This window comes from Dicentrarchus labrax, unplaced genomic scaffold (assembly GCF_905237075.1).
Source record: "Dicentrarchus labrax unplaced genomic scaffold, dlabrax2021, whole genome shotgun sequence".
Classification (NCBI taxonomy): domain Eukaryota; kingdom Metazoa; phylum Chordata; class Actinopteri; family Moronidae; genus Dicentrarchus; species Dicentrarchus labrax.
This window is the reverse complement of record NW_026136709.1, coordinates 21,038,884-21,327,241: the sequence shown is the minus strand read 5'-3', so window position 1 is coordinate 21,327,241 and position 288,358 is coordinate 21,038,884. Positions and strand designations below refer to the sequence as shown.

The 288,358-nt window shown below is 40.6% G+C and overlaps 3 protein-coding genes across 4 annotated transcripts; 2 read left to right on the top strand and 1 right to left on the bottom strand.

Annotated features, from left to right (window-relative positions):
- The first annotated feature begins 107,363 nt into the window (after positions 1-107,363).
- On the top strand, positions 107,364-110,887 carry mc4r (melanocortin 4 receptor). The gene has a single exon (XM_051411238.1). It carries the CDS (start codon positions 107,861-107,863, stop codon positions 108,842-108,844), a length of 984 nt encoding a protein of 327 aa, XP_051267198.1. The 5' UTR covers positions 107,364-107,860; the 3' UTR covers positions 108,845-110,887.
- Positions 110,888-146,954: 36,067 nt separating this feature from the next.
- drosha (drosha ribonuclease III) lies at positions 146,955-227,883 on the top strand. Of its 2 annotated transcripts, XM_051410513.1 has the most exons (32): positions 146,955-147,124; positions 147,797-148,652; positions 148,737-148,805; positions 149,368-149,662; positions 150,925-151,066; positions 151,958-152,118; positions 153,706-153,786; positions 154,879-154,965; positions 155,210-155,296; positions 157,656-157,727; positions 158,109-158,190; positions 159,050-159,124; positions 160,340-160,509; positions 162,034-162,158; positions 165,435-165,534; positions 169,745-169,852; positions 173,748-173,855; positions 180,873-181,011; positions 181,116-181,176; positions 181,542-181,601; positions 183,826-183,925; positions 186,189-186,291; positions 192,882-192,952; positions 200,912-200,956; positions 204,804-204,961; positions 210,834-210,939; positions 212,169-212,310; positions 214,601-214,683; positions 216,172-216,275; positions 218,875-218,967; positions 219,961-220,007; positions 227,201-227,883. In XM_051410513.1, the coding sequence occupies exons 2-32, from the start codon at positions 147,799-147,801 to the stop codon at positions 227,329-227,331; spliced, it is 4,059 nt and encodes a 1,352-aa protein (XP_051266473.1). In that variant the 5' UTR covers positions 146,955-147,124; positions 147,797-147,798; the 3' UTR covers positions 227,332-227,883. The 2 variants fall into 2 exon arrangements, with proteins under 2 accessions (XP_051266473.1, XP_051266474.1); XM_051410514.1 differs by lacking the exons at positions 212,169-212,310; positions 214,601-214,683; positions 216,172-216,275; ... (1 more) ...; positions 219,961-220,007; positions 227,201-227,883 and having other exon boundaries at positions 204,804-204,970.
- A 569-nt stretch (positions 227,884-228,452) lies between these two features.
- On the bottom strand, positions 228,453-287,400 carry LOC127369291 (cadherin-6). Its single transcript, XM_051410515.1, has 12 exons — positions 287,044-287,400; positions 266,787-267,167; positions 256,866-257,160; positions 253,263-253,382; positions 248,587-248,754; positions 246,123-246,310; positions 242,047-242,300; positions 236,986-237,122; positions 235,519-235,640; positions 233,484-233,601; positions 233,000-233,251; positions 228,453-231,967 (listed from the first exon to the last, which is right to left on the bottom strand). Exons 2-12 carry the CDS (start codon positions 267,021-267,023, stop codon positions 231,465-231,467), a joined length of 2,394 nt encoding a protein of 797 aa, XP_051266475.1. The 5' UTR covers positions 267,024-267,167; positions 287,044-287,400; the 3' UTR covers positions 228,453-231,464.
- Positions 287,401-288,358: the final 958 nt, after the last annotated feature.

Here is a 288,358-nt window from a genome sequence, read left to right as displayed (position 1 = left end):
TGTAGTTTTTGTTACTTTATTAGCTTTATTTGCCAGCCACAGAGGTTGCTGCTTGGTCATTACTAGGGATGGGAATTGAGATGGTATGCCTCCAAGCTCATAAATAAACAAAACAAATAAAGATGTTGTAATGTCTGTAAAATAAAATGGTGAGGATGGAAACATCAGCAATATGTTGAAACATCTCTCTACACAACATGGGCTTAAATTCTCGAGGGTAAATATCCTCTGTTATAAAAACATTAGCCCCACACAGGCAGGCAGATTACACCTTTAACTAAGATAACCTAAATGAAAACGAATCTTGTACAGATATTGTTTCATATTCTCATAAGCCTTTCTAGGCCTACAGTTTTTTCCACAAAGAAAATCGTTTAGGAATCAATAAGGGATGATAAGCAGAATCCATAATGGCACTGGTATCGACAAAATCTTATCAATTCCCATCCCTAGTCAGGACCACTTAACATGCTAGCTGATTACCATGCTGGCGATAGTGCCAGCTTATTTACCCCCGTCGGTGACGTGACCCTTGCCGTGCAGGCTATAGTGGCCCCTCGAGAGTCCTGTTTCTGAGAAGTGGTCCCATTTAAATGATTGATCGGGCTGCTTTTTTTCACGCAGCGCTAACGTCAGTGTGAACACAGCATTACATTGGCATTGAGATGCTTCTGTGTTCCCTGCAGAGGGAAGCCCTGTACTCGTGCTGTTACAACAACCTAATGTGCCCATGAAGATCAATAAACATTCACTGTATTTCTAAAGCTGCTTTTCTACTCCCTTCATAAAAGAAAAGAAAAAGTTGCAGTACGGTTGAAGGCACAATAAATCCAAATGTAAACAAAAAATGTTCATTTTAAAGCTACTAAACTGTAAAACACATCTGTGGATGAATAATCCTCAAATATATGGACCAAAATGTTATGGCCAATAAATTCTGTTTATTTTCAGATAGCAACTAAAGTGATAAGATGAAAGACTTATTAGCTGATCCCAGGAGTGACATTACCTGTTTCGAAGCAGTTTGAGTGTCTAACAAAGTAATTCAGAGGAGATACAGTGTTTGCCTCGGGGCTGAAGAGCTGCAACGTGATGACCCTGTCGATGAAGGCTCCCCTCAGATGAAGCTAGATTCCAGAAGACTCCAGGTTGGTGGGATGCACGCATGTCTTTCGCAGTGCTAGGGGAGGTTAATGTGACATGACGAGGTGCCCGGATGGGAGGGGGGAGGTTCTGAGGGTATGTATGGCCTTTTAGTGATGATTGGCTCTGTCAGTTTTCCAGGGCTACCTTGTACTGAGCATCCAGGAAGGAGCTGAGTAACGCTGATTGGCTTAGACTTTTCAGCCTGTTATGTTTCTCCCTCTCCTAGCATCACAGGAAGATACACTGTGAGGAGGCAAGATGAGAAATTGGAGAGGATGATGTTTATCGTACAATAAGTGGAAGAAAGTGCTGTAAAATGCTGTGGTAAGTGGAAAAGAATAAGGTGCTTTACCTCCATGAGGACATGAAAATGCACGTTGAGTGCAATCTGTAATGTGTAAGCTGGGGGTCGTTGTGTGTATGAATGCTGTTGGTCTTAATGAGCAATTAAAAAGTAGAATAAAAATTACACAAGTATTTTAATTTTCTATCTTAATGCCCTCGAATGCAGTTCCTCTATTGGCCACCAGATGCTCACTAATATTCCAGGAAAACTCCAGGGGTATTCTATAGATTTGTGTAGGAAGGATGTCAATAGCTGCATCCACTTCCTCCATTGTGTGTCTTGATGCCAGTTCCCAAAGTTCATATACACGTAAGTTAATATTGTATACATTTGTTATCGAGAGGGTGTTAGCAAACAGTTGCCTATTTACACATCCAGCAGACACAGAGCAACATTAGCATTCAAGTCTAAAATGCACTTACATTGTAGATCTGGGCTGGTAGCGTAAAAAGGGTTTATCAGAGCAACACCTTTTACGTTTGTTATTAACATATTGTTAACATTTAAATATTGACTAGAGCAGCTTTAAGGCTAAAAAAAAGTCTCCAGTTCATCAGGTACACCCAGCTAAAGCTAAAACTAACGCAGTCTACGACGGCCACTGCTATAATTCCTACTGTAATGAAGGTTGTGAGGTTCATCTTTTGGCAAATGAAGAACACAACTGTAACACTGGCAACCAGCGTTAAGGTGCATTACCGGCACTTATTATGTTGTAGTGTGAGCAACAAAACAGGAACGAAGTGATTTAAGAGGCGCTTGATTATTTACATGAACATATTATATTATGTGTATTATTAACGTGATATCAGTATTTCATTCTTAAATATCACGATTATCGTCAATATTTGTTTATTGTGACACCCCTAGTCCAGTGTGTTAGGAAGATGTACTAGCAGATATGTTTTTATTAACGTATAATTAAATGAAAATAAGGATTGTTGCATTTTCGTTACCTTAGAATGAGTTGTTTTTATCTACAGAGGGAGTGGGTTGGCGATGTTGAAACGCCATGTTTCCACAGTAGCCCAGAACAAACTTACTAAAACAACTGGCATAAAACTCTTTTTTTCACAGCCACCATAGCTTCTCTTATATATTATAAAGGGGGGTGGTATTCAGTTGGTTGCTATCTAAAACTTCACTGCTAGATGCCACTAAATTCATACTCGTTTATGTTATATGGAAGTTACTGTAATTGCCAGTTTCCACCTTGTAAATAAGATTCACATTTTCAGAAGTTTATCCAAGCTGGGGCTTAATGATATGAAGTTACTGAAAAAACAAACAAATAATGGTTGTCTCGCATCCGTCAAAATCAAGGTTCTTTCAGGTTATTGAATTAAAGTTTTATCTCTCTCTCTCTCTCTCTCTCTCTCTCTATATATATATATATATAGCCATGTTGCCAATGCACAGTATGTTTAATCCTCACACAAACAGCTATACAACTGTCTCGAGTTGTAAACATAGAAAATCTGTACCATTGCAAATCATAAGAGTATAGCAGCAGACTGGGAGTGTGTATTTTGATGTTAAAATTGTGTGTTTTCAGTTCCCTGCAGAACTCTACAGGCCGATATCTTTTCTGCCATCTATATTTAAAAGTATTCGGCAAAATAAACAGGGCTTTACTGTTATTTGGTTCAGTTTGGGAATCCATGGGGTCCCTGTGGAAAGAGCCCCCTGGTAAACTGTAAGCTGGTAAATCACAAATCAGAATTAATAGAAAGGGGGAAAATGAATGCCAACAGAGCACAACTCACAGGGTCTGTACAACACTTTGTCAATCAGTGTGTTATAATTCCTACAGACTGGGAAGAAATTATCAAACTATGTCAAATTACTTACAGTACCTCCAGAAGCTCACACACCAGCACAGATGCTGTACTTTCTTTTTTTTTTTTTTTAAAAGATTGAAAATAAATTATGAGAGGAGGCAAAACCTAATTGGGGCTTCTTTCTCTTTCTGCTTTTGACTTAAACTCAGGCGCCGGGGACCTTGAAGCTGTGATCACAATGCCAGAGGCGGCATTGCTGGGAAGACAAAAGGAATCGGGGAGGAAAGAGGAGCGTGGCAGCAGCGGTGGTGGCGTGGGGGATCTGTCAGACCTGTGTGTTCATTTTAAAAAATTAAGCATTGAAGAAAAAAACACCTCTGCAAGCCTTCTGGAACATGGAATTAAGTGTGACACAACAATGGTAATTTTTCTGGGTTTCAGGTTGATTTCCAGTGAGAGCACATGAAGTGTGAAAAGGTTCTTTAGATAGTTTCGGCTATTATTTAGCGTACAGGCTAATAATGAAAACAGCTAAATTTCCTCCACTTTGGGAAGATGGTGTTGATGTGGATCTTCACAGTCCAATGTGAAGGAATTGGCTTATCACACTGCCTACATACAAAGAGCAATTTGTGTAGTTCATTCAAAATCAGGAACATTTTACTTCTTTTGTTGTGTTCAGGTGAGGATGATGCCTTTCTAACTATGGTTCCTTGACAGAACTAGAGGACTCACATGTCTCAAAAGAGTAGTGAAGGCTGTCCTAATTCAGTATTTTTTTCCCCTAAGAAATCTCATGAAAAGGCCAAAACCAACTATGTGTTTCCTACCTTGACTGCTGCAGCCCCAACCCCATTGGTTACTACGGAAGGTGAAAATCTTTGAAAAACTGTCTCAAAAACGTATAGTCAAGAAATAGCTATAGCCGAAATTACCCCCAAAACACATACATTTTAAGAGATATAGAGAGTACAGCAAAGGGGCTTGGCCTAAATTATTATATAATCCTTTACAACAGGCCACTACATGCTATACCACTAGACATTCTCCACATTTATTATGAATGGACATGAGATTGATACTACTCATTCAATAAGAAACTGACTGAGCACATTTTCCAAAATGTTGAAGTCTTCCTTTAAGAAAGCACTTTTTATCAGGCTTAATGCGAGAGCTACTTTAAGAACCAAGATACTACGTCCCATAAGGAGTCATGGAACCTGTGTGCAGGAAACACCACCAAATACACTAAAGATATTTTCAGGTTTTTAAAGTATTTCGCCACCATTAGAGATTTGACAGCCGAGAGATGAAAGGAGATCAGAAAAGAGAGATAGGGTATGACATGCAACAAAGCTGTCCGGCCGGAGATGAAACGGGAACATTGCAGTTGATGGTCAGTGCCTTAAACCTGCAGGCTACCAGAATCACAACACTTAAAGAGAACCTTTTTCGATTCGATTTTCAACCAGCAATGTTTACCTTCCCTCAGTGTTGCCTGCACCCCAAGCTCGCTGTCCATTTGCCAGAAAAAGTCCACCAAACAACACGTTTTCCTCTCTCGATTCGACTGTCTGTGGCTTTAGGACTATTGCTCAAACTACAAGATTGTACTCCTGCATTTTGTAAAAGTTTTGGAGTAAATGTTGCATAAAGATATGAGTCCATTGGTGCAACATGATTCAAAGTCACTTTAATGTCACCTTAACTGAAAGGAAGGTGGTCTGAGAAGTCATTCTGACACATCTTTCAGTGGCAGAGCTATTTACTATCCTCTTTGCAGTCAGTCTGACCGCAGCCGAGGCAAATTTTCATCAGCCCGTTGCCCTGCCAAAACTGTGAAGGATAATTTCCCTTAATTACACACAAAGGAAGCTTTGAATCTGACCGTTCATTTCTCTCGTCAGTCTAATGACACCCTTTGGTACGACTCCTCCATCCCCACTGGGGTGTTCAGAGGACTGTCATAGGTTCATAAGAGCTGCCCGATAAAACATCGATTTGACAAATGTACATCTTACTCCTTCTGTTTTGGATAGTGGAGTCCAAAACTTGACATGACTTGATTTATTCTGTCTCGATTCCGTCATGCTGTCAGTATCCAGGGCCTGCAACTCCTCAAATGACAGCAAACACAAGGCTGGAAGGAAGGAAAACTGGATTACAGAGAAATTTAACTGAGACATAATCAGTTTATGATGTGACAACTTTTATTTTCTTAAAACCCTATTAGTGTTTGTCTATGCCATGAAAAACGCATCCATTTCCTCCGCCTGGATACTGTAAACTGCGAGCAGAAAAAATATCAGGAAAAAAAAACATTATTCCATTCAATACAAAAATAAACCATGTCCAGCAAAGAGCAAAAGCTGAGTATACCTGTGATTGCCTTGAAATCATAGAGGAAATTTGCATATTGAGTGGAATTCTATTATAACATAGAGTATTTGAGGACCTGTTTCTAATGCTTTGTACTCACAGCACTTCTCTTGCATAATTCAAACATACATTTTAGTTGTATTGCCTTGTTTGTGGCACTTCCTTACAAAAAAGGCCATATGGATTAATTTGATAAGAAATTTGACAAAAAAGTGTAAAAAGGTATACATACAACAAACCTGGACCCAAAACATACAAACAGTCTGAGCATTGCTCCGCTGCTGGCACTCAGAACAATGAGGTCAGGTCATCTGTATTAGGGGGATGTGAGAATGTGAAACTTTTGAGGGAGAGTGTTTTGTGAGGATACACAAACTTACACTTTGAAATTTAGGCCTTGGACTCCAGATTGCAGAAAAAACTACAGTGGCCGGAAAACACGCAAAAAACATAAGTGGCCTCCATGGAAGGCCATCCACGATGTCTGTGGATATAAACAACTTATTCAAAGGTAACAAAAACATAGCAATTCTTATATTCAGGTGACTATACACTAATGAAAACATACCTATTAATATTATATTCCATTTCTGCCAATAGAGCTTCCAAAACGTTACCTACTGGACCTTTAAGCCATTGTTTGACATGCGTCTTAAAAGTAGGGTGTGTATGGCACTCCCTTATTACACATGGTAAGCCATTCCAATAGTTTCACAACATCACCATCACCTTTGTTTAAAAGGTGTCTGATTTTTCCCATGTTTCCATTGTTTTTAATATTTACATGAAAAATAATACATTTAATTATACTGAAAGCAATAGAAATGGTATAACTAGAAGGCTATTTGTCAGTCTGGCCAAACAATGTAAAAGTGCATACAATACTGCTAACATGCTCAAAATGAAAATGCTGACTTGCTGATATTTATCAAGTATATTTTATATCATCTTAGTTTAGTGTGCTAAACACAACTAAGGCTGATAGGAATGCCATTTGTTTTGCAGGTATTTGGTCAAAGTATTGGATGAATTAAAATTCTGACCTGATGATGGCGCTAGATAAATGTGATTACAAGTCATTGGGGAACATGAATGTCTATAAAATGTGATGGGGATGGTGCTAAAGGAAATTGTATGGCCAAAGTCAGTAGAATTCCTCTAGAAACCATGAATTTCTGAACTAGATTTTGTATTTTGAATGAGGAAAAACTTTGATCTGCTGGTGGTGCTAGAGGAAAGCCAGAAGATCATTACAATTAATTTAAAATCTGTAGCAGATATCATATGAATTTGTGCATTGGTTGTCAAGATATTTAACTCTTAATGAGAACTGAGAGGAAAAGTCAAGAAAATCACCAAAGTCAGTCGGCTTCCCAAATTCTTTGGCAATTCATCCAATAGTTGTGGAGGTAGGAGCCATGTCAGAAGCATGGCTAAAAAAAACAAACATGCATGATTTAGTATTTCTAAAATCTTGGCTATGGCCCCTGCCAAGAGGCTGTTGACCAGTGAGATGAATCTTTATAACCGATTATGGTAATTTGATCATTAATTAAGGCAATTAATTCCTTAATTATCCCATATTTGTAGGTCAGCGCCCCTCTCCTTGCTCACGATTGGCATAAGATCAATGTACTGTCATGACTAAGGAGTCATAGACATTTTGGGTTATATCAAGGTGTTCCAGAATCAGATTTTTTGAGCCTGTGCGAGTACGAGTGTGATGTTTCTCTCATGTATCGTTACTAAGTTATAGTGGTTACAAAAATGTGTGTGTGCGCGGGCAGATGCCACCATTACTGCATACCATGTGTCCTGATGACGGGATGTGAAAAACACCAGCCTCTCTTCATGATTCTCTTCAGGAATAAATGAACCTGAGGACAGTAATTAGGTTCAGGCTGCCTTTATCAAGTCATGAAGCAGAAGAAGAGATACCTTAGTTGAAGTAATAATCCACATTATGATCTACATAAATCTACATTTTGCCATTCCATAATGCTACAGGCATTGAATTAACATCTACATTTGCACTTCTAAAAGTGTGGTTCACCCAAACGAATAGAAAGTAGTTTAATTTTATATGATCTGATACATATGTCTTATACATAATGTATTGGATTTCTGCCTCCACCAAGATTCAGTGGAGGTGAATGGAATTTCATTCATTGCGTTTTAGGAAACGACATAAACCCAACAACAGAAACATGAACATAGGGACTTATTTTCTGCTGAAGAAAATTAAAAATTCTGCTTTATACGTCTCAGTTGCTGAAAGACACTTCAGATATCTCTAAACCTTGGTACCTAAAATGAAAAGTATCTGTATGACTAAATATCATAATGGATCAGGATGACCCTTTAAATATGGGTGATTTTTCTTTGAAAAAAAAAAAAAATATATATCCTGCATTTAAGAAGTGTTTTTATCTTCATTTATTTTTGCAGTAACAAAAAGAAAATGTATTACTATGGGTCAAACAACAAAGAGAGCTTTAGTTTCTGGAAAAAGTATGAGCTTCCAATAAAAAAACATACTGAACCCCCACCCTAAAACCTCTAATACTACTAACGTTTTTTTTTAAAAGCTGTAATAATCCATGTTTGTATGAAAACAATCATCAGCGGACTCTGTAGAGTGTTTTAGCATCTTACAGCTCATTGTTTTGGTTTAAAGTGACACACTGGTGAACATAATTTAGCATTTAGCAACCAAAGAGCCAAATATTTCCCTCAAGTTGGTTGAGACCAGAAGCAGAGCTGAAACAGAGTAAATATTGGACTTACTTTTCTCGCATTAAACTTAACTTCAAATAAATGTTAACGTTGCTCCGTATCTGCTGGATGTGTAAATAATTTTAACATATCAACTTAAAATGTCATAATATGTCACTGTTGTGTTTACCACTTGCTTCTGCTGCAACCTAGTGGCCAAAAAGGCAGATTTTTAAAAAAAAATGTTATCGATTCTTTTTGTTTTGTTTTGTTTTTTGGTATTTTGAATATGCATTTGTATGTTGTAGGTGTTCTTTGCTGCTGTAACATTGGAATTTCCCCATTGTGGGACAAATAAAGGAATATCTTATCTTATCTTCATTGTTTATTTAAGCTTTAATTGGGACTGTTCTGCAAGTATAACCTCTTGTTGAACAGTTATCTTTGATGCCAGACAGTTAAATATTTGATAAGTAAGAAAGATGAACAGTAACAACAGTTCAAATATAAGATTCAAAAAAACAAAACATGTTTGATTAACTGTATTTCTTTAATGGTAATTCAGTACTGATGGAAAGGAAGTCCTCTCTCTGTTTATCTTTGTGATGATAAATGCATTTAGAGTCACTATGGAATAACACTAAATAACTTTTCGACTCCAGAACAATCTGAATTTTAAATAGTAGTTCAGGGAGTAAACTTTTAATGAAAATATTTTTGGTGTGTCTGTCTTGCTAGAACAACGGACTACTCCTTATGTAGATGAACATGCATATGCAGTGATATCAAGGGACTCAAACTATTTCTCATATCTCTTTTCAGCCCCTTTGAGTTGTTGAAACTTACATGTAATTCAGTGAAAAGCCTTTGATTAATTAACTGATTAATTCACCTTTTAGCTGCTGCATTCAGGGCGTTCTGCTTCATATTGCACATGACACAATGCGGAAAACATGCGCCCTAATTGTCTCTAGAGACTAATGGGTTTCACAGCAATGAACTACTTTGGTACTGATTCTTTTTTCCCCCCTCAGCTTGTTTTATCCTGATGGCTGGTTGTATTTAGTGAGCACGGACTGAACATTTTTAAATAATGAAGTGCAAATCTGCATGTATCCCGCTCATTTGAATATGTGAAGGGCTGCGGGGCGTCTTATTATTCCTATTGTCTGTTTGTTTGCACTCACCTCACTGAGAGTGTCGTTTTTAATGAGGCAAACATGATATTCTCCAGGTCTTTGCTCCATGGTAGCTGCATCTCCTCTCGTACATCTGTGGGGCATACAGCAAAGAAGCTTAACAAAAATACACTCAATGCCACCGACGCCTCTGGAGCTTCTGTCTCTTTCTCCACTCTCCCTCTCATGTGTTTTAAATCTCTGTTTTTGTGCATCTGAGGCCATTACGCTCACAATAGCGGTGCTCAGAACTGGAACAGCAAGAAGAGGGTGATGAAGATGAAGAGGAACTGATGTAAAGAAGATGAGGGAGAGGTAGAAGCTGCATCTGCATGGTAAAGGGCAATGAAAAGACTTCAGGGTTCAAGCTCTGCCGATGAGATGCAGCTGTGCCTCAAAACCAGCTGTAATGTTCATTTTTTTTCCTCACTTTGCAAATCCTCCGTGACTCACTTTTGTCTCCCTCTTCCCATGAGCATCCCAGCGTTTTATCTTTTTATTTGTTGTTGTGGCTCTTCGTCTAAGAGATCGTTACCCTGACAAACCCTGGTGCTACTGTGTGTTCGGCCCAGAATACACACCAGCAGAGAGGGAATCAACATTTGCATGCCTCTCTAAGCGATATGATGCAATGCCATTTTATCTTTTTGAAGGGAAATCTGATTGAAATGATCTCACAAGACTAATCTTTGTTTTTTTTTTATGTTTTCGGAGCTGGATAAGCAGCTGCAACGTTTTCATGTTCAATGGAGCAACAGTTCTGTGCTACTGCTTCAAATTAATGAGAACCTCTCTTTACCAAATTCCCTTTAATCAGTGCTTTTACTTCCTTGTTTTCTTGTACGCAGTGTACTTCATGATACACAGCAGATGGTTGAGACAACTGCAAAAGAAGATGTTGACACTGTAATCTTGCGATTAATGGCACCAGTTATCTAATTAAAACACTGATGTTTTTAACTTCCTTTTGCAAATATCTATTCTTTTCTCCAGTTAGCAATAAAAAAAATGGTGTAACACTGAGACTTAATTGAAAGGTGGAAAAGGCCAGAGGAAAGGATGGTAATGAAATGTGTGGAACTGGGCATTCAGTGGGGCTCCTGGGCACATCCCTTACTATAGTATTATTCTCTCAGCAGGTACAGAGAACAATAAATGATCTGCAATATAATGCAAATTTCCATCTACAGTTCCTAAGGTAGATTTCAGCATGAGAAATATGTATAAAAACAATCACAACAGCGTTGTTGCTGACTTCAGACTATTTTAATTACTTAAATCCACAAGGAGCTGGAACACACCTACACTTTGAACATGAGCCCTGCCCAGTTGCTTCTGTTGCTATAAGCCTGTCAAACCTTCCGCTCTTGTATGGCACGCTAGTTCCAACAGTGGTGGCAGATTTAGCGCTATAATTTCTCAATGGGTCTCCTATGTCGACACCAAAAAACCCCCCACAAAAAACAAAAGTAGGCTTCTCATTTCAAAATGGCAGACTTTATCAGCCGTAGCTTTGTTGAAAACGGTCTCTGGCTGTCTGACACATTTTAAAACGAGAATCTTGAAAAGGGGATCTCAAATATGCACTTGACGGCTGGGGATAAAATGAACAGGTCCCAGGCAAAGAGTTAGCATCATTGGTTTCACTTTTCACATTAGAAGCGAAAAGAGTTTGAGGATAAGGACTAACCGATGTGCTTGGCAAATGTAAAACTGTCTTGGGTGACATATTTGTTAAGTTAAAGAGCAGAGCAGAGCCGCTAACGTTAGATGCTTTAGTCGTGAATTAGACTTTCTTTAACGTAGACTAACCTGTGAACCCACAAACTAATATAGTGTGCTCTTTTGAGTAATGCTATGTTACTACTGCAGGTTATAAGTAGCTTATGTTATAGCAGATAAACACACTGTTTAATCCAGTCTTTGCGCTATTGCTCTTGTGTTTTGGAAAGCCTATAAAAAAGGCACCACCCATCAAACTCTTTAAGCATTGCTCTTACTGCCGCCCCATCCACACCGATTCGGTTCAGAGTTGCAAGAGTTTGGCAAGAAGAAGCATCTCTGGCAGGCTGTTAAACTGAGCTGAGACATGGAGGTCTGGGCCTGTGATAATCCCAGTCCAAATGTCTCCCTTTTGTGCAAACAAATCCCACCGATAGGGCCAATTCAGAACTCTATGAAGAACCACAGGCGGCAGATTTCTCTGAGTAAACCCTTATGTGAGAGGGAGGACTGGAAGGACATGAAAGCACTGGCTTGCATCCTCACTCGCCTCTCTCCCTCCTTCTCGATTTTTCTGCCCCCTCCTCCCCTCTCTCTATTCCCACTCAAATGTTTGCCCAACATCCTTTAATTTGAAGTATTTTGCGACTGTCTCCGCCGTGGTGAAAGACAGCTCTGCACCGTTCAGAAAGCTCTCCAGAATCCTATGAATACCCATGTTTATGCTCTTTAAAAAGATCCACGAGCACCTTCAGCGTATCGTCTGAAGAGAAAGCAGTTCCCTCTGCGGTGGCCAAAGTGTCTCGGAGAGCAAACTGTACCACAGCAAAACAAAAATCACAGCATGCTGACTAACAGGCCTGGTTTTTGGCGTTTTTCTGTTGAGATATTTTCAGAATTCATCAGTCATGATTGGTAATTGGATTTAAAATTATTTTTATTGTTAGAACTGGAAACAAATCAGTGTTTGATTTTACAACCATCCATTTAAATCTAATTTGCATTCACCAATTGATGACACTCAGTGATAATAAAATACAAAAGAATAGATGTTGATTAAAAACAAACACAGAAACAAAATAATTCAGTATGTCCTTGTTGACCTTTATTTATCTGAAAAATAAATAAAAAGGCTGCTGATTCCCAAAGTATTTCCCCCCACTGTAAATCAGTGTGATTGTTTTATTGTAATGATCAGTGTTCCTCCTACAGACCTCAAAGGTTTCCTGGATAATTTAACATCAATGCAAGTCTATGTTATGGATGGTGGTTTCAATTATTTCATCTTCTTTTGTTTTATCAGATTTCTGGATGTCGTCCTGCAAGTTAATTGAGTATTTTTTAACATTCTCCTTCTGTTTTCATGTACACACCAGGCACAAGAACCAGACACTTTCTAATGCAAATAGCTCATTTTTTTGTACTGATGATTCATTCGGGAGTTTTATCCATCGTTCATACAAGCCTCATTGTGCTCCAACTGTCAGTCACTTAACATTGTCTATACCCAATATGAACATGGCTTTTACTTTAACAACCCTCAACACCAAAAATAGACTCCTTTTTCCTTGCAGCTCTTTCAAAGTGGGAACAACTCTTCAAAGCTGTATTCAAATTCCATATTGCATACTAATTCCAAGCAGATTTCAAGTATGTAGTGCATTTCAGACAGTATGCAAACTAAAGACATCAGTGCATACCTTGATTTATGCCAATAAGTATACTGTACAGCTATGTGCTGTGGACTGTTGCTTTATCCCGCTCCGGCAAACATTCTGATTTTGTGTCCGCAGGTGAGAAGACGTTTTTTTTAACTGAGAAATTTCTCCAAATGCAAGACTTTACTTGTCTTTTGTAAATACCGTAAATTTTTTTACTCTCATGCCAGCTCCTGCTCTCTGTTAAATCAAAACCAAGCATTCCCATGAGATTTGTGTTGGGTCCTGTGGGATCCCAATGCTGTCCTCCAGTATGCAGTACAAAATACAGTATACTAGTGGTTCCCAACCTTATTTAACCCCTTTCGACCCCTTACTACAAAGCAGTGTAGCCGTAGCATGTGTGTGTTGCGGAACGTCTTTGTGGACAGAATCCTTTCATTTGTTAACATGGATTTTTTTGTATTATTGTATTTATCGAAGGCAGACTCAATGTAGGCAGCCGTCACGCACTGCTCACGCACACTGTGTGTCCATGTTTGAGGGGTTTATTTGAAGAGTGATGTTTCCTTCTCAGACATGTCATATCATACAGTATTTTGCAAGAAAAAGGCCACTGTCTTTCGTGCTTTGCTCAAGAGTCTCAGGTCTCAAGGGAAGGGGAGAGCATTTCATATTAACTTTTATTGCCCGTATTTTCCCAGATGGTTTAGCATTTGAACCGGCAACCTTTTGTTCACACCTCTCAGCAGATATTAGTCATCTGCAGCCTCCCCTGGCCGGGCATCAGTCTGCACAATAGCTCGGCACTCTGCTGAGACTGCGTCCTCAGTCTCACAGAGGTTTATTGCCTTTCTCTCAGTACACTGAGTTCTTAGGTGAAGCTGCAAAACAAAGTCCTCTTGATAATTACAGTCACTGTCATTTGTTTGTTGGGCCTCTTGTGATTTATCTCCTCTGAATGCTTTTGATTCATCATTGCTTCAAAACATTAGATTAATTCCCTGCTTTGGCAAGCAGCCTGCCAATTACTTTTAGGGTCAACCGTAATCAGCACAACACTCTTGTGCTATTGTGTAGATTAGATGAGCAGCGTATCATTAAACAGGACAATAGAGGGCTGGCCGAATGACCAAATCAGGATGACACTCTTGGAGGATTGGTTTTAATAAATTAAAGTTTGAGGTCATGTAGAAAGTTTTTGTAAGCCCACCCTAAACATCCAGTCTAGTCTGGAGGTTTTCCTGTGGCACTTACTGCTTCATAACTGGAAATTGGGTGATTATAATTCCAGAGCAGCTGAATTCCGACAATAATCTTGTTTGATTTTGACAAACCCAGTCTGTCCGGGATCATGCAGTGTGAAGCGGTCCAAGGCTCACCAAGTTCTGAGAGTGATGCTGGCAAATTGTAATGGGAGATTTGCAGAAAAACTGAGAATATGAACTGGAAGAGAAGTCACTTTTATCATATCATAAACTTTCATTCACAGAGGCAATTTAAGACATAGAAATAAAGACGTTTTTGAGTTCTCAAGTTCTCAAAAGTGAAGTTTTACTGCTTTTCTCTGTTTTTAATTATTGTTAATTAAATATCTTTGAGTTTTGGACTGTTGGTCAAACAAAACAAGCAATTTGAATGACATTCCTATCCATTTTCTGACATTTGATAGGCTAAACAATTAACGTGTAATTAAAAAAAGCCTCAATCTAAAAATACCTCAATACGTATACATACCTTCAGATCAGCATTTTATAACTTTATTCACAAATAAAGTTGCTGCACAAACTGTATTTTTGAATGAATGAGATCAGGTAGTGTGTGATCCTTTGTCTTCATGTGTGCAACAGCCATCATTGCCCTATCACGTACTGTGAACAGCTTAGTTCCCAGTCTGTACTGCCCTTTACAGGCAAGATTTGAGAACTCCTGTTGTTTGATCCCAGATTTAGTCTGCAGCTCAGAGTTTTTCCTGCTGCTGAAGAGCAGGCAGAGGCACACTGCTCATAAACCTAAGTCTTAAAGATTTTATTTTTTATTCGCTGTCAATAGAACGTTTTACTGTCACATGATCCAGAGGCTCTTGTTATAACTGGATATTTTGACCGATCAAACCAAGCTGGCCTGAGTCCAGTTTGTTGTTGACAGTCAGGAGATATAATCAAAAATCACAGTGTGTTTAAAGATTCTGATCATCTGCCTCCATCTTTTCACTGCAGTCTGAAAGCAAACAGAAAAATATTGCACTGTGCCATGAGTAAGAGTATTATTTCATAATCCAGTTCATCCAGGTTTCAGTGCAGAGCTGAAGTTCATCTCAGGTTTACAAAGTTTGCTCACCTCCAACTCTGTCTGCAGAGTTTATCCTTCTTGTTGCCCGAGCCACGATTTCATCCATTTCTTTGCTTTTACTGTAATCATGTAAATAGCAACATGGAAGAACATCATAGATAACGTGTTTACTCTACCACCAGAAAGAACATTGATGTTTGTTGATGCTGCAAAACCCAGTAAGTAAAGTAAGTTGTCTAGGTAAAGCCATTAACGTTTCATTAGATTGTTCAACAATATCTCTGAATGGAAGGTACATTACAGGTAAGGTTAGGGAAAGTTTATAGATACAGTAAAAAAGGACTCTTCACTATATCCTGACATCAGTACATGAGACGGATAATCTGTGAAAAATCCGGTTCCCCTGGCTCCTCGTATAGTGCGTATAGAATCCACCGTGCCTTTCTGTGAAAAACAACCAATCAGAGCTGAGAAAGATAGCTGATTGTTGAGTCTCATTCATTCATTCATGTTTTTTTTTTGACAAACTAGGACATTGAGTATTGGCCGTATCCAATATGAAGATAAATTGTAGGATACTGGGCTGACGAGTTTATGTTCTTGCAAGATTTGGAGGGTATGAAGTGTTAAAGTTCTTGTCTTTGCTTGCTTTCTTGAGTACTTAGTCAAAAATAACCGCCAACTGATCCAGTTAGTAAAATTAGACACTCATGGTACATAGTTTAGTTCTTTGAATGCCAGTGCTTTGGGCTTTAGTTCCTAAGTATAGGTTATTAGGCTTCTATTCTTAAAGGTCCACTGTGTAACATTAACAAGGTTTTATTGGCAGAAATTAAATATAATATTCAAAGGCATGTTTTCATTAGTGCATAAAATAATGAATATATTAATTGTTACCTTCTACCTAATGAGCTGTTTTCATCTACTGACGCCGCAGGTTGGCTTCCGTGGAGGCCGATGTTGAGCTGCCATGTTTCTAAGGTAGCCTAGAAGGAACAAATCAAACATTGGCTGTAGATAAGGCCTTTCAAGTTTTTTGTGAGTTTTGCAGCCACCTTGGTTTCTACTACATACTTCTCAGCCCATGCTCATTTCCATGTCGTTTGTGAGCGGTGTTCAGTTAGTTGCAATCTACAACTTCACAACAAGATTCCTCTAAATCCTACACACTGGTCCTTTAAGCAAACAAGAAATAGATTCTGATTTAAGAAGGGTTGTGGTGCCAGCAGACAAAGTATGGTAGCCCAGACATCGCAATCCCAAGGCAACCTTAAAGCTCTACATAAAGAGCACTATCAGGGCAGAACTGAATGTGAAATGTAAATTAAATGCCTTAATGTCTCAATATTCTGTTTCCTGGGCAAAAACTTCCTCAGCCCAGCACTTTATCTGTGTATATTTCTAACCGTGCCAGCTCATCAGACTCAAACAAATGTATTATTTCTTCTATCAGTCTTGTCAGCTGGTGGAGCCTTTTTTCATCCAGTCGGCAAAAAAAAGTAGAACAGAAACAAATCAATGCAGGACTCAGCAGTGAAACCCTGTTAGAATTGGCTGGGCATCACCTCTCATCAGTATTCCATAATCATTCACAGAGTCTAGAACCGAGCATGGGCTTCTTTAATTGTCCCTCTGCAGGCAAGAGAGTTTAAAAAGAAGAAGAAAAACACCACATTCACAGAGCTGTCAAGACGAGCAGAGAGTAAATACAGCTAGCCATCACTTCAGCTCCTTATACACCCCATTATTTATTGGCCTTGCAGATGCCCTTGCCTGGGATTGCTTCTTTTGCAGCCCTCTCTCGCCTACTCTCCATCACACATTGAGTAAAGTCATGATCCAGCTGGGGTTTTTACTGGAGCTGTTGGCCTCAAAACATGCTAACCCAGGGCATAGTATTTCAAGCTGACATGTCGCCCCCGGTGCTGTAATCAGGGCCTCCGTAGTGCCAGGCAGCTGGTGCCAAAGCTGGTCCTTCATCTTGACACACTCAACATTTGAATATGTGCTTTAAGCAAACATCTATCCAGCCCGATTTTGAAATTCAAATGCATGAAAACACCTGGTCTTTGGCAGTTGTCAATTATAATTCAGCCAGAGGCTCATTAGTAAAATGACTCGTCTTAAAAGAGATGAAAGAACATTTTCATAATAAAACCATCATGTTTCAAACACAGGAGCTCATTGAGCACGGTGAGCAGAGCACATCCAACCTATGATGAGCTCAGATGGGGTGAAATGTTTGTGTGCAAAAAAAACTAATTTGCAAGAACACAGAATCAGATTCAGTTCAAAGGGATACTTTGAAAGCTTTTTGGTAAATGCAAAAAAATAAAAAATAAAATAAAAAATCCCCATAAAATCAAAATTTCTTTATTCAACAAAATGGAAAGAGAGATGTTTACAATAATTTTACATGTCACATGTTCTCTGCCTGTTAAAGATTTTTTATAACCTTCCTTTTGTTAAGTGGGTAACTTTTTAATACCCAAAAATCTATGGTACATGTGGCAGTTAATGCTCACAAACCTGCCTTAAAGATTGCTGATGATTGCAATGATGCATGTTTTTAAAGGTCTGCTGGACCATTTCTTCATCTTCATACTTTTTTTGGTAATTCAAAAAGAGAGAAAGAAAGACTTTTATTCCACAGATTATTGTGTTTTTTGTGTTTGTTGTTCTCACTTAACGTTTAGGCAATAATTGGTTCTAACATTTATGCCATTAAAAGCATATTAAATAGAAACTGAAATTGAAAAATGAATAACATCCTTTCCTGTGTTTTCAGCCTCATTCATTGCCTCATTCAATGACTGCAAAGCTCTGAGGTGTTGGGTCATTTTTGAAGACTTAATTTGTGGTTTAAAAAAAGGCAACTGCACTTGAAAGGTCAACCAGTTCTACAAATTATGGGACGTAGATAGTGCTAGAATCAGTAGTAGACAATAATAAGTCGGAGGTGAAAAAGTAGAGAACAGCTTTCCACAACTCTCTGCAATACTCTACGTTAAATTTTCAATCTGCACTTATTTTTCTATGCAACTCAAGGTTCGTTCCAGTATTCAATGAAATGATAAAATATGAAGCATTTCAAAATCTAATTATTAACCTATAATTAGGTTTAAACAAATGTAAGTGTCAAAAGCTATAAATAAGACACTATTTTTTTTGGCAAATAAAAGTAACATAGTCTAATGAGTCTCTTATCAATTCTCTTCTAAGTCTGTGTTTAACTAATCAGTATTGATTTAGTTTGGTGAAGTTGTGCCACAGCCCTTTACTTATGCAACAAGACCATTTCCAATAAAAGGGAATCTATTCAAAGCAGAGGTCAAAATGGTGACAAATTTGGAATGAATGAATGAATGAATGAATGTGTGAAGTTGCTGCAGAAAATGCACACAACCTTCAGCCATAAGAACTGATGCCGGCAAAGCATACTGTAATTATGGTTGACTGTTGTGGGTCACGACTTGTATGAAGTGTGGTTATGCTTGAGTGGTTTACATGTAGAATTACTATAAAATACCTTTTCATGTCACAACTGTGGTTTGTCACAATGTGCAGTCAAATGGAAACTTTAATAAATTACTATCTTCCTGTTGTTTGCTCACCTCTGCTACTGTATTGCCTATGAGAGTCACACTTTGTTTGTTTGTTGGTGGAAATATGACAAATTGTTTCACATTTGGTCTTTCACAGTTTTCAGTTTAACACTGGAGTAAGGTTAGGAAATTTAACAAAACTTATAATAGAAAAAGGAGGCCTGGGGCAGTTCTAAGTGACATTTCCTACATGTGTTAATGAAAAATCTTGTTACTTTATTAATTAATTATCCACAATATTGTCCTTCCCTGTCCAATAGGCAATTATTGGCATTAGGTGGACATATGGAGATGAGGCCAAGGAGAAAAACACCTGCTTGATATTTTGTATTGGACTAATGTTAATTTCTATATCTGTAAAAACAATGAAAATGCAATCAGACTGTGCTCAATGCAATCGAACACTGCATTATAAACTGATACCAATAGTTGATTGTTGGATAGCATGGTTTTTATTAATCCCTTACATCTTTTCTGCAACATGCTTTCAATAGTCTGAAATCAGTACAACTGATTTAATGCCAGATGTTCTTCTTGTTACTTTGGTTTAGGCCCAAATAACTTCAAAACTAATGACATTTCCATCAGCCTCAGCAGCAGTTTTTTTCCACTACTAATTGGCAAATGTTAGTATGCTGACATGCTAAACTAAGATGACAAACGCGGTAAACATACACTGGTACACCTCATTATCAGCATTAGCACTGTAGGCTAGGTGTTGTTTTAGCCCTCTGCTACATTGAATGGGGATAAAAGCAATTCTATACTTTCCAAATGTTATTGGACCGAATGGCTCAGATTCTGGTGGTGAAATGAGTCATTTCATGGGGGTTGTGATGCAAAAAAGAAAGAAAGATCAACCGCTTCTTTCTCAATGTAAGTCTATTGGGGCAAATATTATTGGGCCAGTGTGCATCATGTGACAGACCTAGAAAGTTGTAATTAAATGGTTCTGGCCACTGTATCATGTTAACTTCAAAGCCAATAGAATTAGCATGTGGATGTTAGCATTTAAGCACTGATGTGCCTAATTACAGGGCTGCTAGCCCGGCTGTAGGCTCATAGTCTTGTTTAATGTGTAGTTAAAACCTGTCTCACAGTGAAATATTTAAATGCTTAACCACATTTATTCCAGTTTTTAACACAGACATCAAGTAGTCTTTTGACCTGCAAATCATTAAATCAATGCTGACTGATGGTGGATACTGACTTAATGCCTGTTTTTAATCTGTTGCCACGAAATAAACAGTGGAAGAGGAATTTTGCTCCTGAGTGTAAAACCAATACAGTTAAAATAAACAACTATACTGTTGTCAGTTTAAGCTCTTTCTTTTCTCCTCCTGAGTTGACTGCAGTTGAAACTTGTACAATGTGAGGAATAATTGCCCACTTCAAGGTGCACACTTTTCCCTCCTCATCTTGACTTGAGGGTGGAAGCCGTCTCGAATGTAAAAGGAAGACAAGGGGTAATTAACAAAGATGGTGGAGGCTCTCTGGGGACAAACACCTCTTGCATAACCAATGAACATCAAGCCTAACATCTTAGGTGAGCTGGGTGTGATTCTCAGAAGGGGCTCTGCATGTAATTGGAGTTGAAAGGGTCACACAGTGCCACTGCAGTGTTGAAAAGTACTTATGAACGCTGAGGAATCTTTGAGAGCTCTAACGTCTTCTCAGAGGAGAAAGTAAATTGTCCAGATCTTCATATTTGTTCCAACGCTAATCAATCCTTAAAATCCAATATATGATTTTTCCAGTAAGGTAGTTTCCTAATCCAAAGTGTTGCTTCAAAGGACTTCAGCTCCGAAACATGCATGTCTTTGAGTCTCCCCGTTTTATTGACTATGTATGGAATAGAGGCCACAGAAGTCTTGAAAGGTGCAGGCTTTTTGGCATGCTGTGGCTGGTGTGTTCAAGGTACTCAAGTTCGTCAGTTGCGTTGCGATGATCATGAACGGTGAATACATCAGCTACACCCACCTGGGAAATCTCATATAGGAAATGGAAGTGCCCCAGGCTACACTGCGGATGCTGCAAGTGCAGTCTGAGCTTCTATCCGAAGTGTATGCAGAGTGTGGGATGTTGGCAAGAGACGGTCAATGGGACGGTAAGAAGTGTAATGTTATGGTTTTCACAGATTTGACTTGACCCTTTGACCCATGTCAGGATTCCAGAGGGGTTCTCCATTTCTCCATTCACCGTCAGGACTGGAAAAAGAATAGAACAAGGGGGAAGGTGTTTGCTTCATGATCAACAACTAGTGGTGCTCAGGTGTGAAGATAATTTCTACCGGCTGTTCTCCTTACCTATAGTACCTCATCATAACTTAGTTAGCATGCTAACATTTGCAAATTAACACTAAACACAATGTACACATGAATTAATGGTTGTACCAAATTTCTTGTCAATCCATTCAATATTTGTAGAGATATTTAAGTCTTTAACAAATTGTTTGACTGATTACCGACATTGCAATCCACAGAGCAGCTAGCGTGGCTAAGAATGTGTCATACTTTACATGCTATGTGTCTTGCATGTAAAATCTTACTCAAGCACTGCACTTAATTAAATTTGATTAAGTTTTACGACCTGGAAATTTAAGTGAGCTGTACTGTAAGATACAAATAAGATCCCCAGAGTAAAAAAACAGCCTGAAGCTACTGCAGGCTCTCTCTGAACATCTCAATAGACCTCAATGAGGGTGGCTCTACCATTACCCTCAGTTAAGAACTCATGTTATTGTATGTTGTCAATCTAAAAGCATATTTACGGTCGTGTGATGTAAAGATGAAATCAATAGCAAACTGGTTACTATGAGCATCTGAAAAAGAATGCTGCATAATGCTGTCATCCCCCCCAAGCTCTGACAGTAAGAGTACATTTTTTGATGCAAAGATTGAGTCTTATTTTCCTGTAAGATGAACTGCACTTGATGTCAGACAGACTGTGATTTTGGGACAATTCGATGCAATTTCATACAAAGTAGAGTAACCTGGCTTTTGACATGACAGTTTGAATCAGCTTGAAGGCTGCAGGATTTACTCTGAAGAGAAAAGGCTGTATTAGTTTCTATACATTTTTGACTTCCTAGACATAATGTCTTTTGATACATCTGGTCTTTTTGTCACCTTCCTGAAAATGTGCTGTCTCCCGACAAATTTATTCATTGTGACATTTGTCAGAAAATGACAACTGTCTTTCATTAATGCTCTTTCATCTACTAATTCCCCAGTGTTCCCTGGCGGTTTTCCAACAGGGTGAAATTGGGTGACAAAGTCATTTCGCTAAGTGAAAGTAATTTCAGCTGACTTAAAAAATTATGTATGGTCTTCATTTTGTCTCGCATCCATCTTGTTCTTGTGTTACTGAAGGGCTGAATGGCTGGAGATTTTAACAGCTTAAATGAATATCTTAAGTGCTTGGTGATCACTGCAAAAATAAATGTTTCACATTCTATTTTTGTCTTCAGGACTTTATGTTATTTAATGCACAGGTGGTAGAGACACTTGGACCTATCTCATGAGAATATTTATAGCTTTTGCAGACTTGTAGGATTATAAAAATAACTTAATGTCCTTCAAGCAGTCTGGAGTCTTCCAAAACAAGTATTTGAACTCATGTGAGACTTGGTATTATTTTGCTATTGTTAGAAAGGTCTCTTAGAAAGGAATTTCTAAATGATCAGAAATATCTACCACTTTGGTAACTGATTCTTTGTGATGCAAATGTCACAGATTTTCTTTTCATTCAGTATTCAAAGCTACAGGGAAACTATTTCTTTAAAGGTTATATATACAAAATCCACTTGGCACTCGATATCATACTGGAACACCAGCATCTCAGACCAAAACAATAGGACAGAAATAAAACAAAACTCTCTTTAAAACTGTCTTTGTTAGTCTTTCCAGCAATCACCAACACTGATTTGGTTAAAATAAACCCTTGATTTGTAGAGTTAGACACAACAAATTAGTGAAACATAACGCAAGCTAATGTTAATCCTTGAGGACAAATGTATCTGTCAAAGTATGTCCACTAAAAGCTTGTTTGCCTCTCAGATCTGCTAAGACTGTTATTCTAAGGCAGAAAACAGGATCCAAAGATCTTTTGTTAAATCAGAAATAGCCAAAACAGTCTTTGTTAGTCTTTCCCGTGTTCCAACAATCAGCAGCTCTGCTTTGGTCAAAATAAATCCTTAATTCACCGATATAGAGGAGAAAAGCAGCAGTTTCAGTCGCTCAGCTCCACTGCACATCGAGCAAACTGGCTTTGTAAACAAACCACAGAGAGGTTGCAATAGCAACACAGGCAAAGGGATGTGTGACTTCATTCTCCGTTTAAGACACAATTACACCTCTATATGTTTACAGCAGTTGTTTGCTGCTGTATCAATGTTCTAAAGCTCATATATATATATACATATAACCTTTAAATTGTTGATTTAAATTTAGATTATGCCCTCTAGAGAATATATTTGCCTTTACAGTCTGTACACAAAAATCACATTCAAAACAAGGCATAAACAAGAACATGACAACAGCACAGGTCTATTACAGTGTGCCCAGGCTATTTAAAGCAGTTGAGGGCACGAAACGCTTCCCAAAGCGTATTTTGTACAGATTGGTTGTGCGTATCTGCAGCCAAAGGGGAGGAGGGTGGGTTGGCGGGTGGCGGGGATTGTGTGCTATGGTCCATGCTTTTTCGAGTGGTGGTGGTCTCACTGAGGGCTGGCAGGTTGGGAGAGGGGATACCAATTATTTTGGAAGATATGTTAGTGATTTTCCAGAGCTTGTTGCTCTTGGTGAGGCTGAGCATGGTGAAATAGTAAAAATGACTTTATTATCACAAAGGGGAAACTGGTTCACAATGTGGGCACAAAGGAAACACACACAACCAACAACTTAAAAATCCACACTCACAGGCACATCAAAGATGTAGTTTACTGATAATAAATACCAATACTGGTGACATGTCACATAAAGGCAAAGGCCCTAATTTAAAAGAGGAAAAACCAATACAGCGCTAAAACTTGCAGTGTTATACCAGTACTGCCAGTTTGATAGGCAAAAAACGTATCTCTCAGTGTATCTGAGCTTCTGTGTACTAAAGTCTCTTGATTTAACCTATTAAAGGTAAACAGTGAACAGTGAATCAGTAAATGTCATTATTTTGTCATATCTGCACTTTTTTATGGACTTCAAAGGGCTATATTTCACTTTATGAAAACAGTGAAACATTGCCAGGCAGATTTTCATACCTGCCTTTATAGTTAACTTTTTAGAGCATGTTATTGGATGTGGATCTGGGGTCAGGGTGCAGTGTGATCTGAGGGAAGGGCCCACATTTTGTGCAACATATGTCTTGCAAAGAACTGGGTGACCAGAGCAGAAGGAACGAGGCACAGACGCAAACGTGTTGATAATGCCAGTTTCATACTGACTGCTGCTCTAAAAGCCTTTGTAGATGGCAGCTAAGACCACCAACTAAGAGCTAAAAGTAATTGGTGTTTTTTTTAACGTGGTCATTATCTAAGTACGGCGGATCACCAAGGTAGAGGGAAATAAACAGTCACAGAGGTAATAATGTTACGGCAAAACTACCAGCTCATAGCAACACTGAGATAAAGCTCCCACCGTAACCCTACAACCCGAGAGCTTTCCCCTGCTTTATGCATTTAGCCTCAAGGTGCACCTTGCCTTTTCTTGTGAGTATCCCAAAGCTCTGTTGGGAGGCTAGATTGACTCACTGACAGGCCTGAGGGCTCTGTACCTGTGCACTGCTCAATTGTCTATATCTTATTTTGTACCAACTGCACAAACATTAACCTAGTTGACAACATGCTGTTTAATAACTTTATTTATTTTATTATTTTACTAGCACTGGCACAAAAGAAGGTTGCAGCCAGGTTAAAAAATCTGGTGGATCAGTGTTGAGTGTCCTACCAACCAATTGAGCTGAAATACAGCCCTGACATCCAGATACAAGCTAACATAAGTGGAGCAGAACTGAATTTTCACTGATGCAATCTTTTGCCAGTGTTAACTTTTCCTTCCAGACGTAAGTTGAGGGAAACTGGACTTTGTTTTCTGTCTTGCTGTTCATCACACCACTGTTCTTTTGAAGAAACAAAAGGGAATAATGCAGCTCACCAGTACATTATACCATTTTTTTAAAATTACACCGATTAGCCTGCAGGGAGCCGCTACAGTTAAAATAAACACTAAAACAAAGTTTGTGATTCATTTCATTTCTCGGAACTCATATGAGAACTGGCTGATAAAATATTTACTACTACTTTGTAATCATCTACAGTAACACACAGTATTAAATAATTAACTTACAGTATGTTTATGTAACAGCCATATTTCTGTGATTTTTTTGGTCTCATAAAGGAAAAAAACTAAAGTGATAAACAAGGCTCTCAAGTCATCATGGGAAAATGAACCCCAACAATTAAATTTCATATCAACCCCACTCAGATGACGTCATTAAGTATGTTTTACATTCATATTTTTATATTTCCCAGCAGCTCTCATTATAAGCATTGTTACATTTAATCATGTTTGTAATCAATACACTAATCCTCTCATCTGGCCACAGATAAATTCATGTGACTCTATGCTGGAGGGCTGCTATAAAGGAATTAAAATAATGAAACTTCTATCCTGCTTGGCCCATATTCTTATTATCAATTGATCACACTGTCTGAGCAACCTCTGTGCACACGTGGGGTGAAATTGAATTGGGCTTCTCCCTGGAAGAAGACAAGAAAAAAAAAAAAAAAACCCAACAAAAAAACAACTGAAACTGGCTGGCTAATTTTGTAGTTGGCTTGAATCAAGATTGCCCATTTGATCCATGGCAAGGTTTCAAAACAGTTTATCTCCTGAGCCATTGTAATTTACAGAGCTTTGATTACTGGAATTGGGAGGACACAGGCTGCCACTAAAGCCTGATTTCTGCCTCAAACTCACTTGAGACCGAGTTAGACTTTCACCTGCACTGAATGCTCATTTGATTCTTGTTTCTTCACAGTGCAGCCTGATCTGAAGATGACTGGCTCATCAGAGACTCTGCAGGGTTTGTGGAGGAACTTCATTAGCATTAATCTACCCTTTTTATTCAGTCATGCTTCTTGTTACAGTGTACTTTGAATGCATTTTCCGAGATTGTTTGTATATCAGAAGTTAGCATAAATACTCAAATAGTGCTGAAGGCCTTTACTTACTTCAGCTGCAGGGGCCTTTATTTAGACACAGGCTTTTATTTTTAAATGTACCATTTTATAAATATGATATAGACATACATTACAGATAATTCACCTTCCGCCCCATCCTTTTTTACCCAGCCTTAAGTTGTTAATGTCAGCCACACCCGCCACCATCACTTGAGACGTGGACATTATACTTAAATATCGGCTTTTATTTGACAATTCAATGTATTAAAGTTAATATGTTTTTCTGCTGTGAGCTATGGCTTCTCACCCTCCCGCCCTCTCTCTTACGAAACCATACATCTTGTAAGAGTGTCTTGATTCTCAGCAGGCCACAAGAGTAATCTGTTTTTAACTCACCGGTCCTTATCGTCACTTTGCTGTAGCCGCCTGCCTGCTGTTCACCGGTTACCTGGTTGCTTGTCATGTCCACGCTCCACTGGTCCTTCTGTTTCATTACATCCCACAGCCTCAGTGAGAACACACGCCCAAACACCCATTTTGGTATCTGCCAACCAAATATAATCATTTTTCTGTTTTTGCATCTTCTGTTGCATTTGTGTACCTGTACTGACACTTCTTATGCTCTGAAAAGGTGTTTTGTGTGATCTCTAACGCTTTGAGGCAGGGAAATATCGCACTGTCCAAACTAACATTCTCCCTGCTAACTGAATTGAACGCTCCTAATTGCACTTGCACACATAGAATGATGTAGCTTAATGGACACTGGCATAGATGCTAACAAGGCTTCAGTGTTAGCACGGCCAGCTTGTGACAGTAAGTTGAGATGATTTATGCTCTCAGTGCTGTTAGTGAGCAGGATTCTTTCAATTTATTTATTTATTTTTTCATTCAGTGTATCTTGATTTTGTTATATCGTGCACATGAAAAGGGAAAATGACAAGCGAACCATGTGTCTTATAATAGCAGCCTCCTGTATGCTTGGTTAATGGACATCTCATCTCAGTCGCAAATGATTGATGAGCTTTTAAGGAGATGGTAATAGGTTTGGTTGTGGTTGCTCTTGGAGACTCAGACACATAAAATATTCTTAGAAATAATTCAGCTGCATGCAGAATTGTATTGTTTAAGGGGAAAAAGTTTCTGAAGCAGCCATTAAATCACATCCAGCCTTAAACTAGCCCCAGTTTGTGTTTTTGTCTGTATAACAATCTACTCCTAAGGTATTTCCAGAGCTTTTTTAAATACTAACCATCCAGATGAAAAAAAATATTTCGTTCAATGCATAATATAAAATGTTTTTAACAGACTTCCTAAATTGTGTCTTCTTTTCCTACTCTTAACAAAGATGTTAGCTGGAGATATCATATCTACCTGTTCATTTTGAAGAATGTAGACAGACATTTTTAATCAATTTCTCAAGTTGCAATCATATTTCCTAGTACAGGCTGCCAGAAATGACAAATCCTTACATATTTTTTTGTAAAAAAACAAGCAAAATGTTATTATATTTTATGTTATATATATTTTGTATGAGATTATGATATATTGGGGAAAAAAAACCTAAAAAAACCCCCCCAATATATTACATTTTAAATTTCAGGTTTACATTATATAAATGGAACAGTCATTTCCAGCTAATATCTTTGTTTGAATTTGGAAAAAAAAGGCACAACATAAGAAATGGGTTCAATAGTTTTTCTTCCACATGGTTGATGACAAGTGTTTGAGGATTGTGCAAATGGATTCAGGAAGCAAGTGTTTTTAAAATACTCTCTGGATTTCTAAAGCTCACTGGGTATTCAGTTACTTAGCTTTGTGACTCAAATTGTAATTGCAATACATGAGAGGCAAAAACTTGAAACTAAAGCTTTAAAAATAACTACTAAGTGCTATGTAGAAAAGGGTAAAATGAAGTGCATATTTTTCGGTTCTTTCAAATGTCCTTCATAAAGATAGTGGCTGTCATATGTAAAATCAGCAGTGTTCTCTGAGATTTGTCACCATTACAAGTCCCTGCTGAAGCAGTGTACTTGCAGCAGCGTGATTTGTCTACAGGTGCCTGTTGAAGCTCAAGCCATGTAATGATTGGTTACACAACACAGTGGGAGCAGAGCAGCATGAAAGCTTGAGATGCAGGCTTTATTTCCAACAGCAACACGCAGCATTATAGAATATGCAGAAGCATACTATAGAATTTTGGTGGAAGGTTGACTCTTTTGTTCTTTGTCTAATTTGGAGAACATGGCAAGCTTTTATTCATTCCTGCAGCATGTGAAGGAAATTATTTTAAGTAGAAATGTAGTTATTACCTACAGTATTTTTAGATCTTTTCCATTATTGAAATCCTGAATTAAGGAATGATGTGTTTATTTCATTTTTTAGATCATTTTGGGATGAAAGCTTTCATATTCTTTTGGAAGACAAACTTTATGCAACACTGCAAAACCAATTTAACTAAAAGTCATAAGCAGGAGGAAGCAAATAGTAGCAATCATAAACTCTTATGAACGAGAGATGAAGTCAGAATGCATAAATATGATGTGCAACTACTGGAAATTGCCCCTCAGCAGTGCAACAAGGGAAATTTCTTTGTTGCGTTGCTAAAAGGTAATTTAGGCAAAATAAACTGGGAACTGTTATTGTTGAAAGAGGCACCATTACCTCCTTTCAATCATATCATCTTGCAATTCTGTCAACTATGTAGAGAATAATGTTTTTTATAGACTACATAAAATTGCTCCCTCTCCAGCAAGCTTTGAAATCTCGTCTCTTCTCTCACACGTAGGTTGAAAGAGGGTGAATTTTTAAAAAGTGCCATGCCAGCTGCCTTTATTCAGGTAATTAATGCTTTCACTTTTTGCTGATGAGCTCCCTCGGTCACATGCAGGAGGCCATTGTGAGGGAAAGCTCTATGTGCACAAAAACAAAACACGCTGCCAGTTACATTAGTTTCTCTCTCATTTCAGGTCAGTGCCTTTATTTTTCTCTTCCTGCTGTTTGAATGTGCAGCGCTCAAATGTGTTTTTAAAGCTTTTTCCCTTCAGAGAACAAATAAATAAATATATGAATAATGTTTCAATCAAATGAGCACCAGCTGAGCTCTACAAAACCAACACAACACTGGAAAACACTGTCGTTAGTTCAGTTACAACAACAAATCAGATGGTGCATCTGAGAATCTGACCTGATCCTGAAAGAAGACAGCAGGAAAGCCTAAGATAGACATTGTCCCTACTGCAAGACTGCAAAGGTTTGGGTAAATAGTGAGAAAAATGCTTCAGCTTTTGTCTGATGTCTCTGTAAGGTGCATTGCTCCAATGGTCCATTATTCCAAAACTAGAAATGTCCCAAAAGAAATGTCCCATTGGACCGAAAGACTGTTTGTCCACCAGTATGATGTCCCCCCAAAAAAACGCTTTTCAAAAATACCTGCCTGGTATTACATACATAACATCATTTACTTATATTCCTTACGTATGTAACTCAACTGATATAACTATCGTACTTATTTGAACCCAAACCATTATCTTTATCTAAACCTAACCAAGTATTTTGGTGCCTAAACCTAAACAAATTGCGTCCGTTTTACACCGTTTACCATTTGTCCAAGGAAAAATAACCTACAAGGAAAGTGTGTATTAATAGAACAACAGGCCTTTGGATCAGTTGGCTTTTTGTTGGGCACAGGGTTTCCAAATGATGTGGGGTCAGAACAATGGGCAGTCCCGTCTGTATTGGTGACACATATTACACACAATAATATCCTTTAAAACACTGTGAAACAGATGAACAGTGGACCTCAGACCAGAGTTTGACACATACAAGTTGTTACAGTTCCTATGAGAGTTTACGGGGAGCTAGAAATAGACATTCAGACACCAATGTTATGTCTGAAAACGTTCAGTATTGTGGCCTGTTGGACTCTGTTATGCACCGCGAGTGACAGGTTACTGTGCCTTTAAGGCTTACAGCGGTGATGTACGGCAGGCTCGTGAAATGTAAGGTGTGTGGCAGTTGAGTAAACGTAACACGAACGGAGCTACGCGGTGTGGTTATTGAGTCATACACAAACATAATAACCAAAGCTGAACAAAGATGGGTGAAAATAAACATAGAACTATTATACATCATTTCAGTTGCCCCTTCATGCTTCATGCTTTTATTTGGTCCTTGTTAATGTCACAATTTCAATCTGTATCATCATAAATTATAGTGTTAATTCAGTTTTTCAGCATGTAAAAAAAACCCCAAAACATTATTTGTTACCATTATTGTCACATATTAAGTATTCTAACACTACTGCTTATATTGTTTTCTGAGTAAAGCTATTATTAAAGAAGGCTTAATATTTCTTACCCAATTTAATATATGTCCAACTTAACCCAGTATCACATTTTACTATCTATTAGTTTTATTGAAGGCACTGCGGGAGTGCGGCCAAAGAAAAACCACCTTCTCTGCCCAAAGACTTGTGTTAATGTTAGTAGTAAATCAGCTTGGACAGACAAAAGCAAGAGGAGTTGCAGAGAATCCGACAGATTAAATGCGCATTTAAGAATAGACGGAAGATACTTCTCGGGACTTGTAACATTTTCCCCTTGGGTTAAAATTTGTCCTGTTTGAGATGATAAAGGGATAACAAGTTATGTCTGACCAAGCATGGTGCTTGGTAAAAAAAAAAAACTGGATCTGATCATACAAGCAGAACAATGTGCCCTGCCTCAGCCGTGGCGTGATAAACTCTGAATCGATTGTGACACGATTATGCTGTTTATTTGCATTTAGATAGTTTTATCTGCTCTGCAAAGTTGATTCCGACACGTATGGGTTGTCTTCTCAATAAGAACATTAAAGGACATTTCTACATCTCGGGAAAGAGTAAGATATGAATTTTATGCAGAATTATGCAAAGATATAGCAGGTGCTGTAGGATTACCATATGGGTGTGTGGTGCTCGATGCAAATTAAAATCCAACTCTGAGGCATCAGCATCCATTAGAGGTGAGCTTTTAACAAGATAACACACTCTCTCAGATCAATGCTGCAAAGAGACGAAAGGTGTCATTGCTTGGTGCTAACAACTAGCTTGGTCGCTTCAAAAACAGCTAAACAACAGCTCCTGCTGAGGCAGCCGCAGAGGGCTAAGTGATATGATCACGCAAAAACATCAGCTATATGATCTCCCTGAAAAACAAGCCCATTTATCTGCCTCTTTCTACTCCTCCTCACCTCGGGGTTTGTCCCTCTCTTCCGCCTCATTAATGATGTCAAAGTATGGATAACAATGTGATTATTCCTGCCTGGCCAGACTGCTCTTTAGCGCCTGGATGTGTCATATCTTAAATGACTCTTGATTGCAGGGATTTAGCCTGAAGGGGACTAAAAGCACATCGCCTGTGTGGTTTTTTATTATCATGTCAGGGAAGAGGGAGGAAGAAAGGCCCCGCACTATTCATCAGGGGCATTCAGACAAAGCGTATTTAAGTACAAAAGAGGGGAGAGAGAAGCCAGGCAAATAAGGCTGGGTAAAAATTTCCCCCGCCTTGACAGACTTAAGTAGCCTATTACATGATGGCGAGGCTTTCATCTATTACTTCAAGGAGGTAGAGAAGATAATCACCACTGTTATTCCCCATCTGATGTGCCCCAAGCCACCTATTACCCCGTGGCCTGCAGCACTCTCTGCTGAATACAGAGCGAGAGGGGGGCTCTGTGTTTGTGGCGGCGCAAAAAATCTTCGCTCGACAAGGAGGGAGTGCAGAGGGTTTTAATACCAAAAAAAGAAAGAGAGATGTTTTTGTTGCCTGTGACGATCTTTGTCACAAGAGCTTCCGCTTGTGCTAAATATAATAATAAAAATGACAACAGGAGCTATGCAGATGTCACCTGAAATCTTGCAAACACCTCCGGACTGTCTCATCATCTTCCATCATCACTTACTCACCTGTATAGATGATAATTAGGTTAACGAGAGCGGGGCTGTCCTCCTCCTCGTCCAGCTACGCTGTTTGTCCCCTATCTCCCGCTCCAGCCTCGTTCCAAAGACATTGAGATATGAGAGAAGGATCATTTATTGGGTCATTAGTTCTACTAATCAGCTCTCTAATTACAGGCCATTACAGTTGGGTGTCTGATGTATCTACTCTCCCCAGGACCTTGGACATGATGCACTCTGACACTTTGTCTCCCACAAACAAGCAGCTGCCCTGTGGCTGAACACTGGAGGCGTTAACCTCTGGATGAGGTCTGTTTTTAGACAAATGAATGTCAGCGTGCATTCATACCAAATGTGTTCAGAGCAGGTTTTGTTTCTGTTGTTTCATGGAAACAGTCCATTGGAGTTTAACTGAAATAACAACACTGGACATCTGAAAATGTGAGTCTCAGTCTTCTTTCAGGTGAACTGTAGGAATGTTTATTGGAAATGAGAACACAGTGGCGGACGGGTGAAGTGTTAGATTAGGAAACCGTTTTTTTTTTTAATTGGACATTTACTATACACAAAGCATTTGAGCTTCATTCTTGGCCATGGGATCAAACTCTAATAAATCAGACAAAAATCTAAAGCTTGCGTGATAGCTCTGAATAAGATTATTTTGTCACAATATGCTACATCACAGCCTAACTCCTACATTTTTCTCCATTTCAGCCACTGGTTTCCATTCATTTCTGAACAGTGTGAAAATTGTTTGGCAGACTCTTGACCATAGAGCTTGCATTATTTTTTTGTTTGTGTTACAATATTTTCATTGTGCACTTTAAGTGAGTATTGATTCGCACTGCATTGCCACAGAAAGGCACTTTGATGAAAAAGAATGAATGAAGACCTTTTGTTTACCTCAGTGGATTAAGGCTAAAATGTTTGTTCTTTTCCATTTCAAACCTGAAAGCTGAAAGGACTTTAATCAACCAATCAGCTTGCTTGACACTTAGGTCCGTTGATGTGTTGAGATTTGGTTCAGCGGGTTTAACGCAGTTCTTTGCACAGACCCACGGAGACGTAAGCATGTTTCTACGGAGAATCATATTTCCAGAATAAATGGAAAGTAAAGTACAAATTTGAGGTATGTACGTGTTCCATTTAATGCTATACTTTTACTGCATTACAATTCAAAAGTAAATATTGTACTTTTTACTCCTCTGTATTCATTAGTCACTAGTTAAGATTGATGAAGGTTGATGGGGTTTATAGAATATGGTGTACTGTAATAGATTCAAAACAGTTGGTGGTTCTCTGTGCCCCTGTGGCCTCATCGGACAAAATTAAACCCCTTCATTTTCATCCCAACACCTTAGAAAGTCTACATTCGCTCTGTGAGAACATAATATAAGACAATCCAAAATGGAAGGTTGACTTGGCATCTAAAGGTGAGAGAGCTTTCCCTGTCAGGGTTCCGAGGGCGCTTAACTACTCGTCTGACAATCATCTTTTAAATCTCCTCTTAAAGGTGACTTTTATCCCAAGAATTGAATTTGTACCTTTCACTATGTGATTTGGATCCAGTGTCCACAAATTACAACTAAACCCGTGTGTTGGAATTGCAGCCTGCTTTGATTAATGAGGTCTTCCTCGAGGCAGCAGATTTGTAGATGCTGAGATGCAAAAGAGGAAAATCAACACACTTACTAACTGGTATGAATATCAAAGTTTGGAAGCTATTGCGTAGAGTGCTGATAAGTCCATCATACTTAACAAAGTTACAAGGAGTGGGATTAATCGGATTTCTTCCTTTGGCTACCCCCTGCTGACAAAATCTCTAACCTGGTGAGATGACAGGTGATCAAAACTCTGTCCAATAAAAGAGTTTCTCAGGAGTGTTGTTTGGAAGTTGGGACTTACCTGTATTGGTAGTGTGTTAAATGTAGATTATGACAAAAGGAAACAAACTATGGGTGCAGTGACATAAGAATTCAGTCTCTCCTGTTCCAAAGTTTGTAAAAATAAGAAATTCTAAAATGTACTTTACTCTATCTAGAATTTACATTTATATATTACTGAATTGTTTTCCTAATTTCATTGTGTTGGGAAATGTAAGCCCCGCCTGGACTATGTTCAGAGAAGTCACTTAACCAAGTTCTGGCAGTGCCTAAAAATCTGATATTTGGTTGGAAAACAAATTAAATACTTATGTCGGTGAGCAATTCACTGATCCGTTACATTATTACCACTTGCCAGACACATTAATCAACAACATTTCCTCATTATGTTAATTTAAAAACATCATCATCCAGGTGGCATTATGTTTCCTTCAAAATATATTTGCTTTTGCAAATTTGTTGCATAAAAAGGTAATTTCTTCAAATCTGGGAAAATGGTTAAGTTTAATATTTTTTATTGGACAAATAGACTGCAGGAAAGTGGTTTGAGGACCTTGATAATTTAATGGATGCCTGAGTGCACATTGAGATGTCAGTACTAACTCATTCGTGTTGCATTTTGCATTGTGGATGAAACGTTTCTCAATTTCTCTGATAAGGACAGCCTGGATTATTCAGTTCTTGTTGCAAAGTTTAAAAAATTTCATAAAATTGGATATGAGAAGGAAAACTAGACCTAGGGTTCATGATCTTCAGCAAGTTTTAATGGATGTAAAGTGTTTTAAACAGTTACAGCTACATCAAAATGCATTCACAAATGTATTATTTGTTCCTGTTATTTGACATAGCTCATACAATATCTCATGAAACTGGGAAGCAGTTGGAAGGTAATTTGCAGAGACAGATTTTCTGTCCGTTCATTGTTTTTTTTCCCCTAGTGTGGGGTTACACAGCAGATGGTGGAGCTTTTCTATAAGTACAGAAAATAGAAAAAATTAAAAGGGTATTGTTGTTTGTATACAGAGTGTATACAAATATAGGTACAAGTGGGCACATACTGTACACCCACATACACAGTAGGAGCCTCTGCTGCACTGGTCTGCAGCCTCATACATGTCCAGATGGGTTCTAGGTGAGCAGCTCTGACTCAGAGGCTGACAGACACTCTTATCGTCCCAGTGATCCTATTACAATTAGAGGAGGATACTCAACAATGTCAATATAATTAATTCAATTATTAAAAAGCCTGAGGCGCAGTCGGGAGGATATGAAAATGACAAAGACACGCAGAATGAGGGGTGTGCTGCACACGGCGCTGCAAGAGCTCGGGGGTGTTTTCTTTTTAAATCCAGTGATATTTTGAAAGTTTCCCACAGGTTGATTGTTTTTTAAATGCCAAGAGAGAAGTCGTCTCAGGGGAGCAGACAGCCAAGGAAGAGTTTTCCCTTTGAATTCATAATTAAAAAGGGTGTGCATCAAAATGGATTTCTTAAAGTTTTTCAAACTAAAGATAATGGTTTCCGCTGAATTTGACCATTTTTATACCAAAAGCTATATGTATTTGGTGTCAGATACACCTATGAGCAGGGCCGTGTCCAGCGGGACACCTGTTTGGCCACCCCAAGTGGTTCAGAGACTGTAGCAGGCTCCATTATAAAGCTAGTGAAAGAGACAAAGATACTGGCATCATATGAAACTAGTTAACCTGAATGTATCTATTGTTACTAAACATGTCATAATGCTCCAAAGCAAAATTCTGATGATGGAAAAACTGACATGGCCAGGGGTTCCTTGACCTCTGACATCTGATATCTGTACAGAGGAGACTCATAGATACCTATAGGACTTATTTTCATTCAGACATGCCCACTTTGTGCAAACCCCATGCAGTTTTGGGAAAAGAAACATGCAGTTTTTTGTACAAATGTGTTATTTTTACCTTTCATATTTGAATATTTCTGCATACTGGGATCCCTAAACAATATTAACTGCATAAATTGGGAATTACTGGAAAGCTGAGACACATATTTCATGCCACGCCTGCATAAGTCAGTGCCCCTCTTGTGCCGCCTGAGTCAAAAAAAGTCTAGACACTGTCTATGAGGATTACATTCATCAATTTCAGCTGTATTAATTAGTTGAATTAAGTGATGCAACAACATATATCTTGGCACAAGTAAGATTTGTCCACTCCCAGAACTTTAGCTGTGCAGTTTACATTGAGCAATACTTTTATTATCTCTGCTTGTGCAAATCTGAGCAGGACTCCTTTATGGCAATATATTGGTTTTATACACTTTTTGCATTAATGTAATGTACTCATACTACATCAGGTTTTTATTGTATTTTTGCAATGGATTGTGGCAAAAACTGATATAGACTTGTGGTTATTTTATCAATAAATTGTTTCTTAAAAGGTTCATTCAACTTTGATGACAATAACACAGTTTCTAACTTACTGACTGTTAACTCCTCTCTACCAAGGCAATACAGTAGTCAAAACAGTGTTCACAGCGAGGGCTACAAATTGTCCTGAGTAACCTGTTTCTGGAAAGTCTTAAATTTTTTTTAAATTGTATTTTCACCACAATTGGAAATCTATTTGCCTCCAGTGTACTGGGTTGAAGTCAGAAAAAAGACAAATAAAACCACATGTCTTCATGGATAGATACCACAAGAGGTGAATGAGGACTTTTGTAATCTGGGTAAACTGACCCTGGAATGGAGTTTCCAGAAAGTTAACCACTGTATTATTTCACATTTGCCATAGAAAACCACTGTATCACCCAAACCTCATATACAGTCAAGGCTGAAATTATTCATACCCCTGGCAAATTTTGACTTTTTTTGGACACAGGCTTCTCCCAGAAGATAAGATGATGTACAAGAGGCATCATTGTGGAAAAAATTATTTCTCAGCTTTTATTTGCATTTGAACAAAAAGTGGCATGTCCAAAATTATTCCTACCCTTTGCAAACTTTCACAGTTGGAAAATCCAAAGTTCTATACCATTCCAAATAGTCCAAGCTGTTCTAAAGCATCCTAATTACTCTGATTCATTGGGAACAGCTGTTTTAATCCACTCAACAGGTGAAAAACAGCAGCTCTCTGCAGTTGGTTTATGGACAGTCATGGCTAAGACAAAGGTGTTCACTGAGGACTTGCGGCTGTGCATTGTGGCTGCTCACTAGTCAGGAAAGGGCTATAAGGCCATATCTAAATGTTTTCAAGTTCCAGTGGCTACAGTGCAAAGTATTATTAAAAAATACAAGACGTTCCGCGCTGTGGGAAATCTCAGAGGACGTGTTCGGAAGCCAAAAGTGACACCTGTGCTGGCCAGGAGGATAGTGAGAGTGGTGGAAAAGAATCCAAGGATCACCACCAAGGCCATCCTGGTGAATCTGGGCTCTGCTGGTGGCAGTCCAACGGATACTGCACACTGCTGGGTTCCACGGACGCAGACCAAGGAGGACGCCACTTCTCCAGATAAGGCAAATGTTCATCTGGACAAAGAAGAAGACTTCTGATCTTCTGTTTTAGGGTCAGATGAAACAAAAATGTAATTGTTTGGCCACAATGATGTATCCTTCATTTGGCGTAAGACAGCCGAAGAACACCATCCCCACTGTCAAACATGGTGGTGGGAACCTAATGCTTTGGGGGTGTTTTTCAGCCAATGGACCAGGGAACCTAATCACAGTAAACGGCACCATGAAAAAAGAGCAATACATCAAGATTGTCAACAACAACATCAGGCAGTCTGCAGAGAAACTTGGCCTTGGGCACCAATGGACATTTCAGCACGACAACGACCCAAAACACAGAGCAAAAGTGGTGAAGAAATGGTTAGTGGACAAAAACATTAACGTTTTGCAGTGGCCCAGCCAGAGTCCTGACTTGAATCCAATTGAGAATCTGTTGAGGGAGCTAAAGATCAGGACGATGGCAAGGAGACCCTCCAACCTGAAAGAGTTGGAGCTCATCACTAAAGATGAATGGGCAAAAATACCAGTGGAGACATGCAAAAAGCTGGTCAGCAATTATAGGAAGCGTTTGATTGCTGTAATAGCCAATAAAGGCTTTTCTATTGATGATTGAGAAGGGTGTGAATAATTTTGGACATGCCACTTTTTGTTCAAATGTAAATAAAAGCTGAGAAATATATATTTTTTTTTCACAATGATGCCTCTTGTACATCGTCTTATCTTCTGGGAAACGCCTGTGTCATTTACAGCGTCATTTCCAATCAAGAAAAAACTTGCTGGTTGAATAACAGTAACTTTAAGTCAAAATTATTATTATTTTCTATTATTGAGAGCACTTTTTATCCCCTGCATGCTCCAGCTGTAGTGGCTCACTACTATAGCCCCTGAGGCTCAGAGCCCCAGGGTCCCCAGGTTGTCTGTGTAGCTAATTTGTGCTAATTGGACCATTTAAAGATTTGTTCGGTAATATGCACCATTAAAGCACAATTTAAAACATGAAGGGCCTTTTTAGATTTAACCTGATCTGGAAACTCCATCTCTTAAAGGGGCCCAAAATCTACTGCAGTACTTACAAAATAAAGCTTTAATGGTTTAGTCAATATCATGTTGCATAGTTTTCAACAATTGTTTGATAATATACCAAAAAACCTGGGGCAAGGGGGTATTCAAGCATAGAAATACTGGTGTGACTCATGGCAAAAATGGGTAGGATGTGTGTTTGAGGGGGCTCAGTAGGGGCCCACATCTTATTTTTGCCCCAGGGCCCCCCTGGTGGGTTAATCTGGCCTCTGACTGCAGGCTTAAAACTAAAATAGACTGCGATTTTGAGGTTGTGACTTCTGAACTTTAGAGCACTCTCCCTTTATACGTCCATGGAAACCTTTTAAAATAGTTCATCCACATCTTTTATTGTGTGTGTTTGTATTTCGTTTGTCACTGTCGTCTTTGTGACATCTCCTCTAGAAAACGCGCTTTATAAATAAACGTTGCTTATAATTAGCAACGGAAAGTGTTGATTAGCTTGGAAGGTGGTGAGAATGGACTCAATTTTAGATCTCGTTTAATCACTGCTTCCAAAGTTTGGGCTTTATTATGCTCACTTTTCAAGTCATGCTTGTTCAGACAAATGGCACTCAGACAGACCTTGATGGGAAAGTGAGTGGCTCACGAACACACGGCATTAATGAGAAGAAAAATGCCCCACTTGACTTAATCTGTGATGTCATTTTTTTTTTTTTTTTTTTACAAGAATCTCAATCAATATGAGATGCTGTAAAGGACGTGGCAGTGATGTGGGTGTTCAGATTTCAGCTTCTCTGACTGTAGCGCACATATCTCACTTCCAAATCGAGTCATTTACGAAGGATATGGGACTAGTGCCAGGGCACGGCATCAAACGTGTCATTCAACAAGGAAATAAAGAGGGAAATAGAGGCTGCATGGAAGAACGCTCTCATACATATTCAACATGTTTATTGTGAAAATGTGTGTATTGATCAGGCTGCCTGACCTCCTCAATTCCCCCAGGCTCTGTTTGCAGATTATGCTTTGCAATAAGGGCAATCAAAACAGGGCCTCGTTCTCTGTGCAGTGCTTCCTTTTTCTTCCCCACGGCAAATCAAACTCCCACCGGCTGAACAAAGAAACCCTCCAAAGCAGCAGCATCACCCCCTTTGTGTTCAGGGCCGTAATCGACAGGGGTGGTGCCAAATCAGGTCATAGAGGAGAGACGGTGCATTCACTGGGAATACTGGAAATCACTGCACTTTTTACACACACAGCAAGTGCAGAAAAAATATTCCACCCCCTCTGTGTTCAGATAAAAAAGGATAAAATGCTCCAGAAATCACTGTAAACCAAGATGTTTACCCGTGAATTATTGTTTGCATTATCTGACGATAAATATATGCTTCAGCTGAGGAAAGCTGACAAAGGTGGCAATCTCTGATTCATGCATAATCTGTGCCTGTGCATCGCTTGCACCCTCATCTAAAGGAGGGCATGGAGAATCTAATATTTCAGGGTATTAACACAAATGCATTCATGCCGCTGAAATCCTTTCTCAAAAACTGCGTATTATAAACAACGGTTGCCAGTTGGAAGGTAAACAGTCATGTTGGTGTCTGGTAATTTCAACATTTGCAACAGTTCTGGGATGTTTGCGGAGCTGTGAGTTTGGGGAAGAAGTAGAAGACAGGCGCTCAAACTCGTTTTCACCAGTGAACTCTAGTAACCTGTAACAGGCCTGCGGTATTGATCAGTTAGCAGGAAGCATTTGTGTTTTTCTTCTGGTGATGAGTGATTTACTTACCGTAGATAAGTTAATGGATACTTTGGTTTAAAGGACAAGTCTAGTGATTTTATGTTTTTCATTTTTAAGAAAGCCCATGAAAAGACCAAAACCAACCGTAAATGTATTTACTAACAAGTATTGTGTGTATCAAAGCCTGATATATTTTTCCTCTGTGCCATAGAGCTCCACACTGTAGTTTAGTTTAAATCAATCCCTGATACACCTGTCTTGCTGCCCCAAATACTCACTAGCGCACCAAATCTGGATCAGTCCGCTGCTGAAAGTAGACCCCAACAAATGTGCTTTTTCCTCCTGTTTGAGCAAAGACTTACAGTGGCCAGCATGGAATTATGAGTCCTTTTTGAAAAGAGAAACTTTTTATTTTCCTTCATTTCCACTGAAGGGTACGGCTCAACTCTACTTGCTTTTGGTCCCTTTACTTAATTTTCCACTGCAGATAGTAATCCCTTACTATAAGTAGAGCAGATCCTTATATAGTCCAGCAGTTGGGAAACAGGAGCTTTACTTTGGTCTTGAGAAGCAGCAGCCTTTATTACACTGACTGGCAGTGAATGTACAGTGTAAGTTACTGTCTGATTGATAACTTCACTGCCCACGTTCTCCTCTTCTCCGCTCACATTCACCATCACTCTCTGCCGATTGCTCTTTCGCTCGACCACATCTCTATGCTAATCTTATAGAAGAGGATATGAAGCCACGGTGTTGTTGATACGTCTGAACTTCATCAAATCACCATGGCTTGGTTTTGCAGGCTTCCATTTTTTAGGTGAATAAAAAACCTGCAGTTGCTATTGATGGTGGCTTGGCTATTTAAATATCAAGGTTTGTGCAGTGACCTCTACCTTTACCAAAAAAAGACCAGTTACCAGGTAATATCTATAATAGAAAACCAGATAAGAGTGAGTAGAGTCAATACAAGCCATTCCACGAGATGGCAAAGCCTGTTTAGTGATCCGTTTTTAAATGTTTGTTGGGAAAGAATGTGCTTGGGAGCACAGACAGGTTAGAGAAGTCGAGAAGTATATACAGACACACATGTTGCTGGTTTTGGGCAGTTCATGGGATTTTGTGATAGCAAGACCAAACCAATTTGCAGCAGTAAACACGTTTACTGGTTTCCATAAATGTTTCAGTCTCCTCCTGGGACAATTAGTAACAAATGTATCACCTCGTTGTGACATATAATGCCAAATGTATTGCCATGCTCATGCCAGTATGGGTGTAAATTTTTGAAAAACGCTGGCAGGCACCACTGAGATCACAGTTTTCAGTCCAGGAACAGAGAGTGCTAATAGCCAATGAAATTCATCCATTTAACTTGCATAATATCTTTTCTACAAAAGCATCCTCAGCCACCCTGCCACAGATTTATTGAAAGTATCTTTGGAGAAAGACACATACATATCAAAACATAAAACACCAGGGTTACTGAGGTTAGTTCATTCTCCATGCAAGTGGTTCACCAGTCCTCACTGAAAACGAAAAGAGAAAATGAATTGCTCCCCAGCAAATTGCTGTCCAGCTCCAGTCTGAGAGTCTACACTTGATTGAAAATTACAAAGAAGACACAACTCTGTAAAAGTTAACCTCAGTCTTTATATCTGACCTGCACTGACTGTCAGCGAGGGTCTTTTTGAAATATTTGCCAGAAATTGATCAAGAATACATGATGATGCGTCTGTGTTGACTATGAGTATTTTATGTGCACAGACTGAAAAAGCAATTCAAAAGTTAAACATAACTGCGCCAAATCAATGACATCAATACCAGACAAGACTTAATGCTTTAGTTGGAAATGGATAATGGACTGCAGGAGATTATGTCAGTGGTGTTTCTAGTGGTCCTGGCATTCTTTCTCCAGAAGAGCTGCAAGATCAAACGTCCAGTCTGTAGAGAAACAGAGCTGTCCATGCAAATGTGGTCTGCTGATTTAGTTGAATATGGGAGTCAGGGGGAAGAGGATGAATAACTGAAAAAATTATCCTTCCATGCAATGTACTATAAGTAAACCCACGAATGCTCTGTATTATCCTTGATTGATTATTCTTAATTTCTAGACCTTATAGCCAAGTACCGAATGCAATGGTCCGATCAGGATTATATGAATTTGGAAGCGTACTCCATTAAAGGGGTGCTGAAGTGATTTAATAACACGCTTTCATAAAGTTGGAGGATTTGTGAGAGTTTAAAAAAAGAGGCAGAAATAAACTGAAATTTAGTTCCTAGTATGAGTCAATCTTTAAAAACGCTGGCTCCTGCAATTCTGTGGCATCTTTTATTAGACATTCTTGCCTGTTAAATGCCCTCATCTACAAAACTCCATGTACCCAGTTCACACATTTGACATCATCAGGGTTATTTTCTCATAGTTTTGAAACTCCTCCAGAGCTAGAAAAAAAAAAACAAAAAAAAAAAAACCATTATGAGCTTGTTTCATAAGCTGTGCAATACTGTCCTCCCCAGCCTGTGCTTTATGTGTAAAATCAGTGGAATGTCCGTTTAAAAAAAGAGGCTCCTCAGCACCAAAAAGCCACAGTGGTGGAAAAAGTACTCATGTAAAAGTACTAATACCGCAATGTAAAAGTAAAATATTACAAGTCCTACATTTTAAATCCCACTAAAATCACAGAAATATAATCCACAAGATATACCTCAATGCATCAAAAGTTGAAGTACTGACTGATTAATGATTATATCTGACTTTATTAGATTTTAAAATACTGATGCATTATTGTGTATTGTTGTAGCTGCTCAGGGTGACGCAGTTTGAACTACTTTACAGTTAAGTTACAGCGAGTCACAAGAGAAATCTGAGGGCTCGTGAGATGATGATAATGGGAAAGTAGTAGTAATGATGGTTCAAGGGGAAATCATGTGACAAGGGGCCCCACCCTGGAACTGTTTTTTGGGGGCCACAGGGGCAACAAGCCAAAAATGCTAGAATTTCTTTTTTATAAGCTCATGTGTTTTCTTTAGTGTAAAGTGTACTAGTAAAGTAACTATAGCTGTCAGATATTGTGTTGGAAATTGAAAATGGTAGTATAGTTTGCTCAAGTAAAGTAAAAGTACCTCAAATGTGTATTTAAGTACACTGTTGTACTTGAGTAAATTTACCTTCCACAACTTCTTGTTATACCAAATGTAATGAAGAGAAAATACAAAAAAAAAATATTTGTGGGTTTGGGGAACAGTAAAGCAATTTATTTTGCACTGTTTGAATAATTTAACTAACTGTATTATTTATTTATGTGTTCAGTTATACTTTTGACTTGTTGGATATCTTATTACTGCTTTTTGTCCTTCTTGTGTCTCCACAGGGAAGCTTTATACTTTTACATCTATGAAAAAAAAATGTTTAAAAATTCAGTGCAGCCAAGGGCTTTGGAGAACTTTGGTGATTGTTAGATATTGTTAGAGACAATGTACTGTATTATTAACTATATTTGTTTAAACAGGCTGTTGAATGCCTCAACTAATTAATCAAATTTGACTGCAACATCATGAATCTTTCATAAATTTGCTGACACCAGCCATTTCTAATACAAAAATCAATACCTGTGGAAAGATCATTAAACTAAACAGACTTAAATTGTGATGTAATGCATATCAGAAAAGAATGATTTATAATTTTTACATAAGAATGAACAATGGGTTATTAATTTGCCCCAAACTACCATTAAATGCATGTACAATTCCACAAAATCAAAGTTTAAAGTGTAGATACTTTTGTAGATAAATTTCAAGCAGTGACCATTTAAGCATTAGAGTCTTTTTATATAATGTAGCTCAGACGAGAGTCAGCTCTAAAAATAGTAACAGCCCGAGACTTTTCTAAATCAGGCGGGTGAAACCAAGCGTTCCACGTGTCAGAGTTCACATGGTCTTATTCACGAATGAATTATGAGATTAATCACCGGTCTCTTGTAGCTGTAGTCTCCGTACTAAAGAGTGAGCTGAGCTGAAATATAACGCTGCTCTCGAGTCACTTTTTAGAATGCAGTCTTCATCCTGACCCTCACTGATGGTCACCAGCTCTGAGTGCTGAATGATAGAATGGGATAGCAGAGAAAATCGAGTGAAGTGAGGTTTTACTGCAGGGAGGCTGGCCTCTCTCTCCATGACTCCTGCAGGAACTCAGTGATCTGGAAGGACCTCAGACTGAAGCTGTGGCACGTCGAGAGGAGCACGATGAGGCGGATCAGACTCCTGGTGAGGATTGCGTTTTGGGTGTCTGCCATCTGAGCGTGTCTGACTTAGTGGATATCTGAAGGCAAAGTGCAGGGCGAAGGGATGATATATCCCAGCCAGCGGGAGAGTAGACAGTGATCTCCAGGAGGATAAACGTATTTATTTAACAAACACTTTTAAATGTGACAGAGTTATTCAAGAAGTTATTCATATACAGACGAGACCACCAGGTGGCCAGCAGGATATGACTGATTTTTTGGTTTTTGTGGAGTTGTTTTCTTTCTTGACAGGCTATGTGATCAGCCGACCTTCTTTTAAACACCCTTTGACATATTTTTCTGCATCCCACTGGTTCCAAGGAGGCCCGACGAAAGAAATGATAGTCAATAGTTCCAGTTTTTACATTAATGCATGAGTCATAATAATCTAATGATATCATTTATAATAGTTTACCAGTCATAGACGACATTTTATTTCAATGCAAGACTTTACCTGTAATAATATTTTTGATGATATTAGAACATTTACTTAAAGCATCTGAATACTTCCTCCACCACTATTCAAGTCTACTTTATTTTGTCAACACCTTATTCCCCAAGTCAAGATCCTCAGAATGAAACCCAATACAATCCACAGAGAATTGTATCTGACACAACAAGGTTATATGAGCTTAGCAATTCTCTGTGCAGCCCCTTCATTTGTTATTCTAAACAGGCTGTCATTTAGCTATTTAGCACTTATGATGATGAATAATGGGTTTTTGGTTACTAATGTTTCTGTTAGTCACAGCTGGAAGGGAAAGAATAAAATACAATAAAAGAGGGCATTAATATTGTTTTAAGTTTTCATTTCATTCGTTAGTTTAGTAAAGAGTTTCCTCTCAGCTGTAAAAGCTTCACAAGTGCTTCCCAGATCGCTGCCACAGATCAAAAAGTGCACTTTATGTCCCCGTAGGCTGTGGTGGATTTGTTTCCTCTCCATGTTTTCTCATAAATCCCAGTTAAGACATCTTCTTTTTTGGCAAATGCTGGAAAACCTATTGTTCTTTGAGCTTGAAGTGAAACAAGCAGAGATGCTTCCCCTCCAGGGTTCAGCCATCAACCTGTATATAGCCGTGTAAAACCTCTTCTGGTTTTAGCTTGACTTGGGGCTTTGCATGAGGCGTTCGGTCTAACATCCGTCTCCTGTCTCTCCTCGATAGGGCCGGTCAGGGCGATGGAGCCGTGGCTTACCTGGGTGGATTGCCTTGGATGGCGGCCTAATCATCTGGCCCCCAGTCAGACGCCGGCTGGGCCAAAGCTACGACAGCACAACAGATGGGCCCTCAAAGGACCCACCACATCTGCACTCCTACAGGAAGACTAAGAGGAGGATGAAGGAGGGGGGGTAAAAGAGACAGGAACTAATTCCTCTCATCTTCTGATTTCACGCAAATGAGTGCAAGGGATGTGCATAACGAGCTGGCATCCAGCTTTGGCGAGGTAAGCGGAGATCTGAGTCATGAGCACGTTCACCGAGGACTGAAACAAACATCGCTCCCTCTCATGCGGAAGCTCTCAATTAACAACAAGGAACTTTAAATGATTTAAGGGAATAGGCTGGACTTCAGCGTATTATAAACAGCCTTGATGTTGTTTGCTCAGTGTGCCTGGACTGTGTTCATGCAGTGAAGTTACTCTTCCGTCAACAAAGTGGAGCGGTGGCTCATAAGAAAAGTTCCATTCACACTCTGGATAGTGAGAGGTTCCCACAAATTAAAAGGAAATAAGTGGAAACTATGAGCGCTGCTGCTTTGTATTCCTGAAAGCTGCCGCTTGTCTTGTGGATCAGAAGTTTTCCGACTGTTTTTGCCACAAAGGCTTCTCTTTCATAGAATCGACTCAGTGGATATTTTTAGCAGCATCACTGGCTTTTTGAAATACTTTGAAAATACTTTCTCTTCTACAGTACAGAAATAACAATTGTTATCATAATCATTAAAGACTAATTAACTGTTAAAAACAGATAAACTTCAGTCATTTAAATTAGACCTTCAGGATAATAATACAGTGACCTTCAGGTGCTTTTAGACTGTGAGACAACAATGTTAATTAAATTCATTGCATGTTACACGGTGCAAAAAGGTCTTATGAAACCATGGTTGCAATCTGCATCCGACTGTATGATTTGAATCTGATGCACGTCAGGTTGTGGGATGAATGCGTGATAAATTGTAGCGCCATGATGTAAGGCAGTGGTTGTGAGGTTACCAAAATTATTATTTACAAAAATTAAATTGATAAAATCCCAATAACACACCCAATTGGATAATCAAAACTCTGTATAATCCAAACTGAAACATATCTTTGTTCCACATATAAATTCATTAAGCTATTTATTACCTATTTAGTGCGTGTATGCGGGTAGGGGTTGGGGTTGGGGGGGCCTGACTTGTCTTGGACACAGGCAAGGGGGGCTTCATGGAAAAAGGTTGGGAACCACTGATATAAGGGATGCACGCAAAGCTTTGTTAAAAAACATTTCATGTTGTTTTCTAATTGTGTGTAGGATTTAGTGGCATCTAGCCTTACCTTCCACTTCCAAGCGTGTAGGAGAAACTACGGTGGCCACAAAACGAAAACGATCTACAGCACAGTGTTTGGTTTGTCCGTTCTGGGCTACTGTAGAAACATGGCGGCTCAACATGGCAAGACCCACTTCCTCTGTGGATAAAAACAGCTCATTCCAAGGTAACAAAAACACAACAACTCTTATTTTCAGGTGATTATACACTAATGAAAGCATACCTAGGAATATTATTTTCCATTTCTGCCAATAGATCCTTTACATAGGACCTTTTAAATGTTGTATAAACATTTAAATACATTTTCTAATTAGTGTTTCCATTTGTCACAAGGTACATACTATTATTCTGTATGTGTATGTGTACTGTGGTTTATTTGTATAGATCTATCAATAAATAATATAAGACAATAGGTAAATTCTAAATATGAAATTGATTCAAACTATCTATGTCTCTCTATGTGAACATTCAAATAATGTTTTAAGCCAATATAGACATGGTTTGAACATCTACAACTTCATATGCTAATGCAATAGTAATGTGCTCAAAAGCTCCAGTAGCGCTATTAACATATCCATATGCTATAACATATATAAAACCAATTAATTATAACAAAATTATCATCAATATCACTACTATTACTATCACTGATAATAAAAAATACATTGTAAACAACAATAATAAGCACTTTTTACACAGTAGTTTGTTTTTCAAAAAACAAATATAGCACTGAGTCTGTAACAACACACACCTACACAGACACACACACACATACACACCGCTCAAACATAATTGAATACACACAGACTGTGTGCACTGTGTGTGTATGCGCAATACTGATTGTATGTATTCATAACAAAGAAGTACACACACACTCAGACACTGAGACATGCACAAGCAGCTATCATAATGACTCCCTGTGTGTGTGTGTGTGTGTGTGTGTGTGTTGTCTGTATTTATCAGCCTGCTGCCTGCTGACTGAGCCCAGCTCTGGACGGTCAACCTCTGTCTCTCCCGGTAGATGGATGCAGCTGCCGGCTGTTCAGCGCCACAGTGGGAGTTTCCCCAGGAAGCAGCGCGACGGGTGTCGAACCGGGCTGAGCGATTAGCGTGGCAGATACGCCGAGTCTCTGTGGCGTGCTGACCATCATTTGTCTCTCCTGGTTGTTGATGCTGATGTGGGCCTAGTAAAAGGAAGCCTTCCCTGAATGCTCGGCCCCGCTGCTAAAAGACATCATTCTGCTGCTAAATTACAGGCTTGTTGTGCTCGTGGGCTGTGGATTTTTATCACAAGGGCCCAGAGGGGACGATCTTACTCCGATCACACACCAGAAATCACACATTTATGCGGAGAGAGCTCTTGCCTATTTTTCTTCTCACATTCAAATAATGAAGCCTAGCAGTGATTTGCATATATTAACTTATTTTGCTAACTACGCTTGTACATCTGCTCAGAATTAGACATTATTTATTTCCCATAATTTGGCAGAGGTTGCCCTGCTGCAAAACAGACTGTTAACTCCACAAGGCTAATATCTACACAAACAGGTCGATAAAAATCAAGCCTCCAAATACTTTCATCAAGAATTGAACATGCACAAAAGCTCAGCTCTGGGACACTCTGGGCTCTCTGTTGTCTACAAGCGTCCATGTTTATTTTCATAGCATGCTATTTCTATGCAGCGGTGACAGTGATGTTCTGAAGATAAAAATCAGAAGTGGAGTCAGCCCAAAGGGGAACATCCAGCAGTGTAGATGGTAACGATGATGGTTATAAGAACCTGGTATACAGTGATGGGAGAGAGCAGATGACTCACCCAGATGGTAGAGAAACTATAATCGCTCTGTCTGCAAGTCAAAGCTGCCATGCTGGTTTGCTCATGGCTTCCATTTCCTCTGCAACGGCTTCCTCGTGGACCAATAGTGCCATATCGCTTAGTGCAGGACCCCCTCTGAGTTGTCCATGATTAGGCATGTTAGCCTGGCAACAACGCGCTTGATTGCGATTACCTTCTGTGTTTTCTAATTTAAACTCAGCTTGTGGTGTTGCTAAGTTTGAGTGCCAAAAAAAAAGACAAGAAAAACACACTTTGAGAGGTTAGTACTAAAAACCAGATGAACTGCTGGAGTGCTGAGTTTAATTCCTCTTTGATAACGGGCCACAAAATCAGTCATTAGCCGCCACGTGTGCATAGCTCCAACTCCTATTGTCTTTGTCTCATTTAATGCTTGTCACGTGTGAAATGAACTATCAGGCCACCAAGAGCACTTATGATAAAAAATGACGGGCAAAATCCTGAAATATGGCGCTTTATGGGAGCCAGAGCCTACTTTTACAAGGTTAATGAACTCTCACTAACTTTAATAGTCTGTTTTCCGACTCATGCATCTTCATAAAGCGCCCTTCCCCAAAGTCTGCAGGCGAGGGGTGCCATTTCAAACAGCTGTGCCAGGCGTACTCCTGCAAAATGAGAGGATCCTCATGATGAATCACATACATCTTCCACTTCTTTCCATTTTGCCATTGTTCACCTCACCTGGCAAACCGTCAGTGGATTACCTTCATTTCCCTTGATGCCTAGAGGTAAGGGAATGAAGAGAAAGTGCAAAGAGAACAAGGAACTTCTGTAAGTTCCTAATCACCTGGTCCAAAGGAGAGGAGGTGAGAGGGGGGAGGCGGGGGAGGTGGCATCCCAAGAGTGGTATTAACAAGCAAGCAGAGCGAGCAACCAAGGTGAGAGCTCGAGGCCTGCTCGCAGCTCGGCAGACTCAGAAAGACTTTCTTTATTCATGTGCATGCATGTGAGTGTGTTGTCTATGTGGGATTAATGAAAGAGATTAATGAGACACAAAATGACTACAAATGATGTAGTCTCTTTGTGGTCATTGTCTGTCACTTTGTAGTTGCTGGTCTGTTTATGCTTGTTTTGCGTCTCTTTACAGTAATTTTGCATCTCTTTGTGGTCATCTTGCATCTTTGTGTGTAGTTTGCACTCATTTTGCATCCCCATTTGAAGTTGTTCTGTGTCTGTTTCTTTTCGTTTCATATCCCTGTGGCTGTTTTGTGTCTTTGTAGTCATTTTACATCTCTTTGTAGTTGTTTTGCATGTTTTTGAAGTCATTTAGTGTATCTTTGTAGAATCTTGGCTTTTCTTTGTAGTTGTTTTATGTCACTTGTTTCACTGTTGTGTATTTTTTTTCATTTTACAACTCTTCTCTTTGTAGTTCTTTTGCATCTTTGAGGTTGTTTGCGTCTCACTGTAGTCATTTTTCGTCGTTGTTTTGGGTCTCAATGTGGTCTGCTAGTTGACTTTACAACAAGAAATGTTAACAGTCACTTCAATCAAAGGCTTGTAGGCCAATTTAGTATTTGTTCTATGTGTTAAACCCATGCCACAGTCTGCTTCTCAACCTCTATGAGAAGCAGCGTTTACTCATAAACAAACACACAGCTGAACAAAAGCGCTTTACTCACATACAAGCACTAAAATAACAGGTATATCAAAACAATATTTCCCCGGAGAGGTGAAGCAAAGATTAATCAGTTTATTTTTGGCTCCACCATAGGGCGATGTATATGGAAAAGGACTTGAGAGCTGGCAGGTAGCTCTGCTCTTATTGCTAGTACCCTTTCTCGCTTGACACCCAACTAAGCAGTGACACCGGGTGACATTTAAAACACTTGTGACAGGGACAACATTTCAAATGTTGCGACTCTGAAAGGAAAGACAGGATCTCGGTTAGGGGAGATGCAGGCGAGGGTGAAAACTCGTGGCTATGCAGTTGATCCATATTTTTGGAAGGCCTTATAAACAATATCTCAGGGGCTTCATGCATAAATGGAGCTGAAAGGAAATGAGACTATTTAAGGTGTCACTTCGTATTAGGGGTGTTTTCCTGTAGTGTGCAGAATTCGCTGTAAGCCCAGCGGACCTTTTCCTGACACACACCTACACACAGGTAGGCCACCAACCGCAGCAACAATTAGCGGTGTCAAAAATGACAAATTTAATTGTAGCTTTTTATTTACATGTGCTGCCATGGTGAAGGAGAGGGGGTGAAATGTATTTGGCATTTTTAAAGTTGGTGAATATGAGCTGAATAGAATTACTTTAAAAATGCAGAGTTTTGGACAAAATTCAGTCCCTTTTTAACAAATATTTCTACAGGACTCTTTATATATAACATGCTTTTCAATTCTTGAATCATATTTGAAATAACTGAAAAGATCCTGGGATGTGAAATGTGACTACATACATTAAAATAGGTGACAGAGAAACTGAACAGTATAAAATAGAAGAAGATTTTCAAGGATTTCACATTCAAAACATGGAGACTGAACTATGTCACATTAATACGGATATTTATTTATTTCTTCCCTAAAAATACCCTCCACCCCTCAGTGTCAACATGTCTCTCTCCTGTATGTTTATAGAAGATATGCTACATGGAATCTGGATATATTTTCATAGCTTTTTTTAGCATACACTTATGTCAAATTGCACCAATTTAATAGAAGGGATGAAGTGGCAGAATAAGTGATAGACAGCTCCAGGAGTGTGAATTCCAGACAATCTGGTATATACTTTAGTGTGACTTGTGTCTGTGAATTGATGGAATTGTCAGTTTAGGTCCGCTGACCCTATATTGGTAATTATGTTTTAAAAAAAATAGATTTTCCCCGTTTTCAATGTTAACCTGAAACCATCAAAGGACATGTAACATCTGCTGAAAGCAAAACTAAATTTACTTTAAATAGGTCAGCAGTTTTTAGAGCAAGATAAAGCCAGGGGTCAAATAAATATTGAGATCATTCACTTTCACAGCTGAGACATTTCACCCAAAAAACCACAAATGCCAACATGGTTGGAAAAAACAGTCAGGACATTACCAATGTCAGTGAAATTTGTCCTGTGGGGACCATGAATGTCAAAATGTAATGGCCATCAATCCAGTAGTTGCTGACATGTTCTTGACATATTTCAATCTGCACCAAAGTGGTGGGCCAACATTACCCTCCAGAGAGCAAAATCATTAAATACTGTACAAGGTAAAAGACCAATATTTCCCTATGAAATTTAATGGATTAGTAGAACACAGTTGCACAAAATGGAAATGATGAAGTAAAGGTAAAAATACCTCAAACATTTACTTAAGAACAGTACTTCAGAACATGTATTACGAACATCCTATCCCCACTTCCATTATCCTCCTTTTCACGAAGGCCAATACATGTCCATGTGTTAGTATATGTTAGTTATTCAGTACACATTTTTACCACTGCATTACACATCAGAAGTGCACTCAACACACTAGACAACCCTGGTAAAAACAAACCAAAAAAAACCCCTACTTGTATAACCCAGTGCAGGCTGCTTTACATCAAAGAAGCCAGATGTTTAGGTTAGGCTGGCCTGGTTCCTTCTGGGGAGTCAGCAAAATGTGTGGGGTGTGCTGGTGTTAGAGGTGGAGGGTCTGGGCTGTGATAACATTGGCAGGGTGGTCTTGAGGTTTAAGCAGAGCTACAATTTGTGTATTTAAAAGCTGTGTATGAGACAAGACAGTGAATCATTTTACTGTTCAGTATACACACTGTCAAACGAATCATAACTAAAGTTATCTCAGGACACTAGACCAAGTCTAGACCATCCTCCCAACAATTTCCACAGCCAGTTGAAGCATGTTAATCCTTTTTCTGTACATCTTGACATTAAAGACAAAGGGTACACAAAATTAAACCTCACCAAAAAGGAAACGCAGTTAAACATCCCATACAAATCCATAAGTACTCACTGAAGCTTTGTTTGTTTATTTATTCACTTTCCATGTCAGTTGGGGGTGTGGGAAGATTAGAGCTCTAACCGTAACATGGGGAAATCACAAGCAGCGGTGACAAAAACTTTGAAAAACAACAACAGAACAAAAGAGTCAGAGAGGCGGCTGAGGGAATATGAGGATTTAGTAAATGCATCACAGGAGTAAACAAAGGCAATGAACTGGAAAAGGAGAATGACACAATTTTAAATACACCAATATGTCCAGTTCAGAAACATTTCGGAACATTTGCCTGGAGGGTCTAAAGCGTAAAAGATAAACATTTGAGTCCAAACAAGTCACAACTGGATCTTAAGTCTTATCATAAATCATCAACTCTAGTTTCAAGTCCCTGTGTCTTGACCAGAAATTAAATCAAAATTTGATTTGTCGAGGCTTGAGACCTGACTTGGAGGGTGGCCTTAAAGACAAGATCGGAGACTTGAGACTTGACAGGACTTGTCTTAGTTGAATAAAGACTTGACTTGGAATTGCCATAAAGGATTTGAGACCTACTCTGATAAGACTTGAGACTTGCTTTATTTCTATAGACCTGAGCCTTTACGAGGATTTCAAGTTTCTAGTCTTGTCACATCTTGTCAAAGCAAGTCTCCAGTCCTTGAGGACAAGCCCTCAAGTCAGTTTAAGTAAAGTCTTATGTCAGGTCACCAATCAATAAGGACAAGTCCTTTTTAGGCTTCTCAAAGCAAGTCTCAAGTCAGTCAAGACATGCTCGTAAATCTCAAATCTTGTCAAAGCAAGGTATTTGTATTTGTAGTCATTTCAAAAGCAGAGGCTTAACACTAACTGATATGTTTGCATCCCAATCTTGAGTCAAGTCAAATCTCACAGCAGTCATGTCCAAGTCAGGTCTCAAGTCTTCATTTTTGTGAGTCTGTCTGGTGTTCAAAATTCCTGTGTACAGTTATTTTCTCTGTGACTGTGTCAACCTACATGTTCAAACCTGCCAAAATGTCTTCGTCATGCACAGGCTGCAGCCTCAATGAAGGGGATTTTTTTTTTCCATATACAAGCGTGGCATGGAGGTGTCTTGGGTTAACTAAGCTGATCTGATCAACCATTGTGAAAGTTGAGGCCGGCCTCATTGATCACGAATCTGACATTATGTGGGAGTGGGATCATTCCTCCAGAACACCTACACTCCTTTAAACCTTTCTCCCTCCTTGTTGCCCGGTGCAAGAATAACAATTGTAAGCGTACAAATGTGTGTAGGAACCTGAAGGTCACTCACACACTGAACATGATGAAGTGAGTCTCGCCGAGTCTCTCCATCTCCTACTTCTCAATTCCATCCCTCTCCCTGTCAGCCTCTCTCTAGTTACCTCTCTTAACTTCTATTTTGCACTTTGTCTCTCCGCTTCAATGTTCTTTATTCCCACTCACCATCTCTCAGTCTCTGTCTCTCTTTTATTCCACTTCTGTCCAGGGTTTAAGATGTCATTGAGAAACCTTGAGATAGATGAGGTCTTGAATGAGAGGCAACCATCAGCTCAGCACTACAATAGAGTTAGAAATGGTATAAATCAGAGAATATGATCAGGAATGACAGCGCCGTTTGCCTTGGAAAAGCCCATAAACCCTGATGCAATAATGTTTGCTTGGAGAATGGCAGAAGTTGTCATAAAATCAAACATATGCTCAATATGGGCAACGCGTGTGTGTGAAATTGAATAACCTGCATCATGTGACAAGGCAGTCTTAAAAACAAATTTGAATCTTTTTTCTCTCGCTTCATAGGATCCATTTAAATGCAATCAGTGGAAAGTAAAAAAAGGCATTTCTGTTCGGTTGAAATATGTTTCTCATTAAAGATGTCAGTGGGAAAAGCAGGGATGTTGACGCTTTAATCGCCTCCCTTTCAAATGCACTGTAATGGGACTTGAAACAGCTGTGTCTCAGAGGGGAAAAAAAAATCTGTTAGTGCGTCATGTGGTCAAGTATCATTGAGACCCTCTGGAAATGTTCAAGTTGTGGTGAAGGAAAAAGTGGATTATTTTAATTCAAGTGGGTGTAGGGGGGTGGTGGGGAGGAGAAATTTCCCCTCTACAGATTTAAAAATAAATGCCAGCCCTCCTCGCCCCCTGCCTTTTATCTTGTGAGACCACATGCAAGCCTGCAGTCCTTCCCTTTTTAAATTACAGCTGTAGGTTTGTGGCAGGTTACTTAATTCAGAGTAGCAATTGAGGTAGCAGCAGAATAAGAAAGGCCAAAAACTACCAAGAATGCCTCCTCTACACTTTAGCTTCAGTGATCCTCCTGAAGGTGGAAAAAAAATGGACAAATCAAATTCAACTCCCCACTCAGCATTTTGTTTGCATTTTCAGATTATTAAATTGATTTACTTATTACAAATTGGTGAATCTAGGTGAAAACTCAGTTTAATACAATCAATATGCACTGTAAATTTGGATTAAAGTGGCACATTTGGAAACGCATTAATCACCTATAAAACCTGTTTCTGCCCCCTAGTGGCCAGAAATGGACTAAATCAGCTTTAAGGTTAATTTGCAGTAGCTGTCAAAAGTTATAGTTTGACTAAGATCTTGTATCATTTTTTATTAGAATAATATTGTAAAACACATTATTCTTGTTAATACTGACAGCCAACACAGTATAAAATACAATTTATTAATTTGTTTTATTTATTAAATACGATTTGGTATATAGCGTGGTTTTCCCTATACTCTGGCTTCCACGTGGCCTCTTGGACAGAAATTCACCTATCAGAATACAGAGGTAAGCCATCTGATCATGCTGTAACCTTTGTCGGACAGGAGAAAGGTGAGGCAGTGAGGGAGAACGCTGAAGATGTCTTCCCATAATGCACTTCCTGGGAAACTGCCAGAACTGTTAATTCGATACATACTCACTCAACGCTGCTTTGCTGTCTGTCTCTGATTAAAATAAAGGCACTGAGCAGGGGACAGTGATGGAAGCACTTTGTGCTGCAGGTTGGGTGAAAAGATTAACACTTTTCCTATTATTACCTGCATAAATATGAGCATGCATCAATAATTCATCCTAATGGCTCAATGTGTGCGATTAGACGTCAGCTTCCCATCCTTTCAAGGATTTGCATTTACTGCTTTTTCTGCTGCTTCACGTGAATTTGATTTGTACTGCAGCAGGTAAAAAGGCATATGTCTTTTGTGTGTGTGTTGCTGTTGCCAGTTCGCGCACACACACACACACGCAAACACATGCACACACACTCCCTTGACCAGATCCCATTAGCCTGCAGCTATTTATTTACAGCAATAGAAATATTCGGATACCAGGAGAGAACATCAAAACAGGGCAGAGAAGTCATGTGTTTATCTGTGCATGTTGCATCTTCTTTTGGCAATTTCAGACCTCAGTATTGATCTCAACACCAATAACCAACTTCTAGAACTCTTTTACACATTTGAAAAATCCTCACTTGTCTTTCCAAGTTTGCCTTTTCTTTGTATATTTATCTCATGAGTGCCGCAGTCATGTTGCTTCTTTGGAAGTCATGGGATTTCTCTGGAAAAAATAAATAATGCTGGCGGGGAGAAGAGTACGATGAAAGAGAAGCCTACTTTGTTAGAGTAGAACAGCATAGGCACTGTCTCAAATACTTCCTTTTGATACCAGAATGGAGACCTCGTTACATGTTGAGTGAATGCTATTTGAACTTGACATCGCCATTGATTGATTGCAACAAATAAAGGAGACAGGTTCCACTGTAAATGTGAAGCCCATGTCTCATTGCTGGTCTGTGACCAGTCATCATAAAGTGAGCAATGAAGTCAATAAACCAAATGTTTAACCAAGGAGAAGTTCATATTATAAAGCCCCATTGATTCATATTTCTTTATCTAGACGGCAGAGGAGCCCTTCAACTACCTGACACAGAACTATGATATAGTATCACTTGTTGTTACGCTAACATCTTCAAACTGTTGTCTGTTTACACTGGCAGACATGCAGCAACATTAACATTTAGAGTACTGTGTCCAGCTGATGAATTTAAGGCAATCCTATTAGCTCTAGTTTGCTGATCACCAACTCCTGAAGAGAAAATATCTGGCTCCTTAGCTAAATGTTCTGCATTCATCATCAGCTAATTGCTGACTTTGTCTGCCTTCTGTTTTGTGCTGCTCAGGTAGCAGAAATCAGGGGCTCTTCTCATTTCTCTATTTTGTGCCACCTCATTTCTTCTCCCCTCCGTTCTTCTGCCTGTGACCCAGAAATCATTCTCAGCGCGTCATCGCCAAGGACGTCTCAATTCCTAAAATGCATCGAGGAGAGAGGAGGCTTGCTGGAGGACCTATGAGCGAGGATGCACAGGTGTCTACATTTTGGTACCTGTGACGCATTGTTCTAATTGCATTGACATTTTACCTTTATATGATGGTGTTTTTATGGTTGAGCATCATTTCTGAGGTCCTGGTTAGGGTTAGGCATGAGTTGGTTATGATTAAGGTTAGGGTAAAGGGTTAGGTTTGGCTGTCCACAATGAATGAAGTATGAAATCTCCTAACAAGGATAGCTGCATTTGTAGTAAATAGAAATAAAATAAGATGTATGACATCCATACATTATTGTTACATTGTTGTTAACTGAATTAATGTCATGAATGGCGTTATGCTCATCTGACAGATAAAATACAGCAGTAAGCTATAACAAAACAATGGACAGATGATGCAACTATTACGGACTCAGTTGGGACCCAAACGCAGAGCATGGACGGTGTTTATAAAACAGGTTTTTAAAAATTGTAGCTGGGAATCTAGATTGGGGAGTGATGGTAGGGAACGGAGATCCACTGGAGGCCGGAGTGGGTTATGGTAAGGAAAGAGCTGGCGTGGGCAGAGAGAAAGAGGGGAAGCATGGCTGGCAGGCATTAGCTTGGAGGCTAGGAAGTAGCTGGCAAGTAGGCAGGTTAGAAAGCAGGTGACTGGCAGGCAGGGGATGATCCTGAGACACAATAAAAATGATTAATTAGGATTAACATTAATACTAATGTTGCTACATTTATACATTTGTGTTAACATTCACACACTAGCCTGACACGACCTTATCCCAGACTGGTGTCAAAGTGTTATATGCTCTATTGGTCAATGTTTAAGTTATAACTGTGTTTTAATTTCAGTTTAAAGCAGAACATTTGTTATTTCAGTTGATAGTAGCGGCTACAGGAAACCTTTAGTAATTAATTAAAGGTCCAATTCACCACAAAAACAAAAGTTTGAGTTGAAATTCAAGCAAGAAGACTAAACATAGTTTCCTCATCACACTGGATCTCTACCTCATACTTATTATCCAGTAACCTTTAATTATGAATTCCCAATACCTTTAATTTGTTGAAACAAAAGACAGAGTTTGTTCACTTACAGTGTCTTCCCTGATTGTAAATACATTTTGTCATTAGGCCTATCTACTCACATCCAAACTCCATTAATGGAGAAGATTGCTCCTCTTCTTTACATTCTTCCTCCTGCACTCTGTTGGAGATATGAACCCTCATTTCCCTCTCTTCAGAAAAAGCCATTTGGTGCCATTCATCCTTCAGCAGTATGGAAACCCAACTTCAATAGATCAAGATAATCCCTAACACTGAATATGAATCACTAATTTGTTTGGGAGTTTCTATTTGATCATTACTTCATTGTGCCCTAGTTGAATGTTTTCATATGACTGCACACACAACACTCACACTCACTGTCAATCACCTGACATCAACAGGAAGGAAAGGAAAAGCCTGCTGGGAAATATTTCCTCAAATACAAGTCACCTCACAAGCTTAACTGTCACATTTTCAAGAACATGTCCTCATTTGGGCTGTTTTTTTGGCCAAGAAATGCTGACTGTAAAGTTTCTCTCTTAAAATTCTAAAAATAGAATTATTTTTATTTTGTTTTATTTTATTTACCCTCTACAAGGATGTTTCTGAGTCCACTACATCTCATTTTTTGAGAGAGTTATGGCCAAAATGCATAGTACATGCTTTTTAAAAATGTTTGAAGAGATAAAAGCAAAATATATAATAGTAGATGGGCAATAATTGAAAATTTCACAACTAAACATATCTAAAGGTTGAACAACCCAGCATGCAGCACACAGCAAAAAAAACATCTTATGAACTACATCTGTTTTGTTAGACCAAAAAAGGGTGATGCCGCTTTCTGCATTGAGAAAATGAAACTTTATTAAATAAATACTGAAAACAAGAGAATTTTTACTCGAAACAGATTGAAAAAACTGGCAGATTTCTATCACTTGTATGAGGAATATAAGACTTTAAAGGAATCGTTTGAGAGTTAGAGGAGAAGATTGATACCACTTTCATGTCCTTTCAGTAAGCTACAGTCGCAGCAGATGGTTAGGTTAGCTTAGCTTAGCATAAAGACTGGAAACAGAAGGAACCAGCTATCCTGGCTCCGTCTAAAGGGAACAAAATCCAGCTGCCAGCACCTCTAAAGCTTACTAATTAACATGGGAGGTTATTTGCCGGACTATTTTTTGGCACATTATCAGGCCGACTGGATGCTGGCTCCAGCTACATATTTACTAGACAGACATGAGAGTGGTATCAATCTTCTCATCTTACTCTCCACAATAAATAAGCATAATTTTTTAGTTTCTGGGAGTTTTTGCAATAGGAGTTACTTCCTACACCTTTATGTCCTCACAATAAAGTAAATAAGAATAAAAATAAAACCTGAAAAATATCAAAAAGTTTTCAACACAATTCAGCAGCATTGTCAAACTGTTTTTAAAGTTTGTTTTAGAGAAATTAGGAGTCAGCAAATTTTGAGGAACATGGGTTTGAATGTATAATGCCAGATTCAGGGGTGAACCATCCCTTTTAAAATGGAAAGTGGAAACCTGGCAGAGCTGAAGCGCTGCAGAAAGTTGGTCTTGCAATGCCAAGAGCGAGGGCTTGGCTGAAGCCTTGGAGGAGCGCTTGGATGAGGGCGGCTGCAGCTGGTGGGGTCTGAGGTCACGAACAGATGTCCTTCACAACCTCCAACGCTGGGCTTTTACTCTTTTGTCGGGGTGCTCATTTCAAGAACTGCCAAGTTTCTCTCAAACTCTGACATGCAACTTGGGAGCCCACAGGAAAAAAAAATCAAAACAAAACCATTTCAAAAAGGGAAATGCTTTTTGAGCTGACTCGATGGCTTCCCCACTCAAGCAACAAATGAACAGCTCATGTCTAGATGTGCTGTATGATGTTCAGTAGATGCACATATCAAAAACAAAAAGCTGCATGGCTCACTGTACTTTCCAACATGAGGGATCATCTTGAAATCATCCATCTTTTTCCCTCACAGACTCTGCATGTCAAAGCAGTCTTAGTTATTTGGTTAGGAGGCAATATTTTAGCTCACTATAGGGCATTGAAACTCTATTTTCATTCCCTGGACCACTGCAGAAGAACAGAGATACTGTTAAGAAGTTTTTAACTCATTTGGATTTCAGTATCGGCCATTCTCTGACCTTGGGAATTTAGTTTTAAGAACATGTAAGCTCAAAGAAACCTGACCCCAAACCCACAATTTTAAATTAATATACGTTTTTTTTTAACTTACTTTATGTGTGAAGTTCCTCAAAGTCATTTTTTAATATTAATGGCATATTTAAAAAATGGTTTTAGACCACCTAGTAGTGACACTACACACTTTGAAGAACACACATAACTTACTTTTTACATCTGATAGAGGGAACTGTGCAGGTTTAGTTCTTTGAAATCTCCAAGCAACCTTTGATTTCACTGATCATAGACTTTCTGACTGCTTCAAGCATTACGCTCTTATCTTTTCATATCTTTTGCCATAACATACATACTTCTCATAGCTACATGTTTCTCTCTCTTTGCTTTCTTGTTTTAGACATCAAATCCAGTTACAGATCTGATGACTCCAGATTTAAATCAATACACACAAGCAATGCAACTTTGCCTTCAGTAGCTCTGACTTGTAACTTAAACATGATCTGACATTTTTTTTCTTTTTGTTTCAGAGCTCACTTCTACCAGCAAATCATTGTTTTGTTTCCCCAGACATGAAAAAATAAAGTGTCTTATGAGCTCCATAGTTTTTGGTTTCAGGTTTACTTTGAGTCGAAATAATCAGCCACCAATCAGTACACAGTAACGATAGGGAAACGTCTACAAGTGGTTTCAGCGGGAGAAAAGGATTTGATCGTTCCTATGTGTTTTTGTGGTTTTGGGAAGCTACCAAAAATAATAAGCTTTGGCTTCAAAGATTATGTTCTGATCAATAGCAAAATCTCTTTTCACATGGATCCCTCAACACTGCTGGGATCAAATATTCAACTATAAAGCAGTGGTTTGGGTGTTCATACTCTAGTTTTACTACTCTAGAGTGTAAACATTAAATGTTATTGAGAGCACTGGAATAAAATAAATGATAAAAAACAAGTTTTACCAGTGAGATCCATCAACCTCTGAGCAAATCAAATAATCTTATTTAGCAGCTAAAATCATGATTTACTCCCCAAAACAACTCCATAGCCACAAGGTAACTTTCCAGTTCTTCTCCACATGCACTCTGACATTCCCGCCTTTTCCAGTCACCTGATTTCCACACTCACCTGAACACCTGTTCCTCATTAACCCCAGTGTGTATATATTGGGCTGTCTCCCAATGCCATTGTCTACCACTACAGCCACATTATTCCTTGTTGTGATATGAGCTCTGCATTTTGATTCACTTCGCCAAGTGTTTTCTGTACATTTGCTTTCTTTAGAGTGATATGAAAATATAAATAAAAAAATTACATGTGTATGCTAATTACGGAGCTGGAGCTAGGAGATGATTAGCCATAATTAGAGTCAGGGGTAACAACGTGATATTATGGGATGGCATTGTGTCCTTTTTGCGCCTTTTAAGCTTTTTGCGTGCTATTTAATGTTGTTACAGATGCCAAATTTGAGTTTCAGGAAAGGACAAAGTCAGGTGACTTTCATCATCTTAGTCAGGTGGCCTTTGTTGTCGTAGTAACAATAATAAATAGGTTGTGAAATAAATGCAGGTTGGTTAGGTTTAGGCAACAAAACTACTTGGTTAAGTTTGGGAAAAGATCATGTTAGGTTCATGACGTAAGTTAACGTACATAACTTAAAATGTTGACAGTGGTCTTTGTGGTGAAGATCCGGTGTTTTTGATCCACCAATCCACCCCACTCTCCTCCAAATGAGAACTTTCTCGCTCTAGCTTTGCCCTCCTTAAAGCAAACAAACAAAACAAGATGATGTTTTGCTGATGGAGCTTTAGAGCTCTTGGTTGGTATATTTTAACTGTTGTGTAGGTCCCACTAAAATAGTTTTTACATTTATTTGTGTATGCTAAGCTAGGCTAAAAGGAGCCATTTGGACATGAAATAGTAGGGTAAGCACAAGCGTTGCCTCTGATACTAATTAAGGTTCACTAAATGGAATGGAGCCTTAATTAGTATCATTGGTAACACTTATATCTACCCTACTATTTTATGTTGAAATTGCTCCTGTGATGTGTGATCCTGTGTCGGTCCAGCTCAGTACTGTGAAGCACAGACATGAGATTGATATTGATTTTCCAAAGCAATGTTGATCCAGAAATGTTGGCAATTCCTTCAAAACATGTTAATAGCTTTGATGGACAAATTTCACAAACTGTATATCAGATTATTTCAGACTGAAAAAGCTCTTTAAATCTTGGTCAGCTCCCGGTAGACCCTGCAGTTGAATAGAAAATGTAATAGAAAACATTTCTGAGCGTTGGATGACAGTTTTGACAAACTGTTTTAAGCTCATGTCTTGAATCCAGGAGGACAGTGTCTGTTTATTTCCCTTTATATTAAGAGTGGGCAGTTTGGGCACATCCTAAAGCCTTCTCACTACGGTTGGGTATGTTTGAATTGTATCAGTTCTGATTCCAATCCTTCCTAACGATTCCAATATAGTTAAAAAAAGAGAAGATATTTAGATGTCTATTATCATTATGTGTAGCACTCCCTTATTTTTGTGACTTAACTGTAGTTGTGTGTATACCTAACAGAAATCACAGAACCGTGTCCCTACAAATTAACTCAAATTTAATTAGAAACTCCAATTTCTGTGCAACTGACTGACAGGGACCTGGCTGCAGACATTATGGCAGCATGCGCAAGAGGCATCTCTGTTATCTCAGTTAGCCATGCAGTTGGTAGTACTACTAGCTTCCCGGACTGGGAGCTCTTTCAGCACCAGGGGAGTGCCGGTGCTGCTAGAACAGAAGCTTTGGGCCACTTGCAACCTAATTTACACCGTAAAATCTCTTGTCACTAGATTTCTCATTGTCTTTTTCTTAATTACTTTTGTTGGCGCTCCGCACCGGTCGCTCAACCACCCACTCCTTTGCTATCTCCCGCCGCACAGCCAATCATGGAACCAACAACCTAATTCTGGGCATTTTGGATTTGATTCCCAACCTTACTCACAGCGGTCAAGTGGCCACAGTAGACATGATTTTACTGTCCATAATCATGCATTTCTTATTTTAATTATCTGTATTGTGCCTGCATGAAACCCACGCTGATTTATAGCATGTTGATAATGACCATTATGACCTACTCAACTAAACTAATAACACACATAAGTGGCTGTTCCTGACATTCATAATCAGGTAGCAAGGCCAAACACTGACCTCATACTGCGACCCTTTTTTATTAATTAGTCTTTTCTATGATGAAGTTTTGAAGTTAATTATTTCTATGAGAGCTCCGACTTCCTTACATGGCACAGCACTGCCTTGTTTTACAAGCATCAGGCAACCCGAGCTGTGTTCTTGGCACAACTGTCAACCTGATTGATTACCTCTGCAAATGTCTAAAGGTTGAGCCTCTCACCTCTCGACATTTCACCACAGTTTCCTTTTGGTTAACTTTGACTCCAAACTTGACAAAAGGATAACAAAAACGGAAAAATTCCAAACACCAACAGTGGCCTTAGAAAGATAAATGTCAGGGAGAACTTTAATGCCGGGGCTGAAAAGAATGTTTATATAGATATAAATGCAAACCGATGTGTCACACAGGATGAAGACTGTAGGATCAGGCCACAAAAAATCTTTTTTTTTAATTTTAACATCAATCAGTGTCTTTATAGCCTTTAAATTTTACTTTGCCCTGAAAAGGTTGAGAGATAACAATTCAGTTCCTTCATCTCATCCCAATTTTAAGTTGCTTCCAGTGCAAAACATGAGTATCACAGTAAAACTCCACCTCTGGGAACACATATTGATTAACAATTTAAAGCCACAAAACCTTTTTTAATTAACTTATACCTGCAGTCTCCAGAGGTAATTTTCATGAGAGAAACTGGTGGCAATCAAATGAATCAACACCTGAATCTAAGCTTGGTAATCTGTAATAAAACCCCTGAGCTTCGATTAGGAAGATAATTTCTTATTTAGTGCGAGTGTGTGACACCGCTGTGATTTGGTGATCTGTGCCCACGCAGATCACTCACCATGAAGCCAGAATTTTTCACCAGTAAATGTTACGCTCCAGTCATGATTTTCCATGCTGCCTACATGATATTTAATGGTAACTGCTCATGCTGGATTTATTTGTCTTGTGGCTGCATTGAGCTGTATTGTATACTCACTACAGGCCTTTTGGGAGACACTTAAGGTAAACTAAAATGGCATTTCAAGCTTTAAGATCCCACAAATGGTCTGTTTATAGTGGGGTGTAATGATTAGACTCCATTTTCTATGGTTGTTTTCCTTTTAAAAATCACCAGAATACATCAATAAATAATATTGTAGTAGTAATAAAGTGTAAAATGAAATCAGGAAAGAAATAAAGGTTTTTTTTTATGTTTCCTTTCAACTTGAATTATTTATCGCCAATCAGTTTGTATTTAACAAGTGTCCTACTATTTATCTTTCTAGCTCATTTCAAGTCCTTTTTTTCCTTTTTAGCAAGCTTTAGCTTATTTCCTTCATGAAACATTTCACATTATCCTCACGGTAAATGATTTTTGCAGACAAGTCACAGACTGTATGAAGATGGAAGACATGTCTCCACTCCTTGCTGTACATAAATGAAGCCAAGATATCAAAATATCTCCGATACCAGTGCTACCATCCTGCACTGGTGATGTCATTTGTAGCCAGAGTCTGTGCAGTAGTGATGTGGGTTGGAGCTGCAGTATTGAGGTCCCACCATACACCCTACAGACTCAGTCCTGAGCAAGGCTCAGCTGTCATTCATGATGCAAAAGCTCCTTTTTATCACTTCATATAACAAATTAAAACCAAGCTTACGTAAGGTTTATAAGTGGAGTTAATTCATATTTGAAAGTTGTAAGGCTCAGAAGTTAATATAATTTATATTTGAGTTAATTTACTTGAAATGTATTTACAATGTTTAGTCAGTTAATCATTTACATATTTATGTTACACAATTATTATTTACATATTTGACACTGTCGGGATATTCTGTTGAATCTGCCTCTGATTCCCTCACGTTTACCTCAGTCTAGTTCTAGCTTCTGATTAGTTAGTTCAGTCACGTGGAAGGTCTGAATGAGGAAGTGGAGTTGTTGTGAGTTGTGAAGTTCAGTAAAGTACCGCTTGAGAAAGTCATCCGTCTCCATCCTGCTGTTTATTCTCATAAAGAGTGATCCACCACCACATACCAAACCCTCACGTTACACCTATTAGTAAAATACAAACTTGAACATACATCAGCGTGATTAAAAGCTACATAAAATGACAGAAACCTACGGTGGCCGACAAGGGCAAACGGCAAAACGCTGCAAACACTAGTGGTGGGCGGATCTATCCAAAATATCGATATATTGATCCAACGTTGGTATTGATATTGATCGATACCAGTGTAATAGGATCAATACTTTAGTTTCTGTCCTGTCTGCGCTGCTGCGGAGGCGACCTGTCTGTCTGTCTCTGTGTAAGTGCCGCTGCTTTTGAGTGCCACTCCTGTCACAGCACGGAGCACAGCCAGGCACTACCCCAGCGGGAAAGGATTGCCGTAAGTATCTGTATCGGTATCGGCGATACTGACTGGTGTCGGATCGGTATCGGATCGATACCAAATCTTGCGGTATTGCCCACCACTAGCAGACACAGGAATGATGCAAAACCAAAAACACACAAACACATAAAACAACTGCAACACAGAAACGAAGCAGAATCAAAAACTTACAAACCCACAAAACAAATGCCAAAGAAAAATGCTGCAAATACCAAAAACACACAAAACCCCAAAACAACTGCAAGAGAGAAATGCTGCAAATTGACTCCACAAAACCACTTTTTGGAAAAATGTAGTTTGATTAGAGTGACCAAGTTTACACACACACACACACACACACACACACACACACACACTTACTGAGCAAACCTTTCAACCCCATAGATGCCATGCACGCAGCATTTTTGTTGGATACTTTACAAAGGAGTAAGCCTATTGGTGCCATTTCTCTTTGGCATGGCAACTAACTGCATTCTGCACAAAGAGCCTATGACTCATAGGCTAGTGCCAGCTGTGACAATGAGCAATTGATTGACTGACACACATACAGACAAATCAGTGCTGGATTCAGACGCATTGCATGGTGCATTGTTTGTTTTTTGTATTGGGTTACGTAATAATGAGGGACAGAACATGATAGACCTTTTAAATTAGCCAGCCAAACGGCCCTCTTGAACACCCCTGACGTACATTACATGGAAACTTGCAAGCATTAGGAAAATTGGAAGTGTGGTGAGGAAAAGCTTGTGTTGTTGTTTTTTTTCTTTTCCCAGTTTTGGGGCTCCATAAGAACATAAGCATGTCATAAAAATTAGAGCAGCTAGGAAGCATATCATGACATGTCTACCGGAGGTCTAAGAAGAGGAATTGGAACAGGTCTTTAGGCAGTAAGCTGACAGAACCTTTTGTAGGTTTGGGGGGCACAGAAAGAGAAGGGAGTGCTTTTAAAGATATTCTGTATTTCACAGCATTGGGCACCCTGGTGTGCTGGTCTTTCATGGGGACTGTTGCTTCATTGCCCAGAGATTGAGGCAGAAATTTCAATGTGACTTAGTTCCGTCCTTCAACTATAATAAAGTAGCTTTAACTAAAGTGGGTGGAAAAAATGAGATCCTGTTCCATTTCAATAAACTCATTTGTTTAAAGCATTTTCTGTTTGTACTTTCTGACTGGCCATTTATCTAATTAATTTATGTGTCTCAGTGTGGGGAAAAATTTTAGGTGGACGCTTTTCAAAAGATACCATTCCTTAATCCTGACAGGTTTTAATTTCCTTTGTCAGATAGAAGCTATAGTAATTGAAAATACCTTGAGACACTGTCCCGAAATGTATAAAGATGGTGATATTAGAAAATACCTAATTTTACACTTTTTAGTGCCTTGTTTAATAACTCAGAACGTTGATGAAACTAATGAAATAACTAAAATAACAAACAACTTTCCTTCAATGCACTGTTGTCAAAAGTCTGCGCTATCACAATCAAAGTTACTGATTCAAGAATTTCCTCCTACAAGATACGCAATGTACCTTTATTAACCCAAGCAACAGTGACAGACACAAAGCAATCCATTCATGAATACTTAATGTGCAGAGAGAAGCAATTTGGTGTCTAGAAATTGGAATCAGACAAATGATTGAGCTCCCACCAAAGTCCTCGTTAGCTGAAAGCCCTTGTTCTTAGAACTAATGTATCAGTACTAGGAAATCTCACGCAGGACAGAGTGTGTTGAAACTTAATATTGGACTCTTTCTCTATTCCATCAGCCACAAACTGGAGTAAAAATGAAACTGTTCATTCCCATAACTCTACCTGATTTCACGATTCAATATTTCCATGATCCTGAGTGCATTGCCTCATGTTGCCCACGTCACTATTGATATTTGAGCATCTCCTTTCTTATTTGTGTACATTATTGTCCGGACTACATCAACAGGCTTGAACTTTATATTAAATTCTCAATGCTTCATTAGATTTTGAATTGTCAGAGATACAAGTGGGAGAGCAAATGGAAACAAGTGACACTGAGACAATTCCTACTGCTGTAATGCACATGATAAATGTCAGGAAATCAATTCAAAGACGAAGCCGTAGAAACACGAATGTGCAAAGCATACAAGTAAACCGGTTAAAAAAACATTTAATGCAACATAGACAGCACAAATCAACATTTACCTTTGCACAGGTATGACTCAGGTCCTGGCCATTAAAATCTGTATTGTGTGTGTGTGTGTGTGTGTGTGTGTGTGTGTCAAATGCCACACACAAAGTGACACCCCCACTGCAACTGTTTGCTTGTTAGTGTCAACCCTCACAAGTGTGGCAAGTAGCTTGCTCACTGGCAAACTTTGTACACAAGAAACCTAACACATTCTCCCAACATGTAACTTGAGTTTGTGCCAAGCAGCACTTCATATTGGCAAAAGAAAAACACGAATTCATCCACTACTGTTCTGCAAATATTTTGCGTTGGGGCGCTTCAAGAAACAAGGGATGGCATTAATTCTCCAGGCGAGTGCCATTAAACCATTGCAGAAGAAGAAGGTAGAATGAGATTACATAATTAGAATAATGCCAGTCAAACCTCAAATGGATGAAAATATGGCATTTGTGTTTGTTTCATGTATTCATTTGTGGAAGGTAACAGTCTCCGCCACATTGTTTTGTATCTACAGAGGAGCGGAGGCTTCAGTGGGCGTCATGTACATCATGAGTTAATGGTGTTTCCATTGCACTTTATTGTTTCTTTGCCTTTCTCAATATACCAACTTTTCCACCTCAGCCAAGTGTAAAACCTTTTTTGTATGGTGGCATTTCCATTCAAAAATCAGGCGGATGGAAATGCAGCTGTTCCAAACAGTGATAATCTAGCTTTAATATGGCTAAATACAGTTTGATTTGGCTTATTTTGATGCTATTGAACACCAACAGAAGGACAGCCATTTCCTAGAGGTCAGCTACGTTAGAAATGTGCGATTATTTTCAAAAATGGTGCCTTATGACCACAAAAAACTGTAGTTCAGTCAGGACCACTTTCGTCAAAATATCTTATATCCCAAGCAGAATTACATTTGGCGGTATGGCTCTGTTCTGGGACCTCCTTGTCCTTCCGCGTGCCTACGTGGAAAACCTTAAGGCAGGGAGAGCACACCTCCCTGCCCTTCCATGTGCATACATGGAAAAGTTTAAGACAAGGAGAGCGGCAGCAGAGACCCCCCAGGGTACAGAACAGAGCAAGCATCAATGGCAATCAGAAAATGACATTGATTAATTAGAAATATAAAAAGGAGGAGCTGGGGTGGAGGTGGGTGCAAAAAGGCTTGTAGAGGAGCAGCAGAGATAGGCAGGCAGGCTAAAGCAGCTTAAATAAGGCGCCATGTAGATGTTTGCCAATTGGATGCTTGAGGAAATCAGGTGAGCTGTCAGCTGACTGTGCATGGTATCCAATGGGAAGCTTAGAGGAATCAGCTGATGTATGTTTATGACTAGCTGTGATCGTATGATATAGCTGTAACTGAAAGCTAAGCCTGACTTCGTGCCCTGCCGGAACTAACGCTATGCTCAATTTGTTACTGTTGCTGAAAGGCTGAAAATCGGACCAGAATGCATTGGGCACAGTACCTTCCTCCCTGCTCCTTTTATGAGTTCTTGGCACAAGAGCTTCCGCTGGTGCTGGTGTGTTTACAGAGGGCAGTTGGGGAATTTGTTTTCCAAGCTAGTGACCGTTTTAGAAGAGACACGTTGGCATTTATCAGCACTTTATCTCTTAAACTGAGGCTCTTGTTTATTTATAACAATTTCTTTTTTTTTTTATTCATCTTGCAGTCCAGTTGCATTGTGCCACCGTGTTAGGATCACACAAACAAATTTACTGAGAGTTGTACACAAGCCAGAATACTGAGAAAGCACCGCAGTGGAGTCGAAAAACTTCAAAATACTTGAAAAATGCGATTTCAGTTCTATCTCCAGGGGTGTTCGTCTGCTGCCGCAGGGGCCTCTCTTTCAGCTGCTGTAACGAAGGTCCAACGGTCGCCTCCTCTTCCAGAAACTGTTGTGTCTGATTCCACATCTCAGTATTCTGAGTAGCGGATAATAATATCTAATTCCAAAATTACATCATTAAAGTTTTCTCCCAAATGCACAGCATGTTCTTGTCAGCTTTTCTACATTGCTAGTGAGAGGACAAAATGGCTGACAGTTTTGATCCTCGAGTTTGAAGAGTCTGCTATGACCGTCCTTGGAGGTTGGCCTATAAATAATGAGGAAGTACAGCTTGTAGTCCACACCACGTTCCTGTGTTATGCAACTGGAAGCAGAGGTATGTTTTAATAAAGGGGAAAACAAAGGGATATTTAATGTCATACATTTACATGAACTCCATAGGAATCAAGTTGTAAATCAGTGAGTAACCTCTTTGTAGTAACTGGCAATCAGTGAAAACCTAATATTGCTTTTACTGCTGCCATCCACACTCCACCAGACACCCACCCACACTCCATCCAAACTTTTTTTGAAACTCTGGATCTCACATTTGGCAACAGAGTCTTCAGTTTGTTTCCAGGTTGTCTCCCTTTCTATTCCAGCAAAAAAAAAAAGGAAAAACATCTGTCAGGATGATGTTGATGTTATTCTCATGCATGGCATCCGTTAAAAGAGGTGCATTTGACCTCATCCCAAATCATCCCAATATGAAGAGGTTTTTGTCCGAACGTTGTTTTCAAGTTGTTATTCACAGCTGTGTGGTGCAAGCCAATTCGAAGAATCATCTCTACCTGAGAGTAACCTGTAATAAGAGGTTCAAGTAGCCTTTTGAAAAGAAACTGAAACTATTTCCTGTTTCAGTAGCACTTCTTTTTTTCAGAAGAAAGGCAGTAATCAGATTCTGCAGGTGTAATTTTACAGGTCTTCTCCCATATAATCTTCCTTACGCTCAGAGCTGACACAAATCCATTAGACACAAAGTTGTGTTTTGTCCGCTTGAAGTTCTTTTGTTTTCTTTTTTTTCTTTTTTTTTTTTTTTTACTGTTGTGCACTTTATGTACTGCCGGTATTCGGGAGTGGGACCAACAAGGGGTTGACCGTACGATAATCTCATTAATCAAGACTCAACCACGAGAAGGCTGCAGCTTACAACAAGAAAGCTATTACAATAAGAAGTTGTCTTTTAATTAAAGCTGCCCTTAAGCTTGAACACACAAACACACACAAATACAGCGTACACACACAAAGAGGAGGAGTGGTGCTGCGAGCATGTTTTGGCGCGCAGGCAGACTCCATGTATCACCCATGTGCCTGTGCATGAACAAAGCAATTATAGCATCGAGAGCCGAAGAGAGACAGAACAGAGTGAAAAACAAGCACATGATGAGCGTGTCCCCTTGAATTGATGGGTTTGAAATGGCAAAGTATTTATGTTGAACACAGCTCCACCGCAGGGCCTTGGGGGCTCAGCCGTCCCATCTCCCTGCCTCTGTGCACTGCTCATCATCCCATTCAAATGAAATGTAAATCCCTGCTTTCCCCAGTTCCTACCATGTCAATACCTCTTTGACTCCCGCTCAGCCCCCATCTATTCAGCATCACTCTCCTCCCTCCCAGACTCTCTCTTTCTTCTAATACGCTGTCTCTCTCTATCAGTCTGCTCTTTCTTCTAGCAGCTCTGGCTCGCTCCAGCTACCTGCCACTATTTTCCCAGTTCTTTCTTTTTTTTTTCTGGTCTTCCAGAAAGTGAGGCCCGAGGCTGCAGCCAACTAAGGCAGGACAGTTTTATCACACCAAGCTCGACAAATCAATCTGGTTTCATAAATACAGCTGCGATTACTATTTTCTTGAGTGACTGTGGGCTAGATCTCATTAACTCCTACCAAATTTAATTGCAATTACTAAGAATGCTCTTTGGGGCCTGTATATGTTTGTGTGTATGCAAAATTAGTGTGTGCAATGACATTCAGTGTATCACCAGCAAATCAAGGAAACACAACACTATAACTAATTAACAATATGATAAACATGTTTTCTATTATGTATGGCAACTTTTTTGTTCTTAAAGTTTATCTTTATTTATTATTGACGAGCAGAAACCAATAAGAGTTCACACAGCGTCTGCAAACATTCTCAAGAAAGCAATTATAGTTGTATCGTACCATCCCATCTGTTGATTTCTTATTTATATTACACATTAAGTTGATGCTCCGATCCAGAGTGATTGACAGCTGGAGCGAGTTAGAGGATCTATTCTTAAATAGGACAGGCTGTATTGTTGAAGGATTAAATCATGATTTGGTGGTAACTTTTTCTCAGTGTCTGTTTTCGGCAGTTATTTTAGGAGATTAGCTAATAGTTTTATCCTGAGTGGGTTGTGATGAGTAGGCAAGTTGCAGTTTGTCCTATTACTCAAGGGCACTTTGACAAATGATAATGAGCACATGGTGTCAAAACTGCAAAAAGAGGTGAAACCCTAACCACTGGACCACCTTGAACTAGTCTTAACTAGTCAGTCTGTTACTCTGGTTTATTACTCTTGAGAGCTTTGCAATCAGTAAAGTTTTGCTGGTGGTGTGAAACAGCCCTCACAACCTTGAAACGGCAGATTTGGTTGATCACTCTCTCGTGGTAGAATGTGGTGAAATAAATAGTTTAATTGAAAGACATTCATGAGGCAATTATTCACATCATGAAGTGATTGCATCTTATTGTTACAATCACTCAGAGCTTATACATATGAACTGTAGCGTCCTTGTCCAATAAAATCACGTATCTCTAATTCTGGTTTTAAATTATTCAGTGTTTCTTTATGGGTCTCCAACTTCTTAAAACAAATAAACAATTTCAAAACCATCATGGATCATCTGTCACAAAGCTGAACATGGCAGTTTACCTTGAGAAGTTGACATTTTGGAGATAGATGGTTTTAATAGAACAGTGACAGTAGGAAAGTGACAATTTGTATTTTTTTTATAGTTTGGGATGATTGCATTTCTAGAACAGGTGATAATGTAATACATGGCCTATGCCACACTGTTTATTTGGAATGAAAACTGATTTAGCAATTCATTATACAAGCAGAGAAACTCCTCTGTAAGCTTACGGCTACAGTACAACTCCAAGAAACCAGCTTGGTTGTTGAAGCTGCCTGGATCTTTTTGGCCACTCGGGGTTGACAGGCATACAGCCCATTGTGTATTTACCATAGACTGCGTAATTAAAAATGGAAGTCGTCTCTGCGTAGACTCCATAGGTTTCTGACATGCCGTTGTAAAGCTCTTGGCAGTCCTGACTCCGCCGGCTCCTGGCTAATCCAAAAAAGGCCAAAGACTCAATGAAGCCATCCACCTGTCACTCAAAGCAGCTGCACCCTTAATTATGCATCCATTTAAGAGGAGGAAGACAGATGACGCTATAGAGTGAGAAAGTCGACATAAGGAGGAGATAAGCATGGATGCATGGGTCAACAAAATGTCGCAAGAGCGCTTTCAGTTTCCTGTTTTCAACCGAAAGTTAACATTTAAAAAGAAGCATGACCACAATCGTTCTCTAGCGTATTTTCAGCCGATTTTGGCATTCAATTTGGAGGCCTTGTGAGAAAAATATATGGCTTTGTAGTTGCCAGATGTTCCACTTTCTAACTTTATCTGTCTGGTGTTTCCTGTCTGGCAGGTAGAGTATACTTAGTTTAGCAGAGCTTGTTTGCTGGAAACAGCTGCCTGCTGTTGCTGGAAATGAGGTTGATGAGAGACTAAACAAAACAGTAGCAAACATAAAAATTTTGGTAAAAGAAGAAAACTTCCATAACAACTTTGTGATAATTGAAAGTTTGTCGCCATCAGTGACCACATTATACACTGTTCATTGTTAATATAAAAGTCTTTATTTTCTAACATGCCTTTCATTAGCCGTACACGGTCTATGAACCACTTCCACCAGCCTACTGTGGATGTTGGCGTGCAGTACATTTAAATATCTCCTGCTACCAAAATGGAAATCAGAAGCATTTTACAGAACGGAAATACTTTAAGTGGATTCTGCTGCAGCCCGAGTGGTGTTTTTCGAGTAGAAATCTTAACACGGTATATGCACAGAATTGCAGGAAAAATAACCAGCAGCAACACAGTTTTGTATAACATCCCTGTATGTGTTCATTGACATCACCTTCATCTGCCATATGGGTTTTTGACAACGCTCGTTCTGTAATAACGTTTCGAGCACTACACAGATTTTCCACATCAGCCAGCAGAAGCTCTGGTAAAAGCCATCATTATATGAGCAGGGAATCTTCTCCAGCTTCCTGTGACCAAATGTCATCATCCAAATCTACTGCAAACTAACATTCAGGGGCATTGTCTGTTGGAAAAAAAAAAAAAATCCTTTAGCCCAGCTTACATTCTCGCTCTGGGCAGATTGGGGGTTCAGCCGAAGACTTACTTAGGGATGTGGACAGCTGAGCTCATTCCGCTGGGCGATGAGTTTCAGATACCAGGATGAGATTGTGGAATAGGACCAGAGTAATCCCGGGTCACCTTCACACAGCATCAATCCCTATAGGCACCTGCCATCCTCCATTTCTTCCTCTATTTCCTCCCTTCGCTTATTCCTTGGCTGCCTATCTATCTGTCTTTAGTTTTTCATTCCTCTTCTAAAATTCCTCCATCTCCCTGGAACTGCTCCAAACACTCACAAAGTTGGTCTAAGCTGGGAACCCATTTGTGTCTTTGTTATAAGGGAAGAGTTAAACGGTCAACAATGTCTTATCAGTTTGAATCAGGGCTTATCTCATCAGTACGGCTGTGGTAAAGACCACAAAGATTTATTGTATTCCATCAAGAGAAAATATTGCTTCAGATCAAACTATATAAGGCAGAGAGCAGTAACTAGTACGTTTATTCTTCCCGAACTGTTCAGTACAGCCAATTCGGTTCGGGATGCAGCTTCCTCTGTTTGGTATGCGTGTTGCGTTTTTGACTCCATTATGATCAGATTTAGATACTGCCTTATTTATGTGGTACGGCAAAGTAGATCAATAAAATGCTGGAGCATCAAACTAGATTTTTTAATACAGGAAACAGGAAAAAGTGGGTAAATTAGCTTGACCTATGGTTCTCTTTGCAGGGCAGAACTGTCCTCATAACAGCAGCAATCAAGCTGTCTCTATATCTATTAGATCTAAACTACATGTTCATTTATCTCTTAGTCATATTTCATTAGTCATTAATCCCTTTTCGATTTGTGCAGCTATGTGTGTTTGCAATACTGGCATCTTTACTATAGCAAGGGACGTAAGCTGTATTATACATATGAACCTGAGGTTCACCAGGCAGACACAAAACACATCCACGGAGCGCTGCGTCGAGGGTAATGAATACTGTATTACCCAGTGGAGTTGACTACTCTCCCACTACACAGAAATGTACTGAATCAAAACATGCTTTGTGAACCTACATTATCAACTCTGTCCATTTAAAGATGGTAGCAGCAACTGAAAGTTTCTCAAGAATATTTTATTTATGGACTGGCTGTTTGTGCAAGCAAAGTCTGACTGTTTATTCTTTAATTTCTGTCTAATGAATTACACTGAATGCAGTTTTCTTTTTAATTTACATTGAGAAAAGACTTAAGCAAATCCTCATTTTGTCTCGGCAAAGCCTGTTTAGCACTTTATTAGTTGAAACTCATTGCCAATTTTCTCTTAACCACACACATCTCACCAGTTCTACATCAGCCCAAGCAATGAGGTGGAAGGGAAAAAAAGCATGCTACTCTGCCCTCTGGTGTTCATCTGCAGCAAAATCTTTAGAACGTGTGACTTTACTCTGCAATGTCCTTCAACATATGTTGTTTTCTTGTGGACACAGCGTCTAATGTTGTGTGCAGACTTGCCTTTTCCATAATTACTTAACTCGAAGATGATCCTTGATTGATGTTTGTGCATATTGTCAGGGCATCAGCATGAAAAATAGATATCCTGGTGTTGACAAGACAGAAGACAAGAGAATGCAATTCATTTCTCATGTCTACATTGGCCATAAATCCTACATGAGGGTGCTTATCCTGCAGAAAAGGTGCCGAGCTGACTTCGTCAAACTGCTGTGAAAATGTGACCTACACACTTCAAAAGTGCTTTAACCCGGTCAACTCTAAAAAATAAATAAATGCAGAGTTAGGACGATGTGATCTTGGACTCACAGCAAGCTGGTGGAATCCATTACATATGTGAGCTTCTGATAGAGCAGAAAATCAGAGATGCATCTTTTGATCTTGGCAGGGGTTCGTCTGCCTTCTGTAGATACTGTAGATACATACAGTATACAGCAGGGACAGTAATCCAGAGGACACAGGAGATTATGACTTTTCCACATGTAAAAAGCTCTTTCACCTGTGATAAACTTACAAGTGCCACCTTGCTGAAGGTCTGGTGAATAATAAATGAAAACACAGTGAGGTGAACAGAGTGAAACAGTCCACTCCGCTCGATACCACAGCGTCCCCTGAATAAGTGATGCCTACCGAAGTCTTGTGCTCTTCTATGGAACTAGAGAGGAAGAAAGTTGTCACACTGTTGCCATGGAAACTACCAAAAATGTGTTTGGTCTGTGGAGTTTGAGTTGCTTATCGGACTGTGAAGTAATGATGGACATCATTCACTCAGTTTGTGAGTAAAATATAAATCACAGAATATATATGAAATGAATGAATCATTATTTTATTTTATCCTTATTATCATTATCATTATAATATATGCTTTTTGTAAACTTTTGTGTGTATTTCTGCGTATTTTATGTCTCCACCTGCCTGGCCCGATGTCACATTGCACCAATGAAAGAAAAAAAGAAGAAACAAACTTAAAAACATTAATCAGATCTCTGTCACTGAAGTGAACTAGGATGTATGACACTGCTCAGAGAACACAATATGAATAATTATGGATAATTTGGGTGGCAGTGAAACATTTGGACAATTATAAATCGAGTTTCAAAGTGCATTGGAGCAAAGAACTTCTTTTGAAAACGAGAGCGAGGGAGGGGTGAAGTGATTCAGCAGAGAGAAATGTGTCAGATTCTGTAGTTATTAAGGAGGCAGTAGCATATCATTATCCTGCTCAATAAACCATGTACCAACACCACTGCCAGAAAAATATACACACATATCTGGCAGCAGCAAAGAGGTAAAATAAGGTCTCTCAATAGCAGTTTCAGGTTCAAATTGATAAAGAATGATGTGCGTTATGAAGAATATCTCTACTTATCTCTTCCACTACAAACACAATTATTCACAAACAGAGGCATCTTGCAAGTTTGTCATGTCTTTCTTCGCTGCATGAGCTCAAAGACTGCTCTTCTCAAGCATTACTGGGAGTTAGCTGAGCCTTCCTTGGAAGCTGAAGTGTGTTCTCTTAAGTCAGCTGTCTTTCAAAACTGCCACATGCTCTGTCACTGGTTGTCTACTGGTAGTCGCAGAACAACAGACGAGAAATAGGAACATTTTTAAAACCGGTGTGGAGGTTCAGTGGTCTTCCTTCCGAACATTTTGTGATTGAAATCCTATTTTGCTGCAATCTGGCAACTTTTGATTATTGCAAGAGAGCTATCATTTCCATCTGTTTGCATCATTTCCATTTTTCTGCCACATTCACATCACGTGTTACTATTATTACCACCTTCTGACATGTTGAAACTGGTCACTTAAACCCTAAGTGGTAATTACTGTACAATCTAAAAGCTCTGATATGTCTGACGTGGTGCTAAATAAAGTCTGAAAGCAAACAAACAGAGTCGTCATGTCAACCCCAGTCTGCCATTCAAGCTAAAAAAGACTCTAATTTTAAAGCTATTTCCCCCCTCCCACTCACCCGACTCTGCCTATATTACATTTGCTGGAAAACTTGTCATTCAGTCTGAGAATAACACTTCCAGTTATGCCGCTTTCATGTCATGTGGGATGGACGTGAGAAATGGGTTCCACCACCACCCTTCCTCTCAAACCAGTGCCTGAACTGGACCAAAATGGGTGCCAGTAACCTCATTCAGCATGAACACAACTTACCCCTAACCCTAATTCTTTTGCTTTTTAATGGACAATTTCAGTGCCTCACCAGCATTGCTGTACGCAGGGTTTTTATTAATACTGAAGTCCAAAAACTGCACTTGCTAGGGGGTTTGGGGCATGCATCAAAGCATCAGTGAAGTTATTTTTAGGCAATTATTTCACAACTTCCCCCTCAGAAAAAAAGGAGATGGCAGTAGGCAATAAGAAGTAAGGGTACTCATGGACAAAAGTGCCAGTACTGGTGAGTAAAGGCCCATTTCAGACACTGATTCAAACAAAATTCCACCAGCCTTGCAATTAACTTAGTATGGGGTGAGTTTTATACGACGATTGACAGAAGAGTGTTCAGATTTGAAGTCACACATCACACGTTTTGCTGCTCTGATTGTATTGTAGGTCTCTCCAATTGCATCTAGTCTGCAGGTCAAACTATCCTGTGCTAATCGAACATCAATCAAGATTTTGTTACTGCAGTCTCTTTCTCGCCTCGAATGTTTTCAGAAATGCACTTTGGTCTACTATTAAACTGTAATTTTATAAAGTTTTTTAATTTTTTTCCCTGCTTGAACACAGACCAAGCACTTCATGTGCGTTTCATTGCTCTGATTGGTTGTAGATCTATCCAACTGCGTCCAAAGGCATTTTGGTCTGCACCTGTTGATAACGCACCCTGGAAATTAGAAATTAACTGAGAGGTTCTAGACTAATTTGAATTAGTAAATTAGTCTGTGGATGTCTTGAAACCAGGATACTATGTGAATGTAAACATTTTACCAACATTGTCTGAATGCTCCATAAGAGTCAACATTGTGGCTTACGCATGCACAAAGTTGTAATGCATTTATGGTGAAACTCTTCCAAACTTTCAGATTAAAATTGATTTATGTGACCAAAACTACTACTACTGTGATTCAAACTCCTAATAACTACTACACTTTAACCAACTTAGACCAGGAAGCGTTACATTTTCATAACCCACAAGATGACTTTGAACTAATTATTCAACATAAATTACTCACATTTAAGGGAGAATTTTTCTTTGTGGTGGCTGTCAGTTCTTCAAAGTGGTTTCAAACATTCAGCTGTCAAGTTTTTGTATTTTTTTCTATAACCGTCCTTCCTGCTTTGTCTTGTACTCTTTTTGCAGTTCACTTAAAACGGCAACTCTTCTTTACATTTCAATTCTTAATCCAACATTTGCTGTTATTCACATTATTATACTGACAACACCTCCAAAAGGGCAAACAGTGGGCTGTCATTATCACCATGTTTTCACACTTAAGTCTTCCACTTCAACACTACAGCTATCTATCCACACACACGTATACATGTAATTCACACCATTATTCTCTGTAAATTTTCACCTTGCTGATGATTCCAAAAATAGGACAAACAAAAAGCAAACCCATCTACTTTAGCGTGCAGACGCTTTAGTGATTTGGCAGAAAAACTGTACTAAAACGTAGCTTTATTATATCAATTTCAATACATTTTGACACTAAAAAGAGCTACATTTCTATAAACATTCAGACTTAAGTTTATTTCCTTTGACGAGCCAGTTCAAAATCATCAAGAAAGCTTAAAGAACCCATTATGTGTATATTGTATACAGTTTTCCTCTTTCATTTCCTGAAGATTGAAGGTCTGCTCCAATGATGTTTAGGGGTAAAATAATCACCCTAAAAAGCAAACATTTAAAGATATTGCCACATCTAAGTTTGCCATCATATAACCTCTGCTTTGGTTATCCCGTGTTTGTACCCAAGGTGCCATTTTTGTGTTTTAAAGAGCCAACTGATGCCCTAAGTTACAATGAGTACGTTCTCTATTTGCATATATTTTCTCAAATAAGCTGTCTTTTTTTGTTTTACTTTAGCATACTTATCCTTAATATTGATTAGAAAAAGAAAAACACTCTTCTTTCTCCATCTTTAACCACCATTAAATTTAACAACTCTAAACTTTGAGTATCCACAGTGTGGAGTGGAGAGCTGTTCTGACTGACTGCCTGATTACACAACGCTGCTAATCAGTGTTGAAACATCTGTTAACACAGGCACACATTGGGTTGCACAAACTGCTCAGAACAAGCAAGTCAAACAAAGACGGAGTTCCAGTTCATTAAGCATGCTGTTACCCACAGAAAAAAAGTAATATTTTCAAATTTGATAATTCCCTGTTATCAGAGTCCCCTAATGGAAAGATTAGGGGATTTCATGGACTCAAGGTTAACTTGATGAAAACAAAAAGATGATACTTTTCATTTTTCATCAAAGTAAGGTTTAGCATGACTAACAAAATGTATAGACACCGGACTATGGTGCATACATTATGTGTCATTACCTGTAACATGAGTACTGTACTGTATTATAAGCGTATAGATTTGCAGTGAGGAGCAACAACCAGTTCTTAATTAGGCCAGCAGATGTCCCTCTTTGACAAGATTTTAGCTTCATGGAGCTCACAGCTGCCATGCCAGCTATCACGTTTTCTCTGTATCTATTGCACACCCCAAACATTTGTTTGATTTTATTGTTGTTTCATTAGAATAATTTTCAGTCAACTGAAGAAGTAAAAGTATCTAGTATTTCCCAATACAAAACTAAAATAAGGTAGAAAATTCAGAAAATGTAGATTCTTTTTGTTTGACCTGCTTACATTGCATGAGCATGGCCTGTGATGAGCTGACATTTCTTTATTCACAAGCCAAACAGAGAACTGACTCAGTAAATTGTTATTTTATCAGGCAAGCAGGCCTATTTCATACATCAGTTAAACAGTCACTACAGTTAGTTAAATTTGTCCTATTGATCATTTTAAAAGAGGTGTCCAATAACCATCATAGCTCGAATATATCAACACAAGCTATTGCCTCCGCCTATGATTCAAATAAGCAATTTTACCACTATCCATCTCGAAATTGAAATGTTTACTCCACCAAAATGAGTGATCATGAAGCAAAGAGCTCCCGGAGGTGCTTCCTGTTAAAGCCCATATTTCCAAGCTTGAGGTTTCCTGGTTGAAAGTGCTCAAAGTCTTTTCAGAAAGTCCCTATGATGAATTTGCGGTGGCAGGAGTATCATACACTATTATCCTGATACCTTGACTGGATTCTCACATCATGTTTCCATGACAACTCAGCTTGAAGGGCAGCAGCAGATGACTCAATTGACTAAACCCAAACTATAAAATGTTCGGACTGAATTTCAAGATTTATTATAGGTGCGAACACACATTAATGTTTGTATTTAATTGAATTAAACTGAGCTGAATGAACAGAACCTTGATCTCCCAGGGTTGTCTATATCATTTATATATTATTTAGCCATTCAGTTTTTTTTTTCAAAATGTTATTTTTTGCTTCTTCACTTTCTCTCACCACTTAGAAATACATAGCTGCAGACAGTAGTAATACGTAGCTGCAGACACACAAGTAGCCGCCTGCGGAGTGGCAGGGTGGAATCTGAGAGGAGCAGAAGATTAAAAGTAGAAGACAGAATTTATTGTTGAGAATAAAAAGTGATGATTGTGTGTGTGTGTGTGTAAAATACAAATTTAACTTTTATAAATTAGTAAAATATTGTTATATTGTTTGCTTGTTTTGAGCTACATGTCTTGATCTTAAATATCATAATACATCAGAAAGCATTCTGGGTAGGAAAGTGTCCTTTAACTTAACATTATTGTGCACTTTCTCACTCAGCCCTTGACTGACTAATCGCAGAAATCCATTTGAACCTTTATAATAACAGAAGTGAAGGGCATGTTAAAATACTGTGGGTTTGTCTGTAATGCATTAAAGGTTGATGTGAAAAGAAAATCAGGATAATGTTTCTAAATATCTATGACTTGTCCAACTTCAGACTGACTTCACTGCTACCTAAAATCACAAATAATGTGACCGGCCAATAAGGGAGTGCCAGTGGACAGTTATCAGTTATTAGTAAAGTATTTTTCCAGGCTAAGCACACAAGTTAGTAGCTAAATCTGAGAGTCAGCGGCATGTCTCAGAAAGTGCCAAAATGTGCCATTCAGGAAGTGGAAAGAAAAGCCAGGTATAAAAGCATGAACAGTATGGAAGAAGGGGATTTAAAAGGGCACTGCACAGATTTAACAAAATAGAAGGACAGATTTTTTTCTTCACACAGCACCCTCCGGAGACAGTAAATGTTTTATAAAACCTTTATCATCCATACAGTAGTACTCCCCAACATCTGGAAAAAGGATTTGATGTGTAAAATCTGTGTTCCGCTTTAATGAATGGAAGAGCAAAGAGGAACTCTTATGACAGTTAATGGCTGCATTATTATAAACGTACAGATAATGGAACCAATGTTTCTGTTTATTAATATGTATGTACGTGTAGGCTAAATGATTTATATTATGACTCAGAACATCCTGGTACATTTGCTCTCCAGTGCTCTCTTTTGTCCCTAATGTACCTAATTCAAACTCACCTGGACCCGACTGAACTGATCTCAGAGGGTAATGGCCAAGTCACAGCAACATTTTATAAAAGCAAAATTTCCCCTTTGGACGCTTTCACCTAGAGTTCAACTTTGCAATTGACCGGTGGCCATTTTGACAGTGCTCATGGGAATGGAAAGCTGGACTACCATCCAATGTAAATCTTCTCTATAGGTAGGCAGAAACCACTCAACAAAAGCAATGCATCATGGTTCACAGTCAGCTAGACTAGAGTTTATTTACTTTTCCTGAAAGAGTATTTCCTTGAATTTACTTTTGCCCATGTAGAAACAAAAAGTGCACATATTTTAATGAATAACACAAATTAATCTTAATACTTGTCACTTGCTGGTCGAACCAGGCACAAGATACTCTTAGTACTGACTAAAGATTTATAAAATGAACAATGTTTTAAGGTGCTCTAAAAAAAAAAACTGTGTTACACTTAATCAAAATATGAATGTCAAGTGAATAAAGAAACACTTTTACTGATTGTGTTCCTCCATACAGTTGACATTCAAGGATATTCTGACTGCTTTTAAGCACTTGCCTTATTTTACTGTAAGTAATAATAGAAAGCGTTGTCTTGCTATTTTACATTTAGATGGATGATTTTTTTGCTGCCAGCTAGAGCTTCTGACATTGGAGTTCTTAAAATGTAAATCAGTACCAAATCCTATCAAGCTGAAAAGTACCACAGCTATCAATGAGTCCAAACTTTTAACCTTACTTTCACACCTTTTTTCACCTTTTTTTGGCTTAAATGGACCACAAGTTATAATGAATTCAACAGACATTTGTAAACTCCTGCAAGTCAGAAATGTCCAGCTTTATCACAGGACAGCAGCACTCAAACAGCCAACAAATGCTGAAGATCTGGATGTGATGATGAGCTCAATCTGTATGCTGGACATAATGAACTGGAGGTGAAAGGGATGGAGAAGAGTTGCAACGGTTTTGCACTGAAATGACAGCTGTATGCAGCCAAAAGGAGAACAGATTTAAAGATGCAACATGATTGGCTGGAGGAGGTTTTGGCTAAGTCTGATTGGATTGGCTGAAAAAGTAAGCACTGATTAGAAAGGAGAGTGAGAATTGTGCATGAGTGAGGCATAATGAGAAGGTCTTCCTAGCTTGAATTTACGCTGAGCTTCATATATTGCAGCCTGAAGTCTGAGCAAGCAGATCATGGCAAGCAGACTCGAAGTAACAAGAATGCTTGTTGCCAGGTAAAGGACCAAATGTAAATTGCTTGTTAATACCAGGCTGAACTGAGCTTAATGTCATAACAAACCAGACAAAATGCCTGACTCCCAGTGATTACACCTAGCAATATTTTTTTTAATTGGTCCACTGCATGTGATATTTACCAGTAACCACAGACCACGTGAGTACAGGAAAAACAGGTAGTCTTGCTTGCTGAAATCAACAAACATAAAATACTAAAAATGATCATCAGTTGTGCTCGGTATCTATGTTTCTTGGTTTCCAATAACTGCTCTTAATGTCCTCAAATTCCTTTTTACACCGTCTTAAGTTATCTCCATTATTATTATCTCTGTAATATTATAACAAAGTTCACAATATTTTACTTTAACTCAAACCCATGATGGACAACTGGTGAACAATATACCAAGTCAAAGGCAAACTATAGTGGTATAAGCATATACCTTCCATTTTTAGGTCAAATTCTGACCTGATGGTGGGACTGGCACACAGCTCTTCAGCCTATCTGAGGATTTGAGCAAGAAAGCTTTCCTCACGGATCACTCTCTCATCTTGCAGGCAGGCACAAAAACATTATCCTTAATCATTAGAATGAGCTCAAAAGTGATCCATCTCTAAATAATATCAGCTCAGTGCCTCCCTGAACTCTGGTTCAGTCTGTGCACAGCAGCCACAGAGGAAAACACTGGTCGATTTGACAGCCAGGTGGTTTTCTAGTGTCAATGTTCTAACCTGTCAGGCACCAACTCATTTACACCTCCACGTATTGTTTTACTCACAGAGACAGCAGCATTTGTGTGGTATAAAAGGTAGTTTATTTGGATTGGTGAGAGGATTCGGGAGGGATCGGTTGAGGGCCATGTACAGTGGAGTGATCAGATGAAGGGGAGCTGAAGGTTGGTCGGGTTGTGTTTGTTAGGAATGATTGGTGTCGAGGAGAAGGATGGAGGGGGTTGATTGTAAGTTCGGGGGCTTATACCTGGGGGACGAAACTCAGGGTGTGGGCATCATCCTCCTGTGGTTCCTACATTAAGGGGGTTAATACTTCCATCTAAGTAATTCTTCTTCTAACAAACGTCTTTGCTGGTGGGAGGAAACCCGAGGGGACGGGGAGACATGCAATCTCCACACAGAAAGGACCTTGGCATGGCCAAGGTTCAAACCCAGTACCTTTATGCTGCTGTGAGGGCTCTGTGACTGAGCTGCTGAGCAGACAAACAGGAGAGTGGGGTTAGACATGCTTATATAACTATGCATGGGTGATTGAATTACCGAGGGACAGGTGTTTGGACTAGTGAGAGACAGAGGCATGGTCTTGTTCCTGAACCTTAGTTATAATAACTTAATTAAAAAATTCCCCATAAAATCCTTCGTAAACTGCCGCAGCACACACGTTGTCTTCATGCTAGAGTGTCCCTGTAGTCTCTTTATTTTAAACTAAAAGAGCTTCAAAGACTTGCATATCTGAACACAAAACTGCAAAACCCACTCAAAACACGAGTTATGCTATTGCCCGGCATTATGCACAGGCTAACCACGACTCTGCAGGGTCACTAAAGTTCTCTGGAATAGAAGAAATGTCTCTTAGAGACGGGGATATTACATACTCACTGCCCTGCATAGAGGCATATTGTGTTTGCACTCTTAAGTGGAGCCCTTTGGCCTAAATGAAGAACTGAATTTTTCATGTTTCCTCTAATGGCACTTTATGGATGCGATACTTTCTGTACTATTATCTTTGTAACATCTGAGTTCTTTGGTTTCTGGTGTGATTATAGTGCATGTGGTGTGGCACTAATTGACAGTGACTATGGCAACTACCAGCCTGGATCCATCATATAGATTTGAAATCCTGTTCAACCAGATATCTAGTGACAGTTGTACACTTGTTCTAGGTTGACTATATGAGCGTTTGCCTCCATTTGACTCTGATGAAATTGAAACAAACTCAATTAAAGCAAATCCCTTAAGGTGTGTTCCAATAGCCATTTTAGAATGCCTGAAAAATATTTAGTATGTACATAATACGTCAAATCAGGATGCATGCAAAACTGGAATACTTTGGTTTAAGACCGAAAAGCTCTGAAACATTCCCATCCACCTCAGCTGCACATTGTGTGTTGTGCTAATTAGCGAATATTACCATGCTAACACGCTACACCACGATGGTGAATATGGTAAACGTTGCTAATCAACTGAAGCATAATGAGTGAGCATGAGTGAGGCATAATGAGAAGGTCTTCCTAGCTTGAATTTACGCTGAGCTTCATATATTGCAGCCTGAAGTCTGTAGACTCTCATTTTACTGTACAACCTTGAGTTGTGATAATGATGAATGAAATAATTACTTTGATCCTTGTACTAATGTTAGCCTAGTAAACAAGGCTACAGAAAATAAGCCCATAGAGAGTCCTTCAGATGTGTCCGTCTAATACATTAGCCTTGATTTGCACATTGTTGTAGTCCCTCGAGAGTATAGTTTCTATATTGGTAGTGCACCACGTTTGCTGAAGAGGCCAGCAGCCTTTGCAATTTGAAAATGTTAAATCTAGCACCAATGGCCCCAGAAAAATGACATTGAATCTCATCAGTGTACTTGTACATGGATGGGTTGACAATAAAGTTCTCTTGAGTCTAATTTGGATATTAAGATCTGGTGAGCAAGCAGATCATGGCAAGCAGACTCGAAGTAACAAGAATGCTTGTTGCCAGGTAAAGGACCAAATGCAAATTGCTTGTTAATACCAGGCCGAACTGAGGTTAATGTCATAACATACCAGACAAAATGCCTGACTCCCAGTAATTACACATAGCAATATTTTTTTTAATTGGTCCACTGCATGTGATATTTACCAGTAACCACAGACCATGTGAGTACAGGAAAAACAGGTTGTCTTGCTTGCTGAAATCATCAAATATCAAATACTGAAAATGATCATCAGTTGTGCTTGGTAGCTATGTTTCTTGGTTTCCAATAGCTGCTCTTAATGTCCTCAAATTCCTGTTTACACCGTCTTAATTTATCTCCATTATTATTATCTCTATATTATCTGAGGTCAGTCACCAAGTTCAAAGGAAAAAGGTAATTCATTTTCCCCGGATTTCCATTTCAAAGCCAACAGTTCATTTGAAGAAGAGACCAGCAAATAAAAAGAAACACTGGAGCGTTGAATGTGCATTATTAGCTGATGGACAATTAGATTTGATAATAGCTGCTCTGAGCTCGATCGGTCTTTTGCATACATGCTGCCCTCTCATTAGTACCAACTCTTCTGTATATCACAGTAATTTGTTGGATGAACGAGGCGTGCCCTCCATAGTAATATGCCCATATCGGTCGCTGTGGATGGAGTTATTACCAAATATTACAAAATTACACCCAGACTCATTTAACAAACATACAGCTCCAAAGCTCCAAAAAATAAAATCAAAGAGGACATTGGGTGAATTTGATACTGACTCACACTATTTCATTTGCCAGACAGGCTATGAATGCCACTAAGTGGACAATATTCTGAGATATTCTGTCACATCTCATTATTTTATTAGCACAAAGCAGACCACCCTGACACCTCAACGTGTGCCATTATTTGTCTTTCTATCTATCCTTTTACTTGGCTTGTCGTTCCTTTCCTCTTCTCTTCCCCTAGTTCAAACAGAGCTATAATCTTTGTTGCTACGGTGCTGTTCCTTCCTTCTTTTTCAGTTGCAATTTTAGAATATCCTCAGCTGAAAAGTCTCAGCATTGGTCATTTGTTCAAGTGCTTTCCTGACAACCTATCTCATGTGACTTATTTCTTGACTGATTGTCCCTAAATTTCTCTCTAAGTAGCACACTGAAAGAAGTAAGTCTGGATTTCAACCAAGAATGAGGCTGTGCTGAGCTGTGAAAGTAAGTATGGCGTGCTGCTCGACTGAAGGTCAAATTACATCTGTGTGAAATTTCAAGGTTTATTTTAATGAAACCCATTGTTATAGGACATGGCAGTCATACACACATCACATCATCTTATATTTTTTTTTGCCTGAGGAGGATGCTTCATGGACATGCTTGTTTAAACTTGACACACTGATATGTCACCAGTAAATAATTCCAGATTATTTACAGACTGACTGCCTTTTTGTTCGCGCTCTTTGTCTTTTGCGGTGTTAAATCCACCAGTGACAACTTCTTCTTTCTCTAAGCTAAACCATTTTGTTTTAACTGTATGAATTTAAAAGAGAAGCAAAGCTAACAATGAAATCACCCCACTGACAAGTATTGTCTCTGTATCCAAAGCCTGATATATCTTATTTCTCTGTGCCAAAGAGCTCCATTTGTCCAAAACTAACCTTGTCTCCTCAAAACTATGTTTATTTGAAACAGCAAAATATCGCCCGGATTGCATTGTCTTTTAATATAGTTAGTAAACATGGTTAATGATCACATCTGCATGTCACAACATGTAGAAACATTTTACTGAAACAAATATTTCATTTTTTGCTGTCAAAATACCCAATCTTGCAATACAATATTCAGTTGTAGTCACTTCTACAGCAAATGTGAATTAATCCGCTGCTGGGGTTGGCAATATCCACTTTAAACTTTCGCCTTAATGTAACTCAAGTGGTCCAAGAGAAAACTAGACTTCTGCACCCTCCCATGGATCTGTTTTCAGGCTTTAGACAATCTAGTCTGTGGCAGTAGACTGTGGCCAAACACAGATCAATTTAGTGGGAGAAAATCCTGCTGTAAGTTCGCAACTTGTGAAAAAGTTCCAATACATCATTTGCCTACAACAGTGCCAGTTCCACACGGAGCTTCAGGCACTCATATTGATGAGTGGCAAAGAGGCTGTATTGTGTATATGGTGTACTAGCCTCTTATCCCACTGTTACATACAAGTTTTGGAAGGTCTGTCCTGGGGCTGCGGAGTGTGGGAGGGGCATCTTTGAGAAGACAAGTCACGGCGAGAGGGGATGAGCACTGCTCCCGCCATAGAGAGCTGGCCCTACAATGCATGTGGTGTCACAGTGCAACCAACTCCTTAGGGTTAGGGTTAGGGTTAGGTTAACATAGTTCTGATGGATGGTTAGTCACACAAAACATGTGACTTTGACACTTGAGACAGCAGTTTGCATACTCTCCCCCACCAACAGTCAATGTTGGTTTCTTATTACCATAAAAGCAATATCTTTCTCCAGCCATAACCGAGTAGTTTAAGCTACTTAAATTAAACATGACCTTGAACTGAACAGACAACGGTCATTATTTCAGTACACGCGCTGACGCCCTATTGTGTCGGATTTGTTGCCGTAATTAAGTAGATAAGACTAATTAAGTGCCATAAAAGCATATTTATACATCACATCTGGTGAAAAACACTGTGGATGATTTTCCTTTAGAGGCATACAGTGTGTCTGTGTGTGTGTGTGTGTGTGTGTGGGTGTTGATGTGACCTTATTGACATGCAGTTAAGCAGCGAAGGCGTGGAACAAGCCAGACCTTCTGCTGTGAGGTGAAAATTGTCCTCGTAGGCTGTGTTTCAGCACAACACGGATGCATTGTGCTGAAACATATTGTTGCACTTCCCACTACTGAAGGACAACAGAAAACTAATTACATCTGAGCTGTTAAAATTAAAAACTGTCAGTGGTACTTAAGTCAGATTAACACTTCTTAGTTGTTGTGTTGTCTTGTGGGCAAACCTTGTGATTTATATAATGATTTCTTCCCGATAGATGATAGGGAGCTTGGGAATGGTGGCACAGTGTAACTCTTGAAAAATGAAACAAGCCAGGGAGGGTGTGGGCCTCTATCAAACCTAATTATAGAGCTGCAGCAGGGGTGGACTGGTTGTGCCATTTGCTGCTTTTATGAAACAGGCTTATCAGAAGCTATTAACTTTTCTGTGACTACACAATAAGCGGAAAATGTGCTTAGGAAGCATGTGTATGCAAAAACAATATAAAAATGAACAAAACCATACACAGACCTTTTGGTTTATTGACTTTGTGCACATATTACATGCCGTGTCAATCTGTGCCTCCAAAAACATCAGATTGCATTTGGTGTCATGAACTGTATTACCAGTTTAGCTGTTGTTCTGATTGCAGGAAATGTCCCTAATCCATGCATTTGTCATCTTTCACCGACCCTGTTTTGTTGAAGAAACGCAACAAACTGATTCCTCTAACTCTTGATGTCTGCTGTGTTACTGGTCACAGAGTTTAACCCAGCTGAAAGGTGGCTGCATCATTTGGCCGGAAAAACAGCGAATTACTCATCTCTGGAGAGATCCATTCCAAGAGAAAGTCTCCAATAATGATGTGTGGCACGGTTCAGTCAGGACATGGGTCCATTTTGGCCATTTTCTCCCACAGTAGTGATTGCTCTTACTGCTGTGTGGTTAAGTGTAATTGCTTAAATAATTTAGCTAATTCATGTGTTTGTAGGAACTTGCCATGCTTTATCAATGCATCAAGTTAAATTTAGTGAAGGTTCACATACTTTTTTTCAAAATTACATTTTGTTTGCATTTATTTTAGCTTATGAAATAGAACCGTTTTCACAGAAATGATTAGCATTCCACATGCATCAGTTTTTTAGAGACTGTGTGTCTGAAATCCCTGGAAGGAATGAACAGTACGGGACCCAGGTGCACAGCAGGCGGGGGGAGATATGTGGCAGAGATACAGAGGCTTGAATGTTCAGCTCTGCTTTTATAGGTAAAATAAAACAGATTATACAAGTGGAAATCACTGCCAAGAGCTTAATTGGACATAGGGGTAGTTTTAGCTTACCTCCTTGTGATTCTTCACTAAACTGAGGGCTAAAGCACAACTCAGTAGGTATGCAATCAGAGTGGAAATTTCTAATTGTTTAGTTTATCTAATAGTGGTTACCTTGGCAACAACTCCTTCTCCTGGGGTCCATATAAAAATACGCTGCTTACACTTGTTGGATTATACAGGGTACACAGTGGATAATAAATTCCTCCTATTAGGATTCACTACTACACAAATAGACATTCACTATTACACCAAACACATTAAAATTACTTTAGAAAAAATAATGAACATATGATATATCAAACAGTAAATATAATGTTGGCCAGTAAAAACATAAAAAAAATGTCCTTTCACTGGAACATGCTGGAACAGAATGAATGATTTATTTTTTCAAAAACAACCTCTTCATTTTCTTCTGAAAGGCCCTGAAAACATATGTTCTCATTCAGCATCTTACCATGACTAAGTGAGCCCAAAGCAAACACACATTTTTCAGCCTAATTTAAAATGTAAAAAGTTTCATAGGATTTGGGTTTTTGACATTTCATGGTTCATCTTTTTTGTCATTACAATGACATGCAATTGTAGCAGCCTCCACATTATACACAAAGAAAATGAATAAAGCAATATTTAAATTAGGATAGAATTTAACAACAAAACCTTTTACTTAGACCTTTTACTTATGCAGGATTTCTATTTCACTGAGGCAACAAACAAAACAAGAAGGTGTAGGATTATTGATGTTTCTATTCATACAGTCGATACAAATTGATATAAACATACAATTCTTTAACATGTCTACTAATATATGTATATATAAAATAATGATAACAAAATTAATACATAAATAAATGTAGTGATAAAGTTGTCACGACCTCTGACACAATACTGGTGGACTCAAATGCACGACTCTGGGGCAGACAAAGATGTAGCAAAAATTATATTTATTTATCCAAAATATAATTCAAACAAAAGGCGCTCTCAAGGAGGATCAACAAATCAACACAAACTTCAGTTGAAAGTATTATTATTATTTCATAACCTGAACACTGGGCTGGAACACTTGACTGAACAAGACGAACTGACAAAGACAAAGGGAGACAAGGACTATTTATACCAGGTGTAAGTGAAAACAGGTGAACACAATCGGGCGGGGCAGACAATTACAAAGGTGGTAAAATCACACAAAGGGTTCTGGGGTCTGAATTGTGAGGGAAAAGGTAAGTACAAAATAAAACAGGAAAGACTAAACATGAAACACTTAACATGAACATGACTAAAATTAATTGTATTATTGTACATTTCATTTTAATGTTATTTTGCCTTTCTCTTTTCCTTTACATGTTCGAAATAGATGTAAAACAAACATATCCATTTTATATAAAACACATTTAGTTTGGAGATATTACTAAATCTATTTTAAAAATATTCATTACCAATTGAAATGTCCTTGTTAAGCATATGTGTGTCTGTATTTGTGGATACAGCATGTTGAAAAGGATCCATTGCACGCGGGAGATTGATGCGTTCATCTGTGTTGGAAGAACTAAACCGCTGCAGCACACGGTGGTCGAGATAAAATCCCAAAGCTTAATTTTTCCTGTGAATTTCAGCTCACATTTTGACAGACATGGCAGCTTCTCATCTGCACTCAATGGTGCAAAATGAGATAACTGGCTAAGTAATTCCATTGCAGAGCCAGGCAGAGTCATTCAGCCATTTGTTCACGGTAATGGGTTCCCTCTCCCAATGAAGTAGCTCTGTCTGTTAGCAGGAATTAACCTGATAATGACAGTTAATTAATTACTTTCATTTTAAATTATGGATATTTTGCTGACAGAGGTGCCACTGAGTAATGAAAGACTTTATAGTGTCAGAATATTATGATTTTTAGGCACTTTTTGCATATTACATAGATACAAGATATCTTCTTTTTCAAATACACCAAACACTTTGAAGGAACTAAGTTCAGAGTAAAAAACGACTGTGATGACAAGCACTGTAAATTCAATTTGTCTAAGTGTGCATGTGAAGGTGACTGATAATCCCAAATCCCTAACGAGGCAATAAATTATACTTATAAAATGTAAGTTATTGTTATGCATTGCAGAGCAGTCCTGGTCCAGCTACAAGGTGATCTCATACGAGACAAAGCTGACCATATCTGAGGCCAATGTGACCCACCCCTGTATATAAACATTAAAGCGCATATGCATTCGTATGTGCTTGAAAGGTTGATTTGGTCTTTGGTTATTTCATTTTCCAGTGCGTATTTGTGTGTGTGTGTGTGTGCGTGTGTGTGTGTGTGGGTGTGTGTGTGTGTGTGTGTGTGTGTGTGGGCATGTGTATCCCCTAAAGGTCAAACTGACCCATTTGTACTTAGTGTGCAGAAGTCTGTCTGAGTTTGTTTTTTATCTGTGTGCATGGCTCTCTTTAATGAGGACTCATTTCCTGCTGGTTAGTCAAAGCTGTATGTAGCTGAGTGTAGTAAAGACAAAAACAGGACTAATTCCCTTCAGCCGCAGCAGTATGTTGAGAGGACATTTTAAAGCCAGCATGTTGGAGAAAAAAAAGCAAAATTCCCTAATGCCCAGCCATTACCACTATAGAAGAAAAATGTATTGCCTAAATAGTTTTATTCTTCTCCTGATATTGTCTTTCCTGTTTCCTAATTAAGTCATAGCTTTTCTACATGACAGGGAGCTCTGTAATGATCTATTTTACATTAATTATCAGGCCTTGGTGAGTGAAACCCTTTGTTCCACTGTGAGGAGAGCACACATGTTTTTTGACCTCTGTAAATCCAGTCTCTCTTGTGTGTTGGGCAGGGCATATAAACTGTCTGTCTTCAGGTTAGAGGTTAATGCAACCTGTATGTGTGTTTCTGTCCATGCTGCATGAATGCTCGTCATAACCATCTGTATTCTTCTGAAGCTTAAGTGAAGAATTATTTTCTTCAATCTGGAACCTGAGTGAAGTTTTCTTCAACCAAATATCTCCTTCACACCACCTATTACAAACTCAGTGTGACAATGTGACAGATTTAAGTCTGCCTTCACTATTTATGTGGGAGTTAAGGTTGAAAGGTTGAAACTAAAATGGAGCTTTAGGGACACTATTAAATGGATTATTATAATTTATATATCTTATATTATAACTAAGAAAGTTGCAATAATTTAGGAATAGTCATAGTAAAAGTTCATTAGAAAAAGGCTTCGAGAACAAATTTAGCATATTACTCTTAGATTAGTGTGTTTAGCAAATAGCTAATTTTAGTAATAATAAATGACATAACTGCTAAACAGGGTGCAGGGTTTACATCGAGAAATGTATTTGTATTACAGTTATATATCTGGATGGCTGTAGGCTACATGAAACATATGTAGGAGGCCTAAATTTGATGCGCAATTCAAAGTAACAATTTATTGTGCCCACTCTAGTAATGTAATACCCCCCTCCCAAATGATCCTGCCTGTCCTATCACTGCAGTATGGAGAAGGGAGGAAGCACACATCCTCTGAGATTTATTCAGTATACATCAATTCAATTCAATTCAATTCAATTTTATTTGTATAGCGCCAATTCATAACAGAAGTTATCTCAGGACATCTTTTCAAATAGAGCAGGTCTAGACCGAACTCTTTAAAACATTAATTACAGAGACCCAACAGTACCACCATGAGCAAGCACTTGGCGACAAGGGCAAGGAAAAACTGCCTGTTAAAAGGCAGAAACCTAGGACAGATCCTCCGGCTCTAGGTGGGTGGTCGTCTGTCTTGACCAGTTGGGGTGAGAGAGAGAGAGAGAGAGAGAGAGAGAGAGAGAGAGAGAGGCAGAGAGAGAGAGAGCGAGAGACAGACAGACAGGTGCACAGCAACAACAGTATTGGCAATGGCAATCTAGCAGGAGCCATCGTGAATAATACATTAGTTAAGGGAATATATACAATTGAGAATAGAGAAGTTTTATGGGACTATTTGCAGCTGCTGCTTTCTTGTACTTGTCATAGACATAATATAAAGTAGATGCTAATGACAATGTTTTTCCATTTCATGAATGAATGAAAACATTTCGAAAAAAGCAATGTACAAATTGGAAAATGTATTGTGGGGTAAATCGAAACTCCCATTTTGCTATCCCAGCCTTGAGAATTCATATAACTAATCATGTAATCACTTGAAAGCTGCTCTTTAAAGTTCCTCTGTAATTTGCTTTGAATAGAAGTCGCTTTATAATTGTGTCTTTTTCTAAAGCTTTAGCAAAAAAAATCTTTTTTGTGTAATTCTTAGAAGCTTTATAAATATGGGCCTCAGTACATATTTATGATTGAACATTGCTCCAATGAATAAAACAAAAATGTAATGTTCTTCAGCTCAGGGATAAACAATTTGAAAGTAAGTTTTGAAGTTTATCATTAAGGTATAGTTGCTTTCTCCTTACTGTGCTCCATAAATGCTACTACCCATGCTCAGTACAGAAATACTTTTTGAAAGGATTATGTAATGTGGTTTATTTTATACAGGATGCCCAGGTGGAAATGCTGAAAATCTTACCTGGACAATTCAACCCATTGAATCAGATGCCTTAGATGCTGTCCAAAGTAAAAGTTTTTCAATGGCAGAGTAAAGAAGCATTTGTGAGAAAGTCTCAGCACAAAAGAAAAGCAAATGAGTTAGCTGAAAGCAAGTAAAAACTCCAGACTGGCACTCTCTTCAGCTTTCTTGGTAAAGACTCCTGGGTGCTATTCAAAATAATAGTGTCTGCTTTTTCTCTCCCAGCAGCCACAGCATTGCAGCCTCCCCCGAGAGTTTGCTGTTCATTATGCGAAACCTTTTTTTTCTGAACTTGTGATCAGTTAAGAATCAGATCATTTGCCGAGCTGAACTAATACATCGTGCTGGTCACATGTTTGTTGCTGGGACGAAACACTGACAACAAACAGGCTACAGATGACTGACAAGATGAAGACACCCACTATTTTATACTTTAACTTAGACTACTGAGGCCTCAGTAATATATGTTAAAATGCATATTGAACTGAGAAAGTACTTTTGCACAGAAAAAGGACTTTCTTTTGACAGCCAGGATGGAGAGCAATGATTACAGACACCAAAAACTCTTCTATCCTGCAATTGGCATTTGAGTGTTTTAATATAGACTTCAACAAATGTGAAACTATATTAATCCCTGAAGTTTTGAATACATTTTGTTTTCTAACCAAGCACCTTAAAATGCTATCATAGAATATTTAGGAGTTACCTTTTGCAAATATTTAGACTTTGTGAAGGCATATGAACATACAGAAAGGCACTTTGTCTGACATGAATGGGAGCGGCGTTGATATTGATGTGAGACGAACTGTTTTAAAAAGAAAAAAATAGTTCTCCTAAAGGACTGATCCAAAATGTGTCAATTAAACTTTTGTAAGCTTCCCCAGATAGAGAGAGATAAGTCAATCAGGCTTTCCTTTCCATGCATTGACTTTTATTGTGCTAAGCTGAAGTGTCTTACTTGCAGATAAACTGGATAACAGTGTAGTAAAAATAATATTAAGGGTATTAAACAGTAAAAATTAATATTAATAGACCGTCTCTAACTTAGGTCTAAGGTCCAGGACAAATCCTCTGACATGAGAGAGAGAGTTGCAGTTTGTAACAGTCCTGGGCTGCTGTTGAGCCTGTTCTCAGGAGCTTTCCTTTTTGAGCAGAACATCAGCTCACCAGGATTGAGGTTACATCCATCAAGATTAAAATAATTCTACAAGATTGAAATACGTCTGGAAAAGCAATATAAATTAATTGGAGTATATACTAACTGCTTATTTGATAAACTGAACAATGCCACATCTCCTCTTTATGGCAAGACGCACCAGAATTAATTTCCTCCTTTAATGTGGTGTACCCTCTACAGCTGGAAGGGGGACTTCAGACAGAGAGACAGCCTGCCAGCCGGTCCTCTTGGCAGCTAGCAGCCCGGCTCCTGAGATCACTGTCCAGTCAACATCTTTTTTTATCCTTCGTCTGCAAGCGCGTTGGTAGCTGTCTCTGATGACTCCTCTTTGATACACAATTCCTTTTGGAAGACAGATTTTGGTCTCAGAGATGAAATACAATTTTTGTTTCTGGCATATTAGTTTGTCTCAAGGTTTGTGTATTTACTGAAGGTTTGTTTACAGCTCACAACAATGCAACAGTGCTGCCTCTGTTGACTTTGGGGTCCTTATATGTGCAGATATCACCACATTCCAATACAAATAAAGACATGTTTTTCTGTATGAATGAAAAAAAATAAAGGACAGTGCAAATGTATGTTTTTTTTCCTAATATAGAAAAACAGATGGGATAACGGACGTTATCACCAGAGCCAAGCCGACCTGTTAGTGTCAGCGAAAACGTTGCTGTCCCAGTTTCATTCTGTGTTCTCCTCTCGTCATTTTACTCTGTCTGAACTCCCAAGTACGCTAGTCTGAGTTGTCTCTCTCCGTGGTGCTGAAACAGTTGTACCCAGCACTGTTACTGCTTTTACTGTACCTCTGACAGAAAAAATCCTGCATCCTTGCAGCAAAGTTGTACCGTAAAAATGGCAATATGTTGAGCCCAAACAATCAGTAAATGCTCTAAAGGCCTGGAGGACATCGGCTACATGTCCTTGGTTCTGCTGATGCAACCCAAAATGAATAACAAACCCCATTAAACCTCTAAGTTGTGTATGCTGATGCTTTGTGAATGAAGCCCAAACGTCTTAAGTCCAATTCCTGAACTCAAATGGTTAATCTTACCGTAACACCATTTTCAATTTGAAATTTCTGTCCTGAAATCATATACTCAACTTGTCCGTCTTCAAACTAAAGACCAGCGGCCAGAAGCTTTGGAGTGATTTTCGATTTGACCTTTAAGGAGCAAGTAAAGAAAATTGTGCAGTGCAGTCCCATTCCTTTAATCAACGCTCCACAATCTTTGAAAAGGTCAGCTACGCTGTTATCCTATATTTTTAGATTTACAAAAACACTATATTTCTGCATTAGACAAAAGTCATTTTCATGTCTCCAACTTATTCAGAATACAGTTTTAGGGCCTAATGGAGAGACTGCAATCTTCCCCATAGGCCATGTAGCATTCTTGCAGTGGTTACAAATTACTTTTAGAAATTATTTTTACATTTAATCTTTAAATTATTGCCCAGGGTGGTATGCAGTTTCATTGGGATCTCTGTGCAGGGATCTTTTGTTCTTCAGTTGTCACACAACACTGACCACAACACCTCTATATGACCTGCATAAGCAAACAAGATAATCTGCCATCAGCTATTTCCATATATGTAGGTATTCTGTACGCCGGGTCAGATTCCCCTTGGAAATCAAAGGAAACAATTTACGGCACACAAGCCAGAAAAGCCTGCGTTTACACTTCTAAATAGTACGTCAGCCAGTGAAAAGGAAGCAGGAGGTTGTTTTTTATTTAGAAATTCTTTTTTTTTGCATTATATTTTGTGGTTATGGCTGATGCTGGGGCAGGGTCAGCAAAGAGAAAAAGGGACAGTAAAACAGAATAGAGCAAAACATAAGTCAACCTTACCTGACTGTTCAACAGATAGAGAGAATTTGTAAGAATTCAAAAACAATCTATTCCATCAATCAATTTATAAAATATGTTGTGAGATTTCGAATATAGGTCACAGTGGATATTATAGTAATAAAACTTTAAAGACATAATGATCATATTTTTCTCAACAAATTACCTAGCAATCAAATCTAGGCATATGAACGGTACTAAAACAAAGTTAACTTTGTTTCACCATCGTCGTATCACAGTTATTCATTTCACAAAGCCACAAATTTGTGAAATGAAAGGCTCGTACCCTGCAGCTGAGTTTAAAAAGAAGAATAGTATAACACGAAAGTTGTGTTTTCTTTCCACTTGCTTCCAAAACAAATGCACGCAGTAGCAAGATCAAGATCGGTGGAGACTCGATCCGAAGGGGGCCACCACAATCAACAAAAAATGAAAGCTGCTTGTAGATGCTTTACATCTCATTCTCAACACAACGTAATATCACAATGTTGTTGCGATTTAAACTTCTCTGTTTCTTTGAGAGAAAACCGGCAGCTCTCCTTTCTCCTTGGGCAGCACAGTAACTCAGTGGTCGCAGCAAGAAGGTCCTGGTTCAAATTCCTGCTGGGGTTTTTTATGTGGAGTTTGCGTGTCCTCCAGTGTTTGCGTGGGTTTCCTCCAGGTGCTAGATTAATTCTCTTGTCAGTGCCCTTGACCAAAGCACTGGCTTTGAACTGGAGTTGGCGCTGCACAATGTCTGCCCACTGCTCCTGGTACTTAGGCTGGGTTAAATGCAGAGAACGATTTTCCCTACAGGGATCAATAAAGGATACCTTAGGAGCTTACAATGTTAACCCTAACTTCAATTTCAGTTTATTCATTGTGCATATCACCCAGAAAAGCCACCTTAAGTTCCAGTCTGCAGAAGGCTCTCAATAATACAATATTACCCTGCAGTGAGCCCTACCAGAGCAATTTTGAGTTTTTACATTAAAGTTCTGGGTACACATTAACATTTCAGGTGTTGATATATTAGTATGGTCAGACTTGTGGCGCATCACAAGTTGAAAAAAAGTGTACTCCTTTCTTAGCACTTTTTAAATAGACTTCTACAGTGCAGGCCATTTAAGCTACAAAAGACTCCCCCCCCCCATCATTTCACAGCTTTTTCCAGCATGCTATAACACAGTGCTGTATTTCAGATAATTTGATTTCTGCCATTGTTCATGAGCTTTAGGCTTTCTGTAAAACTTCAAACCAGCAGCAAGCCATACGGGACAGAATGCTTTTGTACTGTATTTGTTTCTATAGTTTTCTTGAAGAATGCGAGCTACACTCTAGCTACGCTCTGTCTGATAGTATTTTAAAGGAGGCAGTCTTTCACGAGGAGGTGAAAAATGCAGAAACTGAGGGAATAAGTTGCAGCATGTTATAGATTTTAATGGGATGCACGGCTAGAAGGAATTATAAATTGACCACCAAATAGACCATCAAATAAGATATTTATCCACTAATGTTACTATGTTGCACTTTTGTTTGTTGAACAGTATCAAACATCGAACACTAGCTTGGAAGGTCCTCATTATTGTAGATAAAACATCGCCTCTGTCCTCTGGTCAGGGTTGGGAGGGTTACTTTAAAAATGTAATCTGATACTAATTACCTGTTCAAAAAGGTAGTCAGTAACCTAATCCACGTATCACAATATTAAAGTTAGGTTACTTTTACTTTTTGATCACCAAGTATTGATGCAAGTGTATTCTGTAAAACAACAGAACAGTTTCTACGTTTCTAAGTAACCTTAGGTAAAAAAAAAATGGAAACCCTAACCCTTGTATTTTTAAAACTGATTTATTTTAAAATTGCAATCCTGTTTAATAATTTCCATTTTACTAAAGGTAATCTATCTATTAATTCTATAAAGGTAAGTATTCTGTAACTGTAATGGATTACAGTGGATTACAGTATTTTTGTATCCTGAGTACATCATTTAGTCAAATGTAATCCGTTACTATGTTACTCCCCAGGACTGCTTCCAGTGTTAAACTTTCAGGCACTTCTCATCCTGTTTCCTAGTAATTAACAGTGGACATTTGTATGATAGTATTACAGTATATCTTCATCCATATCCTAAGTAAAAGAAAAGTGCTGTGTAAAAATGGAGAGAAGGTAGATTTGCGCAGACATTTGGGTATCAGATATGAAGATCAGAATAGTTTTTTTTTATCCACTTACTTGCTCTTCACTTTACCATGGTAACAGCTCTAAACTGGTATTTCATCCAGAGGAGAAACCTTGACTGTGGTTGCCTTTAGTGCTCATATAATCAGAGTTTCTCTTTCGAAAGCATTGGGTTGATTAGATTCTGCAGATGTAAATTAAAAAGGAGCAGTTCTCACAAAAAATACTTATAAAAAAAAAACTGCATATAACATTTAACTGGGGGAGATGAGTTAATCCCACTCAGTATCATTCATAACAGGTGCATTAACTTTTAATGAATAATTGGCACTTCTAGCACTGTTATGAGAGACTTTTATTAGTGACTCATGGTTCTTCTTGTGCAATCAGTTTTTATGCACTGAATACAAAATGGTGGCTCTAATGCCGTCGGCTTGTACTTTTAAATGTGTTTTCGGGGGTGTTAAAGACTATTTGTTGTTTGTAAATGTTCAGTGGTGAGGTTGGGTTGTACTTTCAAAGTCTTGTATTTTAGAACATAAGCTAGTGTATACAGAGTCTTCTGTGCAATTAGCCAGTGCTGTGTGACAGTATACACCAAATCAGGGGGCAGCACATTTACTATCGAAAGAGACATTTTTCTGTCTGGAGCTACAAAATATATTTGAGCCATATAATGCTAATTTCTGCAGTGTTAGTGGTAAAAGCAAACAAGTTTGTCCATGCTCCATGGAATCCATAGCTGGCCTAGCTAGGGAGACTCGAAACTAGTAGCCACTGCTATTGAGTTCCAGGGGAGTAGGCGAATGCATGGTCCACATTGTGTAAAGCAGTAATATGCACATACTGGTTAAAATATGCAGGTACAAATACATTCAACTAGTTACCACTACTCACTAGTTAAACTACTCTTCCTGTTTGCATTTAGCGGATTCAGCTAAAAGAGAAAACACAATGCTGCGAAGAACTTGCAATTCAAATGAGGGTTTAATGAATAGGCTTAAATGGAGCTGCCATTTCAGACGTTGCACTGACTGAACGTTGTAAATGTTTTTGTAAATGGAAACAAATGCAGTTGTTTGCCTGAAATTGTTTGCAGAGTTCTCTCGATTTCTGTCAAGCTGTGGAGTAAAATGGTCAGAGAAACTTATATCAGGTAATGTTGGGATGTCTTTGTCTTTTTTTAGTCCTGATTTTAGTCCTGGGTCAATTGTTTTGAACCCTGTCAGTCAACTGGCTTGAGTTTGCTATATAAAAGCCAAATCTTCATGTCAGTGTATGAACAGTTTTTGTGACAATGCAGGTTCGTATATACACTGATCAGCCATAACATTATGACCACCTGGGCACCCTGTCTCTAGTTCTTTTCCTTCCTTGGACCACGTTTGATAGGTACTGACCACTGCAGACCGGGAACACCCCACAAGAGCTGCAGGTTTGGATGCTCTGACCCAGTCGTCTAGCCATCACAATTTGTCCGTTGTCAAATGAATGAACATTATTCTCAAAGATATATTGTTCTCAAAGATATATTGTTCTCAAAGAAATATTGTTCTCAAAGAAAAGTCCGCACAGTGAAACTGAATGCCTTATATAACCACATTGTAGCAAACACTGACCGAAGCACAACAATTGTGCCCAAGAAGTATTGTTTTTCAACTTAGCCTGACAACCTTGTCTAACTAAATACAATGTCTTTAAATGCCCCACACTACTGTCCTTGTGTAAATGCTATTTATGCATTTCTCTGCATTTTTCTGTTACTGCATTCTTTTGACCAGCTGTAAAACTCTTTATTTTATATATAGAGTTGAATTCTTGTGATGAAAGTGCAATCACGATGCCAAGCCTAAAGGTGATTCATGCATTTCATGTTAGTGCAAATGCAACATATTTTCTATTTGGCTTTACAGCCAATGTCACTAACGTTCTAGTGCTAAAAACTGCAGAGAAAGATACAAACTAAATAAATAATATTATGATTATTAAAATACAAATAAATTGTAAATTGTGATAACTGTGATAATGCTAAACTGGACAAAAAGGTCTTTAAGTTCATTATAAATGAACACTCAACATCAGCATGTAGGCTGTTAGACATTTTCAGTGCATAAATATGCCTTTAGATCTCTCATGTCTATTTCATGTCTAACTGCCAGATGGATCCAGTATAACCTTGGTCACCATCTGTTTCAGACTGTACGGCATCAGTTTTTGCATGTCAGATTGCATGACGAACCCCTGGTGAATCATAGCAATGCAATGTAGATAGAAAATGTGGAGCCATGTCGTCAACTCACACAATACATCCACGCTGTTCTACATGTTTGTTTATTGTTTTGCAAATTTTTCAAACTTTTGGCCTCAGCACCTACACTTCTATGCATCAAAAAAAAACCTCGAAAGGGTGGAAGGAGAAGAGTGTGCCGCCAGTCATACCAGGATGACAAATTGAGAGAACAGAGCACAGTAACATTGTGTACTGCTGTGTACATGTTGTCTGTCTCTCTCTCTCTCTCTCTCTCTCTCTCTCTCTCTCTCTCTCTCTCTCTGTGTGTTTGTTCTTTTCTCCTACATGCATTCATCCTACAGGATGGTGTGCTTGAGTTTTGCCCTTGTGGTGGTCCTCTCTACAGGTTTCCATGGTGGAGAGGAGGTAATGTGACTCAGGTCGACCTGAAGTTGCTTGACGTCCTCTGAGATCCATATTCTTCATATATCTTTGCAATCTATGTAGAATTTAGTCATCCTATAATGTCTATACTGTGATTTTACTCACCGTCGCGCATGTCTGTGCATCCTGGTGGAGAAATTGCTGCTCTGACGCTCTTACTGAGGTTTGGCCCATTTGCTCCGTGTTAAAGGGTTGTTGAATTAATGGTCTAAGGGTGTTGCATGTCGTAAAGGCCACTTGAGGGAAATTTGTTATTAGTGATAAATTAATAAAATTAAATTGACTTGATTACATTTACTCAAGTACTATTTTTACAGTACATTTTACTATATCATACTAATGGATATAGAGGTGAAGGAATTCTGTATATTATCATTTCACTATTATATTATAAATACTAAATAATTACTTTTTACGTATGTAGCTTTAGTGGAAATATTTTTTAAATAAGTGATATAGCCTACTGCCATTATTTCCTGCAATGAATTAACCTCTGTGTAACAATATTTTGCAAATAATACGTTGAATTTTACTATGTGCATTATGTTAATAATAATAGTCACTCTGCCAATCATTGTGTTATTTCATGGCACTATACCTTTTGTATTAATTACATCATAATCACCAAATGCACAAAAAGATAATAACCACACTGTGAAGCTGAGAGCTACCCTGCCTCCCACAAATTAATTCATGTCTCGTCTGTATACTAAAATACATTATTCCCTTTAGAGTGATTGTCCCTTCATTGAAGGTTATCCATCTGCATCATCACTGACATCCGTTATTGAATATTTTCTCTTGAGACAGCATCTCTACAGCATGTTGATAAGGCCTAAATATTGATATAGTTATTAGCAACTAGTAATTAGTGTCATGTGTTGGGTGTTGTTGATGCAAGCTTTTCAGTCAATATGAAGTGAGAGAACATTTATGAGACATTTTGAAAACAAGTTACGTAAGTTACTGATTTTACCAAGAAGGTTCTTAAAAAGTTAGAGATGCATTTCATCACCAAATCCATAATCAGCTCCTGAATGGCAGATCTGCAGGAAGTGGATGCATTAAGAAACATGTTTAAGATGGATTGCAATGACATTTCGTACTTGGTCCACAGAGGACTTTGGTGATCTTCTGACTTTTCCTCTAGCGCCACCACAAGGTTGTATTTTTCACTTTTTCTGTGAAATATCTCAAAATTGACTTGATGGATTGACACAAAAATTTGTATGTTTCCTAGATGATAAATGCTTGACTTGGTGATCATCTTTCTGCCAGCGCCACCATGAGTCTGACATTTGTGATTTAAGTGACATGTCTCAATAATGACTATGTGATTATGTAGCCTAACTTTTTCTCTAACGCCATCATCTGGTCTAAATTTCAATTTGTCAAATACTTTTGTTTATGACTGTCCTTGGGAGGCAACTGAACTCGCAATCAGTGTCCTCTGAGGAACCACTGGAAGCTACAGCAAGAGCTACGGGTGTGGTTTCACACTAGGTGTGTGTGACAACAGTTACTTATTGCTTGAAAACAACAATGTTGGCTGAAGATGTTAGGGTAGATGTTGGTCGCGTGGGATATATCAGAACTAGAGAGAATTTCTTCATTGAAGGAGGAGGAAATAATGCCACCGAAATCAGTGATCTGATTGGTTGACGTTTGCCTGTGATTAATGGTGATTGACAGATGGTTCATCCAATCACCTAGCAAGGATTTTTTAAAGTGCCTGCCCTTTTCCAAACAACAACTTCACAGATGGTTCTGTGTAACAAACCGTCTGTCGCAGTCAGGTTAGTTTATGACCAAATACCTGCAGAACTCATGATATTCTCATCCCGAGTGTCAGCAAGCTAACACATTAAGCTAAGAAAGTGAACATTACACTTGGTTAGTATCAGCATTGTAACATTAGCATGCTAATGAGCTAATGTTTTTAGCTCATAGTACACAGAAAGCGCTGAGAGAAGATGACGTACGTTTGGATGGGAAAGTAAACAATTAATATCATTCATTATCACACAGGTGTTGACTGCATGTCATCCACATTACTGCACAGGTGCCTCTGAAAAAAGTCAAATGTGCTGATGAATTAGCATACATTATTAAAAGTTGCACAGGATCTGTGTACCTGCGTTATATACAGACCTGAAAACAAACACATGGATTGAATTAGACTATTAAATTAGAGAGAGACTGCATGCCATTCTTCATCTCTCAAACAGTGGTTAGTAAGTAATGTTGTGTCACAACGTATGGAACACTATGGACACTATAAAATCCTGATGTCTTTGCCGGCTGCTTTGATTAACTTAGGCATTTAGTTTGCCATTATCTTGTATTCTTTTTCTGGCAGATTCATTGGCAAGACAGCCAGTGCTGTCAACAAAGGTCTACGCATTGCTTTGTTTTTCTTTGTTTCATCTATCCAACTCTCTGTACTTGACTTTACACAAATGTCAGAGCAGAAGGAAAGCCCTATTATTAAAATGTCCCTTTTCCTAAAAGATGTTACTGATGTGTAACTCAGGGCGGTAAATCTGAATGCACTGCACAGTACATCGGTGAGGATGATGTAGTTATAAAAGAGCAGACCTTGAAACCAGGGGAGATACACTAACACGATCAAGCCAATTAAAGTGTATTAAAAAGAAAGCCTTGAAACAACTCTTGGTTCTCAGTTTAGTTTACAGCAGCGTCAGGAAGCTGTTGCCATTGAAAAAGCTCTAAAAAACAACATTAGTAACTGGGTGGTGAACATACTGGAACATTTGGCAGCTGTAGAGCTAGATTTCCATTCCATCCTATTATTTATTCTGTCCAAACACTCCCACCTGCCCTACAGTACCCCCATTCCCATCACCTGACCATTCCCACACACCTGCACCCCCGTTTCTAATTTAACTCACTACTTTTGCATTCTATCAGCCCATTTCCGCTCTGTCTTTGTCAGATTGTCTAGTTTGCATTCGTCCCAGCTTTGCAGCCTTAGTTCTGTCTGCCTCCTTCAGCCTACCTCACCCACCGCCTGATCCACGGATATATGATTCTCATTCACCTAACCCCTTATTGGATGAGTTCGCCTGATCTGACTGTGTACCAGGATTTTACCCTTACCTGTTATTCAGGTAGGAGTCAAGTAAACAAGAACTTTTATCTTAACCTGTCTGCCTGTGAGTTGTGCTTTTGAGTTAAAGCTTGCTTTATTTCTGAGCGATTACACTTTTCCTTTTTATACTTTAAAGGTCCAGTGTGTAACATTTAGGAGGCTCTAATGACAGAAATGAATATAATATCCGTAAGAATGTTTTCATTTCTGTGTAATTACCTAGAAATAAGAATCCTTGTGTTTTTGTTACCTTAGAAAGAACTGTTCGTTGCCGTGGGTCACCTTCCATGGCAGCCACCATGTTTAACCACCATGTTTCTACAGTAGCCCAGAAGGGACAAACCAAACATTGGCTCTAGATATTTTTGCACATTTCGCAGCCGCAGTTTCTCCTTCTCACTTGGAAAGGGAGAGGGAAGCGAATGAGTTGCAGTCTGCAACTACACCACTAGATGCCATTAAATCCTACACACTGGACTTTTAAGTACAGTATGTTTTGTTGATAATAAAGTCCATTCTCAGTGTATGTGCACTGGAGGCTTCAAGTTTCTCCATCACACTTGTATAAGTTTTAAATTGGACCAGGATTGACTTTCAAACAATGTGATGTTCCCAAATCATGCTCATAGGCCACTCGCCTTAAAATCCGACTTTGAATGAGCACAGAGAAACTTTCCACTTTCATCAGATGAACTGTGAAAACATCCTTCTAGTGTCAAACTTTTTTAACAAAAGTTAAATATATGAGTACTGGTCGAGACAGACGACCACTCACCTAGAGCCGAAGGATCTGTCCTAGGTTTCTGCCTTTTAACAGGCAGTTTTTCCTTGCCCTTGTCGCCAAGTGCTTGCTCATGGTGGTACTGTTGGGTCTCTGTAATTAATGTTATAAAGAGTTCGGTCTAGACCTGCTCTATTTGAAAAGTGTCCTGAGATAACTTCTGTTATGAATTGGCGCTGTACAAATAAAATCAAATTGAATTGAATTGAACTGAATTGAATTCTTCTACCACAGCTGTTCACAACTTGTTTATAATTAGTGTATTGTGAAATGGGTCATTTGTAGTGGCGCAGATAATTTTAACCAACAGAGCTTCCTTAGCTAAGGAGCCAGTTCTCAAGAGTTAGTAGAGACCAAAGCAGAGCTAAAACAAGAGCTAATATTGGATTCATTAGGTGGGCAGAAACACGACTCAAAATCAAAGCTAATGTTGCTATGTTGCTCTTATGTATAAACTACATTATACGCCGATGATATGTCAGTGCTGTGTGTCCGTCAGCTTACTGAGGTTTCAATCAATTAATTCAACTTTAAATATAAAACTACCAATAATAAGAATAATTCTATGTATCCACTTTATCCACATTTAATATGTTTAATGTTTTTACCGTTGAAACCTAAAATATCTCATTCTATTCCATATATGCACCAATAATGCACCTTAAATCCATTCATTTTTAAATTTGCCCATTAATGTGCGTCAAGCCAAGCTTTGCTCCTCCTCCAACCTTATCAGCAAGCGGATAGGACAGAAAACTACCAGGAGGGTTCAGGGGGTGTGTGTGTGTGCCTGGTATAATAGCAGAGAGAGAGAGAGCGAGAGAGAGAGAGAGGGAAGACCACATTAGCTTGCTAAGGGATGTTCTGCCTGCACTCACACAGAGAGATCAGAGCGTACTAGTTCACTGTGTCTCATTTTCCTGCTCACTGTTAATCAGTCTCACACACGTTCCTTTTCTTCTCGTGCCTTTCTGTGTTTCTGCCTCCCTCCTTCCACTTATCTTTCTTACATCTTTTCCAGGGAACATTTATTTTAACTTCATACTATTACATTTTCTCCAGAGTGGAGAGATGAGAGGGGAGCGATGGGATTGTTTTTGGCTGAGAATCACACCAGCAGCAGATGTTTGAAGAAAATTCCCTTTCTTGGCAATCTTGAAAGGTGAAAAGGAAGAAGGAACACCGGCAAAGATTTTTTCATTCTCTCTCAAGGGTGCCGAGCTTGTCCTCCAGATAATGAGGCTGAGAAGCACACATGTTGAGATTTTAACACTGCCCGGGCAGATGGACAAATAACAACGGACAAAGAAGTCTTAGAGAGGGAATTTAAAAGGAGAAATTATGAACACCACAGAGGCTCATGGATTGATCCATGGCTACCATAACCGGAGCCAAACCTCGGGCATTTTGCCACTTAACAAAGACTTATCAGCAGAGGAGAAGGACTCGTCCACAGGATGCTATGAACAGCTGCTGATTTCCCCAGAGGTTTTCCTCACTCTGGGCATTGTCAGCCTGCTGGAGAACATCCTGGTTGTTGCTGCTATCATCAAAAACAAGAACCTTCACTCACCTATGTACTTCTTCATCTGTAGCCTCGCTGTTGCTGACATGCTCGTCAGTGTCTCCAATGCCTCTGAGACTATTGTCATAGCGCTCATCAACGGAGGCAAGCTGACCATCCCCGTCCAGTTGATCAAAAGCATGGACAATGTGTTTGACTCTATGATCTGTAGTTCTCTGTTAGCATCCATCTGCAGCTTGCTGGCCATCGCGGTTGATCGTTACATCACTATCTTCTACGCACTGCGATACCACAACATTGTCACCCTGCGGAGAGCAATGTTGGTCATCAGCAGCATCTGGACATGCTGCATTGTGTCCGGCATCCTGTTTATCATCTACTCAGAGAGCACCACAGTGCTCATCTGCCTCATCACCATGTTCTTCACCATGTTGGTGCTCATGGCGTCGCTGTACGTCCACATGTTCCTGCTGGCCCGTTTGCACATGAAGCGCATCGCAGCATTGCCAGGGAACGCGCCCATCCATCAGCGGGCCAACATGAAGGGCGCCATCACCCTCACCATCCTCATCGGGGTGTTCGTGGTGTGCTGGGCGCCCTTTTTCCTCCACCTCATCCTCATGATCACTTGCCCCAGGAACCCCTATTGCACCTGCTTCATGTCCCAATTCAACATGTACCTCATCCTTATCATGTGCAACTCTGTCATTGACCCCATCATCTACGCGTTTCGCAGCCAAGAGATGAGAAAAACCTTCAAAGAGATTTTCTGCTGCTCACACGCTCTCTTGTGCGTGTGAGCTGCCTGTTAAATGTGAGCAGCAGCTATGACCCTGACAACCAAAATCTGCAAGTTAAATTAAACTTGTCCAACAAGGACTTTGAGGTTTTGAGCGTTAATACTTGTGGACTGACGTGACTCTGCTGTGCCCTGTGCTCTCACAGTCAGCTATAAATGATTAATAAGTAGGGGACTCACCTATGGTTTCATGAGACAGGCTTCTAAAGAGGTAGGTTTACAAACACCTTGTAAAATAGAGTACCACTCTGTAGAAAATTGCTCATTTGTTTTGTAGTCAACGCTGTTCTGAAGTGCAATTTAAAGTAAGTGTTACCAGCATGTTTATTTAATACACATGGTCAAAATGTGATTCATTTACAAATCCTTTCCCTTTCTCACTCTGAAATCTTGTCTATATTCCTACGACACTTATCTTGTAGTTCACTCCGAAATAATATCAGAAATACCATGCTTATCTTAAAGAACTTTATGTATCTACATGGATTATGGTATGAAATGTCACTGGCATTGCAACCAGAACCTAAATGCCAGAGTGCATGTGCTCTACTGTATATGATATAGTATATGACAGACTACCTCCATGTTCAAAGGGTGTAATCCACCTCATAACAGCAAGAGTATTTCGCACACCGCAAGCAAATATATGTATATCCCTAACATTTACTTTTCATGAGATAAATTATTACACCTCAGTGATTTCCCTTGTATGTTATGTGCCATCCATGAAGGAAGAGATCATGGGAAGCACAGGGAACAGCTTGCTCAACTAAAGTGTGTTTTTTTGGTAGAGGTAGACTACTCTGTAGAAGAGATGATTGCCTGTGATTTTCCAAGTTGTCCTAATGGTATGAGAGCACTGAGATCAAGCTAGATTATTTTGGAAATCACAAAACAAGAGCACAAATAAAGAATATCACATTTCAGCTCTTTGCTGATCTGCTGTTTCCCATTTTTAACTCGCTCAGCGTATTACTCACAGACTGTTTTCTGATGCTTATGCATAATATTTATTGACTGGGATCTAAAATGGAGGGTAGTACAATTGTAAAATCACTAATTGGGTTAAAAGGGGACATAAAAACATACACATTAACAAATAATGATATATCCTGGGTACAGAATGAGCTTAACAATAAACTACAGAGAAAAGTAAATAATTCAGAGCTTGACTTTAAAATGGGGAAATCAGGAAAATGCCAGTCTATTTCTCAGGCACAAAAACGGCAATTAACAAGCATTTATTTGCATTTTAAAGACAAATGGGGAAACAATTCAGGGTGGAATAAAACCTTATTTATTCTAGTGTGTATTCCCAGTTTTTGTCTCCTTGATGGTAATCTCACACCCAACCTGATCAGGGATAGACCATATAGACCATCACCTCTGATTTTCCCTTTTAAACAGAGCAGCAGAAAAAAAGATGAACAGAGTCACTTTAATTTCCACAAATCATTTCATCATCTCAGTCTGAGCACATATATCAAACAGACTAGTTGGCGCTGCTGTCAGTCCACTGACTCATGTTGATTTCCAATCAAAGCTCTTGTGAATCTGTGGTTTGTGTAGATATTTGTGTAAATTTGCACATGTGGGTTGTTCTCACTCGCAGTATGCATGTGACCATATAGAGATCTATTTTTCATCATGTTCATGTAACAGGACAGATTTACTGAATGTATTTTTATGTATTTGTTGTGTAACTTGTTGCTTTCTCCTTGCCTTAAATATGTTGCACTGTGATGTAAAGAACAACCGTATTCTCTGTGACAGTATTTCAGAAACTGATGTGATCAGTCTTTATATGTAGGTAAATGCTATTTTCGATATTGCCTTATTTATTTCTGCCTTTTTAAACTTGAAGTGCATCTCTAAGCTCATAAAATACACAACAGAACTGATGTAAACGGGAGTCTAATTTTCTGTTTAAAGCTTGGCCTGGAATTTGATTCATGTGTGCTGATATGAAGGTGTTTGCTTGACCACTGCATCCTCTGTGAATCACTGCTGCAAAGTAACTTCAATAAATCATACTGCCACCTCAGCATCAGCTCTGTTTGTCAGCTCTCCTCTGGAATGCAGACTTTAACCTTTACACAAAGACTAGGTTGTTGACTTTTTACTTTAACAGGAAAAAACACACAGTTCCTCAAATTCAGATGTGAAAACAACATCATGCTCAAAAACTTGACTTATAGAAAAAGACAGACAAGAATCTATTCTAATGTCACTGAAATATAATAGATTTCCCCACATAAACTTGAAATGTAGCACAGTTTCTTCTCTGAGGTGACAAACTGAAGTTTTTTTTTTCCGGAAAAAGGCCCACAGTGTTTTCCATTATGGTAAATAATTTAAACTGAAGTAAACAAAACATTTATAACTCTGAAAAATAACTTAATACGCAGTCAATATTGCTGCGGGAGCATCAGTGTGACAAATGGATACTAATTAATTCCAAATTCAATTACATCTTAATAGAGTTTTAGATTGTAATGGATTTACAGATATCAAACCAAACACTGAATGTAACACAGAATATCAGGGATTTATTTTTATGAAGGACTCTGATGAAGGAACATTATTTGTCATTAAATCTATACAAGTTCCAAAAAAGGGATGGAAATGAAGAAAAGCTGATGAGCTGAAGAAAGAATTTTAAAGTTTGAGAACTTTGATTTTGGGCACATTTCTTGTATATCGTTGCAAATGTTGCTATAATACAGAAACACATTCCTATTATGCAGGCAGGGAGCAAGGAATATGCTTGTAGAAAGTGGAGAATGAAGTAGTGCATGCGGGGAACTACACAGAATGAAATGTGAAATCTGTTATTACAAATGTAATACAACATAAAAAAGAAGTGACTCAGCATTCAGTAGTATTTCCATTGATCTCAGACTTACAGCCTCAATTTGGCCCCATTCGTATCAGACCATCTCCTTTCTTTGCCTTTCTTTTTTTTCCTTTTACTTCAGCACAATGGAACAAAATATCACCAGCACTAGGGGAACTTCATGCTGCCTTGCTTAGGTGCAACACTTAGGTTTTCTCAGTGGGGCGAAACCACAAAGGATTCACTTCAGATATCAGCAGACTCCTTTGTAGTCTCTGAAGTCTAAAGTGTAAAGATGGCATAACAAGTGGGCCTCTGCTCACTTCCAGATTCACAGGGTTTGTGTTCCACTGGGAATTCTGATGTGGATAAAAGAACTGACATACTGAGATAGCATGATGTGAATGACAAATGGCTGCAAGTATAAGTTTTATTTTATACGTGCTTCGCCCTCAAAAGAGCGATTGATTTAGGCTCCACCTCGGCACCCTGAGACAGATCAGGTGGTAGCATGTTAGCCCTTTCAAATGGCGGTGCCCCTGCACTCAGGCTCCATTTTTCACTGAGCCATTTTGAGTACAGATGTAACACTCATAGTGAAATCTTCGTCCCCCTCTGGTGTTGCTGAGATGAAAGGTTGGTGCTAGAACAGTGTGACCCGTGTCCTTGTCTCCAGTGGGATGTGTGCAGGCCTATTTGACAAGCATCCTTAGGGCTGTTTGACTGCAGCTGACTATTACAGGTCAGACCTCTTCACAGCTAGGACATATGCATTTGATAACATGAATTTCTCAGACTATGGGCTTGTACTTGTACCCTGGTTCCTCAGTGGGAGTTCTTACAACAGACAAGCCTGGGTGTTTTGTCCACCTTAGCACCTTTCCACATGTAGAGGGCAGGCAATCTCTGCGTTCACCCAACCCCTCCTGCTTGTGTGTCATTTGAGACGGGGGTGTGACGAGAGGTCTGGACTTTCGAGTCTGGGCCTGTTCACCTGGGAACCTTTAATGAGGGGCCTTCGCACCTTTATGTGGGCTCAGCTGCTATCATAGATGCAACATTTTGGGGAAATCTTTGTCAAAACTCCACAAGTATCTGTCTTTGGAAGACATTCAGATTAGTTCACTTAGGCTGTTGGACCCAAGGTGGGCGGTGCTCAGTGACCTGGCCACTTAATTTCTTTTTTGTCCAGTCAACCGTTGTGTCTGAGATGCTGCATGCAGGCATAGCTGGGAGTATATTACATCCCTAACAGCCTTTGACTCCAGTGTTTACCAATAGCGAAGCCCGTTGGAAGGCAATGCACATACAAAATAGACATGGTAAGTTCTCACATAGTAGTTACCTGGATATAATACTAGTCCCATGAGTCCATGTGTTGCGTAGACTTTGTGATAAAGAAGTAAGTGATCAAAAGGATTCACTTTAATTAAAAGGATGTTTAATGTCGTGTAGGATTATAGTAGTATGGCCTTTTCAATGTGTATCTAAGCAACATTCATATCTAAAGACGCCTCTGACATTTGAGAGAAATACATTTTTATGATGCTTCAGTGAGATAACAATTTTCGCCCTTTTAGCTAACCTATTTTTCACAAGCATAATAAAGCACAGCTGACTCACTGGTTCACAATAGCCCTATACATAAAACATGTGCCAGCTACGCTCTCAGCTCTTCTCTGCTGTCCTTCATACTGTATATCTCTGACAAAACAAAGGGTCGTATTTTGACCTTAGCTTCTTAGAATTTCAAGTAATTTAGAAAACCTTGATAAGTGAGGTGACTATTGTGTATCCAGGTAGGAGAACTATTGAGCCAGCCCGCAGATGCAACTGACACTGACTCTTCCCTTCATCTGCAGTCAGCTAAAAATGATACTCCACTCGCACAACAAAGACTAATAAACAGGATTCTGCTGTCTTGCTTCTGTTTTGCATATTGGTTAAGTAATTGGTGAGGGTAGAGTACAGTGAACAACACACCAGACCATGAATTGAAATTAGAGTGGCGTCGCTAAGAAACCCCCGAAATTCTTCTATATTCTGCATCAAAACAGAAACAGGTACTCATCCAGAACAATTTGTCATGCTAATGTACGATGCATTTTGCACAGAAAAGGCAAAAAACTCTCGAAAAGAAAATGCTGAAGAGAAAGAACAAGGAAAACATCATAACACAAGTATTCTCATCTCATTTATATCAACAATGTATATTTTTCATAATAGTAAATGTGAAAGAAAAAAACAAATGCAAAGCCAGCCAACCACTTTCATCTGCAAGTCAGTGGCTCCGTCATTCACTTGAGGCAGCTTACACTGTTCCTGTCAATGAATCCATGAAGTCTCTTTGTCTTCTTATCCGCTGAGTAATCTCTTAAACTGAATCCCATCCTTTTCTTTGGGTTTCCAAAATCCTCTTTCCGGTGTGTGATAGTGAAGTAATGGTTCGTCTTGCTGCTCCTCGGGCTGTGGTATATCATCTTTAAACCAGACTCCACTTTTAGCTGAATTCTAATAAGCTTGAGGGTATCTCCAACTCCAGGAGAGCCTCGCCTGACTGCCTCCCATGTATCATGTACACACTCATTACTCCACAGAGCCGACAAATCAGCAGACACTCCCTGAAATTATGAATGCAATCGTTCTTTTTTAATAGAGAACCTTTTTTTTTTAACCCTTAATTCACAAGTTTATATTGTATCATTTTTCTCCTGCGCAACCTTGCATGTGGCCTTTAGCGCTGCTTTCCCCCTGACTCTCGCTGGCTCTATCTGTCCTTATCATGCTGGCCTCCTGGGGATTTGTGCACAGAGCAGCTTGCATCAAATTAGATCATGTTGACTCTACTCTTGCCATCCCCAGCCACAGCAAATAATGCTGGAATTTACTTTCAAGTCATGTTCTCTGTGTTAAGTTCAATTAACACACTAAATTGCATTGTTAAAAATCCATGCGTAGTGTCCCCTGTTCTAAAATAGTAATTCTCTGACAGAAATTTGCCACAACGTAAGTAGAAAATACTTCCCCTTAATTGTTAATCCTATGAGGGACGGTTAGTAGAACTAATTACCTATTAATACTATCAGGCGTTCAATCGGAGCCATTTGAAGAATGTAAAAGGTTGGATTAGCACAGAAAATTTGCCTACTGTGTAGTTGAAAAACATCATCATGAGGCGACTTTACCCATTTTAAAAACATCTTGAATCTTGCAGTGTTCCAGCCCTTTCCTGACCTGTGTTTCATTTCATTTTCACATTGTATAACAGCATTTGTTTATCCCCCACAGTGTAGTGTGCTTCTTTCTTTATGTGCGTGACAGAGAGAGTGGGTGTAATAGGTGCCATAGTCGTCATAACAACGCATGCCTATGTAAGATGTCATCTAAGAAAACCTGTGAGATACCCCAGAGTTTTCCTTTAAAATACACAAACATGAACAAGTTCTTTATCAGCACTCCTACACCCTCACACCCCTGCATAAGAAAAAAAGTACGATAACTCCAAAGACAAATAATAACTGTATCAAACCTGGAGCCATTTAAACAGCAGGGGTCCAATCTGGTTGTTTTTTGCAACCAAACAACCCAGGTTCCCTTCATTGCCCCAGAAATGTAAGGGCACCTATGAATAAAAATCACAGCTGTTTCCCGTGCTTTAATTACATCCCAGTTAGATTACTTTAACTCCTGTCTGAATCAATACAATCTGTCCAAGGTACTGCACTTTATGTTCATATACATCCAACCACACTTCTGTTTTCACTTCTTATTAGAACTACCAATTTTAACGAGCTTAGGCTATACTGTGTAATGTTCTCCTCTGTGACCAACCAAGCAACAGCTGGGCGGGCATCAAAACCTGTGCGAATATACAATCCCAAGAGGAAGAAACTATTGGTTTGTTGACCCTGTAACCTTTCTTTTTTCATCAGATGATGTTGGTGATCATCATATTTCAAAATGCTGCTGTTAAGTGCCAGATCATCATCATATCTCTGTGCACTATCATATGTCCAAGAGGAAGAACGCAGAATAAGCAACATATTGATTAATGAGACCCTTAACTTTTCCTCTAGCCCCAATTAATGCCAGATTTTCAGTTTTCTAAGGAGTGTATAGATACACACCTAGCAAGAAGAGCTAGAGCAACTAGACTATAGATTTTAGTAAACCCCATGACCCTAAACCAAGCACTACCATTATGTTGTCTACAATTATTTCATAGCTCATCACCCCAGTACAATCCTCAGATAGTGCCTGGGGAGAATTTTAGGTGTTGCACTGTATGAATTAATTCCAGTAAAACATTTTTTAATTACTTTATTTTTATCAAGGTTACATTGTTTAGTATTGCCTACTCCATGTTTTTCTATAAGCACAGATGAAGTATATGAGCAATGAGGAACATATGTCATTATCTTGTGCTATTGGTTGTTCTACAAAGAACCCTTTGTCTCAACACTTTCGTGAAGAATTGAGAGAGCAGATGGATGTATGTCATAACATCGCACATAACGTATTTGCTGCATGTCATCCCCTCTCCCTCTGCCCCCCTTTCCTGTCTATCTATAGCTGTCACTATCCAATAAAGCCAATAAAAGGTGCAGTCCTTGTCTAGAAAATGAACATTTAAACCAGTAAGACTCCCTGCATTACTTAGCCATCAATGATAAACTTAAGTTTGCTTGTCTTGCTTTTTGTTTTTTGATACCTTGGATACCTTTGGAGACTTGATTTGGTTCAGCCACCAACCAAGAAGAGATCCTTTTAAATTTACTAGAATGCTCCTTCCTTCCTTTTGTACCCAACCCAAACCTAGTTTTATTTGAATATCTCTCAGTCCTGACCTGAATAAGTAACCTAAATATATAGAGAAATACAAACAAAAGAACAAATATTAAATGGAACATCTGAAAAAGTAAACACAACTTTGTTATAGAGAAACTGTGTTGGTGGCCAGTCTGCCAACTCTTGGAAATTGGACCAAACAAATAAATACAGAGACACAGAACAAAAACATTTAAATTCAGTTGATTTTGATTCTTTTTTCTGATGGTTTCTATAAATCTGTCCTGTTATATCATGTAAGAGGGCAGTTACAGCAGTACTGCAATTTGTTGAAAACATAAAGTTAGTCTGTTTCTTTGAGCAAGAGGTCAAGGGTAAGTTCAAGCTGTCTTAATCAATGCAGCTATGTTACGTGTGCATATTTTGCCTCTGCTGTCTTGTGTCCTGTTCCAGGTACCGCCCTCCCCTCTGACTGGTCAGGCACACCTGCAGCACCTTAGCAATCGGGCGGATTACTATAAAGCTGCAGGGATAGAAGCAGACGGGGCCAGTGGGCGAGATACCCGAACAGAGTCGTGTCGCTGTCGGCGTGTGAAGCAGAGCTGTGTGGTGCTCTTGTGTTACCTTTACTCCCTCAGTGGAGGGATAGCGTTATTTATTTATTGTACCCGTTTTGTTTATTGAAGTGTGTTTTCACATCCTTACTTTTAGGAAGTTGTTTTGTGTTTGCGTTAGAATAAATAGTTTAACAAGCACCGATATTTCTGTTTCCAGGCTTTCTTTAAACGCCCGGGACATTATTAATTGTTGCTCCCCTTTTTCCCCTGGACACCACAAATGGGGACGTAACAAGCTATATCATAGACATTAGGCCTGGTGCATGGACTCGAAATGGCCAAAATATATCTGCAGGAGGTTAATGTGATCATAGATAACTACCACTGAGTCTGTGATTACTTCACCAGGAGCCAATGTGTTTAGTTTTCAAAGCTCACTTTCTTTTCCCCAGCTCCCACTTTTGGTATGAACTGCACATCTTTCTAGTCTGCCACTGTGCATGGCCTAACCTAAATTGTTTCACATTTTCTGCTGTGAGAAAAATATCACAACATTAACCTGCCAACGTCACAGCTGGCAATAATTATGCTCATCGTGCAGAAATAATTGGACGCAACTGGCATCAAGTGTAAATTCTACGCAATATATTTAACCACAAAGAGATTAATTAGCCTTTAACAAGCAGCATCCCTGTAGTGATTTTAAAGAGTTTAAAAAAATCGTGATTAATCGCATTAATGTCATAGTTAACTCGCAATTAATCGCACATTTTTATCTATTCGAAATATCCCTTGATTTCTTTTTGTCCCATTATTTTTTCTCATTTTAATGCTGTTATCAACATGGAAAAGTGGATCGGCTTGCTTTGTGCAAATGTTGTTTTTATTGAAAACAACATTGGCATATACTGTAGTGTTCAATTTCACACTAACATTCTCACCCGGAGCAAATAATCTCTCACACAATGTAACACTGTCAAAAAAAACAGGACGATACAAAATAAAATTACAAAGTGCACATATAAGGTAAACTACGACATATAGTGCAGTTAAACCATGGCTTAATACTTTTCTCAAGTTAGCTTTGAACATAGCTAACGTTACTAGTTGCTGCAACAGCATGTGAAAAAAACTACAAAGTGTACTAAGCGTTAATATCGTGATAAAATAATGTACACCGTCAAAATGGGTTTGTGTTAACGCCGTTAATAACGCGTTAAACTGACAGCACTAATTTCAATGTGATGCAATCAGAAAAACACAGGTATGTTTTGGAATATTTCACCCAGTTCAATGAGCTTCAATGAAAACCTGGAGCTTACTGACACAGAATGTGTGATACTGTCAGGCAATAATGTAGAATACGATGATTTTAACTATTCTAAAGCTACACGAGGAGATACGAAAGGGTTCTTCAGAAAGCATGTCCATAGCCATGTATCTGAAATGTTAGATATATCAGATTTGTATTCTTAAAAATACAAAAATAGGAAACAACGGCTGTATTTATATTCAATATTCATAACAAAAAATCCAAAGTTAAGTAAAAACCGAAAATAACGTTTCAGAGGATATATGCCAACACAGTACTTACAGTAACGATATTGGTTGAATTATAACATATACACTCCACTTCTCTGCTGGATCTCTAATTAGCTTGCAAAATTTGTTATACTCTCATTCCTTTGTTTTCAGTTCAGTAACACGGTTATATTGAACACGTGTCTCTTATGTCAATGTATTATAGGGATCTTATTACATTACCGATAGAAACAGCTTGATCATTTGGTTGTAATTCATAAGTTGTTGCAGAGACTGTTGAATAGCTGTAGATATAAAACAATGAACCTTCTAAGGACTTTGATTTTCAGAAACTCATGCAGGAAAATGGCTCGCGGTTATGCAGCGGTCAGCAGTTTGAGGCTGGTTGTTTTGGACATCTCTCAGTGGTAAATGTCAGAACATGATGCTCCTGAAAAAGCTGCACATACTCTGCCACACTGACAGGGAATAAATGAAGGTTAATAAAGGTACATGTTGCGTTCACAATGGCTTATTTGTACCACACAGCACAGACTCCACAACTGTCCAAACTGCTGTTAAATGAAAGCGAGAGGGAAATCAGTGTTATTAATCAGTCAGTTTAAAGAGTCTGTCCCAGTTTATTTGTGGAACATCTCATGAGATTCATGGGCATGAACTGCCACTCAAGCTGCAAATGGTGGTTAAGGCTATTATCCACTGCCTGTGCTGCTGCCTGACTTCAGTATAGCTTATCACAAGTAGAACTTTGAGTTAGACGGTTTTTAATCGAAAACTTTTTCCTGGTAAAGAAACAAATTGACCATATACACCAATCAGCAATAACATTATGACCACCTGGCACCCTGGTGGTCATAATGTTATGCAGCCTTATACACAACAAACTGTGATGAACTGTGTGTTCTTTAAGCTTTCTATCAGAACCAGCATTAACGGTTTCAGCAGTTCGAGCTTGTCTGTTTGATCGGACCACACGGGCCAGCCTTCACTACCGAGGTGCATCAGTGAGCCTTGGTCGCCCATGACCCTGTCTCCGGTTCACTGCTTTTTCTTTCCTTGGACCCCTTTTGGATAGGTACTGACCACTGCAGACCGGGAACACCCCACAAGAGCTGCAGTTTTGGAGATTGTTTGACACAGTCGTCTAGCCAATTTGTCCCTTGTCAAAGTCGCTCAAATCCTCACACTGCCCATTTTTCCTGTTTCTAACACATCAGCTTTGAGGACAAAATGTTCACGTACTGCCTTTATATATATATAATATATCCCACCCACTGACAGGTGCCATGATAACCAGATAAACAGTGTTATTCACTTCACCTGTCAGTGGTTATAATGTTATGGCTGATCAGTGAATTTTGTCTTCAAGTTCAAGTGCAAATTCAGCTAGCTACTGCCTTTATTGCAACCACAGAGTCTCTTGAGCCCATGGGCTCAGCAAGTAGAGCAGGATGTCCAGCAATTAAAGAGTTGGTGCAATGCCCAGCTCCTTTTGTCAAATTGTCAAAGTGTCCTTGAGCAAGACACTGAACCCCAAATCACCCAACAAAATGAAGAAATAAAATACAGTACAGCGAGACTCCATAGCCAAAGTTAAAAAACTTTTTGAGTGTCAACTGGAGGAGTGATTCCCCCTCCAGTAGTGGTGTATGGGCTACCGGGCATGTAAGGACAAATCCCAAGGCGACACCTCATAGGTGGGCTATCAAACAATACATAAAGTTTATACCTTCCCTTTTTGTGTGCCTGTCATTCGGCCTGCCTCACCACCCCAACCCAAGGTAGTGTGAATAAAGAAAGAAAGGGGTACAAAATAAAAGATCAGGTTAGATAGATGCAAACATCCAAGGTTGGTTTCCAGTTGTGTTTTTGCCTCTTATGCAAGAAGTGTCACGATTTGGAACCTATAAAACCGGATCAGAATGGGTGTGATGTGATCAAAGCTTGAGTCCACGGCAAGAAAACACCAACATACGGTTTTCCTTTTGAATTGAGTGTAGAAATCCTCTTCCCCTCACACTGCTCATTTAGTGCAAATATAAAAACATCCTTCAACTGGTGCTTCAATTTACTCGCCAACACACAAGGCCAGAAAGGTTTACTCAACATTTACATTAACAAAATGTAATGTAATCAGCCCCTTCTTTGTCAGATGAAAGGTAATAGTCTAGACTAGTAAAGTGACTTTATTCTTTGTGTTGCCCTCTTCTGAGCCTCCAAATGGCTGCATGGTTGCACATCTTAGAATACAGAGCAGTCCATGGTAGAGAAGCCTCTGTCATGGAGGTCATCAGGCTCATGAACTTTTCTCTTCCTCTTGACAAGAGCTGACATGGTCATCTCCCACATCCTCTGCTGCCTTGTACCTGCTATTGGCATACTGATCATCTCCTTGTCTCCACGTGTTCTGTTTGTTTATCTGTTATTCCTTCAGTCTTCATGCACTACTGCCCAAACTGTTAATTACCCACTAGTCACAAACCAAGCTTTCGTAATGTTGAATGTTTAATGAGAGGCTACTAAAGCACTAGAGTTAACAGAAGAGATCAATTAGTAAATGCTTGCTGCATGCAGAATTTGCAAAATAAATCAAGCTGCAATGAATTGAATGACATTTTCAGATTCTTGAAACAAAGATTACAAAATATCGGGCAGCATCTTTTTTCTCCTCTAATTAAGCACATTGTTCTTCAAACTAATGCCATCATAAACACATGTGGAAAACTGACCACATTTATCAAACATTGTGAGATGAGTGCAGACTGAAGCACAGACTTAGACATTAAGAACTCAAATTTCTGAAAGAGTCTCTTAAGTATCTAAAAGAGCTTTTGTTTTAGTGGTCACTGATGACAGATTCAGCTGCTTATTTACATGCTATTTATATATGACATGCTCTATCCATGCAGGTGTGTGCAGGTTGCATAAGCTACTGTGGCTGTAGGCTGATAAAGGGGGCAACCAATCAGCCATGGTTACCATATATCGAGCCATACTGACTTATATAATATCTACAGTACATATATGATGTCAAATAAATGACTACATCATTAAGCTTTGTCAAGTGCTACAATGCAGTATGGTGTATTGCATAGTGCAAGTGCATTGCATTACCCCTTTGCACTAACCATTAAGAAGCACTAAAGCAAAAACCTACATTTAGTGAGTTTTTCCATGGAAATTTCAGTCAAGATCAACTCTTCTTTTCTGGTATTTTCTTGCTATCTGTTCAATCAATCAAGTGATTTGATCAAGTCAAATCAAAGGTTATTTATATAGCCCAAAATCTTCTTTTCTAATTTGCCTGACAGGGCTTTGCAGTTAATACAGCACACAACACCCTCTGTGCTTAGACCCTTGATTCTGGTAAGGAAAAACTCCTCGAAAATCAATTGTTTCCTCACCAAATTTTTGTTTTTTATATTTTATATTAGAGTGGTAGAAACCTTCTCTTTTACCTTTTGGCAAGAAAGAAAATACAAATATTTTTTAAAAATGTCTAACTGTTTATGATCAAAGAATGGCATTGCCTTCTAGCATTGTTTTCTTAGAGCGTGAAAATAAAAAAAAATGTTTGAGGAAAAGTAAAGCAACTGAAGTCATTATTTGGCTTTATTCAAAGCCACCAGAGTCCTTTGATAAAAACAGTCATTTTATCATGTAGAACACAGGATTTGCTGGTCTACCACCACCTCAATCAGCACCAGTAAAGCATCAACTGAAAGTCTGGTGGCTTTTGAAGAGAGCAGAGATGGACATAGCAGTTCAGTTCCTCGTTGGTCTGATGGCAAGGTAAAGTGGTGAAACTATTCTAAATATAGTGTACACTTTGTTTTGCTGCCGTCCCACAGGCTGTTTTTTAGTCAGTGTCCTGCAATTTTCCCCCCTGAAAGCAATGACTTTTGGTACTCAATAAAATGTCCTGGGTGTTTCTCGGTTCAGTCGATCGATTTGAGCAACTGTAAATGTTGCAGTGACGTGATGTGACCACTGCTCTAGTGTAGAGTAGGCAACTTCTGGCCACAAGTAAACTGTATTGAGTTATCTTCTTATCAATGGAGCCTTGAAAATGAAAGGACCCCCAAACATCTCTCACCACAGCTCTCAAGTTTCCATGACAACAGACAATGTCAATGAGAGAGGTAAACAGAAGCTCAATAAAGAACTAATCAAACAAGCTCGGGACAACATAAAAAAACAATTTCTCTGATCAGTCACATTTTGGAGAACCCACCATGAGTTGTAGGAAGTAAGTTCGTAATGATGTTGCAACAGAGAGGCATTAACATCACACCCAGTTTCTCGTTAGTCAACTCAACCATCTGTAGTATGCACAGTGCACAGTGTTGTCAGCATTGTAACCCGGCAGCCTGCATGCACATTCATCATTTGGGGGCATGAACAGTAGGCAAGAATGATTAATTTAATGGTACAAACAACTAATTTGTAATACAAACAGTAATTCGTGTCTACATATTGTCCAAAATATGTACAGTATCCTTGATACCGGCCACATTCTGTATGGAACTCAATTTGGAGGTGCTTGATGTTCCTGGACTGAGCTAAACCAGTTCTACCTCTCAGACAGCTTCACATTTTGACCTCCCATCACGGCTCATTGAAGCAGGAAACTGGTCAATTTGTCTCAGTACTTGCAATAACTGCTCAGTAGAAATGCACCCATCCTCTCTCTGTCTCTCTCTCTCTCTCACCCCAACTGGTCGAGACAGACGACCACCCACCTAGAGCCGAAGGATCTGTCCTAGGTTTCTGCCTTTTAACAGGCAGTTTTTCCTTGCCCTTGTCGCCTAGTGCTTGCTCATGGTGGTACTGTTGGGTCTCTGTAAATAATGTTTTAAAGAGTTCGGTCTAGACCTGCTCTATTTGAAAAGTGTCCTGAGATAACTTGTGTTATGAATTGGCGCTATACAAATAAAATTGAATTGAATTGAATTGAATTGAATTAAGCTTGATTGGTAGAGGCGAAGATACTAACCTCAAATTAAACATAGTTTCTTGTCACTGTCTTGTAATGTAATGTTTCCCCTATTATTTATATTTATTAAGTGCTACAGCAATCCATGGCGTCATGTTACTTTACATGAAAATAATTCCAATGAGTGTCATGCTAAGGGTTTACAGATTTGGGACTAAGGAATTTATTGCTTCAACTGACTACATTTACTATCAAAACTGATTCGACATCCTAATAAAATGTGTCAAATTTCCCATAAATGAATGCAGATATTCCTTTTCAGCACGTTTAATACCCCATGTATAATTTTTCATAAATGTTAGAGGTAAGAGGATAATCAGGGTGCGAACTCTAGGGGAGCCAGGGGAGCTGGACTCTTCTCAATGAGACATGAACTCCCCTGAAAACAAAACAACTATTTTACTATAGTGTCATCATTATAGATTATGTGTAAACTTGGGATACTGTAACAATACTGTTATTCTTGCCATCACCACTGAAGCATGGCTGCACAATACGATTAACTTCAGATCAGAAAATATACATAAAATAAACTTTTCTAGTCCCAGTGAGTGCACGCCAAATCGCCATTATGCCTTTCTCTTTTTTGTAGTAAGCATACTGCATGTCCCCTCCAAAAGTCGTGGTATAGTTCGCACACTGAGGATAATTAAAAGATCCTTAATCCTTATCCTCCTTTGTTGACATCCTAAACAAGGCAAATTCAGTCCAGACTACAAGGAATCTCTTTTCAATACACAACAGAATTATCACAAAACCATGAGCTCCGCTAAACTTTGTATTTGAGCTGACAGATAATATCTGAGGCTCAGCATAATGGAGGAGAGCTGCAGCATCCCAAAGCCTCAGTATCTGCATAATGAATAGAGGCAAGAAGGTGAGGGAATTTCCACATTTATCTTTTCCCTCCTGTGTTGAGCAAGTGAATTCTCTTTTTCCCAGAAAACGACCTGGTCCACTGAATATAATGAGCCTCCAAGAAGCTTTGCAGAAAAACACTTTTTATATGCTGATGAATCAAACATGAACAGACAGGAGACCTTTAGCAATGTCATACGTTGTACAGAACACCTGATTTGTTGAATTTAAATCTTATATAATGTAATATTATAGATCATTAAAAAATCACATCTCCACTTATGTACCACAAGACAAAGACCAAACCGTTAAGCTGCACAACATGGATGTTGTTCCAGCTTTTTCTCCGGACATTTTTGTTTTCTGAACCTGTTGATGCTGTATTTAAGAAATTGCCTGCTAATGTTAAGCAGAGAGAGAAAAAAAACCAAAGACGTGTCACCTTTGTAAATCAAGGACTCTTCTGGTTATTTTTCAAGACGTGTGGGTGGTAAAAATATTCTCTGCCATTAAGCTATTACATTTTTTTATTCATCACTACTTTTCCACCGATGACCATCCCAGAACCAATAGACAAAACAAAATCAGAATGACCATTACCGCCATCTCAGTTCTGCTTTGTCATTTATTTACCATGTGTATTTTTGGATATTAATAAAAGCTGGAACATCTTCTACCTATTACATTTTATCTTGGTTTTAATGCCTCACCAGACACAGTGTGCCTTTCACTGTGTAGACCATTTCACAAAAGGCTCTCCACACATGCTGCCCTGAAAATAAAAGACTTTGCCAACATTGATGGCAGCTCCTCAGCTATTTCAGAAGTGAGGGGAAGTGATCCCTCAACTGAACACGTTGCTCCAGCCAACATATAAGAAAGAGACAAGATATGAATGAATGATTTTCTTCTCTTGTAATATCAAGATATTATTCATTCTTTGACATTAAAAAATTGTTATTTTCAAAAACTGAACACAATTTTGTGAGATATTAAGGTTAGCTTGAGTATGCTTAATAGTACAGTGTTTGTTTCTTTTCCTCAGGAGCCAGTTGCCTGAGAGAAAAATCCCTGACAAGCTCTGCTTTAAAATGACATTTCCATTATTTATAATGAAATTCAATCTAAAGGTATTTTGAAAAAGAGGGCATCTCAGACTGCATCATCATTATTCTTCACACACTGAGCTGAGTTGTTACTGGACCAACCAGTGTCAATGATTCTTTCACATCCTCCTTTCAAACGCAAGTCTGTGCTCAGTCTCACAGTGTTTTAACAATCACCATGATCTCCAATAACACCAACAGCAACGACTTAACAATCACTGATTCTCATTCACATGGGAGGAATCAACTTTGTTGTTAGTAAAACCCAGTCTACAAAGGAAACACTTCTAAAAACTGAATCTTGGCATCTCAGCAGGATGGCTGCTCAGGAATACGGTAGTTTACTGGGTGCAGACGATGATTATAGTACATTTTCCATTGCCATGGGGCTTTAACAATTTAACATTTGGACAGTGGTAGAGTACTGAAAATCTACACTCTACAATCTACAAAAGCTACAAAAGTACAATTACTCCAAAATGACATTTTGAAAAAATCTACTCACTCTACTTTAATTGCCTTTATAGTGACAGCTGAAGAGAGACAGGCAAGTGGGAGAGCGAGGTGGGATGGCAAGCAAAGGGCCGCGGGTTGGCAAGAAACCTGGGCTGCTCCGTAATACGAGGATGTGTGCAACCAGGCGGGCCACCACTGTTTCTTGCCACGGACGAGTGGAAACTGTACAGCCAATGAGCGAAGTCCAACTTGGACTATGTGACCACCGCTGGCTCCAATAAAACCTCATGGCAACGGCCATAAAGCCAAACTCAAGGCTTCAAAATGGTAGAGGTATTTTTAAAAGCAGAGATTTCAGTGTTTTTACAGCGCAGCACACACTTCATGGAACTGTTGTCTCATTTAAATTTTGGTATAAAAAGTGGCCAGATTGTCACTGGAAGGTTCCCTGTTGGGTTTTGTTCCATCATCATCACATGATGGTCAAAAGACAGGGAGTGCTTATTTCTCTTCCAGGCAGTTGCAACTTGGCATCTGCAGCAGAAGAGCTCCTTCTTTTCCCCCTACACGCTGTCCTTGCATTTAGAGCAGTTGTAAGGAAGGTGTAAATGGCAAATTCAGGGAAGTATAAAGTTGATCACTGGCTCAGAAACATTCCTTGAGTAAAGAGTAGAAGTACAATTTTGAAAAAGAAACAAGATTAGTACTCATTCCTTAAAAAAATGACTTTCTTTCCTCGTGTTACTTGCTCAGATATGTACAGCTCTTTGATGATGTTAATTCAATATATAATTTTAACTTAAGATTTTCTGTGTGATTTGAATTTGAATAATTGTATATTTGTATATTTGTATTTGTATATTTTTATGCACCAGCTGCACCAGGTCACATTCCTCGTAGGCATAAAAACCTACTTGGCAATAAACAAATTCTGATTCTGATTCTGATTCTGATTGTAAGTTGGAAGGGAAACACTGTCAATGATGTTGCATACATATTTCTCTGCTTTGTTACTTGATTTTGGCACAGTTGACGCCATCCTCATGAACAAACTGAAGTGTTGCTGGCACAGCGGTTACATCCTTCAAGATTTATCTGATGACCCAATCATCCTCACTTATCCTGGGTTACTCAGTGGGGAGAGTCTGTAGCACAACAGGTGGGGAACATTGTAGGTCATTAAATCCTCACATGCACCCAGTGGGTGACGTCAGCAGGGAATCCTTTCTTAGCTATGCTGCTGGCGCAAAACTTCGCTTGACACATTCAATCATGGCAGGGTGCTCACTGAGATGCTCACTGTGTGATTATCAAATCAAATAATAAAAAGATTTTCAACCTTTATTAGCGCTGTATTTTTTGGCAGAAGAGAGTGCTAAAAACTAGTGATGGGTCAGTCGCGAACGATCCAGCTCCAAGAGCCGGCTCTTTGAAGTGAACGACGGGAGCCAGATCCGAATTTTTTTCACATTTTTTTTTGGTCAAACCCGCGTGATTGGTCAAGATGTGTGGCGGCGTCTGTGTATCTACACTAAGCAGGAGGGGTGCGGGTGGGGTTACAGACACACACGGCACAGTGAGCATGTGAACAGGAGGGAAAGAGACGTGAGAGAGGAGAGAACTTGGCACTAAATAGACAGAGACTACACACTGGAAAGGTGAGGAAAATTAGTGACAGGAAACGTAGTAAAGTTCGGACACATTTTAATGTGATAGTTCAAAGGCAGAGTGTAGACCGTGCAAAGTTAAATATTTCATATCGAGCAGCTTTTTGTCTAATTGAGATGGGTCTTTGTTTTTGTATTTTATCATTTATTTTTGTAGCACTCTGTTCCATGTTGAGTATATTAATAAATCCATATAAACAATAAACATTTGATATAATGTATTTACAATAGTAATTCATTTTACACATAATTTGCTAATAAATTAATTTAAGCAACAAAAAATCTGAGGAGCCACTTGGGAGCCAAAAGAACCGGTTCTCTAAAAAGAGCTGGAATTCCCATCACTACTTAAAACAGTTCACTTCAACAGATCATCTATCGAGTGTATGTGACAGTTTATTAACATACCCTAAGTAAGATGTTTCTTGTGCCTTAACCTTAACCAGAGTGGTGTAATATCAGAAAACGGTTGAATCTCAGCTAATCTTAACTCATCTTGAAATGTGATGGCCCAATAATCCTCAAACTATCTGCAGGCAGACTATTTAATGTGCTACCGTATTTACTCATATAGGAATAGTGCAGACCCATTCATCTCAATCATCACTTATGACCATTAGCAGTGTGGTATGGTGTCTGCATCTGCCCTATTTTCTTATTTTGCTGTGTTATTGATGGATCTGGGCGTTGACCTTTGGGCGGTAGGTGTGTAGCCCCATGCTAATAACAGCACGCAGGGTATGAGGGCGTAACCAGGTGCACAGACGAAGCTGCAGTGTCATACTGATGTGGTGTTTGTGAATGATTCATGTGAACAGTGGGAGCCGTCTCCCGTCTGACTGCAAGTTTTTTCTTTCTCTTTTCTTTTTCTTTTAAATAGACAAATACAAGATAGACGATCCTATGCTGCCCCGGATGTTGATGTTTTTACATTATTTAAACTTTGTCTACCATGCATTATGTAAAATTATGCTATTCTGGAAATTATTTGTATAATTCAATCACAAGTCAAAATGTTTCAATTTGGCTGAATTACACAAGCCATGAGTGGTGCTAGAGTCTAGCAAATGTCATGCATTTTCTCCATTTCAAATTGCACATTACTGTAATGTGTGTGTGTGTGTGTGTGTGTGTGTGTGTGTGTGTGTGTGTGTGTTACTAAGTCTGCTTTCTGTTTTTGACTTCTTTCTACACATTCTTGCATGGAATCGGTAAAAATGAATTTATGAATTGATTGATTTTGCCAGCAGTGTGCATTGTGCAAGAAAGAAGCCCTATGACCTAGTTACAGAGTTGTTTGTTGTCTTTCTGTCTTTTAAAAGTAGAGTTTTTCCTGTACTGCTGTGATTGATTAAGATCCTTTGAATTGATGATTTCAACATTTTAAAAGGGAAGAAAGGCACACAGGTGGGATTACAATAGATCCTTCTCTCCCTGTCAGGAAGGCACCTGCTGCACTGCTTGTATTTGAAGTGTGTGATATCATTGTTATGTATTGTGTTTATGTAACATGAAACTTACGGCATGTACATGCATGTGTGATGGAATAAGTTTATAAAGGTCAAAAGAGTGTGTAAATAAATTATGTAATACCATACATGATATAAAGTTAACATTTCCTGCATGAAGTCTGGTTCCTGTTATGTGGAGAATCCATCCACACCACTATGGGTGAGTCATGACTTACTGACCTGTCCTCCTTCATAAGCTTTGATGCGAGAGGCTTCATACAGCCCTGCTGCACCAGGTGTCCACACTGTTTCTTTGAATCCCTGCTGCTCATCAATAGTAAAGGTCGATGTCTTTCGGTCTCTGGGGGCAACACAACGGGAAAGCACTGACTGAGACTTCAGATACTGAGGAGTCTTCTCTGTTGTTGTAAAACTGAAGCACTGAAGAAATTCCTCCACTAGGCTCTCACCGACCATCAGGAGTGACTTGACTTCAATAGCGTTAATCTAGTGTGAAAAAAGATAAATGGTGGTGTGCTTTACTTGAGGAAAAATAAATTGGAGGCAAAAGGGAAGGCCCAGAGAAAGTGAAAGAACATGGAGCAAATCAAAAACATGGAACAAAGTCACTTAAAAATGTTGAAACAAAATGGTCATCATAATTGCCACTGAAATTACCGAAGTAATTTTGTCCAATATGGGAGCATTTCCATGTAACTGAATCTTAAGAATCTTAATCTGAATCTTAGTCATGTAGCCTACAGTATTTTATATTTTATATATATATATATGGGCTAACTGGGCATCTCTGCTTTTCATTCTTTTTCTTTCCATGATCAGAGATTTCACTGTTACATCCACAATTACTTAGTTACAAAAAAGTGATTTTACCAATAAAACTATTAAATAAACTGCAACATACTTTGGAAAACTTAGAAACTCTGTGAAAGTGAAGGATCAGTCTCTCAAAATAATCTTCTGTTGTGATCTTTTTCGATTAGTTTTTTCAAATAAAGGCAAAAAGTCAATAAAAGACTCTGGATTGCTCTTAGAATGAGCAGATGGTAAATGTAGCATAGCCTTTTAGTCGCTCTAATGAGCCATTTCTCCTTCCCCACGGTGGAAATCTTCTTGTCAAATTGTCTTATACACTTCAACATGTATGGATTTTTTAAATATATATACTGGGGTACTGGTCCTTTTGCAGACCTTTCAGCCCTCCTTCTAAACCATTATCTAGAGACTCAGTGCACATTATACTAATTTTATAAAGTGTTTATGTGAGTGCCAAATTGAGGGCATGCTAACTGATTGTAGGCCACACATAGTGCTTAGTGGTGTGTGGACAATTAACCAAAAATGGTTAAACTCAAACAAATTTAGTGTTCCTGTTGGATGGCTGCAGCTGAGCTCTCCACTGTGTAATTGAAGGCAGAAGCTTTTATAGATTTAAATTACCACTTGTACCTGCAGCCCTTTCACATTTGAGTGACACACTGCTTTACATATTCATGTCATAAGTCAGGGTTCTGTCACAGTGTTAATTTACTGGAGAAGCAGAGTTGGGAATGTGGCTTTTAACTTTAACTGAGAAGCTTGTTTGCATGTGGCTAAGCTGTTCATGTTTCATTGTTTCACTCTGAGAGTGAAAGTTTATTGTGTTTATTGTGCTCGAAAACTGACAAAACAGTTTTAACTCAAGGTCCTCTTACAAGCTTTATTCCAGAGCTTTCAACCCCGTCTTACAGTGTCCATCAGTGGATGGAGTTTGTCACATAATAACCACCTGTCGTCATCAAGTGACTTAAGTTCCATACTTTGATCACATGATGATAACCGAGCCATGTCATCTGCTGATGAAGACTGTGACACCGCAACATTTAAAGCACATGCGCCACAGAGTTTCATCACAGATGACTGGTTAAGTTGCATCTCGATCAAACTTGCAGAAGGAAATAGTTGCACCATTAAAATAATATTGCCATACTTTTAAAGCTAAGCGATGTCTTGCGACCTTTTGTCACAAGTTGCACATGTCTACCTAATGTGATCAATTCAACCAAAGTGATTTTTTCCCCTGAAGAAGTTAAAATATCCAGTAACACAAGAAAAACATCTAAAAAAAACACATTATCAGTAGTGCCTTCACTGAAGGCGAGCAATCCGGATGATGACACATTTGGCAAAGACTCAGCTGCTTCAGCTTCTTGCTTAATCTTCCAGGTGTGTGAACAACCTTTACATTTTCTTCTCTCCTCAGCTTGCTTTTTATGTAGGCCCGCTGAGCTGCCATTAACTTTTCGGTCCTGATTCTCCTGATTGATTGAGGAGCTGACGAGAGAGGCGAAGTAAATGGGCACATAAAAGTGGATAAAAGACAGGTGCTGAATAAATAACAGATTCAAATCGGCTTTACAGAATTTACCCAAAAGTATTAGGATTACAGTTCTGAATGTTTTTCGAAAGCAGGCAAAGAAAGGACAGATTTATTAAAGTTCATAAACTGCAAGTGAACCTAAAAAAGAAAGGGCAACAGCCTTCAGCGTTGCTGTCATGGGCACTCACTGTCTCGTGGACACAAGGTGGACAGTCACTGCTCGCCCAGTCACATGCTTGCAGTCAGATACGCTCGTTCAAAGATCATGGCAACACCTTGTCCTTTCTTGTTAAGATATTTTGCCTTTTGTTTTATTCAAATCAAGTTCAAATGAAGTTCAGCAAAATCCTGGTTTGGCAGCAGTATTCCAATAGAAGACGTGATATCCAAACAGCAGCCTTAAATAGGCTCACGTTCAAGTGACAAAGCCCTCTAGCAGCCGGGGTTACGACAGGAACAAGGAAGGAAGTAAAGAAAAATGCATTTTATTGTTTCATTTGGAGGACCTGTTTTTAGAGGTTTTCTTAAACATAGAAACAATTTCTGAACTCAAAAAGAGCATTTCATTCGTCTGTTTATCTGAAAACCTATAAATCACCAAAGATAGCGATACATAGTTGTGACTGGACACTCACGTTATGATGACCTTGATAGATTCTTTTTGTTTTTTTGCTAGAAAACAATGGGACTAGCAGCCTTAACTGTAGACACAGCACATGCACAGTAATGCAATTTTACCTCTGGGAAAAATTTATAAACTGAAATGAACTGAAATTAACTGAAAAAGCTGAGTTACCTATTAAACCATTACATAAGCCAAATATTAAAATGACCTCAGTGTGGGTGGAACAGGGGTACTTTATAATATAATGCAAGCCAGGGTATCTGACCGCAGTGTATTATATAATCAACAGGTGCTGTACAGGTGCTTTTATTGTGTCCACTGAGAACAGTACATTTCACCGTGCCATTTGCTTTGCTTTTTAAGTATATGTTTGTGGTCCTCTGCTACTGTGTGGATGGTGCCACATGTCTGATTGCCTGGGGCTGCATTTTCATTTGTTGTTTTCTGATTTGTACTCACTTTGAACCAAGTACAAGTAAGCACAGAGAATTAAATGGTTGGATGGCATACTCTATTCTCTTTGTTGTTTTGCATCTCCAATCTGTTTCGTCTTCCAGCTCAAGGCTGTCCTGTTTCACCTGATTCTGTTCTGCATCTCGGGGTAAATATCTGGTTTTGTTCACCAGTTCTGATGAAAGACTTACAGGCATTTAGAAAATGTTGTTGTCCACAACAGTGCATGGAAATAAATAGTTTTAAAACATTTTTCTCTTTTATATTTGAATGGACAGTAGTTGAGGCTCATTGTCTGCTTATACAGTCTTTTTCTATTGCTGTTTTCAGTTCTGGCCTAGCCTTGGACTCCTGGCTGATGTCTGGTTTGGACAAAATGGGACTCCGGCTGGGTAAATAATGAGAAATCACACTGTTGGGCCCACATTTTTACAGACCCCTGCTCCATGAACATCCCACATCCACGATGGACAGACCGTGTTCCAAGCTGACAGAGCGCAGGACGAGGGGAGGAAGACTGTGTTTCCATTGATGATGTTTGGTGCTCAAACACAGCCAAAGTGAATGGCCGCCATATTATCATCACTATCTTGTTGCCGCTGTTTATATTCCCCCAAGATGCAAATTCAAAAGATGCACTACATAATTATTTCCTGGGTGTATACACCCCATAGGTGATGTAAACACATCTACTAACTATGTGTTTGCATCATCTATGGGGAGGGCCGACACGATGTCATTGGGGCGGGGAAGCTTGACCCAGAAGAAGAACTGTGCCCTCTGCTGCCGTCCCCAAGCCTGTCCTATGGTCTTACCCCACCTCACCGCCTTCACCTTTCCTTCCCTAGTCGGTCAGTAACTATCCTCATTACCAACACATTCCACTCATTACTACATGTCATGTAACAGACACTTGCCAACTCAACATCCCACACCATTAGCTGTAAACTGCTGTATGTATCTGTATGTCTTAAAGGCCCTATAATGTCTGTATACTTCAACCCCTTCTTATTGTAATGTTATACTGCACCAGTTGTCCTATGTCTTTGTCTTGCTGTAATGTTACTTTACACTTATATTGTTTTATTCTATTTATTTTTTCTTTCATTTTTTCTATGAAGCTTTTTCTAGCTGTGTAGCATGAAAGGATTTCAAACTGTCATTCTGTTGTACAACATTGTGTGGTAATGATAAATAAGCCTACCTTTCCTTGATCCTTGGTCCAATACAGCATTCTAGTTACTAGTCCACTACTTTGAATTGAGCAGGCAATGCAGTATAACCTAAGATCACAGTGCCATACATAGAACAGATTTTGCGCTGAGGAATTTATTGCTTCATCTGACTACATTTACCATCAAATATACCATCAAGGACATTTGGCAGAACAAGGAAGAATTCTTTAAACTTAAAAATAAGTTAATCAACTTTACCAAAACAATGTTTTAGAGCTGTTAGCATTAACAGTCCAGATTAAGCTTCAGTACCTCTAAGCAGTAAGCACGGTGCCTGCTTAGGTTGCATACAATTGCAACATAGCTCGAAGGAATTAGTAAAACCAAATCTTGGGAATGTTTAGGAATTTTCTAAATGCAAACTTAAAGTCTCAAAAATGTATTTTTCTTCCTGTTCCTACAGTTGGGTTTCTGGGCTTCACTGTGCAGAATGATGCACGTGCTGAGTTTGACACTAGAAGGATGTTTTCACATTCATCTGCTGAAAGTGGAAAGGTTGTCTGAACTCACTGAAAATCTGATTTTAACACCACTTCTATGGACCGACTCAATTTTACATTTGGACAGTGGGATGAACCTGTATTATTTTTGAAAGACATTGCTGGGGAAGTACTGTATGAACACTCTTTAGCAATTCAATTTAGCAAACTTCAATTTGTTTACTCACTCAGAGCCAGGGTTGAGGATCACTGACAAGTGTTTTATCAGGCCTGTAACAGAGCTCAGTTCAGCTCTGCTCCAGCAGCCGGTCACAGACCTGTAAGTAAACCGCATTGCTTCCAGCTCCAATAACTTCGCTGCTCAGCTCGGTGGAAATTCCTCCTTAATAAGGCCAGAGACACACGCCTCACTGAGTGTGATGTAGACATTAATTTGTAAGAACATGTGCAGCCGGCATGACGGCTCATCAAGAGTGTGATTGTAGCGAATTGAATTATGGGTCTAAAATAGATATTATATAATAGATTGTATTGTATTATGGCCTGTTGCTGTCCTTTTCTCGGCAAAAACAGATGGGGTACATTTCACAGTTATGTATACGTCTTCTATTGCATTAATTGTTTCATAATATCATCTACAGAATGTTGTTTTAACAGTTTATTTCTGGACGGCTGTATAGGTGTATGAGAGAGAGGATGCCTCATTAGCAGCGAGTGATGCAAATTGTGCAAGCCCAAGTGTTTAGCTCTATGCAAATAATATTTCTGCTTTCATTCAGGACAGTCACAGAAATCAGTGTAGCGATGATAGAGACAGAGACAATCAGGAAAAAGCCTGTCCATTTTCTCTGTGAAGAGAACATTCTGGAAATCCAGTGTGGCCTCTCTTACATTATTTTTTGAATGGGTGTCTATTGCACTTTCATAAAGTTAGAGGGACTCACTAGAGAAAGATTTTTTTAAAGAATGGTCAAAATGCATTTGGCATTTTTGCTTAAGAAATTAACAATTAAACAAACAAAGTATAAACATTGTTGCAGATTTTCTGTTGATGGACTAACCAATGAATCAACTGTTTTGTTAAATGCCATGTGCATGTACATGAGAAATTTGGTTTCCATAATCAGTAAAGAAACTTGATTTCTCCTGAAGAAAGCTGATTTCTTGTCGATGTAGGCTATAGTATTTGCTAAATGCTACCTCTAAATGTCTTTTTATGTATTTGTGTGAATGTACCTGACAAAGACTTCAGACAGGGAGAGTGTCACTTTGACGGCAGGACAGTTTAATGACAATAAAACATAGCAACGTGTCCACACTACGTAGCCTTTTTAACATTAATTAAGTCACTTTTTGCTTATAATTTAAGGATTTAGTTGCAATCGTGACAAAACACTTTTCTCTGTCTCTCTTTATAATCTTTATTATCTCTATTTATGAAAATTTGTTGTTATAAACGCATACCAACCAATCGTGTTATAATGGGAAAGGTTTGCATGTCAATAACAATAAAAATATCTGACTATAAACATGAAAACAGTTTTATAACAATGAAAAACTAAAATACATAGAAAATAATAGGCCATGTTCCAAAGTAAGGTCAGGGGTAGGAGAAACATCTGATTACTGAGTTGCTGCATGTACTGTGTATGTGGATTTTTCAGTCGCCAGGCCACTGCAGGGCAGCTCAAAGCATTGTTTCTCCCAACAACCTTCTGTAATGTGAACAAGTAAATCATGCAAAACCTAACAAGAACTATTTAATTTCCCTTTTACTCAACAGGTAAAGCAACAAATGAATGAATCCTGTGCTTATGCTTGACATTTAGAGATCTTTAATGACTAATAACTATAACTGGAACATATAGTAGAGCTAATGGATGTCCTTAACCTTCATATCCAAATGTCAGAAAAACAAAATTATTAACCTAAAAAAATGGAACAAAAAAGGGAAAATTGGATTCTTTAATGACTCATAGTTCCACTGAAAGAAATCTTCTTTCACTTTGGATCCAACTCTCTTTTGACTCATTATGTGAGATAACCAACAGCAAGTCTTAAAGACACTGTAAGCTATACACATACATTTATTTCATTGCATGTTAATTACATCAGATTGACGCACTGACATGGATAAATTAAGAGTTAAATCTTAAGTCTTAAGTTTCAGGTACTGTGTTGAGTTTGCTTCATTTGTTTAGTTGCAGCCATGAATTGGATCTACTCCGCTGGCTCTCTGATGTCCTTCAGCAGGATTGTATTTTGTAGCTCCTTTCACCTCCATGAGGTGTGGGCAATAAAAAAAGAGACTCGAGAGAATCAACAAAGCATCTTTTTTACAGCCACATTGTGTGTGTTTATAATCTTTGTCAACATGTGTTAAATATAATGATTACTACATTCACAAGCTTAAACAAGACTGGACTGGATTTTGCCTCTATGAAACACTGACACACAATGCTTAAGATTCTAACAAGACCACTCTCATTCTGACCTACCTGATGCCTGCTGATGGCGCCATCACATCACTTCAGAACCAGGGCTGCTGATGAGAGTGTTTTGGATGTATGGATCCAAATCACAACACACCAGACACAAAAATAAACACTCAAGTTGGCTGAAGGGGTTCTCCATCGATCTATCATTGCACTCATATAACATTTTCATCAAAAACAAAAAAGATAAAAATTGATGAAGCGGAACCAGAGATATATTTTTCATTCCACACTCAAAACATGGCACCACAATACCCACAATACAACCTGACCTTGGCTTTTATGTTTTATTCTTTCAGTTGAACAATAAAACATAAATAGCAGAGTGTACAATGACAGTGTCTGGTGATCTACAGTGCACATACAGTATATCCAATACTTAATGTTGGTAGTAACAGATGCTTGAGAGTCTGAATGTGCAGCAGACAGTGAAACTTAAATAAATGATGGAAGCTTAAATTTTTTATGTGTAAATGTCAAACGTGAGCAGTCTATCCTAATTAGACGAATACCTGGGGCTCAAATACAAGGAGACCCCCTCTTTCTTGTCATGCAGAGATTTCGTGACACAAACTGATGGCAGCAGGCACCAGTGACCTCCTTTAGTGCTTCCTTGTGACTGTGGAGCCGGATATGTCTGTGGCTGAAAGTATGCTGTGGAGGCGATGCATGATGTTTTCTATGATGGATGAAAGTTTGTCCAGATCCAGAATCTACCTCACCACAACAGACTCTAACAGTAGTTCTGGCACAAAGCTAGGTTTTCTGACCAGTTCATTCAGCTGGTGTGCAGAGGTCTAGTGCTACTTCAAAACTACAGATTGGTAGATTTACAATATGTTGAGAAAATGTTAAAGCTTCTTAAACTATTCAAGTCCCCACTTGGATTAGCTAGAAAATGCATCATCACAAATCTGAAAACATATATGGTAGATTAAGCTACCCAACAGTATATAAAGTGAACATATTCTTCTATTCTCCCAACTCATCAAATACTGCCGTTTGGTCAGTGGCCCTGCAGGGACCATTTTTCTGCTGGATGAGTACTTTTACTTTCAATTAAGTTTGTAGGGGAGTCAATTCAGTGGGGTATGGATCATTTTTACTATAAGGAACTTTCCTTTTGTGTTAATTCGGGCGCCCCTTGTGTACAAAAGCAGTAGTGTTTCTACTGCTCTGTTTCATTGATTTCAAGGGGAATCCGGCCAAAGTTTTAAATTGAAAATAGTTTCATAACCAGTTAAAAAATCCTAGGTTTGTTTAAGTACTGAATTCTTCTTCCACCACTGCAAACGGCCTGCAGACCTAAAAGGTGGCTCTGAAAAGTCTCTTGCATGCAACTCCGTGAGCTTGAGTTGTTTATGAATGACACGTACAGCTTGATGCTAGCAAAAAATGGAAGCAGTGTTTTTAGCTTTGTTTGGAAGAAAAATAGACATATTTTCAAACACAATAAAAGTTTGAAATGTTTCCCTTTCTTTTCTTGATCAAACTGGGTCACTGGTGGGGAGTTCATGCTGTGAATCCAAGCTGGCAACAGTTGTGTCCTCTTTGAAGGACAAACTTTCCAAAGCCACCGTTTGTGTCTTCAGGCGGTAACAGTTTGAGGAACTAGTGAAGGGAGTTTGCACAAAAGTCTAAAATATTACAGCAGGTAAATGCACTAGTTATAATGATAACAGATAAGGGGAAGGGAGTGAAATGTCACCTGAAAAAAAGGAAAGAAAGAGATTCAAAGACACTGAGTGATAAGTCATGGGCCTGGTTCATGTGATGTCCCCAAAAGATTTTTTTATTTTAGACATGATCCAGGCCGTTTCTAATTACTCTTATTGCTGTTATCATAAACAATGAGACAAAATCGGATTCCATCTGGGTCTAAATGCTGTTGGTGGAGCAGAGCCAGCATGTGAAGAAATGGACCCGCAACAAGCTGCATACCGTGGCATTGCAGGCCGACGCTGTGGGCTTTGAATCACTCTGAAGTACATAAGGACAAGATCACAGTGACACTGAAAAAGCTCAAGGAACATTGGCAGAAAGAGGATGATTTGCCAGATATAATGACATCAAAATGTTTCAATGAGAGGAACACAATAGCAATGGCACTGAGGCAGACATTCATGTACTCCTCAAGATGAATAAGTGACTTTGTTGATCCCTTCACTTTACCACCATCATCAGGTCAGCATTTCAATTAGTCCAATACTTTTTTTCTTTTGAACAAAAACAAAACAAAACAACAATATAAATACAACTGATGCAAAAGGTAGCCTGTGGCAAATGGATGGGCTACCACTTTCCCACATATTGAAAGGTAAGGTCAGGGAAAATACTTTTACAAATTTAAATTGGTTGATTTTGCTATTAATATTATTTTTACACATAAAGCAGTGGAATCTGTAACAGGGTATAAGAGGGGAAATTAATAAAACACAGAGGTTAACTGCATGAATATGATATATGAATATATGAATATGTGGGAAAATACAGTCTTTCTTGCATAAAAGAAGGTTAAAAGTTAAATGGTTGACTAGTTTCTGTGATTATAACTACTCAGAATTCTAGACACTCCAATGAAGGACAAGATAAATTAAACATGGCTGAAAAAACAGTACATGCATCACTGTGCTGCAATACTGAGTCAGTGGAATTAATGACTAGTGTCTGTTTATAAAGGGCTTTTAAATAAACTTTAGGCATAAGTGTTCATTTCCGAAGAGACACTGCAGGCATAATCATTTTGTATGAATGATTTTTCCCAGTCTTTTATCTTTGAGTTTTTTAGAGTGAACTTTGTCTTTTCTATGTGGTGCTTTCACCCCTCTTTCATTTGTTTACAAGAATTCACTCCACTCATTTTTTTTTATCTGTCACTCCTGTGTGAATGGATTCAACGTTTGTGCCCTGGAGTTTTTCCTGCTGGTATTCTACTTTTCCATTGAGCTTTGACATTGATGAATATAAACAACCAGAGAGGGAAAAAATACAAATGAAGGGGTGAATCTGCAGAGAGCCGCTGACTCAAATTGCACATATTACATTTATAATACTTGTAATATATTAATAAATATAAAAATCTAATACCAGCATGCAGACTAAAATAATGCAGATGTAAACGTAAATTGACTCATCTTAACTCCCTATCTCATCATTCTCTATGAGAGCTGAGATTGTGACATTAGATAACTAACAATGGCTCTCATCTCCAATCAGTCCAATCTAGAAACAAGAAACTTCTACATTCTCGTGTGACTCCGGAGGCACCATTTTACCTGCTAGACAACGTTCAACACCCCATTTGGAGCCAGAATAATGATTTATTTATTGTATTACTTAAGTATGTATGTGCAGTATGTATTTGTGTTTTATAGATTACCATCACTAGAATTTAAATCAGAACTACAGCTAATGTGCTTAACAGGACTAGGTCCTCAACATTTGACATGCTGTCCCCCAAGAAAGAGAAACAAAACATTATAAAGCCAACTCTCTCAGTCTATACTGTATGATGGCTGCATTTAACTCAATGCTTTTTGGGTCAGCAGTGGTAATAACAGATAATCACAGCGACAGTGAGCGCCTCAGTACTTACGCTTGGTACATTAAAGTAAACTTCCTACCCTTATTTTTCTATGAAATTAATTTCCTCTTCTAAGCACTCCAATGAAATTCATCATCTTTTTCCAGATGAAAAATGTGCTTCAATCTCTGCATGTTACTTTAGGTAATTATGTGTGTCTATGTATGCACAGGCACAACACAGTGAATGGGATGATAAATGTCAACTAATGAGGAGCGTGTTCCTCAAGAAAATGACATTATTGTCTGCATCCATCAAGGAGGCAACTTTTCCTGGTTTGAGTCAACATCAGAATAATCATGTTTTCTCTCGAACAGAACAGTGCTTTTAATAAAAATAAACCACAGTGTCTCCATGAAAAACAGTTGTTAAATGAATCCTGCAAAGAGTCAAAATTGCAGTCATTCTCTAAAGATATCCAGTCACGTGGTCGTAGTTAGGTAACCAATAGTAATTAAATATAACGTGAAATGAAAATACCTTGTTAGGCCTATAAGACGATCCTGTTTATAAGACGGCAAAATAGCCATCAGAAACTCCTGCAGGTTAAATTGAAAGAAATGAAAACATTTTTCGAGCTGGCTAAATAAGATGGACTAGTCTAGCAGTTGTTTACAACAATGTTAATACTTTAATATCCAGCCCACACATTTAAAAGTGGTTCAAAAGCAATTTCCAGAAAACAATACTGTCTTATTTCCCAGGTAATAGTACTCACAGAGTAATACGGAGATAAGACAGGAGTGAAAGTGCATTGTGATCATTGAGAGGCTGGGCTGCAGCACAGACACAATACAGGCATATTCTGTGCACACTGCTAGTCTGGTGCAGCTAACAACTGTGCAGTTGGCTGTTTGAAATCAATGAAAATGGCAGCCAAAAACACACCCAAACAAAAACCTTTCCATCGTGCAACTACACAGTTCCCATCTGTGTAGTTGCCATCGTGCAACTACACAGCTACAGCTAAATCTATCAATCCAGCACACTGGTCCTTCTGTTTAGCAAGGTAATGAACTTCTTAGCAATAAAAAAAAAAAGTATGATGTACATGTTTATTCATGCAAGGAATGTAACTCTTCAAAAACCCTTCAAAGTACTTTTGTGCCCTTTCTTACATTTTCAATAAGACAAAAAGACATCTTCGGTGTCAGTTCATAGCTTAAATGACTATTATTGTTGAAGGGCGCTACTGAAAAGTTAAGAAAGTCAATGTTGGTCCGAGTGAAGTGTGTATTTGTTTTATACAAATGAGGAACGAACAGAAAAATGTGACTTAAAAAATGTCTGATTATACATAACACCAGCAGTATCACATCATATCACAGAGTACCATGTGGATGTAGTTACCACAAATCATCAACAGTTCCAATGCTGCATAATGTTTAGCTGTGCCTAGTTTGTGCATTTACCCCACCAGCCATTTTGGCAGACCAACAATCATTGTCAGACACACAATTTCCACTCCCATGCACTCCTCCAAATTTTGAGCACAGATAAATCATTGCTTTCCACCACGCTGCTCGAGCTTCTTTTACCCTCACTTTCATTTGTTACCCTGCAGGCTACAGACGAATGCCGAGTGTTGCAGGCAGCTCAGCTCTGACTCTCCTGCAGAAGTTAAATAAGAGAAACTGAGTCACTCCGCTGGCTGGCCTTGTTGGTATGACTATACTTTTGTTACTGCTAAATTTCAAATAAGAAAAAAATATAACCTAGTGTTCTGCTGTATGCCTCATCATTTTAAAATTTGTGAGCAAGCAGCCTACTAACATGAGGCGTATGACTTTGATTAAGTTGATTTAATTAAGCTAATACATCACTGTTCTTTTGTTTTGAGTAAAATGCTAATTCTCAAGCCTGTTTCTGAGTCTGTGACCTGTATTATCCCAATTACCTGCACTCCCAGCAGCAGAAATATGTTGACATATGAAAGGTTGTGAACTGGATTAAAAATAAATAAATAAATAAATAAATAAAGGAATAATATGATTCTCTGCTACACCTTATAGTCAAGTTCAGTCTTATTTGCCACTTGCATAGGTACAGAATACAATCACATTTAAATACTGGCACAGTTCTCTTATGATGTTCATTTTCATGCATTAAAGGAATAGGCGGACATTCAGGGAACATGTCTGTGCATTATAAAGCTGGAGACTCAGCAAAAAGACTGGAAAAGGGTGGGACACCTTATTTCCCAGACTGTAGAACTGCTGTAATTAGAAATGATCTATACTAGGAATATAATGTATGTACTGTAATTTCCGGACTATTGAGCACACCTGAATATAAGCCGCACCAACTAAATTTAAAAAGAAAAAAATGTTTTTACATATATAGGCCGCACTTGTCTATAAGCCGCAGGTGTCCACGTTGTAACATGAGATATTTACACGGAAAGATTGTTTTCATTTTTAATTAAATAAATGCTGCCGTCTCCAGCGTCTCACCATCGATTCACTGATGCCAAGCTTACATGCAGCAGCTCTTCTTCGACAGCCAGATCGATTGCCTTTAACTTAAAAGCTGCATCATGTGGATTTCTTCTTGTGTTTTCCATGATGAGGGTGTGTGCATGATGCGCAAAATGACTGAATGAACTGAATGAATTCAAACTGAACAAATTCAAAACGCAATCAAACTAGCGTCTTCCTCGGCGCATTATCTCTTCCACCTGTCTGTCTCGCTCTTGCGCTTCCTGCTAGAGCGCCCCCTGGAGGACGATAGCCCGTAAAAATCTATAGATTAGCCGCATCATTGTTTAAGCCGCAGGGTTCAAAGCGTGTGGAAAAAGTAGCGGCTTATAGTCCGGAAATGACGGTATTCTGTAAAAAAACAAGCGAACAAGCAAAGAGATGCAGTGTGTTGAAAACACATTAAGCATTTAAGCTATTCAAGACACATGAATACACTTTGTTCCTGTGCGAGTATGTGAGGAAGGAAAAGTGTCTCTCTGTGTACATTAATGTCATGGGAACATGGGCATGAAAGCTCAAATTATCACAAACATCAAGTAGGTTGAAAACATCATTACAGAGATGTGCAGGAACACTAAAAGCAAGGAACGGAGCTACGTTATGTTCTCCCTGGCACAGCCAGGATCCGGCCTTGTCCTTATTTGTTTCAGTGATGAGCATTATATCAAAACATCTGAAACACCTCATAAAAGCACTCCATAATGAAGGAATTTGCCTTGGGAGTGCCTTAATCAGCACAATTCATGTATCAAAGATGTGCATGATTTAAAAATCTATTTTCAATGTCACTTAGGTCATTAAGGTCAGCTGAGGCACTGCTGTTGCTTCTTTTATCGCCGCATTCGATGGAATTAATGACCGGAAAACCTCAAAAAAGGAAGCTTACTTGGATGTACACCATGTGCTGTAAAACATTAAGTGGCTTTTTGCAGCATTCACACAGGCATTTATGAGGGTGCCGTCATAAAAAAGTGACACTTCTACCCCCCACAGAGGCCTGGTGAGTTGCTGATGAGCTGTTATATGTCACATATATGTCATTTGCATTTGAATGATGCTTCATTGAGAAGATAAATGCATCCTTCAGCTACAGCAGATAGAAAACCCAGCTATAGACAAAATATAAAACATTGTGACATCCCAGGTTATTTGGCTCAGTTACTGTCTACAGATGATTACGAATCAGTTGTGTTTAATCCGATTAGATTTGAACAATTAAGCCTATCAGTTAAAATCCTCCTGAATTCACTGATAAAGCTTTAGAGGAGCTACTCCATGTCACCTGGATAAACCTGTTGCACGTAAATATTCACTGGCTCAACCTTCCCACGGGTACATTACGCTCCACTTTCCCACTGTATCATTCAAACAACAAATAACACCATTTTCGTTTCAGCCTTTTCATCCCAAATGAATGCTAATAGGGAAAATAAGGTTTATTTTTATGCTCAGTTGGTGCGACATATTTAAGAGGAAAATGCAGCCTGCCTTTTGTTCTCGCTTGTTGCCTCACTCTCTGGAGGTGCGTTAGTGCTTTTCCATAATGCCAGGTCAACAGTCCAGTCATTGTATGTACTCTCTTTTTATTTTTTTACTTACTTGAATCTTGCTCATGTATCTTGATCTGACACATTACCCTTTAGGGTTGGTGGTGAATAAAATGTCATATTTAACAAACTCTTTCAGTTCCAGGGAATGAATTAATGTTTGATCATCCATACCAGGTGCAGGTGGATGCCTGGTGTTGCCTTTCACTTGAGAAACCTTTCTTTTATTTATTTATTTATTTATTTATTTTCGAGGGGGAAAGGGTGTGACTGGAGCAAAGGCAGAGAATGTTAATGCTGCTTGAGGCAACCTGAAGTGAATCATAATGGAGTTCGGGTGACCATCAGATATCTCAGAGGAAAACAAAGAAGCCTGATGAATTCTGCTTTCTTTTGGTTAAATCTCTGTCACGTATGCAATTGATATCTTCAAATATCTCTGTGTGGTCTCTATGACTGAAACATATCAGCACTGACAACACACAGCAGACAGTGGTGAGACGTGACTTGCACTGGCAAGTGAATATATCGCTCTGAGCTCAATTTGCATTCAAGCTGAGGGCTTAAAGGGAGAATCCACACGTAAAGATGGATTTCATGGTGGTTTTACTCTTATTTTATCAGTTCTTTTTTCTATCAAAAGCCAGTGATGTGTGATTACATCTCTAAGGTATAGTAGTCTGTTAAAAGGATCGTTTTGTAATTCAACATTTTTACAATGGACAAAGGACACCTGAACCACAGACTTAAATGTACTACAGCATTTTGACTGAATACTGATGCCTCTGTACCTACATAAAAGAAGAAAACCCTCAACGAGAAAACTGGCTATATCTACAGTATGTACCTAATCTTAATGCCTGCTAGAGGGTCAGATTCAGCCGGATTCCCCTCAGACGAAATGAGCTGGTAGAAACACTTGGGCCACCAGATTGACACAAAACAAGGTCCTTGTAGCTGCTTTTATAATAAGAAATTTATGAAGATTTTCATTTTTCATTTTCACTATTTATGGTCAGCATTTTTTGTTTTTACAATAGTTATTCAATGTATTTATATTCAGTAATTATCTATAGTTGTATATCGTTTTTATTGGTAGTGGCAGAGTCCGCCTTTAAGACAACAACATAACAAGTAAAGCCACAGTGAGTTGTTAGATCACAACACAGACTGCATAACTCCAGTGTCAAGGTAACCAGTTCCATTAAATGCCCCGTAGTTGTGTGGAAGTGATTCTACTTTGAAACTCTTACTTAAACTTTTGCCACGACGTTGGAAGTACAGTATTTTCTAAAACATCACTGTAAGCTGTAGCATTATTCCCTTTAATTGGATGCAATCCCAAACCATGAAAATCAGCTCCAAATCAAAAGTAAAAGAAAAAAATATGTGAGAGTGTCCACATACTTTTGGCCACACACTACAACTAAGTGTTTAACTAGTAGCCGAAGTATTTCTTTTTCTCTCAGGCTAGGTGATTAGTGGTCAGGAACAGAATGTGTCGACCACAAGCAAACTGTGTGGGCTTTAACCTCGCTCCTCCACATTGATTCATCCGGCAACAACGTGCAGCACATAACATCACAGCAGGGGCCACGTCAATGCTACCTCACACGGAGGTTAACAACTGGGCTGTGAGCCATGTATTCAGACCAACAACTCCAGGGACAGGGTCAGATCAATACGGAGCAGAAGTCTAATAGACCGCCCCCCCTCAGAATAATACGGGAGAAGATGCATGGATTGAGGCCAAAATGTTCCCCAGGTTTTTAAAGAATGCAATAATACAGTTTAGCCTGAAGAAATGAATGTACTATGTGAGATCTGTGGTGTTGCCTCTGCCTCATTCATTCTGGAAATGATGTGTGATATGTTTCCATGGTAATTGTTGCACCAGTTCGTTGTCATGCAATGGATAAAAGAACCTCTGCTGCTCTCTAGTGGATACATCCTACAAGTACACACTAAGTCTGGCCTTTATTTTCTAGAAACAGATGTGGGTTGAAGGAACTTGTGAGATGAGAGCCTTAATCTGTATTATCTGAAGAGGAAAATATTAAAGTGGCTGGTAGATGTCAGACAAAATAACGATTTAATATCGAGAGGCTGTTGAACTTGAACATTTATCTTTCAGTGGCTGGTAGAGGATCACAATTTAAAAGGTATATCTCTAACACTGGGTATTCACACAGAATCCACATATTCTATTCCTCAGTTTACACAATGCAACAATTTTGGATGACAAATGTTTGTTCTTTTCTTGTTTTTAATTAAATACAGTGCAGCCTATAGTTCTGCTTAATTGTGGCTACATTTTAGATTGAAAATGCTTAATTTACTCCCTTATTATCTATATGCTATGTAAAAATATATTCTTTAAAAATTGGTAGATGTTGCAATTTTTTTTAATGTATAAATATATATATATATAAAGAATATAAATATGTATATAAATACATATATATATATAAATAAATATGCATACACAGGTGACGTTTTGTAGTCCTGTTTTTGGTGAGAAACCCTTCAAAACCACACCGGCATCTCATTGGTCAAAAAAAACCGAGTGGCTGAATGTGATTGGTCAATGCTTGTTCCTCTCTCTAACCATTCCGACTAGAAACACGGCCCCTCTGAAAGCGTGACACCCAGGAGATAACTGCTGTGTATCGTAGCTTCATTTAAGTAACGCTGGCCCTGTTAGAGACACACTTCCACCGGTGTAATTGTGTGTTTGAGGACGGAATGATCCGCTGCTGTTGCTGACTGCTCCTTTAATCTTACTGAAGGTAATTTCTTCCTCTCTCGTCCTGTCATTACGCGCTAGCAGGCTTGCTAACATGTCCCCGACGGTGGCCGGTGGAGCTCTAACCTAGCTGCTTCAAGATAATACTGTGTTAGTTAATAATATTCGTGCAGGGAGACACTTTATTTTTTTTTACTTACTTTCCGTCGCTTTATGCGTGTTTTTGGAAAACGGCATCTTTTTGTAGCTAACGCTAACTAGCCGGTGATGCTCACATCAAGGCAAGCGGTTCGTTTAAAGCTGTGCAGCTGTTGTGTATAATAAGCTGCAAACCCGAAACCAGACCGGCCAACAATGACAATATACAATCATATGAAGCAGTAAAGCTTTGAAATCCTTCAGAGGAATCCTTCCCGACGTGAGGTTGATGCCTGTTTGTGTATCCCCTCACCACCAGCCTTTACTGAACGCTTTATAGTGTGGGTTATAGTAAGGGGGGGATAAATAAAGGAATATATTATCTTTATCCTCAACCCCAACCAGTCTACCACAACCAGATGTTAACCAAATGTAGCCCTAACCCTGACTGCAGATGGCAGTTCATTGGGGGAAAAACAATCAAACTAAAGAGGTGAATTTACTTTCAGGAGTGTTTCATTAAAGAGGGATGAATGTGAATGTCAGTCGTAACCTGATTATTTTGTCTTGTCCACAGTCATGTCTTTCCATCAGGATCGTGGGGGCCCCAGGGGAGGAATGCCCACAGGCCAGCACGGCTCCTCTCAAAGCTACCGACCCACCAACCTGAGACCGCCACCTCCCCAGCCTCCCGTTCCCCCATACCACTACGATCCTCAGACCCCTCCCAGTTCAAGCTACCATGGAAACAGCGGATACATGCCTCCGCACTCGGACTTCATGCAGTACCCTCCGCCAGCACAGTCTCAGACTCCCAGTTCTCTTAACCAGTGCCCAGTGCGCCCGCCTTTCCCCAAGCCCCCTGGACGGCAGGGCTTCCCCGAACCCCCGCCTAACTTTCCACCTCCTCCCCTTCCCAGCTCCACAGGTGGTCCCACTCCAGGGTCCCAGGTGTCTGCTCAGAATGCCTACCATCCTTACATGATGCCTCCTGTGCCGCCACCACCACTACCACACCCAACCATGCCTCCCCCCATAGCTTCTCAGTCTATGAGCTACCACCCTCCGTACTCCATGAACTACCCCCATCCTCCCCACCCTCCTTTCCCTCCTCCCACCTTCAGCCCTGGTTACGCTCAGAGCCCCAGCTCGTTTAAACCAGACCACAGCTTCAGGCACGGGGGGCAATACAAGTACGAGAAGCCCATGGACAACAGGAGGTCTCCCGAAAGGGGGTATCGCCACGATGACCACAGGCAGAAGGGCTATGGCTACGGTAGCCACGGTGATAAGCATAAAATGGAATTTCCTGGAGAGAGGAAGGACCGCGGGAGGAGTCCAGACAGGCGCGGCAGGCCAGAGGGTGGACGCTACAGGTCTGAGTACGACAGAGGCAGGACTCCCCCCAGACACCGGAGCAGGGAACGTAGCAGGTACGTAAACACCAGTGACTCTCCTGACTGAGATCAATCTGATGCGTGAAATTATTTTTCCTTACACTTCACTTCACTTCACAGGGAGAGGTATCGACACAGAGAAAGTCGGAGATCCCAGTCGCCCGACAGGCACAGAAAGAGGCCTCGAAGGTACCTGTACATGTACTTATTGTTTGTCTTGCAAGAGCTGTTGTGAATTACTAATCCCAACTAAACCTCATGTTCAGATTATTTATTTTGGTCACTTTTTGGCTCTGGTTCAGCTGGCAGCTGTTCTCACACCTCCTTTATTTTTGCTTCTTTATTTGTGCATATGTCACGTATATATTTATTAGTGCTTTAGGTTCAGTAAGTTTAGGATTAAATGCTTGCATGGTGCACAGTTTCCCTCAGGAAATAAATAAATATTATTTATGTACTTGCTGGATTTACCTTAAATGGAAATATGTAGCCTTTTGGTAAAAATAAACACCAATACACTACTTCAATACCAGAGGAAGTGTACTGTCCAAGGCTCTATTTGACAGACTGTATAAAATACTAAACCCACTAGTTGTGCTTCGTTGTTCATTGTTTTGGTGAAATATTTGAAGCACAAACACACAGTCAAACTTCCATAAAGCTGCAGGCTGTAGCTCACAAGTCTCCATCTGGGCTGACTGCGATAATTGGGGTCTTTTTTTTTTTTTTTTTTTTAATCTGTGCCCTGCAGTCGGTCCTCGAGCAGAGACAGGAAACGCGGTCGCTGGGAAGAGGAGAGGGACAGAAGGTCGGAGAGCTCCTCCGGCCTGAGCAGAGAGCGCAGCTACTCCTCCATCAGGAGCAGAGAGTCTGAGGAGGCCTTAGCTGACAGAGACCGAGAGCGAGAGAGGGAGCGGGAACGAGAGCGAGAGAAGGAGAAAGAGAAAGGGGACGATGAGAAAGAGGAAGAAGAGCTGCTGAAACCTGCCTGGATCCGCTGCACACATGCTGAGAACTACTACTCCAATGACCCCATGGACCAAGTGGTACTGTTGGCACTTTTGTCTGGATTTTATCTATCCTTTGTTCTGATGTCTAATTGTTATTATACACTTACGCAAGAGTCCATAGCCATAAAAAGGTCTTTGCCGGCTGTTTTTTTTCTAGGTAGATTAAAGAGTTGTTTTAATTCAATGCATTTAACACAGTGCCCATTAATGCCGAGCACAGACTTCTTTGATATCCTTTTATCCAACTTACTTTCCTAATCTTCTGTCTGCCATTTTATCAATGTAGTCTGGTGGTGGTAAAGAGTTGGATTATCTGCTCTCCAATGCTGAATGTTTTTTTTCGAGCCTCTCACTTAATAGCGAGGACTCAAAAGACACCTCGGTCGGCCCTTTGCAAATCACCACCTGCCACTCTCAAATGCTTTTTTTTAAAAGTCTTTGGATCTTTTGGATAGTGCCGACTGCTGTTTCTTTGCTAAAACTCTGACCTTTAGCAGTAGACTCTGAACGCTTGTTTTTTTGACACAAATTACACATTCTGCCCGTGACCCGACCTGTCCTTCAATAAAACTAAAGTGAAGGTAAATGTCAAGATGGAGCCTAACTTTATTTCTTCAGTTCTTGCTCCTCCACGAACACATTTAGTACTGCTGTGTCTGTCTTTCCTGCTGCGACAGTGAGAACGTTACCTTTCAGACTTCAGCCGATAGATGGGTGTGATCACATGACCTCTGATCCTTGGGAACAGTGTGTAGGATTTAGTGGCATCTAGCGGTCAAGTTGCAGATTGCGACAATTTGAATACAGCTCAGCCTTCCAAGCGTGTTGGAGAAACAGCAGTGGCAGCAAAACGTGCTAATATCTATTATCTAGAGCCAGTGTTCTGTTGGACTACTGCAGAAACACGGCACTTTAACGTGGTGGATTAAATTGGAGAAAAAAAGACCCTGCGGTCTGTAGATAAAAACGTCTCATTCTAAGGTAACGCAAATACAACGATATCTTATTTTTAGGTGATTTGACTGAAAACGTATGCATATTATAATCAACGTATGCCAATAGAGCTTCCTAAATGTTACACACTGGACCTTTTAATCCTCCTAAACCATGCAATGATATAATTATAGATTAAGAGTGGCGGTTGGTGTGCACATGATAAAGACGGGCCATTTTTTAGTTTTCAAACAAACAAACAGCTGCAGTGTGGTATTACTAAGGCCATTTATCTGTACTTCTGTTCTATTTGACATTTAAAAATCTGTCACAGACAGTCATGTACTTTATTTATATTTGTTCAGGGAGACTCTACTGTGGTGGGGACCAGTAAGCTGCGGGACCTGTACGAGCGCTTTGAGGAAGAGCTGGGGAGGAGACAGGAGAGAGCTAAGGACGCTCGACCGAAATGGGACCCGCCAAAGACCAAACTGGACGAGGACCCAGGTGGGTAGTCCTGCGGTGTCTAGTTTCGTATAATCACGTGGGAAAATGTTTTGATATGCAAAAAGCACTGTTGCACAGGTTAGTTGGCAAATAATAGCTCTTTGTACAATGTATGTAAATAAGCCTGTAAGCATGTAAGGACAACAGCTAAATAACAATACAAGCAGTTCAGACATCTGTTGACAATCTTTTGTAATTGATATGCATACAAACTTGCTGTCTTCTCAGCAGTGCATTAGGCTGCGGCAGAGATTAAGTTCAGTGTTTATGATGTTATCTGCAGGGCTGTCAGCTTGATTGTCTCTTTCAGCACCGCAATAATATAAATCTCGCTCAGGGAGATCTAATTTGCTAAATATGTTGCTCCGGGCACTGACTTCACAATCACGCACTCGAGCTAAAGCGCTGATAAGAATTGAAGACTTTGCTTAGCTAAGAACCACAAACTCTTCAGCTGACTGGTAATTAAAATCCTCATTTTGGCGCAGGCTTTTCTTTTTAGTAAGTGACAACTGTGAGGTGAAATAAAGAAAACATGAGTGCCAGATGTCAACATTGGCAACTGTGCTGCTCTTTTTAATCTCATAGATTGCATTCGAGTCTGCAGTTGGCTTGAGAAATTAGGTTGCCGATCTGAAACGTTTCTGTATCACCAGCATTGTGTGGATAATTATTCCTATATAATAGCCGGCACAGCCAGAGTGCACACAGTTTGAAATCTTTTTGACAGATTGCTTTACTGAGACTTTATGCTGTATAAGACTTTGTGGGTGCACAGCTGAGCAGGGGGAGCTTAACCACTCCACCAGCTCCGGCTCACCGAATTATGTCTCCGTCTCCAACATTACGACGTTCTAATGATTAAAGACCTTTTTACACTTTCGGTTTCAGACGACAGCAGCAGTGAGTCAGACTGTGAGTCAGATGGTGAAGGAAGCACCTGCTCCAGCAGCTCTGACTCAGAGGTTTTTGATGTCATTGCTGAGATCAAGAGAAAGAAAGCTCACCCCGACCGCCTGCATGAGGAGCTGTGGTACAACGACCCAGGGCAGGTGGGTCTCGCTCTCTGCTGTAACATTTATTATGTTACGAAACCAAATTCTATTTTTTGTTTTATCTCCTGCATCAGTTTCCTGTGATCCTGCACAGGTCTGACAAATGATTCAAAGTTAGAGAACAGATTCTTCCAAAGCCATTCCTGAAGCAGTTTGATGGTATACTGTATATGAGGGAATGACAGGGCAACTCATGGTATGATATTTCCACATGACAACCTAGTGTAGGGCAAATCTGATCCTTTAGCAAAGACATTTGGCCCCCTGACAACTGCTGAAATCTTCCCTTTCATACTCTACACCAAAACCCTTACAAGATTTTGCACATAATTAAGAGATAACAGTAGATGGCAGTATATAATAGTGTTACTACAATGCTGTAAATCCTAACAAATATGACCTTTTAACATGTTAAACTGTGCATGATGCTCCAATGAAGTCTAATAAATGTAAATAAATGATACAATCCACTTCAGCTAAATGAAACAGGATTCAAAGAGGATTTCTAAGGCAGCGACAGCTCTTTCATTCAACCATCACTGAAGCAGGACACTTTTTATTTAGCGTGGATACAAATGAAATCTCTAGTCTGATCAACATTGAACATACATTCACACATATGAGTCATTTGCCCTCTGTTAGCCCTAACCTACTAAAGGGGGGACTAATATCTGCTGTTGGTTTAAAACTCTTATCAGTCTTTTTTTTCTTTTTAAAAAAATGAACAGACAATACATAATACACTGCAACTTCAGCTAACTTAGTTTCAGGTTATTTAGAAACAAGGTCTCCATTACATAGTTTGTCCACCAGAGAGCACTGACATTTATTTTTATGTGAGTAAGAAGTATAAGTGATTCTTATCAAGATGATCAAACCAGTTACATTATCAACTGATATGTTGTTATCAGGACTTTAAAACTGACACTAAACTGGCAAAATGATTGAAAACAGCAGCAATTAATCACATACCACACGCAGTATATTCATGAAATTCTGTTTGTTTTTCTAGTTTAACTATGTTTTATAGATAATGTGATGAAAGATTACGAACATGAACCTAAAGCAACATGGAGGGAAGCCCCTCTGCCACTTATAACAAGGGAACATGTTGCGCTTTTGGTGCCAGTGTATCTATAATACAGACATCTATATGATGATATACTTTTATAAAGTTTTTCCCTGCTCTTAATGCATTTGCAACATTATTTCACTGAGCGCACCGAGGTCAGGGAGGTTTTGAAATCATTGTAGTAAATATTGGAAATCACTCGCTTCAGTAGACGAGGCAGTTTGGGGTCCGACATCTAACTACGTAATTGGAAAAGTGCTTCAAGGTTATTGAAGGGTTTGTTTTTCCTTTTTTAAATAAAGGTAATTTCCAACTAGTGAAATGTTTGGTAAATGCATGAAAAGTCTTTCTGTCAGAGTTTGCCTTCACTGTCACATAGGACAACTCAAAACCCCCCAAACTCCAGTGAAGGAGTAAAGGTCAGGAATTTTGAAATGTAAAATTTTCAGCAGCGTGCTGTACATGGCAAGTGAAGCAGTTGTGTCTGATTTACGTATTTTCTTTCTGTCCAGATGAATGATGGTCCCTTGTGTAAGTGCAGTGCCAAGGCCAGACGTACAGGGATCCGCCACAGCATCTACCCGGGGGAGGAGGTATGACACGTCGTGAATAAATCACCCTTTCATAACCTTGCGCACAGGGCCAAGGACATTATTCTACTCAGCCTAAATGTATTCTCTGTACAGTGGCCATTTTCCATTGTATTAAAGGGACAATGAGGTTTTATCATCCTAAAGAACCAAATGATGATATTACATCTGTAAGAATCTGACAGGGGAGTTGGAACTATACCAGTGACTCATCGATTATATTACCAGGTGCTGAGATTTCTGGCCTTCCCACATGGATGCATCTTCAACTGATCCTATCTCAGATATATTTCATTATCATTGAATTGATCACTGCATCTTAAAGTAAAGTCAGTCAGTGTTGTGTTCCCTTTTGGTAGTCCATAGGGATCAATGAAGGTCATGGATTACTTAATGAGTGTGTATTTTTCATGGAGGTAAATTCAGTCCCCAGACTAATGCTGGTAAGTGTTGTCTGTGGTATATTTCTGTGGTACCAGCCACTTTGCAGGCATTTATACGTCACTTGAAGGTCGTTTTATGTCTTACAAAATCTATTTGGGTGGGGAAATGAACAGGGCTTGCACCTTCGTTAGTCGATTAGTTGACTAATTGCTTGTTACGGTCTTGGTTGACCTGGAAATTGTTAGTCAATTAGTTGTTTTTAATGACTTTATAAAGTGTATAGGACGTGTGACTGTATTCATTAAAACAATGTCAGTTAAGTTTTTAGTAGTCATCAGGCGTTAATAGAAATTGTTGTTTAGATCTCTTGTTATCCCAATCATTTCCCCAAATATATTTTGGTCTTAATAATAAGATTCTACGAAAACCTTTTGCATCATTAATCTGTGCAGGGACAATCATTGTGGAGAAATGCTTTAATTTCTCATTAACTTTTACTGTTTAGTGGAGGAAATCCTCTGACTCGTAGTGAATAATACATTCCTTTAGCTGGGGACAATCCTAAAAATGAGAGGAAAAAAAAGTGAGTTTCCAATTTGTATCTCTTCCGCTTGCCCTCAGGTGTAAACCATTACAGTGTCAGCCCAAAGCACAAATGCTCTGAAGTGGATAATATACATGTTAGTAATTGCCTCTATGTGTCTCTTTCAGTCTGTGAAACAGTGTCGTCCAATGAACAACAATGCTGGAAAACAGTTCCACTACAGGATCACTGTGTCTCCTCCCACCAACTTCCTGGTATGACTTTGTCTCTTTTGTCGAGACCCTAAAATGAAAGAAGTCGCATTTATTAAAAGGCTAAAGTGAATAACTTTATACAGAAGAATGTGTCTTATAATGCAGAGTATATAGTGTAAGGACGTTGTATCTTTATCACATGTTAATGCAGTGTCACAGCAGTGTATATTCGCAGCTTTCTACCTAAGCTGCTGCGTACTGTGCCGGGCTGTGTTTGAGTGGTCCTGCTGTTTCCCTGTTTCAGACTGACAGGCCGACGGTGATTGAGTACGATGACCACGAGTACCTGTTTGAAGGCTTCTCCCTTTTCTCCCACACACCGCTCACTAACGTAAGCCTGCTTTGAATTGTTAACTGCCAAGGCGATAAGCCATGAATTTTACACCGCGGGATGTTTGACAGTGTATGTCACTGTAAGGCGAACCCCATTTGCTATGCTTGTTTTTTATATTTTATGTCATCTTTATTATTTATTTCCTTTGAGTTTCTTTCATATTGTGTGTTTGGGGCCAGGTGTCACACTGACTTTTCTTGGCTATGTTATTCAAAGATTCAATTTAAACCTCACACAGGTGAAATGGAAAAGTTGCCCACAACTTCTATATAAGCTTATATATCGCAGACATTTCACCTTCAGGAAGTCATTTTTTTTTTTTACTAAAACACATGTGTTCTACATAAAGCAAGCTTTGTACTGTTTCACTTAGGCTATGTTCACACTGCGCAGCAAAAGTTTAATGTGTGTAACCTCGACGTGAACGGTCATATCTGAATTCACACGACTTCAATGTCACTCTAGATCAAGATTCATCACAATTGTGAGTCTCTCCATGAATACAAACACGGAAGGCGGCTGTGACGGAGGTTTTCAGTGAAGGGGCAGCGAAGTGTTATACTAGTATTTGGGTTGACATCCACACACACACCTCCGTACAGAAGCAGCAGCCATTGTTCCACGAAAAGCCTAGTAAAAATGTGTGTCTCGTTCTCGTTATCATCTTCAGCTTCCACTCATCAGCTTATAAAATGAAACCGTATAACCTCGCACGTGCATTGTTCAGGATTCTGACTCTGGAATCTGATATAAGCCACATTTAAAAAAAATAAAAAATAAAAAATATGAACAGCCAAGCAAAAAATCAGATCCGAGCAATAAATCAGAATTGAGCGCTAAGGCTCGCAGCTTGAATGTAGGCTCATTTCACTAATTCATTTTCAGGTTTCTCTGAAATTTGTCTTGCTTCATAAAGTGAGTCTCATCATAACGACTGGAGGAGGTTGCAGGATGTCTGATTCCTTGTTAATTCAGAAAACACAAAAGAAGTTATTTCAGTACAGTTTCTGTTTTCATGTGTGCTTTTTTAACACAATTTGTCACATGGCTATATGTTATCGTATCATAAAAATATTCTTATTAATGTACTCTACACATCTACTGTGAATTCTTTCCTCTTTGTGATGTGTGTGAGATTATCTGTATGAACATCTGCTGTATAAAGCAGCCAAGTCCATGATCTTCTAACCTCTCTCCATACACTTATATGACCGCTGCTCAGCCAGCTCCGTGTTGGCCACACATGATCCCCATCCTCCTCTTACATGTCCGTTCAGGCAACACATATAATTTAGGTCAGCGTCTGAGTGAAAAATCCCTTTCTCCTTTTAACTCCACTCTCCTCAAAAATAACTTCAAATCGGCTTTTGGCTTCGGGTCGGCTTCTTTGTTGCCCCGGACAAAGTGCTTCTCTCTCACAGCGCTGACCTTGTCGCGGAGTCCTCTCCCTCACTTTTGAAGGCCCATCAGTGACTGTCAAACATTAGAGAGGTCGTGACTTAAAAGGACCCTCTCTCTCTTGCCATTTGAGCTGTGTGCCTGACTTTTATCCCAAGGAAGAAGTTTAAAGGGAAGTAGAAATCAATAGGGGACCACCAAACCACCATTTCTTGAAAAATGTGTTCAAAGTGGGAATATTTCTGTGTCTAGATACACGTATGTGCTCGTGTCCGCTAGTGTCTGCGCGTGTGTGTTTTTCCTGCATGTTTGAATAATAAACTACTTGGTCAATATCCGTCTAGCTTGAAAAGAGCCCAGAGGATTAGGCGTGATTTGAACTGGATAATTTAAGCAGCCCTTGTTAAAAGCTGGGGTAAACGCTTTGTGGCAGCGTGGGGGATTAGGAACCTCGGAGCGTGGTGATATTAGCCCCCTGCTAGTTAGCCGCCGGGATGGGCAAGAATAAGTGTGACTCCCAGGTTAATCTCTTAAAATGGACCCCCACGCTTTGACAACAAAGACCGTGTAACTAGGGAGATTAAACACAGAAGAGCAGGCTTATCTATTTAGTGAGATTTGAGTTACTTCATTTTCAAGTGTGTGTGTGTGTGTGTGTGGAGGCATGTGATTTGTGTGAGTGAGAGTTTGTACACATCAGGGTTTTTTTTTAATTGACCAAAGGTTGTGCACGTTTAAACACTTTACAGCGAGTTACAGTGCGATTTCTTGAGCGTACATTACTTTTTAGTTTTGTTGCATGTGCTTGTGTGTGTCCACCATTTTGGGCGAGCTGCACCACAGCAGAGATGAGTTTTTAATGAGTTTCCCTGAAAAGCTGTAACCTCTGCCTAACGCCATGGTAATGAGTCGGCCTGTCCTTTCTTCTTCTCGTCCTCTGTTCCTTTCATCATCACAGATCCCATTGTGCCGTGTGATCCGCTTCAACATAGATTACACCATTCACTTCATAGAGGAGATGACACCGGAGGTCGGTAAAACCCCACTTTATCTCCCAGCTCTTTCTCTCCCCTTTCTCACCCCTTTTTGTTTTTATCTCAAACGGCTGAGTCTGAGCGCGGCTGAGCCACATGTAACCCTCACACCTCAGTGCCTGGGTGAGCGAAGGTGCTAATCCTTGCAGAAGAGGGAAAAGAGATTTTTTGTAACCTGTAGAGGTTGATTACACTGATAAGGTGGCTTATGTGATAACGTTAGAGACCTGGATTTACCTATCAGTCATATCTACATTAAGGTACTCTTTATGGCAGTATTACAGCTTTGTTTTTAGTCTGCTTATACTGTACGTACTCAGTATAAACTCACACAACATTGCTATCAACCATCACACCATCTCTCTTTCCGTGTGCAGAATTACTGTGTCCGAGGCCTGGAGCTGTTCGCCGCCTACTTGTTCAAGGACATCCTTGAGCTGTATGACTGGAACTTGACAGGTACCACTCCCAAACCAAGGGCCGTTTCCCAAAAGGGATTGTCGCTTGCAAATTGAAATGAGCAAGAGGAAATAATCTCAAATCGTAGCTCGCATGTTGCATAAAGGATGTAACTGTAGAATCTTTTCATCCCTGACATTCGTCCTCTTTGTCCTGGCATGTAGACATTCTTTTGGTAGACGTATATATTTTCTACATTGCTATAGTGGTAGCTAACCAGATACATAGTTGTATGACTAAGTAACCTTCACCCTTAAGTAATATGTGGCCTTTCAAAATATTGTTACCATTGTCAGAGGCTACATCATTCATTACATTCTCATTTTTTTTAGAAATAGGTTGAAATGTGATCTGATAGTGTTATAAATTTAAAATAACAGTATTGCATATTTATTAAACTCTGTTTATGGCACAGTTTGTAGCACAGTCACATTCAGTATTCCACTATAATAAAACTGTCTGTTGGAGTAATAATTAGTTGAATTGTGTGCAGAAAGCATCTGAGGTTTCTCCTCAGAGGCAGAACTGGCTGACATGTAATTATGATATTATGAATTTAGCCTCTACAGTCATCATACATAATCATAGAATATTTACAGTAGTGAACATATTATTTCACTTTTATAGTTTGAGATAAGATTTGAGATTAAGAAAGTACGTTGAATATTATTTAATTTAATATTATTGATTGATAATTGAGATTAAGCTGTCAACCAGAATAACTGTGATCACTTCAATCATAACTCTACACTGCAAATCCTGAAATTGTTTGAAAAGCTGGCTAGATTTTATTTTGAAAGGTTGCTCTCAAAAAAACAAAAAAAACAAAAAAAAAATCCCTCTCTGCTCTTTCCTCCAGGTCCTGAGTTTGACAATGATTCCCCTGGATGCCAGCAGTTCCATTTCATGCCCCGTTTTGTCCGATTCTTACCTGGTAAGACTCTTAACAATCTACAAAGAACCTGCACTGCTTTCATTTGCCATTTGTCTCCCTCTGGTGGTCACTGTTGACACATTTCTCATATTGAAATGTGCTACAGAAAAGAAAAAAGGAGCTGCATGTCTCCAGTAATGTCTACTCCAAACATCTCTGCATACGCGGCTTTCTGCATCGTGTGTGATGTTTGCGGTACGTTCTCTGCAAAATGACACACAGCGCCTGAGCTGCGGTGTTGATGATATTCATCTTTGATACACATGATGGTGCTGGTGCACTATGATATCGCCTCAGTGTTTGTTATGACAGCCATGCCACCTACCTTCTTTACATCAAAAAACAATTTCTCTCCTAGCTCTCCCAATTTAGGCGCTACAAAAACTTATCTGTCTCTATTACAAAAGCAAAAAAAAAAAAAAAAGAAAAGAAAAACTGTCCAATGCAATGTTTCTGATGTGATCTGTCAAGAGAATGAGTGAGAAGAGACAGGGAGTTACAGGGAGAGTGTGTTGATGCTGTATTTGAAAGTTACAGTGAGAGTGTGTGGGTATGCATTTGTTACTGTCTTAATGCATTCCCAGAACTCAGAGGGCAGCGGATTTTTGTGCGTCAGTCCATGTGAACACTCATAAATGGAGGTCAATACATTTTGTGTGTCTGTTAAACCGGCTGTAATTGACCTGGTAGATTGCATGCTTGTGCCCGGCTGTATCGCTCTCATTTCTGATTCTTTCTGAATGTCATTCCATGCACGTGTCATTATGTGCCTGCACGTATTGTAAGGCATCCAACCTCGCCTCGGTGCCTCTGTTCACCTGTGTGTTTCCCGAACAATGCGATTGCGATGCATGGGGACATTTTCACAGTATGTAGTATTGGTTCAAAAACTGAGAGCTGGCAGAGGTGAGGCAGGGTGAGATGCGTGTATAAAAACAAAGATTTTCTACCAACATCGGCCTTGATTTTGGGCCAAGAGTTTCGAACGGTGAAAGAATACATTGTATGAAAGCTTGGTGAAACGTTTTCCCTTGTGGAAAATGTCACAGCTTGTTTAATTCCACAAACGGTAGCTACAAAAGACTGTGATTTTTGCATTTTTTTTAATTAACTGCGAATCCCTGGTGAACTGTGTACCTTGTGGTGGTGTTTTTATGCTTCTGTCCACACATGCATTTATTTCTGGTGTGCTTTTATGTTCATTAATTGTCTCAGATGGCGGAAAAGAGGTGCTGTCCATGCATCAGGTGCTGCTCTACCTGCTGCGCAGCAGCAAGCCCTTGGTCCCCGAGGAGGAGATTGCAGACATGCTGCAGTGGGAGGAGCTGGAGTGGCAGAAATACGCGGAGGAGTGCAAGGGCATGATCGTCACCAACCCAGGCATGGTGAGGCCTCAGTCTCACTGTTAATGACAGGAGGTGGCCTTGTCTGCTGTTTCAAGGGCAGTCGTCGCCCCCAACCCCCGACACTCCAGGAATAAGGCTGTTCCTGTTAGGCTGTGACATGAGCAACCTCACCTATTATCCCCAAGGGCGTTCGCTGTCATCAACACTATTTGGGCCGAAGCGTTTATGTCACAGTGAAGTTGGTTAACCTTCTTGTCTGGCCCATATTTTAAAGGATGTACAGTAATTGTGTCTGGGTAAAGGTGAAGATGTCATTGCTAGCTAAAAGGTTGCATATGAACAGTGAATATGATTGTGTAACCTTTTGGCGTGGGTGAGTTATTGAGTCAACTGCTCTTGCTGGCAGGACTGAATTGCTGCTGTCAGGTTTTCTAGATAGTTGGGTGTATAATAGTCTTTAATCCCTACACTAAAGTTTAAGATTGGTCTGCCAGTCAAACAAAGTCTTTTAAAAAGGTCTAAACCCAAAGATATTCCATTTACAGTGATATTAAACAGAGAAAAGCTGTAAAATCTCACATTTGAATACCTTGAACGAATTTTCCCTCAATAAACAATAGAAACGATTATTATCTAAATACTTTCTGATTCATTTGGTAAACCCAATTAATAGTAACCAAAACCATCCAATTTGGTGAAGAAATGATGTTCTTAGTGGTATGGAATTCAAAAACATACAATACTACATACATACAATACAGTACATTAATAAAATGTCCTGTCAGAGCTAGGTGGGCCAACTCCCTCCATGCATGCTCTGATTTGTGGGAATTGTACCCACGGTGAAATGTCAAGGTCACACATACTGCTTAAAATGAAGGGGTCCGATGCCAATCAAACATCCCATGCTCGAGTGATTATTTCCCACAGTGACACAGTGGACAAATGAGAGCACAAATGTCATCGACCCTGGTGCAGTGACGCATATGTACAGAAGCAGTATATGTATTGGATGTATTTATGTCTGCATTGTAAACAGGGCAATCATCAAGCCTTCAATCAAGCCAATCAAACCTGATTATGTCGCTTTAAAGGCTAAATCAAAGTTGTCTGGCGACCTCTTGCTCTCATATTCAAAGTTTGTATGCAGGCCGCGACGAGTGAGCGCGGCTAATGTCAAGGTGAGCCCGAGCCTCGAGCCATCTGCCGTGCAGCTCATCACGCCTTATGCTACAGCTCCTTCCTCTGATCTCGCAAAATGCCTGACAGGCTAACTGTGATTTGGGAGTCAGCGGAGGACATGTTGCTTGTCAATCTCCTCCCTGATAAGAGTGTCAGAAGTTAGTTCGCCATCCCTAACATCCCTGTATCATTGTTGCACGCACGCTACAAGCCAAATCTGAGCATCATCTCATTACGTTCCTGTGACAGACGACCCTTATGGCATGGATTATTTGTTATTTCACATGTTTATAGCAGATGATGGAATGATGGCTGCCTTGTGGCTATATCAATGTGTTTATCCTGCAACGTGACTCACTGTACTGACCTCTTTTCCCCTAGAAACCGAGCTCGGTGCGTATCGACCAACTGGACAGGGAGCAGTTCAATCCAGACGTCATCACCTTTCCCATCATCGTTCATTTTGGGATCCGGCCCGCTCAGCTCAGCTACGCCGGCGACCCTCAGTAAGCTCACACACGCTCACAGTCACGCGCGCATAAATGTCGACCACCCATCAGAGTACAGATCTTTTCCCCCCACCCACTGTGTATTGTTCCCCCTTGTTCCCTCAAACCTTATTCACCGGCGCTCTCCCAGGACACTGTGACGGCAGAATCTTTCGTGTCGCATGTCGACTAGGACGAGAATGGCGTATGTCAAAGAGGAGGGGAGAAATGAAAATATGTGTACTAGAAGGATGGGAAGACGAGTGGCGTGACATTTTCACATGCATCGTCACGGGTCCCAGGTTTCCGCTGGGTGCCTCCGCCGTGGGAGCCGCTGCGGTTTACGTCTCGTGAATAGTAATGCCACACACAGACGCCACAGGGCTGCAGTGGGGAATACTGTACTGTGCTGCTGCATAATTAACAAAAGCAGTGTATTAGATCATCTGAGCTGCGGTCTCTGAGGTGTTTGGAGAGACGCGACAAGCACCAATCAAAAGTCAGCGCACAACTTGGTTTCTGTGCTCTCGTTCTAAATTTAAACCTGTGGATTTCTATTTCAACTCAAATATCTGGTATCACTCTCAACAGTCAGGAGGAGTTGCAGGAGGAAAATGCCGATGATGAAGACGCAAACAAGAGGATGATCATTAGGAAATCCATTTAGGCAGAACTAGTTTGCTTCTTCCCTCTGACTAATGTCCCCTCTCCCCTGCCGCTACATTTTAGCCGCCTGTCCGCTGAGCTCTTTCATCCCCGTGCACCCTGCTGCCATGTCAAACTTCTCAAAGCGACAGACAACGACAAATTTATGGATGGACTGGGACATCATTAGCTGATGCAGGAACGAGTAGTAAGAGACCAGTGGAAAGGATTTCCTACCACTGCTAATGATGCGTGTAGCGAGGGCAGGAGTCGGTGTTGATTGCGGCGGCGGCAATGCCGCAGAGAGGGAGCCTTGGACACAGCAGCAGCATATATTAACTCAGGAGACTGAAGAAGCTGTGTTCGTCTTCTCCCTTTCACACTGCCCACTGGATGTATTTGTGTTCAGGGCCGCCACTCGAGGCTTCTCTAGCTCCATTCCGAGCGTTGAGGCCAGCATAATGACATGTCAGAGGTCAGGGAATGTAAAGAAAAGAGAGCAAGATGGAACAGGACAGACGACGCCTCGAAGAGACGGATGAAACGCAATAGAAACATGATGGGAGGATAGAAACTAATACGAATGGCATGCAGAAACAAGAAGTCAAAACAAAATCTAGAGGACGAAAAGGAGACAGAAGCCCCTTTCAGACATAGATTTGCTGTCAGTCTCATTGAATGAGCCACAGTGTCTTTTCTGTAGAAGTCGTGATGGCAATCTTGCGGGGTAGAACCAAGTAACATTCCTGTAGACCCACAATCTGGCTCAAGTTTAAATTGAATGCCGTCACCATTTACGCCTCAGTGACACACGTGTGGATTCAGAGTGGCGGGGTCTCTCTTGTCTCTCATGAGAGCGAAGTTGAGCACATAATTTACTCAGCTCAGATTGGGCTGTGTTTTTTTTTCTCTCCTGACATTGCCACTCTACCGGCGCACGGTGAAGTAGTTCATTTCCTGAGCGCTGTTTCTCCGTGTATCATTTTTATTTTTTAAGCCCCGGTAGCTTGTAGATGCTACGTTGTAGAGATTTCGAAAGCTGTCGTCCCTGTTTTCCTCACATACTCGACAGGAGTAGAAAACAACTGTCCGCCTTTTGTTTCATGTGGAAAGAAAAATGAACATGATTGGCTGTCATTAGGTTGTCTCTCCGTGCATCAGGGGACATTTGCGTTAAGTTGAACCTTTTTGAACTTCTCCACTTCATGCTGCTGGGCACCTTTTTCTCTTCACTGTGCAGGAACACACAACAATCATCAGACCATCAGTTTCCCTAAATTGTCCGCTTTTATAATATTCACACGATCAGTGTCCACACGTGAGCAAATAAGAATTTTTAACCATACTCGAGGTAGCAGAAATATAGTTTTGTATAGTATAGTAGTTCTATCTGTAATGGTCCTGTCATGTTTGAACAGAGCCATTACAGAACATTTACGTAACAGATACGTATGTAAAAAGCCATTACTTTAGCAGATAGATGAAGCCAGCAGTGCTGCAGATACCATGGCTGAAAGGGGCTGGAGATAGGAAACAGGAGAGAAAGAAAGTGGCAGCATATGCTAATGAAAGCATGTGCAGGGAGTGGCGAGGGCCGCGGCAGTGCTACCCTGAGAGCACACAGCGGATCTGTGGAAAGGTCATTGGAGCGGATTGGGGACGAAGGGGCCTCCCAGCCTGGATAGTCTCTCTCTCTCTCTCTCTCTCTCTCTCTCTCTCTCTCTCTCTCTCTCTCTCTCTCTCTCTCTCTCTCTCTCTCTCTCTCTCTCTCTCTCTCTCTCTCTCTCGGGCTGCTTCACTGCGGAGGTGGTGGTGAGCTGATAATCGAGGCGGTAAAGCCGTCTCATTCCCTCGTCTCAGTCTCTAATGAAGTCCCCACTATTAAAGCTCTATAATTCTTCTATTCCACAGAACACCCCCCCCCAAACACCTCCCCCCTCTTCTCCTTCCATCCTTCCTTCCTACTCTCTCTCCTTCTCTTTCTTTATGCCTCTCTCTGCCTTTCTCTCCGTCAATGCACCATCCTATCCCCGAACCCCACCACCTTACTCCTCCATCCCACCAATCATAATTGAATAACTCTGGGTAAATGAGGAGAAAGTCTCCTGAATGGGAGCAGAACGGTCACACTCGGCCCTCAGTGCATCAATCAAGAGGTCTGATTGAAAAGAGAGAGAGAGGGAGGGGAGAGAGGGGGGGGAGAATGGGTAGGTGGTTAGTATGGCGGCTACATGTCACCTTGCCGATAACTCCCTGCCTCTTTTCAGATGCAAATGAGGGCAAAGACAATGGGGGTTTTCTAGAAAATGAGAATAAGGAGGTTGTGACATAGCTCTCGAGCCATGTGTCAGGGCTGCTCAAATGTTTCATGACTTACAGCTTTTTTAACAAAAAGAAACTACTGTGTGTGTGTGTGTGTGTGTGTGTTCGCAGTTCAAACAGTGGACATCTGAAACACAGAGAATCTTCTGTGTCCAGTGCCCCTCGCACACAGGCAGCTAATGTAATAACGGCCGCAGGCAACTGTTAAATTATGTTTAATATCAGGCGAGCCGCAGATGAAATATTGATGTGTTGTTGCAAAGCGGGAGAGTGAGGGGTGGAGACGGACTCCTGTCAGCCTGACACCGCCTTATTTACTGTTGGCAGGTACCAGAAGCTGTGGAAGAGCTATGTGAAACTACGCCACCTGCTGGCCAACAGCCCCAAGGTCAAGCAGATTGACAAGCAGAAGCTGACGCAGAGAGAGGTAGGTTGAAAGGGAAGAAAACACACTTTGATAATTTTTGTTTCCTTTGTCACGCTCATATTTTAACATTGTCAGGTGGCCTGCATTTGCTACGTGGATGTGGTTTGCAGTGCGTTTTCAATTTAAATATTTTGGAAGCTCATTTCCTGCTGATATGAAAGGTTGCACACTTGGCAAAAATAAGAGATTCAAAGCCATTCATTTAAAAAAAAAAGGAAAAGAAACTATTACCATTACTATTATTCCTGCTGTGCGAACTGATTCAAATGCTGCTTATCTGCAACTCACCGCTGGTAGTCGAAAGTTATTTCCTGAAAGTAATACGGACTCTGTTTCACTAAACAAAAGTGAGACAGCCAAAACTTACAAAGCTTATTTTCTGGTTTTGTTGATTCTTGTATAAAAAAAAAAGCATACCCTCACTGTCACGCCTTTAATGTTTTGCAACAGAGGGATATTTAAATATTGCATCCAGGCATTTAACTTGGAAGAATATTAATTTGCTCATTAGTACTGTGTACACAAGACTAGATATGTGTTATTTCATTTTGAAAATTGTATTTCAGATACATAATAATTGGTTTTGCTTAATTGTAACCTTACTTGACTTAACAGTGAAATTGTCCAGCCTCTACATGTGTTATACTACCAAACCTTCACTCAACAGTCTACAGGAATTAAAAGAATTGTATTCTGCAATTGGTATACATGCAGGAATTTTGAGCATGTTGTTTGACCTTTGCCTCCCACAGATTGCACTTTTTCCTTTCCTCACACTTTCCTCCGACATGAAATATCACTGAGCTTTCTCTCCTTTCATCTTTACTTCAGGTCGCTTTTTCTTTTATTCAACTTAATAATGCATAATTTAGATGAATTTACAGCTCAGAATAAAACGGCTGTAACTGCTCTCCTGAGTTGCGTGTGAAGGTCAAACCACCGCCAGGGACTGAGAATGGAAAAGGTTTAGGTTTGGTGAAGTAATGACCATGTAGCCACAGGGAATACCAGGGTACATGTGCCGCGTGTGTGGCCTGAGGTAGCTGAGTATGAGTGCTTTGTACCCAAAGAAAAGATACAAAAGCAAAAGAAACCCATTCGGTATGGACTGCAGTTACTTCTTTACGGTAGCTACACCTTTTCCACTCTCTAAGGCTTCGAGTGTGCTACAGATCCAGTGTCTTCCTGTTTGATACACTCTGAACCAATAATGAGCAAGAACTCCAAGCTCAATTAGCTTGTTTCCCAGGTAGCTCGGCAAAGCTCTCTGGCTAACAGGCCCTGACAATCCTACTGTCAACCTGCACTGGAGCAATTAGTGAACCCAAACACATGCACACTCACACACTGGGTCCATCAGGCTTCACCACAAGCATTGGCCACGTCAGTGTCTCTTCAGTGCTGTGGCAGTGTGGCATCGCTGCTTATTTAATGCCTGAGGGAACACTCAAGCTTCCTGTGTAAATGGTCTTTCAGCGAAAGACTAAGCGGCTGTTCCTCTCATAGGCATTTTCTACCATTAAGAATCACCCTGTCAGAGGTGTTCACAGCAATGTTGTGCTTCTCCAACTGGCTCTTTTGATACCTCTGTGCTCATTCTGGAGTCCACAGAGCTCCAGGGAGACCAAAGGTGTCTGCCTTGGCTAGAACTGGCCTTCACACCACGGCGCACGCCTCTGCACCCATTTTAAGATCTCATGCTGAGAGCACGGAGGGTTGTGTGTGTCTGTGTGTCTCTGTGTGTGTGTGTGTGTGGCATTGAGGGACACACAAACTGTCAGTGTGTGTTGCCCAGATGGATTTTATGCGAGTCCCTCAGCCAAACACTCGACTTGACAGACTGATATTGTCTTCACAAAATACTTTCATCTCCTTTGACTCTTTTTTTTTTTTCTACGAGGGGGAGGGGGTCTACAGTGTACAAAATGTAACCAAGGAGAACACAGGTTATAAAGCACTTTTGGAACTATTGAAAAAATACAAAACTATGTTACTTTATTATCTCACATCTCTAATTTGAATAAGTATTCAGCACAGAGTCAGTACTTTGGCAGTGAATTCAGCTTTGAGTCTTCTCTATCAGTGCGGCATATGTGGATTTGGGGATTTGCTCTGATTCTTCCTTGCAGATTTGGCCAAGCTCAGTAGTGCTGTAAGAGGAGCGTCTTTGAAAAGCTATCTTATACTCATTCCACAGATTTTCCATTGGTTTCAAGTCTGGACTTCAACTGGGCCACACAAGAACACTCTTTTTCTCAGTCTATTCCAGTATTGACTGGGATTCCTTCATAAGGATAATTGTCCCTCTGCAATGTAAATTGACCCAATCTGAAGATTATGCCACTTAAACCTGGCTCTTAACAAGAATTCTAATTTATTTGGCCCTTAATATAAGCTTTAGCAAACAATCAACAAAATAATCCCGCAAAAGATCCAGAGAGTAAAATGAAGGTGACATCACCTGTGAATTGGGAAAGGGGAGCAAAGTACATTAAAAATGAATGTGGTAGGAACAATAAACAGTGAAATACGTGCAGTATGTTGTGCGTGTGTATTTTGTTTTTGATAGAATGAACATATCAAGTATTTTGCTAGAGCCTCATCAGTCGGGAGGCTCTCGAAAGGTAGTTTGTTCTGAGGGTGCGCTAAAAGAAGAGTGATAGAATAATTGGAACCAAAATGTTTTATTCCAATAGGGAATGCCCATTAGTTTATGATATATCTTGTTGGCACAGCCTCATTTTTCATATTGCATTACATCCATTTGCCAGGCGCTTTTTTCCTCCAAAGCAACTTACAATAAGTACATTTAACCTGTGGGAATAAGTGCATCTCTCCCAAACAAACAACATTTTGGCCGAAGCGTGGTCCAAGAGGAAAAGGTTGGAGAGGTTGCCAAAAACATTCAAATTTGGCCTCTGGAAAACCATGAATGTGATGAATGAATGAACCATGAAAACACATTTTATGGAAATTTGGCCATCAGGTTTGACAGACTCAACTCCAGCCGCTTTAATCGTCCGGCTTTACATTGCTCAGACGATGTGAAAAATGGGAGAATAAGCTTAAGTCCCCTAAATACATTTGCAAAAGCATAAGTAAGTAAGAGAGCACACAGATGTTCACTTTCCTTCCACAGGCGGTGAATTTCACACGGTGTCTTTGGTGTTTGACCTCAGCCTGATCCAAAACACAAACACTCCTCTCAGCAGAAGGATGTGATGATAAAAGTCAAATGTGCTGTGGCTTGTTCTTTTTGACCAGCAGAAAGTTAGTTTCTCTACCTCCCCATCCTAATGATTTACTTTTTGTACTTTTGTCCATTCCCTGACCCTGTAGAAAGCCCTGCATAATAAAGCATTTACATATCATTCGCTGTGATTACTGCTTTCCATATACAGTGGCTGGCTGTCCATGGAAAGATTTGTTGTGTGTAGTCGCGCATGCATGTGCTGCGCGTGGGTGAGCTTGTTCACTTTGATGCACAGTTCAAAGTAGGATGGCATTATTTATTCATGCCTTTGTTGTTCTTATTTCCTCTGCGAGTCAAAAATTCCTGGCGTTCCATTTTAGGCAGATCACGGCTAACTCGGATGGAGTCGATAGCGTCTCAGTTGAATGAAACACATTCCTGTGCACGCACATTTAGGAGGTGCAGTCTGTCAATACATCTTCCATCTTGGTTGTTATTTGTAGGACCCTCTTGTCTCAGACTTCACTGAATTTCCAGTTATTTGCTGTAGGGCTGACATGATGCTCTGTATATGTTTGTGTGTGTGTGTATCTATCTGTAATGATTCCTCCTGCTGCTGCAGCTGATGGAAGTACCTCTAGGCTCTTGTGTGGTGGTCCTAATGGGCAGGCAGGTGCCTCAGCTCTTGGTGGCTGGGACTGAAGCCTCAGTATCAGGTTATCCACACCCAGTACCACCACTAACACTGCCTACAGCCATGCTGACCCATTGCAGTGCCTCAATTAGCCAAGACCAGCAGAGCTGTCACTTCCCCTGTTGCTCCTGTCCACTGCTGTACCGTATGTGTGTCATGCCATGGAGGTTTCAGTTTATTGCATGTGCCATCCTATCTGTTGGAAGAGCAGGAGTGAAAGAAAGGGGAGGGGGTGAGGGCGGGGTGGGTTTTTTGAGGATGGGAGCTGTCCCTGAAGGCTGTGTTCCAGCAGATCAATAATTGACTGGTTGGTTGTTTGGCAGGAAGCTCTTCAGAAGATCCGTCAGAAGAACACTATGCGCCGTGAGGTGACAGTGGAGCTCAGCAGTCAGGGCTTCTGGAAGACTGGCATCCGCTCCGACGTCTGTCAGGTAACACCCGTCAACTGTATGCATGCACAAACACTTGACACACGCATACATTCTGCAGTACATACTCATGGATCTATCGCGTGAATGCAAACAGCACATTCAGATGTTCGTACAGAGCTGCATGCACAAACTGTTTGATGTTCACATAACAATCAAACTTGCAATCAAATCTTACAAAGTGCTTTAAAAATGAAAAGATTCATACAATCATTAAAAATAAATACAATGCAGAGACGGAACAGAAGCAAGAACACAAACTGTAATAGTAGTTTTGACCAATAAAAGTAATAGAATAGATCAGGGTATTTTTGTTTTATAAAAATAGGTTTTGTGGAGTCAGATTGGGTAAGAAAGCAATTAAGAATTAATTTCATAATGAATTTATAATTTTCAGTTAGACATTTTTCTGTGTTTTATCACAAGTTACCACAGCCCAAAACAGCATCTTCATATTCCTTTTGTTTTGTCTGACCAACAGTTCAAATCACACAAATATTCAACTTACAATGGTGTAAAACAAGGAACGAGCAAATCTTCACATTCAAGAAGCTGAAATCAGTGTTCAGCACTTTTCTTTTGATAAATTACTAAGAACGATGAATTAATGATCAAATAAGTGCTTTGGGTAGACTGTTACAGACCTCACCTATTTACACCATCCGTACTTTCGCACAGCTGTTAAGACTGAATCGGAATCTGGTATCTACAGGGTCAGAGCCTCAGCGATCTAAACCGCAGTTGTCAATACAATATTAAAGTCAAACTAAAACTGACAAAGAGCCAGTGCAGGGGAAGCTAAATACTCTGCTTTGGGTATATTTAATGGACAATTCTGCCTTATTACAACTCATAGGTAATAATAGCAATGCACTTGACAGGTTAAATGCTGAGACGAACAGTAAAATCATTACTCCTCCATCAATTTATAAACTTCTTGGTTAAATTTGGAGCTACTGATCTACTGTGTACACTTGTCCTGTGCAATGAGACATTACTGAAAATGTAGGTTTTGATTTTCCCTCCAAATATAGGTTAATATCGTTAAACTGTTGACTCGAGTGCATCCTGTCTGTTAACAAGGTGACTACAGTAACTGATAGAAATGATGGCCAGAACTATGAAAAAATAAGACCCAATTTGTAATACACGGCAACGAGATGGACACAGACCAGTGCTCATAGCACAGCCACGGTCAAAAGCTTGGCTTCTGATCTTTCCACACATTGCGTCACTTCTCCATTCAAGTGTCAAAATCCGAGTAAGGAAAGTGGACTCCCACAGAGCCCCAGCAACCGTACCCTTCATTAAGTAATGTCTGAGACCTGACATTTTATTTATGTACAACTTCACCACCACTCAGTATGGCAAGAGCGTGTGTATCGTTATCTCCCTTCATGCACACGTTGGCAGCAAAATAAACCAGCATGGAATTATATCTCCACATGGTCTATATGTTCTTTCGATTCAGAGAAATGGGACAACATGCATTGCAGGCCTGTGCATACAGTTTAGCATAGGCGGCCCTAATGAGACTTGAACCATAACTCTGAATGTGTTAGTGCCATGCTGTGCCCACGAAAACATACAGAACTGCATTTGTTCATAGATTTGTCAGTGAAATGGACTACTATGCTTTATTTTATAATTCTTCTATTTATTGTCTATTCCAATATTTTCTGCCTGTTGCCCAGAAAATAATTGCCATCAGCTTTGCACATCTTCTCTGAACACATCCTCCATCTCTGTGTGCAGCGAAGATCAGCCTACAGCTGATACTCACGCTCACATTTGGAGAGGAATGACAGAAAGTTCTAGCCTCGCAAACCAGACCTCTCTTACAGCAAGGTCTAGCAAAGAAGGATCCGATCCATAATTGCTGCCCAATTATATTTGCTTCAAGCTGTACTGCTACGACTAATTGGTTCATGAATAATTTCAGTTCGAACCGCGGCGGTACACTCTGCACAACGTGTGACACAGACGAGAGATAACGGCAATACTGACCCATAGTTACTTGATTCTAAAAGCAGGCGCTCTATTCAGAACAGAATCAACCTCCTCATTACTGACATCGCTTGGCTACACCAAGGTTGTTTCACTTGAAAGGCTCTGTCAAGGACCAGGCTACACATTGGAGGCAGGAATGAGATTTATTTATTCATTTTTTTTATTTTTTTTTATGTTTGTATGTTTTTGTGTTGCTGCTTTGTCTTCATGCCTTTTTTGCGTCCCCGATCACATCCATGTGAAGGCTATCAGTCGGTCAAAAACATTTGAAGGTAAAGGCAGCTTGTTTGTCCTTCTACAGCAGAGGAACTGAGTGTGGGTGGATCTTTATTCTGTGCAACTGTATGCCGCATTTATTTGTTTATCACATCACATACTATATACATTAATCCGCCTACTAATAAATCACATAATCCAGTCCAAGCATGCAGGAATACAACTGTCTACATTTGTATTGGTGGCCGGGAGGTAGGGAGTAGATTAAATCTGCTGCAGATGTTGCTTTAGAACTTGGCATTGCTGAATATATGTTGCCTAATAAAATCTCTTAAAATAAGTTGGAACGGAGCACAGTGAGCCTTTAGCCTTACAATAACGTGTCTGTGTTGCACAAGACACAGCGTATAGCAGTATACCTGTTCAGTTCTGTTTATTATTTACTCCCTAAGAAAGAAATGGATGTGATTTAAACGGAAAAACAAGTTGAGATAACATTTCATGACATTCCAGTTAATAAAACGATGATACAGTGAGTTAAAGTGCAATTTAAAATTCATAGTTGGAACATTCCAGCCAGGGGAAAAGGAAATTCAGGCCGCTGGTCCAGTTGGATGGTGTCCAAAATGCCCAAACGTCATCCGTGACAGTAAATTAGAAATTTACCACCTTTTAATTACCTGAGTATCAACTCTAACAAGCCCCCACCCTGCCTTTCTACGCACACATATACTCACTCCGGCAGTCATCAGAACAGGTCAGGAGCTGTAGACACGACCAGGGCCTGGCTTTGTTAATTGGCTGCTTAACAAGGCCTGGGGGAGTGTGTCACCGCGGCCCCTGTGATGGCCCCAGGGCTACGTGGCAGCACTGCCTGTAGCCGCCGGGCCTCGGGCTCACCCTCCCCAGTAGCACTAATTAAAACATGCATGGCTCCCTCCTCTCTCATGTGGTGGCACGGGGTTAATGTGTATACACCAGCCTTTGCTACAGTTTCTCAGCCACTCCGACCGGCCGACTTGATAAGCCTCCACTAATGATTCTGTAGATTGGCTCTCTGACTGTCGGACTCATTTGCTGACCGCTGACTGTTTCCTCTTTTGCTTTCATTCTCACTTTCCGTGTCACATTCCCCCCGCTGATGTGCACACTCGCTTCACTCACAACTCATCCAACCCCCTGCCCCCCCGCTCTCACTTTCCTTTCACTTTCTTTTCACTTTGTTGCACTCAAACTTTTTTCTTTTATCATATGAGGGTCAGAGGGGGGGGCTGTCAGTGTTTGTCCGAATGTAAGTGTGTCAACATGTCGAAATGGGCTTCGATTTGACTGTCCTGTCCAAATGTGAATTTCCCTCCTCTCTGTCATTCCCTCTCACAGTGCAGCGATTGGGTTTTTGATTATTTCATCTCTCTGTTGCAGAGCACCACTTAATAAATAATGACTGGCTGATTGATTTCTCCCTCCCTGTTCCCTCTATCAACCCTCTCCATTTCTTTTTCGCAATCTCTTCATCACACTTTCTCTCAAAACACACTCCCCTCACTCTTCTTTCATATAAGCCATGATCCTTATTCTCTATTTCTTTCTGTTTCTTTCCCTTTCCAATATTTTTTCCCTCTGCTCAACTTCCCCTCATGCCCTTTTTGCCAATTCTCTCTGTCCTCAACAGCACGCCATGATGCTCCCTGTTCTCACCCATCATATCCGATACCACCAGTGTCTGATGCACCTGGATAAGCTCATTGGCTACGTCTTCAAGGAGCGCTGCCTCCTTCAGGTAAGCCACAGTCATGACAGCTGCTTACTTACAAAGTGATGTGACTCTGTGCCCCAACGCAGGCTGCATTATTTAAAGGCTGGCATAGTTGATAACTAACAAGATGGATAGGCGTAGGCAAATCCCTGAGGTTCTTTAAGGCAGGGCGCATTCTACAGCTGGTTAGATATCCAGATAAAAAAGTAAACATTTTGTGCGGGGGCTTCTTGTGTGCAGAGATCGAGGGAGGCAGTGTTTGCCTCATTATTGTGCCCATTCCACCTCTGCAGGGATAGTTCAGGTGGAAACAGGGGCTGAGGAGTCAGCTAAGGTAACCCACACACACACCGGCCTGAGTCATATCTCTGCATCGAGGGTCTGCTGTGAGTTGCAGTGACAGTAGACAGGACAACAACCGCCTCCTCCGTAATGCCAGCTCTCCCCTGTCAGGTCTGCAGCCTCAAGCTGTGTGCTCTCGGAGTAAGCCCCACGGCTGCCTCCAGCAATATTGAAGAGCTGTCATAACCTGATACATTAGAAATCAATGTGTTGTAGCCTATTCATAGTTAAAGAGGGGAAGGATGCATTAAGATTCGCTCAAGGCTGTGTGTGTGTGTGTGTGTGTGTGTCTGTGTGCATGACTGCTCAGTGCCCTGGGTGTGTTTATGTGTGGGGATTTGCACATATGGATCAATGATTGGCCATTTTGTCGTTTGTATAATGACGACCTGTCATTATGAGCGCTAAAAAGGAAACGCTGACCTGCTGCGAGGCCAGCCGCCAGCCGACAAGCTGCAGCCCCTTTCATCGAGGAGACGCCCATTTGAGCTTGACATCTAAGTCTGTTGGGGAGAAGTTAATGGGTTTGTCCCTCCCTCTTCTCCTCATTCAGTTCCTTCATCTTCCAAAAAAAGACAAGTAAACAAAAGAAGAACAATCAGTTTGATCGTAACAGCTCACATACATGCCTGTGCAGTGTGCATTGCTTGTCTGTCCGCCTTGCAATTCTGTCCACTGAGGTGTTAATACCATGACATCGCTGTTTGTGTGTGTGTGTGTGTGTGTGTGTAGTGTGTGGTGTGTGGTGTGTGTACAAAGCCAGGGCTGTCAGCAGTTCACCACTACTGGGACTGAAATGGCCCAAGTAGGGAGCCATCATTGCCGGGCTTACAGCACCTTCCTCATCTACTGCATACACACATCAGCGGCTAATGTCCCACAACACACACACTTTCTGCACAGATAGGTTTGGACAGAACAGCTGCAGGAGTGCAATGGTGCTTGTTCAAACAGCCCTATCGGAGTCAAAACTGATTTCAAGTCTGCCATCACCTCCCATTTACCTCCACTCTGATGGGATGATCACATTTAATGAGCTGAATGTTTTCCAGTAGCAGTCAATTTCTAACATGAGAGAACCTGGTGCACTCTTTGATTGCATTATAAATGAATTGGGCTTCGACACAAGGCTTGTGTGCTTTGAATAACTTCATCTGCAGCTGTATATAATGTTGTTTTTTTTTTTTCTTCAAACCACAGTTACTCTGTAATACTCCACAGAAAATCTATCTTTTGAGTATGTCTATCCTAAGTGGCTGTGAAAAGTTACTTTGCCAATGAATTGCTTAATATGCTACTTGTGGTAGCACTTCAGAGCTAGTGATAGTGCGGCACTAAAGTAATATGTTTAGTTAGAGAGATAAATAATTACAGTTTTGAACATCTGGATCAATGGCTTATGTTTTAAGGATGGTGGTTTTGATGTTTTTTCTTATTGCCAAAATGAAAATAATAAGATTTTACACTTTTAATTCCTGGCAAAACATCAAACAAAAATCAGGCAATCCTGTACTTAAAATGTATCAAATGACGATAGTATTCAAACACACAATATTATATAATAATCTAAAGTTTTGGAACTATTTTGACATTGATATATTGACATTTTGAACACACACTCAGTCACAGTGAAAGCTAGTGTTATACTTGTATTATACTTGTATTTATATCTTTCTGGGAGCCCACGTGGACAAAAGTGGTAATGGTTCCTCCGCCGTTCCCGAAGATTTTGACGGGAATCCGATCGAATCTGACTCGATGGCAGGCTTTATGAATAACTAGACAGAAATAGCCAAGCTTCTCTGTAAAAACATGTCGTACTCCATGGAAGGCCACCCGTGCTGTCTGTAAATATAAAAGTCTCATTCTAAGGGAACAAAAACAACAATTCCTATATTCAGGGGATAATGCACTAATAAAAACATACGTATGCATATTATAGCCCATTTCTGTAAATGGATCCTCCTGAGCGTTACACACTGGACCATATCATTTCCTTTTAGTGCGCCTAAAGAAGTATTTCTGGAGAAGAGCAGGACTTTGGCAGTCATTCTTGGTTTGGGACGGATCAATCGGTATTTCAGAATGGGAATTTGTGTTCTAGCTATGAAGTGTAATGAGCTGTACACCCATTAAAGGAATGAGAATTTATCTTCCTTTTTTTCATATTTTCCTTTAGAAGTGATGAAAGCAGCTGCTGATCATCTGGGAAACCGGAGAGTTGGGTGGGTCTGTACAGAATCAATGCTTGTTTCCAGCTCATTCTCTGTAATGTTTTAATGAAAGCATATCTGTGCATCAAAATTGTAAGAAGAGCATATGTCAATGTGTAATCACTATACTATAAAGCCATGAGATTATTTGATTCTCCGCGCAGCAACACACCTGTTATTGCAGTACAGAATGGCAATGTGATTCTGGCATGAGGCAACTGACAAAAACCCAGCCTTAGAGCGGGAGCCTCTGCATTCGGCACTTCCCCCTGCCTGGCTCCAGTGTAGCCACGGCCCCTTTGAAGCTCCTCTTCTGAGAGCTTCCCCGTTAAACATTTAACATTTAAAACTTGGGGGGGGTGAGGTGGGTTGTGGTGGAGTGGGGTGAGGTGGGGGAGAGACATGTGTTCATGGTCGCCACATGCTCCTGCATCCCCACATCCACCAGACCCTCATAATCCTCCCCCGCCCCCTGTTGCTTCATCCCCATTCCTCACTTTTGACCCATGCTGACAGAATGAGAGGCATCACAGAGGATCTCAATAATTTAACCGTACAAGTCCTCGGCCCCGGCTCTGATATTGCTTGCTTTTGTTTGTGTGCCCCCGCGAATGCTGCTGCGACTCTGTGTACAGGGTATTTTATTTGTTTTGTTATTCATGGCGATGCATGCCCAGCCTTGTGATTGAGGTGTCCATCTGTTTCAAGTAGGGCAGGCCTGAATACCCTTTTACGGGCTTAGAATATTTGCTCGTATTTCTGAACAAATATTCGAATATTCCTTGTTATAAATGAAAAATATGTGTTCAGTTGATACATATTATGTGATAATGATGGGCATAGCCTGTATGGAGAATGTGTTGTGATGCAGGCACTGACCTAACACCGACCTTTGGCTAAAACCAAAACCACAGCTTTACTTTTTATTATTATGACCCAAGGGGTTTTACTGGTTGATAGCAACACCAGATGGATATACTTTGAGGTTTTGCCATATCATGCTTACATTATATGATGTTTACATTCTTTTTGTGATGAGCGATGGTGGGAAGGTTCACCCTGACTCAGCACTGAGACTACTGCCATGCAGTGGCTGTGTTTACGGTCTTTTATTCACTGTGTTAAAGAGCAGTGATCACAGCAAGTAGACCGTTTTTAGTTAGATGGCTTTTCTGTTTATTATTGAAAAAGTTAAGATTAGTGAGACTTTCTTCAACTTGCTTCTTCTTATCTTATCAGTATCCACTGCCATCAGAAACGTCTTGGAGAAAACACAAACCGCCAGTGTCTTTGGAAAAACAACAGTATCTCTATCACTCCAGCTCTGAGCTAGCTTCACAGCTAAGGCTACACTAACACCTTAACTAACTATTAATCCACATTATCAGTCTGTCCATTGTGATTCAGTAAATAATAAACCATCCCCAAAATGTTGTGTCTGTAATAGGCCAGGGCAATATACAATAGCGATAGGCATCTACGATAGACACTTCATTAATAGCAATAAGCAAAACTATCAATATTCTATTGATAGTTTTGGTTGAATACAAACAGCCATGAAAGCACATAACAAATATGCCCTTGCTCATAAAAAGCAATCCTATTCCTTGGAGTACGCAACACGTCGTCTGTCACAACCTCCATCTGTTACATCTCAGAAAACGATCCACAGGCAGTCCACGATGAAGAGGTACTCAGCAACAATACCGTAAAAATTTGAATTAATACCTCACATTACCTTACGTTTTATCATGATACATTTTTCAGCTGTATTGCCCAGCCCTGATCTGTAATCATGCTAAAACTCTCTTGGAACATTAGCCCAGTCAGCCAACCATCATACGCACGGAGATAAAATCTTCAAACCACAGACCCGCCAACAGAGCACACTATAAATCAACCACAGTGGCAAACTAGTAACAACTGCAGCAATTAAAACTGATAAAACTGACTCACCACTGTGTCTTATTTTGAAAAGAACATTATGACAAAAGTAGCTAATTCCTGAAAAATTGTTTTCCATATTTTACTCTCTGACATTTTTTGCAATCCAAATGCCAATGTGATAGATAGATAGATAGATAGATACTTTATTTATCCCGAGGGAAATTCAAATGCTGTAAGAGCAACGCATATATATTGATATTCATATAGCACATTTTATTTCAAGTAAACTCTATTTTGATTAAAATGCAGTGGATCCTACTCCATTCCCTTTTCTTTTTTTTACCCCTAAATCCTGATTTACCTTTGTACTATATTAAATAATACAGTTCACAGTAATGACATTGAGTGCCGTTTGCCAAGCAGGCAGTTTGCCCATCAGTTTCCCGGCATGCGGGTGCAACAACACTCTTTTCAGTCAAGTCTTCGGCTCGCCACTGAGCGATGATGTTTATTCCCGTTTAGCCAAAGGCAGTTGAGCAGCAGTCGAGGCAGTGATCACTCAATCCAAATCCCTCCGATACTTTACGCAGTCATAATGTTGACAGGAACAGTTGCAGACGTCAATCCTCTCCACAGATTTAGCTTAAAAGCCAATATTGTTGTTGGATGTTGTCCTTAACTGTGGAGGACCTGCAGTGTTTACAGAATAACTGATGTATAGGCTGTGTAGTAGGCAGTCATTGACTTGTGTCTGACATCGCACAATGGGGGAGTTGAAATTGGAAGTACACATAGTTTGTATTGTTTTTATTTATATTTATTTTTTTTATCAAACTGCCAACACGGCGCTGAGAATTGCTCGATTTCTGCTTGTGTCATGTCAAATAACTAGCTTTCTTTTCCTCCCACCAAAAACCTCTTAACCACAGAAAAAAAAAAATACAATTGCTGTTGAATTTGTCATCTCTGTGTTCAAGGCTACAAAGCTGAAGGCCTCTTGAGCAACTATAAATATTGAAACCTCTCTGTTAACGTTTTACATATATATCTCATTGGAGCTTGAAATTGATTTGAAGTTAGCTGAAAGGAGACAAGCATTTTGAAAAGCAAGCCCAGGGGGGAGAGTAGTTTGAGTTTTTCTTTTTTTTTCCTTCTTTTTTTTGGGCTGAGATTAACATTCTCCTAATGTAAGATTGATAAAGGCTTGACATATCCTACTGAGTCCTATCTTTTCCCTTTTTCTTCCCTCAGCGAGTTTGAGATGTTCAGCCACGGCAGTCTTTCTAGGCACAGCAGATTTTGTCCTCTTTTCAAACAAAGCTGAATGTCGACTAATGTGTTTCCTTCAGGCTTATTTTACCTTAAACTTTCAAACCTGTAAAGAGAGGCAAAAGTGGGAATTTAAGTCATTAATTTTCATACAAACAACTTTACCGTGACAAAGAGGCACAAGGGAAGCTCGCTCTCTCTTTCAGCGGCTCAGTACAGCTACCTCTTCTCTTTTCCTTCAAGCGATTGCTGATCCAACGTTATTAGACTGATCTGCTTTGACCAGTGTTACCGTTTGTAATTAGTCATTAGCCAAAAGAGGAAATGGAATGGATAAGGCTCTGTGGAGGTTTTTGAAAGGGCCTGGGGTTGGGCCATGGTGTTGATGCTTAAACGCTGTCAGTTTGGCTCTTGTTGCTCACTGTGAACAGGCCCTCTGTGACCAGTAGTGAAGCCCCAGAACCTAAACTCAGGAACTATATCAGGAAATAAAAGTCTTTGTGTCGTGACTACACAGTCTCGTTGCATATTCTTGATAATTTACTGCTCTGCGACTTTAATTTCAAACTGTGTAGAGTCAATCTAGAGGGACATACTTGCTGTCATAGAGAGGGAGGACACACAATAGTGTTGAAATATGGGTATACGGTCTCTCCTGGAAGGCATTCATTGTGTTGCACACGGTTGTTGGTTTCGGAAGCTTACAGAAATGTTCAGACACAGGCCCTCCAATCCAATGTCAAAAATATGTGAAGGGTTTCTGAAGCTAATTGACCATCTGACAAGCACGTCTTTGTTACAGATTGAATCATTTATTTTTTCCCACATTAGAATGATAAAAAGCGACAGCCCCACTGCTTAGTGTTTTTATTTTTTTTTTTTTTTGCTTAAGGCTGAACTATACTGTCCAGTCTAACTCACTTGTTTTACACTAGTTGGGTAGTCGCAGAGAGTTGCTTGAACATCAGATAACATGACAAGAAAATCTCATTCCCTAGTACTTGCATTGACACTATTGACAACCAGTGCTTGTTTACTACTGTATGTGAGTGATTGCAGTGTACAAGTGGTAACAGCCACGAGGCCTCTTTTTAGTCTGTCAGCAAAGGCCAGTGCTGTGAACTCTGCCACAGTAGTTCTGGTAGTAGTTCATCAGAAAGTACCACCCCCAAAAGACTTATTTGGGGCAGGAACTACAGTAAATTAAGACTTTAGTTCCTCCAGCGTAATGCAGATGAAGTTATGGGTTGCTGGTTTCTGAAAAATGCTCCTGTGGTTAACAACTTTTACATTACTCCTTTTTTGCCACCTCCCCTATTTTCTCCCCCAGCTTGCCATGACTCACCCCAGTCACCACCTCAACTTCGGCATGAATCCCGATCACGCCCGCAACTCCCTTTCCAACTGCGGCATCCGCCAGCCTAAGTACGGGGACAGGAAGGTCCACCACATGTACATGAGGAAGAAGGGTGGGTGATTTCTCCATTCTCTCCCCGTCTTGTTTCTTCTCTGTCAAACGACCACTCTCTCTATTACGGACTCTCACCTCTCCACCTTGGGGATTTGTTTTCAGGAATCAACACATTGATTAACATCATGTCTCGTCTGGGGCAAGATGACCCCTCCCCCTCAAGGTAGGCTGCCTGTGGGCACATATCTGTTCATGCTATCACTGACCACAGGAGCAATCAAAGGGACGATTCTTGTGATTAATATACCCGGCAGGCCTGCTGACAAGAAAATTAACTTTAACTGTGAAAGGAAGGGATATCTCGGGGGGAAATGAAATGAGCTAATTTTAAGGGCAACGACTACTTATTATTGAATGTGCACCGCTGTTATTCTCAGAGCGCTGATCAGGTGAGCTGCTGTGTGTGTGTGCGTGTATCTACTGTACGTGTGTTTGCCTCAAGTCTATCTTTCTCGTTACATCTTCAACTGTCCTCACATCTCCACCTTCCCCCCCCCCCGTCTCGTCCTGTCTCCTCCCCACCCCTAGGATCAATCACAACGAGAGACTGGAGTTCCTGGGCGATGCTGTTGTCGAGTTCCTCACCAGGTGAGACAGCGCTCACACATCTTTGATAGACGCAACAGCTAATTGAAACCGACTACAACACTATCGGCCTTTCTGTTCCCCCCCCCCATTCCTTTCTCACCCTCTCACTCCATTTCTCCCTCACTTTCATTGTCTATATCTATCCGTGTCTGTCACCGCCACACTCCTCTCCATACTTTCCACTCATTCAAGACAGTGATTTACTGGTAATTGGAACTGGGGTGTAATATTTCCTACCCCCTACCCTCTTTTTAACGGCCTGAAATTCTCCATGACAACTTGCAATTAGCTGTCTGGAATTGCTGTCTGGAATGCTGACTGTGTTATTGACTCCCAGGTGAGTGCGGACATTGCTGCCCAGCACTTACCTAAGCACAGTGCTAATTATATGTAGCTATTATTAATCTCGCACACTTCCTAGCAAGGCAGTGCCCACCTACCTACTGTACCTCCACCACCTCCTCTGAGTGGATATTACCAGAAGAAAGTATAGGAAATGGGCTCTCTTTCTCTCTCCAGTACTCGCATACACACATAGGTTGTAAAAAGGAAGACTAGATTTTCTTTTTATCTGACTTCCATTTGCCCAACAGCATAACTTCTACTACCAAAATCTAATTCGTAACTCTCGATGCTAACACTTCCACAACAGTGAACATTCAGGAGCAGGATTAAACCTTAATAGGAACTGACACTGGGTTACACAGGACACTGCTTCAGCTCCTTATGCAGCAAGAACAGTGTTACAAAGAAGGTGGTTAGCCTCTGTTTCTCTGGATATCTGTGGGCATGTTTTGCTACTTTCCCTCCTTCTTCCCCCTCTTCCTCTGCCTTTCCTTCTTTGATTGTTAGCGTCTGACGAGACATGCTTGGCCTACGCTCTGGCCCTCTGAATTATTTATCAGCCTCTTGTCCAGTTAAATGGGTACAGCAGATCCAGCCAACTGCCTTGTGCACCTCCAGTGCGCGCTGCCCTTGGAGGCTATCTGTGCCTCTGCTGTCCAGCCAACAGAATATTTTGCACATTTGAATAGCCCCAACACAGGGAGCTAGTGTTCAACAGAGGAGGTTCATGAATTTTTTTAAGGGTCAGCAGATGATGTAAAAAAGTGAGTCCACTTGCAATATTTGTTCTTCGGGAAAAAAGTAAATATGTATTAGAGGGAGTTATTAAGGTCCAGGTAAGTATTTTAGATTAGTAATAATTGTTAAACATAAAGTACATCACTTGTGTTTTTGGATTTTTTTTTTAACCATAAAGGTTAAGAGTCACTGCTGTGGAAGATGTAATGAAGAGCACATGAGAAATGGATAACAGATGAGACTTACTGGCAGGAAAAGAGCCATCGTTTTTACATCCCTGTGATGTACTGCATGGTCAGTGCGGTCGACAGTTCACTGCTCTGAAGAAGCATGAAGAACATTTTTGAAGGCCATTTTCTTTGTGAATGAACTTTATCTTGTGCGCCGGTCTGCTTCTGATTAATAAACTGAGGTACAAACACAATGTTTTTTTGTACCTGAAGAACGCTGTGTAGCTCCGTTAGCCGGTCTCTGTGACTGACACTTTTGCCAGCAAACCAAGTGTCTCTGGTCTAATTATTTTTCATTACGCTAAGTGGTTTTTATTAATTCCAAGTGCTTTGTTTTCACACTAAGATCACAATACCCTGACAAATAGACCTCTCGTGAATTTGGAAAACAGAACGCCACCTGCTTTCCTCCCTTTGCATTGATTAGAAATGACTGAATTAAATGGCCTGTTTTAATTCAAATGAAATCAAATGATACGCTGTGGTTAGGGAAACGCTGGACCGTAATGAAAATGGAACCCGCTCGCCCGGAACCCAGCTGTGGAACTACTGAAGCGTCTGCGGCCATTTCTGGGTTCCAACACAGACCTGGAAAAGGCTGGAAATGTCTGAAAAATTAATTAGGTGGTCTTGAAAATTTGGGTAAATGCAGGATGAGGCAGGATGAAACAAATATCTCACAATTTCTATCTGATTGTTCGTTTTAGATGATACGTTTTATGAACTTTCCTTCCTCACGCATTCTCGTTTTTGTTGGTGTGAAGACGAACGTTCGGCAGATTTTGTGATATATTTTATGTGCTTGTTTGTTGAACTCAACTTTTTATTTAAACAAGAAATTAAGGTACTGAAGTGTGTAATATTTAAATCTGAGATACGGTTCTAATCTGTTCTCATTTCTCCGTCCACAGTGTCCACTTGTACTACCTTTTTCCCAGTTTAGAGGAGGGCGGCCTGGCCACCTACAGAACAGCCATCGTACAGAACCAGCACCTAGCAATGCTAGCCAAGGTAAACTCACCTTCTTCACCTCATAACAAGTCCCCCGCCGGCAGGTCAAAATGGTGAAAGGTCTGTGAACTGACAGGAGAACATGTTTGAGACAGTGTTATTGTTTTCTGTCTTGCCGTTATGACTTTGCTTCTTTCTAAGTGGGCACTGGGGAAAAGAGTAATTTTGTCTTTCTGCCATCCCTACTATTTTTTTTTTTTGCCCCCTCAGGTTTGTAATTGGAGTTAAAAGGTTGTTGTTTTGGAGGACTAGACTAGTGCGGCTGGGGTCCCTGTGGGCCCCTAGAGGTCTTCCTGAAACACTCTCCAGTTCCTGTTATCGCTAGGCCCCCTTGCTTTCCTTCTTCTCTCTCTCGCTGGCAGCGTTGTACAGCCAAGCCTCACTCACTGGCACGTTTGTAAAGAACACAACAATAATCGTCCCGTGATGTGGAGAAAGCAATTAAAAACTTCAATCTTTCATGTTGCTCCCTGCTGAATACAAAGATGCAGCCGCCCGAATCTGCATTAGTGCTGTGTAGCAGTTTGGCTTGTTTCAATTTGCCGCTCGCGGTAAAGTGAGTGTGATACAGTGTTCGACGTTGCCAAGTTGTTTACCAGGCTCCTCTAAAGCCGTCTGCTCAAGAACACTCGCAATTATCTTTCAAAAAATATCTTCAGCGAGCAACGGCACAATCCGCCACTTCACTTGGAAGGCTTAAAAGTCAGAACGGTTTCCCTCTGAGTTGGAGTATTTATGAATTGTGATTTAATTTGTGTGTGCAATCACAGAGGGTGGGATACCACCAACAGTTATCAGCCATAATTAAATAGCACCCTGACTGTTTTTTTGCCGGGTATTCGTCTGTGGTGCACTGCCAGTAAAGTCAAGTTGGGCTACTTTTGACTTGGCTGAGAGAAATAGTTGCAGAAACTTTCATTGACCCTCAAGCCCACACATCACAGCACGTATTTACATTAAGTACAAGAATTATTATTATTATTATTATTGTTATTTTTATTCTCACATCTGTTTTTATTTGTACTGTTATTATGTCCTGCTTTATTCTTACACAGTTTAATCAAACCTGTCTTTATAGTGACCCCCTGGACACCAATTGAGTGTATTTGTACGGCTCTGATGTGTCATAAACTGTCTCAATGGGCTTTACGGGCCCACATCAGCAATCGTTGCAGGACCGGGTCAAGCACCAGTCAAGAAAACTCCCAACATATATATAAAAAATAAAAAATAATTAAGAAACGTTTGGAAAGGCAATAGGGACCTTTTTTTTCTTTATTAATCCCGTTGGGAAATTACAGTGGTAAAACTGCTAAGTCACATAAATCATGAAACAACTGACATAAGGACACTCGAGGTGGTACTGTAGGAAATGGACACGATTCAATAAAAAGCCATAAATAATATTACAACAACATAATAAAAAAAAACATCTAGAATGAAGTACAGTCTAAGAAAAGAGACAAAACTAAAGATTAGGATCATACTTTAGCTGTGATGCGTATTAAACATACAAAATAATAAATAATGTTGTGCAATATTGTGTACTGTACAGAAAGGTAATGGCCTGTATAGATACAGATAAAATGAACTGTATATTCAATATATTAGTACATATAATACAAACACACACAAAAGTAAGTTAGATACAAGATATAAAGTAACAGTACTACAAAACTAAATAGACATTGGACAATGTTATTATAATAAAACATCAGCTCTACAATCTTTATGGTAACTTTCAGTATAATACATTAAATATCAGTTCTTTTCAGCGTGATTGAGGTGGAGTCAGCTTCTGTTTTGCATATTTATAGTACTAATGTGTATTATTTTAGAAAAAGTGGTGTACCAGTGAAAGAACTTTTCAGAGAGAATGAAGGTCACCACTGTACTATTTCACAATTTATCTTGGGATTATCTGGCGTGTCTGTGTGTGTGTGCGTGCGCCAGTGTAATTTTGTGCACGTGTGTGAACATTTTCCTCCTGTGCCGGCTTAGTGCATCATGCCACAGCTGGACAACACATGGGCACATCTGTCAGTGCCATGAAGTAGAACCTTTTCCAGCAAGGGCAGGCAATCTTTTTCATTTCCCTCGAGTTCTCTGGCCCGTTTTTTTTCCCCCCTTGTTTTCCATGGAGAGCCTATGAAAATGTGCAATACCCCCCAAAAAAAAAAAAAAAATGCTATTACTTTTTCAAGAGGCTATTACTGAGGTGTCGGTGGCGGAGCACTGATATGAATGTGTTTGTCTTTTACAGAAACTGGAGTTGGATCGCTTCATGCTCTACGCTCACGGACCAGATCTGTGCCGGGAGTCGGACCTGCGACACGCCATGGCCAACTGCTTTGAGGCTCTTATTGGTGAGATTCCCACGAGACAAAGAATAGACGCTGGGATGGTGGTTGTGCAGGAGAACAAAAAAGAGCGATTGCATTTTGAGTGAACTAAATATGTAAATCTATTCCTAAAAGGATAGATTTACATATACAAAAAACAAATACAGCCTCCCCGCTCTTACAAACACAACACAAAAATTAGTGGGGGGGGGTTCAATACTCTAGGTTTAGTGGAGGGCTGCTTTGCTGGACTTCACAGCAGCACGTAAGTATTTTTATTGCTAATGCTTTTATGCATAAATGAAATTCATCTGGTAACTTCACGTGCTTTGAATAAAATTGAATCTTCTAATAGTTGAATTCAGCCGTGTGTGTGCGTGTGCGTGCGTTAAGCTGTGTAAATAGCTGCAGTGGATCTCCCATTAGGCCCTGGAAACATTACACAGCTTTATTGATCTCAGGAGATGTGGTTTGACCTCTGGCTGGACAGGCAATCCCCCAGAGCCCTGCTCTGCTTTACCCACACCAAACACATACACAAGCTTGCTATTCATCTCGCTAGCAGTTCAGTGATAGAGTTTGTGCAGTGATTAGGACCCCGTGCTGGAAACCACACACACACACACACACACACACAGACACAGACAGAGGAATCTTTTGGTGGGGACAGTCTCCCTCTCTCCATCCAACCCCATGGGCAGCGCTAAGCTGAGCCTCACTCCTGGAGAGCTGCAGAGTCGGCAGCTTTCCGCGTCTTATCACCATCTTGATTGAACCAGTTCAGCCATCTCTGCGCTCCCCTGATGATAGATACAGAAAGTGGGTGGCTTTAAAGAGATCTTCTTCGCTTCCCTCCCCTTGCACCAAAACAGCAGTGTGCAACGAGCGCTGGGGAAAGTGCTGACTGGCACCATGGCCCCCTGTCGCCCCCGGGGGCCCCTTTCTTGTTACGGGTTCATTATCGGTAGAGACGAAGTCATAATCTATTCTGTCCCGTGGCTGTCGCCGCCTCATTGCTGCGCACATCCGAGCAAGGCAGCAAGGGCCACGACACCGGATGCCTCTTTTTCTTTTGCCCTTCTTCTTCCCTTGCTCCTCTTCTATGTCAAATTTCAACTTAATAAAAGTGATGAATAAACAGGGATGCTTTTATAAAGGAACCTGTGAGCAAACCGCTGTCAGAGAGCACCCTGTGGTGATGGGTTTTGGATTACTATCTCAAAAAATACTAACTCACCGCAGACACACATGCTGAGGGGCAAAACAGGCACGCATACACACAGATTTGAGACGCACAAAGTCACTTGCAATGAGAACAGCGTCTGATGTTGCCTCTCTTCTTTTGTCATCTTCATTTCAGTTTTTTTTTTTTTTTTTAGCTCAAACGCCTCCTTTAAGACCTTGTCGTTGAGCAGTCTATCTGTCTCCACCCTCTCCTGTCTCTGACTTACTCTTTATGTCCCTTTGCGTCTCTCTTCCATCTCTCTCTGTTCCCCCCCTGTGATCTAGAGTTTGGGTGTTATTAGGTGAAAGATGTGCCACGCAGATGATGAGTCATCCTGTCACTCTGTCATCTCCGCTCCCCCCCCCCCCCCCTCCTCCTCACCCTCCAGCCCTCCCAACTCTCTCACCGCACAGAGCATTTTCTCCTTACAAGACAAACTCAGATCGCTCACACGTGCCGTAGGATGGTACGGGGGGCATACAAACGCTGTCATTTCATCCTCGCGCAGGCCTCTCCGTCTGACAGAGACGTCAAACCACCACTTTCCCAAAAGCAGCAGGCACCACATCAACAGACATACACTTTTGCAGACGTGTCGCTGCCTTGTTGTCTGAAGGTACCGTCATTTTTTTATTTATTTATTTTTTTTAACACGCTTTTTCCTCCAGCGTGCACAGGCGTAGAATTCAAATGGTTCTCTTTCTGAAAGCTGTGATGGAATATGACATGCTCATAATATTTCCAAGGCCCTTGCAAGATAGCTTTAACGGCTTACTATGCATGTTTTCTGACCTTTGTTTTATTTGTTTCTTTGCCACAGTGACCGTTGAACCTGGGCTTTGTTGGAAATGGCAGATAATCTCCTGCTTTGCATGGGCAAAGCTTTCCCTCCATGGAGCCGAGAATGTGTCTATCTCCTAACCCTGAGGCAGGGCCATTCTCTTGCTCGAGACAGAGAGAGAAAGAAAGGGAAAGAACTGGAGAGAGAGGAAGAATGGAGGGAGAGCGGTAGAGGAATGGCAAGCAAAGGCATCTGCAATGCAAATGGGTGCCCTGCAACCCTGAATAATTCAAAGTGTTGAATGGAAATCTTGCTTTTCTGATCCCCTGTCATTAACTTCTGCCGGAGTGGGCCATTCTCATTTGGGCTCTTTTGGCCTGCACACCTCCCATTCTGTACCACTCCCTCCCCCCCCATCTCTCTCTCACCCTCTCCGTCTGTACTTTTGCTCTTGCCCACTTTACCTCTTCGTCTTTAGAAACCACTTTCTCCCTCCGCTTATTCATAGAAACTCTGCACGCCTGTTGCCCTCCCGTTTCCCTCTCAGGTCCTCTTCACTGATAAGCCACATCGCTTCCTTCCTACCGAACTGTTTGAAAAGAATTGAGAGGAGAAGAAAAGAGGCCCCACTCTGTTTTTATGGCCCTAATTTCCTTGTACAGTTGATCTGTGGATTATACGCTGCCAGCAGCCATGGGGGATACAGATGGTGAACCTTTGTGAGGGCCCTCTCTAAGCTCTTCCTATTAAAAGAACGGAGAGAAAGGATTATCTCTCACTTGCTGAATATCAGATTCATACACAATGCAGCCGGTGTATTCATTGAGCGAGTACTGCTCCCTTTGTTAATTGCTGCAATGGTACTGTAGCAGTGGTAGAGTTGGTTTGTTGCGCGCCCTCTTTTTTTTTTGTTTCTCCGTCTCACCCCCCCTCTCCAAGCCTCATTTTTGAAAAGTAAGATGTTTGATGTTACAATGCACTCAGCCAGCCTTTGTCGCTGCTGTGGTGAAAATTCTATTTTCCTGTTTTGCTTTCGTTTATTTTTTGCCTTTAATGTGTTGCTTTCTGTGTCCGTCTGCTGCTTCAGCCCCCATTGAGCTGAGAGGGAGCGGCTTAATATATTATTTGATGGATTAGAGCCTGAGCGTTTTTGAATAATTCATTCTAGGTTATTAATGTGACTGTCAGCCGCTGGTGTTTCATATGCCCCTGACTCTGGGTTTTTATTGGTCACTGAAAGCCCACAGACATTGGAATTCTATTCCTAAACATAACACTGTACAGTCGGCATAGCTGTCTGAATTAGACTTGTGACAGATGTGGAGATTCATTAGTGTGGCCTTCTCTCCCTATGACTGATATTCTCTACACAGTACTGGATGGAAACTTTGTTAGAGTTTGTACTCTGTGTTCTCTCTGACCTATATCGAATTTGCATGGTAAAGTTTTTATTTTATCCGTTTAGAGTTGGGCTCAGTTTAAAGGTAGGAAAACTACCAGATGCGTTAAGCTCAGGGTCTAACGAAAAGCAAAGATTGTAAAGAGCAGTGTATATAGGTAATCTACCTTGATACAATTTGAGTTTTAGTGAACTGAAGTTTGAGTTCTTAAAGACTGTGTTATTTCTGAAGTTGTTTATTTAAAATTGTAAGCAAAAACTCAAAAAGGGATTTGAAATAAAGCTGGGTTTTTGTTTACTGGATTCAGATTCAACCCAGTTTTCAATCCGTGTCATTAGGTTTTTTAGGAGCTGGTGAATCAATCAGATGTTCCTGGGAGTTGTCCAGTGCGCTCTCAAAGCCGGTGTCCTCACTGCAGTGGCAGTGATTCTTCATGCGCATATTCTGACACGTTTACCTCGCTCGTATGCTTCCTGTGTTTTGTGCTGGCTGCCCTGGCCTGGTCGACAACTGGGCTGAATGTGCCGGAGCTCTGAGACTGCAGACAGAGTGATTTGGCCTGGGCATGATGTTACTGCAAGATGAGGTGCAGAGAGATCCTAGCATGTAATTGCCAGGTGAGTTAGCTGGGCGCCTTTGTGGGTTGTGTGTATTCAGGGCGTAAGCTGCAACTTTGCAGGCTGATGGGGTGCATGGTGAAGCACAGATCTTCGTTTAATGATTGCGGCAAGTTGTGCGATTGATTGGATCGCTTTGGGGCACACTTTTTGCACGGACAGCCGCCTTGTCAAGAGTGTTCTCGCTAGAATTAGCTGCATATCTTGGTTTCTTAATCCACAGGCCCTTTGATTGACACCAAAGGTGTTGCTTTGAGATTTTTAATACCTTTATAAGTCTCTTGAGGCTCTCCTGGTTTTTTCCTCCCTCCCTGCTTTCCCCTCGCCTTCGCCTTCCTCTTGGAAGAAGTTTTGAAAATCTAATAAGAAGCCAAAACTTTGAGTTTCAACGACTTTGAGGCCTCCATTAGGGGAACTTTCCGAATCTGCTGTGTCATCATAACATGATGAAAACTGCCTTCCGGCCCCACCCACACCCCCCTAGCCTCAGTGTTCACACACATGAATACATTATGAGTGATAGTTGAAAGACATTCAAAACTTGGTCCTAGGAGGGAGTTCTTATCCTCCCACAGCTGGTCTCCAGAGGAAACATCTGTTACGTAGCAGCGTTTAAGACCGAGGTCCACATTATGGTAAAACCACAAATCTCAGGGCTGATGCTTAGTGGAAAACATCCTGTGAAGAACCGCTCCCCTCTCAAGAGCCTCCTGCGGTCAGCCTCAGTGAGACGCTCGCCCTGTCATGCCAAGATTACAGAGGCAGTGCTTACTGATACACATCTGCAAGGGGTTTAGTGGGATGCTGTGTTTGTGGCCGACTTCAAGAAGAGTTTAGTTTTATAGATATTGATTTATAGATACATTGTGTTTGGATTTTGGATGCCCATAAGCATTGCAGTAAATTAACGTTTTGTCTAAAACCCACCATGACTAGGGCTTTCCAAATTCACAAGCTCCTTTCATTATTTTACCACTCAACTAGATTTTCATATTAGTAAAGGGCCTCCAAATGAATGAGAGCCTGTTACTTGCCAAAGTGGCTGCTAGGGTGAGACAAAGTTGTCAGGCTTAATCAAATTTTACGAACATTTGGGCAATGGCTGGTAGTAATTTCCCACTCTGTTTAGAAGTAAAGGGCATGCAAGGCAGATAGAGTGGGTGTGCGTTTGTGTTTGTCTTTGTGCTAGGTGGTTTGTTTGTATTTTTTTATGGTTTCGGTTATGTAGGCTGCATCTCCTCTGTTTGTGTGTGTGTGTGTGTGTGTAAATGGCCTGTTAGCCATCTGAAAGCAGTTTCCCTCCCCAGATGATGAATCCCTCATATGTTTTTGATGTCGTCCGTGAAAGCAGTTTGCGCATTTAGACTTGCAACCGCACCGCGCCCCATTTCCACTGGCTCATTTATGCACATAATAAAAACCGCTGCACGATTGTATACCCAATTTGCCAGGTGGTTATTGCTTTCTAAATTGAATGAGCCACCCTAAGTGTGATGGTTGGAAGTTGTACGGAGCTTAAAGGCACCATGATAGTTCCACTGATTTTAGTAGAAACAGTAGAGGAGCAAAACAAGAAAACGCACAAAGGAGAGTTGACGTGTGCAAAGGAGAGCTGACTACTGCAACCGAATGAGCTGGAGATGTTTCATATCATTCCCATAGAGAGAGAAATCTGGGATACTTCTTGTTCTTTCTTTCTTGTTTTTTGCTTGCTGTGACAGCAGCTCTCTCTCTCTCTCTCTCTCTCTCTCTCTCTCTCTCTCTCTCTCTCTCTCTCTCTCTCTCTCTCTCTCTCTCTCTCTCTCTCTCGCAATTTGGGACCAATCCTCTGTCGAATATCTTTCTTTGTCCCTTCTCTTTTGTGTGTATGTATGTGTGTGTTGGTGTATGCACATGCTCTACAATTCAAGTAAGAGTCACCGCATTCTGCGTGTTGTGTGCCCGAGTTGTGTAGGCGAGTGACAAAGAGGATACTTTACTGTTGTCCACTCTGTCCATGAATAGGTTTGAGCAGTACATAAGTCTTTATGTTGGTTTGTACATGTTTTTTTTTCAGGTCTATTCATACCTTAGCATGTGAGACAGGCTCAGTCTGTCACTCTAAATTCTAGTTTGATGTTTATATGACCTTGGCTAGTTCCATTTCATTGTGGTGATGCAAACATCCCTTCCTCTCCTCCTCTTGCGCTCTGACAAGGGGGAGGTGGATCTGCACGGGAACCCCGAGGTCATTTCACCGCCAAAAAGCAATAAAAATGCACTCCTACTTTTAATAAAGCAATTATAACTCATTGCCGAGTTCAATTAATTTAAAGTTTTCCATTAGGAGAGAAGTCTGAAATTGCCTCAGAATTGCTAGAATTTTTTTTACACCAGCAATGCACTGGTGGAATGTCACGCATTTGACAGTTACTTTAAATTTGTATGGGTGGAGGTTGAGTACTGGTTTACCGTTTCATATGTTACAGAAAGTATTCTGCACAATTTACAGCAGATACTACGGACGGTTTGCACACTGCCTGATCAAACTTAATTGTATTGATCTGTTTTCATTCATACGTAGTTTCTCGTTTTTCTCTCTCCTTTTTCAGGTGCTGTGTATTTGGAAGGAGGCTTGGACGAGGCCCGGCAGCTCTTTGGTAGACTGCTTTTCAACACCGAGGTAACTAAATGTATTATTCAGCTCTAATTTGGTTTCTGCCCTTTGCCTCTCTGTTGTTTTATGAACAGGATGTGTATTTGCATGCGTACGTGTCTCTTTCTTTTTGTGGACGCTCACATCAGTGACAGAGATGAGCTGCGGCTACGCTAGACGAGATTTTCCTTTTTCGATCTGTGGAAGACATAACTAACGTTTCCACCAATCTGGTCTCTTTTATTTGTTCAAACCCACACACTGCGTGTTTGGCGAAGTACCACACATTGCACAATATTGAGGCCTTGCCAGTCTCAGAACCTGAGATCTCACATAATCTCGCTTTACCATGCAATACTTTTCACTAGCTGCTTATTGTGCGTATGCTGATATACACAAAGAACAACAATAAGACTGAGAAAAAAGAAAATCTGGATGAAGCCATAGCTTGGCTTGTATATTTTGCGAAATGAACGGGAGGTGTGGAACATTGTAGTTTGCCAGACTTGAGCAGGACACCTGCTATTGTTTGTGAGTGTGTGTGTGTGATCAGCAAGCATGAATAATTGATGATGAATCAGTATTTGCATTTATCTTGGCAAGAAATGTTATGAATCAATTAAATGACTTGCAGCACGTCTAGTATGTAGCAGCAGGCTCAGTTCTAATTGGGTATTGAGGGTGTTTGTCTCAGATTCAGTTAGTGACTCCCACACACTTCAGGACACATGGCGATCTACCAGACTTGTTTGATCAAAATTGGTAGTCTTTGAGAGACCTGATCAGAGGCTTTAGGGCTAAATCTTTGAAAACCTCACACCGCAGAACAGCTGGAGAAGCTTATCGTTATTGGCTTAACCCCTCCTGAAATGTGTTTTGCTGGAAATCTTCTCAACTTGACTGAAATACTTTCTATAGTTCTTTATGGTACAAAACCAACAATTGTTGTTTTAAATTTTATCTTTTTGTTTGCAGTTTTTAAACTTTAATGGACAAAGCATTTGGCCTCGATTTGTCTCCATGCGTGGTCAAATTTACTATGAGTCTTTTCGACTGTGTGACCAGCCATTGTGTTTGAGTGCTGACAGTGTAGAGTATTTGCTTCTGCGTGTGGAGCTGAAACGTCCTTGGTTCTGTTATAATGTAATCCTCTGGCCATGAAAGTTGACAGCAGTTATCATAAGTTATTGAGTTATCATGAACTTGAGGTCTTTATTTGTATGATGAGAGATTCCCTTATAAAGACAGACTTTTGGAGCTGCTGAACAGATATGGATAAAAAAAAAAAAAATCATTCATTGCAGTAACTTTATTCTAAAGAGCAGTACAGCATATGTTGAAGCAGACCGAGGATGGGGTATACCGCTCTCAAGACTTTGTCAAAACTGCTGTCAGCATATGAACAAAGAGAAACATGCACAAAAATATGTCTTCTAATGCAAAAGAAATGCATTGATACCCCGTGGCAAAAGAGGAACCAAAGTAGACGATGTGTATAATGTGAGATGCAGAATGTGATCTTAGATTAATGGGGAATAAGGTCCTTCAAGCTCAGGGATGCAGACAGGAGCTAAACCTTTCAACTTCAGTCATCAGAGAGATCTTAAAATCAATTCTAAAATCTAATGGGAGCATTGTAAAAGGATGGCCAAAATGCGGGATATGTGATCTATATTCCTTGTTCCACTTTAAAGTGTCTCCTAAGCATTTTCAAGCCGCTGGAGATGAGTGTGAGCTTTGCAGCTTATGTAATAAAACAAGGAATTAAATTGGTCAATACAAAAGTAATAAAAGCATAAAACTTTCTTAAGCTAAAAAGAAAAAATAACATGATTTAACAGCCCTTTGTACATGACCTTCAGTTTTTAATTAGAATAAAAACATCTTTCCTTTTTAAGATATTTCTTTATGTTTTTATTTACAACAAATGGTGCTTTTTTTTTGTCTGCTGAGCAAGGTAACATTCCATTTTTACCAGCTGACTTGACTAGTTGCTGCTCAGACAGGAATGCTCCAGATAACTGAAGACTGCCTTGTCTTCAGCACTGCCTGGAATTGGAATGACTCCTTGTTACACAGCTAACCAGTACTGTCTTCGATCTCTCACTGTGTTGCCCCTGTTTCGGATTCTCCCTAGGAGTTTGTCATGACACGGACTTTCTGTAAAAGGAAACACAAAAAGACAGCAAGAATCACAAGCACTGGTCATACCAGTGGAAACAAACAGGTTCCTGGTCACGTGCATTCTGCAGGTGGCATAAAACTAATCCACTCTGCTCCAGCCATACCCTCAAAATCAAAGCAAAGATGGACAATCCAGTCATGTCTGGCGTGGTATAGTTACAATAATAGTTCAATATAGTCCGAGTTGCACTGCGAAAAACCTTTTTCAGTGCACAACAATCGATAATAAAATCACAGCCATTAAATGCTGTCAATATGCTTAACTCTACTATAATGTTCAGACCACACAGTACAACTATGGATGCTGAGGGAACATATTGATTATGTTGTAAACCAAAGTTAAGTGATTTTAAACTTTGGTCTGAAACTTTTGAGACATGCAGAATAGGGATTGAAATAGTATGGCTTTGTCCCCCCCCCCCCGCTGAATTCTCCTGATGGCTGCTCTGTCATACAAAGCTGAGAGGAGACAGATGGACGCAGACCAGAAAGCCAAACACCAGCCGAGTGGTATGACGGGTGTGGGTGTGGGTGTGGGGAGTTGCAGGGCAGACCGGAGAAATGGACGGACAGAGGGAGAGAGAGAAATGTCTGTGGTCTGCAGAACCACTTTAGTCTTTCTGTATTTCTAGCTTAACACGTCAGAATGGGTCTTCACACAGCACATTACCAAACTAATGAGATGCTTTGCAAAACTGAAGGACTCTACATTTTCCTCTCACACCCTGGAAGGTTTGCTGCTCCTATTTGTCGGCACGGTATTCCGTTCACACATGGGCGATCAGTCCCAAACCCTCCTTTTCTCTCTGTAACAACAGGATGCTAGCTGGTGTCTCACTCTTGCTTCCTCTTGTTTTCTCCTTCTTTCTTTTCCATTCTTTTCCTCTCTGTAACACCCGAGGATGTCATTACCCCCACAGATGTTTCGCTCCAGTCCTCTTATGACAAGTCAACACAAAAGCTCCACAACTCCGGAGGTAGAATTTAGAATTGACTACCTAAAACAAAGCACGCATGTAATTTCCACCTCGAGACCTAGCCAGACAAATAGTGGCCCCAGTTTTTTCCTCTCCGTCTCTCTCTGTTATTCTTCTGTTATTCCCTAATTGGTATGGCATTCATGGCTGGAGCGCAACAGTTATTTCCATCCACTTGTTTTCCTCTCAACACATCACCTTTGCTGGCACTGGTTCCCAAACAACAGGGCTCTTGCAGAGGATGGAATCTAGCTTCATTGCACACAGACGCCCGGAGGAAACAATAGATGCTAATTTGCTAATGACATTACTGTGGAGGTTATTAAAGCATCAGCAGAGAGGCAGGAAGCATCTTCTTCAGGGGGAGCAGCTCGATTGCTCCCAACCTGGACTGCAGTGAAATAATGCTGGGGAAAAGATGTTGATGCCACTGTGCTGTCCTGAGGGAAGTGCCTCTTTTGAGGAGCAATCACCATAATGATGATCTCACTAGTTGCCCATGGGCCAATCTGTTGGCTTTTATTAACACCACCGCAGAAGCACACACACTCAAACACCAAATGGAACAAAGGTTGCTGTGACAACTGAGGTGGTCACCATGGCACTGTGATGGTCGCTTTTTGGTAGTACAGCATCTCAGCCGTCTTCCTAGCACCCTCATTTCTGGGTGCAGTGCCAAAAAAAAAAAGGGTTTTAGAGCAGCTTGCTTTCAACTGCCTCAAGCAGACATAGCATAAACAGTCTGAATCTTTCAAGCCTTTCTCCTTATTGTGATAATGTTAACAGTGCTGGTATGTATTCTGAATTGAACGGGTTTTGAAAAAAAAAAAAAAAAAATGCTAGTCAATCAGGTTTTAACTGTATTTGATAATGATGACTTGCTATCATAGTCTTATGGTCTCTTGGTACACCAGTAGAGTGTGCTAGGCTTACATGCTCATACGGGGGAAAGGCTGGCTGACAACTCCCACCATACTAAGGCCACCTCACTGGCGTGCAACAACAGTAACTCCTGTCTCCGTTAGGCAGATTCAAACTAGTCCTCTCTGCGTAAAAGCGGATCATTCACTTGTGTTCCTTTCTTGGATATAAGTGAGGGTAAGAATGTTTTTAAGAGAGTTTTATTTTCTTCTCTTACATGAACCACAAACATACACTCGACATCCCTTTTCACCCAGCCAGTCTTCACTCCTTCGGCATGTCGATGTCCCTGCCTGTTGATATCTGTACTATGTTTTTTGGCTTTGTGTGACAGCTACATTTCCAGTGTTTGAATGGGGGAGCGTGTGTCTTCTCCACTGTGTCCTTGGTTTGGTGATAGCTTTGAGAACAACTGCATGTGCATATTCACAGACCTTTTTCTATTCACATACACTGTTCTGCCCACACTCACTGGAACTATAATGTTGTGCTCTTCACCATAAATTGCATGATAGACTTCACCAAAGAGTCGACATTAGTTTTCCCGTACTGGAAGATCACCTTGACCATTCACTGACAGAAGCCTCCGTTTTGGACTTAGGGCTGCTTTTATGTTGGTATTGATCAGCGACGCTATCTGTTATCGATTTCTCTGCTGCACTACTACGTTTGATGGATTGATTGGCAGCCCGTAGCTAGAGACCAATTTGTCAAGGAGCATTGGACCTTGTCAGAGAAGAGCACCATTATGTCCCAATCATGGATAGCCAACAATCCCAGGGGTGTGTGGGGGTAGAGAGAGAGAGAGAGAGAGAGAGAGAGTGTGTCCATATGTGTGTGGGTAGAGGTTATAGTTGTGTTGCCTATTCACGGTTGGCTTGTGGCCCCTGAGTACGTGCAAGACTGAGCCTGTGTCTCGACTCCCCCGTGGGTTATAGCAGCGCTGATTAAAGCCCACCTTAAAGTGGAGATCATAGGCAGTTTCACCAAGTTGCTTTTCATTTTGCTTTTAATTTCAACTGTCATTATGGGTAGGCCGTTGACATTCAAATAAACATGTTTGCATATGTTTTTTTTTTTTTTCCTTTTTCTTTCTGTTTGTTGCACAAGAGCTCCATCCTCCAAATGGCTGTGATTCAGCTGCTGCACATGATGATTTGTGCCCCCAGTAATTATACCTTCCTCGTGCTGGGAGAGAGAGAGAGAGAGTAGGGAGAAAAAAACCTGTTGTTATTCTTAAATCCCCACTCGATGCTGGCTTAATCATTGTCTGCCTTGTCTTTGGAATGGCTGTAATTGAAACATTAGCTGTTCGGGTCTATATACAGCATGTGGGCGGATCGCGTGCGCCCTGTGGACGGTTTTTAATCATAAGCCTCGATCACAAGCCGAAGCAACTTGTGTGTACTTCACTTCTTCTTTGTTTGTTGTTTTCTTTCTTGTTCTCTGTTCTCTTCTTCTTTTTCTGCACGTTTCTTGCATTTTAGCTGCATCCCTCTCGTGTGTTTTACGGCCGTTTGTGCAGCTGTAAAATCACTATGTCAAAAGCAAGCGATCCATTAGCCCGTGCTATTGACTTTCCTTTAAGCGATGCCATCCTCCACAGCCAACAACCCATGTTGTATTCACAAGCAGGCTCCGTGTTGACTTGATACCTGCTATGTACTTAGTGCTTTTCAACTCCAGTCCCGGGCTAAGAGACAGGCAACCATAAGGAAGCATTTCCTCAAATGTATTGACCACTTTCATGAATTTTTCATTAGTCGCTCAAGGCGATGGGTTGCCAGCTGTGGGTGGGTTGAGAAGATGAGGCGCCCATTCGATGCTGCTGACCCCACACACACACACACACACATACACACACACATACACCCATGGGCTAGCACCACGTTTTAAAGGTTTATCTCCTTAAACCTTTTAAACACCTGAGTGATACTATACTTTAGAGGCCCTCGCCACATCTCTATCACCGCTATGACTCACCCAACATTAGACCCCAGGCCCAAAACTGCTTCTGACTGGCGTTGTCCTTGGCAACAACTTGAGCCACAGCTTATTCTCTCTCTCTCACTCTCTCACTCTCTCTCTCTCTCTCTCTCTCTCTCTCTCTCTCTCTCACTCTCTCTCACTCTCTCTCTCTCTCTCTCTCTCTCTCTCTCTCTCTCTCTCTCTCTCTCTCTCTCTCTCTCTCTCTGTGTTTCTGAGCCCCTGTCTCCCTACCATTCGATCTTGTCTGGTAACTTCAGAGCAGGGTTGAGGAAACATGTTGATCTTGCACATATTTCTCTCCACAGGCAGGGGAGGCACGAGTCCAGCACTGTCAATGCGTGTCTCCAGAGACAACACACCTCTCAAAGCCAAATCCCACCAACCCTCCAACCGCGACACCCCTCGCCTTCCGCTCAAATCCACATCCTCACCCCCCACCTCACTCCCCAGTGGGTGGTCGATATACAGCTCCCTCGGTCTGAAAATGAGATGCTGACTCATTTGCTGTTATTTCACCACCCCCTTTTGGGGTTGCTGATGGCACATGAAAGCACTTGGCCTAAGTAATGAGTGTCCCCAACATAGAGCCATCTGTGGAGCATCGTCACAATCTCCAGTTTTTTAGTCCACTACAGAATAATAAATTATTCAACTTCATTAAGTGTTAAATTGATTCTTAAAGTTGTGAAAGAGAGCTGCTGCCTGCCTCTGATATGATGAATTCTGTTGCTGTATTACCAATCAATCTAATGTGTGAGGGGTTGCTCAGAGTAACAAACCCACACAGATTTATGACCCAACTCTTCAGTTCTCCTCAGCTCAACAAAGCGTTTTAGCATCTTTCGGGCCCATTGTTTCGGGCTTACGACGGCAACTTTGTTTTGATTCGCTCTCACCACCCATTTCCAACCACAACGGGCAGGAAAAACGCTCTGATACATTACACTACCTGCTCATCACCTAATGGCAGTGAGAAAAAGTTTTCACCTAGCTAGTGAAGATAGTGGAGTATTTGGCTGCAAAAGAGCCAGATATTTCCCCCAGGAGTTGGCACAAAGCGAAATAGAGCCATTACTGAGCTCATGTCCCTCGGTGTTTCCAGAAACATCACCCCAAATAAATGCTAACGCGGCTCCATATAGATGTTTAGTTAAATACAATTTCCAACTGTAGGGTAATAATATGCCAGTATTGTGTCTACAGCTTGTTTCACTGACCACAGGTGGCCCAAAAAAAAAATCAATGAATGCGGCTTTAATAAATGTTTAACCAGGACAAGCATAGTTAACAGAGACCAAGGGAGCTATGCTCCTCGTTAACTATACAGATCATTTCAACAGTATTTTATCCTGTGCAATTTACAGCTGGTGACTCTAATAGACAACACATTCCCCAGCTCATTATTCTCCACATCTGTACAAATCATTTGTGTAGGTGACAGAAATATTACCTGTAGCTCACACTGTTAAGCTTCTGTGCTCTGGTTCTCTTAACTTATTTAAGCTTTTCAGGTTTTCTCTTTTTATACTGTATGTACTGGACACAATTAGAACTTCTTTAACAAATCCACCTTTTTTCTACGTTTTTTCTTTTGGAGGTGGGACCTTTAATTATTTGTGGAGAAAACACATATTTGGGGCTGTAATTGCCACCTAGGGAGGGAGGGGGAGTTACCCATAGCATGTGTAGTTTTAAAATCAGACTGGCATAGATAATTATATCCTTTATCTTTAACATTACACTACATACTTTTTATAAAATATTTTTTTCTCTTTTGTAATTTCTAATTGTTTCCTAGGCAACTGTAACTGTATAGTTTGAATGTTTTTTTTTTTTTTTTTTTTACTTGTATGACTCTGTAATCTCTCCTCTGACTGCTCGTCTCTCTCCCCCCCCTCCTTTTCTCTTTTTGCAGAACCTACGAGATGTCTGGCTCAACTTCCCACCACACCCCCTGCAGGTTGGTTGAGATAGGTTTTATTATTGATGTTTATTTTGGCTAGGTGCCTCTCATTAAAACTCACCTCACCCCCAAGACACAAAAGCGCTCTCCCATCTTTGAAGTTTTCCAGCATGAATGTATGTTTTTTCGTGTGTGTGTGTGTGTGTGTGTGTGTGTGTGTGTGTGTGTGTGTGTGTGTGTGTGTGTGTGTGTGTGTGTGTGTGTGTGTGTGTGTGTGTGTGTGTGTGTGTGTGTGTGAGGTGGGCAAGCTGTTAGTTATTTTGCCTGAGGCTGACTTAGTTCTTTATAGCTGTCACAAGGCACCCAGTAGCCTTCCACTAGTCTCCATTGTTCTGCTCATGTGTCTCAATGCTCTCCATTTTGGTCGGGACCCTAATCCGCTTTTTCATTGACTCACTCTCTCTTCTCTCACCGCCGTACCATTTTCCCCTTCTCCTTCATCATACTTTTGCAGTCACTCTTTCTGTCTACACTCTCTCTCTCTCTCTCTCTCTCTCTCTCTCTCTCTCTCTCTCTCTCTCTCTCTCTCTCTCTCTCTCTCTCTGTTCTGCCGTTCTTTGCTTTGCACGATCTGCCCAGAAACATTGAACATGTCAACAGTGTTTGTTTGAAATTAGGATTTGGAAGAAGAGATCAAAGATGCCATAACAGGATTACAGTCCCGAATCACATGGGGCCTCCAGGGACCGTCAGGCATCCTTCTCTCTGATGTGTTTGTGTGGAGAAAGCGTTTCTTTGTGTGTATGCCGAGACTCGTCTTTAAGCAGTTTATTCTCTTCATCTCCCTGCGTATGCATGTTGCCGCGTTTTATATGTAAATTTTTGCATACGTTTTGCCCAAAAATAACTCTACGTTTATGTTTACAACTGTATTTATACGTATAAAACCAAACATATATACAGTATATATGTTTGTTTCTGTGTATATACTGTATAACCTCATCTTTGCCTCCTCACCCCTTGTATATTTCATCATCAAATGCTGAAGATCCATAGAGCACCTGGATGTTGAGTGCTCAGAATAAATTCATTGTATCCAGCAGTCTGTTTTCCTGGTGAGTTGCACAGCGGAGGCCCCAGCGGCGGGCACCGTGGTCAGGGTGGAGCCCCGGGGTCAGCCCTACAACAGCTCCGTGGTGCGAGGGGAACCTCCGCAGTGTGCTGCATGAGTAGTCATTAGCCGCTTCAGAGCTGTGTCCTCATTACCACACACTGCGCGTGGCTGAGGTTTCCTCTGGGTGGTCCCCTACCAGTGGGGTAACGCCTGTTAAAATTGTGCCAACCTCTTGGTAGCTTGATAGCATCCTGACCTTTTTAGTCTTGAGATTATATAATCTAAGCAGGGTAAAACGTCTTTCCTGTCATTATTTATTTATTTGTTCTATACTTGATGAAGGCCCCTTGGAGTTGAGCCTAGAACATTTATGCCCAAACTTGTTGCTGAGCGGTAACAAGGTGTGACTCCCCTCCACTGCCCACCAAGACGAGGATGACAAAACAGGTGAAAGAGGAGCTGACTTAATGAGATTTGAGTGGATGGCAATGGCAGCCCGCCATGGCGTGGGTAATTGTGCGTACACCCGACTTTGGCATACACGCATACATTAGCCTTGCCACCGACGTGCCCTACAGAGCGCAGTAGAATGCTTCGAGGCACATCTTTATGTCTTTCGTGTTCGCTCGATACGCGCCAGCGCATCATCACCCACAGCTCTCCACAATAATTTGCCAGAACGTCATTTACGTTGAGTCTGGATTTCAAAATTTTTCCTTTGGTTTATTGGGGAGATACATAAGTATCAGGATTTTTTTTGGGCCTCAAAAGACCTCGGCTCTGATTCTGCTCTCTGCCTGGACTGAGCTGAAAGTGATGCTTTGAAGCGATTTCAAAAGTGTTTTTTTTTTTTTTTCTTTTTCATAACTGCTGTTGATTTTTTTTATTTTTTTTTTCCTCCTCTCTTCACTTCGTTTGAAGCCTTGCTGCTGGCCATTCCCCCTGAAGGATAGCTAGTGCCTATGAGTGCTGAACTCGTCAGATGCCGTTAGTTGTGATGCATGACATTTAAACGCCTTTCGTTAATTAACAGAGGGAAAAAAGGCTGAAATGAAATGTTTCTTAGGACATATTGGAAGACGGAACCATGACATTACTGGCGGCACTCCAATTAAAATACTGAGTTTAAAAATACATCTCTGCTCTACGCACTGGCTTGACATTGGAGAATTTGAGAAAGCTGTTTACTTGTCATTCCTTCATGAAAACACAAGAAGATGCTGTAAAATCAAGAACGTGTCCATCTTTCCGTGGATAGACTTGAACATGTTTGTTTGTGAGGTACTTTATAGTGTACAGCTAAATGAAGCAAACTAAAAAGGTCCATTGAATTTGCTTTAGTTCCCTTTGAATGTCCACATAAAATTATGTGACTAAATATATTCTGTTTTCTTTGCAGAAGATGTCTTTGGTCAAGCTTACAGTTGTACCACGCAGAGACCAATTAGATGTTTCTTGCAGCCTAATTAATGCACCCATAAGGATATCTCTTGATTCAACAAACATGCATGCATATATTTTCTTTGCATATCTTTTCTTTTTCTAATGTTCACAGACATGAGCAAATGCTGTAAAGCAAGCAGCTTGTTTTGCTGAAACCCAGTCTACCTCAGAACAGCCCTGAAGCTAATGTTAAGAGCACAATCTGCAGCAATTTTCTCAACCAAAAAGGAAACTACTCTTTCAAGACTTATCAAAGTCATAAGCATGATTTTCTGATATAGCCCTCTTCAGAGCAAACGAGGAAACTTGCAGAACGACTGAGTCACCACAGATATTAATTGACCGTCTGAATCACCAGATTTAGAGAGGGAGAAAAATGCGGGCTGTTTGACTTAAAACTTAATGACGAAGAGATTCCATCTGCTGCAGATCATCGGAGTTTGTTTTGAGGCGGAGTAAAAACACACACTCTAAACAGCCCCTCAAGCAGCGCATACTGTAGAGGTTCATTTCATTTAAGGAATTTATTTGACACTCTTATGCGTAACGACTTCATTGAGAAAGTCTTTTTTTTTTTGTCTGATTCGAGGATGCTTGAAGCGGTCACGCTGGTTGTTACTGGGCACATATTTGCTATTTTGAGATTTGAAGTTGTGTCCTTCACAGTTTCCTCTCCTTTTGGTTTAATTCTGTCAAAGATGAATACTCATAACATCCTTGCCATAACATCCTATCACCATTAAAAAAAAAAATATGATTAGGCCCTGAACACAGACGAGATATTATACATCAAATTAAACAAAAACATTCAAATATTACTTTACTATATTGCAGCAAAGACTGTAGTGTTATATTTTATTAAATTAAAGTAGTGATTTGCATTTTTATCTGTCGTATGTATTACATGCCATTGCAAAAAAGTCATGTTAAAAATAAGCAAATTGTTTATTTCTACTCATGGCCAAAAGTATGAGGACATCCAAACAGTACTCTACTACAGCTACAAGGACATTAGTGGTGGACATTGGTCACTGCTTGGCTTGTATTCGGTGTTCCAGTTTATCCCAAAGGTGCTGGGTTGGGTTGAGGTCATGGCTCTGTGCAGGCCAGACAAGTTCTTTGACAAACATTTTCCCTTATGGACCTGGCTTTGAGCACAGTGGCATTGTCATGTTGAAATAGGAGCATGCCTTCACCAAACTGTTACCACAAAAAAGGAAGAACACTATTGTTGAAAATATAATTGAATGCTGTTGCTTGTACCCTAACATAAATAATAAAAAATACCCCTAGACTGCTGAAGATAATACAAAACCCTCTTTTGTTCCATTGTTTCTCCGTGTGCAGGTCCAGGAGCCCCAGACAGACAGGCAGCTGATCGAGACGTCTCCTGTCCTCCAGAAACTGACCAGCTTCGAGGACTCTATTGGAGTTTTGTTCACGCATGTGCGTCTTCTGGCCAGAGCCTTCACCTTGAGGACTGTGGGCTTCAACCACCTCACCCTGTAAGTACGGTCAGTGTTTGTTTGTTGATAATGGAGTTACAGCCAATTAAAATGCAAAGTGAGGCACAAGTCGGCCAGATGTAATTTGCAGGGATGCTGCAGAACTAGCCAGACTTTGTCTGTTGTTCCCTTCAGAGGTGATGAGCCACGATGCATTATAATATATAATATGATCGGAGATGCTGGGAGTTTTATCATACGTCGAGCATTTTAAATTGTTGTGTCTGCTGTGAATGCGGCAGCCTCCTCCTCCCACATCATCATTATGTTTACCCCCTGCAGCTTATACATTTTCTGGCAGTCACTAAGACTGCCTTTATAACAAGTGATGTCATGTTCAGAATACCTTAGTAAAAGATAGCCCCTTTCACTAGTTTTTTGGCCCAGTGCCTAATCCAGTGGGATGTGTAGTGTGCTTGTACCCGTGAGGCCATAACCCGAATGCCTCATGGGAAATGGGGTTTTGATTCACTGAGTTGTCCAAGGCTGAAGGTTTAAAATTGATCTTTTTCATTCATTGCAGCCACATCTCTTATCTGACAGATTATTTTCTCTCATTGAGACGCTTCAGTACAGCTCGTGAACTCCTGGATTCTCGCTTAAATTATAGTTTTTTTCATGTATTTTAAAGGTCCATTGTGTAGGATTTCAGACAATCTATTGATAGAACATGGAAGTGTGAAATATAGTATTAATTTATCATCATATGGAAGTGTGAAATATAGTATTAATTTATCATCATATCATTTTTCATTGGTTTTTAATCAACTGAATATAAGAATTGTTTTTTCTTTACCTTAGAATGAGCCTCATTTTCTATATCCACCATGTTGAACAGTCATGTTTCTACAGTCTCCCAGACAAACCAAACACTGGCTCTAGATACAGTATATAAGGCCTTTTGTGTTTATGGTGAGTCTTGTGACTCCAGTAGTTTCTCACACACACTTGGAAGTGGAGGCTAAGGGCGAGGGGTATTCAGGGGTTGGTTACAATCTGCATTCTTATCACTGGACGCCACTAAATCCTGCGCACTGGACCTTTTTTTCATTTCGACCACACTATATACTATACACAATCCTGCAGTATGCTCTGTTTGGAGAGATATGCATGTGGGTTTTGGGTTGATTTTCTCTCGTTAATCGCAACGTTTCACAGTGATGCTGAGGTGATTTAAGCACTGACATTGAAAGTTTTTTTTTTTCCTCTCAGCTTTCCACCATGACATTTCTTCAATACCCAGTAAAGTTGCAAGCTTCTACAGAGATGACTTAAAATTGATCGGAGAGAAAGCAACTTGGTCTGCTCATAACAAATATGTCATCATTGTTTGGTGACAGTGTAACCTTGCTTGTTCATTGACAGAATGCAAGTGTGGGAAGATTGCTATTTTCATATGAAAATGTATTACCTAATGAGACTGTTCACTCCAATTTGAGGTGTTTCTGAGTATCAGAGGGCTATTTGCAATGGAAGCTTAACTCACTTCTGAGCTTTACAACATAACACAATAGTGAGTTTGACAGCTAAAGCAAATTAGCCTTGGCAGCATACCTCTGATATCTTATTGGCAGGCTGCACTCTGTAATTGCTTGCTTAGGTTTGCCACAAGGACATTGCTCTGTATGTGAGTGTGGGTCCGTGGACGTGTGTGTGTGTGTGTGTATCATGTACACACATTCACACATACAGTACACTGCTGTGTATCTTCTAATCCATCACTTAAATGTCAAACCTCTCCCCACTCATGGTCAGTGAAGTCGATTAGAGGTCTAGAGGTTTGCCTCCCACTGAGCTTTACTTTGAGGACTTTCCAACTCAAGGTTGATACCAATGTTATTCTGTAACTTGGTGGCATCACATCCAATAGCTTAACTTACTATATGTAAGGTTGAAGTTTAACTCGCAGTATTTTATTGTTATTTTTCCTGGAGCAAAAAGGAAAGAATTCCTATATTTTCAGGGTAATTTATGTTCATTAGCTCATTAGTGGCCAAAGGCAGGTTGACCTAAATAGAGCCGACTGACTTGAAAGCTGGAACTGAGCAACGGCTGCCCATGAGGACCAAAGGTTATACCAAAGTAGGTCATGCTGTCGTAATGGAGAGAAGAACGAGGTCAGGGAACGCAAAGGAAGGTTCAGACAATAAGGTAGGCAGCAGATGAGGAGACAGGACCCGCGTTGGCCTTTGGCCTATCACTTTATGCAGAAATAGAGGACAAACTGACCTATGAGAAGACAGCACACGAATAAAGTATGGGAAATGACCCTGTTGAGAGGCGGTAGAGACTGGAGGCTACCGTCAGACAACAGAAATGGAGAGCTGTGGCCCCAAGGCGCTTGGCTTCCTATCTCCTCTCACAGCGGAAGAGCTGGGTGTTGCAAGAATTTCACTGTTGGTGAAAAAAGGATACAACTCTCTTCAAGTTCAGTATTTGTTAAATGAAAGTACATTTCACTGTGCGGCTTGCACAGAGTCGAAAGCTAAAGTAAGTCAGTAAATGAAATGTTTCTGGACCTTGCAATGTTAGAAAGCTTGATTTTCAAAAACAATTACATAAACAAAGCGCGGTATCACCAGTGTAGCTCACGGGCCTCGTTGCTGCTTCATTCTCAAACATCACTGCAGATTATCTCTACCGCCATCATTTAGCAACTAGTTTCAGTTGGAAAATGTTTAATGATGATGATTCCTAAATAAAATAAGTGCCACTTGGTTAGGTAATTCCTATATTTTCAGTTACAATTTGGCTTAATTACAATAAAGTACAATAAGGCGAACAGTGCTAAAATATATATATTTCACCTAGTTTGCTAATTGAGCAAAGAAAATATAACTTTTAACATTAGGTAGTTCATATAAATAGTTTGTCTATAACAATTTCATTTCATCCATTCTGTAACTTTAAAGCCAAGGCAATATTTTTCCTCTGCAGCAAAAATACACTTCAGTATAATGAAATCTCAGGATCTCTTTTAGAAAGATCGCACTAAACGGAAAATGAATGAAGTACCATTTTGAATTCATATTGATCTTTTGATGTAGTGAAATTTATTCTCATACCATACGTTACGAACAGATTCCTCTTCTATTGTCACTGAGTGTTTGATTCCAAAGCCACAGCTCCACTTGCCCCCCAGTAACACTTTGTAGAAAGTAGCTGCAGATTACACATTTGAACCTTAGACAAGCATGCACACGTGAAACAAGAACGTTATTTCCCTAAGAACCGAGAGGAAAAATGGCCTTAAAAAATGGAGTGCTGCCCTCTTTTGGAGCGGGCAGCCTGTCGCCGCCTCTTCAGAGGGGCTGTTAAAGGTATTTTAGATCAAAGTCAAAGGCGAATAAAGACCTCGGCTCCACACTTTACTTCAATTTCCCCCACCTTACTGGAGCATTGTGCCTCTGCTGTTGAAGTGAATAAGGGACGGCTCTTTGTGACGCTTCACACAGCGACGCATTCCTCTTTGACCCGCTCTATCTCTCCTTTTCCTCCCTCCATCTCTTCTCTATTTTCCTTTTGGTCTCTCACTGTCACTCCACTGTTCCCTTTCTCGCTCTGCCTCCTATTGGACATGAAATTAGCTCACAGTACACCTTCTCAATCTCTTTCCTCCCAGCATACACTCTCTGGCATCTGCACATGTACAGTACTGAAGTGCAGGATGAACAGGGAGTTCTCTCGGCCTCCCACTGGCCTTTATTACCCAACCTCATCCCAGCCTCCGCTCTTCTCGCTCTCATGTGTTGTGGCAGAGCCTTTTCATTAAGAAGCTCTGTGATTATTTTTAATGTTGGGAGTGTGCATCAGGCAGTGTCCCTTCCCTCCTAATGACGCTCAGTTCTGGACCTTAAAGTGAAATAGAAAAAGTAGCATTTTAAGTTCTTACTTCTCCTGTGTCCCTGCATTAACTGCTCTGCTATCCTCGCCTTTATTTCCTTGTAATAAGCATTTAAATATTCAATTGGGATATGACCCTCCAGCCAACCCTTCCTATTATATAAAACTACACTTGACTAGTGCTAGATCAGTCGATAAATTGATTAGTCAATCAATCAACATTGATGTTGGTAATCAATTGTTTGTAATTTATTTAAACATGTTGTCTCTTTAAATGAAGATTTACCTAATATATTATATTTTTGTCATCAGTATCATGGGTCTGTATATGTGTTTGGATGGCAGTTGGCAGAAAGTTTTTGTACACTTCCCAAAGTGCTGTTGTTGTGGTTTAAATGACGAGAATTTATTCATTTTTCCCCCCTCCTCTTACGCCTTATTATACAACAATGTGGGTGAAGAGAAGTGATGATGGAAGCAAGAGTCCTCTATCAGGGAAAAAGTTTGGGGGAGGGGGGTGGGGGATCCTCCTCAGAATCAGTGTTCTTTAAAGACTCCATGATTGCTAAGTTTTATATAATAAGAGCTCAAACAGTCAACAGATGAGTTGATTGAAAGAAAGGTTATTGAGTCTTTTCTTAAAGATCCCCTCTAGACATGTATTAAGACACATACAAATAGAGCCATTTTTTTCCTTCCCTTCGAGGTCTATCCTACTTCACTGTAAAGTCCATTAGTGTGTGTGCACTGGCAGCTTTGGGTTTCTACATCAAACTTGTATAAGCTGCATGCGGAAATACTGGATATTTTTGAGTGGAGTAAATTCCGGTTTCTTACATGTGAACATTCACTGCTCCCACCTTCTCAGGGGAGAGTGAGAATTAGCTGTTTTTCTCTGTTTTATATAATTGTAAATCGAATTTCTTTAGGTTTTAAAATGTTGCAAAAAAAAAAAACTTAAATTAACTTAAATTCTTTTATATACTAAACATTTAGGCCACAGAAACCATAATGAAGATCTTAATTGATAACCAAAATAACTGACCATTGCAGCCCTGCTGAAGACGCTCTGCCGTTTCATTGAGCCTTTAACACACTTTGGATTTTCTGCGGCCCATAAAAGGAAGAGAGGGCAGAAATCGGACAGTAAACTTTGACCTTTTTTTTCTCTCTTTGATGTCAGCTTCCTCCTCGTCTTCTACCTCTGCATCTTTTTCTCTCTCTCATCTTCAGATTTTCCCCCTCCTGCGAGGAGCTCATATCTATAGATGGATATGTGCTCTGCTGCTGCATATACCTCCTCGCTTGTATGGTGCTCACTTACGCCGCCCCCACCCGATGCTTCCTGCCTGCCTGGCACAGCACCAGCCCACATCTGCAATGCTAATCTATAATTCTGTTTAATTAATGACCTGCCTTTCACTGATGGGGGAAAAAGGCAGGAAGCTGATGTACAGTATCACAGCAATGCCATTCGATTTTTCTAGAAATTGTTAGGTTGAAAGTTGTTCTCTAAACCTGTGTGCACGCTTGCTGCTTTTATGGGCTTAGGGTTTTGACAGGCACTGCTGCAGGTGTAGCAGAGGTTTTTTTAAGCATGTATTTTTCTTTCTTTTTTTTTTTTTTTTTTCATTTGAATTGCAATCAAATCCTGGCGTTTTTTTTCTTCAGAAGGGCTCCTACTTCAGTCAGCCTCCGAGTTGTCACACAGCCTGTCAGTGCAGCTGTTCCCTGAGGCCACCCATGAAATGTACATCAGCCGACTTCACCGTTTCTGTTGAAAGACTAAAAGCTCGGTAGATTTGTTGAGAGAGAGCATGATGCCTTTCATGCCCCGGTGATGTGTAGCTGAATAACCTCACGTGAGACCCTCCCTGTCCCCTCTTTTTAACCCCTTTCTCCTTGCCATCCCACCTCACCCCTACCATTTCATCCCCCCCCATACCCTTAAGTAACCTTGTGTTTTCTTTTTTTTTTTTAAATTCTCATCTTTTTTCCCTGTTGTTTGTCTTTGCTTCCTTTTTTCCAGAGGCCACAACCAGAGGATGGAGTTCCTGGGAGACTCTATCATGCAGCTGGTGGCCACAGAGTACCTCTTCATCCACTTCCCTGACCACCACGAAGGACATTTAACAGTAAGATCAAATCATTTGCTCATCATAGGCTCCCTACCCGCCTACTTTTTACATCGACATCTTTGCACTTCTGCTGTCTGAAGATCCTCGCTGTTACACGAGTTTACCTGAAATGAAGTTACAGCTGTGCTTTTTTTGCTTGTGTGGGTGATTTTATTTTCCCCTCCCTTCCTTCCCATCAATCTTTGAATCTCCGAGTGCCAACCAGGCATTCACCCCCTTCCTCTTTTGCTTGTTTCCACAAAATAACACTCTTCCACTCCTTACCTCACACTGTGCCTGTATGTTTACTGTACTCCTTGTGATGGGTATTGTCATGAGACAGAATTGTTCAGTGGTTTTCAATAACACATCTTTGTCGGCACTTTTTTTGCCGAAGCTGTCAAGTGTCTGGAAAATAAAGTTGAGTGTGTGCGAACTTGCACGGCTTGTAACACAGGTGCAAAGCAAATGATCACACTTTGAACACGCAAGTCCATTTTCTGACGGCGTCAGGTGGCATTACAACTCGCTCTTTTCAGTCGGGCATCAATGCTTCTCTTCAGAAGACTGACTACTCGAGGCCAGAGGGATTGAACTGGTCTTAAACTGCATAAGGAAACCATTGCAGTTAGATATTTATTTGTGGATAGTCCTTTATAGATGGAAGCCATGACGTCATTTGTTTAAAAGCTTCCAGTGAGCTTTCCTTGAGAGACTGAGAGCTTCTGCAATGCCAATGCCCAAGAGTCAAGATGGGGTACATCTGAAATGGATTTCAAATCGGGGGGAAAAAAAAAAGTGCTCATTCAACCAGTGTGTGTGTGTGCGTGTGTACTGTAAAGGAGGGCACATCACAGCAAGACAGATTCAGACAGTCATATTGCATTCTATTTGCTCTTTTTCGCATCTTGTAGCTATATTTAACATGTTTTTGTTTTTCCTTTTAGAGACGTAAATGTACCTTACCCAGTCTAACATGTTGTCATCCTCTAAGCTCCAAGTCACAATGTAATATTTAACAGAGCAGCGTGCAATCTCCCTGAAACATTTACTTTGCATTACCAGTTCTGTCTTTGATGAATTATTCCATGCGGGTTTTATTTTGATGTTTTTTTGTATTTCTCTACATTTCCATGTAAGCGTTTGTCTGTCTGTGTGTAGAGTTAGCGTGGCTATATGTTCATACCTTGAGTACATTTTTTGACAGGGGGACATTTAAATGCGATGCCCGTTGTGTTTGTCCACAGCTACTCCGCAGTTCACTTGTGAACAACCGCACGCAGGCCAAAGTGGCGGAGGAGCTGGGCATGCAGGATTTCGCCATCACCAACGACAAAACCAAACGACCAGTCGCACTACGGACCAAGACTCTGGCTGACTTGCTGGAGTGTACGTTCGCAGCTCTTCAATTCATTTGCAGAAGTATAAAATGAAAAGATAATCGTGTAGACCTTTTTAGACCACTACTAAACCATTTTCTAGTAGGTCTCTCAAGAATGTGCCGTTTAAGATGGCAGCATGAAGTGCCATTATTGATTTCTTTGTTCCCTTTGTGTTAGATGTCAAACAGTCACTTCTCTGCTGAAGACTCTGGAGGTTGCCCCCTATGTGCTTAGTATGACTGGAGTAGTTAGTGATGATTTCTTTCTTTTCTTTTTCTTTTAATTCCACCAGCCACTAACTGCCACAACAATTCCCTTAATTAATAAGCTGCTGGTGGTATTCTACCAGCTTAATAGTTTTCTTTTTAACAGAATAAGACATCCAGAGAATGCTTAGTAAAAGAAATGGATGGCAGAATAGTCACATTTGGCATCTAAAGAGAAAATTATCGACTTGGTTGTTTTATCCGTCCTGGTAGAGAGTCTCATCACTGATATTAACCGTGGTAGCTGTGCACCAGCCTCACTACTCTACACTGAATGTTAGTTTCTGTATAATTCTTAACTAAGTGAGGGGGAAAAAAAGAAAGTGAATAACAGTAAAATCAAGAATAAGTGCTCCAGGGCAGTGGCATTGAGTCGGCAGAACTTAACGCTTATATTTCAGAATTAGTTTTAATATGTTAGACATTATAATGAGAACAAGTGTTAGAGCGCCTCTTTCTCTTCATTTCTCATATTTTCCTATATATGTTTGTGGGTGGGAAGCCTTTCAGTGATCATGTCATGCCATAGTGACTTCTCAAGTGACACTCATTCCCATACAAAGTAGCAGGTAAATTGTAATTCCAAAATCAGTAAGTTGTGTTATATTAGCTCATTTCAGATATGTCTTATTAGATATGTGTCAGCCCATGAGAGACAAAAAAAAATTACAAAATAGAAATGCCAAAATATGTTTAAGATCATTACGAAACAGTGTTTAAATTATGTAGTTTATTTGACTGTAAAATGTAACACTCAGCAAATATCATGGTCACAATCACAAAACCGATATTGGTATTGGAGAGTTTAGAAAAATCCAATAACATTGTACAACATAGCCTTTTTTTTTTTTTTTTTTCATCATATACCAGAAACATTTTTTGAAGGGAAGCATCCATTAATGTTTTGGTTTCGGACTAGAAAAATCCAATATAATGTATATTTCTCCTTCAAATTTTGAGTTTTATTACATGACCTGCTGATATGAATGCATAATGTCCCCAAGTCTAGAATAAAATAAATGGTAAGTTCTTCTTTTATTCATGGCTGCGTATGGGTATAAAATAGAATGCATTTAGCTTCAGAAAAAGTTATGGTTGCTTTTATTTCAACTTTTTTAATTTAAACTTTACCGCATTTTCAAAACCACAACTAAAAGGCAGTGTTGAAAAATTAGAGGCAAGAGTGGAGAGAGAGCAAGGGTGTATGGGCGTTATTGGGAGATCCCTTGCAGTCCACTCTAAGCCAACAGAGGGTGCCAGCAGTGAAAAGACAATAGACTATTCCAGATTGTCAGTCAAAGTGGAAAAAAACTGGGCAAAACAAAGGGAGGTAAAAAAAAGCATGGATGCTTTCCAGGTCAGGATTCAATGGGCAGACCTTAATACATGAGCTTTATGTCATTTGCCTTTCAAATTATCCTTCAAGGTTTGGGCCAGAGCAGAGTTGATGACACAGGAAGGGGGACGAGGGTCAGTGCTGGAATGAGTGCAGCTCTTGCGCATATGAACAGTCGTGCCCTGCAGCTACAGCAGGCCCTCGCTGGCCTGCTGAAATATTACCTATTATTCCTCTCTCATGTCCCACTGTCTTAGTCACGGAGATGAGTAAATGCTCTGGCAGCTAATAGAAGAGGAAAACAAAAGGACAGCCACGAGATGAAGATGACACCAAGCACCTACCGCTTACATTTCAAATCTTTTTTCAGTTCACCTAGACCTCCAGTTACTCTCCATTCAGCTTGACATACAGTTTTATCTTGTATATTATACTATATACGTTTCTGTGAACTCTATGTGGCCCTCACTATACCAATTTTCTGTTTGATAGAAAAAGACAGGGAACTACATAGGCATCTTTTCCAGTTGTTTACAATAATATCACGTCACTTGCTGTTGAGGGCCACCTCTCTCAGAGGTCTTTGTTAATGTTTTATTTAGCCAACAGAGCAGAAAAAGACGCCACTCATCAACTACCACGTTCTATTGCCATATGTTTTTCTATACATGCTCTCTTTATTTTTCTTTCCGCAGCTTTCATTGCAGCCCTCTACATTGACAAAGACCTGGAGTATGTGCACACCTTCATGAACGTCTGCTTTTTCCCACGGCTGAAGGTGAGCCCCTATTCATAGCTATTCACCACTCGCATCTGATCAATAAGCCGCTGAACCGGGCACCTCAGAGAGAAAGAACCAGGGAGATGATGATGAGGAGGGAGCTAATGGCTGGGCCCTAATGGTGCCAGCATTGACGCAAGGCCTGAAGTGGTGCTCGGCTGTTGAATGCCTCTCGCGACGGCGGCTTGATCGCTATTTTAGTCTTCTTTAAAGGAAATCGCAGCAGCGTTTTCTGTGATTTTCTATGGGTCCGAGAAGTGCTTGGGCTGTTAATGGTGTCCACTTCTGGAGTGTTCCAGGAGTTGGATAAATCGAGTAAGCTTCAGTCAAGACTCCCATGGCAAGATATAAGTGAGGAAGGACAGGCATTTTATTCTCAAGCACCACTGGATTGTCCAAATTTAGATAGAAGAGCTCTAAGACACAAGCTATCACATACACTCTTATACCTAAACAGGCATGCGCATAAGTGTGCACACACACACACGCTCATGTACGGGTACCCACACAGCGTGGACCTCTCCTTGTGAAGATGCTGCAGTGGTCTGATATGCCATGCTAATTGCTGTCTTGGTGTGCCTCTCCAGGGAGAATCCCTAGCTCTGGAGGAGCTGAGCTTTGCGTCATGGTCGCTGCAAGAGAGCACCTCATTTCCACTTCCAACAGAAAAGTTGTGAAACAGCCAGCGCGTCTCCTTACATAGCCTCCTGGAAACCACAGCGTTGCACACTGTGCTTCTTCATCCAATTTGGATGGAAATAGAGAGGCAAAACCAGGGACATACAAGCTCTTTTCCTTATGTTCCCTCCTTTCCTTATGAAAAAGAGCGTAGCCACTGTATATGCTACACTCTTTTCAAAACAGCCTAATTTCTCTGCTTTAGGCTAAAGGGGTGTAGATGCCCCCCAGAGGGAGGAAAAGTGGGAAGGAGAAAAAAGGGGTAAGTAAAGCGCGAAAGCAAGAACAGCGGAGATGGAGGGTTTGGGGGGCAGTAAAGCGAGAGAGTAAGAGAGCGCGAGCAACAGAAGCAGAGGCACTCTTTGTAGAAAATTAATAGGAGCAGACAGTTCTGGATTCAAAGTCTGCCTTTTTATGACAAGGCTGCTTCCCTGTTAATGGAAGGGCTTTTAGAAGTCCCCCTTGGATAAGAGAAATGTATCAGGGCTGCACACCTGGGAGACTCCCAGACGCTCTTTATATCTGGCCGGGGATTGGCTTTTGTCTTAAGTAGCCTGTGATTTGTACTCACCGTGAAGACTCAGATGGAGAGCCAGTCAGGGAGAGAGCAAATAAGTGAGTGCAAAAAGAGGGGGTAAAAATGGTGGAGAGGGTCATGGCAAGAATGAAATAAAAGCATGAGCGACTGAGGGAGGGAGATGGCAACCGCGGCTGATTTGTGTTTCTTATTTTTCTGATTTCTTAAAAGAAGTTTGTGAAAGAAGAAGGTTGACTATGTGTGCGGTGTGTTTGGTTTGTGTGTTGCAGGAGTTCATTCTGAACCAGGACTGGAATGACCCAAAGTCTCAGCTGCAGCAGTGCTGTTTGACCCTGAGAACGGAGGGCAAGGAACCTGATATCCCGCTGTACAAGTAAGACCCCAGAAATCACAGAGAGACACCAGCTATTTGAATCCAGCACTGATGTCCTATTTTGGAAAGTAAAACAAGCAGACTGACAGCGACTTTGCTATCACACTAAAATCAATTTTAAAGAGATTTTCTTTTTTAAAGAGTAGCTCAACTAATTCTACGGAATCCACAACCTTTTAATGGTAGAACCCACCAGCAAAACTGTCACTTCTGTTGTGGTCTAATAGACATTATAGCATATATATATATATATATATATATATATATATATATGCTGCAATATCTATTGTATTAAATAAAAATTAGTCTAACCTAAACATGTGCAGACCTTCATGTCTGCTTACACTGCGCATAGAAGGCAAGTGTTGATGTCCCTTTTCTACAGCTTGACCTGCACGTCTGTATTTGAGATGGGTTCAGTCAGCCATCACATGGACCGCAGTACACATTCAGCGAAATGAAATGGCACAAACGTGATTTACAAGACTTTTCTCCTTGCCATTGGTCCCTGAACATTGTGAATAGCTGTGTAAAGGTCTCTGTTGTTGTGATAAATAAACATGCCCAAAGAGACCTCTTATTTGACAAAAGGTCAAGGAGCAAGTGTCATTTGACAGAATGCTTTTGAGAGCTGCCATGAAGCAGTGTGTTTGTCGCCATGGAAACTGACAAACAGTGTTTTCTCTGAGAAAAAAGGAGGTCGGCTGGACGTGCAAGAGCGGTTGGAGATGGAGCCGTTCTATGTACAATGAACTCCGCAATCTGGCATTTAATCAGTCCCGTCTTCCTCCCTTTCTCTCTTCCTTGTATTTATTTGGATGTTTTTTTCAATGCTCCTCTGTTTATTATTCAGTCTATCTGCCCCACTGATGGTGATTTTTGACACAGCACAACTCTGACACTACAATCAACACTTCCCTCCAACTCTATTGCCCGCGAGAACGTGAACGAGAAACAAATAGAGCTTCTGGGTGACTTGAATTTCAACATTTTTAGCTGACACATTTGTACAGGAGAAAAGAAGAAAAAGCTAGGTACCGATGAATTTGAGACTTTTGCCACAGCTTTGAGTGTAATTAACACTTTGTTCCTGATCGACGAATACACAGGAGCAGCCGATAATCTTGAGCACGTACTCATGAGATAACCTGACCCCTGTGGGTCGATAAAAAACAGCTTGTGCACCTTTTTTATAGCGTTTCATACAGCAGCAGATTGCTTCCAATCTGTAAGGGGTTCGCCTGACTTTGTTTACAAGTGTGAACAGTAAAGAAACATAGGGTGAGCTAAAAGTGTGAGCCAGATGGAAACGGGCTAAATGACCGAGGGCAGTAAAGGACACGGAAAACGGGGGAAGAAAAAGAGTTAATGCATCAACCCCCCCTGCTAAAGGTTCCCTAGTGAATGTGTCTGGTTGATGACAGATTCACACCTCAACCCCAGCACCATCACTTTACTGTACATCTCGTCTGGGCAGGACACACCAGGGAGTAGACACATACACACTTTCACATTGTGCAGAGAACAGCCCGAGTCAGTAAGTAGCTGCTTTTAGTGAGAACTGCAGCTCGTACAGACCCTCTACGGTGCTGTTTCTTTCTTCTCCATCGCACACTTCCATCTGTGTGCAGCCTTGAAGTTGACAACCTCCCAACAGCTCACAGATTTCCCTTTTTATTCCGTCTCTCGTTTTGTGTTATTTCAGCAGCGTGATAATTTCAAGTGACACGCGCTCCCTGTTGAGATTTGGCTAAAACGTCGCGCACAAGAGTCTTATTTGCTCCACACATGCAATGTGCTTCTTCATTTGTAAGTGAGAAAGGGGGCTGCATTATTGATAAAGTGTCATAAGTGACCACATTGCATTAAAAATGGATTGCTCTCCTGAAATAAGTAAATTGTCTGTGAATAATTTAGGTGACTCACAGCTTGGGTTTGAGATGTTTATGCTAATGTTAACATTTCAAACATCTCCCAAGTTTTGTCTGCTGTCTTGTACATATGTCCCTGCAGAAATGCAACCAAGTTGACAGCTTATCTTTTCTTTTTTTTTCTTTTTTTTTTTTAAATGAGGTACATCTGTAAATTAGTTGAGCGATATTCTCTTGTCATCTGTCTCATAGATTTCTTGGTCCCTCTTTAGTTTTTTCATTGTTTACCCTTCTAGCGCACCAAAGACTCATGGGTCCCTCAAAAACTATTGTCATTCTTTTATTTCAATTCCAATTCCAAAATGTCATTTTTTTATATTTTTTTTCCCAAACACAGAGATCTTGGTATCTGAAGATGATGGGTGTGGGGAGTTGGGGAGGCTTTAAAAGTTGTTTATATGTCCCTCAGATGGCTTCTGCGTGTTCTCAAAGCACACTACTAAATCAAAGTGTTATTCCCTTCCTCTCAACCCGTCGCTTGAGATGAATTATTTGTTCCAATTGAAAACTTTTTTTTTTTTTTACCTCCCTTTTTTCTTGTTATTTCTCTGAAGGACAATGTCCCCGAGTGTCCTTGTGCCTTTCTCCTGGGTATTATTATTATTATTATTATTTCTCAACTCTACCCTCCTTTCACACATCCCATATTTCTGTGTTTGAATTTGCAGGACCCTGCAGACAGTGGGGCCTTCACACGCTCGCACCTACACCGTCGCCGTGTATTTCAAAGGGGAGCGAATTGGCTGTGGCAAAGGCCCGAGGTGAGTAAGACAGTACAGTACAATAAGACACGATGGGACGAGGCGCTCCACTTCTCAGTGCGCCGCTAATGGGCTCGAGAATAATGGCTGTGCTTTATTGATGGTGTTTATTATAGCAATTAAGCTCTTGTTGGCCTATTCTATCGGGAGAGACATTATGCAGAATGAAAATGAATCGATTCATTATTGATTTGACGTAAATTGTGTTATGGAAATATCACTTTGTGCAGGAGAAGAGTCTGTAAGCAGGCGACACTGCATCTGGGGCTGCATTTAGGCCTACCTCTCCCTGGGATGTTGTGCACACAGCAGGACAGGGATGTGTGTGTTTGTGGGTGTATGTCTGTGTTTGACTGCACACCTTTGTGTGTGTGTGCTCACACATTGATGCTTTTGTAAAGTAAAGAAAGTGAATCTGTGCACGGAGGCCTTTTCAGGGTTGGAGGGGTTGACAATAAAGCTGCAGCTGAGCCTGCGAGAAATGAAACCTAAATCCATCAAACATCTTCCAACCCCCCCAGCCCCCCTCCACATGTGGAAATCCCCTCCACGGCCCCCTGCTTGAAAGCGCTCTCTCTTGCTCTAAGCTGGCGATAAGTTTGTCCCTTCCATAGGATCTTTGACAGCTTACTGTTTTTGTATTTACATGACTTAAGCTCCCAGCCACCTCCGCTGCCTGGCTATGATCACACAGCACATAATATATACGGAGGGACGGCGAATTGCAGGCGTAAACAGTGCCCAGCGCAGAGCCGCCAATAGGCTTACCTTTTTGAAATGTGTGCACTGTGTTACCTGGGATTGTTTGGCAAAAGGGCTCATTCAAAACAAATATAAAGCACTTTTGATAATCCGCTCAATATTGGGCCTTTTTTTTTTTTTTTTTTTTCTAACAGAAATTCAAAAAAGGGACATTTTGAATATGCTAAAGACCTTTTCTCGTTGTTTCTCTGTCTCCCTCTCTGTCTCCTTTTTCAAATATTTCTAATCTAGCATCCAACAGGCGGAAATGGGAGCTGCGATGGATGCGCTTGAAAAATGTGAGTTGTTTGGCAACACGAAACCCTCCCCTCCACACACACACATACACATATTCACACTTTAAGCCTTTCACACGCTTTGCCTTCAGTGTTGAATATTAGCCTTGGCTGTACAGTATGCAAGATGGCTGGCAGAGAGCTGTGGCCTGACCAGCCGGTTGGCTGCGACATATAGGACATTAGGCTGTTTGAAGTGCTAGCCCAGAGCACAGGCATGGGGCCTAGCCAGGACCGGGGAAGCTAAGCGCCCTCGACCATGTCGATCATCTCGAGGGACAACAGGAAGTTTGTGTCGAGGGCCGTGCAAAGTTTGTAATTTTTTTTTTTGTCGCGTTTTTGAGCCCTTTTACAGTCCACGAGAGCGAGGCTTCACACTCCGAGCCACTCTCTTGTGCTCAGCACTCCTCTTCAGATGTGAACGAGTGCAGTTGACGTGTTCCCTATGTGCTGCTTCACTCCTTGGCTGTTTTTCATCTTGTCATCAACCACCACTTAAGGAAAATAGATAGTGGTTTTTAGGCATTTACAATGTCTCATCCACTGCCAAGTAAAAATACAATTACAGGGCTCTCAGAAACACATCCACGAGCCATTTCCATCATCTCCCATTCGCCTCTTATTCGCAATGCATATGTATGTGGAGGCATAATATCATAGATTACACTGAATGTGTTGGAGGTGGAAATGTGTTCAAGTGCAATTTTTGGGCTGGACTCTCGCTATCCTTGTGACCACCGCATTAATCAAATGTACAATTTGTTCTTTACTCGACTAATTAGCTGGAGGTGAACACAAATGGCTTTGTTGGAACAGGACTACAGAACTTGCAGAGGGCAGGAAGGTCAAACTTTGATTTCATTTGGCTCATAAATGAGGCCTCCAGCCACTTGTGATTGATACTGTTTGTGCGCCCAAGCTTTAACTTTTTATGAAACATTAGCGCAAGGGTGTTATTATTTAAAGCCGTTCTCTCTGTCTGCTTCTGGCTCCCCCTCTCCCTCACCTCCCTCCCTCCTTATCAGGGGGCGTAGTTCAGTGCACACACTCTCTCTCCTGTGTCTTCCTCCCTCTCTTAATTCCTCCCATTTCCTCTCCCCAGTGTACACCTCTGTCACCATGATTGATAGATGCTCATTGCTAGTAAATGAACATTTCCCCCCTCATAAATTGCTGTTTCATGTGACTAGATTAGCAATGCCTTTTAAAAAGGTCAGTTGATTTAAAATCATCTTTTCAAGTCTTCCTTCCTTGAGCGCAAAATGCTTCCAGTTCGAGGGCTTTGTTTGACTTTGTACTGTCACTTAATTTAAACTATAATTTGCAACTCACCCCTCAGCTCGATGTACTCTTTTCTTTCTTCCACAGTACCTGAGGTGGGCCTGTCAATTATATAATTTTAATCAATTTTTTAGAGAGAGAGAAAAAATGCAGATAGGCTGCTCAGTTTTAAAAAATACCAATAAGGTGCTAATATAATTTTTTTTAATAGAAAAGAAATACGTCTTAGATTTTTCGATCAACAGAAAAGTTATCAACCTGATGTTGATAATTAATGATTTAGTTATTTACAAGGTAAAAATCCAATAATTATTTGCTGTTTTTCTCCTTTATATCGTCAAAATGAAATATCTTTCTGTTTTGGACTGTTTATCAGACAAGCTCTGGGAACTAACTTTCTAACTTTTATCCAGAATGACTAATTAATAATGAAAGTAATCATTAATTTGGAACCCCATTGTGGTTGCACCCAGCTGAAGAATCTCATCCAGTGAATTGTTGGTTCTGCTTGAACACATGTCTTCCACCATCCATCATTTACAGGTAGCACTCATTATTTAGAGGTCAGTTTTTATCATTTCTGTGCAAGAAATCTGGACGTAGCTTTCATATTCTATTACTCCATTGTTGAGTGTCTTCTTTTAGAGATAAATATGCAAGGTCAGTCAGCAGGGTTCAAACACACCTTTGAAGGATGTGCATGTCTCCTGGCCATGAGTTTATGTAATGAGACTCGAGCTCATCTGCTGCAGAACCGCCTGACGCATCAACTCCTATTGCCGCATTGTCTCTCATGTGATTGTCAAGGGCCTCGCTTCATTTGTTCGCATAGCAAGACTAATCAAGGACATTAGCCCCGGTGTCATGTAATTCGTCATTGATTGTCTTGTTGGCCCTCACTGCAGCATCGGCTACACCATTACTCCTCTTGTACAACAGCCCTACCTTGTGTTACTCTCGGATCGAAAACACCTCCCCGTAACGTGTCAGGATTCATTTCCATGTTTTATTTAAGGCCTCCTCAAGTATCAGCAGCACTTTGAGCAAGATTGAACTTTTTGTTTCTGCTGCTGCGCTTTTCCTGGCAGACAGAATCCACGGCTCCAGCGGTGTCGAAGAGGTGAGAGACATGGCTGTGTTCAGTCAGACAGCTCAGAGCTCATTAAAGAGACCGGGGCCCAATATTTGGTGTGTGTGCTGTCTGTAGCCGATCCACTGGTAGCTCAGCTGATTCACATTTCATTATTTGATGGCCCACGTTTTGACAGTCTCCTGCCTGTATCTGTCAAGGCAGAATTAAATGTTAACCAAGGCCCAGACTGGGAGAAACATGAGTGCAAACAAATCGAGCTGAGAGCAGCCAGGTAGGGGAACGGAGTCGACGGAAGGAAGAAGTCGGCGGTGCAGAGTTTCCTTGGCCCTGAGGCTCCATGCACCATGCGCCGTTAGGTCTAAGGCGACATCAAATATACATGGAAATGGCTTAACCATTTATCATTCATCCTTTCAGATAGTACTGTCTCTGTTTAAAGTCTCCAATCTCTCTCTAAGACTCAACCGCCTCCCATTCCCATTTTTTTTTTCAGCTTCCTCGCAGCTGCTTGTTTCTCAAACAATGCAATATCTGTTGAATAAGAGAAGGAGCCTTGATTTGGCTAGTCGCTGGAAGGGGACTACATTTCTTCCTCAGCTTTCTCTAAACCCCTTAATCTCTGGATAAAAGCATTGGATGGATAGAGGCAAAGTAAAGTACAGTATGCAGGATCTCTATTCAATGGCTTGAGTCTTTTGTTTGCCCTTTGGCATGGCAGGAAAATCCCTTCATCAGCGCCACTATACTGGCGCCCTATCGGCTTGTTGACGGATGTGGTGCGTGTGAAGCTCTAGGTGATGGACTCAGACGGCGCACTCTATTGTGGAGTCGCCTCACAGCCCGAGCTTAGGCTGAATAGTGAATGCCTAAGTGAAAGGACACTGTATGTTCTTGTGCCCTTAAAAGGGGGAGCTCATCCCTCATCACAGATTCCACATCCAGCTGCTGTGTGAGTGCGCATTTCAGCGCTGCCGTCAGTGGGCACAACAGGCCGCGTTGTTGCCGAGGCCCCCCGACCGCCTCGCTGCTCCAAAAGCAGCTACACCCCCAGAAATCTCAAGACCTCGCAACCTCCGTCCTTGAGAGGAATTACCGCATTGTCGATAAACAAAAGACCTGAGCCGAGCTAAGTGCGTTAACGCCTTAACCAAAGGTAATCAGTATGCAGAGTGCGCCGTTCCTCAAAGGTGCTTTTCTCCAGAACACTGGACGGCTGAGAATTCTCAATATGTCTTTGCGATGCCCAACACAGACTGGAATGAAAAGCCTTGTGTATTCTTTAGCAGCCCAATTCTTTGATGTCGCATGTTAAACAATGTAAATGGCCAAAGCTTTTTTTTTTATTTTTTTTTTCCTCTCGAGTGGGTTATTCTCAAGTCATCTCCCAGGGAAAATGCTGGTGATTTCCATATTTTAACTGCAATATGTAGTTTTCTCTCCAAGGCTCACCAAGTGTTCCTTACTCACCGAAAGCATATTGAAATAGACTGTGTGTGTTTCTGTGTGTATCCATGCATGTGTGTGTCTCAAATTTCCCCCAGAATGATTTTTTTTTTCTCAGTGCATTCTTTTTATTCAGGATTTTTTTTTTATTTGATCTGTCTCCTTTTAATAGGATATTGCCGTTATCTTGCACTTTTGCTCTCTGTTGCCATAATGACGACTTAAGGGTTTTGCAAGAGGAAGAATACATCCTCCTCTTCTATTCACAAGTCAAACACATATGTAATGTCCTTTGCAGTTTTTACCATTTACCATATGAGGTTCAGCCAATTCCTCCTGACAATCAGTTTAAGAATGTATTGTTATTAGGCCCAGACTGAGGCCAAAAATTTTTTTTTGTCCATAAATATAGATAGAAAATTGTGAACAATACCTTACAGTTTCCTAGAGCTCAATGTACTGAGCTTAAATTTCGAGTTTTGTCTGACCAAGAGTCTAAAATCTGAAGATATTTCATTTAAAATGATATAAAATACTGAAAATAGGCAAATCTTTACGTCGAAGTAGCTGGAAACTAAAACATTCAGTCATTTAACACAGGCAACAAAAAGAAGCTTCTGACTAGGATTATTATTAGATCTTAGATTAAGCATTTTTTAAATAAACTGTTTTCAAATGACTGATTTGCTCCAGCACAATTCAGATGGATAATGTGTCACTGCCGACATGTGAGAACCATTTTTACTTCTGCTCCTGTGGTGTGTTTCTCCGACCGTGTATAGCGGTCTGTAGCAGTGGGACAGTAGCTGTTTCCAAAAAAAACACACTATCCACACCAGATAGTTAAATAGTTGGCTCAAACCCTAAGGTGTCATGTTATCAGCCGTGAGTCCACTGTCTGGACAATAGTAATAATTAAATTTTCCCATTTATCGGAGGATAATATTCCCTATCTGCACATGATACAGCACAGGCCCCGAGTATTTCGACAGTGACACATTTTCTGTTGTTTGGGCTCTGTACTGCTGCACATTGGATTTCAAATGAAACAGTGCGAGGTTAAAGTGCTGACTCTCAGCTTTAAGGGGGTTTGAGGATGTTTGCATCCATACTGAGCAAACAGTCCAGACCTTTGTAGACCACAGTCCTTCCAATGTTATAAATCCTAAACAAACAACCAAAGAAAACAAGGCGTTTGTTTATGACCCAATAGTTGGATGTTCCTGAAAGAGTGTTTTCTTAAAGGACCAGTGTGTAACATTTACACACTGGTCCTTTAAGACATTGTATAAGAAGTACGGTAGACCTGCTCTATTTAGTGTCCTGAGATAACTTGTGTTATGTGACTTGGCTCTATACAAATAGAATAGAATTGAATTGAAAAGTCTCCAAACAACAGTAACAACAACTGGCAGAGCTTTACCAGTGAAGATACAAGTGTGTGCTTATGTCTGTGGCTCATTGACTTCAGCAGACATTTACAATCAACGGTAAATACAATAACTGTATCTAAGTATCCGTTATTATCTTCTGCTCCTTCTTTTAAAAGAGCTACAATTCTTCCTCTGACGGATTAAAACTGAAAGTGTTCTCACTTTACCTCTGACCTCTTATTTCAAACTCAACATGCCGAAGTACTGAGCCAAAACATTATTATTTATTATAATAAATCACTAACAGGAAGGTCAGAATGAGAACTATTAGAAAATAATTAGAAAACATGTGATGTCCTTTCCATTTTACCATCACAGACTGACAGAAACTCCTATGGGAAACAGTACGGAAAGACTGATTTTAATTTGTTTAGGTTTGCATGGTCACGGTCAGCGACCGGAAAAACTGCACAGTCATATTTGTGTCTCAGCGAGTTGACACAAGCCATCGGGCATCCGTCATGCGTGCTGTTTTAAAATGAAGTGCATTGCAGTGCGTAGACCCAGTAATGTAAACACTTACTGGAAAATGACCTATGCTCTGAATATCAAAATCCCAAACTGCTACCTGGAAGGTCATTGGGTTGACCTGAGCTCCCGCTTATGGCTGAAAACTAAAGCCAAGCGTAGCTTTTCAGTGAAATCCAAACATTTCCAAATTGGGTGAATTTTTCACTTAAACTAAAGAATAAAATGTTTCTTGATGGGTAAGGGAATTTTGAATTGGAGCTGAAAAATTTTAATTTTTCAAGCAAAATCTATCATTGCAAGTAAAAATGCAAAAACGTTATTTGGTTCCAGTTTCTTAAATGTGAATTTTGCTGGTTTCCTTAGCCATCTATGATTGTAGTTGAATACATCTGGGTTTTGTACTCCTGGTCAGACAAAACAGTCTTAAGAATACATCAGCTTATTGAGTATTTAACACTTAATGAGCAGACTAATCCATAATGAAAGTTAGTTGCAGCCCTAGATTTAATTTAAAAGTTCTACAATACAGCCACTGAAGGAACATAAAGCAGGCCCGTTTGTCTTGGCTCGTGAAAAGTTTGGATGGTTTCTCACAGGACAGCAACACAACGTGGAAGTGGCTTGACATGCAGTACCACGTGTGACCACCAGGTGCTAGCTTAAAAGAAGCTCTGCACATTATGGCCTCGATAACTAATTTATATTAGTTGAGATTTCAAATTAATTTTAAGGTGCATTTTTGAGTATTTCCTTGTTTGCCGGGAGTCCTAACCTATCAGTCTGTCATTACGCCTGACACTTGCTCAGCCGTCGGTGAGTCCACCCAGCCTCGCTCTCTTTTTACCCACATCCGGTTTGGCCCAATGCTACATTCATTTATTTCTACACTTTAATGGTTAAAATGGTAGCATTTTTCAGATTAAAAGGAGGTCTGGAAATCAGCAGTTTTATATGCAAATCTTCAAAGCAACAATTACAAAGAGACAATTATAAAAACTTTAAACGATCATCTGCGATCCAAGTGCACTTTGTTAATCTGCTGCCTATATGTTCACATCCTATCAGCTTGTATCTGTTTTTGTTGTATTTTCTCTGCTGTCACACCACACCATCTTATTACAGATCTCATTTAGAAATGCTCACTTGTAATTATGTTATCAGATCTCACAGTCATTGTGCTGAAACCAAACAAGGCCTGTCTAATTCCTTGTTACTTCATCATTATTAATGAAATAACAACATGAGGGCAATTTAATCGCAATACTGCCCTCAACATTTTCGCTCCTTTGCCCAAAGTGACAACATGACGCTTGCTATGAAAACTATAGTCTGTGCAATTTGAGCCCTAAATTGCTGTCCTCGCCCGGTTGGAAACTGACCTTGTCTCTTCACACCCCTGTCTCTGTGTCTCTCTCTTTATCTGTTCTCCTTGGTCGACTTTTCTCTGTTTCCCGCTCTGCCTCTCCCTGTACCAGATAACTTCCCACAGATGGCTCATCAGAAGCGCTTCATCGAGCGGAAATACAGACAGGAGCTGAAGGAGATGAGACGAGAGCGGGAGCGGCAGGAGAAGGAGACCGACGAGGCGGAGGAATGCAGGAAGTGACAACACCTTTTTTTGGGGGGAGGCCAATCACGACCATCGTCCACATTAAGGAGCTCTGTCTGCAAATGTGGCAGCCGTCCAGGCAAGACTTGGCTAAATAGAGAAGCCACTAGTTGATCCACAGATCTGGGATAGTTTAGCAGTGATGACTGTCGCCTAAGTTCATTACATGAACATCAATGGGACACAGGTGACGAGAACCCGCACATTTAGGGTGAAAGTAGTTTTTTGTCCACGATTTTTAAAGTTAAAGTAGGACAGAAGGCAAACAGAATTAGAAATGAAGCAAGATGCTGTCATGTTTTATGCTGTTTAGTACTGTAGCACTGTCGAAGGTGGCCTTATGTTGTCTTATTTTCATGTTTGTTGCCTGATCTTTAAATATTAAGTTGATGACTAACTTTTAAATCCAGAAACCCACTGCAGGAGCTCCACGTTATGACACATGCCAAAAAAAATAGACATTAAACAAGTTTTTAAATGGAGTATGAAATGATAAATAAACCATCAAAGTTAATATTGTAAATAAAGTTTCAGATTCTGTACCAATCAGTTGAGTTGTTTTTTTTGCATTTAATGTAATCCCCACCCGCTCAGTGCTCTGCTAAGAGGCCTAAACCAGAGAAAGGATTTAGTCAATTATATTCAATCACTACAATGTCACCATCTGTCTCACATCTGCCACTCATCCTCTAATAATCAAAATGTGATATTTTTTTTTTTTTTTTCCCTACTCTCTTTTTTTTAACCTCTCTCCAAATCCGATTGGGTCTCTAACAGATCTTAATTATAGATTGTCTAATTAACAATTTCCTCAGCTCAGTAGCCTCTGGATCCAGCTATTTAACGACGGCCGTCATACGAATTACTATCTGAAACGTAGAGTTGGGTCTTTTATATCGAGATTTATGGTAGATAATATATACATACCTGTGAGGATGGTAAATGTCATGCCTGCTAGCGTGTGGCTGCTATCACATTTCAGATAAAAGTTAAATTATCCTCCACAACCAGAAGAAGTCAGGGACGGTACTCCACTAGAGGTACAACACAAGTAAATTAACCTGTCAAGTTATTAACCCTCCATTTAATGTGTAATGTCACAAAGAAAATAGAGGCTCTGATTTTAAAGATATTTAATCGTGTCATATAAATATTCAGTACAAAATATCACGTTTTACAAAGCAGATTGATGAATGGCCAACGATGTAGGGCCCCTTACACTACCACAACCTCTCAAATTGTTTCTACATTGACAAAACTCGACTGCTCAATCACATTGTCACCAACATAATATACCGTATTAGAGGTGAGCCCCGAGGCCGACGGTGTCTACACATCAACAACCACAGATCTATTGTATCTGGAGAAAGAGGACATCAGCGTCACCATCTACTTGCCTCAACTTTAAAAAAAGAAAAACAACAAAAAAAAAAAGCACCCCGAGACGTGGCGCTACGTCACGATGTGCAACATTTTCTCTTATCTTAGCTGAGCATGGCGCCAATGCTTGGAGGCAATTATACTCTCCATAGGAAAACACAAGCACGTCTTCGTAATGGCGATATGCTGACACCCTGTGTGAAGACAGAAAATAGTGAAGACTGAAGGAAAAAATGCTTTTGGTGAGTGCTGCTGTCATGTTGATTTCCATTTGAGACCTCACGTTGTACCTTGAGGCAGAAAAGCAGTTTCCTTAGAGTGAAGGGTTTCTAAACCCATTAAATGCTTATCATAGCAACATTGCTGCAGTCTGAAATGGCCACTTACACGATGGGAGCTCCAGCGACAAGCTAATAAACCAAACAAGGGGGCAAAAAGAAGAGCACGTGTATACAATAACCGAGCATAAAGAAATTTCCAACCACTGTTATCAATTGGATTGTTTAATGTGCCGCACCGTCGTTGATGTCAAGCCTGTTCAAAGTACGGAGAGAAAAAGTGTTCCACCGTGGCAATTATGCCATTGTGTTTTGTTATTATTGTTTCAAATGTCTGATAAATGTCAGCCTTTTCACTGGTTGGCCTTTTGCTAAAGTGAGGGCAGAGCTTGTTTTAGCTGGCCTGTTTTTTCTTGTTGATATTATTCTGCCCTTACAGTACAACCAGCGCTCTTTATTTCATAACTGTTCATTCATTAGGAGGTCTTAAAGTAATTTGACAATATTGCTTTTTTTGTTCTTGTTTCCTAAATCACATCAAAAACCGAACTGTTGTGTATTCTTTCTGCAGGATAATGTTTTGACCTTCTCTCTGAGCCGAGGACACACCTCTGGGTTTAAGAACCTTATTTCACACCATTCAAAGGTCAGGTGCCCCTCGATAAGCCCCTTTATGGAAAAGGCTGTTCGTCCCTCAGGAAATCAGTTGGGTAAAGCCTGAACACTTGGACTGGCTTCATGTTCAACGCTACATACAGTATATGTAATGAAGGGCAGAGAACAGAGTGCAGAAATTGGAGGATTTCTTTAAAGAAAATACTGGTGTCCTTTTCTTTTTGGCACATTTCCATTACTGAACAGCTATGTTACATTATTATACATTCAACTGCAGGGCAGAGGTCACCAAAATCTTGATCAGACAAGTGTAGGTTTTATCTTATCTTAATGTAATAAAAACTCCATTTTATATTTATTTTTTAAAACGATGTAGGTCATGTAGTACATTTAGACCTTTTTTTGTTTGTTTTGAAAAGAATCCGATCCTTCGTCTTCAGGCCATTTCTCATTACGCTGATTTGTTTTTACAACTTAAGGCAACTTGTCTGATTCATATCATAGACTTTGATGCTTTGTCAGATGAAGTATGAAAGCTGTACACCGTCCTTTCCTATAAATTCCAATCGTTGTTTCCGCCCCGTGCACAGATTCAAATGGTACCTTTCTATTTTTTTTCTTAATCACCTGAACAGATAAAATGAACCATTTAAAGGAAGAAAATAAAATTGCATGATGAATTTTAATGGCAACTCTCCACAAGATATTTAATCTAATCTAATTTGATGCCGTAGTTTCGAGCTTGTTGGCATCCTTCCAGCACTGGGAGTTAATGTGACTTTGACTTACACCATGCTGTACAAAGTGAAACATTTACACATTTCTGTGGTCGAGATGAGCAAAAAAGTCCAACAGGACCAGTATTTTCCTCTAACTGAGCCTGGTGCACATTAGATTGGTGATTTTTATCAACATATCATAGAAAATAACACTGCGTACTTCATTTTTCAGCCAGAGTTGGCTGCACAGAGAAAACTGGTTCTGAAGACATTCAGCTCAATAATAAAGAAATATTTGGTATTGCAGCTCACCTCACAGCGAATGCTCAAAGCTGTGTGGAGATGAAAATCAGATACTGCAAAATGACAAACTGGTGTGTTTGTTTGGCCATAAAATCCACATTCACTTACCACAGCTTCTTGTAAGCTTTAAAGAACATTAGCCACTCGTCGACAGCAACAGACACAAATATTGTTGATATATACCGCTCAAATCTAATCTGTATTCTCATTTTTTCATCAGAGACGACAATGCCAACATTTTCTGGCACTTCTGGCTCAAGCCCAACTGTGGATAAGTGGCTAATGTGAGGCAGCCATCACTGAAAGGAGGGATCATTTGGACAATAGAAATCCCTAGAAAAACAAAACAACTGTACAGCGTATTGTATCATATTACCGTACGTACACAAGCTAAGATAGAACTCACAATATGCAGCATGTTTTTGTCCCAGAAACACTGAAAAATACATAGGCATATCTGTTGGTTTACAAAACTGCTCGTTGAACGTGTCCATCACTCGCAGCTTCGGAAAAACGAACAAAAAAAGAAAATATCGGTATAGATATATTTGGGCCTCATGTGCACCCCATATACACACAAAAAAGTCTTGACACAAAGTCTCTTTTCACTGCACCCTCGCAAAAACGCAACTAACACTGACTGGACACACAAAGCCTACGTCTGGTCAACTGGACAACTGAATGGTGATCGATGGCGGTGAAAGAGCACTCAGACAAACGGTGCTCGTTTCCCAGTCCTTTCGCCATTTCTCTCGCCACACATGCACCAGAATCGCCAGAAAGTTTTTAAACATGTGTTTCACATTTCTCTCCTCGTCTGTGTGCCAGGCTCTCGTTAGGAATCCCTATCGCTGTCGTCGCCCCCGTACATGTCTGCCAGTTTCTTAAACCGGGGTCCCCACTCGCTCAGGTAGTTGTAGTCCTGGTCGCCATCGGTGGTCACCGACTCCAGTGAGCTGAGAGACTCCGCTACGGAGCCGTTTCCCTCGTAGGCGTAGGTGGCCAGGGAGTCGTAAGGTGGCGCCGTTGGGTCACTGTCGTTGTCCTGGAGCCTCTGGTTGATGAAGTCTCTCACGTCCCCGTTATTGTCCCGGGTCGGGGGCAGCACAGGCCGTCGAACCGGAGGGTAGAAGGTCTCGGGGACAATGTCCCTCCGCTGCTTGCTCTCCTCGATGGCCTCTGGGTTGCGCAGTGTGCCAATATCAAAGGCCTGAGTGTCCTCCTCTCCGCCCCCTTCGTCGTTGTAGCTGACAACGTTGTCTCTGACATCCTCTTTGGAGATGATCAGAGGCTCCTTCTTCCTCTGTCTCCTCAGGGCAGCAAACAGCACCACGATCACTGCAGGGAGATCGAAAACAAAGAGAACAAGTAACAGAGTTAGGTGACTTTTGCTGTTGTTTCTTTGCTCCCTCTCCTTGCTCTGAAGGCCAGTGACTGTCCGGGGGGAATTGTTGATGTTGCATGAGTGTTCACTGATGTTCAGGGACTTTGTCTGACTTTGTGGAACAGGCTCAGCTACCACAAGGATGCATTATATATTTTTCCCTCCTCAGGGCCACTGCTGCTTAAGATCACAAAGGAATGCAGTTTAAGAAAACAGAAAAGTACATTGTGTGCTAGAAACGCAACTTATGGACTTTCTGTACTATTATGATGTTTGAGTAAAAGCTGACCTGGCCTCTTTGAATGAAGTGGAACATTAAAATGGTCATTAAAATATGCTTACTAGCAATTTATAAACATGCCTTTTACCATCTGAGCTAGTTTTATTACCTGGGCCCAGGTACAAATGTAATTTTTCAGGAATTGAACTTTGGAGTTGAAAAGTTTTAATGTATTTGCAAGAAATCAACCTCTGAAACATCTGTGCTGTGTTAGGACATAAAGGACGGGGTAGTAATAGAAGCTCCCTATGCTAATGCAGCAGCCCCACAGATAGCTCCATCACTGCTTATAGCTCCGCTAGGCAGGAGTTTTATGTAAAAATGCACCTGTTCTTTTTTTAATCCTAAAGCACAAAGTTGGGCTGCAATAAAGCACAATGCTCCATTCCCCCAGCTGAGATGCTGTAGATCTTTGCTGCTTTGCTGTTCAAATCAAATTAACATGTCAGCTGTGGTCACTGGCAGAATTATCCGCCCACAGGAAGCGATGAATCACATTAAAGAGTGAAATACAAAACTGTCTCTTTAACACCTGCGAGAGGCTATTTGCTATAGTGGGAGGCTCTGGAGCGGAGCTTCAAGAAAAGCTCAAATCGAATTTTCAGTGAAGCCACCCTGGTTAAATAAAGATCAAATTGAAAAACAAATGTTTGCCAGATTCAGCTGCAGGTGCATTTCCTATCCGTCTCATACAGCCTGTACTCACTGAGCAGAATGATGACACAAAGCAAGATGGCCACCAGGGCCCCCGTGCTGAGTCCCGCCCTCGCTGTGAGCGCCTCGGCGTTGCACAGCTTCATGTTGCCCTCGCGGTCGCAGGTGCACACTCTGATGGTCAGGGTGTTGGTGCTGCTCTGCATAGGGAACTCTCCGTCAGAAATGACCACAGGCACGTGGTAGACGCTCTTCTGCAGGCTGTTGTAGCTGTTCCTCCGGGTTAGGATCCAGGCCGTGTTGTCTGAAAACAGCATATCCAGTTACTATGCAGCAATCAATAACCTGGATGAATATTTCAATGAACTGTACTCTAAATTTCATTTGGTCTGTGAATGTGCTTTTAGTGCTGCGAGATGAAAAAAAAAAAAACTACTATAAATCACATCATGAGCAGTACAACACTGGATGTGGGCAAGTTTAACAGCAGGTATAAGTGCCTTATGGGAACATTATACACACTGGGAGTGTATCACCTTTGTTATCACGGACAGAGAAGTTAGCCTTCCCAGCAGCCTCCTGTGCAAGACTGAAGAAGAACCTGTGTCCTCCGAGGGGCTCGTCAGGATCTGTGGCACTCACGGTTTGTATCCTCTGGAATAAGAAACGGGCAGATGAGTAACATAAACTTCTAGCAGCCATATTGAAGAAACACTAACGAACATCAGCTGTGAATAACTGCTATTACTATAACCATCTTATAAGTTTTCAATAAACACTTTAAAGCTCCGTTTAAATGGAACCCATCATTTCACCACAAGCTTTAATAAAAGAGCGGCTAATCCGGTGAACTAAATACTCGACAAATCAAGGTGATAGATAACACTGAGGAAAAATCCAGAACTCAGAGAATCAGGCAGTGTATGAGGCCACTTACTTCATTTTCAACATAGCCCGCAATGGCCTAATGCAACCAGCAATATGTAATAGCTTAGTATAAACACTGATATAAGTCAAATTGGCCAACACTAGCTGTAAACCATCTAAAAAGATATCAACAGTAAAAGCTTGTTTTGTCTTTTTATAAAGACAAATGGCAGTTAGAAAGTAACAAACCTCAGATTTCAGGGACGCAGCACTGAACACATGTACACCTATTACGCCTAATCGTTTTTTTATTACGGTTGTTGCCTAAATGCACAAACTCTTACTGACGTGCTCATGTCAGCGGGCCAATGCTGGTAAGTACATTTACTGCACATGAATACAATTTCGAGGATAGTTTCTATTTTATTACTAGTTGTTCTGCAGACTCATTAAATATAGAAAACAAACAATACATACATTCTAATGTATATAAAGCAGTTAAAATCAGCTCCACGTTAACAGCTACATATTAATGCATCAATAATTGTCTGAATGCAGGACAACAGTATTTCTTTACTCTTGTATCGCTGCTTTAACTGAAGTACTTCTCCCCCCGCTGCGGATGAGGTCTAATATCTAAAGCCTTCTGTACAGACATTTTTCGTTGTTTGAATACCACATAGTGTAAGTGTAACAAGTTCCTGTGAGCCCAGATAAACTCTCGACAGCAACATTCGGTTCAGTGTGATTACCAAAATACGTGGTTGAAGTGACACTGAAACTGATGACTGTGTCAAAACTTATGTCTAATGTGTCGCAGCACTTTCCCGCTTGGGAGGAAAAGGCGGCAGCAGCACAACTGAAAAGACAAACTGTAAGGCTGTGATGTTTGACTACAACATGTAATGTATGTGACTCTCTCCCATGACTGCAGATGTGTTATTTACTTCTTTAATCTTTATTTGGAGCTGTTGGAACTGCATTTATGTACCTGATGAAAAAAAGGTTTATGTGTTAGACTCAAATCAGATCTTTAAAACAGACTGTCCACACTGTTTGCATAATGATCACATCGAATCACCAATCTGTCTGTATGGGTTGCTTCGGTAACTATGTATGCGTCAGTAACTTCACATATCCGCCCCATATTAAGCTGTGATTGGCCCAACCAGATCCAGGTCTCTGTCTGAACACGAGGGGGGGCCCAATGCATCTGCCAGAGCAAATAAAACATGAGCTTGCAGATTGGTCCTAGCTTAGCTCTGCTAGTTGCAGCATAGATTCTGCTCAGTCGCTGTGATGCATTTCAGTCACTCGGGATTTGGCGTTGTCGTGTGGTGCGAGGGATCCAAAAGACACTTTGAAATACGATTTGTGCGGCCAGACTGGGATGCGTCTGTAGAAATCGAGATTGGAATCGTATTTCACACAAACTACAAATGTGCTTAAATTGAATCAGTTTCTTTGCTGTCCAGAATTTCTAAAAATCAATCTGAATATGCCAAAAGACAGATTATGGGCTGGCAGCCTGAACAAGGCCTCAGTTACTCCACCCATCTAGTACTTCTTCTGTCTTAAAACACACGTGACACAATTACAAATTCTCTCTGAGGTCTGCTAATTGCGTTCTGAGCTAGAAGCGGACCCCGAACGGGGACGTGGAGATGAAACCATGACGACTGCTTTATGTTTGGCCATACCAACCTGATTAGCCTTCGCGTTCTCGCACACAAATGTCTCGTAATTGGTGGCGAATGTCGGAGCGTTGTCGTTGACATCCAGCACTCTGATGTAAACAGGTACACGGCTGATCTGTCGAGGGTTGTCTAGGAAACACAAAGGTGAACACAGTTAATTTACACTAATGAATACTTCTTTACTTGTCATAACCATACCACAGCAGCACATGTGTTGTGTCTTGTGTGTGGATGTAATATTGTTATTGAAGTAATATTGTTAACAAGAGATTCACATTCTCTACAGTGACGCAAATTAGATGTGATGTGTAAAAGAAATGACTATAAATAAATAGCATGAAGAAATATGATTAAGGTCTAAACACATCTTGATTAGTCTCTACTTGTATTCCACATGAATGAGTACTAAAATTGGATTATGGGTATTCACTGTAACAAATTAGAACTATTTATTTGCATTTTGCTTTTGCGTATTTGCACCAGAGTGCGTACAATATTTTATTGTAGTTTGCCTTATAACTGAAGTTTACATTTTTAATACATATAAATATATATACTTAGATATATTTAATATGTTTAGTTTTTTATCCTTTGTTTCCTTTTCAAATTATTTTATTGAATGAGCGTGTGAAAAATAAAACTTTGCAATCTTCTGTTCTGATTTACTTGTTAATTCCAGTCAGTTCTATTTCTCCGTTCTTTCAATAGGTACTGTTAGTGGAACCCATAACTTCCTGCAGATGTTTCACATTAAAGCCTACAAGGGACTGTAATGTTAAACAACAAGTGTTGAGTTTCACTGACATTAACATGACACCAAACCAAACAAAAGAAAAAGGTGACTTCCTGCATACTTTTCACATTAAAAGTCTTCCAGCAGCTCAAAAGGCATCATCCTGCCACTTTCCATGCTTTTAATTTTTAAATGACAGTAATTTAATGCAGGTAAACAAGGTAAGTGGAATCAATTGGTGGATGTGATTGGTAATTCTGTTAAAAAGAAAAGCTGGTAGGAGGCTGGTGTGTACAACATGACTTTGTGATGCGAATAAAGTTACAGAAATGGACAATTTGTATCAAGTACACATGGATGTGTTGAGTTTGTAGATCACAAACAGGGAAGTTTCTCACTAATTTGCTAAAATATACCTATAAGAACAACATATAATGTATAATAATCTATTATCTGATATGCCTGTTTCAAATAAGGGCCTGGTCCTCTCTGCAGTTTAGTTAAATAAAGGCCTGCAGCCATGTTTTGAGAATTGACAGTATGTGTAAGTGCTACTCAGAGTGGGGAACAAACACCAGCTAACCGCCAAATGCCGGGTGAACTGGCAGTGACTGTTCTAGTACTCTACAAAACCCCCTTTCTTCACTTCAACACACATCAACTCTAAAAATCCAATTTGGCGGACAGAATAAGAGGGAGCGGGTGAACAGAAATGTCTGCTTCCCGTCTTGCTGTACTTACTGAACTCTGTGGCGGTGACGGAGATGTTGTGCCAGGCGTTCTCTTCTCTGTCCAGCTCCCTGAAGATGAACACTGACCCGTTGCCTGCATGGATGTTGAACACTCTGTCCATGTCCGTGCGCCGATCAATAGAGTACCTGCACAAGACACACACAGGGATCGGCTTCTAAACCCGTGCGCTCAGGCTGTGCAGAAGTGTGTTGTGTTCCCCGGGTGATGGATACGGGGAACAGTCACATTCACAAAGTTTCTCAGGTGCAAACCAGAGTGAAAATGGTCACATTCACTGGTGAGACTTGGTTAAATTGACAATCTGTGTGGTTAAAGGGGTTTCAGTAGGCAGGAGGTACTCAAAACAAGTCTGACTAAGCATGATGGACTTGTCTGCACTCTGCCATTACTTCCTTTCTTTGCAATTCATAGCACACAGGAACGCATTAAGGAAAATATGAATTTTAGCATCAATCCAGGCAGCGCTTTGCCCTCAGAAGAAACTATGTTGAAGAGGACAAAATTGGTTTTCACCTGCACGAATAAACCAAACTTTAATAAGCCTGCTTCTAAACATCTTCAGACTCCTGCTAAAAGCTCACTTTATACACACACAAAAAACATGTTTTCTCAATTACCCTTTGTGGTATCTAACTGAGAGGATTTGGATACAGCAGTGTATAGAATTTCATGCTTTTACAGAAACGATGTCCTTGTAACTCTGGATATCCAACATCCAAACCAAGAGATTGGATGCTGATTTTTGTCTTTTACAGATTTTCAAAATTGCTTTGCTCAATTGCGCCTCTTACATTAACGTTTTCCTACTTTCCTGAAGTAACAGTTATTTGAACATACAAACGGTATAATTCAGACACCAGATGTATTATTCAAGTGTGAAATTGTTTCAAATAATTAACATTCAAACTTCCATTTAGTTGATGTCCCCACTGTGTTGCAGGACAAGAGAGCACATTGTTGTCACCATGTTTTCCTCCAAATACCCTTCAATTTTGAATTTGTTTTCCATTCCAGAAAAGCGTAAGTGACCCAGAATTATTATTATTGAACCACAACGGTGCAAATGGGCTCCAAATAATTTGTTGGTAAGCTATTTTTCTTGGGGCCTCGGCAGTCTACTGCGTGGTTAGATTGAATAAACTGTGATTTGTCAGTTCATAGTACATTTAGCTGATATTTTGTGATCCAATTCCAACAGTGCTAACCCGAGACCAACCTTCTTTTCCTGTTTTGAAGTCCAAGGACAACTTTGTTAAAGCAACACGCCTGTTAATTCCAGATTTTTCCAGGCATTATTGTACATTGTTGACACTGAAAACGGAAGCTGTCTGCTCAGATTTTGATGCTAAACTTCCAATTTCTTTTATCAATGACAGCTGATGTCTTGCATTCTTATTTAACTGTTGCTCAGAGGTATCTTTGTCTCTTTCTGCCCTTTCAATTGTCAGTCTGGCTACAGCGGTTTGTACAAAACATTACGTTTTTGCAAACCTTTCATACAAAATAACATCTATTTGTAAAGACTTTCTACAACCTAAAAGCATGAAAGACCATTCAAAAATACAGAGTAGTCCTTCTCAGCCTCTGACAGAACCGTATCTGGCAGGCGATTCCAAACTTTTGAACAGTGTTGGGCGTCACAGTTGCTGAAGATGGAGCACAAATATCAGAGAAATCTGAGCCCATGAAAACAACATTATCTGCATGAGTAGATACAACTGGAGGTACGTAAGACTGTATATATTTGGTGATTTGGGGGACTGACCCTTTAACATATATGTCTAACAGTCTTGAATAGTCTGTCCTGTGGTGATGACAGATTTACACACACACACACACACACACACACAAGCGTGCATGAGGCAACAGGTTATCCAGTCGTGTTGTTTTTCTCTGCTTCCCAGACTACTGCGATACATCAGTGTGATTAATGGAGTAGCAGGCATCAGGAGGGCCAGCGTAAGAAGGAGGAGACCCCTGAGGGGAGACTATGAACCTGGGCTCTCAATGCACCGCCGCACCGCTCTCGCCTCACCGCACCCCCCCAAACACCCCCAGCCCCTCCCTCCTGCTTCTACTGCATCAACCATTTTAGTGTCTTTATCTAAACACTCCCTCCTCATCTGTGCCTGCCTCTCCTCCGCTCCTACCACCTCGCCGCGCCGACAGTAACTCTAACCTCGTTAAATCTGCGTTGGCCGTGGGCTTTACTAATTGCTTTTCTAATATTCCCAATAATTCAGATGGCTGGGCCTAACCCTTCCCCTGATTAATGGCAGAGAGATAACAGCGCGCCTCGTCCTGACCGGGCACCCAAAGTGCTGCACTCAGCAGGCAGGCAGCTGGCTGGATGGGAGGCCAAGCAGAAGGACATGGAGGGTAACAGAAATGTTACTGATCAGCGCGTTGGGACATATATCCTCTTCCCTCGCTACAGAAGCTACATGACCGGCTGGCTTGCCACAGTACTTTACGGAGAGATTCTTCGAGAACAAGAGTCAGCGGGCATCCAGTATTAGTATTGATTTGGGGATTTACGGGTCAAAAGGGGTCGTGACCTGGGCTATATTTGGATGAAAACGTTTGTTTAGGTTTAGGTTCCATTATTTTTAACACTTTCTAATATAAATTCATCTAAATGTTGTTGAAAAGTGAGAAAACTAAAAAACTTGCTAAGACAATCTCACTTCAAGGTCCATGCAGAAGCTATTCTGGAGCTTCTGATGATATCACATGGTCTTCATCAACAGATAGAGCCATAGAATTAAAGAGGTTCAAATTTATGTGAACTTTAAAGGACTTCTCAGTCATGTTTTCCAGCATTCACTGCTGCTGAAACAAAGATTGAAAGCTCCTCAGCAGCAAATGGACCTCGAGGTCGCTGCGGTTTTCAAGGTCAAGAATGAACTAGAATTTATCGCAGTTTTAACACAAATCTCCAACACTTATTGGGCACTTTTGTGTATGAACATGATGTGTGCCTGAGGATAGATGACATTTTGAAAGAATATTCGATCTCTAAATTGTTCAATTTTCATGCCAAACCATCCTCACTTGGCAAGAAAGTTTCCAGTGTTTTTTCCAAAAGTCTGCCCTTGCTAAGCTGACGACTGGAAACAGCCTTTAGAATATCGTAGCACTAAAACGCTTCATTAAAACCAGGGCTAATAAAATTCTTTTAAGAGTTGGCAGGTGTTTCAGACAGAGACCCATAGGACAGAAAACACTGGGAAAGTATTCCAATGTGTGTATAATATTCAAAAACATTCCTGCGTGTGTAACAAGAGGAAAAAAGAAAATAATTTCAGGATTCAAAACCTTGAATTTTTTTTATGTTTTAGGGCCTTGGACATCAGTAATGAGTCTCCTTCACACTGGCTGACTAGCCAACATATAATAGGCTAATAGAAAATAGGCCATTATGACCCTGTCTTATCTGCTACAGTAGATCATTCAGTATTCATGTGTGTCTGCACATGCTGTATGTTCGTGCATGCAGAAGTCTGTGCTTACTGAGGGTATTTTTGTATACATCCGTGCCCACATGTGCACGTGTCTGCGTATGTTGTGGCGAGCGGTGCGAGCTAATAAAGATAACCGTCTCATGCCAGGCAGCCCCCAGGCTTTACCGGGCCCTCATCCTCCACTGCGTGGCTTTAAATGCCACGGGGTAGCTACCTCCTTGATGATGGGCGATAAAAGAGAATGATATCATATTTGACACTTGCAATAAAGTGGTGGAACTTCAACCTTGAGAGCCAACTCCCTTAGTGCATCATAAAAATGAAAAAGTCTTTGAGACAGAGTGGAAGGTGCAGCCTCACAACCCACTGCCATTACTTCCGTTTAATAGAATACTTGCATAATTTTGTACCTCCATGAAGTAAGTGAACTTTTCATGCATTTACTTTAGCAGGAGTTGGTATTTCTGACATAATACATGTGGCCTCAATAATAAAATATTAATTAAAAAGGGGAAAAAAATTCCACTTTTGAGTTTTATGTTAATATTTAAATAATTCACTTAATCAGAACTCCTCTTCTTGAATATAGAAAGTAATAAGTGGTACAAGTATAAGTTCTACAAGTGTTGTGCATGAATAGTTTTCCCATAAGGAGTCCAAGACCACTTGAACTGATTAAAGGATGTCCACAGAACAATTAGAAAAAGTTATATTTCACAATTATTAGAAATTCTTCCCATTTGAAAATGTATGAGGATTACCACTGTTTTAAGGTCTGAGATGAATGAAGTTGAATTGGTCGAGAGTCCAGTTAAAACGTTTGGTAAGTTAATAAAGTTTTATTTGTACCACAAATTTGTGTGATCTGTTGTCATACCTTCTAATCCAAGACTATTTGGACCTAAAATCATAATGTTTGGTTTTGGATCGAAAGGGTTTTCTTGTGTCTCACATATAAAGTGCAAACTGTGTAACCAGATAATAACTCCATAGTTGAAGTAAGAATGTGTCTTGTCTCAAAAACTTAATTTGACGACACACATTTTATGCTTTACCTCCTTAACTACCATCCGCACATTCTTAGCATTTTTGCTGACCATCTTCAAATCCATAATGTATGCAGTTTATGCAGGTTAGTGCTTCCATTCGTGTTCCCACAGTATGAAATTTAAATCCAACCCAGTCTGAATTCAAACGGCACTACCACGCAATGATAATGTTATTATAAATAATTAAAGTTGACTTAATTAAATAATAAAAAAATATTTTAATTTAAAATATTAAAAATTTAAACTGAAACTCTGATTAGTAGCTTTTTCCGGTACTTTTATTCTCACCGTTTATTCACACGGGCTCAAACTTTCACTTTTAAACCAACACGGATGAGAGGTCCAAAGGGTGCTCAGATGCGGCTGAAAGTTCTGGACGAAAAGCCATGAACTGGAGCTTGAGTTTGGTCAAAATGTATAGGAATGAATGGGAATCAATGGTTGCCTTAAATTCAGCAGCATAGTTTAGCTGTAAAATAAAACATATATAACTATCAGACTGATGTGTTCCCTTAAGGTTGCACGTGGTTCAGTACCTGACGAGACTGTTCTTGTCGTCGGGATCAGACGCGCTGACAGATCCGATGATGGTGTTCCTGGCGGCGTCTTCTTTGACCTCCATGATGTAGCTGGCACGCTCGAACACTGGCGGCTCGTCCACGTCCTCTACGATGATCTTGATGCTGGCCTCGTCCCTGAAGGGGCCCACGGAGAAGAAGCGAGGGTTGATGTGGACGTTTTCCACCTGAACACGGAGACTGTACTGACGCTTCCTCTCAAAGTCGAGAGGCTGCGAAAACAGAAAGAACATGCATGCGTGAGGTGTTTAATATTCTCTTACTTTAACATGTTTCTTTGTTTTCTTGAAGAAGAAAATTCCACTGCGGCTTTTTGTTTTCTGCTCTAATCACAGCTTTTGTCACTTAACGCTTACGTTTAAACCTTCATTTGTATGCAGCCGCACGTTCAGCTGTTGATTTTTTGTAAAACTAATATCCATTCGGAGCATCCTGCCACATTTAATTTCAGGTCAAATTGGGATTTTATTCATTAAACTGACAATCTTTTCCAGAACATCGTCTAATGAGCGCATGCAAAGGGGCTCAGTGTCTTGTTCAAGGACACTAACAAGACTTTTGATGGACACACACGGGCGGTTGCACAGATCAGGCAGTGCACTTTTGGACATGTAAAAGCCTTTCACTTAACTGCTGCCACATCCTGAAAAATGTGACTGATGTAGCATTTGGTTGGAAAACTAACATGAGGACAATATGGTCGGATTAAGGCACGAAAACTGCACTCATATCGATATTAAACATGATAAAAAACAAGACTTCTCATTAAGGGAAGATGTTAGGGCAAAGTAATGTTTCTGGTTTTAATTAGATGGCGTATAGATTAGACAAATAATTGTTTCCAGGAAATTGTTTTGCTATAATTTCCGTCTTTTGATGAGTCTTGTTATTGCAGTTATTGAATAGTGCACATATTATGTGCATTTTCTTTTGCTTTTGTCCCTGTTTCTTTAGGCAGGAACAAAGAAACGACAACTTCTTGTGCTTTTTCCACTTGATTTCATGATCCCCGCCACACTCTATGAAACGATCAATCAAAGTTGTCTCTGGATGTTTGCTGGGTGACATCTGTTCATTTTGCTTTTATGTTTCTGTTAAATGAATGATGAGAGATCAGTACATCAGATTAGTACAGAGAAAATACGGTTGGGGGTGTCAAACTTGTAAGACTTCATGATGGAAAATACGAATTGTAACACATAAAAAGCTTTTACTTTGTAAGAATGTATCAAGGTTGTACATATTTCTACATTGCAATATATTAATAAGCCCGATTAGAAAAAGAATAGCTAAAACAGAAAAATAATAATATCATGACTGATATTCTGTTGAAGGTCACATCTGTTGAGCGCCATGACTTCCCTATTCATATTTTTAGTACTTTGTTCAATGAATAATGAATTGAATAGATGACAGTAAAAAAAACACTTTTCCTGGGTCCTCCTTAGGATACAACTACATCCACAGAATTTTCTTAGCCGGCTTCATTTTGTGGTTTCAACAGTAAATATATAGTAATTTCATGCATATTTATGCAAGACCCTTTCAGTTGGTAAACAGGCTTTCATTTTACCCATTTGTTAACTTAAAAGGAAAGCAGCTATGTTATTTTTTACGTATGATCCCCTATAATCCTGCATCTAACTGTACACTGCTCTTACATCCTATAATTTATGGACTGGGCACAACGATTAGTAGCCTGATTCCTGCGCGATTGTCAGTGTTTCTGTCGTCGTACATTTTAGCACAGGTTGGTGGTACACTTTTATGTTCCTTTTTCAGAACTTTTTTTGAAGTTGTAGCCACTGAAGGTATCCCCCCATTGATGGAAATAATTGGGGAGCGGTGCATTGTAATGAATGTGCGCCGGGCGCTGAGCAGGAGCAGCAGGATCAGAGTGAGCTCCCTCGCAGGCTGCCTACTGTACATATGAAAGGATGCTGTGTCCGTGAACGTTGGAAACAGCCAATGAAAGCTTGAAAATCCACATGGAAACGAGACATTTTCTGAAGCCATGCATAATAACATAATGTGAGTCGGTGATTTTCGCCGTTTCTTGTTAAGGCAGGGGGGAACGGCACGTCAATGGGAGGAATGTGTTGCTTTGAAGGACCGGTACAAGCCGAGATGGGACACACTCCCACTTGACAAGCCCATTTAATTAGTAGGTTCAGAATTGGGGCATGCTCACTCCCCACACACACTCTGCCCGCACACCACATCCACTACAGCACCGCCGTGGCTACAAAAGGCAATTATGTCATCCTCCACTTAATGATGGCATGATGGAAGCGATCGATCGAAGGCTGCAGAGAGAGCGCTTGATAAGGCAACTGCCAGATTCTGTTGAATACATCAGAAACACACCACAGCACACCGCTGAATGCTGCGATCCATACTGAGCATCAATATTTCTGCTTTGGTCTCAGCAGAGAGGAAGAATGAATCTCACTCAAAACACATGTGCTGGGAGTGTGAGCAAGTGTAAGTTGAAATCTAATAACTCTACTGGCCATCTACCGGCTGTCAGGGCATATGGTAATAAAAAGTTTTCTTTATTGATTGCACTTCATTGTGTTGTTTCCCATTTTTTGCCTAAATGAGGAGAGTGATGCTCATACACAGTCTAGGGCTCTACAACGCAAACCGCCAAGAACAAAACAAACAATGCGAGTGCTATTTCCTACATTTAGTTAGATCAATATGGCAAATAATAAAAAACTATATTATAATGTAGTCCATAATAATGGCAAGCTAAAACATTAAAATGAAATGGCATTCTATAAATTGCTGCATTAGTAATGCATTAACCCCGCCTAAAATTGTTTGTTTCATGCACAGAGACCTAATATAATGATAGATAATGTTGTACATTTTATTTAAAAAAAAAAAACATTTAGGCTCATATAGATTTTTTCTAAGCAAAAGCCATTTGATGTATTTACATTCTGTAATTACTTCTCTATACAGTAGTTTAAATTGAAAGTGGCGGGGTCCGCCATCCCAGAGCTGGATCAAAAATTAAATTGCCTTTACACACAACGCACAGACAAGATTCACAGGAAACTTGTGCAGCTGCTGGTTCAGATTAAAGGATTTCAGCTGGCAAAAGACAGGGTGGCTTTTATTATGAACCAGTCAAACACATTTATCACTGCGGTTAACGCTTACTGTGATCATTCATCAAAAACATGGTCATTTTCTGGATTTTTTGACAGCGGATCAGTTTTCAATATTGGAGAATAACGGAAAAAGAAGGAGCTGCCATAGTGAGCTGTTAGATGAAGAGCTGCAGGTTACCGGCTGCACAACTCCAACTCTTCAACAAGGTAACTAACTGCACTATGCCCCTCTGCTGTGTGGAAAACTGCTCATGCCATGGTGCAACATAATGGGAAAAAAAGTTTGATTATTGACTGACTTCTTTAGTACACCAGTTCATCTTCTGTTGTATTTCTGCCAAAGTAGCAACCCGGATTAAAATCCTAACTTTAATGTCTCTCTTTGACGTTCAGTTCTAGCACACTTTTAGGAGAATCGATATCTACACATCCTGCATAGCGAAAGCAGCGTGTTAGCAGAGCAGCAGCAGCTTGAGTCCTCCGTGTGTAGACAGCTGTATTGATTAAAATACAAGCGTATCTGTTCCTTCAGACGCACGTGAGACAAACGACTGAAAATCAAGTCTGAAATGTCTCCTGTGTAGACAAGCCTTTATTGTAAATAAAATGTAGATGGCAGGGCTTCCTGAGAGGCAGCGTGAGGCCCCAAGAAGCTCGGCCAATCAGAGGGTTAGAATAGCCCAACAGGTAATAACAAAGCATTCACTGTTGCCAGTGAAGCTTACTGCTGTAATAGCTGTAATGTAATGAGCGTATCAATATTTCAATCAAGAGGAGCCTATTTGTGTAGAGATTTAATTGAGTGAATTAAACTGAAACTGTTAAAATCCCCCCCCCATCCCCAGTGGGAACTACACTCACTCACACAGCCCCATTACACCCCTCACCAAACACCAACAGAGAGTCCCTGACCTTCCTCAGTACAATGACGCCCTCCTGCGTGCTCCTATTGGTGGAGACATCAAACATGCCGGGGCCGTCGCTCCCGATGATCCTGTAGTCCATCTCTGCGTTCTCGCCGATGTCAGCATCCATGGCCCGGATCAGTCCCACCACAGACCCGAGCTCGATGGACTCGGGCACTCTGAACTCGTAGAGGGCTGCAGAGAGAGACATTTTTTTTTCATCTTTATGGTTTGGCCGTTGCATGAAAAGCAGAATAGGTCAATCAGAGCAACACTTTTGAGATGTACAGAAAAAAGCTGCAGAAATAAAAGGTTCGGGAGTGTAGGAGTGTCAGAGATTGAGTGGGTGAGCAGGACCGTGACAACTGAGGTCACGTCCTCGGTTTTTCTTTTCATGTCCATTCTCAGCTTTTCACACAAAGATGAAATTCATGTAAGAGGTGAATCAATGCCTGTTTAAAAGATCTTATCGAAATTAAAAGCCTAATCGAGAAGCATGGCAGCTCTGCAGGGTGCCCCGAGACTATTTTACAAAAGCGCTCGAGATACACCAGCCGAAAAAGAAACAACAGCACCCCTGACACCCAACGAGCGTCATAACCCGAGTATTTTTTTTATGACCCTGGTAGTGAAAAAAGAAAAAGTGTAACCGGGTGAGTCAGGGAGTGAGAATACAAGAGAGCAAGTCAGGGAGAAAGTGAGTCAGAGCCAATCAGAGAGCAGCAACATGAGAGCCAGCCGGGGAGGGAGAGTGTGTGAAAGGGAGAAAGCGAAAGGGGAGATTTAGTGCTGCAACATTTGTAGATCAGCTGTGGAGCAGACATTTCATATGCGGTAAAACATATTTCATTTCCAAAACAGACATTTGGCCTTTCACGCAAGTTGCTACAAGCCGTATTGACTCACTACTTCAAGTTTAGGATGTAACATAAATTCTGGGCCAATTTGCTCAACATAAATTAATTGCTTCTTCCCCCCTTTTTTTTATTTTATTTTGTGAGATGATTTCCTGGTTTGAGGCGGATGAATTGATGGCTGCCTGTCGGCCGCGGCGGCCCCAGCTGCATCTCGTATGCTTAAATAAATAGCTGGACTGCAGGAGGGAGCGGGCGTGATATACACACAGCCTGCGGAGACAAACAGCACTGACACACTAATAAAACATGCTGACAGTGTTTTGGCAACGCCTGAGTCGGCAGGTCTCCGTGACGCTGACACTTGCCTCTGCACACACATACACACACACACACACACACACACACACACACACACACACACACACACACACTGAAAGCGCCACACCACGAGAAGGTTTCCCTAGGCTAACAGGTATTTAGCATTGGGTGGAAAAGAAGAGGCATCACTCCGGCAGACAACAATGATATCGCTTCCTGACACTCTACCTCCTCTGGGTGTCCCATTACAATATCTCTTCCTCTTTCTCCCTCTTTCAATCTTCCCCTCTGTCTCCCTTGCCCCCCCCTCCCTCCATCACAGGCTGTCTTTCTGTCGCCTGCATCACTCTCCCTCTTTCTTCCTCTATCTTCCCCTCCTGTCACCTCCTCCATCCCCGTCGTATCCATCTCCCTCCTTCCTCTCACTGTTCATTCATTGGCAGAGGGGCTGAGATGACAGCGTCTGTCTCACCCCCCCCCCACCCCCCATCCCCTCAACCCCCATCCCTTCCCTCCCCCCAAGCTGGTGGGAGGAGGGAGTGATAAATGGGGGGACAGCGGGAGTTCTGCGGTCGTGTGTTTGCCGTGCCGCGCGCGCGAGCCGCCCACTGTACAGTTGCCGCTTGCTGTTACTGAGGGGAAACACAACGACACCAGTAATCTGTCAGTCTGATCTGGCTGCCTTCGCCGTTTGCCAGATGCATGAGAGGAAGTGAGACGAGTGGGAGGGGGTGGGGGTGGGGGGGGGGTGAGAGAAGAAAGGGAGACAATGTGCGAGACTGAAAGAGAGTAGGATGGGAGTAGAAAGGAAGGATTGATGATTGATGAGCAAGAGGGGAACAAAAAGAGGGAAAAAGTGCACCAAGGACAGTTCGAGCAATAAATTGAGAACATTGGTTTTTATGGAGTAAAAGGCAGCAGAAGAAAGACTTAATAGCGGGAGATAGACAAAGAGAGTGGAAGAGTAGAGGAGATAAAGCCCAGTGAATGTACTCTCTTCATTTAATAGGGATTACAGGGCTGATCTGATGCACTTTGCAGGACCCTTCGCACTGTCACATGGCTCTATATTTAATTATTCGCTGCCTTTAAGAGGCCCGCCTTAGTCGCACAAAACCCAGAGCTCCCTGCAATAATCCAAATTCATTTTGAAACTGACACCAGATGGGGGCTGCCTGGCTGGCACCCGCTCACACTGACAAGTGGTTTTCATGGACTGAGTACCGGTCACTCTGTGTGTGTGTGTGTGTGTGTGTGTGTGAGTGCGTGGGTGGGTTTCCAGGAGGCTGTACTCACTCTTGGAGAAGCGTGGCGGGTTGTCGTTGACATCAGAGAGGGTGATGCTGACCGTTGTGGTTCCTGAGAGTCCACCCATCTGTCCGGCCATGTCTTTAGCCTGGATCACAACCTGGTAGTTTTCTTTGACTTCTCTGTCCATGCCGGGCAGGGCTGTCTTGATGAGGCCTGAGGAAAAATACACAGATTTATGGTGAGAGTGTATTCTAAAGGAACCTCCATCTGCTTATTTAACAGCCTAAGTTGAGTCAAGTGTATTTATACAGTTTATACAGTTTGTCCGCACACAGACTCACAAGACTCTTTATTTTCAGTTTTTGTTATTTTTAATTGAATTATAATATGAAAAGAATAATAATTTAAGGCTGCAACAACAAGTCGGTTGACTTTAATTGAAAATTAATTAGCAAATATTTTGATAATTAATGAAAATTTGCTTGTTTCAGCTTTCAAAATGTGTTCATTTACTGCTTTTCTTTGTAAAATATGACCCAAAACATGAATATATTTGTGTTATGAACTGATGGTTGAACAAAAAACATAATTTGAAGGTGCAACCTTGGGCTCTGGAAAATTATAATCAGCACTTTTTAACATTTTATAGACAAAAAAGATAATCGGCAGAATAGTTGATAACTGTAAAATAATAATTAGTTGAATTCCTAAAAGACTTCATCAATATTTTAATTGATTGTTAGAAATCTGGATGAGAATATGACCTTGCTGAGAATTGTAACACAAAACTGGTTAAACAAGTTTAACCACTTATGTTTAGTCTGACGCACATCAGCAGCTCATTTCCCCCTTTCGCTCTCCACTTTCTATACCTGAAAGCATTGTGTGAGGTGTGCTCAGCACAAGAGGACCTTGTGACCTCGTTGACCCTCCGGCTGCGGTCAACAGTGTACTTTTGCTGCAGCAAACGTAACTTTTGGGTCCGCTGGAACATAAAATCTATATGAGATAAGTTCTGCAGTACTTCAGTTCTGTTTAGAGTTTAAAGTCATTCACTCTATCCTAACTCTAACATACAGAATATTGGGTACAGCAGCTGTATATAACATTACAGTGGGTACGTTTTTACTGTCACTGCACAGTAAGTACCACTGCAACGAAATGCACCTTGTTACAATCAACCAATATACAGTATGCACAGTGCAAGTGCATGCACCTGGGGTATGTACAGCATGAACAATAAACCAATATACAGTGTAGACTTCAAACAATTAGTCAATTAATCGACAACAGGCGAATAAGTAGCAACTATTTTGACCTTCCTAAGTCCCACCCCTTTTTGCTCTGTGCTCCAATTACAATTGAGCAACTTTTTCCCCTTCCTGTAGTTTGATGCTATGTGCTAGGCTCGTCTGTGGTAAAAAAGATGGGAACTCGAGAGCACAATTCGTTTGAATGCAAAACACAATTTCACCGCTAGAGGGGAGGAATTCCGACACAATGTCCCTTTAAAAGATAAAGGCAACGTCAGAATCAGAATCGGGTTTATTGCCAAAATATATGTAAATACAGATAAAGATAGAAGGATCTAAAACTGTACAGGAAAGATATTAACGTAACATTTATAACATACAGTATATATAGTCACATCTTAAGTGAGCTAGTTTGCAAAACGTTTAGCTAACTAGCTAACAATTGGATGTACTGTAAATGAGTTTGCTGGTTAGCGTTTTGGTAGCATTAGCTTTCAGATGTAACTAGCTAGCTGGAACAGAGAGCAAAAAGGGGCGGGACTTAGGACAGGTTTTATTCGATTCGATTAAGTCATTTTAAAAGCAAATAATGACCCAAAATCCCTTGTTTTAGCTTCTCAGTTGAGATTATTTGCTGTTTTTCATTATTTTATATCTTTGGATGTTTTTTTTGTGTCTGTCAGACAAAACATGACATTTGAAGACATCACCTTGGACTCTGGGTTTGGACATTTTTGACATTTATTTGTAAACTAAGTGATTAAGTAGTTCATCCAGACAATAATCAGAAGATGAGATGAGCTTCTAATGACAACAATCATTAGTTGCAGCACAAACACACAGAATGCACAGTGTGAGTGAATGCAGCTATGATGTACGATATGTAGCCTACAGCCAATAAATAGTCTGTACAACACAATGCTCACCTCTAAGTCATCTTTCAAACTATGCAAGTCTGGCAGGTTTGAGTACAACCTTCATAAAATCCACCTGTCATGTGACATAAAAATAATGAGCTGTTTCACTGCACTCACCTGAAATATTTCTAAAAATAAGCATCAGCTGTATTGAATTAATGATATTTCATTTTTTTTAGATTTATGCATACAGGGCAGAGAATTAAACCACTCAGAACATTTTATTACTGAAAGGTCAGTGATCTTGCTCAGTATGCACAGCGGCGTGGAGCTCAGCGGCCACCCAGGAGCACATTTTGGTGTCTGTGTTCTCATGATTTAACTGGTAAGTGGACCAAAGGGCCAATCTACCAAAACCAAAGTGTATTCCTTTAATTTTCTAGCATTCGCCTCCAAATGCATTCGGCATCATTTATCTTCTCTTTGGAATTACTCTGTTAATGTTCAGCCTTTCAAGTGCAGAGCGGTTGCTTACTTCTCCGCTCTGACACGTTAGATCTCTAGTTTGGAGTCAGGACAGAGACTGAGTGAAGCGGTAATTGGCAGCATATTCAAAAGGTGTGCTCCATCTCCCATCAGAGGCGGTCTTAAATCCTGTCTGCTATTACACGTTTGAATTTGAAGCATCCTAAAAAAAAAGAAGCAGGTGGGTGAAGGGGGGGGGAAGAAAGTAGTTGGAGTGGGAGAATAAAGATGAAAAAAAAAATGCATTTCACCCTAAATAAACTGCTCTGACAAACTTCATCACTTTCAGTCTGAATAGATGATTCATTGCATATCAGACAATAATGAAGAGGGAGAGGCTGACGTGGCGCATAACTCAGGCTCGGATCAGACTGGCCTACGCTGTTCAAAAGGCCTCTCCAATTTGCTCTTTTCTTCCTCCCATACATAATGTGGCAAAAACAACAATGCAGGCTCATCGCAACTTTCTTCTTCTGAAGAAATTCATCTCACGGACAGCACACTGCTATGAGAACAGCGTTCGTTCGAGCGGGGGTTGCAGGGAGGGAAGCAAACGTATAGCCGCCTTATAGAAGCATCGCGCCTGCTCTATATCTCTGTCTACCTTTGTTATTGCTTAATGACTACAATACACACACACACACACACAGAGGAGGAGAGGAGAAACAAATCCTGCTTATAATGTGATGTCCAGGCATGTCTTTGTGTAAGAGGGGATGTCAGCTTACATACCACATGTGGGATAAACCATATTACTGTTAATCCCCCCACTAATCTGCAAATGGCTTTTTTTGTCGTTTCCCTTTTGTTTAAGTAAAAAAGACACGAGCGGGATGTGTTCCAAAGCGCACATTAATGATTAAAACTAGCAAGCGGCTAGATTTTTGGGGTTGGTGATTTGCCACTCTCTCTACTATAAATCCCCCTCGCCCGTCTGCCTGCGAGGAGAGGCAGACGTGTTGGTATTTTTGGTTTGGTCGCAGCATTCTCAGTTACTTTTTGATGAATTGTTTTAATTTCCTTTCCTGGTAAAGCTCAACTTGCCTTCTTCGTATTTCTGCCTCAGTTAGTGATTTGTTATGTTTCCCAGAATGGCCACCTCCAGACGAAGGGTGTAAACTTGTTGCGTTCAGCTGTGGGTTACATTATGTAGGTGGAGAGTGAAATGGCATTAGCATTGTTGGAGCAGGAGGATAAGAGCTCTTTCCACTGAAGGCAGAGTGAGGAGTTGTGCACATTAGTCAGAAAGCAACATCCTTCATGGCTGCATTGCATGCTGGTCTACTGAGGCTACACTGGGTGAAAATAATTTATAATCTTTGCTTTTTTTTATGAGAATTTTGTCCTTGTATGGGTGCTACAGTATGGTCCAAAATCTTATGAATAAGACGCCCCATGTCTTTTGATTCTGAAGGACAACGCTGACACGTGAGGTTCAAGTTAAATGTTTTAAATACATTTCAGATCAAATTTCACTGCTGCTGAGCTGGAAAACTGCAAAAAATATCTTCTTTTATAAACAAGACTAGGAGAAAATAAGATTATTTTAACTTGATTTCAATGAAAATCAATTGGTTTCAAGCGTTTTATAAACTAAGCAATGCTTGTATCTTCAAGATACCTGCAATCCTTTCTAGAAAGTCCTTGAAGAAGTTAGTTTCCATTAAATGCAGATTTCTCTACTTCTTTTCAGAAAAATTTTTTTTAGAAGGTCAGGTATTAACATTAAAGGCTAAAACTCTTTTTGCAGTGTACTCCTCTGTGAAAAGCCTGAAAAAAAACCTTACCTCCAAAAGTCCCATTGTTAAGGAATATATTCTCATACTCTGGCTTTTAAAAAGAGTAGTAGAAAATTCTTGAAACAAGCTGATTTTGAAAAACATTTTTCAGTTGGTTTTTAAGACTCAATCACTGTAAAATTATTATTATTTTTTTTTTTTGCAATGAGCTTGACGCCACACTGTCTACATTTGAAAGGGAAAACAACAAAATGGAGGCAGGAATACAAATCATGCCACCAATATCTGTATACTGGCTGCATTAAGAGTATTGATGCAGATTTAATTGCATTTAATTTGACACTGACCGGTTTCTGGGTCCACAGAGAAGTACGGCTGGCCCTCCAGGATGCTGTACACCACCCTGGCGCTGTTTCCGTATGTGGCGTCGTCTGCGTCTGTGGCTGTCACCTGAATTACCGAGGTGCCTGGAAGAAGAAGATTCATGACAATGATTTAGATCAACTCTTCAATACTGCTGAAAATTGCCTCCTGGATAATTGGTTAAGCTGATGCACCTTCTGATGAGGTGTCGGATCCTCTTCTAATCATGCTCATGCAGAATGTGACTGATCATTTCTGTCCCTTTGCATTACCCAAACCAATCTTTATTCCTCGGCCACTTATACCCTTATACATGATTGATTTTCGCGGGTAATCGATAAGTCCTAATGTATTTTTCTAAGTATATCTCTCTAAGCATACAAGAGGCACCGACGCCGGCTCTTTGCAAACCCCAAGAAGCCTATTAGTGTATCCACAGATCTGGAGTGTCTAAGAAGCCAAATATCTGATAGCAAGAAAACAACTGTGATCCATTTTCTCATCCAGAGAGGCTGAAGCCCTATTTCAGTAGAACAAAGGGAAACGGTTAGCCAAGTGCTACCTCCCAAATGGCGCCTTGCGGGGCCAAGTGTTGCCTCATTACATGCAGAAGAAAATTAATTGAGTAGAAATATTTAATGGCAAAGTGGTATAAATATAGAATTGTGCAATACAATGGGATAATGACCCCATGAAACTCTGAAACATGAAACTCTAATTTGATGTCAGTTATGATCTGTAAGGGGTGAACGGAGAGTTTCCCTCCTTTAAAATCAATGACTAGTATGGATGAAGGAAAAAAATCGGGGGACCAAAAAGCAGAGAGAGAAAGACCACGGCTGTCTGATTTGGTGTAAGTGACAGTTCGGGAAGATTCTTGAGCAAGTTCACCGAACCTTGATCACTAATACCTTTAACTAGGGAATTAGACTCAAAGAGGCTTTTCTGACATGGCGGCTTTTAGAAAAATATCACTGATCCACATCAGCCATCTCATCGTAGACTTTAAGCTTTAAGAAAAGAATTTTTTGACAAACAAGTCAGGAATAATCGCAGTTTTTGTGCAGGGGGAGTAAATTACCCCGACTGTAATCATTCAGTTGTCAAAGAAGGGGCGCATCAAAGTCGTCCCTGGCTGAGAGTCCGAGAGAAGAATGTCAGAGCCGTGAGACTATAATAAAACTCAAAGTGTATGTCACATTTAAAGGGGCAGTGTCTCGACGCAGTCACTCGTGAACACATGCTCTGCCAAGCGGTGACATCACACCTCGGTTGTTGCCATGGGCACCCGTGCTGCCCTTAGATAAGTGCTGGCCTCTCTCTTGGGGTTGCTGAACCAAGTGACAACTCTGTCACATGTCTGGGCTGCAAGACCGTTGTCCCTCAGTCCCAAAAGCACGGCAGCAGCAGCAGAACAGAGAGTTCACTCCATGTTTTCATGCAAGTATTGATTAGGAGCCCTTTTATATTGTTTATCTATATTCATGAGGCCAGTATGTACTTTTAGACTAAGAGCTAGAGCCAAAGTGCACGGTGGATTAAAGTTTAATTTGGTGCAGAATGACATGAAGAAATGATAATATGAAAAGAGCGGACGGTGCTCAAAAAACTGCAGAAATGGAATCCGCAGTCATTCATTGTGATGACAGCTGACAATGCTGGTAATTAAATTAAATACTGTTTTAATAAGATACAATACTGTATTTAAAAGATTATCTGCACAAGTGCAATAACCGTCACAGAGACGCTTTACCTTGTTTATTCTCCGGTCATAAAACAGCTCCTAATCTCTCAATTAATTAGTCGGGCACTCTTGTTGAGTCTGCATCATTATTATGATTGATAAAGTCCCATTGATCCAGTACGACTGGCATTTTATAACGTCTCTATCCTGTTTGAATCACAGCCTTTTAATCCAGCTCCTCTGACACACAAGCACACACCTTAATTTGTGTCAACACTTCGTTATTGTCTGTTTTATGATCAATAAATAGGGTTTTTACACACTAAATGCAATTATCTTTGCCTGCTGCACACTCTCAGAAAACTAGTGTCAGTTAATTCTTTATTCACGTATTGTTTTTTTCTTTATTATATGTTTAATTTTATGTTATTATTAGTCAGTCAGGAAGGGTGGGCGGCACGTGGGATTAATTTAACAATGCTTAAAAATGCTTAATGATTTGTGAGCTTTGTGTGTTTAATAAAAAATAAAGACAGAAAAGCAATGTTATAAATAAAAATGTTCAGTAGGCGTCTCCACTTTGGTAATTTATGTGGGAAAAGGATGTAGAAACTGGATTTTACAAAAACATCCCACAATACATCTCATTTCAGAGAGACTGTACACAACGTCACATAAAGGAAAGCAGCCAAGCTACATAACAATAATAAATATTGTGTTGCCCAAAGCCACACATGGCATTATCAATCCAGTTCACACTCTTTCAATTGCTACCCACACAGGTTAATTTCATTTGCAGTCCACCACACCCAAACAATTAACATCACACACTCTGTTGGATTTGAAATCTGTTTATTTGCTTTTTAACTTTATACTGTTTTGATGGAGTGCACACATTTTAACACTGTACTGATACACAAGCCATTTTCTGTTATATTAATAGTTTGTTTCTTTGTCTTTGAGTTACTGTGATTGTTGGGGGCGGTTCCTTCCTGGTTAAGCAAAAGGTGAGCCTGAGGGTTGAAGACTCTTTAATCCTGGACCCAGCTCACTGGGCCAAACCATGAGATGACATGTCATGGGGGGGATTTGGATTAAGTTAGTTTTGCCTTGAATTTAGTTGCCATTGTGTGTTATTTGGTTTGGCCGAACCAAAATATATGTTCCCTGATATGTCATTGTGTTAGGTCAGTTTATCCAGTAAACACTTTTTTTGGCTGCTTTTGACTCCTGTTCCCTCATTGACTCCCTGCTTGGTCCCCTACAATATGGATCCTAAAGCCAGTTTTGACACTAAAGAGGTTGAAAATACACATTCATACGTGTATGATGGAGCACAATCTTACAATTATGAGCCTGCTAGGTGTGCAAGGGACTGGAAACAGCCAAAAATTAGGAGGAGAACCACTGGGCTGGAGAGAACTGTGTTATGAACAATTCTTAAGTCTTAACTCAGAAAAAATCCAATCTACAAGTTGACCTTCAAATAATGTCATGCAATGTTTAATTGAGCTGTCAAAAGTAGTATTAAATATTCATTTGCACCGATAAAAATATGATAACATTTCTTAGTTTAGATAAACACATAAGTGCTAAGATGCTGTTTAAGTCTCCTGAAAAAGCAAGTGAGTGGACCTTGAGTTAAGATTATTTTGCCATACAATTTCCAAGGTCAAAGGTGAATCTTCAGTGCAATCCATTGATAGACATTACATCAAAATAACCTCAAAAGAACGTGTGAAACTTAAACCTAAGCAACTTACTCTGTGAGCTTTTACATATAATTTGCTCAGAATCATTCATTCATAGAGAATTATCTCACAGCTCTATAGTGTAGGTACATACATACCACATGAAAAGCTCATGTACTCATAGACATGGAATATTTTCAGCAGGAACTTACCAATGTCAGACATTTCTGGGACTCTGGCCATGTACAGGTCCTTGGTGAATCGAGGCTCATTGTCGTTGATGTCGTGGATCTTGATGATGAACTCGGACTGACCCTCTAGAGCCTCGTTGGTGAAGCGGTTGACGGCTTTGGCGTGGAGGATGTAGTAAGCCTTCTCCTCCCTGTCCAGCCTCTTGGTGGCGTGGATGTCACCTGAATTCTCGTCTATCTTGAAGAGGGACCCCGCTCCTTCCCCTGTCAGGACGTACCTCACGCTTCCATCTCCTCGATCTGAATCTGAGTGAAGCTGCGGAGAACAGAAAACATGATAATGTGTATCCCCCGAAGCACCAAAACAACAATTTCAAGCAACATTTTGTGGCATTTTCATTTTAATAAATTTCCACTTTGCATCGCTCTATTGCTAATTGTTATAGCACAGCAGTGATTTAAACTCTGGTTTATGAAAGCTTTCACATTTGCTTAATTTGCTCTTGTGAACACCAAGTGTCAGCGAGCTCTTCGAGGGAAATATCTCCTAGTTAGCATGAGGAGAAATAGAAAATGTGAACAGAAACTTAATCTACATAAAGTCCAAGAAAAAAAGAGAAACATCACAGAGCTGGCTCCACTATGTGATTGACAGGTGATCTCAGAGCAAAAAAAAAAAAAAAATACCAGCAATGAGCACTTTGAACCAAAGACGTCAAAAAAATCAAATTTCAAAGCAGACTCAAAGTTTTCCACTTAAGTATTTCTGATACACTGTGCACATACAGTATCAGTGATCTGACCAATCTGGGCCTTGGCAAAGAAACACTGACAGCTTTGATAAGTGCGTTTGGTGTTATTTAACAGATTCGTATCATCTCTAGTAAACTGTCATCGACGGTACGCGTTCGTGGCTTCACCTCGTCTCTGCGAAATTCACATCCCTTTCACAAGAATTCCCAAGAAGAAAACACACAGCCGGAGTGTTTAAAATGTTGCTGGTATTGTTACATACAGGTTATCATGCTTTTTACCGCAGGGCCATGGTGGCATTTTCACAGTGCTGTAAAACAGAATGCCAGTGGGTCGAAGTCTGTGAAGTACCAGCATGAATGCGTGCACGTCCGCCGCCTGCCAATCCCTGATGGATCAGCAACATGACCAACATGCCAGAGGACCACCAGAGTCCACTTCTCTGTGGAGCTTCTCATTATTATTTGCTCTCTCTCTCTCTATCTCCTGTTTAATTTTTTTCTGCATGAACAGCAGCTTAGCATGCGCTGACATTTTAATTCCACCACCAAATCCCCCCAACATATTTATCTCAGAGAACTCATCAAAAGCTTGTCCAGTCGTTTCCCCTCCCACTGCTTCCCTGCCTACTTCCCTTTCCCCTCTTTAATAACCAAGGACATGGTAATAATTGCAGGGGGAGGTAAAGGGCAAGGGGAGGGCACGTGTTTGCAAAGTACAAACCGAGGCAAACGCCATCTGAATGTTTACCCCCGATAAGTGGGTGCTAGGACATAATTCTGAGGTCTGTTATTGACACCTCATTAACTCAAGTGAGCCGGTGCGTTTGATTTTGACGGTTTGAATGCATATTTTCCTTTGAGTGTGAGTTGTTGCTGTGTCTACAGGCGCTCTTGGCTCTGCCGGTGGACAGACTGAGGGGGGATATTGTGCGTTGCAGCTGGGTCACGTGGGAGCACATTGCAAAGTCTCCCGTCTCATCATATATTAAAAAGCTTTTCATCCCAGGTGCTCGGAAGCTTTACTAATTCATGCTGTTTTATCAGGGCAAAGCTGGCACATGTGAGGCGAACAGCTTTGTGGATTAGCATCTTTAACACTATTTTGTTCGCCTGCTTGAATGCTGGTAAAAATGACTGTTTTCATTCCATTCTCTGTCTGTCTAACCAAGCCAGTCGTGTGTGTTGCAGAATTTTAGCATCTTCGGATTAGGATCGAGTGTGGAGCACTGTTTCATTAACTCACTTGAATTTTGGTCAAAACAACCCTTGTTATTTCCTTATTCTCTCTGTCTAACCAAGCCAGGAGAATATCCTGCAGAATTTTATTTGTTTTCTGTTCTGCTTTACAGTATGTGCTTCCAAACAGAGACTCAGTTGGCTGAAAACAATCCACTTCAACATTATTATCTTTCTCCCGCTGTTATAGCTGCAATGTCCTTTTCTATGATTGTCTATCAAGCTGCCTATCTCTGCCGGCACGACAATTCAGTTAATAACCGTTGAGTCCTCTCCTTTCGGCTGAGATGTGAGATACACAGTGTGACATATGCTGTGTCGACTGTCATTTCTATGGAAACAGAGAGATCTTGTGGTTCTGAAGAGTTCCTCCTCACTCCCCTGAAGAATATTACAAGGCAGCTCAGAGTATCGAACTCCAGCGCCTGCTGCAGTGACCCCGTCCCTCCCAGTTGCCCACCTTGCTGGCGAGGAGAATTTACTGCTGCCCTTCTACTCAAATTAAGAGGGGAAAAAAAACCTCCCCTGGAAATCAATGTGGCAGCCCAACGTGCATTCACAATGGCCCTTTGATCAATTTATATCGAAAATACAATTAAACTGTCACAGGGGGAGAAAAGAAAGCCACATGTGCAGTCAGTATGGTCACCAAGAAGCTCTGGCACATCAATAGCTAGCCTTTTCTCCTCTGCCCTCCTACGGTACCAAATCGTAAAAAAGGCAGAGAGCATGACGCTATATCCATTAACGCTGGGACTTTTGGGACACTGCAAAAAAATCCCTATCTTATCAAGTCATTCTGTCTATAAAAGAGGCCTAAAATAGAGGACTAAAATCCTTTTCTAAAAGGAATGGTTGACATTTGGTGAAACTGGCTTTCTCGTTGAGAGTTAGATGAGAAGATTGATACCATACTCATGTCTGTCCAATAAATATAATACATTCCACGCCTGTCAGAGAAACTACGGTTTCTATCTAGAATCTGTGTTTTGTTTGTCCGTTCAGGGCCACGGTTTAACATGGCGGACTCCGACTCAATGGAGGACCAGCTTCCTCTGTAGATAAGAACGGCTCAAGGTAATGAAAACACAATGATTCCTATTTTCAGGTGATTAAACACTAATGAATGCCTAGAGTATGAATATTCTATTCAATTTCTGCCAATAGATCCTGCTAAATGTTAGAATGTTACACACTGGACCTTTAAGCTAACCAGCAGCTGATAGTACCTTTATATTGAGTGTGCGGATTTGAGAGTTATCAGTCTTCTCATCTAGGCTACCTCTCAGCAAGTATTTTCCAAAATGTCAAACTATACCTATTCCTCCTCTAAAACAAGTCACTGTAGCGACAAACGATATCAAACGGTTTGCAACAGACATTGACTTGCTTTGGCAATTTTCTACAAATCAATGTCTGTATCTTGAGTGAAAAAAGAACAAAGAAAGTTGCTGCACTCAAATCAAGAAAAATGAAACTTGATTTCAGAGAATACTTGAAACAAGTTGATTTGCATTGGAAACAGGTTGACATATTCTCACACATTTTAGGAAAATAGTGCTTGAAGGACGCAATTACAGAGAGAAATGACTAGTGAAGACTTCTTTGCAGTGAATCAGCTGTGAAAAAACTATTATGCATTTAAGTTAACCATTATATCATCAATAACATTGTGAATATTTCTGAACCTTCCACTCAATTAGCCTTCTCTGCTAAGTGATACCATAATATTTCCAATGGCTGGCATTTTTTCAGAGTAGAAGATATTTATTTCTATTCCTACATGCTTCATCTTCCAGTTTGAAGTGGGCTGAGAAGTGAAGTGGTACTCATCAGACATCTGTGCATGAGAACTTATAAGCGAGCCGTCTTTGTTTGTGAAATTAATCAGCTTTGAGTGCAGCAAATGTTAGTGCAGACTCGATCTGGCCACCATTTGTGCTTCACTCGAGTTAGGCCAAAAAGATGGCATTGGAAATGGGCTGCTTAGGGCAATTAGCCAGTTAGCCTTTAAGGCCTTGTGTCCTGGCCTGTCGAGAACTGGCTGCCTTCTATGTAGCCAGATGGTAGCCTCAGACTGTGCACAAAAATAGCCTATCAAATGTCTGTTGATGTGTAAACTTGAGATATGCGGTCAGTGCTGCAGAGACTTAAAGGTGAAATGTCAGTTAACATATATTTCCCTCTTGTGGACATGAGACATCTTTTGTTTTGTGTCCCATGCATAATTTCCAGCATGTTATCTTTTAATTATAGGCAATTCTGAACAGTTTGTATTCGCTTTGCTGCAGGGCTGTAGCTACTACTGAGGACACGAGGTCATGTCCTCAGTGTTGTCTCTGGGAATTTGGGGGATTTTAACAACACAAATAGGTACTTTTATTGTACAATTACACACAGAAAATACATGCAGTCTTTTGAGTTTAGAGTTTGGTATATATTTTAGACTCAGTATCTTTAAATTTTACATTCTTACAATGTAAAAGGTGAGTCCTATTATCATAAAACACGTAAAAACTAATTAATTTTCTAAAAATCTAGTGCAGCTACTGAAGCGTTATTATTAAATCTTACAGACATATTTTTGAAAAAAACTTGAGTAAAGCTGATTTCTACAGGAGGAAGAAATATAATTTATGCATAGGAATATTTTTTGCTTTTTTTGTTTAAGCAGGAGGAAAAGGAGATATAACATGTAAAAATCAAGCGACTGAAATATTGTGTTGACACTGCATAACACATCTAGTCACTAAGCTAATCATGTATGCATTATACATGTACATACATTTACATTAACATAGTCACATGGATTAAAATAGAAAAATAAATGGTGTGAATGATACAGAAAAATAATGCATACTGAGGAGAAGATAAGGCTGTGCTATGCCTCAGCCTGTAAGTTTTAAATAAAATGTGATTGCAATTTATTATAAATAAAATTAAAACCTCCCATCCTAGCTTTTAAGAAAATAATGCTTTTACACCTCAATTTAGAATTAAATGAGAGATGTTCTGCAGTGTAGACAAAAAAGTATAGACCATTATGTAGGCTATAATATAAAAAAATGACAGTGAAAGAACCAGTGTGTAGGATTCGGTGGCATCTAGTGGTGAAGTTTAAGATTGCAACCAACTGAATACCCCTCGGCTTTGAGGTGTGTAGCAGAGACTATGATTGCTGCACAACTCTACATTCAGTGTTTGGTATCTCTGTTCTGGGCTACCTTAGAAACAACCTTCAAATGAATGAATAAATATGAAAGAATTCATAATAATCTGATTTCTTTTAGTTCATTTTTAGTCAAACATTTCTTCAGGGGTTGTGGGGCTGCATGCAGGAATCTGGGCTCCCTATCTCAGTATATATGAAATCCTGTTGACAGCCCTGCTTTGCTGTCATATCTACTTGCCCCTTATTTGAATAAAACTTGGCCAACTAAGCACTTAATTGCAGAGAAAAAGCCTGAACGTTTGATTATAGAAAATCAATTAATCTCACCCTGACAAAACCACCGGGTGTTTGAAACAATAGTAGGCAGGTGATAGCACAGAAACAATTGCAAGGTGCTGTGGCAGTGTTGGCGTATCTCGCTCAGACATCGCTTCGCCCCTGCGACGTTGTCAGACAGATGTTTGCCGGGCCTCGTCGCTGCATGACCTCATCACACCCTTTCCACCGCTGCGAAGGAGAGGAGCGTAATTGAAGTTGCCCCCCTCCCCGCGCACAAACGGGAACTTATCGCCTAATCAACAAACACTGCCAATGTGTGCTCCAGGTCGCTGCTGGAGACCGCAGGGGTTGCCATGGCGCGGGTACAGCCAGGCCTCTGCCATATTGCAAACTCCTTGCCTCTTTGCCAAGGTGAGCAGCTGGTAATGGGGGAGCATGAACAGGGACCAAAAATCACCCCACCCCCTACAAACAAACACACAAATCCCTGCACCTTTCTACTCCACTGCCATAAGATGCTTGAGTCCTTCCCCCAGGTTGCCTCAACCGCTGAGTCATACAGGACTGGGCAGCATATTATGTCTGTGTTCATTTTCTTTCGTCTGATTTCCAGCCCATTACTGCAGGCTTGTGTTGCAGGGCTTGTGTATTGGCGTGCATGCTGGTGTGTTTGTTCACATACAGAGAACATTGCTTACTTGCTAGGGACTATGTTGAGGAGTCTACCCACCAGGCCTAGAACCACTGGGGCCTATCAGGGGCTGTAAATACTTTATGAGATATGATAGTACAGCACAAACACTCCTAAACCACAGGCCATTAACCATTTTCAGTGGATATGTGCCCTTTGGTAAAGTAAGAAATAATGAAATAAACAAACATTCTCTTCCCCCAGTGACAGCCAGGGCCCTCGGAGGCCTGTATGCAGCTCGCCTGCTAATGAGAGCCAGTGTACGATTCCCCTCCTGCAGGAAAAAAAAAAAATCATTGGCCAATACAGCAAGATTAGCAAGATTAGCAGGCAACCAGCTCCCCAACAAGACACTGCCAGAGTCTGCTTTTCCCCCTCATCTCGATCGCTTCCGTTAATTCCTTCCTGTTCCAACTCCTTTTGTTACGCTTGTTCAGGAAAGATTAAAGTTTCATTTGTTAGCACTTCACAACTCGATAAAGCCGTCGTAAAAAGAAGAAGAAAACAAGAAGCAACCGGGGGGGGATTGAGTTTACCAAATAACTGCAGACGGGATGTTGTAATTCAAGTGCAGTTTCATCATTCTATCTTTTACTGTGTGTCAAGAGCTGCTCCCTTGTTTATAATAACCTGCCATTGTGTTATTTCCAATTCATTTTTTCACCACAAACAAAAGTGGTTTTGTTCCATGCTGTGTTCTCTGGTTGCCATGATGTCACTTGCAATGACAAAAGCCTTCCTTTTTTTTTTTCTGTTTTTCTTCAGACCTACTACATTGTGAGAACATGGCCTCCACCTGAGGATTACAGATGCAGATGGTTGTTCTCTATGTTGAGCCATGTGTTCAACTCAAAAGCTATTCATTCCTTTTAGGGGCTCATTCATCACTTGTACTTTATCTAGCAATTAACAAACAGTAATTGCAATCAGATAAGATCTACATACTGCAATCCTATGTGACAACTGGCTAGTGAGCTGACAATGAGGAAAAGCGCCCAGCTGCATGTGCTTGGGGGAAACAACAAGCGCTCAGAGTCATGATTAAGTGTGGTGCTCGAAGGTTGATCCCTTAATGGCGTCTTCAGGAGACGGGCTCTTAGGCCGCAGCCTTTGGCTCTCTAAGTGTATACCACACTCAGATAATCCATTCTTCTTTTGCTATTAGTCCTTTTACAAGCTAAAAGGACGAGTGGCACATCAATCACCACTCTCTGAAGACAAAGTGGTTTGATCATGCTCGGTACTTACTTTTGATCTTCATTCACTCTGTTTTTTTTTTGTTCTTTTTGACTTTTTAGTCCTTTCCCGTATTTGCTCGCCTCATACCATAGCGAGTGTTGTAATCCTTTTAGACCAGGGCTGAAAGTCAACCCTCACTCAGGGAGGACGTATGTTGCAGAATCTCATTTGGTTGGATGACTCTATCCTCCGTGGACACACGATAGGAATGCAAAGCACTAGCTCCATTCAACTCCTTGCACAAAACAGCCTTTCTTCCCTCTCTGTCGTCCTGACCTTGCAACAACGCTTCACAATCTCCTCAATTACAGTAGGTTGGAAGAGGAGACTGATATCTTGACTTCCGCTCCGCTGCATGTAAAGCAAGCATTATTTGGCCCGTCTTCTTGTACATCCCCCAATGTTATCTGGGTCGACACTGTGCTTTCATTTTGTTGAACAAATAATACCTTCGGAGGAAGTCATATTTTACTGTAGGGCAAGACAGCCGCTTTAGGATGGCTTGATGTGAGTGGAATGGACATCATGCAAGCAGCCACAGAGCTGACAGTAAGCACAAAATATATTGGACAGCCAAAAGCAAACAAAGCCTGAGGATGGATGGATGGAAGTCCGATACATGAGCATTAGCCAATCGGAGTATCATGTCATGTCTACTATCTCATGATGCGATGATTTTTGTATTCTCAGAGACAGAATGATACACTTATATACGGATGTAATTCATTCTGAAGCATCTTATTTAGAGCAGAATTATAAAAGAGGATAATCACGTTATCTAAAAATATTTTATGCGACTAAAAAAAAAGCACTGCGGGTAGTTAGGTTGTTCCCCTTTTAGTGCTATTATGAAAACTAAACTTTCCAAAATTTTAGTTGAACAAATTCAGATTTTTTGGTGTGTGACTGTAATGTGCAAATAGAGCGATATCTGGTGAGATTTGCATTCATTTGGATTGATGGATGGGAAGGATATAAAAAAACATAGCAGAACTCTGTCTTTATAAATATGTATTGACAAGACAGTACATAATGAGACATTTTGAAATGAACAAAAATAGCAACTTTTGTTGGCATGTAAAAAGTTCAAATTGTGTTGTGTAGACAGTGGCTGCGTGGAAACTGAAAAGACTGAAAGCCCAGAGGAATAAAACTAACAATAGACATTGAGGAAAAGACAAAGAATGAGGAAGAGAGACTCCAGGAGACTGAAAGCTGTAGATTTGATGCACGGAGGCCAAAGACAGTTTTTTTAATTCTGAAGCTATCATTTTTTAAACAGAATTCGTTGCAAACATCACTAAAATGATCACTGCTGTGGTGTCTTCAGTTCATAGAGATCACTTATCAATGTAACAGCGTAGTATCCCTGGGTTCTCTTTTATTTCTATTTTCAACTGTGGTGGGTTTTAATGGTTGTTAACACCAACTACAGATTACTGCCTTTTTATTCTGACCAAAAATTGAAAGCTGTGTATAATAGCAGAGTTTAAATTCTGATGAAACTCACGTATTCACCCCCAACTTGGTCAGTGATCCTTAAAATGTGACGGTTGAGCCCTGCGTGTCCAGAAATTACGCGAGAGGGGTTACCTACACCATCACATTTTAAGGGTCACTGACCACGTGGCAGAAGTTAGACTTTCAAAATAAAGCTTGCATATTAAATGTTGTGTAATGGTCGCAGTTCGGTTAGGTTTAGGCACAAAAACGACTTGGTCCAGGAAAAAAAAGAGGAAAAAATTATACGTGATGCAACTTAAGTAAGTTAACTTACATAACTTACTTACTTAAACTAAATAGTTTACTCTTGGTTTTACACAGGACATGAATAGTCCTGCGTTTGTTTGAGCCATCCATCTATATGTCGCCTGACTTTGATGGCGGATGCATCCAGAAATAACGCTAGAGGGGTACCTACAGTGTCATATTTTGAAGCGGGAACAAACTTCATTATTTGTTTACTTGGAAGTGACCACTGTCACTAATTTTGAGTAAAAGCAAGGAGATACTACTTTCTATGTCTGTGTTTGTATATGATCTGTGATGATTAAGTGTTTTGTTATAGTCTCATTATGATACTTAAGTTTTAGTACCAGTAGCAAAACAATTCTATAGCAATGCTTTACTTTACTACTAGAAATTAAGCAGAAATGTTAAGTGCTGTCTGCAGCGCTGCAATAACTTAGAGTAAAATAGTATCTGAATGAGGAACTGATCTGATCAATTAATAAACAAGATTACAAATCTGACAGACAAAAAAAATTCTCTATGCTACAAACATTTCAGCTTGTACCTAAAGAGTGTTTAACCTTGATCTGTGTTACATATTGTCATTATCCATGTGCCTATGTGTGATTATTGTATGTGAATCTGATTTCAGATCAGATGAGCTAATCTTTGACGGACCCATCTGTGATCATCTCATTTGACCACACACAAGAGCATGTATGTGAATGTGTGTGTTCATCACTGCCATGAAGAGCAGCTGTAGTCTACAGCTGCCTGTGCTGCAGATCTGGCAGTTTGTCTGATAAAGGAAAAACAGAGAAAGTGTGTTCTTAAACTACCTTTCCGACATACTGCATGTCTGTCCCGGTGTACTCCTCCAACAAAAAGAACTGGTTCCACATCCAACCTCGTTTGGAACGTCTGAGCGGAACTCCATTGGCGTCCTGTCCTGTAAGCCCTGCGGACCCCCTCCGCCCCCCTGTAGTCCTTCGCAGGGCCCTGAGCCCGTACCCTGGAGAGCTGAGGTGGGCCATAGCCCACAGCACCATCAATGCGCAAACTTTCCTTCTATCCATGGCCACACCACCACCAGAACCTTCTGTCTTCTCCCCCCTCAGTGGTCTCAGTGGTTTTTGGTCAGAGTATTGGATCAGTCCTCATGCTGTAATCTACTGAAGCAGGAAAGGCTCCTCAGACTCATATAGGGCGGCAAACAGCACCTGGAACATTTACACAGAAAAACAAAGTGTCAATACTGGGAGGGGAAGCAGCAATTTGTTACTGCACAAACTCTCCTGTTGTTTCATAACCTGTAGTCAAGACCAGCGCAGTTGAGTTCCAGGTTTTTTTTTAAAAAAAGCTTTTAAAATTGAGTGCAAATGGAGAGTAAAAGACCAGAAAAGAAACAGACTCCTTGAGATATGTGCTAAAAAGTGTTTTTTTTTAAATCAATAGAGATAAAGATCAGATGAAATTTATACCCATAACGTCTAAAATTATTAATCGACTAATCAATTAGTCCGTTACAAGTAAAAATCCCAAACATTCTCTTGATGCAGTGTTTTTTGTTCAATATATGATTTTCCTAACAGAAAACGATCTGTTTGAAGACGTTAGCTTGGGTTCTGAGAGGATGTGGTCATTTTTCACTATCTTCTGACATTTTAGAAACTAAATAATCAACCACATCATTACCGACACATTAATCAATAATGAAAATAATTGTTAGTTCAAGCCCTATTTAAAGCCTCCATCTGCAGGAGATCTGTATGATACTCATTAGGATGCAAAGGCAGGAGGCTTTAAGTAACCAAGTACAGGTAAATAACAGACATGAGACAGAAGGCAAACTGGAGAGCAGAAAAATCTTTAATTGTATGTGACGGTCTTTTTTGCTGCCACACACACACACACATTCACACATCCCCATCCACACAAGTCCTGATATACATTCCCGCGCACATGCATACTGTATGTTGGATGACAGTCATCTGATTGATGGACAGGCTGAGCGCTGCCTAAATGGATAAATATCAGATGAGGAATATATTACACATCAATGTATAGGCTTACATCTTGTACAGCACGTGTAGAGCTACTTTATCTGCATTAAGCCCCTGAATCAACATCTAATAGAGTGCAAGGCTCTATGTGGAACGGCCTGTTCTATCTTTTTAAACAATCTGCTTCGGCACACTTTGTTATCAGACCCAGCTGAATGCCAATGGAGACCCTGGGCAATGTCAACCCCAGTTTATTACCTTAAGATCAGTGTAAAGATACTGAACAAAATGACTGTTTGCAAACCACAGAGAAGGGCCTTGATGTGGGCAGTAGAATATATCTGCTCTCGCTCTCTCAATCATTTCTCCCACCCATCCCTTTTCCTCTTTCTCTGTCCCCCATCCTCCGAAGGCCAATGCAGAATGCTTTGGCAAATGTGAGAAGGAAACGAAACAAGAGGAGCAGCGCAGGACTGAGGTGGAGGAAGAGGAGGGGTAGGTAGAAAGAGAAAGAAGGCCATGTATTCTGCTTTTGTTCTCATTATTCCTCTCCGGCTGGGCAATATCCAGGCCGCCAGTGTTCCGCGGCTGGGGTTTGGTAGGAGGGTTATCAGTGAGTCCGCTGGGGAGCAGTCTGCAACGTTCCTCCATATCGCTCGTTCTCAGAAGGCGGGGAGGGAGTAGGGGCATGGGGGGTAGAGGAGGGTGCAGTCTAGCCCCAATGTATGGCAGGTTTGGTCGGCTTCCCTCACACAGTATGTTGGGGAATGAGGAAACGATGTCTCTGGACATGAATTAAGTACCCTGACCTGCATGCAGAAGTGGAGCCAGACAGACGGAAGGGAGTGAGGGGAAATGGAGCGAGAGAAGAGTAGTGAGAGGAAAGGTGTTGGCTAAAGGGAGTGGAGGCAGTAGTGCTGTCACGATACCGCAAATTTGTCAGCGCTAAGTTTAGTATCTAAAAAAATCTGATAGCACAGAAATAAAGAAAAACCATCAAGCAATGTCACAGAACAACCGCTGAGCTTTATACAAACAGATGTCTCACCACATCGACTGGGACAGCTTTATAGCAACTTTTGTACAGGCGTTTTGATGTCGGCTGGGTGTCTTTGTTGATTCGATAAACAAAATACAGTAGCAGCATATTTCACTTCTGTGCCAGTCTGTCAAGCTGTTTGCGGTGACGAAAGATTTGGTTCAAAACATAATGGAGAGTTTGATACAGTGTGTGTTTTCAGCTATTTGGCTTTGTCTGTTCCACTGGCTCACAAAGACAGTTTGACTATCTGGTTTACTTTCACTCCTACAAGCCCATCCCAAAGTGCACCGAGGGTACAAATTCAAACATCGTGTAAAAAATGCTCATCGACTGTGAACTGTTCATTATTAACAATGCTGTTGTGTGCCTTATTTATTCATTTATTTTTTACCACAGTTTACACACGTCATGGTCCTGGTGAAAAATTAGAAAAGTCTCACAGTGAACTGCACAACACTTTTAGCTAAGTAGCAAGAAAGCAAACTTCGTCTATGGCAGTCTTCACAAACAGCTCCAAAAAGCTTTGCACAAGGAAGAAAAGAGAGAGAATAAAGGGAACGGACAAGACAATATATAAAACACACAATGTGTATAAACCACAAAATATGAGGCTATAAAATAAAGAAAAAACCAGGCAGTTCTGTTGGAGCATGTTAGGTTGTTCAGCTGATAGTTTGCACACTACTGCTAGCTGACTTGTATTTTGTGTACATTGTGTACATTTTTTAGGACTGCTGATTTTTGGCTTGTTTAGTCTGACCAACAGCCCAGAACCCTGTCACAGTCTGTCTCCCTGTCTCTCCTTCCCCCTCAGTCGTCTGCATTTGGGTCCTTCTTCTGTTTTCAGCCGTGACGGACCCAAAGATGTTATGTTTCTAATTATAATTATAAAACAGAGGAAACCAGCAAATTCTTGCATTTGAGAAGGTGGAAATAGACAATGTTCATTATTATTGCTTGATATATAGCCTAAAACGGTTAAATGATTATCAAAACAATTACTGTTCAATTATTATTATTTACTATTGTGTGAATGTGTGTGAAAGGCTGAATGTGGCATGTTGTGTAAAAGCACTTTGAGTGGTCGGAAGACTAGAAAGGCGCTATACAAGTACAGTCCATTTACCATTTACTATTTACTTTTCTATCTAACTGTTTTCACCATGACTTTATTTACCTGTGTACGAATTGAGTAGGGAAAATCTTAGCTTTTCAAAGAATTAGTCATCTCTTTAGTTCCACAAGCTGTTCAGGTTGCTTTTGTGTCAGAAAACATCAGCATAGCTGCTGCTATTGTGTTTGTACTGATGATTGCACGTCTGTGCATTGTTTTGTAGGATGACTTTGGAGATACTGAGAAAACCAGCTGATGTCAAACTGTTTTAATGAACCCCAGTGTTTGTTTATGCCCTATAGATGTGATGGTGAAATGGAAAATTTAGCAATTCAGGACAAACTTGTACAAGTTTTTGATATCAGATGTAGTTACCGTGACAACACTAACGGGCAAATGGGGAGAGAGAGGGAGTGAAGGAGAGGTAGAAACGTCCTGTCAGAGCAGCGTCAGCAGTCAGGCTGGGATACTGGCCCATCCATTACGCTACCTGTCTTCCAGAGGCAGCCAAGGCATGCCCTGCTTTCCCCTTATGAGGCAAATTGCGAGCGGTTGAAGCTGGGGGTTAGGTCCCCTCTTTCTCTTTTCCCTCATGCGTTGCAGTTTATAGCACTCCTCCACCCTCCAACTCACATCAACCCCCACTTCTCATCCCCATCCCCCTGCCCCTGCCTACTTTGCTTGCATAGGCCTGAGCTGATATGCATTATCGCTGGGCTTTTCGCTGAAAGCCAGTCACTTTGCATGTGTCCTCTGCCTGGCTCAGCACGGGGAGGGGGAAAAAAAGACTCCCGGGTCAACAGTGCGTGTGCTGATGGAGGCAGGTGAAAGTGAGATGGACTGTCAGCCTTCTTAATAATGCCCGTAGAGAAATGATCTCTCAGACCAACACTTTCCACTTTTTCTAAGCTGCAACTCTCATGGCAGAAGCTCTGTTTCCTATCTAAATTTGCTAGATGACTGGATGATTTTTCCCTCTCTAGTATTTCCCTTTTTATTTCCCTCCCCCAACTCCCAGCGCACTCGACTTTATGAATTTACTTAATTGACGCTGGTGAGGAGCATGTGGGACTTTGAGCTATTGATTTGCTGTAGGCTTCAGCATAGTTGGAAATACCAGTCAGTCTCTTGGGTAGACTCATGAAGCTTTCTACCTCGAGTCCCCCAGCACTGGGAAGCCGGCCTTTTCAATAGATTTCTTCATAATGTCACTGTGGAAAGCTAATGCTTTCACTGTATGGAGGGCTCCATTGTCCCTAAGGAGTACTCGCCCCTTGACCACATTTGTCATACCCTAGAAGCCATATTGTACAGCTCCTTGCCCTGATAATTCTCTTGACAAGGGACCACGACCAGGAGGAAGTCAGCTAAAGCTTTATTTTGCTATGTCAAAAATGTCACAGTGGGTTAAGAATGCTACAGTGCCACATGTAGCCCAGTGGCTACGATAAAATGCCTGCCTCTTTACATTTCTACTGTATGAAAGAAAGACGGAGGGAGAATTGAAGGGGATTTCTTACAACTTGGATCTTATTCATAGTACTGGCCTTCGCTTCCATTGGCACCAAGTTAATTACTCAGATTAATACTGATTACAATGTGTTCAAAACTGCAAAGAAGAAATCTGATAGGTCAAGCAATGCAAGAAGTCAGTCTGTAGTAAACATCCATCACAGTTTACAGACTGAAGTCCTTGCTCAACTTTGACCTACCATACTTGCTATTCTTGTGGGCGCACAGTTTTATTACCTTACATTTTGGGTGCGCTCACTTTTAGATTTATCTCCAAATAAAGTCGATCTAAGGCGACTGCTTCTTTCCCCCGGTGTTCATTGCCAATGTCACTGTGTTTCCAGATCTCGGTAATTAAATTGTTGAGTACAATGGTACCAAAAACTAATGGAAATTATGCCAAAACTACGAAACCCAGCTTCTATTAAACCTAAATTATCCTTAAAAGAAACAGAACCAGACAAGACTGTCTAACTACGACAGAGAACGTGCCAGAAAAAGAGAGTGTGTTCTTGTTCACAGCCGTCCTTCTTGAACGCTTCTCGCTGTAGGTGATTTTTGAAAAAGAGCCACAGGTCTCGTCTTTCCCTGTTCGCTTTCTCAGGGAGCACCATCGTCATAATGAAGGTGTGTAATAGAACATGACACCATAATTATATTCTCCCAGTTAAGAGGCAGTGTTTACAACAAGCACAAGGCTGCCTTTATTTTCTCGCTCCTTACACACACTCACTCTCTCTTTGTCTCGCTCTCTCGCCTGCCTCGTCTTCGCTTCATATCATGTGCCATTTAATTGCATTAAAAAAAATGCTTGATGAAAAAATGAAAAAAGTAAATTGCTTTAAATTGCCTGTCACAGATTGTGTGGAGTCGCCATACAGCAATAAGACTTGTGCATTGTGTTGGGTGCTGGGTAAGCAAGATTAATGTGTCTGCTGCCAATTTTCGAATGCCCCATGATTCTACGCTCAAAGAATTGCCTGGGATAACATTTTGAATCAGAACAATTAGCTATTAAATGTATCTATTGGTTTTATCGAACACAGGACCATGAGGATAGAGACAGAGGCACAGAGAGTCACACAAATGCATTCGTCAATACATATTGGATCTGGCCAGCTAATGGCCTTTTCGGTGCACATGTGCTGTTACACACAAAGGGCATCGGCGGCATTTTAGCCAAATCTAGACTCGTGACCTCTTAGAGTAGGCCTACTCCTCTTCTCTCCTCCTTACCTTCTTCTATCTCTCCCACCTTCCCTTCCTGTTTTTTTTCTTTTCCCTAACGAGGAATATGAGCGACACGGCAAAGCACCCTATCGCGCCCGTTGAGCCGAAGACTTCCACAGCAACCCAGAGAGAGCCCCCGGGGTGCAATTAAAAGTGAGAGAGGAGAATGTCAGCCAGGGCGACGAGCAAGGGAGAAGAGAGGGGTTGAGGGAGGGAGGGGCGAGGGGTTTGGGCACTGGTGCCACAGGTAACATGGTCATGTTACAATCCACAGAGGAGGCCCTTAAAGGCTGCTAATGTGTGCAGGTGTCAGCAGCAGGTTGTTTCACCATCTCTGCTCTCTTTGGCCTCCTCGCTTCCTCTTTCCTCCTCCTCCTCCTCTTCCTCGCCTCATCTCAGACTCAGTTTGTTAAGAGGTGTCATTCACAATCGATGTTATGCTGCTCGCTGGAGAAATTTACAGCTAAATCCCAAGTGTGAATTGGGAAACCGTGTGCTCGACCCAAATCTGGGTCTCTCCATTTGTCTTATTGCCCATGTGGGTTAGTGGTTCACAACCGAGTTCCCACTGGCAAATTATCCAAAATTGGGTAGCTGGATGAACTTTTGCTCTCCAAATGTATAAAAACAAGCCTTGGGTCCCTTGTCCTTGCAGCAAAATGGATACAGATGCGACAAAACAGAAAAAAAAAATTCCCTCAGAACCCTGTCAATATATATTGATCTTTTGTTTAGCTGAGGAACACCGTCTAGACACACTGTCGCATTGTCTTGAAAATAACTTCACCCCACTCAAATCTGACAAACACACGCACACGCCTCACAGATTAAGGCGAGGAAATTGATCACTAAAAGGAGATTTCAGACAGATGGGGGATATTACCACAAAGGAAAATACAAAATGTCTACGGATTGAGGAGGGCAAAATCATCATCATAAAATGCTGGTGAATAAACAGCTGAAAATCCCCAGTCAAATTGGAATGCAAAGCTGAACCGAATTTCCTGACTGAATGTCAGCACTGTAGTGCAAAACACCAGAGTCCCCTAGTCGAAATTAGGATTCAACCTACAACGCTGGAATAGCACCAAGATTTAGTTAACGGTTCTCTAAGTCCCCTTTCTGCTTCTAAATAGCACATTAAGTTTCACTCCGAGATGTGTTACAAACATTTCGGTTTTCTCCTAAGGACCATCCACACCACAAGAACAATAACTATAACTATAACTATAAATATATCTTTAAATATATATTTATATAACTACACCACAACTATAACAACATGATATTGTGGTGTACAATTTATTTAACGCTTATATAATGTAATTTTAGGCTGCAAATCACACATAAATAACGTTGGTTTACCTGAGACGTACTGTTTAACGGTCTTTAGCGCTGGTGGGGTCTTTGAAGTCCTTAATGATCTCCTAAAATTTGTCTTCATAAGACGACCACTCTTGTAACATCAGAGATTTGTGAACCCTTATCACCTTGTATGATAGAAACCCCAACAAATTTCACATCATCGTGATTTTAACGGTTTTTTTTGGTGAAAAATGAAAATTTTGATGCAAAATATCACAACGCAATATCTTATTTTTCCCATGCTGTGCAGCCCTAGGTCATTGATGTTTTTAAAGGATGTTCTTGGATGTTACTACAAGTAAAACGACTAACATATCTGGGGACAAAAATAAACAAAAAGCTCAAATAAGGCTTTGGTATGAAAACCTCAGATTGCGGACTATGCGGTTAATCAATATCCTGATCATACATGACAGCAAAGTGAGACTGTGCCTTTGTCTGAATGACAGTAATCCAAACAAATTAGCTCATACTATCCCTGTCAGAGGCAGGGGTGTGCCCACAACATTCATCCCAGTGCACCGCTCCAGAGCTCACTGCAAACACATTACCTTGCCTCGCTGCCCAAATGCATACCAAATAACCCATATAAATCATACAATCTGGGCCAAGTCAATGAGAGCCCCCTATTTTCCCTGTTTTCTAGTTATTTCCACCGTGCCATCATTCAGCAGAGCTCCCATCACTCAGTCCGAAGCTCTCACAACCATAGTCGGAGTGGCCCAGTTTAAAACCCACAGAGGGCTCCTGAAGTAACCCTTCCTCTAGTGCACTTGATTTTATGTCTCCACAGTCTGGGCTAAATTGTGGGTTGCCAGCTCTCCACACACTGCTCTGTCTTTCAGCTCACTCCCTTTTCTTTCTCCCTGTTGTCACTTTGACAAAAACAAAGATGGGCTTCTATGAACTTGCACCAGTGTTTATGGCTGTGTTTACCATCCAGCGACATGGCAGTTAAGGACCATCTCAGCACATTATTTTTAAAGGGCCCCCCGCCCTCTCTGAAGTTACTCCAGATTCTCTTAGTGTAATAGGGCGGCATCATTTTATTCCAACTCTAGTGCCAAATAATGACTTTCAGCCCTGAAATATGGTTTTGAACTGTGTCATCATAAACAACAGAGACACTCACTTTTTAGCGAGCAGTTTCTGATTTCACTTCTCAGAATTAATTGACTAAATGGGAGCTTAAAGTCATTATCTCCCCTCGCCAGTTCTCCAATCCTGCGCTGGGGGCTAATAAATGGAGGTTTGATTTCGCTAAATGTCCTCTCGCGAAGATTAATAACGCTTAGTACCCTGGTGGCAAACAGATGTGGTCATCGTTGCTGGATGGCAGAACAAATGGGCACGAGACATCCTCGCACATAAAGAGCAGAGAAATAATAGCTTAATGGCATTCATCCGCCGACACGTTAGCAGATGAGACACCCTTGGTTGTTTGCTTTCCTGTGTGTTCAGAAGAGCACATGTTTTGTCACCAGCAGCCGTGTGGTCTAACACAGCTCTCTTCTGAGGGACTGACAATGGCAGAGGGGGGGAGGGATGGGAGGATGGAGGAGGCTCAATGGAAGGGTCCGCCGGCTTCCTGCTTTCCCCACTGTGGCTTTTGTGGTAATACACTGGTGGTTATGGGAGCCTCCGTCTCTATGCAAATCAGTGCTCGCTTCCCAAGTGTTTGTGTGTGCCATGTGCAGTCAGGCACAAGAGTCTGTTTTCTGTACATTTAGCCCTGCACAGTCTGGAGCAAAAGGCCAGAGCCAGGAATAATACGCACATTAAATCTGGTAATTAAAAGCTGTTATTTCTATATCAAGAATGGTGTTTACCTCTTAATAATATTGCCCTGCCAGGATATTAGATCACGCTGCAGCTGTTGCTTTTAAATGAATAGTGCGTCCCTGAAAGCAGATGCATTGATTGGACTACATAAAGGTCAAACTTGGTGCAGTGAATTGAAAATCAGTGAAGGAGTTGTGTTCCCACGTTTGTCTCAGCCTCCCCGTTGTGACAATTACATGAGAGGGAACGACGTGGAAGCACATTTCCATTCAGGCGTATATCGACTGTAACAGCGGGTCAGCAGAAAGACAGCTACAAACACAATTGTCACACAACACTAAATAATACATGGAGCTAAAACAAAGACATCATACGCCTAAAATATGGCCCTAATAAAAGGCTGCACGGAGAAAATGTGTTTCCCCCTCGACTAAGAGTAATGACCTTTCCTAGAAGCCCACCATAAAATAACACAGTGACAGTTAGGAGCACCTGTTTTTACATTATTAATAGCGGAGGCTTCACGCACACTCAAGAGCTACAGACGTTTGGCTTTTGACTGTTCTTAAATTGGACAAAATTCTCTCAAACTGCACCCAACTAAAACCACTGAGGCATTCAAGTGTTAAGAAAGCCATTTGTCACAGGCAGGACTTCTGCCAGGGTATCAGCCCAGCCTTGGGATAAAAAACAAATGAAAATAATATGAATTATATGAATACCATTCAAGAATGAGCCACACAATTTGTGATGGCATCTGATTCAAACTGCCTTGTATAAATACATATTTCATTATCAATACTGCTAAAGAAATGAAAGGGGGATGTTTGCTGGCCTTTTTTATTTGTTGCGGTACGCTTTGAATAGATCCCACGGTATTGCTGCTAAAATAAGGGTCTTTCTGCATTTTTCTCAATCCAATCACGTCAAAAGGGATTCAGGCGTCCTCTGAGATGAACAGCAGACGGCCATGATCTCCTCTGACCTTAACTGTGACTCATGTTTATTTACCTCGGCTAGTTATCCCTGAGGGACAGCGGCCTCATCACCGAAATGAGCGCTGTGATGGGTTGTTTTTTTATTGCCACTCCTGGGAACGGACAACTCTAATGAACAAAGAAGGCTGATTGATCCAAGTTAGCATTTGATTCCCGAGCGCTGCCAAGACACACGATTCAATATGCTGGCATGCCATTGGAGCACCCCTTGAACTTTGCTGTACACACATCTTTAATCACACTCACCTTTTCTGGTGGCTGGTGTGACTTCCAGCTTATTTGTAATTACCAAGCTCCTCGGGGGGGGTTGGCTGAACAACAGGCCCGGCCATAGGTCACAGAGAGACACTGTAGCTGGCCATATGGGCTCCGGGCCTAGGGGCAGAGAGTGGGTGGACGCCGGCGTTGGCACTGGGAAGTTACCAGAATGGTCGGAGCAAGAGATTGAATTATTTGGAGACAGGAGACAGCCTTATCGAGCAGTGGCCACATTGCACTGACGTTTTCACCCCAGTTTCTATTTCCCATTTCACACCTGGACTACTGCCAGATAGGATATGCTCAGCCACCTCGTTTTACCCCCAGATTCACAATCGGCAGCAACCAGTCAAAAGAGGGTATAGTGTGTTATCTATCACCACCTTACCACCCGCGGCACCCTCCCCTCCATCCCCGAACCCTCTCCTGTCCCACCCCCTCCCTCCTCTGTTGTCACCAGCTCAGCAACGGCATGGTGTTATTACAGATAAACAATCAATACTGCATTAACGTGTCCACAGAGGCTACCTGGAGTTAAACAGACAGACGAGGAAAATAATTCAACCCAATGTCATGGGCGGACTTCAAGCAACTAATCTTGCTCATGAACTGGCAAACCGATATATATATATATATATGTATTGAAAATTCAGGCCACTTTCTTTCATTATCCTCAGCCATCATTTCTTTGTGTTTGAGGTCACCAGATACATTTCTTTTCCTTCCTCTCCTCACTGGTCACAGAATGAAACCCCACTGCATTAAAGAAGTAATACCCTACTTTATAGCAAAGGTGACCATGGATATTGGAGAGCAGGGACCCATACGATCGATTTGGAGCGAGGAATGGAAATTTTAACATGATTCCCAGCCAGGCATTTTAACTCAGGAGTATTGGACCCTCTCTTTTGATGACTGCTTCCAATCCAACTTACTGCTCCATTTCAAAATTCTGATGACGTCTCTATTTAAGAAAAGGGCAGTGAGGGAGGCAAGCCCTGGTGTCCTGCTGATGGCTGTGTGGTCCTATTCCTCTTTGCAAGGCTTGTGTGCAGCAAATTTGCATCTACATTCCCAACGCTGCCATTGAAAAAAGAAGGCTTTTTGTTCAGAACCTCTGTGAAAAAATGAAAACAAAGGCGTTCTTATGAGAAGGCCCAACAAATAGCCCCTGCCTCTCCCTCTCCCAGACTGGAATTAAATACTCCTCATTCCATCCTCATTCATTAGCCCCCACACCCACAACCCTAACACCGTACGGGGGTATGAAATACCTCGAGCACACAAAATAAAGGAGTTGGACTTGGCTGAATGATTGCAGAGACTGTTTACTAATACTGCTGCTCACTCTGCTTTATTACAGCGTGCCAGGCTTTCCATTACTGCAAAGGGAGAGAGGAAAAAGGGGGAAGAGGCAGAGGAGGAGGGAGCGGACAGAACAGAAAGGAGAGAGAGGGAGAGAGACTGCCAATGTCAGATTAAAAGAAGAAGAAAAAAAAGAATGGCTCAGTTGATTTACACCTTCATTACTCTCCCCTAACTCTGCTTATTGCAAATCATGATGCTGCTTTATGAGCTGAATCCTCTATTACGACAAGGCCGGGATGACAGTGCTTTAGTCCATAAAGCAACCGTACAGTAACCGCCACCCGCCGGCACCCAACCCACTCATCCTACCACCTAGCTGCCAGAGAGCGGAAGGGAAGCAAGACAGAAACCCAGTCACTGCCGAAACCTGTTCCAGTGCACAAACCCTGAGCTCGCTCGTTTGCGCGCTCGCTGTCCCTTTCCTGGCCTCGTGCCCGTGGACAACACACCCAGAATTCTCTGAGCCAGATGTCAAGGAGGTATGACTTAGTGAGCGCACAGCTCTGTGGCTATGTTGGGGAGGAACTCACAGCGAGTGTTTAATGTTAAGTGAGCGCTGCCATATTTAAGTCAACAAACACGTAAGGCAGTGGAGGTGTGTGTTTACCATTTTCCCACCACCAAGTGAGGAGGTGCTACTGATGTGTTTACTCAAAGGGCTTTTGGGAAATATATGTGTATTTAGATAGAGAACAGAATGTATTTTTTTACTTTTATTTATTGTACCAAGGGGAGGTTGCGCTCGTTCCTGCGATGATTAAATTTGTCGACGTGTGTATGTGTGTGTTTGGCGGGTAGGTCCAAGAAGAAATGGTCGAGGAAGCCGGGTGCAGGACCCAATAAATCAGCAGATAGGTTGAGGCATGTAGGTGAGCGCGGGTGTCAGTGTGCTGATGTAAACAGGGCGCGGGTGCATGAGACACACTGGATGGAGGTTTGTTATGTGTATGTAACACGCTGCTCCGGCCTGGCCTGTCTGACTCCCATCTGGAACAGGGTTGACAGAAAAGTTGACAGATGCTTCACCAACGTCCATTATTTATGAGACTGAGGAGATCCACACTGCATTTCACAATTGTCTGCTTCTGCTACTGTAGGTCGAGTTCTGACATTGAATTCTGTGTGTGTCCACGCATACACACACTTACACACATCCACCCACTTGCTTCCTTGTGTTTGCGGAGGAGGCTGATGAGGGGGTAGTTGAATGTACAGTTCCATTTTTTTGTGTCTGCTTACGTATTTGTGATGGCACATTCCCTCCGGTGAACGCCGCACCCAAATAACCAATCCACCTTCTTCTTTTGAGTCTAACCCTTGACCTCTGGAGTGTCACTAAATCCCTGCTAGACAGGCAGCCCTTCAGTTCCTGCATGGAGGACTATACAACAGTAGACTCCAGCTCTCTTAAAACCCACTTAGAGGCTTACAGCTGGGAGGCCCGACCATTGGATTGAATTAAGGCTATGATTAATTGAATCTAGTGGTGAGTAACTTGAGTGACTGATGTCTCGTAGGACCAAAGGTCTAGACACAATGCTTCAGAATAAAGCTATATTCATTTATTCTGTGACATCACAGGCAGTTTCAGTGTGCCTCAGGCATGGATGGTTGCCTCTAATATTATTGCTTGAAGTGCTGCTTTAAGCTCAATACCACCAGCAGCACTGCTGCTGCTGCTGCTGCTGAGAGTGCCAATGTTAATAAGAGGCACAATATAATTAATACAAATGGAATGTTTAATGCAATTTTTCCATTTCAAAGAAATTCCCCCGGCATCTTTCCCAACAACGAATTCAACTCTCTTGCATTGTCCTCAGGCAAACAATAACCCAAGTTTGGCATTACCTTCATTAGATCAAACTCAATTATTGCAGAGTGCTTGCAGCTCCTCTAGCACAGGGATGGACTCTGAGGCTGCCTGCTCTGGCAACTTGAAGGTCCTCTGGCAGGTCCTGGCCCATTTGTCTTTGATGGACAGCAGCGTCAAACAGTAATTGGAGGCCTGTGAGACCCGTACACATCCGTTTGTCAGTTATTCATGTCAAAGCACAGTGTGCAGCTGTTGGGGTTCTCAGAGAATGACCTTTTCTCAAAGGGGACAGGTTTCCCCTACTCTCTGAGAGACGCCCTGGGTATTATTCAGCCCGATACAGTAGCTTGCTGTTATTACTGTGTGTCCCATGTTGCTGCAGAAAGCTTGTATTGTGTCCTTCCCTGAGGAATGTACGGTCCCAGACTGATACGCACACTTTGATTTGGCAGGTAGTTTATGCGGGGGTCTTTCTATTCCTCTCATTCACAATGAACCATCCTAATGTTTTGAGAAGTAGCAGAACAATGGCAGAAACCTCTCTTTTTCACTGTGGGGATTGAAAGTAAATAGGACCTTTGCTGATGTGTTTGCCTGTTCATTTACAGCACCTCAGAATACAGCTTGCACATTGTACCTCAACCAAAAAAAAAAAAAAAACCTCACAAAGGCATTCTGCAGGACAATAGCGCAGCGGAGGAAACGGGCGCACAATGGAGTCCAGATATCATTCACAACATAGACAGGAGACCATTATCCACAGAAGGAGGGGCCCATCTGAAGGTGACAGGTTTGGGAAACAGAGGAATTGTGCGCACAGCGCTGCCACCAAGACAACAGTCTCCCTGAAGCCTAACCTATAAGGGCAGGTTTTTGCAGCGCCAATGCCCGCTGGGTTGAGGTGTTACACGTCATCTGCAATAACCTGGATCATTACTCCTGGAGGCTGTTAGAGGGGAAAATCACATCACTCCGCTTTCACCGCTGCCAAGAAAAATTGACACGCTAAAAGTCACACAAAGACGCACCTCAATATGCACACGCACGCACAAAGGGCCACAAACAGCCTCGTCCTCCCTGTCTCTCACTCTTGCAAACAAACACACACATGTAATTACACACCTGCAATCTATCACGTACTGTCAGTGGCGTCTGGGGGGTTAACATACGAAGTGGCATCCCAGCAGTGTCCCACCAGCCATTGTTGCCTGAAGCTGACAGCTCTCACTGCGACTGCCTTGCAGGAGTAAAGTAAGCATCATTATCGCCTCCTCTCGCCATACCTCTCTCTACTTGGAACAAGCATAACGCTCTTTCAAAGTCTCTCTTCTTTTATCCACCACCCGACCCTTTTCCTTCACTGCCTTCTCTGTCTTCATTGTACTCCAGTCAGGCGCTAATGCTTCTTGTCCTGTGGCTGGACTCTCTGATCTCCTATTACCCTCTCGTCATCCAACAGTCAATATTACCCCCCCCCCACACACACACACACACACACATACACCCCCACCTCCTGACCAATCCTCCCCTGTCCTTCCCTTTTCTTTCACAAAAGTCTCAAAAGTCAGACAATGTTGCCCCCCCTCCCTCCACTCCTTCATACACTTGCTCGTCTGCCATACACTTATTAACTGGCTGTCATGTTCAGCAGCCTTCCCCCAGACAGTGTTTAGCGTTCCTCAGTCCACTTACTGCAGCCAGAGTTAAGCCTCTGGGCTTTGCACAGACAGGAATCCAACTAGAGGGGAAAGGGAGGACCTGCGGACATGATCTGTCTGCTGCACTCACTCACACTCTTTCTCCTGCACCAGCTACCTTAAGGTAGGGCTGAAACACACGTCATACAAGACATCGTCGCCAGGATGTTTGTTTTTCCCCCATTGTGAAAGTCACAATAAATTGAAAAATTAAATAATTAAATTCAAATTTTTGTTTACATTTTCCTCAGGTTTTATTAGTTACATATATACAAAGTTTTGACACTCCCTGCACAAGGCATAAAAACGATGTGAGCAAGATGTTCTTAAAATGTAATTTGACAAAAAGGTCAGATTATTTATGAAAGAAATTAATTCTTCATTTTATTCAACACGTGTATCAGTGGGTACATTTTTACCTCTGCCAAGGAAGTTGTATTGTCACCTGTGTTAGTTAATCTGTATGTCAGCAGGCTGTCAGAAAAATGAACAAATTTCCATGAAATTTGGTGGTGAGATCAGCCTCGAGCCAAGGAACAGTTGATTAGATTTTGATAGTGATCTGGATCTGTTATTTCCACTATTAGATGATTATTGTTTTTCCACCCACATATTGGATATAGAGATTTAATTCCAAATCCAATCCAAACCCTAACGGTACACTCGCAGGGTCAAGAAATCGATTTCACCTCAAATTTAAGGAAAAAGGAATGTTCTAGGATTCTCAGTGTCCTTGAAGGCGGCTTCCCTCTAGTTTTTGCTCATATTTTAGATGGCATCCAAACAGAATTCGACTCCCAGGCTCAACTCGACATTGTGTGGTAGCTACAATACTGGATTTGTCACCTGCCCCTTCCTTCTCCACCCTCCCCTTCCCGGGGCAAATGGTGTAAGAAATGAGACGTGGCTGGTGGATATACTTTCATGCCCCTGCTTTACCAGTGTCATTTCGGCAACTCTGAAATTGTGCCATGGTCTACAGGGCTTTGTTGTAAATCACTATCTCCCACTGTCAGACTGCAGTCTGCTGTACACTGTGGATGCCTGGCTTTCTGCTGCCTCCTGGGTGACTAATATATCTTGTTAAATTGTGCTGAGAAGCGTGCGGAGAACTGTACACCTTCCCTCTTTGTACTGTGTTTGTTTGCTCGCGTTTGTGCCTGTGTGTGTTTGTGTGGGTTTGTTGGTGTGTGTGCGCCTACTTCAAAATGTGTGTTGGCCTGCGCGTCTGTGTCTACGTCTCCACACTTCGTGACTGAATAGGTAGGTGGGGATGTTACTTTTGCAAATATGTTCACTAAACTCCACAAGTCTGTCAGGCTTTGTTGGTAATTCAGTTAGATTGCTATTCGGCCAGCTTCCGCTCACCACCACCACAGTATCGGAGTTGTGAAGCTATCTCTCAGCCACTTCATAATTAGAAAAGCTGTGGAGCCAAGCCACAGTTTGAGGGGGAAGAGGGAGGAAAAAAAGGCTGTTGGCAGACTGCATTATTCAACATTGGCAGCAATTTACTCTGTCTCCCACCCCAAAGACATGAATCTAAGTGATTTCATAGTCACATCCGTCCTAGTGTGCCATACTGTATAAAGCTGGACTTTTCTCTTATCACAAGCTCTTAAGCCATGCACTGTATACTATCAGCTTCATCCAGCACTGTTCATACACACCACACACACATCATATCTCTATCCAACCACTTTGAGAATTGAATTATATGTATATTTCTGTGTAATTGGTGCCATTGGTGTCTCCTGCACAAAGCAGGGAGAGATAATTACCCATTGTTAAGTGAGGTGTAAATTGTCTGATCCATGTGTATTTATCTTCTCAGCACACAGAGCAAAACAGGGCTTTTTTTTGTGGATTTAGGCAGACTCTATAGTGACGTTCTACTCTCCTGGCCACCGTCCAGCTCTCAAATCCCTTTTGCTGAAACCTGTCGAGAAACAGCCTCGCCGTGGCTTAACCGGGTCCCATCTAATTCTAGCGTCTTTTTTAGTCATAGCAAATTCAATCTAGGGTTGACCTTCAGACAGAAGGTGACGCCAGCCCCTGCCAATAGTACATTGAACTATGAAGAGACATCACATTTTCTTTCTGTACGTGTTGGTGGGTGAGAAATACGTCTCTCCTTATTTTGGTTTCTGTGCAATTACGGTTCTGACTGCTCCGTAAATAGGCGTCTCTGAAGGGAATCTGTCTCATTAGTAAGGAGCAGTTATTAAGTTGCCATTGTGCCTGCAGGAAATTTTCTCTAATGGTCACAAGAAGCCTCAAGAAATAAAAGACAGTGTCACGGCAGGGGGGAGGAAAAGTCAAATCTGCCATTCTTTGTGAAGTGGCTTAACACGTTTGTCCTGTACAGCAGGGGGCACTGTTCTGGAGACGGAGAAGAAAAGAAAAGAAACAAAAAGAAACGAAAAGAAACGATAAAGAAAAGAAAAGAGAAAAGCCCAGTTGGCTGGCACTTGAAGTAGCAACTCCAGATAAACACTTGGCACAAGAAAATCTGAGGAGGAATCCCAGAGCCTTCGCAGTACAAACAACGTCATGATTTATTATCACATCATACAGACCGTGACTAATGCACTCAAACAATCAAGGTGCATCTACTGAACTACAATGCCCAGGGGTGCTCTCTGCCACTGACTTCAAACATTCGTAAACGAAGCACACACACACACACACACACACACACACACACACACACACACACACTATAGCCACTCGCTGTGCATGCAGGCACACACGCAGAGAGTAGAGGAGGCCGCAGACATTCCCATAGGGGATGGGGTCCGCTTCAGCACAGACAGCGACCACTGGGACGTGGTTTTATTAGCTCCAGATGCCACTAAAAGAGAGGACTAGAAACATTCAATATTATGAGCAGGACACATCAAAATGATGCTGCCCATCTGGAGCACAAATAATGTAATCAGCTCGGGTCACCGGTCATCATGGTCTGGCCGCTGGGTAAACCCACCATCCTGTGACGTCAGCGCTCACGGGGACAGGCTGGAGCCGTCCGGCAGATTGAGACTCAAGCTTTTTTGGAATATCCCCTAAGCTGCGGCACATGACCCGCCGAGTGAAGATATTTGGGAGAAGAGAAAGATGAAACGTGAGGGACTGTCTATTGTAATCCAAGCTCTGGTTTAAAAAATGCAGATGGCTCTGATGTGTCTATTCCCATGCCTGTCAAATCAGTTCGGCAATGTTACTTTGAATGTCTTCATACAGAGCGCTCACACAGCTCCGACCATAAACACATATACATGCTGTATGTCCCCCCCCCACACACACACACACACAGGAACTCTACTCGCTGAGCCTTTAAATATTCAGCACCTGCCATGTTTTCTGTATGACTTTGATCAGCCACAGATTCTACTCTGTCCCTTTCATCTCTGAACTTCAAAACCAGCGTGTGAAAAACCTGGACCACAAAACCTGTTCTGGTTCAGACAATCTCTGTTCGCCAAGCTGCTCTTTGCCTTACGAAATCAAGCGGGAAGTTGTCCCATTAAAACAAAACAAGCAGTGAAGTTCACCTACTCTAAACAAACGTAAAGCTCCATTCTCGGAGCCGACATCATTGCCCAATCTCCCCTGATAACCACAACTCCTTGTTTGTAATTTAAAAAGTATGTGTGCAGAGGAGTGATTATTGCAGAATATTCCCGGGGTACTTTGAAAACTCCCCCAAACAACTTCTTGGCTGCCTTCGGGCATATTTCCTCAGGCTTACATTGAGCCAGCGCAATAACTTACATGGAGCAATCTGCAAGGCAACAGGAAGGACAGTAAAACTTTCCAAAGCACTAAATTCAATTTTCAGGATTGCATAGTCCTGTTAGATTCAGCACCCCCCCCTGTCAATATACCTGCGACTTTTTGAGTAAAGAAGCCAAGTTAATTCTCTTATAGCTCAGCCTGCATTATTCAGCAAGCCCATTAAATATTCACAGCCAAATCACTGATATCATCCTGTAGTCAATAACGCTGGAGGACGCGTTTGTTTGAGAAAACTTGAGCAAACTCCAAGAGTGCTTCTCCACCCCCCCAAAAAAAAAACAGCAGGGCCTTTCTCTACAGCGAGCACCAAAAAAAAAAAAAAAAAAAGCAGCAGGGCATCACAGTGCGACAACCACAGATAGACAGTCATCCGCCTTTATCAGAGCACGCTGTCCCACCTGCATCGATTCGCATCCCGTGGATTTGCCACTGGCTGCAGACGGATCATCGGTGGAGAGAGAGAGGGGGGGGGGCTACAAAATAAAAATAAAATAAAACAAAACCCCGATAGATCCAAGCAAGCGTTGCAAAGGCCCTAAGTTTCATGCGTGACAGAATAAAGGCGAATAAAGGCGCGTTTGGAGACCCAGGCCTGCTCGCTCGCATCACTCCGAGCGCGGCTGCGTTACGCGTGCTGCGTCGTGCAGGACCTCTGTACCGGAGGAGCACGTCTACTTCCCAGCCCGACACATGGATGAGAATTACGCACAGGGCCATTTAACAAAATATAAAAAGTTGATGAACCCGCCGGTCATCGATTGACCCCCCCCATAAGTTGAATGAATTAGCAGTCAATACAAATAACTTCCGATTCAAACTCATTTCCAATTCAAAGCCCGAAGCTCTTCAAATAATTACTCAATATGGATTGTGCTCCACGGGCGATTTCATTAGGATACATACAAGAGGAGATGAAGCTCTTCTAAGCGACACAACTATTTCGCATAGGTTCATTAGTGTGTGAGCAAACCCAGAATAACCCGGCTCGGACAATTCCAAAATAGGCTCCAAATGCTGCAGAAGAAGTAACTGATCTCTGTTCGAGCAGCGAATGTGCCACAAATGAGACAATTTCCACAGCGGATAGAAGTTCTAAGCAAAAAAGATTCCGCTCACCTGATAATGAAGTTTATTCTAGGAGCAGATTTTTTTTTTTTTCCCAGGCTCGCCGAGGCGCACGTCGGAGACCAAATGTATCCGTTCACTGCAGCTTTTGTTGCCCGTTGTTCCACCTCAACTGCGCGTCTCAGTCGCGCTGCATCACTTCTCGCTGTGGATGTCAGGGAGGCTGAGAGGCTGAGGGGACTCAACCCTCCCATTGGCTGCCATTCACAAGTCCCCAGCAGAACACGGCGGACAAAAAAAAGAGGAGAAGGGGAGGAAAGAAAAGAAGAAAGAAAAAAACACACACACACACACACACATACGACGGTCAAAAACAAAAGGGAGATGGAAGAATGGGAGATTAGAGCTCCGGTGGGGCTGCGTTTGCAACTGCCAAGCGATGTTCAAGTTTAATAATAACAGCCAAACGTTTTAGTGCATGCGCTTCCTTTACATTTGCATAATCCCTGATTAATAGTTGCAAAGTCAGGGGTTGAGTGTGGGTTTGAGTCAATCAATAAACGGTTATTTCTTGTTAAAAAAAAAAGCCACAATAGACTCCCTGCTTCTTACAAAACATTAAAGCCACAGATCATATACAGTGATTACAATGGCTAATTAAATTGGGGCGGCTCTGTATGAAGTACATGGATAAATGCACCAGCAACTATCATATATGCAAATTAGCATGTGTTTGATACAACCATATTACTAATGCACCCCTTGTTGTTGCTACTCAAATATTCCTCATGTCTTTCTTTCTTTTGTTCATCCAGCAGAGTTGGAAACTTAGTTCAGTCGCTGATCTAAATAAATAATACTGCTGCAGCTATGACCAAGCAAGTAATATTAATGCACCTAATAATAGACATTGTTGCTTCTATTATGCTGCTGCAGTTAATACATCCTGCTGTTTCTACTAATACCTTATGACTGGTACTACTGATGCCAGCCAACTACAACTATAGGTGGTTGTATAGTATGTGTATCCTCACTTCATGAAGGATATATGATCATTTTGGAGCAGTTTGTGGCGCTGTTATATATAGGTCTTTATTCTGTAAGATAATCTGCACTTATCAAAAACATCTAGTACATAATAAGAATAAAAATAGCAATGATAATAATTCAACCCATGAAAGCAAAATAAAAATCAACATAAGCAGTTGATCCATAGCGTGCTAAACCTTTTGGCTTGCTTTGGCAGTACCGTATGGATCGAACACTGTCGCCTCAAAAACCTGAGTTATAGGCTACTGTTAGTTTCAGAAAAATACGCCTGGTTGAATTCTAGCTTTGTTACTTGCCTATAGCTGACCAACTTTCT

Excerpts from the sequence above, each read along its gene's own strand:
- mc4r (XM_051411238.1), top strand. The coding sequence starts at position 107,861 with ATGAACACCACAGAGGCTCATGGATTGATCCATGGCTACCATAACCGG.
- LOC127369291 (XM_051410515.1), bottom strand. The coding sequence starts at position 267,023 with ATGGATAGAAGGAAAGTTTGCGCATTGATGGTGCTGTGGGCTATGGCC. Across the intron at positions 235,641-236,985 it reads CGTCACCGCCACAGAGTTCA|ACAACCCTCGACAGATCAGC; the intron begins GTAAGTACAGCA and ends TGTGTTTCCTAG. Across the intron at positions 231,968-232,999 it reads TTGTGTCATCATTCTGCTCA|TGATCGTGGTGCTGTTTGCT; the intron begins GTGAGTACAGGC and ends ATCTCCCTGCAG.
- drosha (XM_051410513.1), top strand. The coding sequence starts at position 147,799 with ATGTCTTTCCATCAGGATCGTGGGGGCCCCAGGGGAGGAATGCCCACA. Across the intron at positions 214,684-216,171 it reads GCTTTTTCCCACGGCTGAAG|GAGTTCATTCTGAACCAGGA; the intron begins GTGAGCCCCTAT and ends TGTGTGTTGCAG. Across the intron at positions 218,968-219,960 it reads GGCTGTGGCAAAGGCCCGAG|CATCCAACAGGCGGAAATGG; the intron begins GTGAGTAAGACA and ends TTTCTAATCTAG.